We start from the raw sequence: 288,358 nt of genomic DNA on the forward strand, positions 1-288,358 counted from the left end.
CAGCAAGCCTGCAGCTTCTAAATGTTTAGAAACATTTAAGAAAAATGTCATTTAAGAAATATTAAGAAAGAGTTAAATTTCACAGGTCAGTGCAGGAAGATTGGTGGGAAAGATATTGAGACATCTTTTACATGATCATATTACTGACCTAGGTTTCTTTGTGGTTCCCGTTGGTGGTAACATTTGCATTGAGTCAGCTGCCAGATCTGCAAAACGCATTTTCTTCTGTTGCTTTTTAAGCTTAAAAGCATAAGACTAGGAGCAATATCTAAAATCATTTGGTCCAAACTTTAATATTTTAGCATGGAACTCTTTGCAAAAAAAAACAAGCAAGAAAACAAAAACGTACCTTGATAAATCTTTATACACTTAGGGTTATTTGGTTGTAGGCAAGAGAAATTAATGAGCTAACTAAAGCATAAGGAAATTCACTTGAAAGATACTAATGCTTGCACCTGATTGAAGGGAGGATGTAAGCATGAGGCTTTGAATACACAGGTAATTCTCTCTGTGATGAAGAGAAAGAACATTGTCTCACACACTTACTAACTTTGAATGAGATGCTTTTTAGGGTTGTGCCCTTTCTGCACAACAGTGACACCATTTACCATGAATAATTTGTATCATCCTGGCACCATCTCCTCAATCTTCATGGCTGATATTTTTGAGTTTAAATATGGCTAATGATATAACATTCATGCCAGATAGTCAATAGGAACTATCTGGATTCAGATATTTGACCATCAGGCAAATGCTCGATTCCTTAGATTGGGGCTCAAACATCAAGCCATATTTTGAAAAATAATTTAATACTGCACAACCAAAGTGGGAATGAATGAACTTTCACCTTTTCTTTTGCCATTGTAGTTGCTGGTGTGAGGGTCAAACTCTAAGGGGAGAGAGTCTGATTAAGCTGAGGTCACGTGTTTGGCTGTACCTAGGTGGTGAGAGCTTCTCATAGAAACCAATAGCCTGTGTGGCTGGTAGTCAGGACATCTTGAGGCTTTATACAATATGAAGGGTGTAATTCTTCACATGGAAATTTGGGAGCTGTTAGAAGAGAGGAATGGGTGCTGAGAAACAAAAATTCATCAAAACAAAAAACACACACACGCAAACATGCACCCCACACACCAAATAAAACAGATGAACAAAGCTGAGGACAGAAAAGAAAAGGAGCCTGGAGACACACCCCTTACCCATTATAAAAGTGTCTGGGACATTCCACGACAAAGAATGGAAACCACTAACGTGACTCGCTTCTGAAGATTTGGTATCATGAGATCTAATTTGTTATTCCCCACATTTTCAGGGCATGCATTCCACACTATCTTTCCACCAATATTTCCTTCAAAAATTCTTAATGATCATGGTTATAATTTAAATATCAACTCAATATTGACTGTTATCAAAATGTGATTGTGGAAATCACTAGTGTAGTCTCAAATCCATATGACTTTCTACCTCTGGTCTCATGATATGATTGTACTTCTTCAACTTCTTTGAAGTTAGGTGTGACCAGGTGTTGTCCAAAGAAATGTGAGTGGAAGGGTTGTGCATCACTTCCAGGCAGAAGAGCCAGTGCATAGTTTGTGATGCTTTCTTTCTGAAGCTGCTGTGATCAGGTAAGCACATGGTGAGATAAAGCCTGCATCAGCCAGGTTCCCTGACTATGGTGGGAAGACTCCCCTGCCAATCCCTGCAGAAGGTATTGGGTTAAGCCACTGAGATTTAGGGATTGTTTATTACTGCAGTTTAGCAGATCCTTACTGATATATCTATTTTCTTTTACTCTGACCTCAGAGAAGAAGAATATCTTGTTTGTTCTTCCAAAAAAATACTTAGAATTATGGGTACGCTGTACCCATACAGAGATCATGGACTTTACTGGGCAGAAACTGAGGCTCAGTAAACTAGTAAAATTAGTATACTAATCCTTAATATTTGTCTTCTCCAACCTCCTTCTGATACAGTTTGGCTGTGGGTCCCCACCCAAATCTCATCTTGAATTGTAGCTCCCACAATTCCCACGTGTGGTGGGAGGGACCTAGTAGGAGGTAACTTAATCATGGAGGCGGGTCTTTCCCGTGCTGTTCTCCTGATAGTGAATAAGTCTCACGAGGTGTGATGGTTGTATAAAGGGCAGTTCCCCTGCACGCACTGTCTTTCCTGCCACCATGTAAGACATGATTTTGCCCCTCCTCACCTTCTACCACGATTGGGAGGCCTCCCCAGCCACATAGAACTATGAGTCATTAAGCCTCTTTCCTTTATAAATTACCCAGTCTCGGGTATGTCTTTATTAGCAGCATGAGAAGAGACTAATACACCTTCTAAGGCAGGAATTCACTTGGCTATATCCCTACTTTGAAACTACACAGACATGGGTTTGAATTCAGGCTGTGCCACTTACAAGTAATGAGATACCAAGCAGGTGATGTAACCCCTCTAGACCTCAGGTCCCTGATTTGTAAAATAGGAGCAGTATTTTTTTCTGCCTTGCCAGATTATTGTGAGGATTTGAGATATAAAGCACGGATCATGGAAACTGGCATATAGCAAGCTAGTATGATGGTTGTTAACCTTCTTTCTCTTCTTGGACACTTCCAGAGGCAGCATAGACTCATCACTTGGTAACAAACCAGTTTCATCACACAGAACATCTCTAATTGCTAGCAAACTCTTTCTTATTCAGCATAAATCTGCCTTAGCTTCTCTCTATTAGACATTTGGTGTGCTTCTTTTACCTTCTTGAACAGCATGGACCAGTCTTAGTCTTTCCTCCACATGACAACATCATATATCTGAACACAGCTATCCTGTTCCTTCTAGAGGTCTTCTCTCCTCTCAGAAAAACATTCTCAGTTTCAGTTTTCATAAAATTGAATTTCTAGACAACTCATCTAACCTGGGGACTGTGTTTTAAAATCTCTCTGTAGTATCTAGTAATTAGTAGGTGCTAAATAAATATGCATTCCTCTACTCCTGCGTTCAGATTTCTGAGGCCTTTAATATGACACCTAGGGCTGAACACACCTTTGATCTAACAAGCACAGAGCACAGAAGGAGCCACCTTCTCCCACATTGCCTGCTCCCTACTCTGATCTGATCTGGATACTGTACTTGTAAATGCAGCCTGAGATGGCAAATCTTTTATTTAAAGCCAAGTCATGCCACAACCAGCTCATGGTCAACTAAAATTCTTAGATTTTTAAAAACTAATCATTGTCAAGTCAGCGCTCTTCCATGCTGTTATTGCCAAGTCAATTGTTAACCTAATTAAAGAGTCTTTATCCCATTATATGTAATATTATTGTTTTGGGCACTAGGAAAGTCTACCAAACTTTCAGTGTCCTTTTTCTGTCACCTAACATATTAGCTATTTCTCCCAGTTTGAAGTGTCCCCTGAATCTAATCAGTATGCTGCCCTCATCATTAATAATTGTTTTGACTAGGGCAAAGATAGAAATCACTTTCAGCGTGGTAGAATTCATAAAGTGACATCCCCTTGGGGCATGTTACTTTCACTAGTATAGTGAGCATCCATAATGTTATCTGCCAGTGGCCTTTCTTGGAGAACCATCTCTTCTCTTTCATGCGGCCACAAGAGTAGGCTTCTGGGGTGTGTTTGTACAATGCTACATCCGCCCCAAACCTTTGCTCCTGGCTGCTGTGCCAAACTTCTATTTACCTCAGTGAGGAAGGCACCAGGTTCAAGAGGCCAAAGAAGAGACCTAGAACCAGCAAACAAGACATAGGGTTTCATTAGAGGCTTACATATAGAGGAGAGAGTCCAATGGCAGTGGTTGAGCTGGACAGGACATCTGCCTTACCTTTAGCCCAGGGGTTCCGGACAAGATATCCATATGGCCCAGTGGCAACCACTTGAAAACAACATGCAGTTTACATAGCATTTTCACTTAACACCCTCCCCTAAATGACCTCCACCTGGCAACCTTGATTTAACCCAAAACTCAGGGCCTCAATCTCCATAAAGCTTGCGTTCCAGGGGATGGGTCTGGGGCTCTGATGTTTCTTATAGACAAAGAACAATCTCCATGTTGCCCAGTCTCAAGTTCCCTAGCTTGGAGCACACCTTCAGATGCGTCTGCCATCCAGGGTCATTCTAAGGATGTGCTTAAGCCACTGCCCTCAGGTATGTTTACCCTATACTGGCTAAGATTGATTGGTCCAGGGCTAACTTGACACAGGACCAATAAAAATTCCTTCTACTGGAACCAAAAATTGGGACAATGGAGTCCAGTCCAATCTCCCAGGTGGAAGAGAGTGAAATATTCAGAGCTGTATCATGACTGTGCTTTCCTCCACAGGGCCTGGTGGGCAGAGAAGAAAACAGTGAAGCAGGTGCAGAGGGACAGAAAGGAGCAGAATGTGGGTGGCCTTCTACTGCGGCTGACCTGCAGCCCCTAGATCCTCTGTGGCAACCTAATTCTTTTTTTTTTTTTTTTTTTTTTTTACAGAGTCTTACTCTGTTGTCCAGGTCAGAGTGCAGTGGCATGATCTTGGCTCACTGTAACCTCCACCTCCTGGGTTCAAGCGATTCTTGTGCCTCAGCCTCCCGAGTAACTGGGATTACAGGTGTGCACCACCACACCCAGCTAATTTTTGTATTTTTCGTACAGACGGGGTTTTCCTGTGTTGGCCAGGATGGTCTTGAACTCCCAACTTTAAGTGATCCACCTGTCTCAGCCTTCCAAAGTGCTGGGATTATAGGTATGAGCCACTGTGCCCAGCCTGCACCCTTATTCTTGAAATACATCATCTTTTTGCATTCAGTCACTTCAGAGGACTGTCTGTTACTGGGAAACCACTGAGTCCTAATTAATTGAAGCACCTTCTGAATCTTATAACCCATTACTCATCAAACCCACCTTGAACCAAGGCTCTGTCTTCTATTCCATTTATTTGTTAGCTTTTGTTTTGGTTTTTCTTTCTCTATCCCAAGTAGCCTCTGTTTAAAGCCAGGTTCTCTAGAACCAGAGCCTGAGGTAGAGATTCAGGTGATCTGATTTATGGAGGGGGTGCTCTTCAGGAAATGGCTGTACGGGAGTGAGAGGACCAAAAGGAAGGGAAAGGGTTGAGCCAGGAGGTGGTTTCAGGTTAGACTTGGCTTGAGGCCCAGGAGGATCAGAAGACAAATGCACCACAGATCAGCCCCAGCTCGAGGACAGGGGGCTGGATTTTTGTGCCTTGTCTGTCAGCAACTGACTGGGGGACAGGGAGGGAGGTGGGCAAGGCAGTGCGGTCAGTTACTAGCAACTCCCCAGCAGCCCTCTAGCGGCTGGGGAAGGGCCCCGCAGCCTGATGAAAGGGATGAGGGTGGGGTGCCCGCCCTGCCTACCACAGCTTTCTTCATCCTACCTATTCCATCATCTTCCTTCTTCCAGCAGGCCACTTCAGGGACAGGTCCTCTCAGACTGCTTAGGACAAAAAGCACCTCATGAATCCCAGTGGTCCTTTTTTACCCTTTGTTGTTATATGTATTTTTTATTATTCTGTAAAATATGTTGAAATTAGTATCAAGAGTAGAAGCCGTTATATGAAGCCCATTAGGGCAGGGGTGGGTGGTGGTGCCCGTCATGGTTCTGCATATTGCAGTGGGTACCTGGGATTTTATTGCCCATGTCCATTCCCCCCACTTTCATGATGACAGCACCCCAGATTTCCTTCGGGAAAAAGCCCCACTTCCAGTAGGAGTGATCTGACTTTGCTCCAGGGGTGAGTTCTGATTGACGCAAGCTGATCTGCAAAGTCCATCTACCCCTTCCCAGGCCTCGCAATTACCTTTGAGATGAGAATACAATCTAATTTGAACCAATAAAATGCAGGGAAACTTTGAAGTTCCAAGGGGAAAATGCTTCCTAGCTCTTGGTAAAGACTAAGGAAAGATGTTTCTCATCTTCTGATCGGCGTGGGGAAAGGATGTGATGTTTGGAGACATACAACTATTTCTGGAACCTCAGCCTGGGACCAACCTGAAGAAAAGATCTGACACCCAAAGTGGATGAAAGTCTCTCAAATCCATGGCGCCCCTAAGAATATAGTGAATCTCTGCCTCAAACCATACCTGAAGCCAAATACCTTGAAGCCGTCAGTATGTGAACCAACAAATTCCATTATTTGCTTAAGCTAGTTTCAAATGGGTTTTTGTTTTTTGAAACATAAACTATCCTAAGTGATAGACTGCAGCGAGTGGGAGGAGGAATAGATTACAGTCGGGGAATGTCACCACCCACTTGTTTTTGGCAAACTTTCATGTGTAAACTCTCCTCTTAAGTCTCATAATTTGTTCAGATTTAAAAGCCGGAACAGACGATTCAGCATCCCCGATAACCCTTCATAAAGCATCCTGGCCTGAATGCTGAGTGCCTAGCCTTCCACTGCAGGCATCTGATTTTAGGATCTGGTTTCTGGTATACTAAGCCATTGAAATAACATCAGCTTCATTTGGAAGACCTCCAATTGTTAGCAGAGCTTTGCAGAAACATCTCCTGAAATGAGAAGAAAATGACCTCTCCCGTGGGGGTCTCTTTGAAAGTTTATTAATAAAACATTTGATTGAAACTGTGCATTAATGTCCTTCTGCAACCACTTTGGAAATCGTAAAAGTGCTCCAGATAGCTTAGGATTTACATGTATCATTTCATACTGTGCCCTATGCTGTCCTAGAACTGATTCCAGGCCTGGGCTAGGTACAAGAGTCCACGGAGGGCTGCACAGGGGACACGGCGAGTCACGATCTGGTCCATTTTTCTTCCTCTCCGCAGCCCTTCTAGAGCTCTCTCTTATGAGGGCTGCGGAATTTGCCTCATGCCTGGAGGTTGTGGTGCCCCTAGATGATTTTTAAATATAATAGTCCCAGTTATTATCATAGTTAGATATCTCTTTGTTTCTTTTCTCCGTTTACGGTGCCTAATGCCATCTTTGACCAGATGGAGAATGCAATTAAAATAAATATAATGTAATATAAAAATAAAACAGAACATATTGCTTTTGCAGGGCAATCTGGGCCCAAGATTTTCTGCAGTGGAAATTACTGGCTAAATAAACCTATCTCCTCATTGACACAAAGCTGCGAAGAGAGATTGGTTACAACAACAAGAGAAAGAAATGTGATTATTTCCTAAATTGAAGCAAAAGAAGTTTTGTCCAAATGGAAAATTATTGAAGCAGAAAGTTGAGGTTTTTTAAAAATTTCTTTTTACATAAACACCATCAGCAAATTCAATAACATCACAGTGCAGGTGCTACAGGGGATGACAAGATGAGCGGGGAGAGTCATCTTCCAGAAGAAGATTCTAGTTTAATTGGGGAGAATACATGTACATGGAGGGAAAAACAGAAATACACAGTGGGTGAACTTAAGTAAAGAGATTGTTGTAGCTCTGTTCTGGCCGAGGCCCTGCTTCCTTGTATGGCTGCATAAGGAACTCATCCTTCCCAATAAGACATTTCTAATACAGAGTGGCTGAATAATAACCTTGACCACTAAATCAACATAGACCCTGTCTCATTAAAGAGATCTTTGATACAAGTAACAGACTCCAATGCGTGAAAGTGAGAATTTGTTGGAAGGATCCATGTGTATCACACAGAACTCAACAACCCTTCATCTCTAGGAAAGAAGAAATCAGAGCCTGGAGAATCAATAGGGACCAAGGGAGCTATTGCAAATCTTTCTGTGGCACTAGGGCTCCTTGCTTCTACTTCCCTCCATGTGCCTACTTTATTTTTCTCTCTTTTCACACCTTTTGCACATGGTGAGACATCTCTGTCCAGCCCTAGCATCACACTGCTTCCTGGCATCAAGACCCCCAAGTAACTGATGACCATACTAGGTCCAGACTCCTAACAGAGAATCTAATTGGCCCAGGTTGGGGCAGGTGTCCATCTCTGCTCCAATCAGCTATGACCAGTAAAGTAACTGTTGGTCAGTACAGAAATAGCTACAAGAGTCCACCCATTTGGGTAGGTGAACAGTTCCCAGGAAAGGGGCTGGGAAGACATACCAAAAGGTCTTCTACTACAAATTTGGTTCCAATTCATTATATCCATTCTTGGCGATGTATTAAATTCTTTCACTTATGATCATTTCTGTGGTTGCAAGCCATAAGAGATATCCTTATTCTTAAGTAGAATTTATGTTTGATCTCTAAGTCCCAAGTCTAAAACTTAAGATCATGGCTGACATAAACTCTGTACCCTTAGAATAAAGTCCTATCTATAATCTTTATTCTTTTCAACTGTTCCCTTTAGAACCATACACATACTAACTTAGCATATCAAAATTAGTGTAGGCAAAGTTTTACCCAAAGGATTTCTAATTCTAGATAAACAGAGAGGTTGGGAAAGATTAAAGAGCTATATTCTATCTATTGTATGCCAATTGGAATATCTGAAAAATCAAAAAAGGAAGCAAACAAACAATTATTCCAGAGAGAAGTCTGATCAGAAGGCATACTACAGTCATGGTTAGGTATTTCTGTTGATATCTTGATTATGCTTAACCAATTATAGATCTTTTATTTTTGTTACGCTTCAATATTTTGATTATCAATGTAGAGAACAACTCATAACATTTCTTGAACATTTGCTACATGCAAATCATTTTATTTAATGTAAGGATAACCACTTAATTCTTATATTAGTCCCATGAGGCAGATATTTATGTTATTATTTTGCAGATGAGAACATTAAAGCCAGGGAAATTTTAGTGGCTGGTCATAGTCACACAGCTAGTGAGCCTGTATTTGTCCATGGGTACAATAACCCAGTTCTGTCCACCACTCAAAATTTGCCTCCCCACACTGATGTCTCCCTTAAATGTGTATATATATAATATGTATGATGTATGATTGCATATCCACGGAAAGAATCACAAAATGCTTAGAAGTTCTAGGTCTCACCTCTGAAATCAGTAACTCTACAACCTTAGGAAAATCAGTTCACCTTTGCAAACCCATTTTCTTCACTTCACTACACATAAAAGAGCTTCCAGTGGCAGGTGTCATGTCAAAGTACTGAAATGAAATGTTATACAGACCAGACAGTGGGTCCTCCTCAGGATCCCCACAATGTTAATTTCTCTGCTTCCTATCACTAATCATCGGATTAGTACGAGAGGTAACCAATAAAATAAAATAGCATCCTGTTTCTCTTGACTTCCAATTCCTAAAGACAGCTTGGAGAGGTCTATGAAAGTTTGGGTGGTAATAGAAGGGAAAAAGTTAGCTCTATTTTTAATAACTTGGTATTTTGGCTCGTGATTGAATCATCACTGTTCTCCCACTGCTGGTTCCTCCTTTTTGTATGCATTGCTCCTCCCTTATTCTTCAGCCAGAAGATGGAGTGGGGTCATCTTCTGAGCAGACCTTAAGTTCTTCCCAGCCAAATCACCCTAGTGCTATGCACAGAGCACTATATTGGAGAGTTAAAAGACCTGGGCTGGACTGGAAGTCTCAACTCTGCCATCACCAACTTGGTAGCTGGTGAATCAGATCCTATCTTTGGCCTTCAATCTACCTATCTGTAAAATGAGAGAGCTAGAGAAAAATATCTTCCTAGGCCCCTTCCAGCTTTAATGTTTTATCACCTTGTGTGAGAAGGAACAACATTCATCGAAGTTTACCTGGTCTCTGCAGCCAATCCTTTCCAGGGCTTTTTGGCCCTGAGAACACTAATGGGGTTTTCTTTCAAGCCCTAGTTCTTCCTGCTTTCTGAGCCTAACAGATGTAAGGTCAATATACAGAGAAGAGCACAGCGGATGATATTCACTTCACATGTCATTTGCACATTTCACTGTGACATTTTGTGGTTCATTCTGCATGTTTTGCTGATGTCTACTCTAAAAAGGCATGTACTTTAAGAAGTTCCTTTTCATAAAGAATACTTGAGTGAGCAGGGCCTCCAGGCTGCACAACTCCAGGTATGAAAGATACCTCTGGATTGTGCAACCTGAGGGCCTATTATAGTGGTGGGGGGACTGGGGAGGAGGGAGTGGTGCAGTCTGTAGCAGACTTTGGCACTGCTGCTCAGGACTGTTAGAGTGTCAGAGGGCACAAACTGGTTAGTACTTGGTTCAGGTATTTTTAATTCAGATATTTGAAATTCCAGCTTCACTATTTATTTGCCATTTGATCTCAGGCAAGGTATTTAACCTCTCTGCACTTCCCTTTCTGATCTGTAAAAAGAGAATAACGTTCATTCCTACTTCACAGGATTGTTGTTGAAGATTAAAAAAAAACCTCTCATATAAAATGCTTAGCAGAGTGCCTAGTAATAAAACATGTTAATTAATATCATTATCCCTTCAAACACACATGCAAACATACAGAATAAATTTTTTAAAAGCAAAGTTTTGATTATAAGACACCAAGACCAATTTCCCTATTGCATAAGCAATAAGCAAAACACATATGGTTTATCATTTCTTTGAGTTTTCAAGTAAAACTATGGGTATACAATTCAGAGCTGGGCCAAACTGAATTTCCAGGAAAGTAATACCCAAGAAAGTTTTAAAGAAGAGCAAGATTTGTTGGCTGAAAAGTATAAACACATCTCAACCTCAGAATCAGAATGGGAGCAGACAGCATGGCTGGCCTCTGACCACTTACTAATGAACTGCCACCTGCATGAAGACCAGGGTACACTGGTCAAATTTAACTCCATGCCATAGCTCTACTCCATGTTCCTTTATTTCATTTCCTTACTGAGATAGTACATCCCCAGAAGGAGCTTAGGAAAACTGAGTGCTTTCGTGCAATAAAGTTATCATGGGGAACGTGGCAGTGATGGAGTATATCATTTTGGACATTGTGAGCATTCTTCCAGCTATGGTTTGAATGTTTGTCTCCTCTAAGACTCATGTTGAAATTTGATCCCCAGTGTTGGAGGTGGGGCCTAATGGGAGGTGTCTGAATCATGTTTGAATTTCCTCATGAATATTTGTTCCTTTGAGAGCTGGTTGTTTAAAAAGAGTCTGATACCTCTCTGTCTCTCTCTGTCTCTCTCTCTCTCTGTCTTGCTTCCTCTCCCACAATGTGATTTCTGCACACATAGGCTCCCCTCACCTTCTGCCATGAGTGGAAGTAGCCTGAAGTCCTCACCAGATACAGATGCCAGTACTATGCTTCTTCTACAGTCTGCAGAACTGTGAGCCAAATAAACCTCTTTCTTTTTTTTTTTTTTTTTTTTGAGACGGAGTCTCGCTCTGTCACCCAGGCTGGAGTGCAGTGGCATGATATCGGCTCACTGCAAGCTCTGCCTCCTGGGTTCACACTATTCTCCTGCCTCAGCCTCCCGAGTAGCTGGGACTACAGGCACCGGCCACCACGCCCAGCAAATTTTTTTTTTGCATTTTTAGTAGAAACGGGGTTTCACTGTGTTAGCCAGGATGGTCTCAATCTCCTGACCTTGTGGTCCACCCGCCTCAGCCTCCCAAAGTGCTGGGATTACAGGCGTGAGCCACCGCGCCTGGCCTAAACCTCTTTCTTTACAAATTACCCAGCCTCAAGTTTTCCTTTATGGCAACACAAAATGGACTAAGACACCATCTATGTGTAAAATTTTCTGCCCACATGCTGAGGTCACACATACAAATAGCTACAGGGTTCAGACAGGCAACATGATTGAGTAAAATGAACTGGCATGGGACTGTGGGCAGACCAGAAAATACATACCCTGTCTAAGGAAGGAAACTGCTATACTGCTTCAGACTACTATTTCCATGCTCATTGAGCACCATCTTATCTTTCCATTTTACAAAAAAAGTAAAAACTCTGAATTTTTATGTGAAACTTCTCAAATTTTTAATTGATGGCAACTTGTTCAAAAAATTTAAAATACCATTGGAGTCTGTCTTATCCCCACAGTCTTAGCCACATTGGAACACCCAGCAATAATCAGAGCTCAGAATCTTCAGATGATTGGGGGGGATGAGGGTGGCAGTGAGACAGACTTCAGGTCCTAATGCATTGTTTTTATCAAACCCATTGTGGTTCATCATAATATCTTAAAGGTACAAATGATTTTCATACTTCTGCTCCCAATCATTAGGGAATAACTAGTAATGAATCATCCTTCCCACCATAAACAAGTATAAATATGGTCAAAATATATGAGGCATCTGTTTTCCAGCACTGAACAACAGGTAGTGAAAGATTATGATTCCTGAGAGAAGGGAAACAAACAAGGTTTCCATAGCTTTCTGCTGGGGAAGCACTTTCCTTCCACAACGTAGAAAACTGGGGCCCAAGTGGAGCAACAATCTTGCTAAGTTGAAAAGGCAGAAAATAAGATTCCAGGCTGCAGAAGTAACTGGAATTTGCAGGGCAGAGTACCAGAAAAGAGACACCTCCAAAAGCAGATGTCTCAGAAGTCTGTGTGAGAATTCACTATTGGCCTGTGGCTGAAGAATGCACTGAGATTTTTTCAGGACAAGACCAACAAGGTCTAGTAGAGAACAGCTGCTGTGGGGCTGAGAGCTGAATGGAGAAATAGGAAGTTGTGCAGTACTGAGAAACACTGGAGTCCTAGCACATCCAGAATGAAGAGAATGAAGAGAAAGTAATGAAAGTTATGCCAAAAAAAAAAGAATGTAATGAAAGTAATGCCATTGAAAGTAATGGCAAAAACCACAATTACTTTTGCACCAACCTAATAGAAAAAGAACCACAGCTCAAGATTAAGGTCAAAATCACTATAGAATTGCCCTAAAAATAATTAAACCTAAAAACTTCTATAGTTATTTAACTGCTTCCCAGAACAAAACTAAACATTCTTTAAAAGAAGATGAAACAATTCAGATTCCTACAACATATCATCCACAAGGTCCATTATACAACACAAAATTAATAGACATTTGAAGAGGCAGAAAAATGTGACCCATAATAAAGAATGAAAGCAATAATATGCCTAGCCAAGACAGAAAAGAACATGAAAAAAAGCTATTGTAAATGAGTCCAAAGGCTTAAAGGAAAAGATTGTCACTGTAATTGAACAGATAGGAAATCTCAACCCAGGAATGGAAACTATAAAAAAAAGAATACATTTCTGCAACTGAAAAGTACTATATCTAAAATGAAAAATTCACTGGATAGACTTAACAGCACGTTGGAGACTACAGAAGAAAGAGTGAATGAACACGAAGCTAGATCAAGAGAAATTATCGAATCTGAAAAGCAGAGGAGAAAGAAGAACACAGATTTATTAATTAGTAGGGCAATATGATATGGTCTAACATACAATAACATATGTGTAAGTGGAGATCCAAAAAAGAAGAGAGAGAATTGGGCAGAAAAATAAATGAAGATATACATGAATAATTTTTGGCAAAAGTTTACTCAATTTGGAGAAAAATATCAATATATACATCTAAGAAACTTGACAAACTCAAGAATAATAGTAAATTTTATGTGTAAACTTAACAGGGCTAAGGGATGCTCAGATAGCTGGTAAAACATTGTTTCTGGGTGTGTCTGTGAGAATGTTTTGGAAGAGATTAGCATTTGAATCAATAAACTGAGTAAAGAAGATCATTGTTACCATTGAGGATAGACATCATCCAATTGAGGGCCTTAATAGAACAAAAAAGGTGGAAGAAGGGAGGATTTGTTTTCTTTTTCAGCTGAAACGTTCATTTGCTCCTGCCCTTGGACATCACCACTCCTGGATATCACATCTCTGGGCTTGAACTGGGAATTACATCACCTGGCCCTCTGGTTCTTAGGTCTCAGATTTGGACTGAATTACACCACCAGCCTTTCTGGTTCTCTAGCTTGCAGATGGCAGATCATAAGACTTCTGAGCCTCTATAGTTATGTGAGCCAATTTTCATAATAAATATATCTATACATCTATGTCTATCTATCTATATCTATCTATCTCTATCTCTACATCTATATCTGCCTCTTGTTGGTTCTGTTTCTCTGTAGAACTCTGACTAATACATCAAGCAAAACTTTTTTTAAAAAATCACATAGATAGATCACAGCAAACTACTGAAACCAAATATATAAAAAAAAAATTTAAAGGAACCAGAGGAAAAAAGAAGACATCTTACAAGAGAATAATAAAATGGAAAAAAATGGCTGATTTATCCTTGGAAACAATTGAGGTAAAAAGACAATGTAATGACACTTTAAAGTGCTAAAAAACAGTAAGAACAACTCTCCACCAGAAGTGTATATGCAGTGAAAATGTTCTTTAAAAATTAGGGTGAAATAAAACATTTTCAGGTAGATGAAAGTTGAGAGAACTCCAGCATGTGGGCACTACAAGAAATGCTAAAGGTAGCTTTTCAATTTGAATAAAATAATATCAGTTAGAAATTTGGATCTTTAGGAAGAAAGGAAGAGAATCTAAAATGGTAAATATAGGATTAAATGTAAAATATGTATTTTTTCTCTATTTGTTTTGCTGAATAACAATTCACTTTTTAAAAGAAAAATAATAAAATCGTATTTTTTATTACTTAGATACATTATCTATACACACACATATGACAACAATATATGGCAATAAAAGATAGTAATTAAATAAAATTTTAATATTGTAACATTCATACATTTTATGTGAACTGGTAGAAAATCAACTCTAAGTGCACTATGATGAATTAAAAATGCATGTTTTAATGCCCAGAAAAGTAGTTTTCAAAGTGTGGCTCACAGACCAAATGTCAGCATCACCTGAGAACTTGTTCAAAATGAAAATTATTGGCCTCTACTTGGACTTACCAAATTAGGAGCTCTGGTTAAAGGTCTCATCAATTTTTGTTTTAATAAGCTTCTCAGATGGTTAGGGAAACACTAGACCTTAGAGTCACAAAAAAGCAAACAGAAAAATGTATAAAAGACATCTTTCTAAGGCAACAGAGAGTAATAAAGATGTTTATAGGAGTAAATACTTCTCAGCTCATTTTATGATGCCAACACATCCCTGACACAAAAACCTGTCAAAGAACATTAATTACAAGTACAGAGAATTGTAGACTAGTATCTCTAATGAATATAGTTACAAACCTTCTTAATAAAATGTGAGCAAATTAAATTCTGTGGAACCTAAAATGAATAATACATCATGGCCAAGTAAGGTTTAGTGCAGGTATAAAAGGCAGGTTTAATATTTTTAAGAATCAATCAACATAATTCACCACATTAACAGGAAAATACAGAATAACTATATGCTCATCTTAATAGAGGCAGTAAAATATTTGACAGAATTGAACACTCATTCATGATAAAAGCTTTCAGTAAACTAAAAATACAAGTGAAATTTTTTCAACCTGATAAATGGCATCTACAAAAGGGCCAAAGCTACTATCATACTCAGAGGTGAATCGCTGGACCTTTTCTCTAATATTGGAAGCAATGCAAATTCTCACCACTTCTATTCAAATTGAACTAGAAGTCTTAAGGCAAGAAAAAGAAATAAAGGGCATAGTGACTAGAAAGAAAGAAAAGCAAAACTACGTATATTCACATATTCACATGACAATGTATAATATTCTAGGTACATTTCCATATACTAGCAACAAAAAGTAAAAATTTTTAAATAAATATTTTAAATCACATTTAAAAATGTAATAATAAATCTAATTAAAGATCTGCAAGACTTCTACCTATAAGAAAATTAATAAAACTTTTGAAAATGAAGAAATACACCATGTTCATGGATTGGAAAAATCTCTATTGTTAAGATGTCAATTCTCCCGAAAGAAATTTAAAGATTCTACACAACATCAATTAAAATCTCAACTGACTTTTCTTTTTTTAATTATTTGAAAAATGTTTTAAAATAGCCAAAATAATTTTGGAAGAGTTGGAATAAGTGTATTGTTTTCCAAACTCACTATGAAGGTATAATAATCAACAGTATGGAATTGGTATCAGGATAGACAAATAGGTCACTAGAGCAGAGCAGAATTTAGAAATAGACACATATAAAATCAACTGATTTTCAACAAAGGCACCAAGGCAATTCAATAGGGAAAGAAAATCTTTTCAACAAATGGTGCCGGCTATATATAGGGAAGAAAAATAAACTGTGACCCTTACCTCTTATCCTCCACAAAATTAAGTTAAAATGGCCTTTAGACCTAAACAAAAGGGCTTAAATTACACAGTTTTCTAGAAGAAAATAGAAGAGAAACACTGAATCCAGGTGTTGGCAAAAATTTAGACAAGACTCAAAAGCACTGATCATAAAAGAAAATAATTGGCAATATGGTAGCCATCAAATTCAGATTTTTCTCCTCAAAAAACACAATTAAGTAAGTGAAAAGGCAAGTCTGGGAAAATATAATCATATTAATTGTATCTGAAAAATTATCGCCCATAATTTATAAACAACAACAACAACAACAAAATTTCTATAAATCCACAAGTCAAAGATAACCAAATTTAAAAATAGGTGAAAAACATGAACAGATAATTCACAAAAGCAGATATATAAATAGCCAATACACATGTGGAAAAGTGCTCAAAATCATTAGTCATTAGGGAAAGGCATAAGGAAATTTCCAGTATAATGGAAATGTTCTATATCTTGATTGGAGTATTATTTACCTTGGTGTATATTTTCAGAAAACTCACTGAAATTTATAGTTAAGATTTATATCTGTGTGTATATTTTACCTCAATTTAAAGGAGTATACACAGCTTGTATTTTTTTCTAGCTGATTTGTTGCTATTATACTATTTGTACTTGAGAGTAGATTTCATTCTAAATTGCTCATTTTTGTTTTGTCATTCATTCATTCATCCCTTTTAAGTTTTAGAGAAAACCAACCTGTCATCAATTTGAATATGAATAGGGAAGCATGGGAGGGTGAAATGCGGTGGCCAGTTCAGTTTAGTTTATTATAGCACGAATACAGTGGCGAAATGACCAGGATATCAACCAAGGAGTTGACATTGGTAATGGAGAAGAGGAAAAGTGCTAGAAAGTTTGATAGTATATACAATAGGACTGATTAGCCATGGTGAGCAGAGTAGGGCAGTACAGTAGAGGGAGAAAAGTAGAAGTACTTCTAGGTTCCTGTCTTGAGTGACTAAAGACGAATGTCAGTGCCCATTAAATAAGAAAAAAAATACAACAGGCAATAAGTTAGAACAGGAAAGGCGAACGGGTAATGGGCTGATAAAAGACGATGATTTCAGTTGTGTACAGATTGAGTTTAAGTGCCTAAGGGAAACCAAAAAGGAGAGGTCAAATAGGCAGCTGGTCATATTATCCAGATCCACTAAATCCTTATTAGGTTGTTACAAAAGTAATTGCAGTTTTTGCCATTAAAAGTAATACTTTTTGCTTTGCAGTAGAAACTTGGGTTGGTCCGTGCATATCGTTTTTCAGTCACATGTATAAAAATGAATTTAATCCTTCTGACTCCTTTCACCAAAATATTCCAAGGCCAATGACAAATTTTTGACTTGGTTTGCATTTTGAAAATAATCATCTCCAAAGTTCAGATCAGGCTCTATTATGAGCTATCATGGTAGGAGTAAAAAGCATCTGAGTTTTGGAATCAGGCTGACCTTGATTCCAATCCTTGTTCTGCCATTTAGAGGCCAATTGATCTTGGATAAGTTAATTTATGCATCCTGGCCTCAATTTCTTCTTCAGCAAAAGGGGATTAGGAATCCCATCTTGCAGTAGTGTTCTGAGATACTGTGTGGGAAATAACCTAGCATACAATAAATGCTTAATACATATCCATGTATTTGTAGCCTTCCTTTCAGAGGATGAAGGGTTGATGTTTTACAAGCAAAACAGTATTAGGTAAAATTGTAAAGTATGAAAAAATGCTAGACCATTTTCTTCCCCATGCCTCTTCAAAGTCCAAGACTTTCTTTCCTCTTTTCATCATCAAAAATCAGCTCTCAGGAGAGGATGTGACATCAGTCCTTTGTCTCTCATTGTTAAGTTTACATCATCCCCTCCTTCATGTGCCTGGGGGGACTTCACATTCCAGGCCTTCTATGCAACAATAGAAAGAATGGCTTTGTTTCTGGTTAAAGGCTCAGTGTGCTGGTTAGAAGGAGGCTGTGCCTGGCAGGGTCCCTTCCTGGAACTCCTGAAATCCTCCCTATGAAAGTAGCTAATACCCTCTCTTCTGTGCCCCCAAGTTAGTAGCTTAAAGCAAAAGAAAACACTATTTCACCATACCTAGTATATACTTGTCCCCAATTAGCCATCTGAAGCTTCTCTGTCTACCCTCCCCATCATCTACCCACCTCCCTGGCTGTGTGGTTTTATTTTGGATTTCAATTATTTTGTTATTAGTAGTAGTAATTCTCCATAAGAGACAAATAGGGGGAAGGGGAGTATTTGTCTATTATTTATTGCTGTTTAGGCTAAATGTCTGCAGGTTAATTAAATAGAAAAGTGTCCCCCTGGGAATGTAGTAGGTCCCTAGTGGTCCAATAAGGTAATAAAACCATGGTGAAACTGAAAGCATTATTGCATGCCGCTTTATTCTCATCAGCAAAGGCTTCCAAATACAAATGTAGTCAATTATTGGGTGATTCAGAACAGGAATTTTTGGAATTTAATTATGAAAGTGGTCTGTGTGGGCACTGCAGTCACTGATGGGCAAATGACTGGGAGCTGTCCAAGGGCCAGTGACCTGATGTCTTGACTAAGCACATTCACCCAGAAAGGGATGACTGAACAAAGAATTCTGCTCTGGCTTTATCAAAGAAAGTGTCTACCACTACAACAACCTCTCTTCAGTGTGTGTGTGTGTGTGTGTGTGTGTGTGTGTGTATGTGTGTGTGTGTACCACCTCATTTTCTTTGTTCCTTCAGCCTCCCACCATTAATTTGCTAAGTCCTCCTAAGGATCTTAAATTCCTCCAAACAATAGGACAGATATCTTCAGCATCTGAGCAACAATGAAATCAATAAAGACTTTGGAGGGGAGCAAGAAGAATGATGTGTGGTAATGGCAATTATTCACTGAAAGCAATCTAACCCATTTTTAATTTAATTTGGAGTGCCATTATTTCAGGATTCCAAATGCTAAGGTCATTTTAATCATGCAGATCTCATGTCTTATTGAGTTGTGGCAGAGAATTACTCTTTTTTGTGACCCTGAGTTAGCAAGGACATGCTGGGCAAACAGCCAAGGTGCAATACGCTCAATAATAATAATAATCTATACCTAAATTTGGAGTGATGGTTATTAGCCATTGGCTATTCTGACAGGAGGAGTGTCACCTTTTCAGACCCTCTAGCTGTTTGACTTAGCACTTTCTTTAGTGAATGAAAACCATCATCAAATCAACTATCTTTCTTTCATGGGAGGAAAGAAGGCATAACACACATACTATAGAGAAAAGTTATAAAGTAACAAAATTTTTATATCTATAAAAGAGAAGTAGATATAGGGGGAGGGGTTTGGGGGGGAAAAGGAAAATAATCTGACCTTGGAAAGAAGGGGAAAAAAACCTCTTTCCCGGGGGGTTTTCTTAGAGTGTAGGAAGAACCAGAGATTTATTTTGAACCCATTTCCTCTTCACAAAAAGAAAAAGAACTTGAAGATCTACTTCCTGTAAAAGAGCAAACAGATATTAAGTCCCAGGTCATTTTAGTCTGTAAGCAAGGTTTGCATTCTCTTTTCTAATAGCTGTTGTTTGTTGAATTCAAATTGTATACAGGAAAGTTTGCAAGTCCTTTGCCTACATTAACATTATTTCATTTTCACTGCAAAACCTGCAATATATTTTTTCCTCATTTTATAGATGAGAAAAGTGAAGCTTTAAGAGGAAATATGTAATTTGTCCACAACTAGCAAGAGACAGAGCTGGAATTTTTCATTTAGAATTCCAAGCCTCCCACTTTTTATTCTGCGTCACCAGGATTTTTTCAGCTTGCAGAGGTATTTGGTTGTTGCTGCTGTTTGTTTTAATGAAGAATTCAAATATGGCCTTCCAAAATATTTTTTTCTTGAGTTAAATAGGTTTCAAAGCTCTCAAAAAAGTACTGAAATATCTGATCATGTATTATCTCCTTTTCAGAGTGTTCTAAATAAGTTTGATTTTAAAGGCACAATTAGTTAAAATAGGCCTAAAAAGTTGGCATGCACTTGATTTGGAAGCTAAGATTGGCACCCATGGTCTTAGCAATTAGCTATCATGAGAAAGTAGATGCTGAACCAGAGGACGCTTGATGTGTCCTATCCTGGGCCAGCTTGTGCTAGAAGATTCTATGAATGGGTTGAAACCAGTTTGCTCTGTGATGTTGAAAGCCACTTACCTTCCCTGTGCCTCACTAGATAGTGATATTAGTAGAAATTTTGATCACTGTCCCATTCTGCAAAAAGCTGCCAGGACTAATAAAATAATACTAGCAAAATACTATTTGGTATAAAGATATAAGTGAATTATTGTGTTTTTTTTTCTTAAACACAACTCCAAAACATTAATCCCTCTAATTCACCTTCTAGGGAATAAAGTCACAAGCTAGTCAATAATTCAAATTCCCCAGTAAAATGAGAAAGTATTATTGACCCTGAAGAGCACAAAGGTTAATTTATTTGCAAAAATCACCTCCTGCCACCTGCTGTGGGTGGAACAAAAATATGTCAAGACTCATGAGAAAGCAATCACCTCCTTCTCCCTACACCTCAACGTTTCTGTTTGTTTTGTGTGTGTGTTGGTAGGGGACCTAGGTCTCAGGAAGACGTGTTGGAGAGATGCTTGAGTATGCTTGCTACATATCTAAAAATTTGTATGTTCTAACTTTGTCCATGAAGCCATAGGGATCAAGAGGAATATTGGCAAATGTGGATGACAGCCAAGCACATTTTACCAGCCAGGCAGATTTTTTGCAAGCCCCTTTATTTATTTATTTTTTAATGATTCGCAAGCCGGTAAATTGAATTACTCAGTGTTGATTATAAAATAGGTTAGTAGGGAAGCCCAGAAGGTCAACTTGTTCACCATTACAACTACTATCTTTTCTCTTTACCTGATACTGTTCTTCAGAGAAATCACTCCTATTTTTTTTTTTTTTTTTTTTTTTTTTTTTTTTTTTTTTGAGACAGAGTCTCACTCTGTCAGCCAGGCTGGAGTGCAGTGGCATGATCTTGGCTCACTGCAACCTCCGCCTCCTGGGCTCAAGTGATTCTCCTGCCTCAGCCTCCTGAGTAGCTGGGATTACAAGCATGTGCCACGACACCCGGCTAATTTTTGTATTTTTAGTAGAGACAGGGTTTCACCATGTTGGCCAGGCTGGTCTCAAACTCCTGACCTCAGGTAATCTGCCCACCTTGGCATCCCAAAGTGCTGGGATTACAGGCGTGAGCCACCACACCTGGCCATCACTCCTATTTTTAATCTAATCTACAAAAACTATGCATTTCTTCAAATTAGTCCCAATAATTCAAATAAGAGAACACTAATTTTAAGTCATGACTTGTTGACATTTGACTTTTAAACTTAGTCATGAGCTCATTAAGAGGCTTTTTGATTTAAAATACCCTTGCTTTGGCCAGGTGCAGTGGCTCACGCCTGTAATCCCAGCATTTTGGGAGGCCAAGGCTAGTGGATCACTTGAGATCAGGAGTTTGAGACCAGCCTGACCAATATGATGAAAGCTCGTCTCTACTAAAAATACAAAAATTAGCTGGGTGTCATGGCAGGCACCTGTAATCCCAACTACTCAGGAGGTTGAGGCAAAAGAATTCCTTGAACCTGGGAGGCAGAGGTTGCAGTGAGCTGACATAGCACCACTGCCCTCCAGCCTAGGCAACAGAATGAGACTGTCTCAAAAATAAATAAAAATAAAACAAGTAAAATAAAATACTTCCACTTTAAAATGCATTTGGGAATGATGTATAGTGGATAATTGTTCTTTTATTATTATTATACAGAATCCATCCTCCCTTCTTTCAGTAACAGAAACCCAATTCCCTTTAGGGAACATGTATCTTCTACAAGGTGTGTAGTCTGAGTAGGATTATAAATGAAGGCTCCTCCCCATCCCCTTGATAAGTGGTAGAAGTGTAACACCCAACAGGCTCTCCTTGAGCCCGGCCTAGGAAGAGCCAATTTATCAAGACAGGGGAATTTCAGTAGAGAAATGCAACTCGTACAGAGCAGTTGTATGGGAGACCAGAGTTTTATTATTGCTCAAATGAATCTCCCCCAAAACTCGGGGATCAGGGTTTTAAGGATAATTTGGTGCACAAGGGGTTGGAAAATGGGGAGTACTGATTAATTGGGTCAGAGATGAAATTATAGGGAGTGGAAGCTGTCTTTTGCACTGAGTCATTTCCTGGGTAGGGGTCACAAGACTAGATGAGCTAGTTTATTGTTCTGCATGGTACCAGCTGAACCATGAGTACAGGATCTGCAAAATATCTCAAGCACTGATCTTAGATTTTACAATAGTGATGTTATCCCCAGGAGCAATCTGGGGAGGTTCAGAATTTTGCAGCCTCCAGCTGCATGACTCCTAAACCATATTTTCTAATCTTGTAGCTAACTTGTTAGTCCTGTAAAGGCAGTCTAGTCCCCAGGCAGGAAGGGGGTTTGTTTTGGGAAAGGGCTGTTATTGTCTTTGTTTCAAAGTTAAACTATAAACTAGTTTCCTCCCAAAGTTAGTTCAGCCTATGCCCAGGAATGAACAAGGACAACTTGGAGGTTAGAAGCAAGGTGGAGTCAGTTATGTCAGATGTCTTTCACTGTCATAATTTTCTCAGTTATAACTTTTGCAAAGACAGTTTTATAAACCTCACTATGTCAAAGGAGCCTCCGTCCTATATATCTTGAGAGTGGCACTTGCCCATCTTAGCATCAGAGCCTGGTGAGATAGTTAGGTAAATCTTGAAACTGGTAATTATTTTTTTTTTTTTTTTGAGACAAAGTTTTGCTCTTGTTGCCCAGGCTGGAGTGCAATGGCGCGATTTCGGCTCACCACAAACTCCGCCTTCTGAGTTCAACCGATTCTCCTGCCTCAGCCTCCCAGATAGCTGGGATTACAGGCATGCGCCACCATGCCGAGCTAATTTTTTGTATTTTTAGTAGAGACGGGGTTTCTCCCTGTTGGTCATTCTGGTCTCGAACTCCCCATCTCAGGTGATTCACCAGCCTCGGCCTCCCAAAGTGCTGGGATTACAGGCTTAAGCCATCGCACCTGGCCAAAACTGGGAATTCTAAAACAATTTGCTTCCTTTATTTTCCTCAGTCAGTCCTATTCCTCAGTTTTCCCTTTAATTCTGTGAGTCCTCCTAAATCATACTTCTCTCCATCCTTTATAAATTCTCATTTCATGTAAGTTAACCATAATCCATTCCTTTTGCTTGCAAACAAGTATGCTGCTACACTGTCTTTCTGAAAATAGTACAATTAGCTGGAAGCAATGATGTGAAAATCAAAGCCTAACTGGACCAGGGATGTGGATGACTTGTCTTAAACAGCTCAGGCTTTGATCTTATTTCTCCTTTGTATTGTTTTAAAAGCATCTGTGGGAGGAAAGAGAAATATTATAATGAAATCTCTCAATTAACTACCAAGTCTCTTGAAGAAGAAGTCAAAACTTAAGCTTCTCTAGTATTTGCCTTTTTGAATTCTGTACCCTGAATGGAAAGTCTTGGTATCCAAGCCAATTCTGATATAAAAAATAAACAATATAAATCAGTTAACTGAAAAATAAGATTAGGTCAGATTTCCATCTGACTTTTTTTTTTTTTTTTTTTTGGAGACTGAGTCTCACTCGCTCTGTCACGCCCAGGCAGGAGTGCAGTGGTGCAATCTTGGCTCATGCAACCTCCGCCTCCTGGGTTCAAGCACTTCTCCTGTAGTCCCTGAGTAGCTGGGACTACAGGCACCCACCACCACGCCCAGCTAATTTTTGTATTTTTAGTAGAGACAGGGTTTCACCATGTTGGCCAGGCTAGTCTTGAACTCCTGACCTCAGGTGATCCACCCACCTCGGCCTCCCAAAATGCTGGGATCACAGGTGTGAGCCACTGAGCCCAGCCTCCATCTGACATTTTTTATCAGCATCCCTTCAAAAGGCAACATTGAGAAATCGTGAATTAAATAAATTTTGAATTCTGTTTCAGATCATGCCAATTCCTTAGCTTTGCAGATTCCAAAATCTGCTTTCAAATTAGGTATTTCATTAGCTTTAATGTATCTTCTAACCTGATGCAGACTCTGAGTTGCATTTTGTAATTTGGGTTCATTCATAATTTACTCTTCAGAAAATTATTACATGAGTATAACAGCTGGAGATGATCGTCCTGCCTCTTCTGTTCTGAGCATTGAATAACAGCAAGTTAGCACAAGTTTCTTTGGCTGCTCACATAATGAGCTACTTAAGTAACATCATGGTTGAAACCACATGAAGGGAAAGACAAGAAAGAGAACTAATATTTATTGAACACATACTCTTCGCCAAGCATTATGTAGGAATTTATTATTACCATTTTTAAGAGAAGAAAACTGAGGTTTGAAGATGCTAAATAATCTTTTTTGTTTAATATACACTTATTGGAGATTTACCATGTGTCAGGAACTGTGCTAGGCCTTGGAGATACAAAGGTGACTGTTGTAGTAGTAAATGGCAGATCCGTGAATCAAACCTAGGTCCATCTGTCCCTGAAGCCTAGGCCATAACTGACATATCTCCCATGGCACATCCCCTAGGTCACAATCTCCTCTCCTGATACAAAAGTGAGACCAAGAGCCAGAATAAAGCCTGTTTCTCCAATATTTTGACATCAAGACAATAGATTCTTGAAATTTTTATAATTAGAACCACTTCTAAGTACAGTGAAGAAATGTCATAATTCTCAATCTTTGATTTTAGTTTTCCCAAGGTTCCTTTAAACTTGAGAACAAGTATTATTACTCTCAATTTACACATGGGGAAGAAAAAAGCTTAATGAGATTGAATTACTTAATAAGGGTCCTGGAATTAAAATAAGAAATGGTGATCTGGGCTTGACAGTCTGGGCAAGATAGTGAGTTAACACAGATTATCGGCTGTCTCCACTCTACTACAACTTAACCTTGGAGATGCTACAGGAGACGTCACAAGGTGGAAGGAACACAGAGCCTTAATAATTTACCATTAACTGCAAGTAGCCCTTGGGGAGACCAAAAGTAGTAAGAAGAACAGCCTTGGAAGGAAGAAGGTCAGAAACCAAAGAAAAGGGAATAACTCAAGGATGGCTTTCTTTCATCCACATTATCTTGGGGGCATATTTCTGTCCAGCTACTGCTGCCTCAAGGCAGGCCGGTGCCAGTCTGAGGTGGCCTTACCTAAGGGCAATAATGGAGCTCAGTAGATTATTGGGACTGGGAAACAAAACATCCAAAGTTAGATACATGTTATAGTTCAAAATATCAGGAACCCAATGGGTAGATTAAATAGCAAGTGAATGAACATAGCTAAAGTAAAAATTAGTAAGCTAACATTATATACAAGGGGTCCCCTAACAGGAACTAGAAAGGGTAAGAGTTGGAAGAAAAAAGGTAAAAATTAAGTAATATAGAAGATAGAAATAGAAGTAACAGACTCCATCAATTATGAGTCACAAAAGGAGAGAAATCAGTTCCAGATGAAGAGAAGAAAGTATTTTTAAATGTAATGGTGATGAATTTCCCATAATTGAATAAAAATTATATATCCTTTGTACCGTTTGTTCTGTGCTACTGCTATATGTGTTCCACGAAAAACAGTCAACTAAGAAAGAAAAAGACATGTGATTCAGGAAACAGGGATTCCATCATGGGAGAGAGGCCAAAGAAATTCTTTAGGTAATGGGGGGAAGAGATCCTAGAATGATTGTCATGTGGCAGACCTAGGGAGAAACCAGTCCATGTTAGAGGAAAAGGTCAAAGGCTGTGAGAGAAATGCTTTCAAGACAATAAATTCTTAGAATATTTGATATTTAAATGATTGTGAAGAGACATGCTGGTGACAGAAATTTCAGGGATGAATTGGTATTTGGTGTCTACAAAACTAAGCAAGTAGAAAAGCAAAAACAATTATGAATGTCAACAAAAACAAAAAATTATGCAAGAAAGAAAATATATGCTGATAATATATTAAATGCTTGCTTTTGAATAATTTCTATTATATATACATTGAGCTCAAAAACAGAAAAATGGAAAGCCGATTGCATGCATTTCTTAGGGCTGCTCTAACAAAGTACCACACACCAGGTGGCTTAAGAAGAGAAATTTATTGTCTCACAGTTCTGGAGGCTAGAAGTCCAAAAACAAGGTGTTGGCAGGATTGGTTCTTTCTGAAGACTGTGAGGAAGGATGTGTTCCAGGTCTCTCTCTCTGCTTGTAGATGACCATCTTTATGTTCACATGGTGTTCTCTCTGTCTTCAAGTCTAAATTTCCACTTTTTATAAGAACACCAGTCATACTGGATTAGGGTCCTCACTTTATCTCAATTATCTCTGTAAATATCCTACCTCCAAATAAGGTAACATTCTGAGGTACTGAGGGTTAAGAAGGTAACATGAATTTTGGAGAGACATAATTCAACCCATAACACTGCCCAATTCATTTCATGAGGCCAGTATATCCTTAATATCAAAATTGAATAATAATTTAATTGAGAAGAGATGTCATCAAGATGGCTGGCTAGAAGCACTCAGCACTCACCTCCTCCAGGAAGAACAATTAGAACAACAAACAGGCAATCACATGTTCAATAGAGTGTCTGGGGGAGAACACTGGAATTCAGCAAAAAAGTGATGAAGACCGTCTGAAGCACAGAGACTCAGGATGGCAGCATAGAGAGGAAAGCAAAGCACCAGCTCAGATTGACTCAGAGCCAAGAGAGGATCACACTGTGAGGGGAAATGTAAGTGGAAGATCCCTGCCATCCACATTTCCACCACAGTTACCTGTGTCAGGCCTCTGAGCCCAAGCTAAGCCATCATATCCCCTGTGACCTGCACGTACACATCCAGATGGCCGGTTCCTGCCTTAACTGATGACATTCCACCACAAAAGAAGTGAAAATGGCCTGTTCCTGCCTTAACTGATGACATTGTTTTGTGAAATTCCTTCTCCTGGCTCATCCTGGCTCAAAAGCTCCCCTACTGAGCACCCTGTGACCCCCACTCTGCCCGCCAGAGAACAACCCCCTTTGATTGTAATTTTCCTTTATCTACCCAAATCTTATAAAACAGCCCCACCCCTATCTCCCTTTGCTGACTCTCTTTTCGGACTCAGCCCGCCTGCACTCAGGTGAAATAAACAGCCATGTTGCTCGCACAAAGCCTGTTTAGTGGTCTCTTCACACAGATGCACATGAAATTTGGTGCCGTGACTCAGATCGGGGGACCTCCCTTGGGAGATCAATTCCCTGTCCTCCTGCTCTTTGCTCCATGAAAAAGATCCATCTACGACCTCAGGTCCCCAGACCCACCAGCCCAAGGAACATCTCACGAATTTCAAATCCGGTAAGCGGCCTCTTCTTTCTCTCTTCTCCAACCTCTCTCACTATCCCTCAACCACTTTCTCCTTTCCACTCTTCAATCTCTCCCTTCTCTTAATTTCAATTCCTTTCATTTTCTGGTAGAGACAAAGGAGACACATTTTATCCATGGACCCAAAACTCCGGCGCCAGTCACAGACTGGGAAGGCAGCCTTCCCTTGGTGTTTAATCATTGCAGGGATGCCTCTCTGATTATTCACCCACGTTTCAGAGGTGTCAGACCACGCAGGGACACCTGCCTTGGTCCTTCACCCTTAGTGGCAAGTCCCGCTTTACTGGGGGAGGGGCAAGTACCCCAACCCCTTCTCTCCATGTCTCTACCCCTTCTCTGCTTTTCTGGGGGAGAGGCAAGAACCCCTCAACCCCTTCTCCTTCACCCTTAGCGGCAAGTCCCACTTTTCTGGAGGAGGGGCAAGTACCCCAACCTCTTATCTCTGTGCCCCATCCCTTATTTCCGTGCTCTGACCTCTTATATCTCTGCTCCCCAATCCCTTATTTCCGTGCCCCAGCCTCTTATATCTCTGCACCCTGATCCCTTATTTCCACGCCCCAACCTCGTATCTCTGTGCCCCAACCCCTTTCCCACTTTTCTGGAGGGTAAGAACCCCCGAAATGCTTCCCTCCGTGTCTCTACTCTCCCTTTTCTTTAAACTTGCCTCCTTCACTATAGGCAACCTTCCACCCTCCATTCCTCCTCCTTCTCCCTTAGCCTGTGTTCTTAAGAACATAAAACTTCTTCAACTCTCGCCTGACCTAAAACCTAAATGCCTTATTTTCTTCTACAATGCTGCTTGACCCCAATACAAACTCGACAGTGGTTCTAAATGGCCAGAAAACGGCACTTTCAATTTCTCCATCCTACAAGACCTAAATAATTTTTGTCGAAAAATAGGCAAGTGGTCTGAGATGCCTGATGTCCAGGCATTCTTTTACACATCAGTCCCCCCCAGTCTCTGTTCCCAATGCAACTAGTCCCAAATCTTCCTTCTTTCCCTCCCGCCTGTCCCCTCAGTCCCAACCCCAAGTGTCACTGAGTCTTTCTAATCTTCCTTTTCTACAGACCCATCTGACCTCTCCCCTCCTCACCGGGCTGAGCTAGGTCCCAGTTCTTTCTCAGCCTCCGCTCCTCCACCCTATAATCCTTTTATCACCTCCCGTCCTCACACCTGGTCCAGTTTATAGTTTCATTCCACGAGTAGCCCTCCCCCACCTGCTCAGCAATTTCCTCTTAAAAAGGTGGCTGAAGCTAAAGGCATAGTCAAGGTTAATGCTTCTTTTTCTTTATCAGACCTCTCCCAAATCAGTGAGCATTTAGGCTCTTTCATCAAATATGAAAAACCCAGCCCAGTTCGTGGCTCGTTCAGCAGCAACCCTGAGATGCTTTACAGCCCTAGACCCTAAAAGTTCAAAAGGCCATCTTATTCCCAATATACGTTTTATTACCCAATCTGCTCCCGACATTAAATAAAACTCCAAAAATTAAATTCCGGCCCTCAAACCCCACAACAGGACTTAATTAACCTCACCTTCAAGGTGTACAATAATAGAGTAGAGGCAGCCAAGTAGCAACATATTTCTGAGTTGCAATTCTTTGCCTCCACTGTGAGACAAACTCCAGCCACATCTCCAGCACACAATAACTCCAAATGCCTGAACCACAGCTGCCAGGGGTTCCTCCAGAACCTCCTCCACCAGGAGCTTGCTACAAGTGCTGGACATCTGGCCACTGGCTGAGGAATGCCCACAGCCCAGGATTCCTCCTAAGCCATGTCCCACTGGACACGTGTGGGACCCCACTGGAAATCAGACTGTTCAACTCACCTGGCAGCCACTCCCAGAGCCCCTGGAACTCTCGCCGAAGGCTCTCTGACTGACTCCTTCCCAGATCTTCTCCGCTTAGCAGCTGAAGACTGACACTGCCCAATCACCTCGGAAGCCTATAGGACCATCACAGACACTCTAAGTAACTCTCACAGTGGAGGGTAAGTCCGTCCCCTTCTTAATCAATACAGAGGCTACTCACTCCACATTACTTTATTTTCAAGGGCCTGTTTCCCTTGCTTCCATAACTGTTGTGCATATTGATGGCCAGGCTTCTAAACCTCTTAAAACTCCCCAACTCTGGTGTCAACTTAGACAATGCTCTTTTAAGCACTCCTTTTTAGTTATCCCCACCTGCCTACTTCCCTTATTAGGCCGAGACACTTTAACTAAATTATCTGCTTCCCTGACTATTCCTGGGCTACAGCCACACCTCATGGCCACCTTTTCCCCCAGTTCAAAGCCTCCTTCACATCCTCCCCTTGCATCTCCCCATCTTAACCCACAAGTATAAGACACCTCTACTCCCTCCTTAGTGATCGATCATGCACCCCTTACCATCCCATTAAAACCTAATCACTCTTACCCCGCTCAATGCCAATATCCCATCCCACAGCACGCTTTGAAAGGATTAAAGCCTGTTATCACTCACCTGTTACAGCATGGCCTTTTAAAGCCTATAAACTCTCCTTACCATTCCCCCATTTTACCTGTCCTAAACCAGACAAGACTTACAGGTTAATTCAGGATCTGTGCCTTATCAACCAAATTATTTTGCCTATCCACCCTGTAGTGCCCAACCTGTACACTCTTTTGTCCTCAATACCTTCCTCCACAACTCACTATTCCGTTCTTGATCTTAAAGATGCTTTTTTCACTATTCCCCTGCACCCCTCGTCCCAGCCTCTCTTTGCTTTCACCTGGACTGACCCTGACACCCATCAGTCCCAGCAGCTTACCTGGGCTGTGCTGCCGCAAAGTTTCAGGGACAGCCCTCGTTACTTCAGCCAAGCTCTGTCTCATGATTTACTTTCTTTCCACCCCTCCGCTTCTCACCTTATTCAATATACTGATGACCTTCTTCTTTGTAGCCCCTCCTTTGAATCTTCTCAACAAGACACCCTTCTGCTCCTTCAGCATTTATTCTCCAAAGGATATCAGGTATCCCCCTCCAAAGCTCAAATTTCTTCTCCCTCCTTTACCTACCTTGGCATAATTCTTCATAAAAACACATGTGCTCTCCCTTCTGATCGTGTCCGACTAATCTCTCAAACCCCAACCCCTTCTACAAAACAACAACTCCTTTCCTTCCTAGGCATGGTTCCTAGCCTTTGGATACCTGGTTTTGCCATCCTAACAAGACCATTACATAAACTCACAAAAGGAAACCTAGCTGACCCCACAGATCCTAAATCTTTTCCCCACTCCTCTTTCTGTTCTTTGAAGACAGCTTTAGAGACTGCCCCCACTCTAGCTCTCCCTGACTCATCCCAACCCTTTTCATTACACACAGCTGAAGTGCAGGGCTGTGCAGTCAGAATTCTTACACAAGGACCAAGATTGCGTCCTGTAGCCTTTTTGTCCAAACAACTTGACCTTACTGTTTTAAGCTGGCCATTATGTCTCCGTGCAGTGGCTGCTGCCGCCCTAATACTTTTAGAGGCCCTTAAAATCACAAACTATGCTCAACTCACTCTCTACAGCTGTCAAAATTTCCAAAATCTATTTTCTTCCTCACACCTGACGCATATACTTTCTGCTTCCCGGCTCCTTCAGCTGTGCTCACTCTTTGTTGAGTCTCCCACAATTACCACTGTTCCTGGCCCAGACTTCAATCCGGCCTCCCACATTATTCCAGATACCACACCTGACCCTCATGACTGTATCTGTCTGATCCACCTGACGTTCACCCCGTTTCCCCACATTTCCTTCTTCCCTGTTTCTCACCCTGCTCACACTTGGTTTATTGATGGCAGTTCCACCAGGCCTAATCGCCACACACCAGCAAAGACAGGCTATGCTATCGTACAAGCCACTAGCCTGCCTCTTAAAACCTCTCATTTCCTTTCCATCGTAGAAGTCTATCCTCAAGGAAATAACTTCTCAGTGTTCCATCTGCTATTCTACTACTTCTCAAGGATTATTCAGGCCCCCTCCCTTCCCTACACATCAAGCTTGAGGATTTGCCCCCATCCAGGACTGGCAAATTAGCTTTACTCAACATGCCCCAAGTCAGATAACTAAAATACCTCTTAGTCTAGGTAGACACTTTCACTAGATAAGTAGAGGCCTTTCCTACAGGGTCTGAGAAGGCCACTGCCATCACTTCTTCCCTTCTGTCAGCCATAAATCCTCAGTTTAGCCTTCTCACCTCTATACAGTCTGATAATGGACCAGCCTTTATTAGTCAAATCAGCCAAGCATTTTTTCAGGCTCTTAGTATTCAGTGACAGACAAATGGTCTATTAAAAACACACCTCACCAAGCTCAGCCACCAACTTAAAAAGGACTGGACAATACTTTTACCACTTTCGCTTCTCAGAATTCAGGCCTGTCCTCGGAATGCTACAAGGTACAGCCCATTTAAGCTCCTGTATAGACGCTCCTTTTTATTAGGCCCCACTCTTATTCCAGACACCAGACCAACTTAGACTGTGCCCCAAAAAACTTGTCATCCCTACTATCTTCTGTCAAGTCATACTCCTATTCACCATTCTCTACTACTCATACATGCCCTGCTCTTGTTTACACTGCCAGTTTACACTGTTTCTCCAAGTCATCACAGCTGATATCTCCTGGTGCTATCCCCAAACTGCCACTCTTAACTCTTAAAGTAAATAAATAATCTTTACTGGCAAGGCTATGCTGAACCTCCTTAGGCACGCTCTAATTAGATGTCCTAGGTCCTCCCAATTCTTAGTCCTTTAATACCTATTTTTCTCCTTCTCTTATTCCATTTAGTTTTTCAATTCATACAAAACTGTATCCAGGCCATCACCAATAATTCTAAATGACAAATGTTTCTTCTACCAACCCCACAATATCACCCCTTACCACTAAATCTTCCTTCAGCTTAATCTCTCCCACTCTAGGTTCCCACGCCACCCCTAATCCCGCTCAAAGCAGCCCTGAGAAACATCACCCATTATCTCTCCATACCACCCCCAAAAATTTTCACTGTCCCAACACTTTACCACTATTTCGTTTTATTTTTCTTATTAATATAAGAAGACAGGAATGTCAGGCCTCTGAGCCCAAGCTGAACCATCATATCCCCTGTGACCTGCACATACACATCCAGATGGCCAGTTCCTGCCTTAACTGATGACATTCCACCACAAAAGAAGTGAAAATGGCCTGTTCCTGCCTTAACTGATGACATTGTTTTGTGAAATTCCTTCTCCTGGCTCATCCTGGCTCAAAAGCTCCCCTACTGAGCACCCTGTGACCTCCACTCTGCCCGCCAGAGAACAACCCCCTTTGACTGTAATTTTCCTTTATCTACCCAAATCCTATAAAACGGCCCCACCCCTATCTCCCTTCGCTGACTCTCTTTTCGGACTCAGCCTGCCTGCACCCAGATGAAATAAACAGCCATGTTGCTCACACACCTGTTTGGTGGTCTCTTCACACAGACGCGCATGAAAACCTGCAATCCAAGCTAAAGGAGAGACCCACAGCCCTTGCAGTCCTTGAGACTTGTATGGAAAGCTGTCTTGGGTTCCCACAATTGCATTATTCCAAAGAGGGATTTTATAATAGGTTCTCCTCAAAATGGCAGCACATTATCATTTTAAGAGTGAAGCCAACATAAGAGTGCATCATGTCCTAGAGTCCAATAGGTCCTGTATCTCCACATCCTGGGACCCCACCAACATCCCACTACATTCATCCAAAGGGCTGCCATGTCACAATGCTAGCTCGATCCAGCAGTGCAGCCATGACTCTGGCACTTCCCACATTGCATACTACATACAATACTACAGTGAGGATGCTGCCTCTAGGACAGAGGAAGCCAATGCATGTGCTCCCCAGAGCTCAAGTGCTGCCTACCTGGGGCCCGACACCACCATTGCCTGTGACCCTGCACCCCAGTGGTGGAGCTAGTGCTCCCTCCAGGGACCCAAGGACTAGCAAGAAAAGGGCCTGTTGCCACTGCTGGCAGTCCTGCCTCCTCCAAAGCAGACCTGTCATGGGTCTTCATGTGCCCCCTAGGGACTTGGGGACTGGCCTGTCTGGGACCTACTGCTGCTGCTAACAATCTTATCCCCTTCAGCAGCAGAACCACTGAGCATCCACATGTGTCCTCCAGAGGCCTGAGGAGTGGCCCTCTCCAGTAGCAGAGCTGCTGTGCACCTGAGTGTGGCCCCCTGGGGCCAAAGGACCAACCCATTTGGCATCCCCTTCTCCAGCAAAGCCATGCCACAGCCTCTACCACAGCCTAGGCCACTGAGGTACTCACAGACATGCTGACATTGATTAAAACCAAAGAAATCCTGTGGAGACTACACTACTGTGCCATCCACAACCAAAGGCAAAGTACACTATCCAACCAAAACTACAGGATACAATACACCCACAGGAAAAAGTCTTTTTCTATGAAAGCTACTCCATAAAATTGGAAGAAATGGCTGTTCCACAAGATGTGCAGATATTAATGTAGAGATATAAGAAATACAAAAAAGCAAGGAAACATGACACCTTCAAAGTAAAACAATAATTCTCCAGTAACAGTCCCCAAAGACAAGAAAATCTCCAAAATGTCTGAAAAAAAAATTTACAATAAAAATATTTTTAAAACTCAGTGAAATGTGAGAGAACACAGAAAGGAAATTCAATGAAATCAGAAAAACAATTCATCATCTGAATTACAAATTCAACAAAAAGATAGGAGATAGATATCATAAAATAGAACCAAATAGAAATCTTGGAACTGAAGAATTTAATGAGTGAAATAAAAAATAAAATGAAAAGCTTTAATAATAGACTAGATCAAGCAGAAGAATGAATTTCTGAACTTGAAAACAGGTCTTTTGAAATACCTGGTCAGACCAAAAAAAAAAAGAAAAAAGGAATAAAAAAGAATAAAGTAAGAAAGTCTACAGGACACGTTGAACATCACTGAGTTTCAAAAGGAGAGAAAGATGGGAAATAGCATAGAAAACCTGTTTAATGAACTAATAGCTGAAAACTTTCCAAGTCTTGGGATATGGACATCCAGATACAAAAAGCTCAAAGATCCCCAAATAAATTCAACTCAAAAATGTCCTCTCAGAGGCACATTATAATCAAACTGTCAAAGGTCAAAGATAAAGAGACATTTCTACAAACAGCAAGAGAAAAAGCATCAAGTCACATAGAAGGGAAACTTCATCATACTAACAGCTGATTTCCCTGATAGTCCAGAAGAGAATGAGTTTTATATATTCAAAGTGCTGTAAGAAAAATATGGCTAGTCAAGAATTCTATGCCCAGCAAACCTATCCTTCAGAGATGAAGGACAAATAAAGTCTTTCCAAGACAAGCAAAAAGTGAAGGAATTAATCACCACTAGACTGGCCCTACAAGTAATGCTTGAGGAAGTTCTACATCTGGACATGAAAGGATGATATCGACCATCATGAAAACATGTGAAAGTATAAATCCCACAGGTAGAAGAGATATACAAATGGGAAATAGAGAGGAATCAAATGTTATTACTAAAGAAAACTACCAAACTGAAAAGATAAACAAGAGAGGAAGAAAGGGACAAAGGCTAGAAAACAATAAATTGACAAGAATTAAGTTCCCCCTTATCAATAACAACTTGCATGTAAATGATTTAAATTCCCAAATCAAAAGATACAGACTGGCTGACTGGATTTTTTTTAAAAAAAGACCCAACTATTTGCTGCCTAAAAGAGATTTACCTCACCTGTAAAGAACACACACAAACTGAAAGCGAAGGGATGGAAAAGATAGTACACACAAATGGAAACTAAAAGTGAGCAAAAGTAGCCATACTTTTATCAGATAAAATAGACTTGAAATTATAAAACCCCCAAAGAGACCAAGAAAATCATTACATAATGATAAAGGAATTAACTCAGGAAGAGGATATAACAATTATAAATATATATGCACCCAACACCAGCACACACAGATATATAAAACAAATATTATTAGAGCTAAAGGCAGAGACAGACCTTAAAAAAAATAGGTTGGAATTTCAACTCTCAGCATTTCACTGTCAGCATTGGACAGATCGTCTACACAGAAAATCAACAAAGAAACTTTGGACTTAAACAGCACTATAGTCCAAGTGGACCTGACAGGCTTTTACAGAATATTTTATACAATAGTTTCAGAATTCACATTCTTCTCACTGGTACATGAAACACTAAGATAGACTATATGTTAGGCCATAAAATCAGTCTCAACAAATTTTTAGAAATTGAAATCATATCAAGCATCTTTTCAGGTCACAATGGAATGAAACCAGAAGTGAATAACAGAAGGAACTTTGGAAACTGTACCACCAAATGTAAATTAAACAACCTACTCCTGAACAGCCAATGAAGAAATTAAAGGTCAGTGAAGAAATTAAAGATACTACAAAATTTATTGAAACAAGTGAAAATAGAAATACAACATACCAAAACCTATTAAATACAGCAAAAGCAGTACTGAGAGGGAAGTTTATAAAAATAAATGTTTACATCAAAAAAGTAAGACAATTTCAAATTAACAACCTAATGATGCACCTCAAGGAATTAAAAAAGCAAGAGCAAATAGAACCCAAAATCAGTATGAGGAAAGAAATAGTAGAGATTAGAAAAGAACTAAATGAAATAGAGAATGAAAAAGTAATACAAAAGATCAACAAAATGACAATTTTTTAAGATAAAATCAACAAACCATTAGCTAGACTAAGACATAAAAAAGAAATCCCAGATAGATAAAATCAGAAGCAAAAAAGGAGACATTAAAACTGATACCACAGAAATACAAAGGATCATTAAAGACTTTTATAAACAACTATACACCAACAAATTAGGAAACCTAGAGGAAATTGATCAATTACTAGACATATAAAACCTATCAAGATTGAACTTGGAAGAAATAGAAAACCTGAACAGAGGAACAATGGATAACAAGATTGAGTCAGTAATAAAGAGCCTCTCAACACACATACAAAAAAGGCAGGACCAGCTGGCTTCACTGTTGAATTCTACCAAACTTACCAAAACAACAACAATGACAAAAACAAACAACAAAAACACTAACATAAATTCGTCTCAAATTATTCCAAAAAATCAAAGAGAAGCAAATTCTTTGAAACTCATCTTACACTACCCTGATACCAAACAAGACAAGGACACAACAACAATAAAAAAAGTACAGACCAATATCCCAGATGAACACAGATGCAAAAATTCTTAACATAGTACTACCAAACCAAATCCTACAGTACATCAAAAATATACAACATGATCAAGTGTTGTTTCTCCCAGGAATGCATGAATTGTTCAACATATGTACATCATCAATAAACATGATATATCAAATTAATATTAATAGAATGAAGGACAAAAGCCATATGATTACCTCAACAGATGCAGAAAAAGCATTTGATAAAATTCAATATCTCTTCCTGATAAAAACTCTCAATAAATTAGTTATAAAAGTAGTGTGCCTCAACACAATAAAAGCAATATATGACAAATCCACAGCTAACACCATACTGAATGGAGAAAAGCCGAAAGCTTTGACTTTAGGAATTGGAACAAGGGCTGGGTATGGTGGCTTATGCCTGTAATCCTAGCACTTTGGGAGGTCGTGGTGAGAGGATCACTTGAGCTCAGGAGTTTGAGACCAGCCTGAGCAACACAGTGAGACGTTGTCTCTACAAAAAAATTTTAAAAATTATCAGGGCATGGTGTCATATACCTGTAGTCCCAGCTGCTCAGGTGGATGAGGCAGGAGGATTGCTCAAGCCCAGGAGGTCAAGGCTGCAGTGAACCATGCTCATGACACTGCACTCCAGCCCAGGTGACAGAGCAAGACCCTGTCTCAAAAAAAAAAAAAAAAAAAATACAAAAAAAAGCAAAAAAAAAAAAAACGTACAATAAGACAAGGGTGCCCACTTTCACCACTCTTATTCAACATGGTACCAGAAGCCCTTGCCTGAGCAATCAGGCAAGAGAAAATAATAACCAGTTTGGAAAAGAGGGAGTCAAATTATCCTTTTCTGCAGATAAAATGATATAGTGAAACCTAAAGGCTCTGCCAAAAACCCCTTAGAACTGATATATGAATTCAATAAAATTTCAGGATACAGAATCAACATACAAAAATCACTATCATTTCTAAGCACCAATAACAAGCTAGCTAAGAAAAAAAATCAAGAAAATGATTCCATTTACAATAGCTACAAAAAAACCCATATAGGAATACATTTAACCAAGCAGGTGAAAGATTTCTACAATGAAAACTACAAAACACTGATGAAAGAAATGGAAAGGGACACACAAAAAAATGGAAAGAAAAATAACCTAATGTTCATGATTGAAAGATTTAATATTGGGCCGGGCATGGTGGCTCATGCCTGTAATCCCAGCACTTTGGAAAGCCAAGGCAGGTGGTACACCTGAGGTTAGGAGTTCAAGACCAGACTGACCAACATGGAGAAACCCCATGTCTACTAAAAATGCAAAATTAGCCAGGCGCATGCCTGTAATCCCAGCTACTCGGGAGGCTGAGGAAGGAGAATCACTTGAACCCAGGAGGCAGAGGTTGCGGTGACCCGAGATCATGCCATTGCACTCCAGCCTGGGCAATAAGAGTGAAACTCCATCTCAAAAAAAAAAAAAAAAAGAATTAATATTGTTAAAATGACCATATTACCAAAAGCAATCTACAGATTAAATGCAATCCTTATCAAAATACCAATGGCATTCTTTACCAAAATGGAAAAAACAATCCCAAAATGTGTGCAAAAGATCTCAAGTAGATAATTCTAAACAAAAAGAACAAACTTGGAGGTATCATACCACCTGACTTCAAAATATATTACAAACCTACTGTAATTAAAACAAGATGGTACTGGTATAAAAATAGACACATGGACCAATGGAACAGAATAGAACACAAAGAAATAAATTCATTTATTTATAGACAACTGATTTTCAACAAAGGTTCCAGGAATATATCTTGGGAAAATGTAAGCCTCTTCAATAAATGGTGCTGGAAAAACTGGATATCCATATGGAGAAGAATTAAACTAGGCTCATGTATCTCACCATATACAAAAATCAACTCAAACTAGACTTAAAAGATTTAAGTGTAAGATCCCAAACTAGAAAACTACTAGGAAAAAAAACAGGGGAAATGCTTCAGGACATTGGTCTGGGAAAATATTTTATACCCCAAAAGCACAGGCAGCAAAAGCAAAAATAGGGGAATCTCTCAAATATCTAAAATAGTATTATACCAAACTAAAAAACTTTGCACAATAAACGAAACAACCAACGTAGTAAAGGGACAATCTGTAGAATGGAAGAAAATATTTGCAAACTATACATACAGGTGATTAATATCTAGAATATATAAGGAACTCAAACAACTCAACAGGAAAAAAAAAAAATGACAACAACAACAACAAAACAATGAATAATCTAACTTTAAAGTGGACAAAGGATCTGAATAGGCATTTCTTTAAAAAAGACATACAGGCCTGGAGTGGTGGCTCACGCCTGTAATACCAGCACTTTGAGAGGCCAAGGCGGGTGGATCATGAGGTCAAGAGATGGAGACCATCCTGGTCAACATGGTGAAATCCTGCCTCTACTAAAAATACAGAAATTAGCTGGGTGTGGTGGCATGCACCTGTAGTCCCAGCTACTTGGGAGGCTGAGGCAAGAGCATCACTTGAACCCAGGAGGTGGAGGTTGCAGTGAGCCGAGATCACACTGCTGCACTCCAGCCTGGCAACAGAGTGAGACTCTGTCTCAAAAAATAAAAAGACATACAAATGGCCAAGTATATGAAAAAATACTCAACATTACTAATCATTAGAGAAATGCAAATTAAAACCACAATGAGATATCACCTCATCCCAGTTGGAATGGCTATTATCAAAAAGACAAAAATAAAATAAAATAAAAAACAAATGCTGGCAAGGACACAGAGAAAAATGATCTCTTATGTACTATTGGTGGGAATGTAAATTATTACAATCATTATGGAAAACAGTATGGAGATTCCTTAAAAAACTAAAAATAGAACTATCATATGATCCAGCAATCCCACTACTATTTGTTCAAAGGAAAGAAAATAAGTATGTTGAAAAGGTATCTACATTCTCATGTTTATTGCAGCACTAGTCACAATAGCCAAGATGTGGAATCAACCTAAATGTCCACTAACTGATGAATGGATAAAGAAAATGTGGTATATATACACAATGGAATACTACTGAACCATAAAAATGAAATCCCATCATTTATGACAACATGGATGAGCCTGAAGGACATAATTTTCAGTGAAGTAAGTCAGACAAAGAAAGAAAAATATTGTGTGTTCTCCCTTATGTGTTGAATCCAAAAAAGTTGGGCTCATAGAAGTGGAAAGTGAAATAGTGGTTATTAGGGGATAGGCAGTGTAAAGGGGAGAGGGAGATAGGAAGAGGTTGTTTAATGAATACAAAATTGCAGCTAGATAAGAGGAAAGTGTTCTAGTGTTCTAAAGCACTACAGGGTGACTAGTTAACAATAATTTATGGTATATTTTCAAATAGCTAGAAGAGAGGATTTTGAATGTTCCCAACACAGAAAATGGTAAATATTTAAAGTGATAAATATGCTATTGACCCTGATTGTATCATTACACATTGTATAAGTGTATTGAAATATCTCTCTCTACCCCATTAATATGTACAGTTATTATGTGTTTATTTAAAATAAAAATGGATTTAATAGAATAAGTACTGATTTATTACAATATAATGAAGACATTTATAGGTCAGTTTCATGAATGAACATAGATGTAATAATTACCTGATCATCCCAGATGCAAAACATTGTTTGATAAAGTTCAGTACTTACATTTATAATTTAGAAAATTTTAGAAACTTGAAAAAATATCTAAATGTGACTGGTGAAGCAATTAAGTTAAAATTACAAAATGTAAGGTAGTATTTTTGTGACAGGGCAGGAAATGACTTCTTAAACAAAACTTGAAAAGCATAAATCATCAGGCCAAAAAAAGAACTAATTTACACTGAAATTAAGAATTTTACTTCAATAAAGGGCATCACACATTAATAGATATCTACCAAGATGAAGGCATCTAAACCTTAAATTTGTGGCATCTAAACCAACAAGGGATTTTTTTAAATATACAAAGATCTAAAAATGGATAAGGAAAATATAACTCCAATAGATAAAATGGGCAAGGCAATTTTACAAAAGAGGAAATGTAGAAAGTTAACAAGCATGTATCAGGATATTTAAACTCATTGGTAATCAGTGAAATACAAATTAAAACAATTAGATTGACCAAAAAAATAGACAGTTGGATAATACCAAGTATCAAAGAGGATGTGGGGATACAGGGACACTGGGACTTTCAGGCACTGCTGAAGCAAAGGCAGGCTATAGGGCAGTTTTTCACTATTGAGTATTATTAACTAGGCATATGTCCTGTAAGGTAGCAATTCCACTCTGGATATGTATCCTGGAAATCATCCTTGGGGTCTGTAAAGTGACATGTATGACAATGTTCATTGCAACATGGGTTAAGGGAGCAGGGATTTATAGGTAACTTGGGTATTTATCACTGTGGGAGTGGATAGGAAAAATGTGATGGAGACACAATATGGAGTATTATTTAGCAGTTGGAAGCAAAGAATTACAAAACATTACATTGTACCCCATTAATATACATAATTATTATGTCAATTAGAAATGAATCAATACACATATGCTTGGTGAAAAAAGTTGGAAACGATATATAATATTATTTACAAAAATTAAAAAGTTATGCACACACAAAGATACATATATTTCAAGACGATTTTGAATTAAAAAGATACACATAAAGCACATTAACCTATGGTAGTGTTATGAGGATAAAATGAGATATGCAAGTAGAAGAAAAAAGGCAGAAGGAATGAAGGATGAAAGATGCATTCGTTAGCTATTGTTACAGCAATACTGCATAACAGTTCATAGAATTTCACTGGTTCACAAAATAAACATTTATTTCACACCATCTGAAGGTCAGTTTGGAGTTGACTTATCCAGGCTAGGAACTTGGTTACAGGCTAAAGGTTGGGTCCAGGTATGTTCCATATGTTTCTCACCATTCTTAGATTAGTCTCTAAAAGTTATGCTTTTCTTGTGATGAAGAGCAGGTGCTCAAGTGGGCAAGCCTAACCATGCTAATGCAATGGGACTAATATCCTGTTAACCAAAGCAAGTTATTCAGCCAAGCCCAAAGTCCATTGTCAGGAAAAATGTTCCACCCACCAGGAGGAATATTCCTCCTGGCTATGGCAAGGATATAGATATATAATAATAATACAGGTAGGCTAAATATTTGGAATCAGTAATTCCATCTACCATAATGGTGCCAAAGTAGATAGATAGGTATGTAGGTAGGTAGGTAGATAGATTTATGTTATTATATGTGTGCATATAAATATATTCATACATTCATAAAATAAGAAATAAAGAGGAGACTTGCATGGACAAATAACAATAAGGCATAAACTGAGGAATATGATAAATAAATTCCGTACACTGAAGGCCCAAAAAACCAAACCAAAACACTAAACCACACTAGGAACAGAAGGGAATGGTAAGTGAGTAGGAAGTTCAGGCTGAGTATCAGAGGTGGCATTGCAAATGATTTCAATTAGTTATTGTCATACTCATTATAGGAAGGAAGAGCACAAAGAAAATGTATTACTCTCTTATTTGGAACTTGTAAGTGTGTTGGGTTTGTTGTTGTTGTTGTTTGATAAAGATAAGTGATCCCGTACTGTTAAATAGAGCTATAATATGCTTCCGTTGTAAGCAATGCTGCAATATGGTCAAGAATATATAAAGTTTTGGAGTTCTAATATAAAGTGAGATGAGGCCCACTTTGGCTCTATTCTGAGCTGCTTAATGTACCAAAGTCAGCTCTTTGCTGTTTGTTGTACATTTAGCATACCAGAAGGAAAATCACACATGGATTTTACATAGAGGCCATTAATGGAAATCAGCTAATAGAAAAAAAAATGGTGAAATGACCACACTTAAACTTAAAACTTCCATTTATCCATAGAAAAATCAGCAAATTATTGGAACGAGATCTTTGCAAAGCAACGTGGAATTGACATCTAGAACATACAAGAAACTTTGCAAACAAGCAAGAAAAGGACAGGAAACAAAATTTTTTTTAAAAATGGGCAAAGCACATCAACAGGCAATTGACAGATAGGAAAATTGAAATAGCTATTGTGTATATGAATGATATACATCTTCATTAGTAATCAGACATACAAATTTTGGGGCTTTTTTTAACAAAATGAGATATGATTTTGCACTCATTAGATTGGCAAAAATTAGAAAGTGCTGGCAAGAATATCAGGAAGTTTTGTCCTTACTGGTGGTGAATTATAAATTGGTAGAAACATTCTGTATCACAACCTGAGAAGTACTTAGTGAAATAAAGTATGGGTATAATAGAACTCAAAACTTCCCTTCCTAGGTACACACTCTAGAGACTCTCTTGCTCAGATCCACAAGGAAACATGCTCATATAAGATTATTGCAGCATTATTTATGGTACCATAAAGTTGGGAGCAATCTGAGTATCCACTAGAGAATCTGGGTAACCCATAGATATCCCCTAAGGAAATGAATAAGTAAAGTGCATTACATGCAGGAGTCAGAAATGGTGTATGCATGTATTGGAAAAATCTGCAGGATTCGGAAGCAATGAACTAGATTTATATAGAGGAAGTATATAGAGATCTCAAAAATACTATGTTAGATAAAAATGAGAAAGAAAATGAGATTCATAGCACATTACCATCTACAGAACTTTAAAAAATATATAAATGACACTATACATATTTGTAGGTAAACACCAATATACCAAATAAACATGGAAGGTGGTTTAGAAGGATCTGTAAAACACACTTGAGAAGGTGCTGATGAAAGTGTTGCAGTGGATGATTGGAGATGGACACAAAAGGGGTAACAAACCAAAATAAAATAGGGCTTTGCAAGGATGATAGTGTTCAATGAATTGTCTCAACTCCATATACCAATGCTAATAGACAAACAGCAATTGAGTCTCTCAAACAATTCTCTCTATTTCTTTAAAAAGCGCTGTGATCAGAAACTATGTTTTCAAGTTTCTGATGAAGTCCAGCATCAGAAAACACATGAAAATTGAAGAAAACAAGGCAATTTGTAGATTCTTTTGGTCAATCATTCATTTACACATAGCGGTGGGACGGTGCTCATCTAGAGAGATTTTCTATTGGTTTTGATACAAGTTTGCTGCAGATGAGTGAGTGAATAATGGCATTTGTTTAAGTTAAATTGTTTTCTCTTTGTTCACATGCAGTGACCATCATTTAAGGACTAAACACTTATCAAATAACTACACATTTCTGACCAAATAGCTGATTGCCAGGAAATGAACAGTCTGAAAGCATTCCTACAGGAGTCAGCCAGCTCCAAATCTCTCTCTCTCTCTTTTTTTTTTTTTTTTAACAAATAGAGACATCAAGAAGGACTTGAACCATAAGCAAGCAGAAAGTCAGACTGAGTGTCAAAGGTGCCACCTCAGATAATTTTAATGAGCCGTCTTCCTACTCATTACAGGAAACATTAATATAATGGGAATGCATTTCTCTCTTATTTGGAACCTGTAAATATGCAACTTATTAATAAAGATAAGTGTAAACCATGCTGCAAAATAGTGCTGTGATGTGATTCTCTTCCTAGCAGAGCTCCAACATCGGCAAGAGTGTCTAATGCTCTGGAGTTCTAATATAAAGTAAGACACGGCCAAGCACAGTGACTCCCACCTATAGTCCCAGCACTTTGGGAGGCTGAGGAGAGCAGATGGCTTGAAGCCAGGAATTCAAGACCAGCCTGGGCAACATAGCAAGCAAGGCCTTGTTTCTACAAAAAAAATAATTTTTAAAAAATTAGTTAGGCATGGTGGCCTGTACCTGGAGTTCCAGCTACTCAGGAGGCAGAGGTGGGAGGATCACCTGAGCCCAGGAATTTGAGGCTGCAGTGAGTCTCCAGCCTGGGTGACAGAGTCAGACTCTGCCTCAACAAAATAAAAATAAAATTTAAAAAATAAAGTGAGATGTGAGCCTTTTGCATCTAGCTCTACTCTATGCTGGGTTGCTTAATGTACTAGTGCCAGCTCTGTGCCACTAGACATATATTTAGCATATTGGAAGGAAAACCAAAAACAAGGATTTTTACATAGGAGCTAATCTGATAATTATATGGGTATCCAAAAGTCAGACAGTAAGGGATAGTAAAAACAATATAATTAAACAACTTGAATGAGGCAGGGAGACTAGGGGAATCTATCTCTGAGACTGGATGCTGCATACATTTTATCAAAGAGGAAATTCTAAAGAAAAATTTCATGCAAACGCACATTCACTCCCAGACGATTGATGGGAACTAATGATCCCAAACATCCCCCTTGACCTAGTGTTCCATTTTCAGGGAGAACTCCAATTGTGATTCTAACAGAAAACAGAACAGTTAGAAGAAGAAGATCATGGAGGATTTAACTTTTGGCAACATTCCAGGTCAATTCTTCCAATTCCTGAGGCTTGGGAATGGAGATCAGCCATAAGAAATTTGCGATCCCTAAGAATGATAATCTACAAATTCCAATTATTTTCGGTAAAATGTTTTGCTGTCAATGTAGCATTTCCTTTTGCCAGAGACTTCCAGGACATTTTTGAAGTCACTCAAATGTTGCCTCCAAAGACAGGGGCATCATTACCTCCAGGTCCCAGATGGTGAGGTTGAGGGGTTAAATAAATAGCCCCAGGCCACACACTTCATTTCCAGGAATCAGATGCCAATATGGGATGACCTCTCCAAGTTTCTGATTCTTTGTACAGCAAATAAACCTTTCTAGAGTAAGACATATCATATGACATCTGCAGTTTATACAATATGAGAAACTCTCCTGAGCAGTGTACAGCTCTTGGGATGTAACATCTACCCTTAGAAGTACCCGGCACATATTCATCTATGACTCCTCTTCATAACATGGGGTATTCATTATGTTTCTGCAGTAGCAAGTAGGAGAGGCTTGTTAAAAGCACTGGCAATGAATGAGCACTGGACCTTCCAAGTCATTAGCAAGATTGAGACGTGCAGTAAGCAAACACAGTGGCTCTTAAAAAGTACCTTGTGTCATTTAAAGAGCCAAAGAAACTACTTACTATCCTGAGAAGGCAGTATCATGTGGACAGGAAGAATACAGACCTTTGAATTAGACTTGGTTTGATTCTTGTACTCCACCACTTACTATCTGAGTGAACTTGAGCCTCCTTTTCCTTGTCTGTAAAAGTGAGGAGGGGGTACTAATTGAATAAGGCTTTTGTATATTATGGGTTGAATTTTGCCCCCTGGCACTAAAGTCCTAACCCCAGTACCTCAGAATGTGACCTTAGTTGTAAATAAGATCTTTGCAAATACAGTCACATGAAGATGAGGTCATTGGGATGGGCCCTGATCCAATATGACTGGAGTCCTTATAAAAAGAGGAAATTTGGACACAGACACACACAGGAGGAAGATGGTGTGAAGAGACAGAGAGAATACCAGGCGAAGACAGAAGATTGAAATAATGACTCTATAAGCCAAAGAAGTCCAGGACTGCTGGCAAACCACAAGAATGTAGGAAGGGGAATGGGAGGACCCTTCCTCTGGAGTTTCCAGAGATTGCACGGCCCTGCCATCATCTTCATTCCAGACTTCCAGTTTCCAGAATTGTACAATTGTACAACAATCAATTACCACACCGTTTGTGGTACTTTGTTACAGACAGTAGCCTTAGAAACGAATATATTGTAAATATTAAAAGCAATTCCTTGTGTAAAGCATGTTGTAGAACCTCAATCAATCCAAGTTCTCTTTTCAAAGAAAAAGATTTGTACATTGGTATGCAGACAAATACGCCTCACTTTCTGCCTTGAGCTCCACTATAATCTGACCACATGGCAGCTGAATCTTTGAGCCTGCTTAAATTCTACAGAGTAGTGCCAGAAATTCTCTGGTTTCCTGAGGGATCTCTGGGTTAGGACTGAGCCAAAATTCCTAGATCTGAATTAGAACAGAAGAAACTCCTGAATGGAACACAAACTGCCATTTATTGAGAAGAGCTGAGATGCTTTCCTCCAAGGGACACTGTGACACAGTGTCAGGCCTAGCCTAGATTTTCCCTGCATACCTCTTTCCCGGTAGCTGGGGCCTCTCAGCACTCACCTGCAGGCTTGGTCCCCGGCCAAGTTTCTGGGACTCTATAACCCTCTAAGGAGTATCTGCTTTGAGAGGCCATTGGACACAGCGGCTGAGAGTGGACGCTGGAGTTCAACTGCCTGTGTTTGATCCCAACTCTGCTATTTGCTGTGTGTCTTTGGGCAAGTTTCTCTCTAAGCCTCAGTTTCCTTCTCTGAAAAATGGGCATATTGATAATCATACCCAGCTCATAAGCTTGTGGTGAGGATTCGTTGACTTAACCTACTAAAGCTTAGGGATTGCTGTCAAGTTCCTAGGGTGCCTATTATTGTTTCTGCTGTTGCCATTAAGATCAGGTCCCTGCCTGCCCTCCAGTCCTGACAGCTGGCTTTCTAACCGAAAGCCTGAAGCCTTGTCTTAATGGCTTGCTAGAGAACCAGGGCCTGAATCAGACTCTCTCTGCACCCTTCCACCATAGTCAAGGGAGGGAGTGTGGTGTCTATGACCCTTCTGTCTCCCTAAGACATCCCTGATGCTATTCACCTGCCAGGATGTCTGAACGCTTTGAACTGTCTACCCCTGTGCTCACTCCCTCATGGTGTCATCTTACGACGCTCTGTATTAACTCCTCCAATGGCAGGAAGTGATTGGGCTGTCACCTGCTGCCTGCCAGCTGGAATGGACTTGCTTCACATCTCAGCAGCTGGACGGTGCCTAAAACACCTGCCCAGACAAGCAGGCTGCAATGCCTCCAATGTACTCTAGCTTCCTGCAGTTAAAGGAGCCATGTCTAACCATGAGACTGGATGTTTCCACACCCCACCAAAACGGAGTTTGCCTGTTTTGACCACAAAGCTGCCAAAACATTACAAATAGCGGGGACTAGATGGACACTTGACAATCTCTAGTTAATAATGGCAAACCCATCACTCAATGGTATTGTATTTAATTTACTAAACCATAAGATTAAAAAGAATGGGAAATTCAACATTTGGAAGACTTTATAGTATAAAATTTCATTTTGCAACATTCATTCTCTCTAACTGCCTTAATGAGTGGTATTAATATTTAGAAAAAACATCAATAGCAAAATATAAAGTCAAAAAAGTTTAGGTCCCTCCTTTCCCTATGATGACTTTAACTATAAGGTATTACTTAAGTTCTACAAAATAAACAGCTGGAAGGGCAACTCAGCTACAGGAACGCCTAGGGAGCAAGGCTTGTTATAAACGAAAGTTTGTCAAGTACTAATTATGTTCCTAACTATGCTAAATGCTTCATACACATAGTATAACTGAATCCTCATAATAAACTTGTAAATTAGTTACTAGTCTTTTTTTCTTACAGATAAAGAAACTGAGGCACAAAAGAGGTTAAATAACTTGACTGAGATTCAAAATCTACTGTAGGTGAGATTTTAACCTAGACCAAAGTCCAGACCCTTCACACTAAGACATAAAACTCTTCTACACTCTTTCTTCCTTTTTCAGTTGATTTTGTCTCCTACAGCATGACAGTGTCCAACTAAGCATGCTCCTTCTAAACACATTCAGTGACATTTGCTTGTGAGAGACACAGCCAGCAAACACCACCCTTATTGTCTCCAGCAAAATGCAAAGTCACCGTGGCCCGCAGCGAGTTGCTTTTCAATTTCATTAACTAACCTTGGTAGAGGCTGGGATGGGGCAAACACTAGAACTGGTTCTCCCAGCCAGCAGCCAGCTTGGACAGGGGCAGAATGTGATTGGGACTTGCCTTAGCGTTAGAGGTGATGGTTCACCTCTAGACGAGATAGGCTCTGAAAAGTGATCCTCGAGGATTTCAAATATGTTGATGAAAATGGGAGTGGTGGAGGAAATGGTGAAAATTTTTAAGAATGTGCAGGCAGGAAATTAGTGGCAAAAGCTACCCTCTACCCGCCCCCCCACCCGCCCCCAAATCAGAGAAAATGACTTTAGGAAGTTGTGCCTTAACCCCATTCCTGTTTCCTCCCCGTAAATCTACCCTCTAAGTAATCCTTAAGGAATTGGAGTGGTTGCTTTCTCCCTGGCAATAACGGGAATTCCAACTACAGGACAATTAGAATACACCCAGAACTGCCAGTAAAACATTTCAATGACTTGCCTTTATTGGTTTTATAAAACAAGTGAAAGAAATCAGAGACAGTCCAAGATCCTCGCCAAGACGTGAAGTCTCCTTATGAAGTAGACTGCAGGGAACCGTGTGGGCTCCGGATCTCTAGTGCTTCCTCCAATGTGCTGCTTTTAACTAACGCCATCTGCGCGGGGCCCTGTGGTCTCAGGAACACCAGCTCGTGACACAGACTTGAGATTTAGTCGCCACTTCCTTGAATATTTGTTCTGTGTTTTTGAGAGGATCCACTTGGTTTTTCTGAGCCTCGGTTTCCCCATTTGACACTTTGAGGTGATACTGTGTTTCTACCTGTTTCAGGCATAGGTACAACTTGAGGTCTTAGAGGGCAGCCAAACACTTAGAAATGCGATGGATTTTTCCCCTCCCCACTTTACACTTCTAGGTTGCTGTTTGAAGCGTCAGCATAAATTATCTCTGCTCTTATTGACTCCCTATTGCAAATGGGGGTGTGTGTGAGCGTGTGCACGTGTATTTGTGAATGCGCGTGCCCAGCATGTCTGTCTCCTTTTCATTCTTTCTTTGTTCTTTCCCAAGGCTTCTGTGAAAGTAGCAAATAGAATGGAATGTCCTTGTCCAGCCTGCTCCCCCTCCTTAGGAGGAGGGATGGACCACTTCCTACCGCCCCCTTCCTTCATACCCCTTCCCCCATCCTCATCAGTGCAGTTGATGAAATGAAAGCCGAGGAAGAGTGATTCGATTATTGCCTGACCTTTGCCGGTGCTGGAAAGAGTGTGGATCCACGTGCTTTCCTCCAATCCCCCTTTGGGGCTTTTCTGGACGTGTCCCCATAGGAGCCCTCCTTCGGCTGGGTTAAATCAGCCTCAGTGGGCTGAATGTGGCTCAAAACCTAAACGGACCCTCCCCCCAGCCCCCACCCCCACCCTGCTTTATCCCGCGTGGCGTTCATTACAAACAACAATTACTGACAGTAATTAGCTGTCCCGAATAACAAGGACGTTGTATTTTGCTCAGCTTTAGTGCAAAGGCGCATGAGCAAATCTTATTGTGTTCCAGCACAATAAAGTACATCTGAAAATCCCCTTTGAGAATTCTGGAAAACATGACCCATGCTAGTACTTCTTGATAACATGTAGGAACAATTCCTCTCTTCATTTGGTTGGATTTTCCTTTTGAGTAGAGCACAAACAGGTGGAGAGAAAACTGATGTTTAAGAAAACTGTCACTTTGTCCATAATTTTTTGACAATCCTGGTGCTTGATTGGGAATATTTTACCAGACATCCTCTGTTAGATTTCTTGGATTATACACCTTCAGGTGGTGTTGAAATTGTCAATATTGAAACAAAAGCAACAATTAAATACCAAGCAAGAGAAGAGAAACGGTGAGAAGTTAATACTCTATTTAAACCACTGGAGGGGTTGGAAAGCCGACTTACCAAAATAGCAGTAACAAAAAAAATCTGAAAAACAAATTCACCACCAAACAGTTTCTACTGCTCCATTTATTTCAACTAGTGTGGTATTAATAGAACGCCTAACAGCAGGGAGTAGGAAAATAAATGTATTCTCACTCACAAGGGAATGACTAAATGACTCACAAATGCAAAAATAAATAAATGGCTCCCTATGAAAATCTGAAACTATATTACCCCAACTGAAGCAACTAAGCTTTTTAACTGTAACCTAACATGTTAAATTCAATCAGTTTTATTTGAGGCCATAGATAGATCGAGCGATCAATCTCCATTATCCTGGGCTTTTTTTCATCTTCATAGTGCTATTTTTCTTCCTATGAGACATTTCAGTTCATTTCCTTGAGCCTTCTTCAGTTTAATGGCTGATTTTTAGACAAAAAAAAATCCCCTTCCTCTAGAGGGAATGGAGAAAAATAGAGCAATGAAAAAAAAATTAAAGAAGGGCATGTCTTATTTCTATGTAGTAGAGAGAAGGAGGGCACAATGTGAGAAAAAGATAACAGGTAGATAAATAATGTGTATTATAGCTGGTTTCAAATGTTATGTTAAATGTTAACAGGTGCTGCCTCCTGACACTATAAAAAGATCAACTTTTTGTCTCCTTTATAATTTGTGAACAGGTAGGCCCTGAGGACCAGAATGAGGTCATGCCAATTAACTCAATCACTCTGATTCCTGCAATCAGAGTGATAATGACATCCTTAGCAACCATCCTATCACTATGGCACCAGCCCACTGCTGTAAAAACCCTCTTCATCTACATTGGTTGTAGGTTGGGTGCCAAAGCTGTGATCCTAAAATACACAGGCTGAGAATTTACGTTAAACCTTCCCCACCACCCCATCTCATCCAGGGGCATGACATCTTTCCTCTCTCAAAAGAGGTGCAGTGAGAAAATAAAATTTTCATTGGCTCCAAAAGTTAAGGTTTCGGGCTTTCCCCAAACCTATATAAATCATTAGTTGGCTCTTTGGAATCACCTTCTATTAAGAGAAGTTAATGAGCCTTATCTTTCAACTTTATCCAGCCTGATTACACTGTACATACCTAGTTTCACATAAAAACTGTCGTTACTGGACTGCTTTTATCAATAGACATTAATAGTTAACTTCACAGGATAGGAACTGATACTCCGAAGGCAGCAAAACAAAAACCATCAACGACATCTAGGACTTTCTTCCCCAGAGTACTTTAAATAATGTTAGTTCCCTAGAGATAGATCAAATATATATAACAAACAAAAGGAGAGCAATCAAGAACATATAGTCCAATCTAAAAAGTATCTTTGGTGGGCACATTTGCATCAATAAGCTTCTCCAGCTTATAGCATTTCAGACTGAGCCAACTTTCATTATGCTGAGCCTCTCCTATCTGCCCCTCATTATACTGGATACTTTGGGAAATCCATAAAAGTCTAAGAAACTTGAGTCTATCCTTATCTTCAAGGAAGCAAAAATCTATTTGGTGAGAGAGCCATCTGAGTAATAACAGCAACACAGATCTAATAGGAAGATAAGTCTTTATGGTGTAGGGTCTTCATGGCCATCAACTTCCTTAAAAGACTCTGACAGTATATCTTAAGAAATAATAAAATAAAAGAGAGAAGAGAAGGAAGAAGGTGGGGAGGAAGAAAAGAAGGAAGGAGGGAGCAAACAGTCTAAGAAGCAACCAGAGACCAAAGATCAACAAAACACACCAGCAGTGTCAAGATAAGGCAGTTGATAGATACCTCAGGGCCTTTGCAGTTGATCCCCTGGAGGGAATCCTCTTTACCCAAATCTTCAAATGACTTATTCATTTCCACACAATATATCACTTACTATGTACTTTTTCATTGTTTACATCCTTCCCTCTCCACCCCTTCCAACCAGGAACTCTGTCCTAAAATAGTGCTAGCACAAGGTAGGTTCTCAACAAATTTGCTGAATCAATGAACGAATGAATGAATGACTAGGAATAGTTAGTTGTGTGGGATGGAAACTGCATATTGGAGGAGAGAGTCTGGTAAGCACAGTGAACAGCACAGCTGAAGTTAGGGCTATGTTCTCAGACAGATTCTCTAAGCACCAATGACAGTGTCGGCAAGCCTAGGACTTCAGAAATGATTTGCAGAGGCCATGTTATCTGTAATGTCAGCAGTTACCATATATTTCTCATTGACGGATATCAATTCTCCCTTTTCCTAATTGATTCCAGTAACATAGATACCCTGAGTGCTGTATACAGCTTACTGATTGCTGGGCAAACATTATTGAAGTGTCAATATTTGCTCTTTTTCCTAGAGCATCATTGTCGAAAAGACTGCAATTCATTTGGGGACGTGTCTCTTATATTTAATGCACAGAGAGTGCCGATACAAACTAAATCTTCATTGTATTATTCTTTACCCTTGCTTTGGTCACAGGGATGGCTTCACTCACCAGCCATCGTGGCTGTCCTTAGGCAGCTCCGGATATCTCCCCCACTGGATGCTGCTACTGGCGACCGCTACACAGTGTTATTGTCACCTCTTCTGATGAGCCCTGAAAAAGAGAATCTAGAGAGGCGTGGGCTCCTGCTATCAAGATTCTTAATCCTTCTCTCCTGGACTACCTTAGATATGGCCGCTGGCTTTCCTGTCTGACCACGGGTTCCTCAGCATCTCGGGTTAATCTGAACCAAGTTTTGACCAAAAGATCCATTGTCATGTGGCTACATTATTTCAACGATAAACACATATAACAGACTTTGGAACATTCTCTTCCATTGTGGCAAAACAAGCTCACAGTTCCTTTTTAGGTTTGTTTGTTTTTGCCTTAGAGAGAAGGGACTTTGCCTTGGAGGAATCGGTGACCTGAGGCGAGGTCCCCATTACTCATATGGAGGTGATTTTTCCTACACTCATTTCCAGTTGCAAATAGAGCCATGTTCCAGTGCTTTCTGTCTTCTGGGAAAATTCCTGTAGCTAGCTTCCCTTGGAGCATGCGCCCTGCTGCCTCATTAAATTAGTGTGTGCTATTCTAGCCCCGAGCAGACCTGTTTTCAGAGTTACTTTCCTCCCACTCCCACTGGGCGAGAATTCCAGACTTAGAATCAGAATAGACCAAATCACTGTTATATACATAGGGGTTTCGAAGACATTTTGTGACCAGGGTCTTTGTTTCTGATGACCCCAGAAACAGAAGTGTTTTAATTTCTTGATATCTAAGTTGAAGATATTGATAAACTGCTTCACTCCTTCCAGCCATGTTAATGGCAATTGAGGAGCTTCTGAAAACGAGGAAAATCTGTGATGATCCTGAAAATATAATCTGATATGACGTGCTAGGCAGTGATATTTCTGATTAGTCATCACTAGGCCACCTAGACTTTCAGTTTATTTCTAATTGTGTTTCAGATAATGGTATTCCCAGTTAGGCAGATGATCATTGTAATTTCTGGTAATGAAATGGCTAGGGAGCCCATTCTGTACTGGGAAGAGAGCCAGAGCCCAGCACTTTATAAGAAACAAGTGTTATGGTCTAGGACAGAGAAATGAAGCCAAGGTGCTGTTGAACATTTACAGTATGTATCAGATTGATTCTATCTCTCTCATACTTAGGATTGACTTATTTTCAAAAGGACATTCCTCAGCTTGAAAGAAACTCTGCAGAAAGCAAAGACATCACATTTTTTCTCACCCCTTTGTACCATTTAACATGCCAAGAATCACTGTTGGCCTTCCATGATGGCTAAGCCATTTTCTCTCACCATGGATAATAGTGGTTTTGTCCATAACTTACACAACTGGCATCAATAAATAATAATGGAGCTTTTTGGTGAGTTATTAAAATGATTGTGGATAAGAACTCTCTAGATGAAAAACGAGAATAGAAGGGAAGAAGAAGGAGGAGGAGGAGGAGAAAGGAGCAGCAGCAGAAGAAGAAGAAGGAGGAGAAGAAGAAGAAGAGGTATAAGAAAAGAAGAAGAAGAAGAAGAAGAAGAAGAGGCAGCTTCCCAAAAGGTATAGGATTGTCAGCACTTCTTTTCATGCTTCTTATAATTTTACACTCAAGTACCTTTATAACAAAATAATCACCTGGCTTTGAACTTCTGGATCTTTACACCTTCCAGCTAAATGCTGAAACCCTGAATCTAAATGGTTCCTCTTGAATGTATCAAGTAGTTCTTTATTCAATCTCATAGGCATGAAGAGTTCATTCTTCTTCAAGGTTGAAATCCATCTCTGTTGAGTCTGTACACATTGATGGCTCTGCAATTTGTTCCCTAGGCTTCTTTGTCAACAGGCTTCTGGCTAGGTTCAGTCAATGGGAGGCACCAAAGGGCAGGAGGAAGGGAGAACCCAGCGTAAGTTCTCTCTTTCTTCTTCAGGTCACAGTTCACAGTAGTGATTTTATCTTCTCTATGGTTTAAGCTGCCCTCCTGCAGCCTCTTTCTCTGAGGTTCCAGCTCCTACCAACTAGTCCCTGGTGTCTGGCTTCTGTAACATCACATTTTCCCTGTGATTCTTCAGTCCTAAGGGTGGCAGCAGCTTCCTGCTATTGTTAATCTATGAGTTGCTTCACCATTTCCTGTTTGGTTTCTCATCTCTTCTGTCGCCTGCATAATTAGGTCGTGTATTTAATTCCCTCTGTTTAAAATACTTAGAGGAGTTACTGTTTTCCTCATTTGATTCTATCACAGCCCATTCTGTTTGTTTTTGGGAATCTTCTTTGGACACCGTTACAGATGCAGATTAAGCCATCGTTCAGATTTCAGGTCATCTCACTAATAATTAAAATTAATAATAAGGGCAAAACAATAACAGTAGCACTTCTCCCTACTCAGCCATAGCTTTTGATGTCCTTACATACAGCCCATGTTATGCTAAGCATGTTACTCACATTAGCTTACCTAATGCTCTCAAAACATTCGAAGTAAGTATTATTGTTATCATGCTCATTTTACAGATAAGGAGACTGAGGCTGAGAGAGTTTAAGTAACTTGACCATGGTAAGACAGATAAGAAGTGTCAAAACATTGTTTAGGAAATATGTTCATTTCATGCCCCTAGTTTTTAACCCACTGGTCATACTGGCTCTGAACATTTTGATAACAACCAACTTCATATTGTAAGGCACAGTAACTCCTGAGTGTGATCACCGAGGAGTCCAAGCAACGTGCCTTTCAATAGCGTTGTCCACTCTCTACCTTAACCTTCAGGGGTTACTTCCTCTGCTTAGAGGCATTAAAGTGGATATTTTCCATGTCTTAAGGATACAAGGGAAAAAAGAAATGTCCAGAGTTGAGGACAACTTTTTTTTTTTTTTTTTTTTTGAGACGGAGTCTGGCTCTGTCGCCCAGGCTGGAGTGCAGTGGCGCGATCTCGCCTCACTGCAAGCTCCGCCTCCCGGGTTCACGCCATTCTCCTGCCTCAGCCTCCCGAGTACCGAGTAGCTGGGACTACAGGCCCCCGCCACCGCGCCCGGCTAATTTTTTGTATTTTTAGTAGAGACGGGGTTTCACGGTGTTAGCCAGGATGGTCTCGATTCCCTGACCTCGTGATCTGCCCACCTCAGCCTCCCAAAGTGCTGGGATTACACCGCACCTGGCCGAGGACAACTATTAATGTGTGACAGGGTGCTCGTGAGGGATGAGAAAACCGCCTTGTACCCAGGGAGGACGGGCTGGGCGCCTGCAGATACCTGCAGGCCTCTCATTCTCTGAGCTCCCTGCAGGCCTGGGATGCTGAGAATTGCAGCCTCTGGAGCAGGTGTGCTCAGGCTCTGATCTTTTCTTACCCAAGGGCTAAGAAATAAGCTGCAGAGAAAAATTAATAAGAGTGAAGGAAGGAACAGTCTTAAGAGGAGGAGGGGAGCCTTCTGCAAACAAAGGGAGATTGTCTAGATACATGCTCCATCCTTTCTGCTGGTTTTTCCCCTCCTTTCTCGCTCCATTTTTTCCCTAAGCTTTGTTTTCAGACTGATATGCCTACAGATTCTTTTCTTAGCCTTTCTCCTTCCATGTCTAAATATGGGGTTGGGGGGCGGGGGTCAGAACCAAATTAGCTAAACATTTTACCTTTGGGACTGAGTGATAAAAATAACAGCCCAGTTTCAGCTCTCTGAATCATTTCAATAGTATTGGAAGCATGCAGAGGAGCTCCACAGGAGGTGGAGCTGGGAAGAGAGGGGTTAAGACTCTCACCCTGTATTAGAACTTGATTTATGGCATGGATCAAGTTCATGTTCCTCTCAGGATCTGGTTTTGAGCAAAAGAAATGACAGTCTTCCAAGTACAAAGTCCAAAATGGTCACGCAGTGTATTAACATGCCACCGTGGCCTCCAGGAGATAGACATAAGCAAGAACCTGCAAGCCCACAGCTTGCTTTGAAGCGTGCAAAACATAGTTGGTCCTTCAGCCCAAGGGTGTCTTCAGAAATAAGAACGGTCAACTTTCTATGATCCAGGGGCAGCTTCCCCAGTTTGTGGTTGATGAAAATCTTTTGATTTTCCCGTTTTCTTTTTCTAGCTGTTTGCCTTCAATATGCCTCCCAAAGAGGTGGCAATGGGAAGGAATTAAGAATACTAGCAGATTAGTCAATTATTGCTTGCGTCTAAACAACACTGATACTGTATGTTTAGCTCCCTTTTTATTTTATTTTGAGTGCACAAAAAGCTATTTTCGAATTTCAAAAAAGCAGGAGATTTAGTGAACCTTCCAATTAAATCCACGTTTAGATCTCTGTGTCTAATATGTTTTCAATTTGACTATGTGAAGGGAAAAAAAGAAAGATATTCTCGTTTACCTTCTTGCACAAACTGGTGAATAGTCCGTGTGTGTTAGCCCTTGAGAAGACACATGCACACAACATCTTTTTACACCCCAAACCAGCAAATGATGCAATGATTTAACACTGCAATCATAAGAGCTATTAAAAATGCAGTTTTTATGAAAAAGGGGTATTTTCATGTTACTACAATGGTGGTGTGACACACAAAAAGCAAAACAAATGCAAAGGTAAGTCCTGCAAAAGATAAGTACCTGCTAGTTTAATTATTATTAAAAAGAAAATGAGAAATAGCAGATTGAGAAAATGGAAGACATGTAAGGATGGTCTGAAAGACAAAGGAAAGGGGAATAAACGATGTCTTAACATTGAAATGTTCACCTCAGCAGCAATTATCACTGGCAAATTCTGCCCTGACAAGGGGAGACACGGGTTGATATAAAAGGGCTTTTTCATTTTTACTTCCTAGAGTTTGTGAATAACTGGCTTCCCAGGTGACAATTACTCTGCTTCCTCCAAACACAATTCCCTACCCCCTTTGACCTCTTGCAGCACAAACACTTCAGAAATAAAAACCCCACTGGGCCCTCTGGTGCTCTTCTTTCTCTGAATTGCAAGTCTGGCCTTGATGGTCTGGATTTTGGAGGATGGAAATAGGAAGAGAAAGGCTGCATTTAAGAGAAAATCTCCTTTTCACAATTGGGCGGCTCTCCAATATCACCTGGAATTAAAATATATTTTCCTGCCACCCTGCTCTGTGAGACTGTCAGTCAAAGACCCAGACAAAGGATCACACGTTTTCTAAATCCACTTCCACCTGCTGGAGTACGTGATTGTCAACATTTGAATGTTCCAGAGGAAAGAAGGAGCTACTGATCTTCAGGAAGGTGCTAGTGCGCTTGACTTTAGGATATCCATGGAGGCAATGTAGGGTATCATCATCTTCTTTCACTTAAAAGTCTCTCCCCAAGGGTGCCAGAAATCTCACTACGATTTGTCTGTAGCATTGGGGTGAAGCAATGGGCCATATTTGTACTTTGTAACATCCTAAGAAGATATGTTCTCAGAAAGATGGGGCTAAACATTTCTCTTTTCCTAAAGAACTCTTTTTCCCTTTTTCCTCTTTTGAGATTCCTATATCATGGGGGTAGTTGTCATAATCAGTGACAAACGCTCTAGCATGAATTAGTTTGTTCAAATTACATTTCTACAAGCACACTTTTATAAAATAACAAACAAAAGTCAGTTTTTGAAGATGCTAGAAATCTATTGGGGGAACGCTGGGCATAACTGCAAAGGTTACAAAAATTATAGGACAGTGCATTCATGACAAATGAATTATATAAATATAAAATTCTGCAGCAGTTTAGAGTAGGGGGAATCATGGAAAGCCTCTAGGAGGAGGCAGGACTTGAACTAGGAAAGATAAAATGTAAGTGGAAAAATGTAGTAATCATCCAACGTTTTGCTACAGTCACCACTGGGACACTTTTCTTTGAGGGGATGATATCATCTGAGCTAATAGTTTTGAAAAGTTGATCTGGAAGGCACCAGACCTGTTCTGACTCATGCTACCAGGCTGTCTTCCCTGCGTTCTCACAGGTTCCCCAGCCCTCAGCCCTGCCGTTTATTCTACAAAGAGCACTAGAGGGGTCTAAAACTCTAATTGGATCCTAATGTGACTCCTCATTGGTTTCAGGAGAAAATTTAAACCTACACACCTAGTTTACAAGCAAGGTCTAGCTTCAACTCTCCCTCTCCCCAACACTGAATTTCAGCCATGTTCTCTCTCCTCCTGGCTTTGAATGGTGATTCCTCCCTCCCTCCCACCACCAACCTAGTTAGCTTGCGTGCATCTTTCCATCTTCATGCTACAGATCATTTCTTCCAGAAACCTAATCTGAACCCCCAGACTAGATCCCTTTCCTTTTTTTTTTCTTTTGAGACAGAGTCTCTCTCTGTTCCCAGGCTGGAGTGCAGTAGCGCAATCTTGGCTCACTGCAACCTCCACCTCCCGGGTTCAAGTGATTTTCCCCTGTCAGCCTCCCAGGTAGCTGGGATTACAGGTACCTGCCACCATGCGTGGCTAATTTTTCTATTTTTAGTAGATACAGGGTTTCACCATGTTGGCCAGGCTGGTCTTGAACTCCTGACCTCAGGTGATCCACCCACCTCGGCCTCCCCAGATGCTGGGATTACAGACGTGAGCCACTGTGCCTGGCCCCTAGATCCCTTTCTACTATGTGTCAGCACTGTTCAACCCAGTGAATCTGCTGCTGACAAGTGAGTCACAGTCTCTGCTCTTGGTGGAGTTCCCATTCTGGTGGGACAAGACACAGAATCATCAAATAAACATAAATATATATGATAATTTCAGATGATGTTAAGGACTGTAATAAAAATAAAACAGAATGGCAGGCCAGGGAACAATGAACAGTGAAGGAGATGTGTCCTGCTTACATGAAAAAATAAGGAGTTTGGGGCCTTCCCACATGTTCCTCTTGTACCCTGCACTTCCCCATTAGCGGTAATAACAACTTCATGTGATAGCAGCCTTTTTTTTTTTTTTTTTTGAGACAGAGTCTCGCTCTGTCACCCAGGCTGGAGTGCAGTGGCGTCATCTCATAGGTTCAAGTGATTCTCCTGCCTCAGCCTCCCGAGTAGCTGAGACTATAGGTGAGTGCCTGTATGCCCAGCTAATTTTTTTGTAGCAGCCATTTTTTTTAACCAATTTTCTGTGCAAGATTAAAAATGCAGGGTCAAGGTCTATCCATTTCTTCATTTGCCTCTAGTTGTTAACATGGTGCCCATTGTTAACATTGGTGGAATGAATGAGAGATTAGACGGGAGAAAGAGTTGGAATTTAAAGGCCATTATAGTTGTCCAGTTAGAGCCCATGAGGGCCTGGGCTAAGATGGCATGACACATAGGATAGAAAACAGAGGCTGGATGTGATGAGTGGTATTGTAGAGGAAATAACAACAGGAGCTGGTGACAAACTGGAAAAGGGAAGGAGATCAGGAGGAGTACAGGACACCACCTTTAAGTCTTTGAACACAGGTTACAGGGAGAATGAGAGACAGCTAACTACTCACTAAAACCCGTCTTCTCCGGGACACACAGTCAGATATTACCCAGCCTCCTTGGTAATTACACCATGTGACCAAGTTCTAGCCAATGAAATGTGAACAAAATGATGTGTGCCACTCCCAGGCCTGGCCTGTGTAAATCTCCACACAGGATTCTCAGTGCCCGTTCTCCTCTTGCCATCTGGATGTCAATGCTTGGGACTTCCTCAGAAGCCATGCACTGAAGATGACAGAAGCTCCCCTCACCCTGATCCCTGAATCAGTGAGAGCAGAGCCCACCTTCCCCTCATCCCTGCCCCCTGGAACTACCTTGAGCTATTTCTAGACCAAGAGATGTCTATAGATCAAGAAATGAATGGAAATAGGAAATTTAGGAGAAAAAGATGGTTTGGGTTTTGGCAAACCCAAATCACCCTAAAACAAAATCGAGAACACTGATCAATTTAGTTTTAGGAAGTAGAATGTGAAGTTTCAAAAATATTCAGTTGAAGATGTCTCAAAGGAAGGTGGAAAAGCTAGTTCAGAGTTTAGAACCAGGCTGGGGACATGACGAATAGAGATGAGGTCATTTGTTTAAAATGGGAGTAAGTGAGGTTAACAAGATGGAGGGGATAGAGGGAACACATGGGCAGAATCTCTAAAAATCACTATATTCAAAGATCAGGAAGAGCAGATGCTGCAAGGGAAGAGGAGTGGTCTGAGGAAACCAAAATGGTGGACACTGAGGAACCAGAAACTGAGTGTCCCAAATCCTGGGGCAAGGCCCAGGAGGAAGGGGGCTTGGGTATGGTCAGGGAATGTGACACTTCTGGGACCAGAAGTGGCATCAGGGCCAGTGGTGGCATCAGAGCACAGTGGAAATAGAAACCAAATTGTACACTGGTGACTTGACCAGTATGTGGAAGCTGTCATATTGCAGTAGATCATTAAAAGCTACGTCTTGATTACCTAGGGGAAGTCGCAGAGTAAAGAAAAGGCTGTTCTCACCTTGAGTCTGGAGGGTCTTGAGGGTCTTCATTCTACTGAATGAAGCTGCAAGATGGAGAAGGAATAAGGAATGTGAAAGTCTCTGGTAGAGAATTTGGGAAGTAATAGTATGAAGGGCCTGAGTTAGGGATACATCGCTGTCAACAGAGGGACCCTTTCGTAGAGGGGTTCTCCTTCATTGAAGGAGAACATAACTGCTTTGACTCCAATAAGGGTAGAGAAAGTGGGAAGAGGTTAAGGTGCCTGGCCTAGGAGCAGATGGCAAAAACCTGGCCCATGAGGACCAGATTCTCCCTGCAGGCTGCATACTTGCAAGATCTCCCCTCACCCTTTTGTTCTCAGTTTATTTTGAAGCACCTGTTCACTTTTGTCTAGAGTCTTACCTCTCCAGTTCTATGTACTTCTGGTCACCAAATCTTAAGACTATGTTCGGTGTCATTGACTTGGGGCCTGAATGGTGCTTCAGTACCCTAAAAAGAGATGATATATAATTATGGGAAAGTCAATACACTGTCTGAAAGAGTAGAAAAGAAAAACCTGTTTTACACTTTTAACATAATTACTACAGAGCCTGTTCTGGAAAACACACTGCATCTCTTGAATTGTAAACTCTCAGGGACGTGGACCCCTGGGATAGAAAGAAAATCTATTTTCTTCCCCTAACATAGAGCCTTAAACACAGTAAGACCTCAGCAAATGTTAGCAGCTCTTATCAATATTATTATTAACAATTCTCCCCTGGGGATTATGTAGTCAGCCCAGAAACGTTATTGCAAACATTAGAGCAAAGGGGTCTTTGATCATTTACACTGAAGTCCAGAACTTCCATGGCAGGGATACCTGGGAGGGGGATGAGAAGAGGAGGCAGGATGACCATGGGGCTTCGGCTTTCCATTAATGAAGAGGGTCAAATTTATACTTTAATTATTTCACCAAATGAGATGGTATCTTCAGTCTCAGAGATACCCTGACAGGACTGAAAGAAGCCATTCATCACACAAACTTAAACTTGTGTTCCACTTTCGGATCACACTGCCTATGGTTTCCTAAGCATTAATATTGTTCATAAATCTTTTAATTATCTTGTGAGATTAAATTGTATTGCAATCTTATATTCAGTGTTATTAGGTTAAATGTAAACACAGGTTATGGGATTCAAAATGTGCTTACCTATTTAAATGATTTTTAAGCCCCATTTTGACTTTTCTTCATTTTTCAATTACATGAAAGTCCTAATACATCAGAAATGAGGTTGCCTACCCTCTCTTGACAGATGAGAGTTCTGGCTAGAGATTAGCTAGTTTAGTGATTCTTAACCAAAGGAACATGTCTGATTCATCGGTGGAATTTCTGGAAAAACAATGCCCTGCCCACCCAAGATTCTGATTCAAGAGATCTGGAGTGTAGCTAGGACCTGCATCTATTCTGAAACATCCTTGGATTTTCTGGTCCACAGTTCTGATTAAGATCCACTGACATGGTCCAGTTGTCTGTCCAGCCTCCCCACCTGGGGCTCCACCCACAGGTTCACAGCCTGCATGTCATTTACAAACATATGCCCTGACTTGAAGGGCCTGGGGCAGGTGCATTTGCACTCTCTTAATATCAGCAAGTGAATCATTTATTTCTTGCCATCCTTATTAAATCAGAGCCCTGAAGCAGGACCACGATGTGGTGCCTCCTAAAAACCATGTGCATCTGGCTTCGGAAAAAATTAAAAAAAAAAAAAAAGCCAACGTTCTCTCACCCACCCCCTTTCTCCCCGTGCTCCCTCTCCCCCTCTTGAAATTTGGTGTGGGAGGCACATGTCCCAAAACTTAAATTGCTGATTAACCGGGAAGATTGCTTTATGGATGGGACTTTAGTTCCTATGCCACTGGGCATAGAAATGGGATCGATGAATTAGCACTTTCTTAGCATACCAGCCCCTCAGTTGTGCACTCTCTGTATCCTAGGACTGTGGGTCTTGCCCTAGGGGCACTCTTCCCAAAGAGGATCTGGAGTCAAATGGTCCTGCTGCTCCCCTCCAGGACACAGAGGACACTGGTACAGCTGTGCCTCTGGTGCTCCAGGAAAAGACTGAGCATTTGTTGACGTGCCGCAGACTCCTGAGGGACGGTACAGGACACAGATGCTGCTTATAAAGGGATTGACCATGTGTCATCTTTGTGCTTCCCAGAGGGTCACGGCACATTAGCACTGGGCTTGGTGCCTCTCAGAGGGTAGGGTATTGTAACTCCAGATTTCATTCAAATTCTGGGCTTAATGTCTGCGCATTTGACACTAAATAATATCCTGTCTTATGAAATTGATGATCTTGTCTTCCATTGTTCTATAACTTTATATATGAGTGTATCTCATCTCCCCCATTGGACTGTAGGTTCCCAGGACAGAATTGTTAAGCTGCCCATCTTTGTGTTTCTACAACCTAGTACACAGTGTGGGTTCAGGGATTTCAGATAAAATAAACAAGATTTCAGGAAAGTAGCCTAAAACCTAACTTCTAGTTCCTGGTGCTATTAATATTAAGTCACATCCAAACATTCATGATCTTTGTTTAGGCTTTGTTGCTAACTGTCAGAAAGATAATGAGTAATAATGTAGATCATCACATACACCCCTGTTGTTAAAGGTAGCTCTGTACAAGTAAACAGATCTGGGCTTTGTCGATTATTAGGGAATCATCTACGGACATCATCATGTCAAATTCCTGAAGTCTCTTGAATATGAGAAATGCCAAGACAAAAGACAAGAATAATATTGAGTGACAAATGAAGTGTATAGCTTTGGACTTTTCTTATTTGAGGTCCAGTTTAGGCGTAAGTTGATATTAATAGTATGACAATTGCTGAGAGCCTGAGGAACTATGCACTCTGATACAAAACTGGTCGGAATGCAAACCAGTATCATCTGGTGTAAACAAGATTTACACACTTATTTAATTCATCAACTCTTTTACATTTTTTAGCAAAGGAAAGTTATAATTCATTGTAATTTTTTTCAACTTTTATTTTAAGTTCAGAGTTACATGTGCCAGTTTGTCATATAGGTGAACTCATGTCATGGGGCTGTCCTTTGCAGGAACATGGATGGAGCTGGAGTCTGTTATCCTTAGCAAACTAACTAAGGAACAGAAAAGCAAATACCAGAGGCTCTCACTTATAAGTGGGAGCTAAATGATGAGAACACATGGACACATACCGGGGAACAACACACACTGGGACCTATTAGAGGGTGGAGGGTGGGAAGAGGGAGAGGATCAGGAAAAATAACTCATGGGTACTAGGCTTAATTCCTGGGTGATGAAATAATCAGTACAATTCTTTTAATTAATTAATTAATTTTAAATTGACAAAATTTGTATGTATCTATCTTGTACAACATGTTGTTTTGAAATGTGTATACATTGTAGAATGGCTACATTGAGCGAATTAACATGCAATCCATCAATTCTACTTCTAGGAATTCAGACTGAAGAAGTTAACCTAACAAGTGTGCAAAGATATACATTAAGGAAATTCATGAAAATATTGGAAACAACACTAATGTGCAATACTGGGGAATTGTTAAGTAATTTACGATATGGCCATACAATGCAATATTATGCAGCTGTCAAAAAGGTGAAGGTATGTTTTTAATACTGTCTTTCATCGTTTATAAGATGCTTTTTTATTCTTTTAGCATCTCTGAAGTAAGGATGTGTCTTATAGTCAAAGGAATCTGCCGCTTATAATCAGAAGCAATTTTTTTCCTTCTTAATGGGCACATAATCTTACAATCACATGTATTTTTGATTCAATGAAGTATGGCATATTGATGTGAAATATGGCCACTGCACATGAAGTTAAAAAAGAATCCTATACAACAGTCCATAGATAATATCACATTTATGTTAGTATATATGTTGATTTCTGGAAACAGATGCATCAAATTCTTGATTGTGATTGTCTCTGGGTAGGGTTATCAGAGCTCTAACTTTTTCTGTATTTTTTTTCTAAACAATTTACAACACTCATGTATTATCAGGAAAAATAAAGGTATTTTTAAATAAGTGAGTTGCTTTGTCTTTTTCTTTCCACCCACTGTGAGGCTGTTACTCGAAGTAAGAAAAATTCCAGGACTGACTGCCCATAAAAGAGTCAGGAAAGCAAAGGGTTGCCTTTCTCACCTCCGACCATCGTCAGCAATGTGGTCACAGCCGCAAGTCTATGGTTCTTGGCTTCCAATTCCCAAACTCAGACATCTTTTTGTGAAGTACACTTTCATAGCTGAGCTCCTGGATGACCTATTTCAAGTTTAGCTCAGCAGGATTTATGCCACGCTGTCTTAAGATGAGGGCAAGGAGACATGTTAGGGAACCCTGCTTGGTGAGAGAACAGAGAGGAAAGAGACAAAGTAATTGAGGACAGAAGCTACCTATTCTGATAATGGAAGAATAAGGGATGGAGAATAATGACAAGGCACTCTGAAGCTAAGTTTGATATTTATCTTCTTCTAATCCAACAACCTCATATGTTTGGAAAGGTGTGGCTGTCAGGATAATAGTACCTCCACCAGGACTGCAGTGTTGAACATTAAATGCTCAAAAGGAGAATTCAGAATGTGAGAGTGATCATTTAAAAGTACTAGGGCTTTTTTTTAAAAAAGAAAAAAAAAGCATTTAATTATATTACATTATTTAAACAACCATAATTAGATGATAACCATAGTCATTTAAATGTATTTAATGTGTGATTTTTAAATTCCTAAGCATTGTGCTAAGTATAATGTTATTATCAATTAAATTAGCATTCTTACCACTTTTGCTCTCAATAACTTTTCAGCCTTCCACTGCTATTATCTGAAATTTTATAGTAGCATCTTATCTGTAAAGGATCAGTGTGGTTATCCCGTCTGTTCCATTAATAATTTTTTAATTAAATGAGATGACAGCTGTCTCTCCTCCATGTCCTCACTACCTTGTCACTATCGTTCTTTCCAAAGCAATTTTTTTTCTGGTCTTCCTCATTTTTGCTCCTTTTTTCCCCCACAGATAAGCTTAGCTCCTGGTGTCTTTCACAAATGAATCTGGAATTTCTTCTCTTATCCTCATGCCGCCTACCCCAATCTGTTTTCTCTCTGTCTTCTTGATTTCAGTACCGTATTCATTTCTTCCTTTCAGAAGATTTTCTTACTTTTCTCCATCTCTCGTCTTTAGTCCTTTCAATTGTCTTGGGGCTCCTTTCTTCTGAGTTCCCACTTTTTCCCCAAACAATTCAATCATGTTTCTTTCCATTTCTGTCTATTTTAAAAAATTAGCTTGCACCTTAGGTTCTAAATACTCAGTTTAGGAACACAATTCTTACATAAAGAGACAAAATTAGTGCCAGCTTCATCATGGAAGCCCCAGTGACCTCACAACTGACAGCATCATATAAACAATCCCCATGGCAGCCATTCGTTTATTTATTCAATTCTAAATATTTTTTCTCTAGTGATCTTTCTTGATGAGAAATGAAGGATATTCATTTTGCAACAAGTAATCTACTTGATACCCAAATATAACTCCCAGGAGAATGTGTTTCTTAAATAGTTCATCTTCCAGGATTACCTTTTACTTAAGACTGTGTTGCCATTGTTTTGAAGTCTTCCCTCTTGTTGATAAATAAATAAGATATCAAATTTAAAAAAAAGTCTAGTGTTATATTAAACTTGAGAGTTTAAAAAAAAAAGCGACTCAGGATTCAACCCTTATTCTATCCAAATTGGCTTATCTATTTCTAAACTGTACATGTAGAAGCATAGATAGAACTAGAAAAGATTTTACTGGGTTCTTGTTTTATGGATAAGGACCCAAGAAACTAGAGCATTTGGACTTGTACTCTTCAATACAATAGCCATTAGCCATACCTGGGAATTTATGTTTAAATTAATTAAAATTTAAAAATAAAAAGTAATATTTATTAGTCACACTAGCCATATTTCAAGTTCTCAGTATCTACAATGGCTAGTGGCTGCCCTATTGGACAGTGCAGACATACAATGTTTCCATTTTAGCAGAATGGTCTTTTGGACAGTGCTGGTTTGGGCCATATAAGGCTGAGATTCAAGAATCTGGGGCTCCCTAGCTGGGCATGGTGGTGGGTGCCTGTAGTCCCAGCTACTCAGGAGGCTGAAGCAGGAGAATCTCTTGAGCCCAGGAGGTAGAGGTAGCAGTAAGCCGAGATTGCACCACTGCACTCCAGCTTGGGTGACACAGAGACCCCGTCTCAAAAAAAAAAAAAAAAAAAGAATCTGGGACTCCTGTAAGCTAAAGACCCCAGTGCCCCATAAAGAAATGTATCTTATAATGTTTCCTTACAGTATAGGAATCTGAGAGGTCACATACACAGGGAAAGTGAATTACATATAATTTCATACAGTTGACCGCTCATGAAAAGTTGCTTTTCAGCTTACAAAGCATTTTAACATCTATCATCCTATTTGAAGCCCACAAGAGCCCTGCATAATAGGAAGAACAAGTGTTCAGCATTCTTCATTTCACAGACGAGGAAATAGTGGCTCAGGGAAATTAGGACTTGTCCAAAGCCATGTTTCTTTTAAATTAAGACATGAACCCAAATCTTCTGCTCTAAATCCCTTGATCTTTTTATCATGTCAAAATGCACTGAGAGAATGGGTGTTACCAAAAAAAAAAAAAAAAGACCACGTATATTAAGAACATTCTAGAAGCCAGGTGCTTTGCCAGGTATTTTATATGTGTTATCTTATGTAATCCAGCCTGAGCTTTAGTCTTAAATGTCCAACTGCCTACTTCACTTCCCGCTTTGAAAATCTAATAAGTTCTCAAACTTACAGAGTCTAAGGTAGCATCGCAGATAGCCTAGACAAGAGATGGTAGCTCAGATGGAAGTGATTTTAGTAGAGGTGGAGAAAAATTAAGATGCTTAGGGTATATTTTAGAGAGCAGTTTCGCCAAGTTTGCTGATGGTGGGGAGAGGGAACTGAGGAACCAAGAGGGACTCAAGTTTTTCACATAATCACTTTGATGGATGCTGATGCTCTTTACTGAGACAGAGTGTTTGCTTAAAAATGTAAATCAGATAAGGCCGCTCCTCTGTTTAAATCCCTCAGTGGCTCCTTATTGCTCTTAGAGCAATCCCTCATCTTGCCCTACAAGGCACTCCATGATTTGGCCACTCTCCAGCCTCTCTTCCACCAAGTACCCATTTGTTCTGTGTGCTCAGTCCCCGGCAGCCTCCTCTCTGTCCTCCAGCTCTGCACTCCTGTCTCCTCCCTGGGCTTTGCTTTTGCTTCCTCTGCCCAGAAAACTCTACCCTTGATGCTCATTCTCCTCTCCTCAGATCTCAGTTCAGATGTCACCTCCTTAGGGAAGCCTTTTCTGATCGTTCTGTCTCAAGTGCTCCCATGTTCACTGTCAAGTCTGCATTACCCCGTTTATTTCCTTTGCAGCACTGCATCACAATTTTAATTAACTTGTTCACAGATTTTTTTTCCTTATTTATTGTCTAGGAACCCTGTCACCTCTGCTTTCTGAAATATATGCCCTTTAACTTTGAACAGTGCATATTAGCTTAGTAGATGCCCAATAAATATTTACCTAATGAATATTTATTCAACAAATAAACAACACTGAGACTAAGTACCATTATTATTTCCATATTACAGCTAAGGAGACAGAGGCTTAGATAATAATTTGCCAATTGCTTCACATTTAGAAGGTGGTACAGTCAAAAATCGATCCCAAGCATATCTGACTCTTGCTTTTAATCAAAGATCTATATTGTGACCTTATTTTTTAAAAAAATTCCTTGTGTTTGTTCATCAAACATTTATTGAGCACTTACAATGTACCAGGAACAGCAGACCACACTGGAGAAATTCTAGCTCTTCAAAAATGTGATACATTCCCTGTCTTCATGTGGCTTACAAAGCAAGCAGGCAATCCTTTTGTAAGGTGAAAAAATTATCACCCATTCATTTTACACATTATGTGACTCACTTAAACCTGCACGTACTTGTTATAACAAAAGAATCATAGGAATAAGCTAGTTCTTGAAACGGCATTTTTGTCCCCCTTCCCTCCCATTCCAGATGACAAGAATCCCTTCTTTTAGATAATTTTCTCTAATGGATGTTTTAGAAGATTTTTTAAATAGCTGACCAAAGTAAAATATATACAACTTATTTTGGGACCATCCAAGTGGTTTTTCGTAACAGACTGAATTATTAGTGACACAGATGTGATCCCTTAAATTGGCATTAAAGGAAAACCTGGAGGAGGGAGTTGAAAGAAATGAGTTGTATATTAAAAACCTGGGTTCAGACAGGCACAGTGGCTCATGCCTGTAATCCCAAAACTTTGGCAGGCCGAGGCAGGCGCATCACGAGGTGAGGAGTTCAAGACCAGCCTGGCCAATATGGTGAAACCCCATTTCTACTAAAAATACAAAAATTAGCTGGGCATGGTGGAGCATGCCTGTAGTCCCAGCTACTCGGGAGGTTGAGGCAGAAGAATTGCTTGAACTTAGGAGACAGAGGCTGCAGTGAGCCGAGATCGCGCCACTGCACTCCAGCCTGGGCAACAGAGCAAGAACTCCATCTCAAAAAAAAAAAAAAAAAAAAAACCCTGGGTTCTAGTTCCAGTTCTAAACCTAAACTAATGACAGCCAAGTCACAACCTTTTAAAAATTTCTTTTCTTATCAATAAAATGAAAAAAAAAAAAGAGTGCGTACTACCTACATCATAGGGAATCGGAAATTCCACATCATAAGACAAAATTGTGTGAAACTAATGAATTCATAAAAATGCTCTGAAAAGCCAATGGTTCCATGAAACATGTTTCTGTTATTTTAGGACCTCATTTGCTCCTTAAAGGATGGGGAAAGTGGATGGGTCACAAGTACAAAGGGATAGAGAGTTCTGTTTTCTTTCCCAGCCTTATTCTTTCACTTATTCATGCTGGGATTCCATGCCTTTGAGCTTCCAGACACACAGTTCCTTCTGCCCGCTATGCCCTTTCCTCACTGATGATTTTCTTGTTCTATTTCAAGACTCAGGTTGAACCTCACTTTCCCTATACAGCCTCCCTGACTCCTCCCTCTAAGCAGAGTAATTGTTCCTTTTTCTGTGTTTTTTGAATAATGTGATACACTTCTCGAATCCAGCTTATGTTAACATTATAGTGTCATCTGTTTATAGATCACTAGATTGGGAGCTTCAGGAGGGTAGGGACTGTCCAGTGTTCATGGGATTGTCTTCCCCACATCCACCTTCCAGTAACAGCTCCTGTTCACCTACACCCATGTGGTTATCATAGGGTCCACCATCCTAGTCCAGTGTGACCCCACACCTTGCCCCTGCTGATGGGTTGGAGGTAGGCACCTGACAGAAGCAGAGAATGCCACTCCACAGGGCAGAGTCATCTGGTGAGCTCCTGGTCCAGGGCTAATCGGTGGCTTTCCTCGGGAATTCTGGAATTGGAACTGAGAAAAGGAATTTAGTCTCTCTGGTTTTGAAGCAAGAAATTTCAGAGCAATTGGTAGCCCTGTTTTCTGACAATAAGGGCAAAATCAATGGAAGTCTTTAGAAATAGAAGAATGAAATAAATGGACTGAGGGGAACAGAGCTCAGATGGAGGGTCCTGAGCTCTTGAACCCCCTGTTCTAGAAGTCATGTTTCACTGCTAGGGTTTGCACAAAGACACCCTAGTATCCCTATAATAAATTATACCCTAGAGTCCTTATAATGAACTCCCCATTGTGCATAGACCACTTCGAGTTTTTGTCACCACCAAAAATAAGTAAACATAAATGTTCAGTTCTAACTAATAGAAATTGCCTTGTGCATCTTTGGAATCCCTAGTGTTTGGCACAATCTTTAGCTCATTGTCTACTCACTAGTTAAATTAGTAAATTAATTAATCCTAATCCCAATTTCTGTGTCATACAGTTTTTACAATACTAAACAGAAATGCCTGACCTTATAAATGACCAAATACAAAAATGTAGTTGTGTTTTTAGCTTTAAAAATGGTCTTAAAAAATATATTTCAAGTTACCCTCTGAAAAAACCTTCAGGATATTTATAACTCAATTATAAATATAAGCATCTATTAAGTGAACCAAATATTTGGACATCCCATGACAGTAGGGTAAAAAGTGCTTAATGAAATGCTGGTAGCACACAGTGGGTGAGAAAGAGAATGGACAGGAGAGTGATGTTTTGACCTTAGCCTTATAGCTTAGGACTGCTGGGACTGAACCTCCCTGGGCTTCAGTTTCCTCACTCAAAAAACAAAGAACAGATAAGATAGGGAGTTGGGCTTAGAGAAAATCTACCCTCCTGACCTCACAGATTTATTATGACTCTTAAATGAGGTAAGATGTTAAAGATCTTGGAGACCTGTAACATAACAACCAAAATGGGTATAGCTTTCACTATTAATAGTTCACCATTATTGTACTAACTTTGCTAGTAATTACTTTGATAAATTGTTTTCTCTTTATTTTATGCCTGTTAGAGCTGTTATTAAAAATCTAAATAACCAAGTCGAATCAACCCAATCAGCTTTACTATTATAGTACTAGAAGTACTACCACCCGTGATTGGTTTGTGACAACGAATATAAAGGTCCCCTTAGAGAGAGATGGGGGACGGGTGGAAGAATGGCTCAGAATATTCTTCTGAAACACTCTTCGGTACCGATTTCCCTTTTCTCTCAGCTTCTCTCTAAACTTTTCTTCACCACGCACTGAGTGCTATTTCCCAAGACAGAAGTCTTTTATTATAATAATAGTATGTTAGACTTTCCTGACATTTTATTTTGAAGGAAATCCAAGTCATTGAAAAAGCAAGTGTTGTCTCCTTTAAACGGCTGAAGAAACTGGCCCAGGGAGGCGATGCCCCCGGAAAGTCACACGGCTGGTGAGTGACAGAACCGAGGGGAAAGAGCTGAATCTTCTGCTCAGACCATCTAGAATACATGAACAATGCCATTGTTCTCTCTATACCAAAATAACTGAGGCAGGGAGGCCTAAATGCTCTTTGTTGCCGTAGGGAAGGAAAGGGCACAGAAATGAGCGGGTGCTTAATCACTGCGCCGCTGGCCCAATTTCCTCACCCTTCTTCCTCCCAGTGCTCTCCAAGAATTGCAGGAAATCAGACCTCTAATATGGAAAAAATAACACTTAGCAAAGAAAATGGCAAACATTCCCACCGGGGTTCTGTTTTCTGAGAATGCATTGATTAGCTTTTCAAGGATGAAGTCTCCAGACAAAGAGCAGGATGGAACCTGGGAAACACGTGCCCCAGGCTCGCTGAGGATCCCCCGTTAAGGGGCATCTTGGCTCTGTGTGGAGTGGGGGACACGGCACTTGGGGGGCTGCAGAAGAGGAGGGGAAAGAGAGAGGCTAAGTGCCACAAATGGAGATCCCCACCATTGTCTTTCTTGTCCTGAACCCCAAAGCTGAGGCCACAGTCCAAGCTTCGGGCTGAGCGTGAGCAGTGTGCGCATTTCTCCAAGAACCATGATTACCTTCAGATCCAGAAACCCCCACCCCCAGAATGATGAGAATTTCTGTTAGTAAAGATAATGACAGCCAGCACTTATCAAGCATGTTACATGTGCCAGGCCTGACTCCCCTCATTCTCCATGCATTAAATCGTGTAATTCTTAAAATCATCTCCAGGAGCTAATACAGCTTGGACGGAAAACATGGCGGATAATTCATAGTTAGTGTCTGGTTGTGCTTCACCATGTTTTTACATTTATCTTGCAATATAGGGCTTCTGATGTTTTTGGAAGTTATTCTAAACCAGAAGAGGAAGTCCTGTTGGAAAGATCTGACACAGAAGGATATGGCAAAGAGGCCCAGCGTCTCTCTCCAGCCATGTCCATGTTTCTCTGCAGCAGTTAGGGTGTTAGGGTTTCCAAGGGCTTCCCCAGGAGACTGAAGTCTGCAGTCACTTAGGGCAAGAAAAAAAGAAGCCACATGTCATCAGTTTTGTAGGAGAAAACAGCATTAAATGTAAAAGGAAGGCTTACCCTGGAGATAGTACAATGTAGATGATAAAGATTTTCCTTCATGTGCTCAATTGTGCATTCTGTGGAAGATTGTATCTGTTGTCATTTGTGTACTCAGAGCCTAGCACAGAGATTGCCAGCATGTAAAACAGTCGTAATAAATATTTGTTGAATGAATGAAAAGAACAATGGAAAAGATAAACAGTTCTCTGGGACCATTCAAATTATTTTGCTGTTCCGTAATTTTTACGTCAAATATTTCTTGAGATTATATTATCTCAGAATTTATGAATAGAACTTTAAAATTCATTTAATCCATTCTTTTTATCTTTTAGGAAAGAAAGAATGGGGCCCAGAAAGGCTAAGCAATGTGCCTCAGGTCACAAAGCTCACCAGAGGCACAGCTAGAGCTAGGACAATGCTTCCTGACTCCTCATCCACCATCATTTCTGCCTGTACACCATGTTGCCTCACACCTGGCAATAAGAAAACTCATCTTTGTCCTCACTCTAATGGAATAATGTGGGTTTTTTTCTTCATTATGCAGCTTTCCTCTTGATTTTCCTCTTGGTTCTCCTCTTGATTCTCTCTTGATTCACTGTCTTGAAAAGTGCTCTGAATTTTTTTACCCCTTAAGACTTTTGCAAGAAGATGCAGCAGAAGTATGGATGAGGAACAATTGGTAGTTCTGGAAAAGTGAGTGGGTCAATGCAAGAGTTGGCATACACTGTAAATTATGAACACACAAAATAGAACTATTTGCAAGGCTGTGTTGAATATTCTGAGAGAATTGACCCCAAAATAAATAGGAAGGCTCTTGCATTGCACTGAGGAAGCACACCTGAGCTGCCCATCTTTTCCTTCTTGCCTATGGTTCAGCCTTGGTTCTGGAAGGATAAACCCATGTGCCTTGGCCTTGTCCCAGAGCAACAGCCAATTCAGCCACCTGGGAGCCTGGCCAATTAAATTCTTTCTCATGGGAAATTGGAATTGGGACCCAGAGACCGTGTCAGTGGGGAGCCAGGTAACAGGTTCTGTAGAGCCTGGGACTAAGGAAGTTTAGAGGCAGCTATGATAGAAGTGACATTAGGCCATATGCAATGGGTGAGGAGGCAAGGAAGTTCATTTGTGGAAGGAAGAGAATATATATAAAGAAAAGGAGAAATGAATTGAGAGAGAGGGAGAGGCCTGATAACTCTCAAATTCCCACAGTGATGATTTTTCCAACAGGGTTTCATATAATCCCTCTACATCTTTTCTATTAATCTTTTTACCTTGATACAATTGTAGTACATTTTTGTTCTTTGCAAGGAGATGTTGACGTCTGAGTTGGAGCAGCCAATAGAGCAGAGGATACATTTTGCTTTTAAAGTGAACTGCTGCTGGAAAAGGAATGCAATTTTGAGAATGAGGATAGAAGAGAATAGAGCTGGCAGAAACAGGAAAGGGGACCCAAGAAGACAGAGGCATGGAGAATGCCACAGCAGCGAGCCTGGGGAGGCTGAGGGGTGTGGGTGAATTGGCTGTCTTCCAGACACCCCGTTGACTTGGTGCCCAACCATTCACATTTTCTGTCCCCAAGAGCCAATCAGCTGCTCATCAGCACAGCACAGGGAAAGCATCAAAGGGATTTAATAATGGTTGGCAAATGTCAAATTACATTGAATCTAAACCAAATTCCAGACATTTAGGGCTGTGCAGTCATTAACAATCAATTAGTGCACTTGCTTTTCCGTCAAAGCATTTTTAATACCCTCTCCTTTCCATGACAAGGAGACACATGCTTCGCCTCCTTCTCCCCTCAGCAGCAGAGCAATGGATCCCTCCTCTAGCTTAGTCAGGGAAGGAACAATTTAGTTGCTGTTCTCATTGTGGTTTCCTCTTCTTGTTTGCACTTTCAAGAGTGGAAGAAAATGTTAAGTGGCATTTATACAGCCCATCCTGCAAATGTGGGCTAAGGAAGGAGAAATTGGTCATTTTTCTTTTTCTTAGGAATCATGAAATAATAAATGTAAAGATGATGTAGAGAATCATCCAAAACCTTTTCTCTAGTCGGAATCATGAGACCATGGACTCTGGTACTCAGAGGAATGATGCATACCAACTATACAGGGAGGATGTTACGTGAACTCATTTCACCTCTAATAGCCCATGTTCTGATGCAGCAGGATTACATTCCAGCAACAGAGCCAGTAAACATTTACCACAAAACAAGACATCGTTCTATTGATTGCTTCGTATCTGCTCCATCCTTCCCTTTCCAAATTAGCTCAGATTTATGGCAATTCCCTTCCTGTTCCATGAGCCAATCACATTATCTCTGGGGTGCTGCAGGTCAGAGGAAGGAGATAAGCAGGGATCTGTCTCTGAGCATTCTCAGGAAGAGATTTCACAGGCGTTTTGAGAATTCCTCTTTTGCTCATATTTTTCCCTGCTAGGTCTTCCACAGGCCTATTCTTAGAATAACTTTCTCAGAATACACAAAAGCCCATTTTTGCAAACTGTGACATGTATTCCTTCCTCCAATTTTGTTGATTAAAAAAATCTGGACATACAACTGGGCTTAGCTCAAAATGCTTTGTTGACAGACAACAGACTCATATGGGGTCTTCAAGCTCTCTCTCTCTCTCTCTCTCGGGGTCCTCAAGCTCTTAGTCCCAGGGAGCTGCTGCTTAAAAGCTGAGCCTCAGTGGCAAAAAATGGCAGTGAGGAAGAAGGCAAAGTTTTAAAAAACGAAGAGGACTTGCAACGTAGAGGGTGCCAATGGCTTCTGAGAAGCCAAGGGTAAGACACAGACTGTAGTCTTACATCTTTAAAGCAGGCAAGTTCTTCAGTCTTGGTAACAGGTATTTCTCTTCTTTTTCTTTTCTTTCCCTTTTCTCTTTTTTTTTTTTTTTTTTTGAGACAGGGACTCGCTCTGTCTCCCAGGCTAGAGTACAGTGGTGCGATCTTGGCTCACTGCAACTTCTGCCTCCCAGGTTCAAGCGATTCTCCTGCCTCAGCCTCCTGAGTAGCTGGGATTACAGGCGTGTGCTACCACACCCAGTTAATTTGTGTATTTTTCATAGAGATGGGGTTTTGCCATGTTGGCCAGGCTGGTCTCAAACTCCTGGTCTCAAGTGATCCGCCCGCCTTGGCCTCCCAAATTACTGGGATTACAGATATGAGCCACTGCGCCTGGCCAGTAACAGATATTTCTATGCGCGGTTTGGGGCCTGGGCCAGAGATTATCTCAGCAAAGGGCATGAGATGCCAAGTCCATATAAGAGGACTGAATCAAATCCAACCAAATACAAACTACTATCCCCAAAGAGTTACCACCATAGATGTCTTTTCTGGGAAAAGACCCAGGGATAGTCGATTTCAGTACACTTTCAAGAGTGGGTTCCTGGAACTTTACCTGAACAGCTGCCTTCTTGGAAGTCACCCCATAGTGACTGGTGGTAGGGCAGTTTTCTTTGTGACAGATCCCAAACATATGCAGTCCAATGAACAGACACACCATACTTTAAGCAAATCGTAAGTACAGATGTTTAAAAATCCATATTTTTCAGAGAAGTAGAGAAGGCTTATTTTCTTTGTAATGTTGCTTTGCTTTGCTTCACAGAATGATCCCTCTCCCAAAGTGTTTCTGAGACTGAGGTGGTCTGGGATGACCCTGAGAGAGCCTGTTAAAATGCAGATGTCCAAGCCCCACCCTGCAGAGGGTATGATTCAGGTTTGGGGTGAAACTCAGAAAATTGAATTTTTTTAAAAACACCCTTGATGATTCTGATGCAGGTGGTCTTGGCCCACACCTTAAGAAACATTGCATATAGTGGGTTTCTGCATGCATTTAAATAGAAGTCCATTTCTGTTTGGAAAATAATTATGTTGTGTAAATCGAAGCCCACCTTTATTGTAATGGAAAGGACTGGAACTAAGGGAGAAGGTTTATATTTGGTATTTTACAATCCTAACTCTAAGATTCATAAGATAGCTATTTTATTATTATAATTTTTTATTGCTCATGTGTCTTATTGAGAAACATTCAAATTTGTAAGTATGTGATTGACACACCTTATACCACATGCATTCCTGTGCTGACCTACTGTCTGGCATATCACAGTGTTTAACAAATAGACATGTGTTGGAATCCTCCATGTTAGCCTGCAGTTTCCTGTTTCTAATTCTCCCTAGGGGGATCAGCAAAACAACCCAAATCATTCTCTTGGTAGCACCATTCTAAATTAGGCTGAAAAATGAACACCCTCAAACTGGGAGATAATGACTTTATAAAGGTACAGAGGAAGAGGGGAGGAGGAAGAAGGATGACCTAGGGGAGATGGGGCCATGTCATTGGGGTGACACTGGAGAAGGAAGCCCAATATGGGCTTGGGAGATGGTTTTTCACTGTGATTTTTTTTTTTTGCAGATATCAGAAGGTAGAGAGGAGAGAGAAAGGCAAAACAGGAAAAGAGAATAAATGGGAAGAAAAATGAAAACAAAGAAACCAAGATTGGGAACAGAAAGGTGTCACCAGCTCTCAGCATCAAAGACAAGATTTACATTTTGGCCACTCATTAATATTGTCATCACGTACTATATGTGCATTGGAGTATAGTTAGATATTTCTAAGGAAAGAGAGAAAATAATTTTTTACAAGTTTGAGACAGCATCAGTTCACTTAAGGTTTCCAGTGGTAAATCTTTCGGTCTTTGTTTCCATGAGTTCACCAAAGCATGTAAATAAGATCAGAGTTTTAAAATTTCTAATAGTCTGGGTGCTTTGACTAGCAATCGTATAATCCTAGTTCATGTACTTCTCAGACCAGTCTGCAAACTTAACCCCAAGAACAGAATGTTGTCGAGCTGCAAAAAGTGTGTCATCATTTCATCATTGCTTAGGTTCTGATGTCAGAGTTCACAAATGATGATCCTTTAAATATACCCCCCAGTGACTCAAACACATCCTCGTTTTTATAAAGGACTGTTGACTTTCTGCTCACAGCAAAATAAGGATGCTGAAAGTTGTTGATTTAAAGAACAGAAGCAAGGCCAGCAAGTAGGGATGTGTAATTGCCATTATTATCTAACGAGAAGCTGCCCACTTGCTGGTAGCTCTTTGCTATGATAAGCCCTGCAGACCCAGGTTCCTGTAGACTCTCATTTTGGTCATGTAGGAGACTGTGCCTGTCAGAAAATATTGCTTCAGTTCCTTTATGAAATGGCATGACTATCCTGGAGTTCTGCAGTGATGGGCAAAAAACTGCCTGCCTGATTACTTACACTTCCCACCTCCTGAATCCCCAAATTGGGCACTTGCTTCTATTTTTTTTCTATCCATTATCTCCCTACCTCTCATCTTCCTTGCACTTAAAAACTTTTCATATGAATGGATGGAATAAACGCATTAACTTCAAGGTCCATATGATAGATAGGGCATAAAGAATGATGTGTTCCTGATTAGTTGTAATTTAAAAATAAGGAAACTCTTAGGCTAAAACAATAAATATTTAATAGTAGAATATCAAGTGTTTGGGAGCTGATTGGAAAAATATTTTGGGGGCTGAGTTGTGTGTTCATGTGCATGTATAGGCAGTGGCCTGGGCATCTCAGAACTGTGCCACAAAGGTGAGCACATTTTGAAGCTGTGCCTCACAGCATGCATTAGTTTCTGGGCATTGACTGTTGATTGGGAAACCTGGGGAAAGGCTAAGACTTCCTTGGAACAGTCAAGATCTAATGCTCAGGGCTCCATCCCCAGAACAATGGCAGGACGTGGCCACGAGCGCACCCACCGAAAGTGCCTGTACCTGAGGCAATGGGTGTTCCAAGCAGGGGAAAACGAGGCAGAGTATATGCATTCACTCCACTCACAGGCCACACTATCTTTTTCCTCTTAGGGGATCTCTGCATCCTTAAGTAACTTCCCAGTCATCAAATCAGTCTTTATTAAATTTTCACATGCACTTAGTTTTCGATTCAATTTGAAATGTGCTCCGAGGAGCATCATATGGACTAAATAATTAGCTAAAGAGAAACCGTACAGCATAGATTTTAGAGAATGGCACAGAACAGTGCGTCTTAAATACCACCAGTAGTAACTGAGGGCTTTTATGTAACACAAAGATGTGTACTTTAATTTTGAGTTATTTATTTTCATTTTTATTTAAAGGAAAAATAGCTTATCAGACCAGTAGTTTTGGGTATATTTTTGCCGAGAACAAAGCTAAAACAGGTATTTGGGTTTTAAAAAGTGTGTCAATTTAAAAAACTATTAAAGAAGTAATGAATAGTGCAAGGATAATAAAAGAATCTTGAAGACTGTGCTCAAGTAACTGAAGTTTAAGAAACACTGCCAAGTCCAGGAGAGCATCACTGCATATCAATAGCCCTGGATTTACTCCTGTTCTGCAAAGGACGTACTATACGACCCTGGACAAGTTGGAACCTCTCTGAACCTCAGTTGATTCAAGTAGAATGGTGACATTGAAGGAGATTGCCAAGATTGCCTCCCATGGTAGCATGTGGTGATGCTATTGATATTACGGGTTACCTTCTGTGTCTAGTGAGGTGGAAATGGGGAAATGATGTCAATCGTGATACTATGTCTGGAGACATCATGTACATAAGCATCGAGCTGACTCCTCACCCTGAAGCAGTGAGGTATAGAGAAAAGTCTGCCACTTACCGTGTTCCCTGGGCCTTGATCAAGTCACTTACTCTCTTTGAACCCCAGTTTCTCTACTTGTTTTTTGAATTATGTTTTTAATTGACAAATAAAAATCATATATATTTATTGTAAACAACCTGTTTTAAAATGTGTATACATTGTAGAAGGGCTCAGTCAAGCCATAATTAACATATGCATTACCTCATATACTTACCATTTTTGTGGTGAGAACAATTTAAAATTTATTCTCTTCGTGATTTTTGCACAAATACATTTCTAGTAATTATAGTTACCATGTTGTACAATAGATCCCTGTATTCCTCCTGTAGAACTGAAATTTTATATCCTTTGACCAACATCTCCCCAACCCCTCCTCACTTCAAAGCCCCTGGTAACCATGATTCTACTCTCTGCTTCTATGAGTTCAACTTTTTTAGATTCTGCATATAAGTGAAATAATGCAATATTTGTCTTTCTGTGCCCCCAGTTTTACCATTTGTGAGAGCAAATGGTCACGGTGATGAATAATACCTATTCAGTGTACGCAGTCTTATTGGACAACTCAAATGCAGTGTATGTAAAATGAAAAATTTCATAAACATAAGTAAATGTTTATAAAACAAACATAAATTTTGTTCTTCCACCCTCCTGTAACTTTGTCATCACTTCCTCACTTTTAAATATAGTGTTGTTGTATGTATAGCTATATCATGATCAGGCAAAAAAGTTAATAGGTTAAGTTGAAGCCAGTCACTATTGATAGTTTTTAAAATCTCAGATAAAATATTTAATGTTGGAGAAGGAATTAGGAATTGGCTCATGGATAAAACAGAAAACCATCACCTGCCAGTGACCTCAAAATCTTATTTTAGTTAAAAGTTTTAACCATCTCCTCTTCTAAACCTGTAAGTGGAAAACGAGCTACAAATAATACATTATTTATCAATTCCACTGAACTCTGCTTTTTATGAGACTTCTTTCCATTACCCCAGCATTCCCAGCTCCATATACAACCGCAGATTATAGCTGGTACGCACCTTCTTCCCCCTATGACATGCAGGTTACACTTTCAGACTACTGCCTGTTGGATTCAAATTATAGTTGTTTCTGCACTTAAGAATTCTTGTTACCAAGCTTGCCTATTTGATCGTCTAGTTGACTAGGAGATAAATATTTCTAGAAGATGACACACAAAGGACTTGCAACTTCTAAATAGGGAGAACACAGAAGAGAAAGTAGAATCACCCAATATAAAGTATAGAGCCATTTCGTGCCAGGGCAAGCAACCCCGCAGTCTGGAGTCATCCCTGAATTTATATTATATTGTAAAAATGGATGCTCAAAAAGGTTGTAAAGTGGGCAATATATATATTTAGACCAGTCTTAAGCAAAAATTTCATTTCTAAATATGTAAGCTTAAGTCTTTTAGCATATTCACTTATGTAAACCATCTCATTTCCTTATGGCAGATAGATTAGACTTACCACCCTCTTGTCTGAACATTTCAGTACAGTGCAATTTGTGCTTCACCTAAAATGTTCAATTTGATATCTTTTTGTAAGTCAGGGAAGTGGAATAATAAGCCTTCTTGTAGGTAATATTGCCAAGCTATCTTATCCTTCCTCACTCAGAGAAATTTCCAGGTAAATGATTTTGGTTATCAGAATTAAATTACTCATCTAGTCCCAGAGCTGCTGAAGACACAGGGAGTACGAGGCAGGTCTTCAGACTCCAGGGGCTGTGTTTTCCCCACTACATCGTGTGGTTTCTTGTCAGTCAGCTTTGGGCTGCCGTGTTGCCCAGCTCACTTGCCTGTTCGGGAGATGCGGCAGCTGATGCTTAACACTTCAAAACCATTTTCCCGGCCCCTGCAGCACCTACTGTTCTCTTCACCTTGAGTTTTATGAGAGCAAGAACTTGATCACTCAGCTTCCCTTCCAAACCCGCTGTCACACTCCTGACACCTGTTTCCTGTTCAGGGACATGAGAAATGTCTGTATCCATGCAGCAAATTCAGTCACACTAGCCACGGTTTCTAAAGTAAACATTTATTGGAAAGTTTCTTGTCAGATTCATTTGATTAGGGATAGAGGTTATTCACCACCGTATCCACTTCTGTAAGTCCAAAGAATGCAAAGAAAGCTGGACTAGTGCTGTGTCCCATATGACAAATGTGTTTTACTGTTGTTTCCTGTGAATGACACCACTTCTCTTGGGGAATCGCTGAGCTCGGGATGCTGAGGCGACACCACCAGCTGGGTTCTCTACCTTCCTCCTTACTGGTGATGCTCTTTCCTGGAAGTCGTGTGTGGCAGAGATTTTAGTACTTTTCTTTTCAGTTCTGAGAATTTTCCCTGGGGCTTTCATCTCCCTCTCTTCTCTGGGTCTGAAGCTGCTTGTATTTCCTTCTAGTATTTTGTACGCTCTACAGCCAGCTGGATTTCCTGGCTTCCAGTTACCCATTTCCTCCCCACTCCAACCATCTCCTGTCATTTTACTGCCCCCTACCCCTCACCTAAATTATTCCCTCTGATCTTTCCCCTTCCTCCTTCCTTCACAAACTGCTTCAAAGATCCTTTCCCAATAGGTTCCTATTAAACCCCATCCCAGAACAAACTGCCTCCTTCTCTCACCAAATAAACTGCTTTCAATAACCCTCTCCCAACCCCCTAAACAAATAACATCTTGTAATCTCTATCATTCTAAAATATTGCTTTTCATAATCTCCAACAATTGGCTCCCTTTTTCCCCTTGAAGAAATAAACTCAGTGACCCTTCTTATTTGGGCATTGAGCTGCCTCAATGAAACTATAAAATACACACATACGCACACACACACACAACTTCCCAAACGAAGATAACCTAATACAACCTTTTGCTTTCCCTTTCTCCAAGAAAGAAAACTTTCACGAAGTATGTAAGTACCCACTTGTGTCTTTCGAAGATTTTTTTCCCCAGTGAAACAAGCTAAGGAGAAATACAGTAAAGCATTCCAAGGCCAAACACATTCTACTGTTTATTACACATATTACATTCTTAAATAAAAATGCGTCACATAACATTTTTTGCATAGATATCTTACAATATACCAATTTAAAAAAGAATTATGAAACAGACCAGTAACAAAAATAAATTTTTTCTTCATTAATAATTTTGTAACATTAACATACCACCATCATATAATACAAATAATAGTTTTAAATCTTAAGACTTTTGTACAGCAAAAAAACTTGACAAAGTAATATATTTATATATATATATAAAAAGCTTAAAAAAAATAAAATGTCAAAAAAAGGCATAACCGAGGGCTATAAGACTGGGTACTTCTGTGATATATTATAAATACCAGAGAAGGCCTGAGAGAATGTGACGGGGGGAGGCGGGGAAGGAGACGGGGCTGGGAGTAGGTCTCTCCAAACACACTTGTTAGACACATCTGGCAAAAAGAAAATGTATAGTGCAAAAATAAATTTATTCAAGCAACTGTTAAGAGGATAATAGAGATTTGAAAGAAAAGTTTCAGTGGTTGGGAAGTTGCGTGGGAGTAGGAAGTGGGAGAAGGAGCTTGACGCGGGGGCGGGTGGGGGCTTGTGGAAAGGAAGGGGAGGCTTCAAAAACATTAGACATTTATTTTTGCCTCTGTGTTAGCAAGGAGATCTTGGCCATTAACAGGTGTATTTTTCCTCCCTGGAATGAAGCAGAAGTGAAAGATAAGGAAATTAAACTAAGTCTGGGTTTAGATAGGAAATGCATGCTGGGAAGAAAAAACAAAAAGGTTGAGAACCAGCCAATAAGCCCCAAAGCCTTCAGGACCTAGGTTTGCAGAAATCATTCTGCTTCCAGTCCAAAGGCCTAGGTTTAAAATGTCCCCTCTGCCCACCCCCAACCCCTCCCCGCTGTGTGGAACTCCCAGTGTGGTTTCGATATACTGGCAATTATAAGCATCCATCCCCCCCAAAAGATATTAGGCACTGGTGGCTACTCCTCCGAAACGTCAGTAGCCTGTTTTCCTTCCGTGAAGGTACGACAGGTACATATGCGCGTGTCTAGGTGCGAGCATATATACCACCCTCATTATGCTGACGTGGGGTCCATCTTATGGCAGTACACAGAAGCTGGACTCACAGCAAGTTACGATTCCAAAGCTCACAGTTGAAAAAAAATTGTATAAACAGTCCCCAACAAAGAACATTATCAACCTTCCCTCGTGACCACGGAGAGGGAGCCCTGTTTGAAAAGAATATCTTGTTTGGGATATTTGTGAAGTGATGGCCCAGGATTTCTCTCTCTGTTTTTGACACCTGTTTCCCGAGGACTTTTATGTTAAATGCAAAACACCTGAAGAATACAGTACTATATTGGAAGGATGCACATAAGAAAGTTAACTGCAGCTTTATTTTTCCCTTTTCTGGGATCTATTAGGAACCAACAGAGGAGATTTAAGAGTGTTAAAAGCAAGAAAAAACCCTGAAGCCTCAGGCAGTTCGTCATGGGAGGTCACGTTATTTACAAGAAGTTTCTGCTTCCTTTCACACATTTCTGTTGTTCCAACTCAAGTATTCCCAAAGATCCTCACTGAGGAAAGTAGGCCATCAAAGAGTCATTGATGTATACTCAGGATAGGCCCTCTAGTTTTCAAACTGAGATATCACCATGTTCACCGAAATTTAATCCAGACACCCAGAATTTGAGTCCTCCCCTCCTGCCCCCCAACTCTTGCGCTTGGCAGGCGGCCACTTCCCGAAAATGCAAAGGAAAGCTTCCAGGAGTAAATTTCAATCAGGTTCTATTTACTGAATCTTCATTTTGGCAATGTTCTGGGTGCAAAATTGTAGCCAGAAATGCTGGCCCTCTTAAGATTTCAAAAAAATTCTAATAAACTAAAAAATGAACCTGATTTTTGTAGTTAAATGTGTTGCATCTTTATCTTACTTTGCCTACCTTCTTCCTGCTCCTAAAAGCAACTCATGCAAAAGAGAAGACAAAAGCACTTCCCACTTTTTATTTAACCTTTTATGAAGTGACTTCCATAAAGGAAATCATTTTGAACCATCAAAACTAGTCACTGGGTTTTGTTCTTGCAACTTGAGTTTCTTTCTTTTGGCTTTGCCATAAAATGCAGGAATAAAGGCAAGAGGCAATGTTCCGAATGCACTGGAAGAGCCATCCAAAAGCCCCATTTCTTTCCCCTTTGATGCAAATAGACATGGATAATCTGGAAAGCTTATCCCAAACAAAAGTCCTTATAAAATCTTCTCTGAAGCCAGAGAAGATTTTTTAAAACTAGGATTCGGTTCTGCTAATCAGGCATGAGGTTGGCTGTCCTTTTACCCTGTTATCATCAGGCAATCAAAGATGTACAAAGGGCACAAGAGGTGCAGGTGGAGAGGAGATGACGTCGAGAGAAGAGGATATTTGAAGGGCTTTGCAAGGGAAAGCACACAGAGAGGACGAAATGGTCAGCATGAAGTTCATTTTGGGGTCTCCAATATTTTTACAAAAATGCAGCTTTGTCATGGAATCTGAACATCTCTTTTTCTGGACATAATACTCATTACCACCAGGCATTGAGCTGAGCCATTAACCATGGGTGGGGCAGGAGGCCAGTAGCTAGGAGCAGCATTATAATTTCAGGTTTCCACGTCTATGACTTACAGTCATGTGGCAGGAGAAAGAAGTATAATTTGAAATTCCAAAAAAAAAATATTGTCAGTGGCTTAGAAACTCTTTTTCTACATGTCCAACTCTGAACCCTGGATAAAAGCGTGCTTGTTAGGACACCACCAGAAACACCAGGCCGGGTTTTTCCTTTCAAATTTGGGATCCCCTGGAGTGTTAGGAGATAACAATTGAAATGAGAAAGGGGTTTGATGTGTTTCAAATGTCCATTAATGCACTGTTTTTAAATAACCAGTCCTTCTTGGGAGCAAAATGTCTTCAGGTTACTTCTTGGAAAACCTGCTCGCTCTAGAGGCTCTTAGTAACCATCTCTGCCACTGCAGAGGTGATGGACATTTTATTACACATCCACTTCCAAAATGATCAGGACTGGTCATCATTCATGGGTATCAACTGGGCTAAAGAAGAACAGTTTCAAAGCCATCCACTTAGCACCCACCAAATTCTTAGGCCAATTCTCACAGTCAACAAATGACTCTGAAGCAAGCAAGCACCACCATTGAGTTTCAATGCACCCTGCTCCAAGAAAGGTCAGGAGCAGATTACAAAGGACCTCACTGATACAAAAGAGAGAGAAATTACTGAACATTTCAGACAGTGGTGAGGACCAAAGGGCCTTTGTTCTGCCACATTCAAATGAGACCACAGATGACAATAGGGAGCAAACAAGCAATGATAACTCTTTTGCATTTTTTAAACTTTCTTTTTAATAGAGCCTTGCATTGGTCAGTTCGAAAATTAAATTAAGTATTATAAACCCTTAATAATAGCATTTCGAGAGGCAAGAGCAGCTCCAGCTTGGGAGAGAACATTTGCAAATCGTGGTGGCCATGGCTTAATGCCATCACTGGCGTGTGCGTGCATTCATGCTGGAGGCTGCTACATAAAGGAAAAGAAAGGAACCAACAGAATTCAGGGTGTCTGAAAGTTTCATCTAGTGCACTGACTGGAGGCGCTACAGTTTAATACAGCTGAGGTTCAAGGTCCCTCACACATCCTTCATCCAGGAAGGATGCACCACACATTCAAATATAATCCCATGGTACGCCCTGATGGACTGGCCACAAAAATGCACTCAAATGCAGAAGAGAACTACGAGATTGTCAGCAAGCAGTGCTCCAGAAATTGTTTTTAAGTCATGTCTAGTTTTAAATCTTTGGAATAAAACTGATTTTTTTTTTAATACCCTCCAACTAACATACATACAGTTGCCTCCGGCAAATGGACAGATTTTGTGTGTGTGTGCGTGTGTGTGTTAACGGGTGTTCTTTTATTTTTTTTTCGTTTTGTATTATTTTGTGTTTTTTTTGTTTTTTTTTGTTTGTTTGTTTTTTGTTTTTTGTTTTTGGTCTAAATAGAAAAAAGGAAAAGGAGAAAGTAAATTCTTAGGGCCAGACCTCGAAATGCCCCAAGTGTCCAATTGGCAGCTACAGCATTTGTGAGGAGGTTCCTTTGCCCTCAGACGAGTAGTTTCAACATTTCAGTGAAAACAAAGGTTGCAGAAAGCTGAAAACCCAGATCTTGAAGGTTGCTGTCATATATGTGTTTGTGTTTCTTATATTATTGTTTCCTTTTGACTTCAGTTTTGCATCCCAAATATGTATGGGGTGGCATTTTAACAGTCAATGAGTCAAACAGTCAAAGGAGGACAGGAGGGGAGCCAGCTGGTAGGAGGGAGCAGCAACCGTGTGTGGACCAAGCGCCATTTTTGTTTTATAGACGTGTCTTGAAGGGATGGTCCCAGAATATACAAAATATACAATCTGTCCTAATAACCACCCCGCTTGCTTGCATAGGCCATTTGATGGTCCTAAAGGCAGTCTTTGGAGTTGAGGCCAGTGCCAGCTAGCTAGGAATGCGGGTAGACAGAGACCACTATTGGATGTGTGTGTGTAGTATGACAAGTAAGGACTGTAGACTCCTTTGGAGTCAGCTTGCAGAGTAAATGTGAGGCCTCTGTTAATCCTGGGGGCTCTAGGTCACAAGTCACGGTGGGCCTAGCCAAAAAAAAAGAAAGAAAGAAACGTGTCTCTCCTTTTAGACAGCCCATGAGAGAAACACCTCAACCTTTTCCTTAAATGTCAACCCTTCACTCCCACAATGGCGTTTTAAATTGTGTATTGTAACAAGTAGGGGAATAGGAGCTCAGTGGGCATGACAGAGAAGATAGGATGATCTTTTGTGAAGCCACTAGACTTGGGAGGCATCCTCAGTTTTCCCCACTCCTGGAAAGAGTGATATTTTTGGCTTTTTGTCAGGTCATAAACCAGAGTTAAATTAAATACGCAGCTGCCCTCTGAGACTAGCGACATCTATGCTGTAACTGGTTATGGGGTAGCAATGACACACAGCACAACGGTTGATCACTATGAGCTGAGGTCATCATGCCTCAAGGAGGATGAGAGAACTGTGATGTCCCATCTGATTGGCTGCTTCGAGAGCTGGACATCCAGGTGCCGAGAGAGTCCTGGAGAGGTTTAGTCCATGGAGAAAAGATAAAACATTTAAGCTTCCAAATAAGCTTTTCAAGTTTTCGTTAGCAAAAACGGAGAGATTAAAAAGAAAAAATCTAGCACTGGCAATAAGGTGAGGCTCAAGGGATATACTGTGATTTATCATCAAGGACTTTATTCTCTTGGCCACTTTGCAGTCATGCTAGAAGTTTCCAGAATCCCTAGTGCATATGGTGTGCAAAAGTCAAAAAGTAAGAAAAGAAAACTCCTCCCTTGAGAGTGAAGTCTACAGAAATGCAGGCCAGAAAGGTGTAAGGTGTTATTCCAGTCTGCCGCCGCTAAGGCCGTTGGGATCGACGCGAAAGATCTCAATAGTACTAAGAACCAAAACCAGTCAACAGTTCTGTGAGGAAGTCTGACGCACGGAATAGTAGGACTTTTCACACACAAAGGACAGATAAACCAAGAGTTAATTTTGGCTACCAAACTGCAATTTGGTTTTCTAGGTCATTTTCCCCCAACTATTTAAAAAGAAACATTAGTGCTACACATATGCAACTTTAAGATGCTGGATTCTCCTATCAAGTTGCACTCAGAAGCAAGTTAAATAAGCCCCTCGGACTGCCGTCCACCTGCACAGACGTCACATCCATTTTCTTTGATTTCCATTGGCAACAGCGGGAAATAATTCCAATAGTGCTGAAGTAAGCAGCCAGTCTGCCTTGCTGAGTTCACCTGGTTTCCTTCTTCATCTTCTTCCATCTGGCTAGGGCAAGGCATAAAGAATAGACGTATATATTTTAAATATAGTTGAGTGCATGACAGTGTGTATGTGTGTGGGTCTGTGAGTGTGTGTATATGTGTGTGTGTGTACAGAGGTTTATAAGTGAGAACTTTCTTCTGCGAGGCAATGGGTCCCCGCCTGAAGTCCAGCCCCCTGCCTCATGGCGTTTCCTTTAGACACTAGCCGATGCCATGGCAACTCTGGCCTTTCGGTTTTTTAGATATGTCTCTTCATGTGGAGGGCAAGATGGTCAGACCTGGAAAAACACCTAGGAGATATAAACAACAAGGATATTAGAGAACTCCCAGCAAACAGCTTGACTTGTATCACTCCTTAGGAAATGATTTCCCTTACTTTAAACAGAGACAGTGCACATGCATTGAGAAACAGGGCCATGTGTTGGGAAGGTAAGTTTAAGGGGCAAAATGCTTGGGTTTAAATCCCATCTCTTCCAATAGCTGTGTGACTCTGAGCACATTAACCTCTCTGTACTTTAATTCCTCCTCAGTAGAGTGGGGATAATTATAGCATTTACCTCATAGGTGGGTTGTGAGGATTAAATGAGATGATCTATGCAAGGTACTTAGAATACCGACTGGCACATTGTAGGATCTCAGTGCATGTTAACTGTTATGATCATAATTGTGATTATTAAAGAAGAATGGGAAAGTGCTTTTGAAATCTGTGTCATGCCTGCATACTGTAAATATAATAAAGAATAATTAATCTATATCATCAAAGGGTGGAACTTTGAAATTTCAACACCCAGATTTCAATCCTAAACTTTACAATGAAAGCCTAGAAATACTGCTTGTGATACTACTTACAGGCTTATCAGACACTCTATATTCAAGTCAAAAAAAAAAAAAAAAAGGATGAAGAAGGGTGCTCACAGTTATTGCGTATGTTACGATATGTAGGCACTATGTTAAGGGCTTTCCCAATATCACGCCATCCTCACCAACCCTCCATGGTAAGTATTCTCACCCTTTGTGTGTGTGTGTTGGGGGCAGAAAGGAGGAGGGTGAAGGAAACTGAGGCTAAGGTGTTTCTTGGAACCTAAGGCCCATAACTGGAGTGCCTTCTTCATGTCAGAGTGGATCCAGTGGTCATCTTCTTTCCTCTTTCCTCTAACACCAGCTATTTGATATTCTCTTGGGTAGCAACCCTTCTGCATTCTCATTTGTGTGAGGCTGAAGTTGTGGCCATAGTACTCTGCTAAGCAACAGCCATGTGACCTGTAAAGGCCAATGAGAACCAGCCCTGGGACATCTGCTGAAATTATTGGAAGAGAGAAGCTCTCTTTCCACTGGGATCCTGGAGTGACTGGTGTCTATACTGCCATTGTGGGAAAGAGTTGGCTTGAGAATGAAGTCAACAGAAAAAGGGGTTCTGGAGGATAGAAAGAGTCCTGATGATAATATCAGAGAAGCTGGATCCAACAAAGCCTAAAGACAAATCTAATTCTGTTCTTCTTAGTTACCTGAGCACATAAATACCCTGGGAGGCTAACTGCAGTCTATAACATGCAGAAACCTGACTGTATGGGTGTTTCCAAATCCCTGCAGGCTTCAATCTCAGGTTCTGAATGAAATCCCAGTGAAGTCAGCCTACATGACAGCAGTCATTCTGAGCTCTGAGTGTATGCTTTCCCCCTGGATCACCTGCCTGAAACTAGCTGCTTTCTAACCTATGAGAAAGTTCCCAGGCTCCCTGAAGCCTGAGACACCCCTACAGTCCAAAACTCCTGTCAGAATGTTAGCAAGCTACACTGTTCAGGTTAGCAGGGTTTCCTGTTCAGGGCAGGATTTCCCTGTTTGTTCATTCTTAAAACAAACAAAAAATATCCACCCTTTCCCTTGACCGCAACATTCTCCACACCCCCTGTTTGTGTCCATTCCTTAAATAGGTACATGTGTAGGATAGAACTCCAAGGGAATGAAGTGAAATGGGACAAGGGTAAAACGAAAACCACATAAAAATGTGAAAAGTACAACAGAAAACAATCTAATCCAATAACATGCTGCATAATAACAATTCCAATTATACCCACTTACTTCCAGCCCTGACTTTGTATGAGGAAGATATTTAGATAATCCCTTAGAGATGCCCCTAAAGGGTGTTTGCTTTGCTATAAAACAGTGTCACTAAGTTTTCTTTAAAAACTAGTACTCCATGTCACTCGTACAAAGAAAAATCAATATAGCCTGCAGGGAATTTAGCATCTAACTGGCATAACTCATGTCCTGAGGGTACAACTCAGTATTGTCCACTGCCTGTTCTCTTTCCCTCTCTCCCTCCCTTCCTCTCCCTGCCTTCTTTCTTCCTTCTCTTTCTCTCTTTCCCTCCTTCTTTTATCCCAACAACCTGGAGAAAGAAGATCCAAGTTGGGACATTCTGTTTGTAGGTGTTTCTTTTTTAAATGTAACATCCTTATAAGATCTCTATAAAGAAGGTACCATTCTTATTCCCACTACCAGATGAAATATTCATCAGAAAGAGGATTTGAACACAGGCAGTCTGACGCCAGAGCCCACACTCTTAGTCACATCTGCTTAACCACACTGAGAAGAAGAGAGAACTGGGCTGTCAATTTAAGGAGCTTCTGGTAGGCAGAATAATGCTCCCTCCAAAATGTCTACATTTCATGCCCAGACACTAGGACTATGTTTGGTTACATGATAAAGAATTAAAGTTGTGGATGGAATTAACTTATGAATCAGCTGACATTAAACAGGGAGATTATTCTGGATTGTCTGGTTGGGCTCAATGCCATCACAACGGTTCTTAAAAGTGGGAGAAGGAATTGATAGAGAGAACCAGAGAGATGTCAGCACGAGAAGGACTCAACAGCTTTAATGATGCAGGAATGGCATCATGAGCCAAGGAATGTGGGCAGCTTCTAGAAGTTGGAAAAGGAAAGGAAATGGATATTCCCCTAGAGCCTCCAGAACAAAAATGCAGCTCTGCAAAAACCTTGAGTTTAGCCCAGTGAGACCTATGTTGGACTTCTAACCTAGAAGTTTCTAACCTACAGAACTGTAAGACCATAAACTTGAAAAGTAAATGAACATGATACTAACTTTGTGGCAAGTGGTCAAGGCAGCAACTAGAAAATTAATCCTGAGGTTAAGCTGGTCAGGCCTGAGGAGGATGCACCTGTGAGAAGCAACAACACAGACACCCAGAAGCCTGCCTGTCCAAGAGGAATGCAGGGATTTGAGATGGTAAGGAGTGAAGAGAGGGCCTGGCAGTGGGAAACCCCTTTCCTTACTTTCTATATCCTGGGAACTCTCCGGAAATTAGTATTCTTGATACAGAACTTTATTTGAAAGAACCATTCAGTAATGTATGTGTTCGGCTTTATTTCTGCCTTTACCAATTACTGGGTATTTAGCAATATATGTATAAGCATCTCCCTTTATCCTTCAAATTCAGGGGAAAAAAAGTGGAAAAAAGTAAACCAAACCTTTAACATGGTAGGAAATGTAACTGCACCCCTACTGAATCAAATGAGCATCATTATTTGTTCAAATTCCAAAAAAATGTATGATGCTTAGGATTAGACCAGGTCCCTTACTATTGAGGCTTTTATTTAAATTCAATACTCCAGCAAGGTACTTAGTCATGATTAACTTATACTTACTAATTTATACCTACTGAATTCCACATAGGAATAGTAAAAGGTAATAGATAAACTTGGCATCTAGAAGTGCAGAATCAAATAATTTTAAGGGTAATATACCCCTAGAGGGTATTTATAACTTTACAGCAGCCAGGTGACCTTAAATAAGAAGGTCCTTAATTATTGAAATTTGTACATAATGGAGAACTAGTCAACCCCACAGTCATTTCTCTTGTTTATGAAAAAGGCACACTAGGCCAGGTGTGGTGGCTCGCGCCTGTAATCCCAGCACTTTGGGAGGCCGAGGTGGGTGGATCACTTGAGGTCAGGAGTTCAAGACCAGCCTGACCAACATGGCAAAACTCTGTCTTTACTAAAAATACAAAAGTAGCCAGGCGTGGTGGCAGGTACCTGTAATCCCAGCTTCTTGGGAGGCTGAGGCAGGAGAATCTTCTGAACCCCAGAGGCAGAGGTTGCAGTGAGCCGAGATCGCACCACTGCACTCCAGCCTGGGCAACAAAGCCAGACTGTCTCAAATGAAAAAAAAAAAGGTACACTAACGTCACATAGGGATTAAGTCAATAGCAATCTCCTAGGTGACCAAGAGGCTAAGATACGGGCTGGTATTTCTTACCACTTATAAGTGGGCTGACATAAAGATCAAAATGCACCCTCTAAACTGCCCAAGAACTGGAATGTACGACGCTAGTAGCTGTCTCCCTGGATTATAACTGCACTGAGTCAGTCGGTAGAATGAGGGCCTGCATGTTACCACTGATGGAAACTGAGCCCTATCTACCACCATCAGCAGCCTCCAACTCTGTGGGCTGAAAAACCACTTATCCCTCTAGTCACTGGTCACTCAGGGGGGCTGCACTGTCCAGTCAGATGGTGAAGAAATGGCACTACTACTGTGCTTTTTTCCTAACCCAAACATGAAGCCAGAAGTCACAAAACCCAGTGTCTGCAAGGCCAGGCAGATAAAGTATGTGCTGTGGGTCAAGTGTAAGAAACACAGCACTCTTGGGCTATCTGTTTCCACTTCCGATAAGGCATGGATACAAAGAAGTATAGCTCTTCTTGTAAGAAGAAACAACAGAAAGCGGGACAATACTTAGCAACCAATGGCTTGCCTTTGAGTTGTGGAGCCATAGGGAGTGGTGGGAACAGTGGAAACATAGTCATCACATGGCTATGGCAAATGGGTAATGATTGCTCTTCAGCTACATCCAATTACAGCCACATGGGAATGTGAGCCCACTGTGGCCAGATCTGATTTTTCCAGACAAAGCCAGAAATACAAACTTTTTTGTGTGACATTTAACGATTTTAAATGTTGGCCAAAAAAAAAAAAAAAAAAACAAACCAAAAACGTCATGAATTTTTTAAAACTACCCTATAGGCAAAATAAAAGCATACGTTAGACTTGGTACATGCTTAAGGAAAGGAAGTCTAAACCCTATTTAACTTCTAAATAGGGCAGTATAATTGTTCAAATTTTAAGAGACAAGAGGTGGTGCACTCATATACACTGCGGTACCAATAGGATGCCATGTCCTGCCAAGGCCTACAGATGCCCTCTGTTTCTGAAGGCAAACATCTTCTAAGGAATGCCAACTCCCGGTCACTCCAGGCTTTCCTTTCATCTGCTTTGGGACCACTCCAATTCCCCATGTCGCCTCCCAGACCTGGCTATTCTTAGCACAGTCACTGCAATTGAAACGCCAAGGTGCTGCCTGTCATGAGACACTAATGGGAATACAAACTCTCATTTCTGATGTTGTCAAAAATGCACTATTGGCCTGTGTCGCAGGACGCTGATCCACTCAATCTCCCACAAATACCATGTTGCAGAATCTGTACCATCTGCTCAGCAAATTTCTAGCTCCAGAAACTGTAGTGTATTTTAAAGAAGAAAACAAAGCAAAAGACTAACCAAATCACCCATCTCTGACATCTCTTTCAGTGAAATAACCAATCGGTTTGGAATATTTCTCCACGTAAATCATACAAAAGACCAGATTAAATCCAAATATATCAACTGCTGGAAGGTTGTAAATCAATAAGTCAGTTGATTTGAAGAGTGGAATACTAACTTTGGCAATTTCCCCATAAGAACTCTTTGTCCACATACAATAATTACGGCTACCCATAATGCTCACAATCTCCAAGTAACGGCCTCCACACCCTTCAGAGCTGGGCAACTTGTGTGTACACGCTACCATCACACTCTGACCACTCGCAAAGAATTCATCTTGGTCCCAGTTGATGTAACAGAACACTCTCCTTCAAAAGACTACGGACAGAGAGTCACCATCTGCAGGGCTTCTTTATTAGCAGAGTGAGAGAGGCACAAAGCAGAGAAACTTGAGATGGAAATAGAAGGAAGATGGGGAATAAGGAGAAACTCTCCTGGAGCATACTCTGTAGAAGACAGCTGCTGATTCATGTAAATACAGGAGGACTTCTAGGTAATGGATGGAAATTTAACAATAACTTGTCTTCTTGGGTAGCAGAACAGAGTTCCAAGGGAATGGGAGACAATGAAGTACACTTCCTCAGCCCTGGGGTGGGAGGTTATCTCTGGGCTCCAGGACGCATGGGGTCTTTATTTAGTACTTAGAGAATGAAGATAAGAGGAAAATAGCTTCCCAGGAAGATGGAAAAAAAAAGGAAGAAAAACATAACTGCTCCTTTATAAGCATCCTAAGGGAGCACTAAGCCAACGTGACCAGTCTGGACACCCCTTCCCTATTCACTAAACACTACTACAGAGGAAGCCCTGGTGAGGGGGAGGTGTGGGACACAGGGACTGGGGGAGGCAGGATGCAAAAGCAATCCCATTTCCTCCCAAGAAAAGCCAGGCCCCTGCTGCCATCCTGCAAGCTGGGGAACCCTGAGGCTTTCAGGGGCTTTTATCGTATTAGAAGCATTTTTCTCATCATAACCGAGACCTTTAGTATTGCATTAAAAAGATGGTTAATTTTCTTAAGCTTCCTTTTAAACACAGAAATAGGATTAGAAGGATAACACGCTCAGATGCAAGCCCATTATTTGATTATGTCTAAACCTAATCCTGCCTTCACCTTGGCCTGCAGAGTCTCCATTTTGGGGTTTATTGGTTGATAATGCCAGGGCTGTCAGATACTATTACTTCGGTAGTATCTGTTGCTACGTGCTCTTTCTTCTACTATCAAATGCAGAAGGCTTAAAATTGAATTACAGGAGGAGTTCTCAAAACCTCGTCATTTTTGGCACCCTTGTACCTATTTTCAAGGAAGAAAGAATGATCTGGGCCCCCAAAGAATGGGAACTCTGTTCAGTACAATTCATTTCCAATAATGGTTCAGAGAAAAGCCTTATAGTGATAGGAACCCTAACCTTCCTTCCATTAAGCAAGCTTTCTACTCTTTCTTATTACTATAGATGAGGGAAAGTGGTACTGACATTGATACAAAGATCAGAAGTCCCTACAGGTGACCATTCTCTGTCTCACTACTTTTCATATTATACTGAAGTTATCTGTCACATCTTGTTGATACCCAGTGACTAACACCATTTCTGGCTTAAAGCTAGTGTTCAGTAAATGCTTGTGTAACTGAACCAAGAATTCACACCACCTCTTGATTTCACGCAAGAGGGCACCCCCTCTTCTCACTGGTCCTCTCCATGGAGAAGTAAAAGGCATTCCCAGGTCCAAGTGTCTGTGAGTCAGACCTGTGATAAGTCCAAGCACACGGGTGCTGCTCACCCTCCAACCCACTTCCCCATCTCTCCTCCCTAGCCCATCAACTTCTACTTCTCTTTACCTGTCGCAGTGGTTGCATTTGAAGGGCTTTGCACCTGTGTGTTTCCTGTAGTGCCTCGTGAGCTCATCGCTTCGTGCAAAACGCCACTCACATCCCTCCCATGAGCACTTATAAGGCTTCTCACCTGCAAGAAGAGATGGAAGGACCGTGGTCAGCATCAGGAACAAAAGGGATTACACCCAACCAGCCTGTGCTGCCTGCTGGTCAGGCTTGGGAAAGGGCTGTTTAACTCATTCCTGAAAGACTAGATTTCCTAACATAGTATACCAGTGTCTTTTGGGTTTTTTTTCCAAGTCTCCTGGTATTTTGTTTTTTGTTTTCTTTTTTGTTAACCTTCAAAAGTGGTTTCACCAGATCCTCAAATCTGGAGCTGTCATTTTAGTTCCCAGAGTCAGAGCATTTCCTTTGACTGGTGAAGGATCAATTAATTTTCTATTCCCCGGAGCACTTTCACCCCCACAGTCCAGGCAGCAAGGAAATGTGCTATTTTCATCTGAACCACAAATGCTTCTAATTCTATTTTTCTCCAGAACCTACAGTCATTTGCCATTTCAGGCTTTTTAGTCTTCTCCCTCCCCTTCCCTCCTACCACAAGCTACAGCCAGGTAGCTGACTGACAAAGCAAACAGCTTAGGTCTCCCAGAGCCACCGTTCCTTCCAGTAAATGTGATGGATGGACAATGAGGAGAAACGTCTACAATTGGAGAGTAAAACAAAAATCACTTGACAATCCCTGGCATTTATGGAAAATACTATCACAAAAGTCTGAGTTAGGAAGCTCATAGCTTAACAACTGCAGAGTGTTCTTATTAGAGAATAATATACATTATTGTAAAATATTTTTAAAATCAATTTGGAGAGCAAGGTTTTAGCCACAGGGAAGCTGCTTATAAGCATGAAATTCAAACACTTGTGCTCAAGTGACCTTTTCACACAGTAAATACAGATGGAAGAATATGTAAGAGAAAGTACATGACTTTGCCTTAGACCTTTTTTTTAACTCATCACGTCTGTCACCAAACATGACAAATATTTACCCTTCCAACTGTGTGGTGGACTGGTTCTAATTAAAAAGAAAAATAATCTTTGGAAACCTGTGAAATCATGAAGCTGAGTTACTGAGCCCTGTCACAGAGAGGCAGGTTAGTATGTGGTTAAGAGCTTTGAAGCCAAACTTCTTGGGCTCAGCTTCTAGTTCTGTCCTTAATTGTCTGACCTTGGGCAGGTTAACAAACCTCTGTGAGTCTCTGTTTTCTTAGAGATAATAATAATAGGTACCTCAAAGGGTTTAGAGAAGATAAATCAATACACATGCATATTATATATTAATTAGAACAATGCCTGGCATATGTAAGAGTCACATAACTAATAAACATTAAAAACCGCCAAACTCAAAATTTCAGTATACCTAGGTGCCAAAATACTATGGCGTCCCATTATTTCCCCGGTTTTAAAAGCTAAATCTTTACTAGGCAGCCCTGAAGGAGACATTACCAGGTACTATACTTGACCTACTTTCTTCTTTCCACCTTTCCCTTTCCCTTTAAACCTGACTACAAAGCATTCACAATTCTTTATTTGTATCACCTAGAATCAAACCAAACATGCTTGAAAATTTTATTTCATTAAATTGGTGCCCTAGTGAGCCACTGCTCTGTAAGACCCAAAGAGAAGGAGAACGAGAAACACGGGCATTTCTTTTAAAGGGAACCAAGAGGACATGAAGGAGGGCTGGAGGCACAGGAGGAAACCCATTCAGTTTTGGAAACCAGGAAAAAAAGAGGATGAATCACTGAGCAGTGTTAAAAGTTCACCTTCTGGCTCCTTTAAGCCAAAAGTTTAGAAAAGATGTGCTGGCTGAAGAAAAGGTAGCTGAGTGGAGGTGACACATAAACTTTGGAGTCAGCATACTTGGGACCTTGCTGCTTTCATTCCAGACTCTAGAACTCGGTGTATCTGTCTGTTAAACGAGGGTGAGCTTATTAATAAATCCATGTTTATAGTGAGGTTTCAATCAGTTGTGCGTAAGAAACGTTTGTTCAGCCTTGCATGCAGTCAGTATTCAGTTCCTGTCTCAACTCCCTTTCCTCTGCCTGTGTTCACAGAGGTTACTAGGAAGACAGGCCGTGAAATCGCTGTCAATAAAAGCCTTCAGAGCTCATGGCTCCTGAAAGCCAAGTCTACAGACATTCTGGGTACCTGAAATATTAGAAACAGAGAGTCTTTTACGTTTTAAGTATTTTCTCAACATATTGATGGAGAATGAATCCAAAACAGGGAGTGTTCTTTAGGACTGCTCTGAATGAGTAGGACACAGAAGGGGAAGTAAGAGACCCCAGCACCCTGCAGGAGAGACGTGTTAGCATCATGTATTTAATGCTGCTGATCACCCACTAGGCTCTGTTATCTCAAGGGGAAATCTGGCACAAACAAAAAAAGGAGAATGAGGCACCTAAGACTTTGGAAATTCAAAATGCCCTCCACCCATGAAGGCCTTCAAATGTAGTTAAAACTGGAGGTTCCTGGAACCTTGGGGACCAAACACACTTCAAATGCAATGAGGCACCTAGGAAATTCCATGAAATTCTACAGCAACAAGCAGAGACATCTAGTCTCCAGAATCAATCCCAAAATCGAACTGACTTGTCTATCACAGGCAACCACATTCTGAAGGACACAGGAAGGGCAGATAAAATGAAGAAGACTGAAGTGGACGTCTTTGGATATTTTTTCCCATTTCAAACTGTTTGCTTTTCCCCTTGCTGAATTCCTTTAACTAGTTTCATTTTGACAAATAATATCAAGGATATAGTTCTTTTCCAGAAAATGATAAGACTCTTAGTTACTTCCCAGTACAAACCAACTCTCCAACCCAGGAGCTATTTCAGTGTCCTCGTGGCTGTGTCCACTATTGAGAAACTGCAGATAGCTTGACTTAGCTCTGAATCTTATCACCTGACATTGTTTCCTGCTTGCGGCAAACACTACTCAGAATAATACTGAGGACAGGCTCCTTTGTGCCCTGATATTTTAGCCATGTTACTATTATAGTGATTTATCAAGTTATTTTTCCACCATCTGGCTAGTTTACTGACAAGTTGCCATTCCTGCAAATACTAATAAAAAAATTAAAATAATCAAGAACGCCCAATGAAGAAGCAGTGCCTGAAGGCAGAACTCAGAAATCAGAGAAGCAGAAAAAATATATATAAAGAATTGGGAATATGACTTTATATTTAGGGCACAGGAATTGTGGCGTTAGACTGGCCTTGTTTCCAGGTTCTATACCCACCTCTATAAACCAATTCCTACTGGAAAGGCAGGTCAGGGAAATTCTTCTGTCAGTATTTTCAGCATGGCCAAGACTGCATCTCCCTAAACACCAACAGTCACAGCTTGATCTTGGGGGGTGGACATACCTGTAGCCATGATACATTTGTTTTCATCCTTAAAAGCCTACGTGAAGATTTCTGCTCATTTCATCAAAGGCTGAATTTCTTCCTTTATAAAAGAAAAAAAGAAAGGCTTTCTTTATGAGAGAGGGGAGAACTGCACATCAGTGGTACCGGAGCAGGTTTCATGCAAAATCAGCTCTTCTCTTTCACTCTCCCTTCTTTCACTTTCCCTTCTCTCCTTCCTCCACTCCAGATACTTCTCCTGGGTATAAAACAGAAACTGTCATGCCCTTGCACAACACTATGCTGTATCGCACTTGGAATGATGCACACTGTTCAGCTCACTGCACCTCTAGAGTGAACAAAAATGCTCAAGAGTGGTCTATGTCAGACAGGTAGATGGAAGAGAGACTTAAAAACCCAAGACTCCAGTCCAGGAAGGGCATGTGAGTGAAGGCAAGGACACCACCCAGAGGGTGAGTGAGGCAGTGAGGCTGTGTCCCCACAGCTCACAATGCTGGAGTCAGAGGACACCCTCAGGACCTCCCAAATGTCAGCGTGAATATCAAGAACCATTTTCTCTGTCTGGCAACAACCCTAGGATACTTGTTTCCCTGGGGGAGTATATGCCACCTCAGAGGTGAGAGTAAGTCTCATCAGGTGAAAACAGATTTATAGCCAGATGAGGGCTCGTAAGGAGAGGTAAGGGTGCTTGAGAAACAGGACTGACATTTAGAGAGGTTAAATCATGTCAAGAACTTGCATTCTCCCACAAAATTCATCTGAAATGAAATGTGGTCTAAACTAGTGTGGCATTTTGTTAGTTTCTTACAGGGTCGCTCTCCCTATATCGTGATCATCAGAATTGACTGATCAAAAAACACTGCCATAAATACTTTTTGAGCATGCATCTATGATATATGTAGGCTTATTCATGAATCATACAGATGTACTAATGTCCTATTAGGATATTATAAAATATATATTCAATAGACCAATTAAAAATGAGAATAAATTAAATATAAATAGAAGTCATACATATTTCTTCTTGCCTTCAAAAAGACTGTGTTGCACAACCCTACTTCTGGCCACTGCCCTGTAGGATAAATAAAAATAGCTTTGGTCTCAGCCCCACCATCTCACTGGTCTTAGGGCTTCCATTCATGGCTCCTACAGTCTATTCTACTTATAACAGTCAAAGCAATCCTTTGAAAATGTAAATCAGAGCATGAGTGACTCTTACAGGGGGCCTTAGTCTATATATTTCCATATAAATGGTCTCTTTGACATCCACTGGATTTTATGCATTTAAAAACATTATTCTGCAAAGGGTTCCACAGGTTTTGCCAGACTGCCAAAGACATTCACCCAAAAAAGGTTAAGATGAAATTAAAGTGTAAATGTTCCAATGGCTTTCTATCATTCTCAGAAAAAAAGTCAAAAGCCAGGCAAGGCTCTACAGTACAGCCTACATGATCTGGCTCCTGGCTACCTCTCCAATATCATCTCCTACGCTCCCCTCCCCGATTCACCACATTGCTGCCCTGCCTGCAGGCTCCCACCTCGAGGCCTTTGCACTGGCTCCTTGCTCTGCCTGGAACACTCTTGCTCTCTCACTTCATTCTGGTCTCTGCCTGAATGTCTCCTCCTCTTAGAGAACTTCCTTCGCTATCCTCTGTAAAACAACAGATTCTGTCACTTTCTCCATAGCACTTAATTATTTGAAATGAAATTGCATATTGTTGCAGTGTATTATAGTGTGTTTCCCTCACAAGAGCATAAGCTTCATGCAGACATCCATTTTGCGCTGACACCAACAGCACAAAAGCAGTGCTTGGCTCAATCCTGTCCAATACATTAAGTGAATTTAACAAAGCATCCTGATTTGCAACAAAAACCTGAGTACACCTAAGCAGCAGAACAGCCTGTGTGATTTCCAATCCCTCACTTTCTAGGTATTAAACTGGTTTAATAGTGGAAATGTTTGCTTGGTTGCTTAAATCTGACATCCTTCTTTTACAAGGACTAAAATGTGGTAAGTTTTCCTTTACCATCAAATATCACTTCTACTATCTTCCACAGCCTAAAAGATGAGGATCCTGAAAACTTCCTATAACCTAATCTCACACATAGGAACCTAGCCTCCTGAGCAATATCCCCTCTGGGAAGCAAAGTGCGTCATTTTATGAAACTGATTTGTAATGTTTATCTCTGAAGATGTATTTGAGACAGCATAAGTGATATGTCAAATGAACTGTGCTGTAAATTTGCCTTTAAGATAGAGAGTGTAGCATAAAATATGAACACGTGGCAGAATTTTGCACTCAAGGTTTAAAATCTGTTGAAAATAAACTCACTGATACAAATGTTCTGCGTTCATTTCCTGATCCGCAAAATTTCAAATTCTTAATCCAAGTTCTAAAGAGATTAGGATTTTGACCTGCCTAGATTTCTGTTAAGACTAATTTTACCTGTTTCCTTTTATTTATTTATTTATTTTTAATGTGGTTCTAGACATTTAGGTATGTCAAGGTCCTAGTCTCTTGAGGACTTGGATTAAGAATTTGGAAACTCTGCAGATCAGGAAATGGAAAAGAAAACCGGGAAAGAGGAATACTTTGCAATGAGTTAATATTGCTGCCTAGTACATCTAGAAGAAATCAGCAAAGACCCATCAATTGCTTTCACATCACACTCAGTGGCACTTGAGAATTTAAGCAAGCTGGAGAATAAAAGCATTGTAGAGAAAGGTCACTGAGCTTTCTCAGCACTGGAAACAGAGTAACCGGTAAACTTCACTCCATAGCTTGTCAATGTCTTCTCAATGTGTAGGTGATGCAACTGAAAAATACCTATGCTAAGTCACTGAATCTGCTTTGGAAAATTGTCTCAGAGCCCCTCTTAGATTCCAGCTGGGTCTCAAATATTTTTTTTCAAGGCTTTTTGCGTATCTGATTGATGGAAAATAAAAATTCTTTTATAGAATTCCCAAAACATTTATAATAGCTACTACATAAATTAAAAGGTACTCATTGATGATCCATGTGGCTTTTTCATTCATCCATTACTTGCTTACCCAAAGGCGAGGTCCAAGTACCTGAGTTTACATAGTGCACCAGTCACTTTACAGAGCATGCAAACATTTGCCCTATTTGTTTTTATTCTTTTTTTTTTTTTTTTTTTGAGACGGAGTCTCGCTCTGTTGCTCAGGCTGGAGTGCAGTGGTGCAATCTCGGCTCACTGCAAGCTCCGCCTCCTGGGTTAACGCCATTCTCCTGCCTCAGCCTCCCGAGTAGCTGGGACTACAGGCGCCCGCCACCATGCCCAGCTAATTTTTTTGTATTTTTAGTAGAGACGGAGTTTCACCATGTTAGCCAGGATGGTCTCGATTTCCTGACCTCGTTATCCACCCACCTCGGCCTCCCAAAGTGCTGGCATTACAGGCGTGAGCCACCGCGCCCGGCCTGTTTTTATTCTTAAAACAGCTAAAAAACAATAACTGGGCCTGGGTTAGGTTTACTCCTCACCACCTTAAAATGTTTGTTCAAAAATCTATAACCCAAAATTTAAACCATATCCTCAACGAGGTACAGCTCCTACTTCAGAATACGGAGAGAGGTGAGAAAAGATTTTGACTGACTACTGCAATTGCTGACAACAATTGTGTTTGTGTCCAATATAGTAACCACTAGCCACACATGGCAATGAGCTCTTGAAATGTTGCTGAGGTAACTAAAAAACTGAACTTTTAATTTAACCTTAATTAAAATTAAGATTAAAAAACAGAAGCAGTGTAAAAATATTTCACACTCTTATTTTGGCAGAACTGCATTTAACTTTCACCATTGAAAATTTATCATGAGATATCCTGGAAACATACAATACACACTGGATCTCAAAGAATTAGTATTAAAAAAGAATGTAAAATATTTCTCACTAATAACTTTAAATATTGATTTTATGTTGAAATGATTATATTTTAGATATATTAATTTAGGTAAAACATATTAAAATTAATTTTACCTTTTATTTAACTTTTTAAAAAATGAGATTACTAGAAAATTTAAAATTACATATGTGGCTTGCATATATTTCTATTTTGGACAGCACTGGTTTAAAATATATTTTCTATGTAGAAACCCCATCGACTCAAGCTTAAAGGCTCATCCTTCCCGTATTTTTCTCCATGTCCAGCCCATAGCCTAGAATCCCAGTGTTTCCATTTCTACATTCCAACCCATGGTAGAAGCACTCTCCCAGGCTCAAAATCTTAGAGTTATTTTTAACTGTGAGAAAGCTAGGGGAGGAAGGACTCAGTAAACAAGTCCAAGTACTCCACCTTTGTGGAATCTCTCCTCCCCACCCCTGGCTTTTATTCTCATTACTATCAACCTTGCTGTGTACAAGACCCTGAATGCCTCACCAAATGCAACAGCAGCCCTTCTCTGTTTCGAGGGATCTCCTCCCTGTTGCTGCATCAGGATCACCTGAGGCACTTATTAAAAATGCAGATTCCGAGTTCCCATCTCAGACCTTGTGTATCAGAATCTGTTTTTAGCATCTCTGTGCATGGGTTCATGAATCTGAAGAAATGACATTTAAGCCGAGATACGAAGGAGGAGTTAATCAGGTGCAGCGGGAAGAAAGCTCTGCAGGTTTAAAAAGCAGCACATACCAAGGCCCTGGGAGCAGAAGCAGCTTGGTGCTTTTAAGAAACAGTCATTAAACAAAAAGGCTCAAAGAAGCCTTTTTCTCTGATCCCCACCCCACCCCCAAACTTAACAGAACGTTTGGAGCCTCTCTCACTGGCCAGGATGTAAACTTTGTGAGGGCAGGGGCCGCATTTGACTTGTTCTCCACTTTATCCACAGTGGCTAGCACAAACTTTATACTTAGTAGATGCTCAGATAACACTCTTATTTACATATAGGACCCATAAAAGTGCCATTAAGAAACACAAAATAATATTTCTCTTTAAATTGTTCTCATCCCCTATATCCATCTCTCTTTTCATAAGCAGTCCTCTAGCACAGTGGTTCTCAAACTTATTAGAATTCCCTAAAGGCTTGTTTAAAACACAGGTTAGTGAACCCCACCCTGAGAGGTTCTGATTCAGTAGGTCTGATTCACAAGGGGAGGGCCCAAGAATTTGCATTTCTAACAAATTCCCAGATGATGCTGATGCTGCTGGTCCAGAGACCACACCTCAAGAACCACTGCTGTAGTGGGGAAATAAAATGAACTCAGCATCAAAAAATAGATCATTCTAGTTCTGGCTCTGCCACATAATAGCAATGTGGCCTTGTAAAGGTATTTAATAACTTCTTTGGGGACTTATGGCTCTTAACTGTGTGAGGAAGGAATTAAAAAAAAAAACTGTCCCACTTCCCTGTAGTCATGAAGATTTCATGGAACCTAGTATCTGAAAGTGACCGGTCAGTTACACAGTCCCAAATGAATAAAAAGTGTTAACAGTGTTTGTTATTAAAGTTGCTATTCATAGTGGTGATATCAACAGGGAGTTTACAGACACACAGGAAGCCAGAGAGAGATGTGGAAAAAGAGACCTTTGTCACCTGTATGTCCAGGGCAAAGGCACAGGGCTTCTCTATAAGACTCAAACTGGAGCCCAGCCTGCCTCGTGGAGCACAGCCATGGAAATACACAGGACTAAAGAAATCCTTTGGGGTCACGTGCCGTTTTTAACAACTGTTAACTTTTCCTAAAATGTTTCTTTTGAGACAAAGTGTTAGATTCTTGGTGAATTTGTTTGAAATGTTGGAGGAAGACTGTGTTGGTCATGAAAATTAGTTACTAACCAAGATGCTGAAATAAATTTAGCTGTTGAAAATTAAAGAATTTTTGCAATGTGTAATTTGTTATTCCAATACATGTGTTTTCAAATACTGTACCATGTTTCTCATAACCCAAGGAATGCCATAAAATTATTTTTTATTTAATTAAAAATGTATGCAGTATTCTAGTAGTTTCTAGTGGGCTGAGTGAGGTTTAGCCAACAAACACCACTGCTCCCCACCACCCCGACACAAGGCAAAACAAAAACTCATAACTGTTTAGATATTACTATAATTTTCAAAAGACTGTAAACTCACTTAAGAATTTAGACCTCAACAACACTTATACCTGAAGCTGTATGTTCTCAAGTTTTGAAACAGGTAAGCATGATCATTTGGGAAACTACATTTATTATTTTTTTTAAGCAACAAGTTTAATTTGCTTGCCTTTTTTTTCCATTTTACTTTGTTTTTATTCTTTTTGTTTTTCAAGGTTAACTTCAAAAATTATTTTTGTTAGCTTTTTTGGAGTTAAATCCAAATAAAACTTAATGTCATCTTGGAAATTTAAATATATTTTGGTGATTACCAGTTACAATAAAGTTAAAAGCTAGGTATATACTAAATTTGAAGAAAAATGTTATTAAAACATTAATCTTTCCCTTTCAAGATGACAACTACACCAGGTGAATCTGTTTGAAACTCATTTGTAGAACATTTTTTTTTCCATTTAGCAGCAATGTTATCACTCCGTAGGTCAAGTTCTCACAATTCAATTTGATGTATTAAATAGAAATTTGATTATTAAAAAACGTTAATTTTAAACTCACCTTTGATCAACCTTTGCTTTTTGTTTTCAAATGTAAAGATCACCATACGGCAGAGGACATATACAGGAACAGACTCTTACTACAATGACCAAGCTATTATTATTATTATTATTTTCCTTAGAGACAGAGTCTCACTCTGTTGCCCAGACTGGAGTGCAGGGGTGCAATCACAACTCACTGCAACTTTGAACTCCTGAGTTCAGCCTCCCAAAGTAGCCTCCCAAAGTAGCTGGGACTACAGGCTCTGGTGCCACCACACCTGGCTAATTTTTTTTTTTTTTGTAGAGATGATGCCTCCCAATGCTGCACAGGCCGGTCTTGAACTCCTGGCCTGATGTGATCCTCCCACCTCAGCCTCCCAAAGCACTAGGGTTACAGTTATGAGCCACTGTGTCTATTCCCAAACTATTAATTTTTGAATCACCTTAAAAGATTTTCAGAATGAAGAGAAAAAAATTCACTTTTACTCCAAACAACATGTTCCAAGCATGGGTAATATCAAGGCATCACTCTGAAAGTGATACCACTAAATCAGAAGTACACCCTGTAGAAGTAAACCAACATAGAAAAGGAAACTTCCCCTAAAAATGCAGTCAATTCCAGAGGTTGGCAAAAGGTGTACAACTCCTAGCGAATATAGCCAAGGAATTCATTTTTCTTGCAAGGAGGGTGGGTAGGAAGAAAAAGATAATCGGAGAGCACACAGCTTTGAGGGAGGGTAGGTCTGCATGACACCCTACTGGGGAGGCTTTTGGAAAGCCTGAAGGAAGGTGAGAGGACTGTGTGTCTGTGAACTACAGAAAATGCAGGGACATGGAGGGCCAGGACAGGTGGGGAGGGGAGACTAAACTAGGCCTTATCAGATCAGGGACCCATGGCGGTCACCCATTGGTACGTATCACATTAGTTGACAATGTCTAATTTACTTCCCTGGATACACTAAATTTTGCTTTTTTGCTAACCAAAAATTTAGAAAATATACACCTAAATCATTTATTATTTGGATAAAAGTTAACTTTCTGCTACATATGTGAGACATATGTGTGTGTGTATATATATACACACACATATATACACATATATACACACACATATACACACACACATATATACACACACACATATACACATATATACACATATATACACACATATATATACACATATACACACATATACACACATATACACATATAGATACACACGTATACACATATATATACACACACATATACACATATATACATACACATATACACATATATACACACATACACATATATACACACATATATACACATATACACACATATATACACATATACACACATATACACACATATACACACATACACACATATATACACATATATACATATACACATATATACACACATACACACATATACACACATATACACATATACATATATACATATATATATATATGAAAAGAGATAGATCAATGGTATTAAAAAAAAAACCATAAAAGAGGACAATCCAAAAACCACCTAAGATCTGCTTCTGGAAGCTATAAAGTAAGTGGCCTCAGCATCCTAAATTTGTTTTAATTAAGTTAATGATAACAAAAATTGATATTCCTTGATGATATAAATACAGATGGTAGAGAAGTAGCTTAAGCATATCACTAGTTCATATGGTGATTTTCTCTAAACTTAAAAAAATAAAGGCAATTTTATCAATCTTCAAGAAGTCCAAATGAGATCAGATGTGGTGGCTCACACCTGTAATCCCAGCACTTTGGGAGGCCACAGCAGGCAGATCACCTGAGCCCAGGAGTTTGAGACCAGCCCAGGCAATGTGGTAGGTCCCTGTCTCTACAAAAAATTAAAAAATTAGCTGGGCATGGTGGTGCACACCTGTAGTCCCAGCTACTTGAGAGACTGAGGTGAGAGGATCACTTGAGCAGGGGAGGCCGAGGCTGCAGTAAGCAATAAGCTGTGGTTGCACCACTGCACTCTAGCCTGGGTGACAGAGCGAGACCCATGTCTCAAAAAAAGAAGAGCCCAAATTAGATAATTTATATCCAGATCATGGAGAGAAGGGCCCTCCCTGGGCCAGCTACCATTCATGTTGAATAGATATTAATCCAGTTTTCTATAGCTTTTTAGAGGCAAATATCAGTGAAGATTTAAAACATCAATATGTGTACATAATTCTCTTCCAAGATGATTAAACATTTTTTTAGAGACTAACTTTCCCCATTAGCTAAAGCAACCCAAATATGTACCTTACTCAAATATAAAGTCTAAGAGTAACCCCAAAAGAAAATTTTCATTTGTTTGTTGTTTTGACACATAATAATCTAGGATAGATGCTCTTCACATACCACTGCCTATGTACTCAGGAAAAGATGTACACAAAACCATGTCACTTATTTTTCTACCTTATCACCCATCACTTCTTACATAACCCTCTAGTCTCCAACATCCCTAGACAGCCCCCGCTCCCCAACTCCCGCCCAAGCCTTTCTCACTTGCTGGGATGTCCCCTGCTCAGAATGTGCCTATTCTCCACATGTCACCCCATCCGCAAGGATTTCTCCTCCTCAGAAAACTATACCCTTATCTAAGTTTTCACTCTTTGGCCAGTTATTTACTATTTCCTGTAGATATTTATCTTTTTATGCCTTGATCCCTTGCCCTGCTTCTCCCCACACACATTAAATGAAAAGTGCTTTTAAAACAAGGACACCTTATACCCCCAGTGGAATAAACGCTGATTAAGTATCTAGTGTATGTCCAGGCACTGGGCTAGATGCTTTCTCACTGGCCTCTTTGTAATCACGCACAAAGTCTAGCACAGGCTCAGACACACTGTAACATGCACTCAATACAACGTTTGCTAACTGAGACATCAGACCATCAAAATCCAACAGCACGAAAAGCTTTGTTACCACCTTACCTTCCAGATTCATAAACCCTAACATGCATTATCTCCGAAACACTTCATCTCTGTCCACGGGTAAACAGGAAAAGTCAAATACTTAGACTTCTGGTCTAACTCACTGGCAATGAAAGAAATAGTCTCTTCAGTGTGACAAGTTAGATTCAACCAGCATTAATTGTTGGTTCAAATATATGCCAACCAATGACACTGCTAGAGATTAAAGCTAAATGGGAAGGCTCTTCACGTTAGAGCAGCTCCCAGTTAGGAAAGCACCATGCATACATACAAAGAACATGAGACTCAGTATGTTTGATACACATGTGTAATGTGGACATGTGAAACAGAAAATCCCTAAGACTTGGTAAGACTATTAGAGCAGGTGTCCCAGAGACGATCAGCCCCCCTGAAATTTGAAGGACACCAAGGACAAGGGCAATAAGTATTTCCTGGAGAAGGAACAGCATGCACAAAGGCCCAGAGACAAGAGACAGTGGTTTATCATCCTGAGGTCAAGGGTAAGTATGTGAGGAGGACCCTCAAGAATGGACTGAAGAGGTGGTAATGCCAAATCCTGAGGAACCTTGATGACAAACTATCCCCTCAAGAGACTGACTCCCTTGAGGCCAGACCCCACATCTGTGCATAGTTGTGTCCTCAGGGCCTGGCACAATGTGTGGTCCTAGTACTTCCAAAGCATATCCTGTGGGAAGTGGCTCTAGATGGACTCTGATAGAGTTGGGCACTCCTTTCTCTGACTCGCCTAACTTCCTGTAGAAGAGACTATCATATTGTTTGAGTAAATTGTTTACATTCTATGTAGCTCCACAAAACCAAACGGTCCCTTTAAGGGCAGAGGCCAGGCTTATTCACCTTATTATTCCCAAGACTTAGAATGCTGGACACATGTCAAAGACCCTCAATTAACCTGGCTGAATGAACATACCCATATACTACTGGTCCATCTCCAAACCTTCCTTTTAAGCAGTTACCTAGATCTTCCTACATCTTCTTTCTGCTGCTCCCTAACAGGAATCATTAGGAAGAAAACACAATGACTGAAACCACCCGTGAAATCTACATTCACATTCACACACACACACACACACACACACACCCTGCCCTCCCCCCCAATCTGCAAACAACTCAGCACAAACATATTGACACCCACATATGTAGAAACACCCCCACACAATCTGTCATCCTATATACCTCTAACCTCAAACAGCCTTAATTTTTGTCTGTACTAAACTCACAGCTACAAAATACTTTCTCTTCATTCTTCTACTGAAGAATGAAGGCATTCTGGGAGGAAAATGTCAATGTAATGTGACTTTATATTTCGGAAGGGGGAAAAAGAGGTGCAAGAAATATTAAGATGCAGTTAATTTGACTCCATATGCTTTTGTGCTTAAGTTATTAATTTCCCAGTCACTTCATATTACTCCAGTAATGTAATATTCTCATGAAATGCAAAATGTAAATTATGTTTCCATTCAGAACTTAAGCCATTCCACAGAAACCTAGTTTTCATGCAATTATTTTGATCTTGCAATGTACCACAAACTACGATGTACTAGGATGTTACCCTTATCATTTCATACATTTAGAATTTCAGAACTCAAGAGTTTTCTGTTAAAATGTCTGCATTAAAGGCTTTTTGAAAAGGATTATTAAGACTAAAAGCATAGCAGCAACTGCCAGTTGTCCTCTATATTCATTCTCCCCTTATCCCTAGGTAAAAGTATCCCTAGGTTTTTGTTGAGCTTATGGCCACCCAGAATAAAAACTGTATTTCCAAACTCCTTTGCAATTGCTTGTTGACATATGACCAAGTTCTGGCTGATGAGACGTAAGTGGAAGTGACAAGTGCAATGTCAAGCTGTACTTTTATTTATTTATTTTTGAGACAGAGTCTCGCTCTGTCACCCAGGTTGGAGTGCAGTGGCGCAATCTCAGCTCACTGCAACCTCCCCTCCCTGGTTCAAGTGATTCTCTTGCCTCAGCCTCCTGAGTAGCTGGGATTACAGGTGCCTGCCACCACACCCAGCTAATTTTTATATTTTTAGTAGAGACAGGGTTTCATTATGTTGACCAGGCTGGTCTCAAACTCCTGACCTCAGGTGAGCCACCTGTCTCGGCCTCCCAAACTGCTGGGATTACAAGTGTGAGCCATCATGGCCAATCAAGCTGTACTTTTAAAAGTAGGGACATCCCCTCCCCTTTTCACTTTCGAAATATCTGCATGAAAACTAGATTCCTGGAAAGCAGGCCTGGTGGCAGCCATCTTGAATTGCAGGCACCTGAGCAATACCTCAGGAATGGAAACCCTAGGGATGGGTGACCAACAGAACAAAAGGAGTTTGGGCTTCTGACAGTTCTCAGTGCAGACTTTATATTAAAGAGAAAAAGAAATCTTACATCTTTAAGCTCCTGTTAGCTTGGGTCTTTGTCACAAAAGCTTCATTTAGGATCTAATTAATTCAAAGCACAACATACACGAACAAAGGAAATCTCACTTCTTTTCTCCAGAAAGGTTGTCAGAGTTCTGGAGATGTTGCCCCATGTGTACAAGTACAGTTTACTGGAAAACAGACACACACACACAACTCACCATCAGGAGACCTGTGCTCTAGTCCTAGCTGTTACCACTTACGATGTGCCCTCAGGAAAGTTACCTACTCTTTAAGTCTCACTTTCCTCCTCCGCAAAATAGAGCTAATCCCTTCTTTGGCACAGCCCTCACAGGATTATTGTGAAATGTGAAGAGAGATGATTTCTGTGCAGATGCTTCATATGCTGCAAAGCACCACACAGGCAGGGTAATTATTAAAATATTTTATCCCAAAATCCTTCTTTATGCAACGTGGGTCATATTAACACTCAGTGCCTGAATATACCTTTCTGGTGAATAAAGAGCCTGCAATCACCTGACTCTAGCTAAGATGGTTAGAGCTCAGTTTGAGATGTTAGGAGCAGACCACCTCCAGAGGCTGGTGTTTCCTTCAACCATCAAAGATAAGACCTCAAGCCCCAACTCCTCAACTTAAATGTGGCATTGAGTAGAAAGCCAAAGGGTTTTAACCAAACAGTACAAACCCAATACCACATGGAGAGAAACTGCCCAAAGCCCATATACTACTAAAATATGGTGCATATCTTACTACATCTCGTATCTCATCTGCTAAGATACATTTGGCTTTTTCTATTAGATATATGAATATATGAGTGGCAGAATCAATCTCTGATGAAATGTCTATATTTTCCTTCCTCGTGTAGATATACATATAGTAGAAAACTAAGTGTAGGGGAAAGGTACAAAATGTTATACGTGAACAAACTAGATAATACATGCATCTCTGTAGAGAAAACACCTCAAATAATCAACATCAGCCAAGACTTGTGGTCCAATTCCACCCACCTTCAATGGGTGATAGGGTTTTTTAAATCCAAGTAAAATTAGCTGTTGGCTAGTATTTACTGGGCCCTCACTATATGCTGGGCACTACAGAACCTAAGGGCTTTATGTGTATTCTGTCCTCTAATTCTCTCAATAGCCCTAATGCTATTATCCCTCCCCATTTTCTAGACGAGGAAACAGAGGGTTGGAGAAATACAGCTGTTCCCCAAGTTCACCCAACTTATATGTGGTACAGTCAAGATTGAAACTCAGGCCATCTTACCTTCAGAATTCACATGCTTAACCACTACCTCACTCTGCCTTTTATATAAGCAGCAACAATTAAAGTGGAATCAATGCTCATATTCCCTTTGGAAATATTTTCTGATAAAACAAATGTTTCAACTGGAAAGAATGTCAGAACTATTTAGATGCACCTATATAACAGCTGTTCTAACTTTTTAAAAATGAATAAGCAAAGGAATCGAATCTACTGAGACAGGAAGCCAGGAGTGCGAACTACAACTCATCTGCCCTCCCCTAGAACCCATGGTCTCATTTTCAGCTCACAGAATGGTACTACTGACTACTAGACCTTAGTGTGGGTAGAAAAATTTTTTTTCAGAGAATACCTCATATTAACTTTACCAGCATTTTCATTTCATTCCGTCACCTTCTCAAAAAAATCTGTGTCACTTAAGTTCTACATAAACCAAAAATGGAAACCCCCAAGGCCAACAGCAAAGCAAGGATTTCATTCTTAACCCGCACCTCAGTGTGAGATGAGCTGAAGCTTCATTTCTACCTGCTGCCCCTTTCTGAGGGGTAGGTACTGACTGGGCTGGAGTGAAGGAGAAACACCAGGTAATAACATCACTGTTCCTGGCATGTTCTTTACGTATCAGGCAGCCCAGTGGTACTTTACCTGTGCTATTTCACAGAAGGCTTGCAAGGTAGGTGGTGACGTTTCCATCTTAGGGAGGGGAACATGGAAGCCCAGGGATAGACACCCAGCTAATAAGTGGCTGAGCTGACTTTTAAGTCTGGGTCTGACTCCAAAGCCTGTTCTCCTGCAGCATCATGCTGGGGTTTTCTAGAAGCCAAGAAAGGGACACAGAAGCAAAAGACCCCACCCTTCTTCCATCACAGTCCATCCTATTTGCTGTGCCAGAAAGCCCTAAAGAAGGGTAGAACGTGGATGGCTCCATGTTGGGCTGTTTCCTCCAGTTCATTAGCAGGGGTGAGGTCCTCTCATCCCTCTGCTACATTCTCTCCCACACCTCACCAAGAAGCTGATCAAAGAAGAGTATCAGTTTGTGTGCTCTGCAGGTACTGAGAGAACAGGCAGTGGCCAGACTGTGAAAGGACTTAAACAGACCTGCATGATTCAGTCTCCTAGACCCTAGCACAGGTGGCTACTGAGTACCCAAAATGTGAGCACTCTGAACTGAATGTGCTCTAAGTGTAAAATATGCACCAGATTTTGAAGGCTTTCCAATAGAAGAAAGAGATAAAGAAATGTAAAATAGCTCATTAATAATTGTTTATCAATTATTTACATGTTGAAATGAGAATGTTTTGGATATATTGAGCTAAATAAAATACAGTATTAGAACTAATTAGTATGATTAATTACTTTTTAAATGTGCATGCTAGAAAATATAAAATTATATATGTGGCTCACATTACATTTCTATTGGAAAGTGGTCTTAAGAGATCATGTTCAAGAATTTGTACTTTAAGAACAATGGCAGCCATTGTGAGCTTTTAAACGGAGGCATAACATGATCAGAATTGAACTTTAAAACATTACTCTGGCTACAAAATGGAAAATGGGCTGCCAAAGGCAATGAGCCAATATGGGGAGAGTTCTATAACTTCTAGGAGGTTCTACAACCGCCCAGGAGAAAGAAGATAGTGCCTGAAACACAAATGACTCTGCTTATTGCAGTAGAGATGGAGAAAAGCAAACAAATGTAAAACATATTTAGAAAGCAGTGCCCATGAGATGAAAAAAAAATTGATTGAAAGGACATCTATCAGGAATGCCTCCCAGGGTTTTGCTATGAGCTGATTGGATGGGCCATTCACCATTCATCGTCTGGTATTTATGCATCTATGAAAAAAAATGGTCAATCAAGTATCCTAGGGTCACAACAACCTTTCTCCATGAAGTTCCCCTGCAAGAGGCATGAATCATACATGCTCTGGGGACTTTGGAACTCGTGCATGCTGTTCCAAAGTGCTTTCCTTCTGAAGAGCTCCCAGAAGAAGTGCCTCAAGATTTTGCCAAGTCAAGAAACACTTTGGAAAGCTGTCGGAAATGATGGTAATGGATGCTAAGACCGGGAAATAGGCTGAAAGCACAGAGAGTGGGATGGACTGGGGTGGAAGAAGGGTGGGGTCTGCTCCACTGTCCCTTTCTTGGCCTTTTCTCTAGGAAATGCCAGCATAATGCTGCAGGGGACAGGCTTTGGAGTCAGACCCAGACTCAAAAGCCAGCTTGGTCACTTATAAGCTGGGCGTGTCTACTCTTGGGATCTTCTAGGCTTCCACGTTCTCGTGCCTAAGATGGGAAAATCACCACCTACCTTGTAAGGATTTCATGAAATGGCTGTTATCATTCAGGCTTTCTCTTCCACTCCAGCCACGTCAATACCTGCCCCCTAGGAAAGGATATCAGGTGTAAACAAAACTTCAGGGCATCTCACCTCTCACAGGTGAAAGCATGACAAATCTCAAGAAAGGCTAGGCGGGTTGTTTTGGTGTTAACTGCACAGAGAACCAAACAGCACCCCACAGCTGCTGTGGCATCAGAGGCCTGCTCCTTCCAGGGCAAGCATTATCATGAATAATTAAAGCCAAGCTCTACTTATCAAAATAAATGAACAAAGGGCCTCTGACACAGCAGTTCCCCCACCCCAATCTTTTTTGTTTTAGGAGCCACTTTTTCTCAGCTACTGCTCCTACCAATCTGATCATCTTCAGCGGCATCCCTATCAATTTGGGTAAATTAGCAAGCTTCTCCTCCATATGGAGCTGCGGCTGTAAATCAGAAAAATGAGTGTGTGTAAAATTATATAGCATAGGCCCAGTGTAATAATAAACACATTTATATTTTATAACTGCTGTTTTCTCCACCTTCAAGCCGCATCATTGCCTGGGCCCCAGAGGTTCCTAAGCACTCCCCACCGGCTCCTGTGTGCAGCCGTCTTGCTTTGTGTGCAATTTCCTTCCCCATCGTCACAGACCGCTATCTGCCAAATGCCAGCCGGCTCTTCTTTGTGCTGCAGTGGGCAAGGAACCATACCAGCTCACAGTTCTCTCTGCAGCAGAACACAGACACAAATGAGCAGGTGACCTCTCAAACTGTGTCAAAACGGGCCCTTGACCCAGAGACCTCAAAACTTCAGTGGGTTCGCTGTCTAAATCACCCACCTAAAAAGACCTATGTTTGCACAATGTGATTGTGTTTACACAAAGATTTAACGCCTCAATAGAGCAAAAGCTGTTCAGTTAATTTTAATTATTGCTTTACTCTTCTCGCAACAGATTTTTTAAAAAATGCTTAACGGTGAGCTTGTGGTAATTGATCCCACAAGCTTTGTACCTATGGTCCTTGTAGTTCATACGATGACAGGAGTGGGAAGGATGTATGAAAAGTTTTCCCTAGCTGCAAAGGATTCTTTCTGGCTTTGCTCATTAACTATTCTTTTTGGATAAGATGCACACCAGGAAAACCACAAAAACAAAAACAAAAACAAAAACTTTAACATCTAACCATGAGAGAGGGGAGAAAGATACACAGGTGGGTTTGAAAGCATTGTAAATGCTTACGAGCCAATTATCAGCAAGGAAAAGGCTATTATCAAATTGGGTTGGGGGCCCCGCCAATTCTAACGATTTATTAAGGTTATTTCCATGGCAGGTAGAATGAAATAAAAAGGGGAAGTTTGAAAATACAAAGATGTACAGGAACACAGGATCACACACAAAAATATCTACAGACAAACAATCCTCAAAAGAGTGGAGCCCTCAGGGGTAATGTGTGTTATTCCTTCAGCCTTCCAGGAATTTGTCTTTTGGTGTTAATACCTTTTCTTTCCTCAGATCTCTGGATATAAGTGCCCATCACTCTGAGGTTCCTGTAGATCCTTTTGGCAGAATGCTAGAAAGCAGCTATTCTTCTTCACTGTGTGCTTTTCTGAATTCAGAGGAGAGACTGCTGCACATATCAAGCAAAATCATAACCTGAGTTTGGGATCTTTGCCCATGAATAGATTTACAATTCCTGTATTTACCAAGGGTTTTTATTCTTAAGACTTCTAACCCATTATAAATATCCTCAACTGGGCAAAAACAAAGATAAAATAAAACTATCCTGAATTCCACACTTATCATACAAACAAAAATAAAGGCACAGAAATCATTTCTTCAACCTTACCTAGCAAAGCTCTGGTGTAACTGAGAGGAGCATACAACTCACATACTAAGATCTACCCATCCATAGATTCCTTTGAATTCTTTAAGGCATCTCCATTTGGGTTTTCCAGCTTAGTAATAAAGAGGATTGCTAAGATGCATTCTTTCAAGGGGTTCAGAGAAAAGTTTCTATTTGCTATTTCTCATCAAGAATTATCTAAAATATGCAAATGCAGTAGTACTGAGATATCACTTCAAGAATCAATACCTTGCATTTGTTTGCATCTTCAAAACCAGCTTTATTTCTTAAAATAGGGGAAAACCAACTAAGATCAAGGATTCTTAAGTTCAACCAAAATAGACAGAATGTAGGAATATACAAGATAATCACTAGTTCTCTTAGCTATTCTGAATTAGTAGTTATACCGAACAAGTAAAACAACAACAAATAGTAAGCCATTTATTTTTCTGAACCACAAACAAAACTGAATTCATTTATATTGTTTCAACTTAGGCCCCCAAAAGAAATAACTGATCTCTAAAGGAAAAACAGAGTAGGGCAGGCTCTGTGATGGTTCAGCAGTGAAATCTTTGAAAAATGATTCTTTGAGCCTCAGTTCCCTTATTTGTACAATGGGTATAATGAGAAGACTTACCCCATGGGTAAGTGAAGGTTAAATGGAAGGATGTATGTGAAACACTTGGCAACTGTAAAGATCAATACGAGTGATATTATTATTGCTTACCTGGGTAATGCACTAACATAGAAGCAGCCATTCCCAGGCTTGGTACCCAATTGCCTTCTTACTCCCAAAGCTGATCTGAGTAGGAATGCCTCAGCTTACCCTTTCTTTAGCACATCTGCTCTGGGAAGCTGACTAAGTAACCCACTGCATCTTCAGGTCATCAAGATAAGATTACTAATTCCCTACTGGGTCTAAAACTAAGGTCCGATAACAACTGTGATCCAAAACATGGCACTTAGCATGACCCCACAAGGCCAGCTCACTAATGGCAATCTCTTCAAGTGGCAAGGGATAAGCTAATACATGTAAAAGCCACAGGTGTCACGTACTCCCTACAGCCACATTCACATGTATGAGAGGAATAAAGTCAGCAGTATTATCTCCAAACAGCAAGGACAATGCCATACAATTATAATAGCATATTGTCCATTGTATCTGGGGATGACACGTCTGACAATGTTATTTTCTATGCATGTGAATGTAGCTGAAAGGGCCAATGCATAATTCACAGCTCCTGACAAAATGCAGACATAAAGTATGTGTCCATTAGATAAGGCAATTTAAATCCTTTTACCTGAAATAGCACCTTTCTCCCTAAGAACTCAAAAAGCTTCCAGTATGCTCTTCATGGTGCTGGTGCGAACCAGAACAGTGAATAGTAGGAAATGTACTGAAGTAGCAAATACCAGCACAATATACAGTTTTCCCAATAAAAGTTTTATTTTCCCACGGAAAACACGTCACTCTTATTTCTTCACTAACAGTTAATCTTCTTTTTGGTAACAAGGAAGCAACTGTTACATCTCAGCAAGGCCACTGTACCCAGGGGGAGAATGACAATACCATATTACGGTGTGGCTCTTCAGCGCGTGGTCAGCTAGGCCCATTTCCTGGCAAAGCACCTCCCTCCCACGTACCAGCCTGGCAGCTGATGTGATCAAACCTCTGCCTCGGCAAAATCTCAAATTATTACAGGTCAGGAGCCTTCTGCAAAAGGGGAGGGCATGAGGCTCAGGAAGAGTCACAATCACGAATCTTCAATCTAGAAGTTTAAGCATTTAGTGGAGGTAGGGAGATTTCTTTCTTACCATAAGGGGAAAAGCAGCACATCATCTAAATCCTAACAGAAATAATAAATAATGCAATATTTCCATTTAGTCAATATTGTTAAAGATCATAAAAGGGAAGAAGGCAACACCTGGTGGGTAGGTCATCTTAAAAGGATTAGGAAATGTTTTGCAAGTGGTTCAGAGCAACCTACAGAGAAGAAGACAGCTAAGGTTGCATTAGGCCAGGGTTTCTCAACTTTGGCACTGTTGACCCTTGGGCCCACATGATCCTTTACTGCGGAAGTTGTCCCGGGCATTGTAGGATACTCTGCAGTATCCCTCCCTCTACTTCCCAGATGCCAGTAGCATACCCCCAACCCCAGATATGACCATGAAAAATGTCTCCAGACATTGCTAAATGTTCCCTGAGGGACAAAATCTCCCTTGGTTGAGAACCACCACATTAGGCAACTAATGATCTCACATTTTGGGAGAGTGGCTGGACCAAAAGATTTGCTGTCACACATAATGGCCTTTTCAGACATTGATAGGATGTCCCAATACCCTCCTTGAACCACTGTGTGACTCTCCCATTCCTGCTATGCCCTTCTTAGCCTCAGAAGTTCTTAAAAGTTCAGGGAAGGCCCATCTGTGTGGAATGCTCTCCCAGTGTGCACAGGCCACATAAGGTTTTGAGCACAGGGTGTCCAGCTACAGGCTGAGAGGGGCTGAATCTGGCTCTGCTCCTCAAGCACAGGGAAGCTGCCCCATGCAAAGGGTACCTTTTTCTAATTCACACAAAAACATATTATGGCTTAGCAGCAGCCCTGCTGGGGGATTAGCAGCCATCAGATTCGTCCTTTCCAATTTTGTCAACCGGTTTGCTTGATGTCAAAGGTAGCAGTTTTGTATGGCCATGAGAATTAGCAAAGCAGGTTTTCAGGACTGAGGAGAACCAGGGGTTGAAGGAGCTCCATGGAATACCTCCTTTCTTCACTCCCCAAAGCATGCTTGCTTGTATGCCTGAACTCTATTGCTTTAAACATGGAGACATCAAAAGAAAAAAGATCTGCTCTCCCAGAAGAGTACAATGAGAGGAAGCTCGGAAGTATGCACTGATGTTCATTCATCACTAGGTTAGTAACCATGACCACCTTCAGCCTTCAAAGACCCCTGCCCTGGGTTTCCAGGGTCTTGCCAGAGCCACAGTGAGGCTGTATAACCACATCCAATCAACCGGTGAAGAGGGCTGGGTAAGACAAACTCCCCAGACTTTTCTGAACTTTTCAATCTGTATCCTGCTTAAGTCAAATAGGGACAATCCATAATATACTTGCAAAGTTGTTATTCTGACAGTCTGCGGTCAACAAAGATGAAATACTCAAACAAAACCACCCCCCTCTCAAAGTCAGAATATAAAACTTGTCAAGTGACAAAGGGATATTCTGACTTCTGATGGTTCTTCATAAGTAAATGGCTAATTCATTTAATGGGCAAATGCTTTTGAGTGATTAACAACTGGTCCTTTTAATCAAGATAGCAGAAATAATATTATACCCTCTCTGTAAGTTTTTCTTTGGTAACAAGATTTTCTTTTGCAATTTGAGCACGACTAACGGCTAGCTGGTTTCCTTTAGATAGGTGTTAACACTGAAATCTTCTCGCGATCACCTAGCCTGGCTGGAGGCCTTCTGCCTATGTTAAGGGTACTTTAAGTAGAAATGATTCCATAAAGCCTGAATTTATCTTATGGTGGAAGGGCTTGTACCTCAGCCTAGGCCTCCTCCTGCTTCAATTGTGATAGGGTATGGTGGATCTCATTAGTATGGGAAACCAGTAACAGCCATTAGTGTCAAATAAGAGTTGCCTTTGCTAACTATTTCTCTGCACAGTCACACAACATGCTCTGAGTTTTCTCAATAAAACAGCTCCTTCCCAGGGGAATAAAGCTGCCTCTTCAAGAGGCCCCAATTTACATACACTTTCTCAACAATTTAAAGTGAAATCTCCTTGGAGCATCACTTCACTTCTAAAGAATCTTCCTTGTCACACTTCCAGTGAGAATTTCAATAATGATGAAATGTAAACTTCTACTTCAACAAGAGAGGACAACAATATATAAAGTAATTACCTTTTTACTTGTTTTTTAAATCACAAAATTGATTTTAGATTTTGCATCACATTTGTTCATTTGCCATCAGGAAAGCAGCTATGGTGCAAAATGTGTTATTGCCACGTAAATGCAATGTCCCAATGAAAAGCACCAGGGCATGTGCTGTGCATATCAAAGGAATAAAACCCATAATAGGAGAGTCAAGGGTCTACAAGCCTCCCTTTACTCCTCCATAATAAAACAATCAGGAAAATCCCATAATGCGTTTAGTCCATTCTATTTCCTACTTTATACTCTGATATCAAGAAGAATGGCTACAGAATAATTTGGTCCATTTAAGAAATAAGGTGGCACTATCCTTAAGATGTTAAAGATGCTGTCTTGTTATAAAGTATTTTTAATATCTGCACAAATTCTATTACTACTCATATCAAAATATAGGTATGTAATATTTTGCCAATTTTTTTTTTTCTGAAGAAGACCAAAGCTGTCATTTAAGTTATGTCTTCAAATGTCTTGTTTCCTTTAAACTATATTTATAAAGTATGCCGAGAAAGAAAGACTTCAAGACTTTAATGTGTTTCCATAGCTAAAGGATTTAGTTGAGAAGGCAGGATGAGGGGCCGCAGGTGCCAGACATTGTGTAGAATTTGCACTTATGCTCCATTAATTGCCAGCATATCTTCCTCTCCCTTTTCCTCCTCTCCCCCCTGACTAAATCCCTCTGGAAAACAGCAGAGCAGCAGGCCCAGACTGGTACCCAGCAGCAACACCAGGAGCAGAAGTAGCCAATTACCCTCCAGAATACAAAGTGGGGTGGGGGTGGGGGGGGGAAAAATGATGCAGTTACCTAGCAACCAGAAAGAGCAGAAACAGCTGTGTAGCAGGCCCAGGCTGGTACCCAGAAGAAACAGGATAGCCAATTAGCACACTGTATTTAATGCTGATGTGGTTTCCTAGTAACAAGATGTACAAGTCTGTCTGTTGCATTTTCCCCCTCCCCTTCTCACATTTTCCTCAATCATGCACAGTATTACTATTTGCCCTAATTACTGTTTCTCCACTGCTTCCAGCGACCATTATTTTATCCCCAGAGAAATTGGAAGAACTCAGGAAAAATCTTCTGTAATGACAGTATTTAGTTTCAAATTCAGTTTAGTTGTAAGCCTTGATACACTAAATAACAACAAAGAATGAAAAAAACAAAAAGCTAGCAAATTGCCCTCTGCCCAAATTTTTAAGTAGCCTATGATACCTTTTCTAAACGCTAATATTTACATGCAAGTGCAACAAAAAAATTTAATACATACCGTCATTTTGCCACACATTACATTTTCAAATACGGTGAATCCTCTGTGTACTTGAATTTATTCATATTGATTTTCTCACATTCTCTCCTGAACACTAGGAACATAAAATGTCTTATTACCTATATCAAGGAAGGGGGATGTATCTTTTGTTGCTCTTTTTAAAATACCAATACTAGTTTAAACAGGCTCATGACCAATTGAGAATTCAATATGAGGGATCATTATTTCCTTTCTGCAACAGAAGTTCAGTACAGGTGAAGGATGTTGCATATCCCATAGTAAGGGGATTCCAAACACCATGTTATAAGTTCATAACCAAGCAACAAATTCCATGAGATGACATTAAACTACATAAACACACGAAATGAAGACAGAAACCTTTTAAACAGGACTACTGCACAGTTATTCTAAAATATTTCCTACCATATCTTGGTGCTCTTCTACACTCGAATATGTACCAGAGTCAAGCTTTTTCTTGGTTCTATTCACTAGGACACAGATAGAATCCTGCATTTTTTAGGGCATCTGCTAGACTCCTAGAATCACTCTCATTTAACATTGGCTTCAATATTAGAACAAACTATAGTCCTTATTACAAAACATCCCTGCTAGGAAAATAGCAAGGTCTCCAGAGAAAGGTATTCGATACCCTAAGACACCTAACTAGGCAATACTCTACCATGGAGGTCAAGTTCTTTCTCAACTAAGGATGGCTTCTGGTTTCCTGCCTGCAACAAAATGATTGATAGCTTTTACCATTTTTAGCTCACCTAGTGAAACAGATAAAACTATGATGGCCCAACAAAGTTGGGATTAAAACATCTTTTTATATTATTTGCCTGAAAACAATATGTACCACTTTACTGAATTCCATACACGTTATAGTAATGGAAACGGGATACATTTTAAAAGCAGAAACAACAAAATAAGCCTAAGTATATGTTTTATAATACCAGATGAGTAGTTTAGAATATAAAAGGAGTTTTAATCTGTAAATGTATTTTATTTTGCAAACAAAATAAAAGGGGTCTTACATGAATGCAGATAACTTTTGAAGGGAAGAAAAAAAAGACGTCAGTTGCAAAAAAAAAAAAAAAAGGGGGTATGCTAAGTAAGCTTGGTTTAGGACAAAGCTGGACTGAGGCTCCATAAGGAACCAGCAATGGGGCATTCTGATCTTTCCTCCCCTACAAGATTATGGGGTCCAATCCCGTGTCAGTCCCCAGCTCACCTAGCTCCATAAACGTACATGTTGAAGGAGAAGGTAGGGTGAACAGAAATATGGAACAAAGCATGCTAAGCTTATTCTCATTGCAGACATCCTTAAATAATTGAAGTGCTTTCACCTCCATTATATCACCACCCATTGGTGACTGAACATGGGGACATAGCAGGAATGAGAAGTAACTCCATCAGTGGTTGGCTGAATAACCAACACATTAAAAAGTCACCAACTTTTAATTATTTTAAGTGATCTTGCCTCGACCAACATTTAGCTTAATAACGTCATGTCAATACATTAACACATTGTTGAAAGGAAGCCACTTTTAGAAAATGTAGAAAATCCAGTAGCAGAGGAGGGGTAGATGGGACGGTGCTGGAATGAAGTGGGGGAATGCCATCCCAGTTCCCAACACTCCCCCATCATGTCTCCCTACCTGTTTACAGACTACTGAAATTCTATTAAGTTTCCCCTAATTGAAGGTTAAAAAACTAATAATAGAAGATTAAAGTGTTATACACCGGTGGATGGATGTATAATCCACCGACCACAACAGTCTACAGTGTACCAACCACAACAATCTACAGTGTATTGCTACCAGATCCTTTCTGCTGTGAAGGATAGAGGAAAGCTGCAGGGCAGAAAGTAACAGAGTACAGGAAGGGATCAGATATTAGGTACTTAGGTGGGGAATGCAGAAGAAAAAAACCCCATATTTTAGAAAACAAGTTTGGCCAGGGCTATCCAGTTTGCCTCCATCAGGGTGAAGACAAATAGAAACTGCCTGCCTGGAAAGGGTTAGGCGTTCTCCATTCAGTACCGGAGTTGTGCAGCAGAGCTTAGTGTCACCTGACACATTCTGCCCCTGGTGGACCAGATTCCCAAACAGCTGCATTTACTCATCAGAACTAATTTCCTTATAATGAAAGTTTGTTTCCTGATGATCCGTTATCAAGGTTTCAACTGTAATTTCTACTATATTCACGCTGAATATTTTTCAAAGAAAGACAGGTCATCTTACAATTATTTTTCATCTGTCCTTATATTTTAACTTTTTTAAAAAGAGGATCATTCAAAACAAACTTGTTTAAAAAAATTAACACATAAGTTTCTTAAACTCCATTTTTTTCTAATTCAAACACAATTACTACATTATTATTTCAACTTCAGGAAACATAGAAAATTCCTGCCTACCATCAATTCTTATAACGTCATCTTAGCCTTCACTCTTTACAAAGCTCCACATAGCTTTCCTTGAACCTTCCTATATTATATGTACAGGATAACCATGATCATGATGGTAATTAACACTCATATTATAATAGAAACAGCCTCTGTACATTATCGATTTATTAAAAGGAACAGTTTTTCTGAAAGTTTACACTTGGCCTTCTCAATGTCATTTTTTCATTTACACAGACTTCTCATGACCCTCTTCTTTTCTTCTCTATCAAACAGAACTCGCCCACCCTTGAAACCTTAGAATTTATAAAATTCTATTACTTTCACTGCCTTTTCTGAAATGAGATTCCAATTTTCTCTTCTCCTTCCTCCCAGTTCCCCCACATCCCCCATCCAAGCTATATTCTCTTCTGAGATCAAGTTCCAAATATAATGATTTTATGAAACCATATTTCAGGCTTTTGTGTCAAAAAGCGAGGTCCTCGGCAATAATAGAGGGACTAGTGTATGTACAGTGGGTGTTCAAAAATATTGTTTATGATGAAATACTCATTAATTTCATGTTTTTCTTTCTCCTCCATTCTTATTTTAGCATACTTATTTGCTTTGTGACTATCAATTATCCATTAAAAGGACATCTGGAATAGGCATCCCACAAAGCCTATATTTATTATCATAGTATAATGATAAAATAAATGTGCTTGCTGTGTATATGCTAAGTTTAAGCCATGCTTCCCAATATATGTTTACATTAATTTATCTTCATAAATGTTAGGAGTTATCACATTGCTAAATTATCATGTGGTAAAGTTTTAAGATTTTACTGAATCAGAAAATTCTCCCAGCGATTGTTTTTCACCATCTCATTTCATACCCTTTCTTTTCAAAGTTCTCTTAAGCTCTTAAATATGCTAAATCCAAATTATCAAACCCTCCTATTCAGCTCTCTCCACCTTGTGAACTGAACATTTAACCCTTATTCTTGTTTCCATCCCATAATCAGGGTTTAATGAGTTTCTGCCTCAACACATGGATAAACTTCATTAGCAGCCATGTGTCTCGGCATATTAAAGGCCCTTTAATGTCTTAAAATTGCCCCATTTCAGTTGCTATTGTATAAATTCAAAGAATTCTTATCTATGGCACTAGGAGGTTGAAAGTGGTCGATGAACCCCCTACAGTTCCACACTGAGGTATTTAATTTTATCCTGCTGATATGCCTGACCTTGAATTAGGGCTTCTATTTATATAAATTACTATATTATCACATTGACATCATTTAAAAAGATGAACAGCATCAATAAACACTCTGTCCAGAAGGAGAGAAGCGACTTGTTACCTCCAAAATCTTCCATGCTGCCTCTGACTGCTGATGCAAGCCCCTGCTTTCATTTACTGCCCCATCACCACACTTCAGCACTCCTTCCCAAATGGACCACCCTGTTCTCCTTTGCTGGTCACTCCATGGTACAGTGCCTGACATCTATGGGCACTTAATATGTGTTCGCAGAAAGACTGAAGAACACATACAGTAAATAAGAAGCAAAACAATCTACTGAGTAGGATGTAAGCCCATAGGTCAGGAGACATGGGTCTAATTTAATTTCTAACAATAGGGAGTTGTATAGCCTGAACCAAGTTACTTTTCTTTTTTTTTTTGGTCCTCAGTTTCTCCCATGTTGTGATAATACTGACCTTTCTTATTTGATAGGGACAGAATATTAACATTTGTCATTTTAATGCGTGAACTGAGACTGGCATGTCTCTCTTTAACACTAACATTAAAAAAAATGAAAATAGTAACAACCATAAAATAGTAGCTTAATCAGTAACAATAACAGTCCTGGAAATGGAAGACCATTTCTTTGTAATTTCCTTCTCAGTCACCTGATGAGGCAGTATGTTTAAGGATCCTCCTAATTCTCACCTATTTAGAGAGGATATTTAGTTTTCATTGTCCATTTGCATTTAAACTATACGTCTTTAATTTCCTCTTAATAATGGGTTACTTTTAAAAAATTCATTTGACTTGTTTCCCCTTCATTAGTAAGCTCGAAAGTTAAGAGAGCTCCAACTGGAGCAATACTGTTTGGTGCAAATCCTTGCCCAACCATCTATGATGAGCTGTGTGACGCTGGGCAAATTACTTCTCTGGGTCTCATTTTCCTCATCTATAAAATAAGATGGTACCTATGTCATTGGGTTAGTATAAGGATTAAAAGGGTTAATTTCTGTAAAACATTTAGAACAATGTCTGGGACATAGCAAGTGCTTTATATGTATTTGTTGAATAAGTAAAATAAACTGTATTTCAAATTTTAAAGGCCTTTCATTACAGGTGGGACATAACACTTCTGTTTGCCTTTTGAATGCTACACTGGTCTTTTTGTTTGTAGTATTTTTAGCCACCTTTTCATTTGAAAATAAACTATTTCCCTAAATTCTGATTAAACTTAGAGATTGTGCCACTTTCTGATTCAATAAGATGGGCCCCAAAGCAAATGTAAAATGCTAAGCAAATTGCACACTTGTATTACTTTTCCACCTGAAAAGCATCCTGTTATACTGTTCGGTACAAAATCTAGAGAATGCTTATCACCACCCATGGTTTAGGTGACAGCAACTTCAGTCTATAGAGAGAGTCCTCCAAGCAGCACATTCAGAGAACATGGCTTCTTCACATCTCCCTTCACTGCGACCAAGAATCAAAGATCTAATGACTGGCCGTTGTCCTGACTTTACCAATATGACTCACTCATAATAACATAAATGTGGTCGTGCCTTTATATGGATTTTCAAATTTGAAAAGTCTGTTCACTTAGCACAAAGCAGCATTTCAATGAAAGGTTTTTTATCTCTTCTCAGAAGTAATTAAGAAGAAATGTAGAAAATACTTCCTTCTTTTTTTACGTAGAAACTATTAAGATTTTTTAAAAATTGATTTTTGCTGAGAATGAGCATAGTTGTTTTTTTTTTTAACATTGGAAGTGAAGGTTACCTTTCATCAAAATATAAGGATTATTTAGCTGACTCAAGAAGATGAATACAACTATGATCATAATGGTAGAATGTGTGAGAAAGAAAAATATATGAAGACCAGAAAACAGAGTAGGAGAGACAGGTCTGCAATGACTTGGCTGCTAAGAACATTTTTACGCTCATGCCAACACTAGGTGCTCTTCCCAGTGAATAAACCATATGTCCATTTTTCTAAGTTTTTATTGTTTTGAGATGGTGTCTCGCTCTGTCACCCAGGCTGGAGTGCAGTGATGCAATCTCGGCTCACTGCAACCTCCGCCTCCCGGGGTCAAGCGATTCTCCTGCCTCAGCCTCCTGAGTAGCTGGGACTACAGGCACGCGCCACACGCCAAGCTAATTTTTGTATTTTCAGTACAGACGGGTGTTGGTCAGGCTGGTCTTGAACTCCTGACATCAGGTGATCCACCCGCCTCAGCCTCCCAAAGTGCTAGGATTACAGGCGTGAGCTACCGCGCTTGGCCCTTATATCCATTTTTATATGCTTCCTTTCACTAAATCCTGCTACTTCATAATATTCCCTTTGTCCCATTCCTCGCCTCATCATCCTGCACCTCCAGCTCAGTACCCCCATCTCTAACTTTACTTCCTTGGGCAACCTGCGTTTGTGCCCTAGCTACCAATGTGAACATCTGCTACCTTAAAAAATAGTAAATAAAAAAATCACCTCATTGCCTAATATCCTCCAGGGCAAAAATTTTGAAGGATTCAGCATCCTCAAAAAACAGCCACAAAAGGAAAAAAAATGCGTATCTTTTTCAGCTCAGTAAATTCTGTCTATATAAAGATTAAATGAATAACACCTTAAAAATTCTTCAATGCAAGCAAATCCATGTTACCAACATGTATTGTCTTCCTTTATGCATATGAGAGGAAGACACACACATTTCATTTTACTTCATTTCTTCACTGTATCTCCTTTGCAATGTATTACCATATAGAAGAGATATACCATATATCTGCAACTCTAGAGAACAAAATGCAAATACTTCTTTCTCTGGGATGGTATTCTTATCTCCCTCTTTTTCCTGTCCCAAAACACCTCCCCAATTGGAAGATAAGAAATATTTTGACTGAATTAAAGTGAGTCCTGGGTTAAAATAGCTTGCCTGAATCCAACCAGAGCCCATTTTAAAAAAATCTTCATTTCCACATTTGGTCAGCAGCTCTCCCAACTCCAGCCCTTGTATCAGCAGCCTCTTTCCCAACCTGAATTCCCATCTCCATACACCTTTGCCCTCGAGCTTTTACCAGTCCATTTCCTTTATATGTTTGCACTTAATTTGATTCCATCCTTCATGCTGTTTTCATTATTCTTAGTTCATCTACGCCACATAAATTATCACCTTTGTTTTCAGTTCCCCATGTGCTCCAATTCACACCAATTCCAAATAAATACTTCTGATTCTCATCCATTTAATCCAAATTAATTCACATTCTCCCCACCCTCCACCCGTCTCTACCTCCCCTTTTATCTGTTTCTCTTTCTTGTAGCACGTACTTTCCGTGCATGTCTCTGAGGAAGGTTTTACAGGCAAAATGCTTCTGTGGATGCAAGGTAACTGCTTTCTATGTTGTGAGAGGAAAGCCATGATCTTTCTGCCTTATTGCCAACTTCTATGGGCCAGTGCTTGCATGTCTGGTTTATCTTCCACAACTTGTGTCCACAGGTGTCATCACCCCACATCCATTGATCAACCACCGGGAGCGAGAGGGAAAAAGCTTCTCGCCGTTTTGCGGTATTTAACTTTGGCTAACTGGCTTGTTTCTGGTTTACAAAGCTGTTTTTTCACTCAGTCATCACTAATATCAACAATAACAGTAATAGCTACAATCAACCCCACTACTATCTGTAATGAGTTCTTACTATCTATCAGGTATTTTGTTTTTTTTTTTAAGAAGTATTTTACAAGTATCTGCTCATTTAATATTCAAAACAATCTAGGAGGTAGACACAATTGTCCCTACTTTAGAAATGAGGAAACTGAGGTCATAAATCTAGGAAGCGACAGTGCGAGGACATAAACCCAAGTCCACCTGATCACAAGGCTCAGCTCTTAACTGCTCTGCAATACCGCTTTTCTAACAATGCCTGGTGCCTCCCTGAGTGAATTCCCAATAGGAGTCTTTCCACTTTAGTCCAACATGAAGCAAGTAGTTGCAGGTGCCAGGTAACATAATGAGCTCCACCTTGGTAATCACTCTGAGTAGACAATGCTCAAAAAAACCAAGCACCAAATAATGTATCAACCCTAACAGTCACCCTTCTGACATCTGTTGGAAAGAGAGGATAAGAAAGAAGAAAAAAATGCTCTGGACTCCCTAAAAAGAATCTCTGCTTTCCCAGAGCTGTCCAGCCTCCATGCTAAGCAGGATGTGCCCTTAGTGCCAATAATTCAGAAAGTGTCCATAATCATGAACTCCACAGCCCAAAGACAACACAACATTCTTGCCCTTTTCTGCCTTCTCTGGTTTCCTGGAGGGGCCAGGAGATGAGTCATGCACTCCAGCCTGGGAGCACTGCAATGTCTTTCCAATGTCTCGCCATTACTTTACTCATTGACTTTAGAAAGAAAGAAATATCAATAAAAACTACCTTCAGAACAATACCAAGGAAGCAAGAACTGACAATAGCATGAAGCATTAGCCTTGGTGTGTGTATGTGGAGTGGTGAACTGGAACCCAAATTCTGATGGGAAACCATGAGTGGGTCTCTATGCCTGAGCCACGGGATATAAACATTATGTTAGGAGACTGTCCCATGAACTAAGCAAGAGCCACACAGGAAATTAAGTTCAGAATTAGAGCAGTACAGGCCCAAGTCCTGGTGTGCAAGGAAGTAATGTCAGTCTTCATCCTCCCATGGGAATAACTCTAAGGTTCATAACATTGATTTCCTCTGTCATATATTATATATTCGAACTTCAGGAAAGTTCTTCTCTACTACACAAAAACAGTTCATGGACCTCCAGAACACTAGAATTGAAAGGGGCCTTAAGAGCCAGATTGTTCAACAGATGTGGAAAATGAGGCCTGGTGAGGTAAAGGAACAGGCTCAAGGTCACAGAGCTGGATAGTGGCAGAGTTAGAACTAAAGCCCAGGTTGTTGTGATTTTCCAGCCAACAATCTCTCCCCTGCACACTTCTTTGGCGGCACAGCCCAGAAGGCCCCCCAGAGCACCAAACACTTTTCCTAGCTCATATGCTATCACTGATTTCTCTCCAAGAACGCTTTTATACTTCCACTTACACCTTTGGGGATTTTCCCTATTCAGCTCGCAGTGTACAAACAGTATGCAAAAACCATACAGGTCCACTGTTGGAGACTCACTTAAAAATCACCAATCACAGTAATTGCTACTAGCATCCTAGTAGCCCAGGAAGAGACACCACCCCTAAGCTCCAATCTCAAAGCAGAGAACAAAGACCAGTTCCAAGGAAAATAAGAGTTTCACGCTTTTCTGTGTAAACCCCACTTTTCCAAATTATCCCATTGCTCAAAAGATCAGTATGACTGGAACTTAGGGATGCTGTCTCTTCCTGGGCTACTAGGATGCCCTGAGTAAAATACACAATCCCCATCCCTCCCCCACCCGCTCTTGCCACACACATAGCAATGTAATCACTTTAGCAACTTCTCAGTAACAAGCTCATTAAAAAGCAATTCTGCCATCTCTCCATAAAGCACGCGCCAGAGAACAATGCAAAAGAGGAGATGCCAATTAATTATAGAATGATCACATCTAATGAACTCTGAAACCCTCCTGCTGTTGGTGACTTTGATGAAAAATCAGGATGCTGGGAAAAGAGTGAATAGGGACACCCTAGCTACCCTGTTTAACTGTGAATGCTTTCAAATGCATCCTCAGCTCCCAGTGTTGATCACAACTGTGGAGCTACACTCACAAAACAATGCAAAGTGTCAGGAAAGTGACAAGTGTCTGTGTCACAAACAGCTATGAGTCACTGCCAGGGCCCCCTTCAGCCATCCTCAGTATTGTATGATTCTATGCTGTGGTTGGCACTGTAGGGACAAACCCATGTCCTGTGCTTGGGACATCTTGAGATCTTAAGGTAACAAGGGAGTCATTCTTTGTCCCTACCTGGGGCCTCCCGCCTGTCTATCACCTCCTCATCAGCAGGGGTGCCACTCCTCAGAACAAAGAGGAGCCCTCCCACATGACGAGGCTACAGGAGGGGAAAGGAGAAGAAACCACGTGCGGCCAACTTGTACCACTACCTGTGTGAGTCCTCTGGTGGGCCTTTAAGTGGGAGCTTTTTGTATAAACTTTCCGGCACCCGTTAAACTGACAGCGGTGAACCCTCTTCTTGTTTTCGGGACATGCTTCAGCCCCTAGCCCTCCTTGGTCACTGTCGCTCTGTCCACTCTTAACGGCCCCCGCAGCCGTCACGGCTGCTGCAGCTGTTGCGACCCCTCCCACCTTTACGGAGCTGAGAGCAGCCTTCTTGGCCACCAGTTTCAACGTCACCGTGCCGTCCACGGCAGAGAGAGTTTGTGAGGTTTTGACCAGATGGCGGCTGAGCTCAGGGGACGATGGGGGAGTTAATGAGGTCACTGCGTTGAGCTGGGCCTGGTTGACGGCTGTGTAGCTGTCTAGAGAAGAGCTGGCCGGCTGGAGGCTGAGGCAGGTCTCAGATAGCAACTTGTCCCGAGAGAGCAAGATGTCCACTGCTGAGCTCTTCTCACAGATGGCCGCTTCCACGGGGAGCAGCAGGGGGTCTAAGCGACGGAAGCTTTCCTCAATGCACGGGGGAGGGGAAGCGTGGAGGAAACAGTCCAAGTCCTCACCAAAGGTCTCTGAGATCCTCCTGGGCTCCGTCTGTAGGTAGCGTTCCAATTCAAGGCATGTCTGCAAGAGGAAGAAGGAGGGAGGGAAACAGCCATCAGAGGCACAGAACACCATGAGGCCACACGTTGACAGGCAGAGGGGGAAGGTGTGGAGACAATGGTTTCATGGCTTGTATCAGAAATGCTTTAGTAGAAGGTCTGACCTTGTTATTTATTCTCTGAATACCTCTGAAAGGTTCGTAAGGGTCACATCAGATGATTTCAATTACTCTAGCTGAAGGAGAACAAGAGCCCCAGAAGGACTATCTCATACCTTCGAGATTCCAGAGAACATCAAATGATGATCTCTTGCCCCTCAATCCAATTCAGCAGGTAAGATGCTCCAATTTCCCCTCTAGAAATTATCATGCAAGCAAGAAGCAAATAGAAACAGATAAGGTTTTCATACTAAGACAAGACTTCCCAGAGTCCAACTTCATTATTCACAACAGACTTGAGCACATCACACAAGTAAGTCAGTTTTCCCACTTGCTCTGAAGAACAAGCCATGTTCACTCAAACTAAGAGGTGACCTCAGTAACAATCAAACAACAGCAAGCCCTGCCTTGGGGATGGATTCCATAACCAGCAGGAAAGAATACTGTTCTAAAGAATGTCTACCATAAAACTTTTGAGGTACAAGACAAAACCCTTGTTGTTTATAGCAAGTCATTTAAAATACAATGCTATATACTTTGTGGCAAGGGGCATAAATCCCATTTCAATGGTTTAGCATCTCTGACTACATGATAAAAATAAATTCAAACATAGCTATTTAGACCACTTAAAGATAGGACCCAATATATTTCAACATAAAATTTTCACCTGATAAAGAAACAGGGGAGAAGAACAAAAAAGTTTAGTTTCAACAAATCTTCATCCATGGCACTCTTAAGTTTTTGTAAGATGGGGGAGTGCTTTCATGGCAAAAGTCGATATTTAAGAAGTTTGTTCTAAAGCCCCCCTCACTCAAAAATCCTACAATTCCAGAATCTTGTATAAAACTATGTTGCTAACTTGCACTATCAGCTCAATTTGCTCTATCTTCTGGATTCAACAAAGACCCACTGATGGCAAATTTAAAATGTGACTAGCTCCAAATTTACTGCCCCCGTAAAGCTCCTATGTTTTCAACTGATGTTCTGATTCTAGGCGTTTATTCTATTAAGAATATATTTTAATGATATACCTAGTAGTGTTGTTATCTGTCAAGGATTTTATTTTGGTGACATTTCAAAAGACTGGTTTTTAATCACACTTCTGGTAAACCTCTGCATTACTGAATAAGAAAATCAGATTTTTAACTATGAATCAGCTTTGGGTCTCACTGTTGATTTTCAATGGTAAGAACTAATGAATGGTTCCAGTCTTCATTCAATACTTATGTCACAAGTGTTCATTCAACTACTGTGCTCACAGCAAGGTACAAGGCTTTGTATGTGGTAGAGGGAGAAGATATAGCAGTAGGTCCACATGATGCAGGTATAGAATAAACAACCACAAGCTAAAAATTACATAAATTCACATAGAAATGTGATACCAAAAAATAGTATAAAATGTGTTGATTAGTTCTTAGGGGCTGAGTGGACACCTAACTCTATACTCTATTAATGTAGTATTAATCAAGGAAGGCTTAGTGAAAAAGTAAGTTTTGATTCTGTTTTACTTATTGATTAAACAATAGCTCTGACTCAGTAGCTTCCTACCACTCTACGTTAGAAACCAGTATGATGACCTTCTCAGGTCTAGAAATATGAATTATCCTCACTCGCTTCTTTTCTGAACTCCACTTCTCAAAAATTTCCCCTTCCTTATTCCATCTCATTGCTAGAAATTATCACTTACATCTCTCCAATATTGAAGCCCTCAGTCTTGGCTCCATTCAATTCACTTCTGAATTATAAGATTCTACTCCTGAAACCTCCCTTAAATTTCTTCTTCCCTTTCTGAATCATCACCTACCAAGCACAGTGCCTGGCACCTAACAGGTACATAATGTCTGTCAAAGACAAAGCCCACTTTATACTATTACTTTGATCATTCTACCTCTTCCACTCTTCAAAAGCCATCTTTGAAACCCTACCCTGTACCATGCTGAGGGGGCAATTTTAGAAATGACCACTAATACATATCTCTGGCAATACAATTGCAATGCTGCTTGAGCTTTACCCAAAGAGCAGTACCAGATCTTTGAGATACAGATATGTTTTAGGTAAAAATCAGTATGCCTGGGCAACACAAGACCTGTCTCCACAAAAACTAAAAGAAAATTAGCCGGGCGCAGTGGCTTGTGCCTATTATCCCAGCTACTCAGATGGCTGAGGCGGGAGAATCACTTAAGCCCAGGAGTTCAAGGTTGCAGTGAGCTATGGTCGTACCACTGCACTCCAGCCCTCTGGGCAAGACAGCGAGACCCTGTTTCTACCAAAAAAAAAATCAGCTGACTTATGGGGTATCAGATGTCCTTGAGGTAGTTCCCTGCCTCCTCTACAATGACTTTCACATACTCAATCATCACTGCCTGTGAAAAGAGTTTTTGTATGCCATTTCTTTACATACTATCCAGCTCAAAGACTGAAAAGTCACTAAGATATTGTGATTATTAGAAGGCTCAGATCTCTTCATATTCAGAGTTCTGCAGGGCTGAGATATTCTAAATACATTTACACACTCTTCTGGGGGGATTAAGTAACTTATCCAGTATGCCCTGGTGTGAATTGCAGGAGCACATGAGTCATATTTATGATCTAAAGATGAGAGACATCTGATCACTAAAATGTGGAAAAATCTGGACCACTTCAGAGTGGCTATAACTTGCAATCCTAATACAGGGCATTCTTATTCCTCCTGAAAATTGAAGAAGCATAAGTACCCATCGGGATGTGCTGGACAGTCCTGTCAAATCATTAGGAAATGATTGCTGTCTTAGGAAATATACTTCTTATATCTGCTGGAGATGAAGTTAAGGTAGAAGAGAAGATTTTGTCAATTGGAAACCCCAGTGAGGGGGTTAAAGACTTTTCTCATCAGGAGTATGGAGATTAAAATGTTAAGGATGAGGAGGATTCTAATATTAGATTATTTCCAAGCCAACGAGAACATTTACTTCCAACATTGTTTGTAAATGATTATGAGAACTCTCATGAGAAATGTCCATGACAGGCCGGGTGCAGTGGCTCACGCCTGTAATCCTAACACTTTGGGAGGTCGAGGCAGATGGATCAATTGAGGTCAGGAGTTTGAAACCACTCTGGCCAATATGATGAAACCCCATCTCTACTAAAAATACAAAAAATTAGCCAGGTGTGGTGGTGGGCACCTGTAATCCCAGCTACTCGGGAGGCTGAGGCAGAAGAATCACTTGAACCCGGGAGGTGGAGGTTGCAGTGAGCCAAGATTGCACCACTGCACTCCAGCCTGGGTGACAGAGCAAGATTCTGTGTCAAAAAAAAAAAATGCCAATGATGTTTGATGGGAATTGAGGTATTAGTATTTCCTCATGGATTTTAATATACACACACATACATATATAGAGAAATAAATGTGTATATGCATGTGTGAGTACACATACATATATTTCCTAACTCCATCCACTGAAAGAAGCTACAGGCAAAGATAACCCCAGGAGCAATGAGCACACTTAGCCCAAGAATCTTGGTTTCTAAATATCATTATCCAATAAAGGAAACCAGGACTCCCTAGAGAAATAGTTGTTGGAAGGGCTGGAACAATGAAAATAAAAGTTGAGCCTAGAATATCATTGTGGTACCAAAAGATAAGGAAGTGCTCATAAAGTGATGAAGTCATGTCAGAAAGACTCAGAAGCCAACTTAAAGGAGCTCTCAATGGCCAAATGAATAATAATAGGTTATAATTCATAAAATAAATATCCTTGAATCCATACTGATATAAATAAATGACTGAATAAATTAAAAGATGGAAGGAAAGGGTCAGCTCCTCATTACAGTAAAATTATGATTCAAAAACACAGAAGGAACGATGGAAATAGAAAATCACCATTAGGCAAACAGTAAAGTAATAATGATTACAAGTAAGAATTACCAATGGATGCTAAAACTAGTAGAAAGATGTATGATGAGAAACAAGGTATCTGCCTAGTTTCAAAGTATCCACCGAACAAAATATTTGTTAATTACAAAGACAAAATATAATAACTCTACAGTGGAGAAACCTGGAAGAAACCACCTTAGCCATATGATCAAAGTTAGCAGCACAAGGAACAAGTAATATTGATCACATGTACCCCTGATACGATAAGCTGACAAGGATACAATATTATTCTATGATATTCCTGTCAAAATGGATAACCTCAATCTAATCATGAGAAAATAGACAAATTTAAATTGAGGACTATTCTAACAAAGGAAACAGCCAGTTATTTTTTAAGTGTTGGGTCACAAAGAACAAAGAAAGACTGAGAAGTTGTCACAGACTGGAGGAGAATGAGGAGATATGGCAACTAAATGCAATGGATCCTGGCCTGGATCCTGAACCAGTAAAAGAACTGGTGGAAAAAAATAATGTAATTCAAAGGAAGTGTTTAGATTAGTTAATGGTATTGTATCAATGATAATTTCCTGGTTCTTATAATTGAACTATGGTTGCCTAACATTAGGGGAAGCTGGACAAACAATATTTGGTAACTCTATGTACAGTTTTTGCAACATTTCTGTAAGTCTAAACTAACTTCAAAAAACAGAGAGAGAGAGACGAAGACTATCAGCAGGCTAAAAGTGTCCCTAAACTGTAAATCTGGATATAGAGTTCAAATGGTTTTCCACCAGAACCAGAGATTTACTCTGTTCAAATGATACTCTTGCCAGCAAACTCCAAATCTGAGTCAGCGGATGTCAGTTTAATGACATAAATTATGCCTGTCTGGCACTCACCTTGGAGGTACAAGGCTTCCCTCAGCCTGATCTAACCATACAACTTAAGGCTTGAGCCACTGGATCAACCCCCAACCCCTAAAAAATTCATTACAGTCAGCAATGGGAAGAAAATGTTCCCGAGTGCAAAGCGATTTTCCTCTATATTGATGAGTCACAGATGAGCTTTGTGAAGATTCTCTTGATATCTCAACTTTGAAATGCATGGCTTCTCCTAGCTTCCTAATAAATATCACCTGAAATTCGTATTGAAATGCTCATCTTGAAACCTTTTTTAATACTCTCTTCATGCTTTTCATAGCATTCTCACTTGTTGCAACACGCTTATTAAAAGTAATAATCCAAGACCTAGTTAAAAAATAATAGACTTTAAACCTATTACTGCCTACTATATCTATGATAATTTTCCTACAAGGAGGACCTGACTTTTCCTCTCCATTTGTTTATTTATCCAATCATTTGTTTGTATCAGTATGAATTCATTTTTATTTTATTCTATGGATTATAATCCACTATTATCATTATTCATTTTTGTTGCTCAGAGGCAGAAGTTTCCAGAGACAGAAGTTGAAAGAAAACAGGATAATTCAAGTTTTGTGGCACATATTAAGTTTATCAAAAGCTCTCTGCTGCTGGCAAGAGGTAGTTACTTTCACAGCCTCGAGAACAATATAAGACATTTGGTCATATATGGGCATCGTGCGAAGGTTACCAAATGGCTTCTGTTTAACCTGTCTTTATCTCATCATCAATTACGTGGAACTTGCCAGTTAGGATTGCACACATCTCCTGTCACATTGACTATTTCCCCTACAACCCTTACCTAAAGGGTTTCCTTCACCTATTTTTCTTGTCCTTACTTTCCCATGCCCATATGCTCGAAACAATCTTCCTTTCACCTTCCCTCCCACTCATCATTCTTTCATTGAAAGTTCAACATAAAGTCTATCCCCTTCAGGGAGCCCAATCTAGAAAAAAATGGAGTCAAGAAAATACGCTGACTGTCAAGTGTTGAAAGACACTCCTCTTCAACCCCGGACAATTAAACAGTATTTCCAAAATGAATCTTAGAGTCCACAGATTGGTGGGATGTCTGGTTTATTAAGATCATGATTTTAAAAGCAATGATATTTCTTATACCATATGTTCCTAAACAGTAAAGTTAAGTGATTAGAGCTAAACCTGTACCTCTGTTTTCTCATATGGCAGATATGTCTAAGTGTTTGAAGTGATGGAGAGTTGTAAGAGCTAGAACTTTCTGAAAAAATGAGCTAGAATCGTCTCACAACTCCCATCCATTGCAACCACTATAACTATAACCATGTTTAGTTGGGGCAGACTGTAGTCCAACCTCTTCAATACCATCACTTTTCAAACAAATTATCTGGAACATAAAAGGTTCTAGTTTTTATTTCTGTGTCTTTTAATTTGAACATAAGACAAAACCATTGGTGCAATATTTTTGTTAATACCCAATAACTATACCACTTTGGGTAATTATTGGGAGTCTCTGGATCCATGTATACTCAAGTTAGTAAGTAAAACAAATGTAAAGAAATAAAGAAATTGCAATTTTCTAATGACTTTTTCTGGTACAGAGTCAATGAAATAAAAGGCCACCAACTACACTCAATGTTTCTAATCAATTTTCAGTCATTTGTGGTCCTTTAGCCAGCTGCCCTTAATCTCAATCATTCCACCTATCTCGCCTAAAAGGGCCAAGAGTTAAAAGTACAAAGAGATTAAACAAATTGGGGACAGAATGTAGACATAAAAGCATGGGAAAGTGCAGCTTTCCACCGTGTGGAAACTTGCAAAGTCATGCTTCCTCTGAGATCAGATCTGGATCTGAAGGATGATGATGATGGTGGTGAGGAGGATGATGCTTCTGGTGAGGAAGGGACAGACTTTGGTTCCCAGAAAGAATGTTCACCTAAGTAATTGCACAAGCAGGTAAACTGCACTTGGCTGCCCATGGGAGCCCCTTTCTGACATTTATTGTGTGGTTTTTGTCACATGCTATTAACCATGGTGTCACAGTCCCCAAAGAGTTTGAAGTAAAGAAAGAGAGAAACAAACCCCTTGCCTTTCTCCTGGGAGGGTCTCAAAGTTCAATTAGCTTTTTTGTGCTTTGAAATCTTCAAACATCCCAGAATGGAAATTCAGAGTGACACAAAACAAGCTACTGTTAGGAGGGAAATGTGGGCTTCTTTCTTCAAGCCACCCTCTAAAATACTCATTCTTTTCTAACTTACTAGACATGTTTACATATCACTTTTTAGCAAAAAAGGCAGATTCTCTGACTCCAGAAACCAACTTGAAAATCTGGATTGCAAGGACTCATATTGATGGGAACTTTGTGACTCTCTCTTCAAAGAATGATATGATGTAATGATTCTGACACATTCCTAGGCTTTCAAAATTAAGTCAGAATTGAAAGACAGGAAAAGATGTGGGAAGCATGGCCAGGGAGATCTGGTACATTTTTGACAGGAGTTGGAGGAGGAGGAAAAAGATGTACTATGCTTAATAAACTCAGGAAGTCCATGAGAGAATCTCAGATGCCAAGCATCTGAACCTTGTTGCCTGCCTTCCTGGGTTTCAACATTGTAAACAGGCTTGAGGAAGAAGATGGTAACACTGAATCTACCTCGTGGCAGAAAGGATGCATGAACCAGTGCAAGAATCCACCTTGGGAGACCTAGACAGGGATTCCTAACAAGATATTAAGCATATGTTCACTTTTTCTTGACTTTCATGACCAGGAAATATTAGGAGAGAATGAATTTTGTCTAGAAAATGTGGATAATCAAGTAGACAGTATAAGTGAAAATCTTACTGCATTTTTTTTAGCTATTAGGTTAAAAGAAAACCCACATCAATAGCACACCCCAGAGGTACAATAGCATTACACATTACTGTCAGGATTGCTGAACTCCATGAAATAACCAGGGGACTACAACAAATGTTAAGACTGCATTGCTTTTGACTGTTTCTCACATCTACTGGTTGCTAGAGCTGAAACCAAGTTATATATTTCCCTCTGGTAATTTGTAAATTTTGAGAGACAATGCTGTGAAAACTAATTTAAATCTAAACAAACATGAAAGTTGAAAAATTTCTATCAAAACCTCTTCCATGTTTCCCTTCTCCTATTTTCAACAAACAAAGAAAATATTTGTTTGTATATGTTTCCTTGGGGAGGTGGGTGGTGAGGACGTTGGAGGGGAAGAAAGGAGACAAGATTAAAGGCCTGGGGAGAGGGTGATGTCTTTGAAATTACTTTCCCCAGGCACGTGATGCAAAGCAGCCTCAAATACCCCTTTCATCTTCCAAGGATTCCTTAGTTGCAGTGCATAAAAGAAATTCCCAGAACAACTCAACTCTAAATTAACCATCAAAGTGAGCTTTAAAGTCACATAACCTGGGCAGAGCTGGTAGCTGTGGACCAGGCCTCACACCCCTTGAATGAAGGCACTGGGTTCCCCTACACTTCCAACAACTTGGAAATGCATTTTCCTCATTCATTATGTCTGTGATCCTCAAAATTCAATGCGACTATTAGCGATATGATGGCCCATGCACAGAGAGGCTTCTCTAACTTGGTTTAGAGTTTTTTTTCCAGATGTTACTCTGCAGGACATACTGACTGGGAGTCTATTGGCCTGGCCTCTACCCACAGTTGCAGAGAGCCCTTAAGAAGAATTGCTCACTATTATCTGGCCACTGGACTATAACTAAACTACAGCTTCTGAACAGTCAAAAGACAACACCGCTCATGCAGAGCTGGGGCCTAGAAGACGGTCCTGTATGCTATCCCCTCATCTCCTATGCCCTCATCTCCCAACCAGGCCCCTATTCAGGTTGGCACACACTGGTGGAAATCCCATTTGTTACATACAGATTGAAAGCAAGTTGCATTAGATGGCCCTGCTTTGGTCATTACACTTCCACGGACAAAATGAAATTCACACCTTAAAGAGTCAATAAAAAATAATCCTACCCATACTACTGGGAAGTGCAAAGGGCTAGATCTGCACTGAAAGTGAGATTTAAGAATGAGAAAATGCAGGAGAGACGCTCCAATGGGAAAAACCCATCACGTCCCATGACAATGGCAACCAGTCGGTCCCTGCTCTGAAAGGAGAGGACTCTAACCAGTTCGTCAAGAGCCCAAGGATGTGGGAGGAGGCCTCTTTTCAGAGGAGTGATGGCTTCCCAAGAACAACAATGGCCCTGTCGCTTTTTCAGCTTCCCATTAATTTTCCATAAAGAGCAGTTTTCTTGACGAGCGCTTGTGTCAGGCAGGGCCTGATGCTTCAGAAACCTGTAATTATTCTTGGCTCCCCACCCCCTACAGCCTCTGCACCTGTGTCAGTTCAAGGCACCAGCTGGCCATGTCTTGCCTCCTGCCTCTTAAGAGGGGGAGGGGGGAGCCATCATTGAAAACCCAAACTCACATTACTCGCCTCTTCTTCCAAAATGCAACAACAAAACAAAAATGTTAAACTCACCAATCTCATTCCTCCCCCCAATGGATCTTGCCAAAGGAAACAAATAAACATTAATTGGCTAGAGAGCCCTCATTCAAACCAAAATTACTGAAAAACACAGTAACAGGGAAAGGTCTGACAAGGGATTATTAATCCTGTTTTACAGCCCGCTCTTATGCACCCCCACCCGCTCCTGTTAACTTTGCACACACACTCACACACCCTCCTCAAACTCCCTGGGCCCCTTTACACTCAGTGGCCAAGATGGGAACATGCCGAACCAGTTACATCATCTCCCCTTCCTCTCCCAAATCACTTGCACAGGCTGACTCAGGCTACTGGGATTTTTTTTTTTTTTTTTTTTTTAAAGCAAACTCATTTCATTGGCTCCTTCCTGGAACACAGTCATCTCCTTCTCAGTTGGGTTAATTAATATACCCTTCCCCTACCCCCATAAAAAACACACAGACACATATACGATTACTTCTTGTACTCCAAAGCACAGCTGCACACGTGTACAACGTTCTCTGTCTCCCTCGCAGCTTGAATTTCCCAAGAATAACAGGTTCAAAGCCCACTGGGCCCTCAGTGGCAGATGCAATTTAGTGGCTGGTAATCATAGAGGATGCTTTCAAAACAGAGGGCTTTGAGGAACTTCCACTGTGGAATGTTAAAGACAAGGTGGGGGCGCTAGCAGGAATGTTTCTTCTACTCAGAATGCATAAAATGGCAGCCAAAAACATAATGAAGTCAAGCCCTAAGCTGTTTTTCCTGATATGGATTGTTGTACTGTTACTTGAGATACTTGGACTTGATTTCCCACAATGTTTAAGGTGGCTGTGTGGGTGTGCCAAGTGCCACTCACTCCGGTTAAAGAAACAGACCGGCCATTCGCATACTGAGAGGCAGAAGAACAGGGACCCAAGCATTGGCCCTGGAGCCAGACTGCCTGGGTCCAATATCAGGTTACACTACTTACTAGCGTAATCCCCCTGGGAGAAGTTAACCCCTCTGTGCCTCAGTTTCCTCACCTGTAAAATGGGGTAATAGTAGTACCTACAACGCAGGAACATTGTGAGAGTTCAATTAATTGACACATGCCAAGTACTTGGAAGGGCCTGGCATGCACACACTGTATGTTGTAGCTATTCAATAACTAGTGTTATTTTTCATTACACTTCCAAACAGACATAAAGAAACCTATCGAGGGCACGAAGATGGAAAATAAAAAATACCAAATAAGTTTCCAGGGGAAGTAAACCTGTTGGATATAAAAGTTTAAGTAAGCAGGGGACTCTGAGTTGGGAAGATCAACCCTGACTAGCTGGGTGACTTTAACTTCAATGGGCTCAGTTTTCTCATCTACCAGCTGAACTTCCAGGGGCCCACTAATCCGGAATTCTATGATGAAGCGAAACAGTAATAGGAGAGCAAAGACTGAACAGTGAGAAAAGCTCATTCAGAACAAGTTCAGAGGAACTGATAGATAGCTCTGCCGTCATTGAGCGGTTAAAAAAAAAAAAAGTTTGGAGAACCTGGAAGAAAGTGGTCTTTGAACCCTCCTCTGACAGGGACCTCATGGCCTTTATTAAAAGCCCTAAGACACTCAATAATCCATGTTTACAGGATGCTATGAAGGTTTAATTTCCTGCTTCACCATGGATACAAGCCTCACAGCATCTAAAATGTAAACTTCACGAGAATGTGACTCCTCAGATACCAGACCTGTGCCTGACTTGCAGCCTGCCTCAAGCATTTGTCAAATAAATGAATGAATGAATGAGTAATTGAATCAACTCTCAAACAAAGTGAAAGTCAACAGTGATCACAATCCTGGGTAAGAAGAGATTCAAGAGTATCACGAAAGCCAGAAATTCTTCCTTCTTCACCAAAGGAACATCAGAAGCAGTGTGCATGTGTTTATTACCAACATTTCTGGTAGAACACATCAGTATTTTCAGATTTAACTATAGGTGCTATTTACTTGTCTCTAACGTTTTTCATTTGGGAAAAAAAAAATTTAAATGCTTACTGTCTGGGACAGATTCGGATTTCTAAACAGAGAGGCCAATTTAGCTTCACAGGGTAGCCCTGAGAGTATGCACCTGTGTTGGAAGTAAAAGCTGTCTCCTTGCCCTGGAGAAGGCCCTCTCCTTCTGCCACTTCCTCTTTTCTCCTCTGGCCTCCAGAAACCACCAGGAAGAGAAGCAATTAAGATGAGTGAACAAAACGCTATTTTCAACTGTCATTTTTTATTGGTGAAAAGAACTCCGGCCCGGGAATCAGGTTCAGTGCCTGCCTTTCCCACACCACCCCTGCCCTTCCCAGCAAACTACTGAATCTGAGTAGGGAATTCACTTCCTTCCCTGAAAAAATGGATGAACCACACTCTCAAAGACTCCTTCTGGCTCAAACTTCTTGCTGATAATCCTTCAGTGGCCTGTTGTCACTCTCAGTTCCTTACCACAGCAAACCAGACCCTACATGATCTCACCTTACTCTTCCCTACTCCTCTGCTTCTCCCCTTCCGACACGACACTTCTTGCACAAATGCCCCCAGTTCATCCCTCTCTCAGAGCCCTAGTAACTCTGTCCGCATCCCAGAACGCAGACTCCCCAGGTCACTGCACACCTGTTTCCTTTTCATCGATTATGTCTTAGCTTCATTGTCACCTACTCAGAGAATCCTTCTTTGACCTGCCTAGAGAAACTAGCCCAAACAGCCCATTCATTCTTCATCATACTACCTCATTTTATTTGCTTTTTAGTACTTACCAAGTCCTGGAAAGATCTAAATTATTTGCTTGCATGTTTATCATTTATCTTTCCCTACTAGCATGGAAGTTTCAGGAGAACAGGGATTTAGTGTATGTACCAGTGAATCCCCAGCACCCAGCACAGTACCTGGAAAAGACATCCAAAACATACTAGTTGAATCAATCAGTGAACCAATGAAGCCACTAATCAATCCTGGAATTCCAGGGAACACGTGAGCTGGTGTCTCCAGCCAGAAAATCTATCCTAAAATGCTCACCTTATTAGGTCAAAAGGCTCCCTCATCATTTCTCCTCAGTTCGAGTTTTTACACTGAGAAGGCACTTGCTGATTCGTACTCATCAGACAGAAGCCAAACGGAGCCTCTTTTCAGGGTGGAGAGGTCAGTTGTGGGTGCTTGTGGCTGCCCATTTCAAATAGACACAAAGAGGGCTTTTCTCCTCGGCAGTCCATATTGCATCATGCATTCACTAACATGAACAAAACCCATCCCTCCCCTCTCCTCACCTGCATGATGACTGCTTATTAACTGGTATCCTCGGGGAACAGATCAAAGAGAGAGGCTCAGCCCACTTTATTCCCATTTCTGTCACCTAACAGGATCTCCCTGAGAAAGGCAACTCCAGCCACCGGTCTCCGAAGCACTTGAGGGTCACAGGAATTCGTTCCCTGACATTAGCAGCCCCACTTCTATCAGTCCTTACATGAAAGGTCCTTAAATGAAGAGGTCCATTCAAACCTAGCAGTTGGCGAGGACTCTTGTTTTCTGTAAGCCCCACATGCCACTTACACAGGTTGAGGTCCTTCAAAATTCCTATGTGGGCCCATCCTGGTATCTTTGCCATAAATTCCTAAACACAGAAGCTTTTCCTTCCCTTCCGCTCCCTTTAAGAATGTTACATGAAAAGGTATCTCTACTGAGAAGTGCTATTTATTTCAGGATTATTATTTCACAGATACAGAACCCTCGGACACTGAACCTGGAAGTGAGCCAAAATCCAATTAAGAGGGTATGGAGTTTGAACTAGGCAAGACTGGAGGATGGAAATATGGAATATAAGCAGTACAGGGTTCCTATGAGTGTGAGTGTGTGTGTGCATGCACGTGTGCATAGTGTGCCACTGTCAATGAAGTGTAGATTCTCTTTAATGTATTTTGGATGCCTTTCTCTCTAAATCTTTCGTTGTCCCCAGAGTCACAAAGCTATTCTTTCTCTTATTCATTATGTCAGGCAATAGGAATCTTTCCCATCCTGGCTGGGGAAAGATGAGGGAGAGGGGAAGAGTTGATGTTCCATCATGTAAAGAAAAGTAAAATTGTGCTTAGCCCAATTCTGAACCCCATTGCAATGCTGCAGATTTCAAATTAACAATTCAACCCAACATGACAGGGAAAAAATCAAGGGCTGAGACCCTGAAGTTTGGATTCCAGTAGCTCTCGCACCTCACTTAACCTTAGGTGGCTTGACTGATACCAAATGACATGCACTTTCAGGCACACCAGACTCTCATTGAAGAAGAGACACTAATTTGAATCATCACTGCCATCCCCTCTCCCCTTTGTTCCTGTCTGAACCAATTTCCATATAGTTTCAAAGAAATCATCAGCCCATGCAAAGGGGAAATCCCAGTGGAGCAAGAACTACATTAGCAGCATAAGGGGGAAAATCTAATTTCCAATCCAGTTGCTTTGTTGTTTCAACCTCCAAGGAAGGTTGCTACATATGCACAACACAAATTAAGTTTTAAAACACCATCATGATTTAAAATTAATAAAAACTCTCACGGGAAAAAGGTGGTCCTTGGTACAAATCTTCTCATACAATGAAGGTCAGCTCCACCAGAGCTTGTGGGTGGTCTGGGTCTTTGAGGTCTCAATCATCTCAGCCAAAAAAATATTTAAGAACAGCATATATTCATTGAAACCATTGCATCTGCTACTTACAGTTAACGGTGAGTTCATTCTTAGTCTAAGGCAGTATCCACATTAAGAATTCTTAAACTACCTTGTTGACAGATCCCATGGAAATGTATTTTAATGGTCCAAATTAAGAATTCTTTTTTGGCATGACAAGATATGCCAATACAATTTCCTAGTGCCCTACTTACTAGAATAAAACTCATGGCAAGACACCAGTGTGACTACATCATTAATTAACCTGAACCACATACCGGAACATTGCTGCTAATAAAACTCCTCTATAAAGAAAACATGTTTTCTCTGCTGAGAATCCTGGAATGTAGGCCCCAGCAGAGCTGCTGCCTTAATTAAGGAGATATGTTGATGTTTGTGTCTGTGTCTGCGATTGCCACGAAATTTGGTCATTTATTTGGCTTCATCTTCAATAACTTGAGTTCTTCCTTGCGTGTGCTTTTTTGGAAAAGAAAATGAAAATGGCGCCTACACTATCAGGATTTGCTAACAACTATGTGAATGAAAGGATCATTTTTGCTAAGGTAGGGGATGCTTTATCCTCACTATTTTAAAAGCACACCCTGAGCTTTCAGACCACGATGTACTGAATCAGAGACCTGTAGAAACTGTCCATTTTCTCTAGAAAACAGGCTGACAGAAACAGGAACAAAGTTGTAACAGCTCTAACTCCCAGGTGAAACTGGGATTTTTCCAATCCATTCCATATGAAATGACATACATTTCTTTTTTCTTTTACAGAGAATTCTTTTGTGAAAAGCATCTGAAAATGCTTATCAATATTTATCTGGTAATCCTGTAACCTTGGAGTACCCCTGTGAGACTGTAATAGGCAGCAAAGATTAAAATCCCCATCCTATTTATGGGGAACCTAACTTGATAAAGAAAACTGAGTTTTTCACTGTTCTGTAACCATACTACCAAAAAGACCAGAAACAGAACAAAAAGTTTCTTGGCCACTAACAATTAGGTTTTTTTTCTGGTCCAACCCTGAACTTTCCACCAAGGATCTTAAAACATTCTAAAAATCCAATAAACCATTATCTCTTGGTACCTTGTAAAAATAAGGATTCCTGATGAAGATTTTGGATCTTCTCAAGTTGGAAACCACCAGATCCCAAACTTCATTTCATAAGCTTTTCAACTACATTTCTCTAAGTAATCTCTCCTAGTGAGACTGGGGCAAGTAGTCTTGGTTTTGACAACACCCTTAATTATGCAATTTCCGAGTTCTCTCTGGTCATTGCATGTCTTGGTTGAATTGTTAAAAGCAAATGGGATTTCAGACATTTCAACCTGTCAACATCAAGTGTAGTCATTGAGAGGAAAACAGAATTAGAATCATTTTTTAAGATCTTTTTTTTCTTTTTTGAGACAAGAGTCTTGCTCAGTCACCAGGCTGGAGTGCAGTGGCACGATCTCAGCTCACTGCAACCTCTGCCTCCCAGGTTCAAGCGATTCTCCTGCCTCAGCCTTCCGAACAACTGGGACTACAGGTGCCCGCCATCACACCCAGTTAATTTTTGTATTTTTAGTAGAGATGGGGTTTCACCATGTTGGCCAGGATGGTCTCAATCTCTTGACCTCATGATCCGCCCACCTCGGCCTCCCAAAGTGCTGGGATTACAGGCGTGAGACACTGTGCCCGGACTGTTTTTTTAAGATTTGAATTGAGAAAACTTATAAACACAATTTATTGAAGACCATATTTTGGTTATTTAATACCAAATACACAGAAACTCAAATTTATGTAATTTTTAAAGGGAGGATTTGAACCTGCTATCCAACATTTTAAAAACCATTTTCTAATTTCAATAAATATGAAAATACAAATTAGACTAAATAAGTCGACATTTTTCTCCCAGTCTTTAGAGACTAATGCATTTTCCAACACCAGTATTATCTATCACCCATCCCTTTTGTTCAAAACAGAAAATGCAGTGAGGAAAAAAAAGCATGTAAGAAATAGAAGCAACAAGAGGAGGAAAAATAGGAGCAACGGAAAACAGATGAACAGTAAGCATCTCATTCTTGTATAAAAATCTTGGATGCCAGTAGCTGCTCCCATCAGTAACACACCTCTAACCAAGAGGATCATCAAACTCTGGGAAGCAGATCACCTCAAGGGCACAATTTACGCTTGGCCCTGCTCCCTACATGGAGCCTAAACATTAAAGTAGTTGTGTCTATAATCACCTGTTAGTAACAGACTAAAAAGAAGGGTGGGCCAGTGGGTGAGGAAGACTACTGTGATTCAGAAATGTATGGTGGTGGAAGACCATCTCTGTTAAAAGCAGGCAATTAAGTATCTCATTGTAAGGGGTACCTGACCAGTCTTGGACACCAAATCCTTCAACTTTGAGACTTTTTATAAGTATGTAAAATAAAAGACAATGTGGAGTCATGGAGAGAACACAAACAAAAGTCAGGATGACTTCTACCAGCTCCTTCTACATAATTAGTTCTATGTGTTTCCTCAAGTCATCTCAACTTCAGTCTCTGGGTTCTTTATCAAGAAACCAAAAGTATTAGTATATATATAGAGATATATAAAATGGACTATATATATATATATATATATATATATATATATATATATATCCTTCCCAATGGTATGAAAATCCTCTGTGAATATATTTCTCATGACCAAATCTTATTTGTTTAGGGAACCAGGGTACGAGGAAAATGGAATTCCCTAGTCTGATCCCTCTGCTTATAGCAGTGCCATGCTCCAGGTATCTCAATTTCAGACTCTGGACTGCAGTTTCTGCTCAGTCTCCTAGACAAGGTCCCATGATACAAGACCACATACTTGTCCTTAGGGTGCTGCAGTAGGTAGATGCTATTTCTGAGGATGCTTTCCTCTAAAAGGTAACACATCTTCCCATAAATCTAGGTTAGGAATCAAACTCAAACACATTCAGGGACCAGGAGCATAACATACATTAGTGAAACAGTCAAGGAATATGACAATAGTGAGGGGTGGGGACTGTGGTAAACTGGATAGCACATGCCATCTAAAAGGGGAAGATGGTACACAGCACCAGCTCATCGATATCATGTAGAAAACAGAGGTCCAGAGTTGGCAAGTGTTTTTAAAGGAAGCCCAAATCTTTTGGGTTTTATGTGGAATGTCCCCAATTGTTTCAACGTTGGCAACTAATATTAAAAAGTTAGAGTGCGTGAGACAAGCAAAGGGCCCACAGCTGCCAGTTTGAGCCTTCTGTTCCAAATGAAAGCAGAGGCAAAAGAAAAAAACAGAGGCATATTTGGGCAGTTCTTTCTTCCCTGTGGATCCAAATTATGGTATAACTGTCTCTTAGGGTAGTTACCAGCTGGAGAACCTTGAGCCTCATGTCCCACAGAATTTCCCTAAAAAATTCCTTATTTGAGGAGAGACCCAGCTGAAGGAAATAATGATGAGCTGCACTTTCATTCGGCCCTGCTCAGCTCCTCCTGCCCCGCAGTACTCGGCTGGAATCCCTGCTCTCAATAAGAATCTTGTCACAAGAATGAGAGATCTGTAGAGAAGGCACCACGAAATGTGAAGCAGGAAGAGGCAAGAGCTCTGACAAATCCAATGAGCCTTGAGGTCTGGCACCAAGCTTTAAACTTCTTTTGGGCATAATCAATAGCTGCTCAATAAATACTTCTTCAATTAATTTTTTTAAAGTCTTGATTAGGAGCTACTATTATTTTTCATTGCATGCTCTTCATTGAGGTGACTGGGAGATTGGTAGATTTTGCCCAATAAGATAATGCCTGGGGAGAAAAAGCTCTGCTAAGATAAACAGGTGACACCTGTTTGAACTCTGATGGCCTTTCAGACAGGGTCTATTATCTTGTACTTCTTTCAAATTAATTCAACAATTATTTACTGAGCTTCCACTTTATATAGGACATTGTGCTGGAGACTTCAAGGGATTCTAGAGCTCAATATCTGCCTACAAGGTGCTCATGGTATCATAGGAAGAGAGGGATAGAAATACATGCAATTCCAGATAACACAGCACATGCGACTAAGAACTAGGCTGAATAAAGTGGTATGGCAACACACAGAAGGAACCCACTCACTCTCCCTGCAGAGGTCAGTGAAGGCCTTGTGAAGAAGTCACATTTGAAACAGACCTTGGCAAATGAGTGAACTTGTGCCAAGTGGAGAAAGGGAGCAATGACATTCTAAAAAGTGCACACAGTGTGAGCAAGGGTGTAGAGAGGTGAAAGCCCCACTGTGTGTCTGGAAAAGGATGAGCAGTCTAGGGTTCTGATGAATGTGGTACACATTACGGAGCAGCAAGAAATGCACCCCCTTGGGCCTAAAAAATGTCTTCTATTTTTGGCTGACAATTACATTGGTGGTTTGCTCTGGGTTAAGCTTTGCCAACGCACTTCTAAAAGGCAGTAACTGTTTCTCCAGATCTTCAGTGATAACTCAGGGAAAGATTAAAGAGCTCAAAAGATATTAGTGAAACCCAGTAGCCATATTAATGTTGCCCAGTGATATTCCTGAACCTAAATGTCAAAGAAATCATTCAATGCATTTTCTTTTTCAGATTGTTACTCCCAAGTTAAAAAACAACACAACAACAAAAACTTAACAAATCAAAATGAGGACAAAATCCAAAAAGATGGAAATAAATACTACCAAAAAAAAAATCTTAGCTAAAATACAATGCCACTGGATTAAGCACAGAATTAAACTCATCTCTGATTTGCCTCGTAGCTGAAGCAAAAAGATCAACAATGAGTTAGGAAATTCTCATCATCAAATAAAAGAAACGTCAGTTCCTCAGAGATCAGTTGATCTTCACACGTAAAGTTTAAAGTAAAAGGAGAAGGAGGAGGACAAGAAAACGAGGAAGAGGAACAAAAGGAAGACATAAAAAAAAACCCTCCATTTACCAAAAAAAAAAAAAAAGTTAAAATGTTTTTAATTAAAACCCTCAAATATTTTGTCGGTTGAGGGAACTGAAGGTTCGGGGCCTGGGTATGTTTTCCTGCTTTTGTAGCCTCTCTCTGTTGATGTTTTTCTGGCTTTCTAAGCAAAGAGGAAACCTCACCCATTCCTGTAGACATGCATTTATGACCACATTCTCCTGGCCAGTAACCCTCAGTGGCTCGTGGAGGCTCTCTCAAGGGTGGCATGTCAGGCAAATGGATTTGGCTACGGAGCTACTGCTTCTGTGGCTACTACTCAGATTCAACGCAAGCGCCTTCAGCGAGGGCTCCAGGGCAAGGCTCACTCATTAAGGACAAAATGTGCAGGCACATTTGACCTTTGGAAATCCAGCCCTGGTCTGAAGCTTCCAGATTCAAAACAAAAGCTTCAGGGCCGGAAAGAGAGTTAGAGGAGGCACACTTCCAGCTTGGGGCCCATCCCCCACACATACCCCCTGTGACTGAGAGGCTCACAAAACCAATAGAGCAGCATTATTAACTCTGCAATATCATAAGAGAGGGAGGCCAGGGGAGGGGCAGGCTGGCTTCAGGGGAAAGGATGCTTCATTAGAGTCTTAACTCAAGGGAGGCAACTGCTGTGTAAGCGCAACAGATGAACGCAATGTAGAGAGGCTCCCGTAAAAACCCTGGCCCTGGGTCTAGGAGTTGTCACAGTGGGGGAAAAAAAAAAAAAAAGCATAGCTAGACTGAGCAAAGGCTGGGTGGCAGAGAGCTGTCATTTGGCATAGACTTCCAAAATGCCAGCAAGTGAAAAGTCATGTCAAGGGACTAACCTAAGGCAGAAGTTTTAAATGTGTCATACAAATGGGATGCTCCTTCATCTGCAGTCACAGATTTTAAAGCATCCACTGTCAATCATTTTTCACTCTGTTTTCTTGGGTTACCGACAAGTACCCAAATGAACACTTGTAAATTTTTTCACCAGAACGAAATAATAGCTCTACTTCATGAAAATGACACCACCAACCCTATCCTTGTGTTCCTTCTGATTTGCCTAGGACTCCTACCCAGCTGGGTCACTGTTTCCCTCTCATAGGTCATATGACCCAAGCCAACAGCCTCTATCACCAACAGCCTCTATCACCAACTCCCATGACACCCAGTGAACACAGGTCGGCTCAGTCTTCCCCTTTCTTTGAAGATCTGCGCGGGTCTTTTGGTCATCCTGCCACCATCCCCAAGCAGCTTCCATATCTGTCATTTCAGGGCAGCAAATCTGCTGGCATTAAAAGTAAACCAACTAAGTTTTCAAACACATCTTAATCCCCAAATCCTTCCTCCAGTCATGCAGATCAAGTAAATGTCTTATCTTTATGAAGTCGTGGTTAGCTTCAGCTTCTCCAATTCTGGCGTTTCATTCTAGATAGAAGGTTAAGTACCCCCTGTTGCACATCAGACTTGCATCAATTCAATCCATTTGCTGTTAAAGAAGCATCACACTTCCCAGAAAGGTTTTTTTCCCCTTTAGCCACATACCAAGCCAGAATCAGACAAATGCAGCCTGAAGTATTTATTGTTATTATTCACATCTGTCAACAGGGACAGTGACAACTTACCAGTCAGTTCTGGAGCAGAACTTAAAGAATGGAACTCTCATAATATCTGTATTGTAAAAACAAATTGCCACCACTGATGACCATAACTACTTGCCGCTTACATGTATACTGACTTTGTTAGGAAATACTGTGCAGTAACGTACCATTAAGGCCTTACTGGAAGACTCAGTCAAAATCTCTTATTTGACATGATTTAATATGTAACATGGAAAGACCCAATAACTTTTCCTATTTTTTACTTCAGTCATTTTTTTCCAATGGAAGAAATACTACAAATAAACTAAGAAAGAAGTTGAGAGTTTCTTTTAGTGAACCTTTAAACAATAATACATTTATTCAACACTAGCAATATACCTACTATATAAAGTATGACAACTTTTTGCTTAGCAAGATGAAAATTACAGGTAGATACATGGATGGGAAGTTATCAAACCCAAAAAGAGACTAATCATAAACGAAATACAGGTGTCTGAAAGTTGTAAGTGTTCTCAATGTCTGTTCCATTTTAGATTCCTTTTGAGTGGTAACTGTAAACTTTCAGGAAAAAGTTTTGAGAAGAACATTTTTGGGAAGATGAGTAGAAATATTCCTTGATTATGTCAGATGTGACTGTGAATGTCACTAAGGAGTATTCTTTCCTGGCACCCTAATCTTTCCCTTATTTCCCAATCACAATCTAAACTTCTGTGCCTATTTATCTTTCAGGTCCACCTCCAGACTTTAAGCTCCACAAGAGCATGGGCAATGTCAGGTTCACCACTGCATCCTCAGCACCTAGCACAGTGCGTGGCACACGGAAGGACCCCAGGAAAGGAAGAAAGAGATAAGGAATGAGGAAAGGAAGGAGAAGGGTGGAGAAATTAAGTGAATGAACTAAAGAAAGAGAACCAAAAAAATCACCAAAGAGAAATAAATTACAGCAATGAAATTAAGCATTCTCTACTTCCTTCTCAAGAGTTGCAATGGTTTATAACATTCTGATATAAAGTGACCAACAGGCAAGTGGACAGGTGAATACATAAAGGACAAAGCCCTCTATGCAGCCAGGGTGTTTTTGAAATTCTCCTGTTCTCATCTCTTCATATATATCACCTTTCCTTCCATTGAAGCTACCATCTATATTCCTCACATTCTCTCCATTTTCTCTTGCAGGTTACTTTGGGGGAATTCAAGACACACTAGAATTAAGCATATCTTAGATAACTCCCCTCCCGTGACGACTCCCAGTCACTTTCTGGCCTGTGCTCTTCAAGTACCAAGTCCTGGAACAATATGGCCTTGCGCCCTTCCCCTGAGTCAGACCAATGTAAAGCTGTCACTGCTGCTTCCTGTCTTGCTTTCTGCACCAGACCCCTTTCTCTTGCTTTATGGGACCCTCCCCTTTACCTCCTCTGGAATATTCCCTTCTCTCAGTCTCCTTTCTCCTTAGGGGACCCTTTCTGTTGTCCTGTGTTTCCCTTGGGGGTCTCCACTCCCACAAGTAAGTATCTTCCAGGATATCCTGGAAGTAAGGCTTCTGGACTTCCTTTCTTCCTTTTACTTATTCCTGCTCAAGAGAGAAAGTGGTAGCATTGGAAGAAAAAACAAAAAGAAGAAAAAAAAAAAACAGAAAAACAGAAGAAAGAGAAAACAGTGCATGGCCCGTTTGTCTCTCATCCGGCCTCTTTCCTGGAGGGCTTTACTCTGCCCTCTTCCATGGGGGAAGCAGCTTGCGGCCAGAACATGAATGCCCCACTGATGCCCATATAGGACAGGTAGGGCACGGAGATTCCTGGCAACCTGCTATTCTATGCAACATAAACTTCCCCATGGTATAAGTCAGCCCATGGGCTAGAAGGGGTTGGGCACAGGGAAGTATAGGGAAGCTAAATTGAGACTGCACTTGCCAATTGGGTATAAATCCAGTTTCATTAATAATAAAGCTGATATTTGACCTCTGTCTGGTTCCTATACCTATCTTCTCAAATAGGTTAAGAGAGGGGTGAAGTGTGGCAAATTTGTTGCTCCCATTAAAAGAACAGCAATTGTACTATAATTATAGACAGTGGTTAGTGGTCCAAATTATTGGTCCTCTTAAGATGCCTGCTGTTTTTTCAGTTAACAAATAAAATTTCAAAAAACAGAAACACAGGATAATATAAGTGGTCCACCATTCCATCACCCAAATTGCTCTTAAAAAAATTAAAAGCAGTGATCATATATGAAGGTCAAAAACATTGAAACAGAACAGAAAAGGTATAAAAAGTAAAAATCTGCCTTTCTTTGCCCCCAGCACTCTCCCCTCCTTCTCCCTCAATTTGTCAAGTGCTTATATATCCTTTTATTTGAAGTGTTATGCATATCAGCATACATAATGGACACTTTTATTCCTTCTTTTTTTCCTCATTTACAGAAGATAATTGGCTTTTCATTTTAACAGCTGAAAGGCCCCAGGTGCAGAGTGGCTGGGGCGGAGGAGTCTGAAGGCTTCTATCCCCCACTCCACCCTCTGCCATGGATCCCCTGGCCCCATAAAGGTTTCACGCCTCTTTTCTAGGTGTTCTTACGACCACACCCACCCAATTCCCTCTGAGAAAGTGCCTCAAAATAAGATATGTCTTAGGACAGCTACATGAGATGGCGCCATTGGGAGAAGCTGGCGAAGCTCCTGTATAACACGATATGCTGGATACTAATGGTGGCTTCGATGGGTTCTGCTGGCCAAAGTCGTAACATCAGCCAGTTCTTGAAATGTTTTAGGATGTGTTTGATTTTCTTTAAAAGACAAAACCATGTTTTCCAATAAAGCTAACTGTAGTGAACCTGGAATGTTACCACTTGATCTGAAGCATTTTTTTTAATAGTTAAGCTTCTATCCGCTTTTTAAAAATCAAACCTAAACCTTAGAAGTACATAAATATTTAATTTCACAGAGAAAGGTATGGCTCTCCAGATGGGGAGTCTGTCCAATTCATGATCTCAAGCATTTTATGGCAACACTTCCCTGCAAATCATACTGGTGGCAAAAATCCAGCTGCATACTCAAGTGTTTTGTCACATTCCTGATCCCAGAATTTAATTTCTCATGTGAAAGTCTGAGCCAAAGGTATGTCCCAACAAATCCCTACAGAGGTTGGTTGACAGGCTGACATTCCTGTCCCTCTTCACCTTCACTTACTCATGGAAGTCTGGGGCCAGGGCAAATGGAAGCTGTGAGCTTCAGGGACCCACTCGACTTGACCTAGGGTCTACCCAGTCAGGCACAGCAAGAGAGGCTCCTCCCAAGCCACCGTGCAGTACTGCTTCCCATGGTCATTCTACATGCAAGCTTTTGCTTTGAATGGATGTATAAAGACAAAGCTACTCAACCCAAAAAGATAGTAACGAGCAAAAATCCTGGTAGCCTAGTGATCAGATCCAGCCCACAATGGTTTTTTGACATATATAATATTTTCATTTTGCCCATTTTTTTTTAAATCAGGGGACTCCAAATAAAAATTCAGATTTCTAGCTTCTCTTGAAAAACCGAAAGATCTGGCAACAGGTTCTGCAACTCTCTTAAGCAGTATTTGGCTGGAGCTGAATGGCAACTGCCCCTTCAGATAGGGTCTATACTTTCTATGTCACCACAGTTCCCACCACTCTCTAGTGCTAAGCTTATACTGTGCCTGCCTCACTCACTGACATTACCAGGCTGACTCCCAGGGGCCATCTTTATGACTCCTGCTCCCTGACTTTTCCTTTGCCAACGTCTGCTTTGGGGGCAGGGATCTCCTATCACCCCTCCACCCTCACCTGATTCCCCATTCCCTAAATTCTTGGTGCCCTTAATATATGATATACCCAGTCATTACCCGTGTCGTCTACTGTCCTTACTTTTGTTCAAGACAACGAAAACAAAGGAATGTCTCCTTACACCCAACTCTGTGTTCTACCTAAAGGATGCAGTTTCCATCAGCTCTTAGGGACTGATAAATCTGTCTTTTCCCCAGTCCCACCCAGTCATGTTGATTTCATAGTCAATAATAAGAAACTGGTGTGTTTTCTTTTTGGAGATAATCTTCAATAATTTTCTGAGGAGAAAAAATTAAAAATCTGTTAAAAGCAACACCCCCACTCAGAGCTGTCACTCTCTCTCCAGGAGGCTCTGACTTTGTCTTCTAGACTAGCCATACATTTTTCTAGCACTTATCGCTGCTGAGGTTCAGCAGGGGTGCCAGACTAACATAGAGAAAGGGGCCTCCTGGGCCCATATCCCAGGCTTGCCCGTATCTGCTCTACTGGCAGCACTGTTAGTAGTCCAAGAAATCTCTGATGATCCATCCCGGCTGACTCCTGTGCTCACACTCTGCTCAGCGGTGGCGCTGTCCACTGTTGATAAGGCACTCCTGCCACAGTTACTGGCAACAGGAAGACATCGGGAGAGCCTCTCACAGACAGAGCTGCAGATACGCCTTCATTTCAACCAGTACTCTAGGTAAGGCAGTATGATAGTGCAGCTTTGTACCTGACACCTGGGCTCCCCAATCCTTGTCAGTATGGCACCTGTCTTAAGCAGGATGTACATCTCAACATATTCATTTGAAGAGTTCACAGGGGCTTGGCCAACACAGTCAATGTGGTCCTCGGGTCTGAGTTCAACCTTCCTTCCAAGCTGCAGTAACCTTCTACCAACTTTATCCTGGGCTAGGACAAGAGTCTACATCTCCAAGAGCAACATACTGCTCTGTCATTCTGACCCCAGTGTGCCATAAACTAGGAGGTTTCCATGGAACTAGACATATAGGTAAGTCCAGGACTTCCTATCCAGGTAAGTCCCAATCTTCTTATTATCTAACAACATGTGACAGTGTATTGTTAATGAGTCACTGTAGCCACACAGACGTCTACTTTCAGAAGCAAATAGTCCCCAGAATTCTCAGTTTTACCCAAAACCCAGACTTCCTTCATCCCTGAATACTGCCACCACCCTCCCCCACAACCACACACACATACACACATATACAAATGCACATGATTGTTTCATGAGTGTGGTAAAATATAATTGTTAAGAATGTATTTTAAAAAATAAAGAGAAGCATATTATATCTATCCAATAGTTATACAATACTGTATTCCACAGACTATGTTTACTTTGCAAAATTTAGCTTAAAGCAAACACACATGAATACACACAAAATAAATTACAAAGTTTTACGTCCCCATTTAGACAACCAGAAGTAAATTTTTCAAAGTACCACATTTAAGGCACAAGTAACAGCCCCATTGGAACAAATAAAAAGTCACTAAGTTCCTGCTCAGAAAACTGAATAGAAATCATAAAGAGGAAGAAAGCCAACAAGAAGTAATAGTTTAAGGCTTGAAACAAAAGCCTCCCCCACTGCAGAATCGAAAACAATTATACCATACAGCATGTAACAGTTTACAAAGCACTCTCACAACCATATAGCATTTGATTAGAGCAATCCTACTATTATAAGCCCTGCACTTCATATGGGAAATATAATTTAATAATTTGCTTTGTTTTATACTGATAAAGTCAGGACTAAATTCCAGGTTTTCTGATGCCAAATCCCTTGAATTTTCCACGACACCAGTATTTTTCAAACTTCAATTTCATTTCACCTTCACAGATTTTTACCAAATCAGCATTCCATCTGTACAATCATTCCCCTATTATTTTCATTTTTAATTGCCTCACTAAGGCATTATATATTAAGGCTGCATGTGTTTTAAATTCTTTTCCTGCAAATGTTCATTAATAGAAGATAATCATAAAATTAAAAACAACAAAATCAAAACAGTATTACAAACTTTCAACTGTATGTTTGCCTGTCAAAAGCTCTGAGTGTAAGACCTGTTCTTTTTTTTTTTTTTTTTAAAAAAAAAAAAAAAAAGGAAGAAAGGAAGAAAGGAAGGGACGGAGGGAGGGTGAAAAGGAAGGGTGAGGAGAGTTTACCAAGCCTTAGAGAGACGTTAAAGACACGGCACCTCAAAGCTGACTGTCTCCTTGAGTTAAAAGGACTGAAAGAAAACAGCAATGGGAATAAAACTGCCTCCCGAGGTAATTCTGTGTTATCAACACTGTGCTTATGAAGCCCTGTGGAACTCAGCCCCACCCTTCGAGAAGCAGTTCCCTCAGCCATGCTGCACCATGCCTTGTGTTAACATGTGAATATGTTTAAAATATTGCAAGGAGGCTCACAATTCTTGAGGGCCCAATACTGGCTTGGACTTAAATAATGATCTCTGAAGCTCAGGCCAGTTATCTGCAAATTGAGGAGGGCAGGGGGGAGGGACTGGAAAGAGATGTCTAATACTCCTCAAGTTCTGATATTTGTGAAGTCCTAGTCTCTATAAATATGGGGCATAAAAAAGAGCTCCTGGGTGCAAAAGCTGGAGGAAAAAGGCAGGCGCATCTTGGGTAGGAGGACAACTGGTTTGCATTCTGGTTCTCTTTTGCAGGGAAAACTGTGCAAGGACATTCTATGACCACATAATGTCTGCCTTTCCCTTTCTTTTTCTCTCTCTTCCTTTTTAGAAATATTTTTTCAGAAATATTTTAATAGTAGCTAATTCACACAGTTAAATAGTCATTGGTTTTGAAAAATTTTACACACAAAAAAAAATAGTAATAACCTTGGGCCTTTATTTGGCACTCAAAATTTTTTAAAAAGGAAAAAAAAGTAATCGGAGATTGGAAAAATGGAGGAACACCCAGCAGCAAGTAATTTTTTTAAATGGCTTTTTTTAATCAGGAAAAGAATGACCCTAAAAATCACCATCTGGTCAACCTAAATGATATCCTTAGTAATATAAGGAAGCCAATATAAAAGAATACACTTTTTTAAAACACCGCTAATGTAGAATAGCATCCTAAAAGCATTAGAAAAGGAAAGCCAAGTGCCTTGCTGGCAGTATTTGAGTGCCAAGGGTAGGAAGAAAACACATTACTTGATTCTCAGGAAAGTACTTTATTATAATACCCTGGACTTTTTCACACAAAAAGCATCACTTCCTCAGTGAAACAAGTCATATAAAATCCACTTCCACAAAAAAATAAGCAGTTACAGTGGTTAATGGAATTCTCTACAACATGCTTCTATGTCAGCCTAAGAAAACTAAGAACTGGTTACATGTTTTTCTTACACACACACACACACACACACATGCGTGCACACACACACACGGAGTTTCTACAACTGACCAGCTGGGTCTCTAGGAGTGGCAAAAGAAACTGTGACAATAGCAGGCTTTTTTGTTAATGAGGGCTGTCTGATGGGAAAAAAAAAAATTGTTTGGTATTGTCTCATTTTACTCCCACTTAGACCAAGAGGCTGCATGCTCAGGAAAATCAGAGTCAGTTTCCAAATTGGAAAATGTTACAAATACCAATAAGGAATGAACATGCTCTAGAGCAACTGCTAAGCCCAGGCAGGGGGAGGGGTGAACCAGATGGTCTTTTCCATCCCAGATTTCGATGATCTACAACAGAACCTGAATGACTAGAAAAAAGTGAGATGCGATTTGGAAATTGCTTTATAAAATAGAATTCCAAACAAAGACACTCAACAAGGCAGAGAAATCTAAAAGGAAATGAAAATGGTTCTGGGTGAGAGCAGAAAGCAAGCCAGTTTGAGACTATGATTGATAAATAAAGCTTGTCCCCAAATCAGAACATTTTGGAGCGGAAGGTGCCTTAAAGAGATGCTAGTCACAAGCCCAAATGCATGCTCACTGGGCCAGAGATCAGAAATTAAGCGAGGTGGACATGGTGGGGACAGGGTTAATTGAAGAGTGCACGATCTGTCTAAAAGCATTCAAATTAAAAGGAATTGAAATATGCATGCTGGCCAAATAAAACACATCTTCAAGCCAGTTCAGTCTAGGAGCTTACTGTTTGTATGTCTGATTATCACACTGTTCCTAAATCTACCTACACTGTTCACATGAGGAAACTGAGGACTAGAGAAGTCACATCATTTGATGATAACCACAGAGCAGCGAGTGTATACAGCAAAGCCAAAGTGCTAGGATTATGTTACACACTGAGATGATGTTAAACAACAGCAAAAATAAAAATGACATTAAGCCAAAGTCCTCCGCACACCTTTGGTTCAGGTATACTCAGTTCACATGGTTTATTCTTTTAAGAACAAATTAAATTATCATCTAGTTAAACACAAAGCTAGTGAGAACTGGGGGAAGAAATAGAGAGAGGTCGTACTAAAAAAGAAAAAACAACAACAATGAACGGTTCAGAGTCAGACATTTTATTTCTCAAAAACAATAGTTAAATTTATAGTTAAATTTACTGCCCTGAGTAAGACATGGCAAATAGAGCCGATTTTATAGACAGGTAAAGTGAGGCACTTACAATGATTGTGTCATGATTTATTTTGTAATATATTTTTTAAAGTTAGGTGTTCAAGTTTCCTTCTAGATGCTTCTCAAAGAGCAAAGTGAGAAAAATAACTTCCATTCCTAGTACTGGCTATTAAGAATCTTTTTTTTTTTTTAAGTGTAATTCCGGGGAAAAAAAAAAACCTCAGTGAGATATATCAAGTAGTGGAAAATCTTTGCAGGAAAATCATGAAGTAGAGAGAAAGATGAGAACATCCTCCCTTGGGGCAGCTGGAAAGAGACTAGACAAAGAACTGAAAAGTTCCTTTGGGGAGCCCATCTCCTGCTAGCCAATGGGACTTTCCTTTCCTGGTTTCTCTGTAGCTAAGAAAACACAAATATATAATCTACAGAAGGAGAGAATGCAGCCTTCACACAGGGCTGGCATCTCTGAAATAAATCTCTCCATAGGTGCTAGGCTAAACCTTAAATATGAAGATATAATCTTTTGAGTTTTATAGCAGCATATGCATGATTCTTCCCCTCCCCCATAAAACTCCCAACAGGAACAACCACATCAAATTATTGCTTTTCAGAGGCCAATTCAAAATCACCCTACTTTATCACAGAAAGAATATTCCTTATGTATGTGAGGGCTTCCATTATGTCTTATTTGAAGGGGGAAAATGAAATAAAAATCTGATCTGAGATATTTATAGATCTCATAAAACCTGATTCACTCTCATAAGCTGCAGTAAGCTCAGTCATCAGGCAAGGCAGAAATGGCAGGTGTAGTAACCAGCACTGTATTATGTTATATATGCCTAATTCTGGCTCTTAAAAAAAATAACTGCATGCTAGAAAAACATAAGATACGTAAGTCATAAGTCAGACTGGACAGAAAGAAAGGGGAAGAGATTGGACATTTGCATGAACAAGCCAAGCAAATTCCAAGGATGTCAAACTAGTCCCAGTTTCCGGGGACAACGGGTATTGCTAGTCCTCCCCCAGTTCCAAGCACAAATTACTTAATGAAAGTTTCTCTTGTGGATGGATAAAGGTATACCATATCCAATGCCCAGCATTCTGCTTTCCCCTCCCTTCCATCATTTATTGTCTCTTGGGCATTCCAGGCTCAATGGGATCTTCAAGACACGAAAGACACCACTGAGAGAAAGAGCACTGTGCCTCTGTGTATTATTATTGAGAGGAAAATGGGGCAGGAAAGAGCGTTTGTTGAGTGGATGTTATGTGCCAGACACTAGGTCAGAGAGCTGATTCTTATCAGGAATTAAGAACTCCACAAATGACGAACGAGACTCAGAGATGTTAAGTGACTTTCTCAAGGTTCCACCTCTGCTTGATTTTAAAGCCTTCATGTAATTTGTCTACTATGAAACACCGTGACCTTAAAAAGTGCCTCGCACAGTCCAGTCCTTTTACAGATAAGAAAACCAAAGCCCAGAAAGAAGAGAGACCAATGAACTACCGGAATCCATACTGGGCCACTGATTGCCAGGTCACGACCTTTGGCTTCTGCCCTAATGTCTCCTACCTAAACGGCAGTCAGTATAGACGTAACAATTAAGAGTGCTGGGCCCTGCTGAGGCTTGGATCCCAGCTCAAATACTTCCAAGTTGTATGATTTTAAGCAAGCCATTCAATACCTCAAATCTCAGCTTTTCCATCTGTAAAATGGGGATAAATAGAATATGCATTTCATAGAGCTGTTGTGAGCATTCATTGAAATGATGGATACAGGTGCTCAAATGAGATCATCTTTAGGAAGTGTCTGATACATATGAGACAGTACTACGATGGTAATTTTTATGACAGGAAGATTAGCCACTTGCAAAGAGGGAAGAGAAAATTTATTCCACCAATGGTTTTTTGCAACTCATTTGCTTTGCAGCCACAGTAAGACAACTTGCTTAAGCTTCCTGTGCCCCAATTTTCTCACCCCTGAATGGGAAATTCTGTAATATCTGTCTGCTCCCTAGTTACAGAAAGAATGTGCCAATGACAAAAGACCAGGAGCAAAACACCCTGAGCCCTTCAGAACAAAAGCTCAACACAGATGTTTGTTAGATTCTCATATGCAAACATGAAAAGCCCCATCACAGAGGAAACCATCTCTTGATCCGTATTAAAGAAAAGCAAGAACCTTGAGAAGGGGAGGAGAATGTACAAATTAGAGCTGAACAATCTTGGAAGAAATGAAGTCGACTCAGGTCTGACCTTGAGCAGCATCTTATCACTCTCAGGGGAATCAGTTCTGCATAGGGCCTCACAGAAGACATCCTTCAACACCACAGTCAGAAGCTGCACTTCACTAACATGGTCTGTAAGTGCCCATATGAACAAAGGCTAAAAGCTCAAAAGGCAGGGGGTGTTGGGGTGGAAAGAATCTATTTCCACTCCTTTGTATGCTGAGCAAATTTGCCGCCTCTCCAAAAATAAGCACCAATGTTATGACCACTCCATTGAATTCCTGCTAACTCGGCTCTGGAAGGTGAATGTGAGAACAGGGTCAAGAGCAGGTGGGCACTCCCTTGCAGAGCAATTGCTCCACGGCTAATTGCCGTTTTCACAGCTGGGCTGAGCTTTCCAAAAGGCATCCTTCAACCCTGAGCTCCTCTCCTGATGTTCTCTCTTGCCAACCATACCCCCATCAAAGACAGTTTACAGATGAAAGGATGTAGCTACAGGACATACAATTTTGCAAACATCACAGTTTGAAAAAGAGGCGTTTCTAAGGCTTCTTTGTGAAGATCACCACACGCCCACAGTCATTACCACAGGAGCTAAGCCTTCTATGGGTGTGAAGGCAGCCTCCTTGCCTGAATGTCCTCAGCAGCAATTCTTCCACAGTTTATTTTTGCTCCTCTTACTAGAAAGATGGATCCTTTGAAATTCTTTATAAACAGAGTCTACTTCCAAACACTGTGGTTGGTCAGTAAGAAAATGGAGAGCTGCTACCTAATGCCTCTCCAGCATCATCCAACAGATGTACATGCATGCATCCAGCCCTTTCAAACCATGGAGCAGGCTGAGGTGAGTGGAAAATCATGGCCAACGGCCTACTGAGAATGAACTATTTGAAATCCAGCAAGGCTGGAGTTTAAAGCCCAACACCACAAAGTTTCCAAATATGGAATTTGACCAGGTTAAGCAAACTCCTGATGGGTCACAGGAAATGTGAGCCAAACAGACTGCCTTAGACACTTTAGGGTGAGGGAAAGCAAAGCAAGAAGGATGAAACAACACTTGGGCAGCTGCTATTAACAAAAGTGCCAGATGAAGCACATCCACCAGCATGATCCTGTTTTACTATAAACCTCTGGTCGTGTGGATTCCAAATTACACAAGTCATTAAATATTTCAATATAAGAAGTAGGTAACCCCAACTCTGATATACCATTAAACCCTCTATACACCAATGGCTCAATGCCTTGGCTGCATACTGGAATTGCCTGAAAGCTTTACAAACACTGATGCCTGGGTCCTTCCCAAAGAGATACTGATTTTATTGGTCTGGGGTGCAGCCATGACTGAGAACCACTGAGAAAGGCATAGTCAAATCTTAAGTCATAGTCATAACATGCTCCTCAAATAACTATCAAATGCCCACAGTGTGTAAAGCTTTCTAAGAAGCAGGTGATACATTAAAAGTTGACTACCAAAACTATACCCAAGGCACCAACTCCTTAAAGCATAAACTTAAATTTAACTTAACTTAAAGCATAAATGACACAACAGAAAAGAAAAAAAAAAAAGAAAAGCTTTATTATAACTCAAAACTGCAAAGCATCACGAGGAAGTAAAAAGTTCTGCACAAGAGTATGGAAATCATAGCAGTTACAGTTGGCTGGTAGCAAGGGAGGGAGTTTGGCACCCATTTGAAAGTTAAGGGATGGGTGGAACTTGGACAAAGAAAATCAGGAAGGGGAGAGGGAGGAAGAGGAAAAAGGCTAAAGGAAACAACAAAAATAAAGACAGAAGCAGGAAAAGCATAGTCACTTAATTTGGATGGCATTTACTACACGTGAAAAGGAGGGAAACTTGCAAATATTATGTAGACCCAGTCTCGGAACACCCTGACTCTTGGAAGTTTGGCCTCATGCTATGTATAAGAGGGAGCCATGAAGAGTTTGAAAGCAGGCCACCTGGGGTGATGGTGGCAGAAAGGCAAGTCCAGGGAGGTGACAGGGATTGTGGCAAGGCAATGGCCAAGGGTGCCATCCATGACAGGCTGATGCTAAAGCACCTCAGAAGCCAATTCAATGGGATTTTTCAACTAATTTTAGACTTCCGCTAATTAGATCTTTTCATCTAATTTTTTATTAGATTCAAGAAAAAGAAAGGAGTTACAATGACTAGAATGTCAAACCTAGATCATGAGACGAATAATCACATTATTAAAAGAAATAGGGAAGCCAGGAAAAAGGAAGCAGTCCATGGAAGAAGTTGATGAGTTAGGGGTTTAGGACATATTCAGCTGAAGTGACGGTAGAATAACCCCAAAGCCCATCTTGCTTGTTGCTTATTTCTGGTTAGAAAAAAAATGAGGGCCTGAAACCCAGGGAGATATCTGGAGGTGGAGATGTAGAGTATAGCTGTGAGGAGATGAAGAAGCCCTGAACTGGGAAGGAGATTTTAACCTCTAAGATGTTAGAGGTGAAAGAGACCTGCGAGACACATTCCGGGAGAGAACTTTCACCATCGTAACTACCAATTCAAGGAGGTAGGGAAGGGCAAAAAGTAACTGGGTAAAAACTGGGGCAAAAAAGTCAAGTGAGCCTTCCATTTTCCTCTCCTCATTAGGGACAATGGTAAAAATTAGGCCTACTTCATCCATCAGACCTCAAAAGACTTTTTGAAAAACCTCTCAGAGGTTGAGTTTCTTCACTACTGCTTATTACAACCCTCTCAAGAATTTAAAAACATTTCAAAAGATTTTCATAAACTGGTACATGGGTTGCTGGTAAAGTTTCGGGCACTCTCTTTGTTGGTGAGGTGTCAGAAACAAAGCAATTTCACGTTTGTTGCTTTCTACTTCCATCTAGCTCTATATTCCATCCAACGCCCTACCATATATGCCCCACTGCATACCCTTCATACTCCCGCTCCATTTGTTATTATTTAAATGACAATAATTTTTATAAGACTCGAGTTATAATTGGGGGCTATTTTTTCGGTACAGTGTATATTTTCCAATTTACCACACATTAAAAGTGGAAAAAGAATCAAATTACACAAGTAAGCATTCTCCAAAATATTCGATAACTTGGTCTAGAACCTAGCCAATCCCAAAATTCCATGTACCAGTATTCTTAAAAGTAAAAAGGCAATTTTCTTGCCTCCTTTGAAGGCAAAAAAGAAAGAGAAAAGAATCAGAAGTGAGTCAAGGTATATTCAGGTAACAGAAAGCAAGTAAACTGGTCTGGGCATCTGAGAGTCCTGGGCCCTGAAACCATCAGTGTTAATAAGCTGTGCGACCTTGGAGAGTGCAATGCCTCATCCGGCTGTAACAATCACTTAGTTCAACCCAGTATTTTAGAGTTGAGGAAACCAAGACCCTTTCAAGATTTGAAATTCTGAGATTCTATGTTCATCGCTTTGATATAAGGCTGAGAACCTGACTTTCAAAATGACCCTCAGCAAATGTCAATACACCCACATTCAAAAATAGATATCGCATATGGCTCTACGTTAATTATTTTAATTACCTCTAATCATTTCCGAATGGCACAGACATGGGCACTGTTTCCTGGCCATTATGGACATGTGTATTCACATTGTATACTCATCTGCCCTAAAAGTATCCAGCCCACAACATGCCATTAGCTGAAAGCTTTTTCACAACAGAACTTAGTAAATCTCAAGCATGTTTTATAAACAAGGTTGGAACAATGTGGGTAATACAGATAGGCACAGGTCAGTGTTCCAACACAGAACTGAATGTTTCTTTCTTCCCTTCTTTCTGGCACTCATGCTCTATTCTGTTTAACTTAATTTTGAACATGCTTTCTCTGCCTTACTAGAGTCAAGCTCCTAGAGGGCAGAATCTATATCCAATTCAATTTTGCATTGCCCAAATACAGTATTATGCACATAAAAAGGGCTTAAAGAATGAAGTATTTACTGTGGAATATTTTCTATACTTGAATATAAACAACAAAAATCCCACAAGCTGTGACTAGGTCCATCTACCAGCTCAATGAGGAATGGTATCCCCCTGAACAATCAGAAGTCACTCCCACCTCATTTGGGCTGATACTAGACTCAGATCTCAAGGCTATTGCAAATGCTCAGCTGTAACATTTATATATCAAGCATGTGGTACTGCTTGAATGGAGGGGGGATGGACATGATTCATTTAAACAGGACCAAGTTCTTAGGGTCACACCAAATACCCCGAGAAGGAAAACTAAAGGGATGTAGGGTGGTAGAAATAATTCTGCCAATTAGTAGGAACTAATCTGGGCAAGGTGGGGCAGAGCAAAATCACGAACAATCTTAGGTAAAAGCATGTCCCAGTAATGGCAACATTTTGTTTATTTGGGGAATTTTAGATAGAATAAGGATATGTATATTCTACAATGAGTATACAATATAACAGAGAGGAGTGTTTTTTAACTTGTCAATGTTACATGTAACATGAATAATTAGACACTATAATCTGTTTCACCAACTTTAACACCATTAGTAGTTGAGTTTTCTAATCACTGTACTTGGTAAGATTTGGCATTTTGGGGTTAAAACATTCCACCCCCTACCCAATCGTTTATGCTAAGCAAGCAGTCAGTTGATTTGGGAGAACAAAGGGACTTCTGGACGGAGGAAATCTCTGCCCCTCACCCTCTGGCACCATTCAAGTTAAGTTGGGGAGCTGTCCTAAACTTTCAGCAAATCGCAATTCTAACACATATGCTAACTGATATATCGAGTGAACTGGAATCACAGAGCCATTTTCTGCATTTGCTAGTCGTGGGGTCCAGCAAAGATAATTAACAGCCCATTGCACAATACTATAAAATGAAAAGATAAAGGGCATCCACCGACCCCGTCTGGAATCAGACCAGCTATCCTATCAACTTGAGCCAGATGGGACTGGCCAGAGGAAATTGTATTCTTCTTTCCTCAATAGGCACAGAGAGCAATTAAAGAAGACTGTAATGTCTTCTTGTACTCAAAAAGTTAAAACACAAGAATTCTCTGAAGAGAGTAGAATGTGAAGATTCATAAAAGAACGGCTATTAAAGGCCCCATTAGGACCCTCTCTGAACTATCTCCATTTAAGTAGAGAGGCAAATCAGCCCCCACTGGCATTTATGTTTAGAATGGGCTGGCAGAAAGAAGCAGCCCACATTTGGATGCTTAAGGTCTCTGACATACCCATACATAAATCATTTCAGGGCAAGGCTGTCATCTTGCATCTTCTGCTCTGCCTTTTAAATGGATAGGACTCCAACATTCTATTCTCCTCAGGGTAAGGAGTGGGGGTGGGAAGTTCATGGAGAACAAAGAATAGTGACTTTCTTTTCCCCCTACTAAGGACTGATGTAGTAAAAAATAACTGCATTATAATGTTTGCCCACTTTAAAATACCAAACTGCAAACAGGTAGACTGAATGATAATGTTTGAAGCCCCTAAATCTACACAAAGATGTGTCTATTAAAGGAACATGGAAATGAATCTATTAAAGAAAGGCTAAGTGTGTGATTGATTGCAGTCACATGTGCTTTCATTTGTAGAGTTACATCTATTTAGTGATTGCATCTTCATAAAGATAAATTCTGGGTAATGGGCAGTTATATTTTTATTTCATCTACCAAGCTGCTGTTTCAAATAAAGAAACAGATTTACAGTAACTGAAGAACACACAAATCACATAAAAAAAAACCAGTTATTTTATCCTTTCAGTGTGGCTAGCAAGGATCCTTTGTGTCTACAAATTTCCCTGGGTGGTGCTGTTGCCAAGAAATTCTAATTCATGACAAGGTTTTCTGCGAACTGGGGACCGAGGCAAACCTGCGGATGGACAGACCCTACAGTTTGCTTTGTTTTCCTGGCTGATATAGCACCTGGCGGCCCAGGCCTGCAGAAGGAAGTGCAAAGGCAAGATCTTCACATAAAAGGAGAAGCAATGTGGCTCACAGACCAAATCCCATCCCTGGTACCATGAGGCTGTTCTTGGAATGCAACCATTTCTGCAGGTTTTCCTCTAGAGATGCCTTATACCAAAGGCCCTCATAAAAAGTGTTTCAGGGTGCCTGAAACCAAGATGAAATTGCAGTGTTATGGGGACACTTTAGTCCTTACAGTAGCCAAGTATGCCATTAGTTTAAAACAATAGGGGAATGGGGGAGGAGAGAAGAATGTTCTATGATTTATTTATTTGTTTCCAGTAGCAGTGGAAAATTTTCTCGGAGCAAAGAGAGGCCTGAAACTGACCCCATCTGCTAATTATGAATCAGCATTAACAACAAACATAATTCCATAAGACTTTTCAAGCAAACATGCGATGCTCCTCAATGACACGATGCAAAGCTAAGTCCAAATAAGACTTAGATCATCACTGCTTGACCTGCACTCATGAAATAGCAGACTAGAGATAAAACATATAAAAGTTCTAAAAGTCTTTGTATATTCTAGAAGAAAATAAAAGTATTGTATCAAATTCTTTTTATTTTCCAAGTCAGCAGTGTGTCTAAAAAAAAAAAAAAAAAAAAAAGATCATGATTTCTATTGGCAAAAAAAGTCATGAATGAGTTTCCCTTTACCCATAATCAAGTGGTACCCCATAAGAAACTCTGGTTTCTGTCCTACCCTTGACCTTTTCCTACTTTTGCTCAGACAGCTCTTGGAAATTTTCCTACAAGTTTCAAAGCGCTTAAGGCTGGCAGTCTTAAGAATTGCGCGTCAGCTGAATTCTATAAAATAATAGACCACATAAGCACAGTGTAATTTACAGTTATATGACAGGCAGAAAGATGATGTTACTTGGGCCGAGTGCTTAAGTATGCAGTCAGAGCCCAGGAATGGAGAGCTGTTAATGCGTGATGTCCATTTGGATTTTAGAATTATACCAGCAACGATTATTTTCAGACTTGGAGCTATGTGGCTAAGGCATCATTGCCAGAAAATCCAATGTCAAAACGAGGATCTCCGTGACAGGAGGTAGCCCTGTCACAGTCAGTGACTTTGTCACAGGCTCACTGACTATTAGGCAGGACAATTATCCCATATCCTAAGTTTAAAATAAAATCCCCAAATCGTTTATCTTCAATTTTCAAATGTAAAAATGTTCTTGAGTTTATCATCGAAGCCACTCTTTCTCTAGAAACCAAGTCAGATTATCAGAATCACCACATTTTGCTCATCTCCACGAGCCCAGGTACATTGTTCACTTTAAGAAGAACATCTAATAATTACTCCTCATTTGACCTCTAAAATCTGATTACCCCAGAGCATAAAGAAACTTCTTCCTGTCTGGGGTTCTTTGCAGAAACCTTGTTGAGCTGTTTTGAGCAAAAGAGTCTCAAAATTTCATTATCTGATAGTTGATTTGGAACTAACGGTTGCATATCACCATCACCACCCCTTATACTCAGAAGCAGCAAGACGGTTTTGGGAGGGGGAAGAAGGAAGGGATAGAGGTTAAAGGTTTTGTCATCAGTGTAAACCTATGGTCCTAGTCGCCTTTATATAGAGCAGTTGTGATTACGGAGTCCAGAGCATAAAGCTCACCGGAGTGATATATTGTTTATCAGTGCTTCCCCACAAGCTATGCATCAGCGTTGGCTATAAGCACGCCGCTGAATAAGTTGGCTAAGGGTTTTAAGGTGAGAGTGGCTGGCAGTTGGAGAGGGTTAAGGCAAGAAATGAGGGGGTTCCGAGGGGTGAAAAATCCTTTGCCTGTAGAAACTAAACTAGAGCTTCCCTGAATGGGGAGGAGGCAGAGGAGCAGGGGGAGGAGGGGAGAAGGAAAAGCAGAGATGGCTTCTTAGGAAACAATAGATATAATACATCCTCTAATTGTCAAACCAATGATGTTTCTTTGCAGATCTAGAGTTTGTCCTGGATGGTCTAGCCAGATCTAGAAAAGCAGGTTTCCTGTGAAGAGACCTTCCTCCAAATCTGGCTTTACTACTCTGAAAACTTGAACCAAAACAAAGTTGCATGATTCATCAGTAGGGAACGTTCTAACAAATAAAGCCAACTTTCTTCCTTCTAACACTGCTTAACAGTCACAAACAAGGGCTGCCTTGGGCAGGCTGACTAAATCAACAGATTCCCTTCTCTAACCTGTCTAGACAGTTGTTAATATGCAACCGATTCCATACCAGTGGGCTGACAGTGTGAAATGAAGGCTATTTCAGAAAATGAAATTCAGGCAACATTTTGGTTTAATTAGCATTGGAAATAAAAGGAAAAAAAAGATCCAGTGAGACCCTTCATGAGATACACTCTCGTTAAGGATAAGGAAAAGCATGCATTGAAGAAAGACTTTATACTAAAAATATGTGAACTGTGTATGTGTTTACAGAGAGACAGAGTCAAGCATCTGCTAGCGTCCTTGGACAAGAATGCATGTGTGGACACACAGACACCAGAGGCCAATACCTGGAGGAAAACTCACAGCCTCTGACCAGAAGTGAACTAGCAACAATGGTACAGTTAAAGGATCCGCTTTGCCACTCAGCTTCTTATACCAAAAGCCAAACCTCTTTTGCTAAAGCAGAGACTGTTACATACACCTCAGCCTCAAGCTGGCAAATCCTGCTTTGGATCCCGGCAGAGGAAATTCAGCCGTTCATCAGCCTTAACAAGCTGCTGTCACTAAGCGAAGAAGTTACACGAGCAGCCACACACCAAGCCTCTCACAGCTCTCCCCCCAAGGGCAAGCGGGTTTCTCCAGGACGGACTGTACAAGTTCACACTTCCTATGTGCAAATCCGGACTGTCTTCTTGGACTTTCCACGGTGCACACTGTAGAATTTTTAAATACCCGTGTCTCCCCGCCCCCACCCACCATCTTTCCTGCAGAATGTCCCCTCAGCAGCTCCTAATCGCTGCTGGAAAAAAACACTGTTTCCGCAGCAGAGCCAGCACTTTCCACTGACCAGCACTTTCTTTATTCCACTTCACAAAGCCCAGCGAACTTGTCACCAGCCCCGCTTCATCCTCCCTGGGACGGCTAGCCAACTTGGCATCGGTGCCCTTCAGCATCCTAGGAGTTTCTTAACTAGTCCTCTAAGACAAAGTCAGAGGCATGGAAGCACACATCAGCTTTTGTCCGAGGTTGTGCTGCCTAACTAGAGAAGGACCCTAAACAAAAAAGAGAAACAAGGACACGCATAGAGGGTGTTCTCTTTCTGGAGGCATCACACTGGGAAAACCTACAATTCATTGTCAGCCTCAGCTACATCTTCCCGTCCTCCTTGAGTATCTTTTGTCACTGGGCTCTTCTCTCTTTTGCCTACCTTCTAATCTCAAAATGAAGCTCCTATTCTTTATTGACACTCGCTAATTACTGAAAAACACTCCGCTTTGCTCCTGCCCACCCTCCCCCGCCCCCCATCCGATGGTCATAAGCACCAGTTGAAATAGATGAACCTGATTTCAGGTATCAAGTGGGTAGAGCTCATGCATGCGAGAACGTGGTCCCTGTCAGCAATCGCTCCTAACACCCCAAATCACCTTCCTACCCGGCTCCTCCGAACCCCAGAAGTTCGGCAGGTCTCTGACAGGGGACAGCAAACCCGACAACGTGTACGCAGGGATGTGTGTTGGCGACTGAAACGCAGGCAGCTCGGACCGGCTGCTCAGCTCGGCACACTACGAGGTTAGGGGTGGGTGGAGAGGTAAGCGCAGATGACTGTTTCAGAAAACATTTTCAACAACAGACAGCCAAAAAGGAAGAAAAAAAAAATCAAACAAACAAACAAAAATTTCAACCCAGAGCCCACACCAACGCAGCCCCTGCGTCTCCGCCGCCACCACACGATTTACACAAGTAATTTAAATCATTCACCTGCTGCCAGGTCTCCTCCAGGGATGGTAAAGCTGAGAAGTAGCCGGTGTCGTGGACAAGTTGTAGCTCCTGGAATATACTATAACTAGCCAACACGTCCATGCTGCTGCTGCCGGGCAAAACGGGAGGCGAAACCCTCCCCCGAACACAGTTGGGGCTGTTTGTTTGTCAGTCTGTCTGGCTCACCCCCCAAGAAGGCAGACATCCAGTGGCCCTTTTGTTTTGTTTTGTTTCAGTCAACTAAAAAGGAAAAAAAAAAATCAATGCAGGAGAGGGAGAGAGGAGGTGAGAGAGGAGCGAGTGAGTGGGGTGGATGGAGAGAGGCATCCAGCGTGTACAGTGCAGACGACTGCCAGGAAAAGGGGACTTCTCCACGGGAGTAACAATTCCCTTCCAGGGCTCTAATCACTCCAGCTCGTGGATCAGGAAGGGGGATGCAAACTCACTGACACGAAGCTGCCATCTATTTCTGCAGCGCTGTTCGCTCCTAATGCAATCTTTGCTCTTTATTTTGGGAGGTTGCATTTTTTTCTCTCGCGATCGCTTCTCTTCCCCCCACCTTCCCTTCCCTCCCCACCCCCCACCCCATCCTTGCTAGTTTGTAGTCTTCCCCCTCCCTTTTCTCCTCCTCCTGCTCTTCCCCCTCCCGAAACTCCCTCCCTCCGCTCGGTTCTCCGCGCAGCCGTGGGATCTCTGAGGAGGGCGTCCATTAGGCCGCGTGTGACCATGTAAGGTAAACAGGGGGCTCATGAAGTCACTGAGGACCAATGGGGAGCCCGGAGCAGGGCCTGGGGCGGGGCTTGGCCCTGGCGGCGGGCGCGGATTGGCGCGCTGCGGATCTCCCTGCTGCCTTACAAGGCGGTGCGAGGCGAGCTATTTTTAGAGGGCTATATAAGGGGGCTGAGGCGGCCGCCCGGCGGCCGCGGAGCGGGAGCGCAAGGGACGGGCAGGGTCGTGGCGACACTCGCGCCAGCTCCCGGGACGCCGGGTCGGCTGGGCGCGGGCTGGTCGCCGGTCTCCGACCCTCCACTGCCGGAGCCCGCGCCCCTCAGAGGGAAGGGGTCGCGCGTCGCCGCGGCGGCCCTGAGGCTGGCGGTCGGGAAGTGAAAGTCTGGAGTGAGGGGTCAGGACGCCTCCTGGAGGGGCCGCGGCGCAGGGGGCCGCGGGGAAGCCGCCGAGGGCGCGGAGCGGGAAGGAAGGACACTGGCCACCCCGCCTCCGCCTGGGCACGGGGCAGGGACCCGCGCGAGGCGGTGCCGGGGAGGTCCTCACGTACTCAAAAACAAGCAGAAAAGGCATCCAGGGCCCCTTCCCGAACTCCCCACAGGCTGCCAGGGTGCAGAGAAGAAGCGCCTGAGGAGGAAGTGCCACACAATGGGAGAGAACAAAGGCGAGCGGAGCGAGACCGCGGCCTGCGCCCGCCCCCCGCTTGCGCACAGTCCCCGCCCCGCCCCGCGGGCCCGGCGGCGGCCGCCGCCGCCGCCGCCGCCGCCGCCCTCCCGCTCCTGCTTCTGACCCCGAGCGAGAGACCTGGTCGGGAGTCCGGCGGCTAGAGTTGATTGTAAGGGGCCTGTTGCTCGACTGTGCGTTAAAGAGGCTAGAGGGAGCCTAGGTAGACGTGGGGCGCAAGCTGGAACCGGCAGCTTGCGAGGGGGCCTTTACGTGATGAGGCTCACCATGGGGTCTCCAGCGAGGTGTCTTCAGAGCTGCGATGGTTAGAGGAGGAACTCGATTTCTCGTTTTCTGGAGTTGGGATGTAGACATAGAGAGATCTGTTACATCTGAGATGAAAACCCTGCACAATACACGTTAGGGTTGGCCAATTGTTTGCTTGACCTTAAATGGTTAGTGTGGTTTAAGCTTCCCCAAAATGCGCTGTGAGCTGAGCTTCCACTTTTGGAATGATTGCAGAATTCGGTGCTTAAGAGATGAGAAACTTCGTTCTACCAGTAATGGAAGAAACGCTTCACCTTAATCACCCTCCTTGTGTTTCCCCTCCCTTTGACTATGTAGGACTCGATAACACAACATTTGAAAGATTCTACTCTATGAAACAAGCACAGATTGAAATTCAGTATTTGCCAAGGAATATTAAACATGAATTACTGGGATTGAGGAAAGCCTGATTTATTTACTTGTTAGTGTCTGGAATTCTGTTGGCCAGATTCATAGCATTCATTGTATGAGTATAATTGGAACATTTACTCTAATGTAGATCCAGATGCATCTGCAATTAGATGTGCAGGGACGCTGCCAGCTAACTAGCTGCATGACTTTGAGCGAATTACTGGGTCAGAACTTGTATCTACCCATCTCAGAAACAGAAATAGTGGGATCCGCGTTGTCTAGTTGTTATGAAGAGTCAAAATATCTTTGGTAACTCACCTAGCATAGTATCTGACACTATTAGGTGAATACTAAAGATTAGCTTATCATTGTCTCCCCCATTGAGCTATGTAAACTAATAGGACCCTTAGGAGAATATACTATTAATAGAATCTTGGAGATAGAGGAAAGGTAGAAACCCCTTGCTAGTTTGTTACAAGGTCTCCCCTTCTCCATGCTCACCCCTGACCCCCATGCTATTTCAACTGGGGGGATGGGCAGGAACCATTGAGAAACACTAGGGCAAAAAACATGTTCACGAATAATAGGGGAAGGAAAGGAACTTGTGTATAGAAAACTAGAGGCAAAAGGTGAGGCAAGACCAACCATATAATTTGGTACTTGAGACTCAAGTGAACTTATTTTGTGTGTGTTACATTATAACCATTTTTGAATAAAATAGGACATATCGGTTAACGTGAGTTTGAAGATTTTACAAATCATAGTTCCCATTTATTAAGCACTTCAAATGTGCCGTATGTGCATAAACATTTTATATGCAATGTCTCGTTTAATCTTAAGGACAGCCCCAAGGTATGTACTTTTATAATCCCCAACTTTATGGATGAAGATACCCAGGCTTGGAAATACTAAGTTGGTCAAGGTCTCACAACCTGGAAGTGGTCAAGCAGGGGTTCAAATCTAAGAGCATCTGACGCCCCACACTGTTCTGTACTGAGCTTTGTATGATGAAAAATGGGGTTCCTCAGCTTTAAGTCAGTGTGTGTTTACAAAAATTGCTTGGGTGGGGCCGGAGGAGGGGGCTTCCATTGAGACTTTTCCTACGTAACTATCAGCCGTCTGACGTGCAAAAGGACTCAACCAAAATTTTACAAAGCAAATACTGCAAACCTGATTATGATCTTTGCTCCAAGCTTTGTAGAATATTTTAGATTCATTTTAAGAGATTTATGCAGCAAGGCATTCTGAAAGGCACATTTTCAATATTAGTTATATTTAGCTACTTTTTATAGCCTAGAGACCCAAGATTCACATTGCAAAACACATGCAAGGTATCCAAATGTACAAAGTAATCAACAAATTAAGATCACAAGAGAACTTTGGCAGTTCAGCAAACCAAAATAAACTGCACTGTTGTAACTACCACTTACTGATTACCTTCTTTGTACCTAGCATTTTACACATACCTCTGATCTCCACAATCCTGTGAGGGAACTATTAGTGCTCCATTTTTATAGATGAAGATACTAAAGTTTAGAGAGTGCATGTAATTTGCTCATTACCATGTGTCTAGTAAGTGGGTAAAAGCAGATTAGAATACAGGTCTGCCTCTAAATTGACTCCAAAATCTGTCTTCTCCACAAGTATTGCCTTGGGAGGTATTCATTTTACTTCTAATAATGTCACTCTTTGGAAGTGATCCTATAGGAAACACCCTAGAGTAAATAATAAATTATCCCCCCACCCGGGAGAGCTTAGAAATAAATGAGGATATTTTAAGAATAAAATAGTAAAAATTTAATATGTGAATACACACATTAAAGGCATCAGGCTGTTTCCACCAGTAAAGTTTTGCTTCATTAGTATAGGAAGTCTTTATTATCCCAGTGTGATTAGTACTCCTCAAAGTAAATCTACTTAAAACTGGGACCAAATTTCAGACCAATCAGTGAAGAAAGGTTTGCTTAAGACTTTATTTGAAAATAAAACTCAATGTTATTAAAATACATTTATTCTGTCCTATATGGGCATACCTCATTTTATTGTGCATAGCTTTATTATGCCTTGCAGATACTGCTTTTTTATATAAATTGAAGGTTTGTGGCAACCCTGCTTGGAACAAGTCTTATCAGCACAATTTTCCCAACAACATGTACCCACTTTGTGTCTCTATGTAACATTTTGGTAATCCTCACAATAGTTCAAACTTTTTTTGTTATTATATCTGATATGGTGATCTGTGGTCAGTTATTTCGGTTTTACCATTGTAATTGTTTTAAGGCACCATGAACTGTGCCCAAATAAGACATAGAACTTAGTAACTAGTGTGTGTGTGCATGCTAATTACTCCACCAACTGGCTCTTCCCCTCCTCTCCTCAGGCCTCCCTATTCCTTAAGACACAACAATAATGAAATTAGGCCAATTAATATCCCCACTATGGCCTCTAAGTGTGCAAGTGAAAGGAAGAGTGACATATCTCTTTAAATCAAAATCTAGACATAAGCTTAGTGAAGAAGGTATATCAAAAACTGAGATAGACCAAAAGCTAGGCCTTTACACCAAACAGTTGGTCACTCTGTGAATGGAAAGAAAAAGTTATTGAAGGAAATTAAAAATGCTACTCCAATAAACACACAGATGATAAGACAGCAAAACAGCTTTATTGCTGATATGGAGAAGGTTTTAGTGGTGTGGATGGAAGATCAAACCAGCAACAACATTCTTTTAAGCTAAAACCTAATCCAGAGCAAAACTCTGACTCTTCAATGTTATGAAGGATGAGAGAGATGAGGAAGTTGCAGAAGAAAAGTTGGAAGATAGCAGAAGTCGATTTATGAGGTTTAAGGGAAAAAGTCATCTCCATAACATTAAAGTACAAGGGAAGGAGCAAGTACTAATGTAGAAGATGCAGCAAATTATCCAAAAGACTGAGCTAAAATCATTGATAAGGGTAGATGATGCAGCCTTCCATTGAAAGAAGATGTTCTCTAGGACTTTCATAGCTAGAGGAAGAAAGCAATGTCTGGCTTCAAAATTTCAAAGGACAGGTTGATTCTCTTGTTAGGATCTAATGCACCTGGTTCCTTTAAGTTGAAGACAATGCTCATTTACCATTTTGAAAGTTGTAGGGCCTTTAAGAATTATACTAAATCTACTCTACCTATAAATAGAAGAACAAAGCCTGGATGACAGCATATCTATTTATATGATGGTTTACTGAATATTTTAAGCTCACTGTTGAGACCTACTCTTTAGGAAAAAAGATTCCTTTCAAAATGTTACTGCTCATTGACAATGCACCTGGCCATCCAAGAGTTCTAATGGAGATATATAAGGAGTTGTACATGTTGTTGTCATGCCTGCTAACACAACATCCATTATGCAGCCTGTGGATCAAGGAATAATTTCAGCTTTTAAATCTTATTATTAAGGAAATACATTTCATAAGACTATAATTGCCATAGATAGTGATTTTCTGATGGATCTGGGCAAAGTAAATTAACAACGTTATGAAAAGAATTCACCATACTAGATGCTATTAAGAACATTTGTGATTCATTTGTGGAAGAGGTCAGAATATCAACATTAACAGGAGTTTAGAAGAAGTTGATCCCAACCCTTCTGGGTGACTTTGAGGGGTTCAAGACTTCAGTGGAGAAAGTAACTGCAGATATAGTAAGAACAGCAGAAGAACTAGAAGTAGAGCCCAAAGAGGTGACAAAAATGCTGCAATCTCATGATAAAACTTACATGAATGAGGAGTTGCTTCTTATGGATTAGCAACGAGAGTTCTTTTCTGAGATGGAATCTGCTTCTGGTGAAGATGCTATGAACATTGTTGAAATGACAAACTATTTAGAATATTATTATACATAAAATGAGTTGATAAGGTAATCACAGGGTTTGAGAGGATTGACTCTTAATTTTGAAAGAAGGTGTACTTTTGGTAACATGCTATCAAACAGCATTGCATGCTACAGAGAAACCTGTCATGAAAGGAAGCATCAATGTGACAAAATTTATTGTTGTCTTTTTCTAAGAAATTGCCACAGCCCCTCCAGCCTTCAGCAACCCACTCTGATCAGTCAGCAGCCATTGACATTGAGGAAAGACCTTCTACCAGAAAAAAGATTATGACTTGCTGAAGGCTCAGATGATAGTTACCAATTTTTAGTAGCAAAATATTTTAAAATTAAGGTATGTACATTGTTTTTTCTTAGACACAATGCTATTGCACACTTACTAGAGTATAGGGTAAATATAACTCATATGCACTGGGAAACAAAAAACTTGCATGACCCACTTTATTTGCTTTATTGCAGTGGGCTGTAACCAAACTCAGCAATATTTTCAAAGTATGCCTGTATTTAACAATATGTACCTTGTTAGTATAACTATGTGCTAATTGTAAAATGAATAAATCAAGAAAGTTATTGTTGGTTTAATTTTTCTACAAAATGTAAAGCACCGGTTGGGGCCCAGAACACAATACCCCAATATGTATGGCACCTTGACATGCTGAGTATTTTGAGCCAAAGGAGATTGGGAGAGCCACTAAAGCAGGAATTTCTCTCTGACCTTCCCCTACTCCTGTTTTCTTTCCTGAAACAGATCATAGAAACTGAAATTTCTCTCCCTCAAAGCAAGCCATAAAACCTAAGAAGGTCACTCTCTGACCTCCTCCCTTTTGCCCTGAAGACCTTCATGTGACAGGTGTTCTGCCCCTCCCTAGAGGCCAAAGAGAATCTGAACAAACAGGCCTTGTTAAGTTTCCAGTTTATTAACTTTAGGCCATACCTCCTTTTTATTCAATCCTACTTCAACGCAACTGTTCATCCTTCATCACACCTAAGCATTAAAATACAGTTTTCCCTGGGTCTTTGTGTCTTTATTTTTGAAGCCTCCCATGTCATGTAAAACTTTGATTAAATAGATTTGTGATATTTTTCTCTTGTTAAACTGTCTTTTGTTATAGGAGTGTCAGCCATAAACCTTGTGATAAGGGAGGAAAAGTTATTACTTTTTCTCCCCATCACAGCTTACAATATGCCTTATTTCATATTTGACTTTTACAAGATAATCAAAAAGAGGGTCATTTTGTAAAAATGTTAGAGAGCTTCGTCAGTTTCCCCAAGGGTCTCTATTGGTTTTTTGTATTCAAAGTATTCTCTTCTGAAGCAGCAATATAGTCACCCTCCCTGTTGATTTTTACCTTCACTTGTTAGTTTAACTCTACAAATCTCTATTTGCCAGTGGCCTTATCAACCTTACTTTCATTGACATCATAAAATCTAACACTTTTGGCACGATTTGCAATTTTACTTTGCAGTATAATCGAATATATTGCATTGTATTGTAAATGTTTGCTACTATGAGAGCAGGAGAGAAGATTGTTAAGAAGGGATGTTTGAGTGGGGGACTAATTTATAAGTGGTCCTATCATTAATAAATATTTTTGTGTACTGACTTTTTCTTCCCTTCACAATCTTACTACCGTGGAGGAAAGTGTGAACTTGGGTTGTGTCGTAGAAAACGTGAGTGTCAGAGAGGCGGAGGTTGGTAAACAAGACTGCCTGAGAAACATGGTTTGAATTTGGAAGAACATGAGAACATGTATGTGGCCACTTGTGAGAGCTGTTTCATAACTGAGAAAAATGAAATGGTAGTCTCATCAGGCCTCTAGTGTCCTGGATAAAAATATTTCTTGAAAATACGTCTCTCTGTCTTCATTCTGTGCTCACTTTCTGCCCATAATTTGACTTCCCATTTGTTCTGCCTACAGGAGAAAAGGTACTGGTTACAACCACAGGAGCCTGGTCACTGTGGCAGTACTATTGCTATTGTCAATGTCAAACATCCAAAGACATTTTAGTTAATATGTGTGTTTTTTGTGAGTTTAATTAGCATGGGTCTGACTTCCTAGGTTTGTTTAATTTTAAGACACTAACATATTGAGATTTCTAGACATGATAGGCTTTAAAAAATGGTCTCAGTGAATTAACCAAGAACTCTTATTATCTTCTTCAGAAGACATCCCAATCTTGCCACTAGCTTTTAGAATTCTGTGGGTATATTATAGTTTAACAAAACATTTATTTTTAAATAAAATGCCAAAGCCAACCCTGAGTGTTACATCTTACATTGCAGTGGGTCATACAAAATGGATAAAAGAGGGGCCTGGTAGATTGTGAGTTATGGGCGTGTGACCCAGGAGACAATTTGCTGCTTCCTTCTAACTCAAGTGATCTATTGCTTAACAAAAATTCACCTACCATCATGATAAAGGTAAGGAATTCACAAGTCCAGCAAAAGTTCACTGTCAAGAATGCTCTGTCCAACCTTAGAATGTTGGACTTTGAATGTCATTATGACCTGTGTTACATGATTCCTGTGGAGATAAATATCAGTAGTCACTTTTCTAGCTTGAGCTATCAGCACCTAAAGTATCAGTATCCTCTGTGAAGAACAAAATCATCATTTGAATTCAATCAGTCATTCAACATATATTATGTAAACCATTCAGTCATTTAATATATATTATGCAAAGGACTTAGGTTGAAAATAAAATGGTAAACACAGACATATTACCAGTATCAATTTCTGAGAGAGTAGTACTGTCTCTCAGAAGTTAGACAAGGCATTTGAAGTGTCTAGTCCAACCTTCATCAGATCTACTGCTTCCTTTTGCAACATTGCTTTCAGGAGATGCCCAGTTCCTTCAATGGTAGGGAGATCCCAGCAAGCACTAGGATAAGCTGCTATGATTGAACCTGATTGGATGATTTTCCCCATCTAAGAATAGCATCACAAGCTATTCAGGGGTCTCTAGACAAAGATTTTGGAAAAGAAGCCAGTAGGAAATGAGAAAAAATTTTAAAAATAGTAAAAAGAATTAATTTTGCTGTGCAATGACACAAATGCCCAGATAGCTGTGAAGCCAGTGAGAAATCAAGTTGCTAATGTTTTAGAGATTCTTAGCTTTTGTGGCATGTGAGGCACAATTTGTAAGATAGTGTTGTGTTTCATCCTGAGCATTTTTTGTTGTGACATGTTGAATACAACACAGTGTAATTATTAATATGTTAAATATCACTGTCAATGTTTTATCAGAATATTATCGTTTTTCTTTTAAAAGTGCCATTTCCAAAGGGCTTGGCATGCAGTTAATGGGATTTAACAGCAGAATGCATCTTGGATTTTGTAATCGAAATCAATGGGAGAATAAGATTGATTTGATGGAAAGTCTCTGTACTGCAAACTTTGCTGACAATGACCATTCCTTTAAGTGAGAGATACCTATTCCACAAGTGCTCAATGATGAGTTTTTATGTATATGATAGATCTAGATAGTTTGAAAAATTAATAATGCCAGAAGCAGGTTTTGTTTTGTTTTTTTTTTTTTCTGACTAGTTTCTCATTTGAATCTGACTAAATTTTCTTTACCAGAAGGATGCTTACTTGAGTGCTTTGAAAACTCAGCTGAGCCATAGTTTTTAATGCTGTCCCTGGTCTCCTCAGGAGTAAGTTATCACATGCTTTAAAATCCTCCATTTCAGCCGGCCGCGGTGGCTCACGCCTGTAGTCCCAGCACTTTGGGAGGCCGAGGCAGGCAGATCACGAGATCAGGAGATCGAGACCATCCTGGCTGACGTGGTGAAACCCCGTCTCTACTAAAAATGCAAAAAAATTAGCCGGGCGTGGTGGCGGGCGCCTGTAGTCCCAGCTACTCCGGAGGCTGAGGCAGGGGAATGGCATGAACCCGGGAGGCGGAGCTTGCAGTGAGCCGAGATCGCACCAGTGTACTCCAGCCTGGGCGACAGAGTGAGACTCCATCTCAAAAAAAAAAAAATTCCTCCATTTGTGCCATCTAAATGAGAGAAATAATGCTTCATTGCCCCCCTCAGAATGCTTCACAATTCTCCTCTCTTCTCCTTCCGCTTTGCAATGCTTAAAGATTGTTTGAAGCAAATGTGGTCATGCTTTATACTGTGTCATTTCATTTTGGCTTCTCCCAAACTGGGCATCGTGGAAGGTATGCCCTTAGCTGCTCTGCCTCCCTTTGGTCATTATTTGGAAAGCCAGTGCAATCTCATTTGATGAAGACCAAAAGGTAGCATAACTCAGAGAGGCTTACTCCTCTTACCCAATTTGTCCAAATGGGAAATTCCACCCAGCTCTCCTTGTGCCACATATAAGCCCCAATCCTTTCCTTTTCTGTGATATCAATTTTCAACCTTTGAGGAATATTCATGTTAAAGCAATCCTCTTTTGTTTTGTCCTTTCTACATGTTCAAAACTATTATTTTAAAAAACAATTTATTAAAGAACATACAAAATATCTTTAATAAAATTTTAAAATAATATTGCTTTCTATAGTATTCTTTGGACACCATATTGTTTGTGCTAGATTCTGTCAGCTTGGCCTAAACAGGAGCAGATGATATTAGCTCAAATGATATCAAAAGTGCTTGAAAGAATATAGAAGTTCTAAGGCACGTAGAAAAATTTTCATAATTACTATTACCAAAATCTACCCAAAGTATATGAGATGTTCTCAAAGAACCCACTTTACAGAGGGATTTAGAGTAATATATTTTTCAGAATTTAAGGCACTTCTCAATCTATTAAGAAACAGTTACTGTTGCATTTATCACATTTTAAGGGAAACTATAATCTTGAATATTGTAACATTTCAAAAGGTGATACAATAACAGGCCTTTTTGTGAACTAGTAACAGCATTAGCCAAAGGAAAGCTAAAGAGTAAGGACTGGTTAAATATAACTTTCTTCCACACTGCCCTGGGGTAACTGTTGTCCTAAGTGACCTTTAAAGATAATTTAGAATGGAAACAGATCTACTTTAGTAGTTTTACTAAGTATTTGACAACGTAGAATTTCCCCTTTTTGATTTGTCTTTACCATAGCAACCTTCTGATCTGTGATTTCCTCTTTTGAATGAACTGACTTATATGAGATTTCCCTTTGTAAACACATAGTATCTATTTTTATTTATTTACATACTTGTTTCTTATTTCTTCTATTCCAGAGAGGAAGTGTGAACAAATACAATAAAATACAGGAACTACAATACAAAAAAAATAGTATTAAATAAAAGACAGAAGTCAAATACCAGAGGATAAGGGAGAAAGAAATATAATAGATACACATTGTTATTCTAGCTCCTTGTAACTTTGCTTAGTGTGAATCAATGCCTCTAGAGCACAGAATCTCACCTATTTATGGTTATTTACTGGAAAAAATTTTCAACGTTGCTATATGTTTAAAAAGTTTATGGTAAATTGTTAAAAAAATTAACTTTGAAGTCATAGAGAAAAGAGAAGGAGGAGGCAGCAGATAAAGGGGAGAAGGAGGAAAGGGAAGAGAAGTGTGAAAGTAAGACCAGTTTTGAGTGAAGGTGTGTGTGTGTGTGTGTGTGTGTGTGTGTGTGTCCACACAAATGAACCTTCTTTTCTCATTTTGATGTTCCTTCTGCAGGTATTTGAATGAAGCTAGTTTAGAATAATTTATTGAATGCTCACTAAGCGCTGAGTGCTGTACTAAATGCTCTTACATGATTCTCTCATTTAATCCTCCAAACAACATCAGGAAATAGATATTATTGGCATCATCCTTATTTTATTAAGCGGTTAAGTAAATTGCTCAAAATTACAGAGCACAGAAGGAGTACGGCCTGGATTTGAACCCAATGAGCCTGGATTTCAAATTTTAGAGTCCTAACTTTTAAGCTGAAACTAACGATAAGGGCAAAAATAATAAGGTCCTCAGAACATGTCTGTGTTTTTTACTCCTTTTTTGCATCCCCTAAAACCTGGCACAATGCTTGACACAGAATACTTAATACACACTTATTACATGATCATATATCATAGAAAGAAACAGTAGTACTCATTTGGTTACATTTTTCTCTATGTTCTCCATCCTTCCTGCATGATTTCTATCCATTTGTCCATCCATCCATCAATAAATACAATGCAAGGATCCATGATGACTTATGAAGAATGGAACGGGTTCAAAGATTAGGGAGATATCAGCAAGAACCATATATATTTAGAACATGTAGATTGCAACCAAAATTCAAATAAAATTTTTTAATGTTTTTTGCTTCTTAATGTACACTTAGCTTTAAACATTTGCTATGTCAGTGTTTTCTAAAACTTGCAGTTATTCTGTAACACATCTCCAGTCTCTACATGTATCTGAATTTTACCCACCCTTCCACAGATTTAACTAATTTCTCCTAATGTTTGCAGGACAAAACTAAGGAAATGTCTAGACCCTCTGGGTAAAGGAAGCCCCTAGAGACTGGCATGTGAATCACAAACTCAAATTCTTATGAACCAGACAGGTAACCTCAATGAGTAAGGTGGGCCAGGTAAGGACGTTGGATAATTGGAGAAGGCACATTCCATTTAAAGGAGATGGCTACTGCTCAACTCCAGCCATCTGTGACAATACAGATCCACCATGTGCTGCTAGATCATCTTATCTTTCAAAGAAAGCCAAAAAAAAAAAAAAAAAAAAAAAAAAAGAATTTTTTTTTTTTTGTGAAATCGCCTGATTTTTAAATTTTGATAAGGAATCCAGATATACAAGAAAAAAAATATTTCACAAAGAACAAAAACTACACAACAGCAGACCAAATTTGGCCAATGGGCCACCAACATGTGACTTCTGTGTGAGTACCTACCCCTTCCTCAAAGCAGTAGGGGTGACTACTTGTTGGTCTGCTTGGCAACATGCTTCACCAGGAATTATCCCGCCAGCTATGGCTTAAGCATTCAGGTGAGCAGGGGCCCCCACGCAACCCACCTGAAGGAGGCCATTCCATTTCCAGGTGTCTCATAGTCATCTCTTTCTAAGACTGAGCTGTAGTCCAGCAGACCTCTAATTTATTCATATTGGGGATGTTCTGTTTTCTGTAGCATCCCCAAAATACATCTTTTCTTTTTCATATACCAGCCCTTAAAGAACGTGAAGGCAATTATCACTTTTCAGTGGCTGCTGTGAGGAATACTAGAAGGAAATCTATCATTTCAAGTGTGGTCCAACCAGTGCAGAGGCAGAGTTGGGTTCTATTTTCCTTTGTTTCCAATACTGTATTTCTATCAAGGCAACCTAAATCTAATTTTGTTTTGTAAGTGCATCTCATGGTTAACTTATATGAAATTTATAATAAACTAAAAACCTATCAGTCATTTTTTAACATGCGCTACTATAAAAATAGGCCTCCCTCATTCTTGCTGTTTTACCCCAAGACAGGACCTTTATGTGTACTTATTAAACTTCATCTGTTTATATTTGGCTCATTTCCTTTCTGTCAAAATCTTTTTTACATTCTTGATTTTATGGTCTAAAACATTTGCTCTTTTTCTCGATTCCATATCACCTATAAATTGGATAGGCCTGATAAGAACAGCTAACATGTATAAAGTTTGCTATGTGCCAGGCACTGTCAGAATGCTTTACATATATTATTTCATGCTCACAACTGTCTCAATTAGCTACTAATCATATACCTATTAAAAACATATAAGAAAACTGTGGCACAGAGACGTTAAGTAACTGGTCCTGGACCACACAACATCTAAGTGATAGGAACAGGTGAGGTGACTCCAAAGCCCGCAAGCTTAGTTGGTATCCTTTGCTTTACCCCATCAGATCTCAGAGGGCAATGTAGAAAGACAACACTAGAATGATAAACCCTTTTAAAAACTGCCCTCCTGTAATCCCGGCACTTTGGGAAGCCAAGGCAGGAGGATCACCAGGTCAGGAGTTCGAGACCAGCCTGGCCAATATAGTGAAACCCCGTCTCTACTAAAAATACAAAAATTAGCTGGGCGTGGTGGCAGGCACCTATAGTCCCAGCTACTCGTGAGGCTGAGGCAGGAGAATCACTTGAACCTGGGAGGCGGAGGTTGCAGTGAGCTGAGACTATGCCACTGCACTCCAGCCTAGGCAACAAAGTGAGACTCTATCTCAAAAAAAAATAAATAAATAATAAAAATTGGCTGGGCACGGTGGCTCACACCTATAATCCCAGCACTTTGAGAGGCCAAGGCAGGCAGATCACAAGGTCAAGAGACCGAGACTGTCGTGGCTAACATGATGAAATCCCATCTCTACTAAAAATTCAAAAATTAGCTGGGTATGGTAATGCGTGCCTGTAATCTCAGCTACTCGGGAGGCGGAGGCAGGAGGATCGCTTGAACCCAGGAGGTGGAGGTTGCCGTGAGCCGAGATCGCGCCACTGCACTCCAGCCTGGTGACAGAGTGAGACTCCGTCTGAAAAAAAAAAAAACAAAACAAAGCTCTATTCAAATGCTAAGAGCATAGATTATTATTCCCATTTATCAGATAAAAAAGCTGAGGCTTGGAGGTTAAAGCAACTTGTGTGAAACCACGTAGGAAGTTGTGGCAAAGTGAGTGCTAGCCCCACACCCCTTGCACTCTTTCCACTGCCTAACTTTATCTCCAACGTGCTGTTACTTCAAATCTGATTAGTGTTGGAGGGAGAGCTACCCATCCTATGGCCACTCATTAAGTGCAAGCATTTTCTCTCTGGTGGAAAATGCTCTTGATTATTTATGCCCTTCTCCCCCTGTTTTTCTTTGCTACCAGAATCCTAATGCTCTGATTGAAATATGTTCAGTTAAATATATACTTGCCCGGCCTCCCTTGTAGTTAGGGATGCCAGGGGTACAGTTCTGGCTAATAACATATGAAAACAAGTCTTCCAGTATGCATTAGTTTTCTAGGGCTGCCATTGCAAAGTACCAAAACCTGGGTGGCTTCCGGAAAGGCAATGTATTGTCCCATAGTTCTGGAGGCTAGAAGTCTGAAATCAAGTTGTTTGTAAGATTGGTGCTTTCTGAGGGCTCTGAGGGAAGGATCTATTCCAGGCCTCTCTCCCTGGCTTGTAGATGCATGCTTCCCGTTCACATGGCTCTCTCCTAGTATGCATGTCTCTGTGTCCACATTTCCCTTTTTTATATCGGGTTAGGGTCCACCCTAATGACCCCCTTTTAATTTGATTACCTCTGTAAAGACCTATCTCCAAGTAAGTTCAGATTCGCAAAGAACAAAAACTATGCTGATTCGGAGGTACTGGAGGTTGGGAAAAACATATCTGGTTTTGGAGAGGACAAAACTCAACCCATAATGAGGGGGGCTGGTATGGGTTGCTGGGGAAGCTTTTGCTTTCTTTGTAAAAGGGGACAACCATGGTGTGCCTTCCTTCCACTGCCCCTCCTTCTCTCTGCCTTATATACTGCCTCAGTAGTTGGAGCTACCCAGCCATGTCATTATTATGAGAGAATGACCCAGAGAACTAAGGAACTGAACCTATACCAGAAACTGCCCGAGTCTGGATATCTTGTTACATAAGAAAAATAAACCCCTATGCTAAAAGTCATGTAGTTGGGTTTTCTGTTACTCATAGCCAAACACATTCCTAACATATTACCATTCTCAAAAATCTAGCTTTGTATGATTTTATCAAATAATACCAATTAATCCAAAGTAATTATCAGGCTATGTTTACAAATGATTTAGATGGAGAATTGGGTTGAGCAAATCAAGCAATGAAATGTTTTGAAAACAATGTCTAAGAAAAATATGTTCACTGTGAAATACTATACAGCCATAAAAAGAATGCAATTATGTCTTTTGCAACAACATAGATGCTGCTGGAGGCCATTATCCTAAGCAAGTTAATGCAGGAACAGAAAACCAAATACCACATGTTGTCACTTATAAGGGGGAGCCAAACATTGGCTACTCATAGACTAAAGATGGCAACAATAGTCACTAGGGACTACTAGAATGGAGAGGAGGGAAGCAGAACAAGGGTTAAAAAAAACCACCAATTGGCAACTATGCTCAGTACCTGGGTGATGGGATCAATCATACCCCAAATCTCAGCATCATGCAATATACCCATGCAACAAACCCACACATGTACCTCCTAAATCTAAAATTTTTAAGTTGAAATTATTTTTTAAAAAGTATGTATGTTGAAAGCTGTGCACCAACAGCTTCAAGCTTCCTATTGTTGCTTGTTTTTGAAGGTGACTCGTGTCTTCCAGGCCCCAATGTTGTTCTTGAAAAGCCAATAAAAAAGATCCTGTTTGCTAATCTTAGCGTTTATATATACTAAGGCTAGTGTGAGAGAGAATGAGGTCATGACTTGTTACCCTCAACGGTGGACATTTTAGCAAGTCCCTCTGTGTACTTTGATGATTGAACATGAAATCATCTCTGCAGTTAAATTTTATTGCTTTAAATGCACCTCTGTTTCCCTTCCTATGCTGGGTCCTGCCTGTAATGATCTTTCTGGAGTTTGTTTGGAAAGTCAAAGAAGTCTGACAACGGTGGCTGTTTTGTCTCCAGATATTGTGAGTGTGAAAGAAACCACTGGGGACAGGGCAAGATATCCTGCCAATGAGCCAGGTAGGATGTCCTTTGAACAGGACAGGGCCTAGGGTAGGGCAGGGAGTCGCACTCTCAGTGTTGTGCAAGCTCAGGCTTAGTGCCTGCAGGCCCTGAAGCTGGGTGCCTCTTAAGTGTTCACCCTGGACACTTCTCTTGCCTCTCCCTAGTCCTAGCCCTGCCTCTGAGTAAGAATAATCTCTAATGGACACCATTATCCTCTTGCACTCATTTTAGTTGTTGTATGTCTGCTTCTAGGTTCTAACCTGGAAGTTTTCATTAGTTTTAGTTGAACAGCTATTTTTTAAAGCCATAATCCTGATAACACATTGAGAGAGGAAGAGATTTTCATTCTTTCATACCCAGGCATTTAATATTTTACAATGGTAACTCTAAACAACTGAGTACCTAGGTTTGAGGCACTGTACTCATATTGCATAGGTGTGTTGCATATATAATGTGCAAAACTCACTAAGAAATTCTGCAACCTAGGCATTCATAACCCAACCAAGAGAGATGAAATGCCAGGCGCAGGCCCCACAGAGGAGAGGGCCACTCTGTAACATAAGACTGTCTTGCTCCAGGTCGACTTGCTGCCTGTTTGACTCCCCTCCCTTCAGGCCTCAAAATCTCTGCTTTCTAAACTTTTCTGGTATTAACTCCCTTGATCACCACAAATACTATCTCTGTATCTCTTGGTCAAATTTTTCTTACTTGACTAAAATATTTTGTTATTGCTTTGCTTCTGTGGTTTCTTTCTCTTTTCCACTCAAAAAAAAAAAAAATCATTGAGTTGAGAGTAGATCAGTATGTCAAGTTTTCTCAAAACATTCTTTAAAGCCATTTTCTGACTTAAATGTCTAGAAGGCAGAGCTAAATGGGGCCACCAGGTAAGAAAGCAGGACAGCTCCACACACTTAGGGGGTATGAGGAGGGAGAAAATGGAAAGAAAAAAAATCTTATTAGGTTTTGTAGGTCAGGGAAATCCTTTCTAGCCTGGATTTTAAAACTTCTGAATTTTAATTGAAAGTATTTCTCCAGGGTATTTACTTTAACATGACTGTGCACTCTCAAAAAAATATTCCCTATCCATATAAGAAAAATATTACAAATTCCAGGAAGGCAAAATTGCATTAGAAGGAAGAATTTGATGATGTGCCCTTTCTACTTCGGACGGTAACCATGAAATTGCTGGCAGCCACAAAAGCTTCCAGACTTCTATTGAGCATCTCTGCTGGGAAAAACATAATGCTTCAGGGTATGATACATGACTCCATACTCCCACCTAGGAATCACCATTAATTCTTAAAAGAAGTGAGCAATATTCCCCTCAAGATTTATGACCATCCACTAAAGAAAATGTCCCCAAATTTGACAGTAGAAGATTGGTTTAATCTGGGGGCTATTGTTAGAAAGGTATGAAAGTTAATGAACAAAACTTGATGTCTCCCTGATTTCTCCAGTTTTGACCTCAAATGCAAAATAATGCTTGCTCCCTGTATAACACACACACACACACACACACTCCAAAAGATAGAAATTCTCAGTTGCTCACTTATAACAAGCGCAGAATCAAATGCTAAGTGTTAACCACTCACCTTTTAAAAATTCATGTCTACAGTGTACATCTTGGCCCAAGATAGAAATTACTTTATTCTCTTCTTTCTGCATGTTGACTTTTTATCATAACTATAACATCATTCTTAGTAATAATGAGGATTATAAGAATACACTGGTTTAAATAGTGTTATCTGTCTCTCTGACTCAGTATATATTTTTATATTGTATCTCCTTATCTTCATTGCATTCCTATAAAGCAGGTTGCTTATCATTTCTGATTTATAGATGTAAAAACCAGGGCATTGCAAAGCAAGATGATATGAGGTCAAATAGTCATGAAAAAATTGGTCCTTTTACCCACTCTCTATATTAGAATTAATTCACTCCCCTTGAAATTCAGGAAATGGGCCGGGGTGCGGTGGCTCACGCCTGTAATCCCAGCACTTTGGGAGGCCAAGGGAGGCAGATCACCTGAGGTCAGGAGTTCAAGAGCAGCCTGGCCAACATGACGAAACCCCATGTCTACTAAAAATACAAAAATTCGCTGGGCATGGTGGTGGGCGCCTGTAATCCCAGCTACTCAGGAGGCTGAGGCAAGAGAATTGCTTGAACCTGGGAGACAAAGGCTGCAGTGAGCCTAGATCGCGCCACTACACTCTAGCCTGGGGACAGAGCAAGACTCTGTCTCAAAAAAAAAAAAAAAAGAAAAAGAAAAAGAAAAAAGAAACAAACAACAACAACAACAAAAACAAGACAGAAAATGGAGTGTAATAATACATAAAAAAGAATTTTCAGTTGAAAAAGTGATTTAGCCTTAGCACATGTTTCCAAATTAGGGGTCTTTCTTTCAAATTGCCTTTAAACATAGGACAGAAAACAGGATAATCTGGGTGCTTTCAAAGCTGACCCACCTGAGCCAGGGCATTTTAGGACAACCTTGTAGGAAATCTGAGTCGAATTCTTGTGATGCTATGACTAAGTATCATGCTTTGGCTGCTTTCCCCCACCTCTTACTCAGATTCCCCCCGCCCCCTTCTTAAGGAGAATCCCTTTAACCCCTCCTAGGAAATATCCCTTCCCATAGCACTTCAGAGTCTTTGCAGCAACTGTGCTGCAATGTCCCCACTTGACACTGTGCTCCTTGCTGTGGTGTTAGGGCTAAGTTTCCCTTTCATGGGACTCCAAGCTAAAAGTTGGTCTCAGCACTAATGAAAGATGCACAGTATGTCCATTGCTCAGTCAGCCGTTCTGATCCACTGCTGAGGTTGGAGGTGTTCCTTGTCTCCAGGTTGCTGCTTGATTCGTGGGAACCACCCCTAATCCCCCTCCCACTTTCCACTCAGGTTCTGTTCTACAAGTCTCAGGGATCTCTGCACCACAGGAGACTCAGAGACAACGGGATATGGGTATGGTCATAACTTTCCACTGTCAGCATGTAGAACATAGGATGATTCAGCTCCGCCATGAAATAAGAAGATAGAGGGAGGGAAACCATCCACTGTCTGCAACCTGAGAGACGGTTCACCTCCCGCCTCAGCGGCGGTAGGGTAGAAGTGGCACTAACCGATCTAATACTCACGTAGTCAGGGTTCTAATTCTAGCTCGGGCACTTTCTTTGCCTCAATTTTAGACCTAACAACTTTTTTTTCCTGGTAATGACTGTCCATCAGCCACATGTTCCTAGATTTTAGTATAATATTTTTACTGGGCAGTTATTGGATTTTGGTCATCTAGCATCTGTAACTGCTTGCTTTGGTAACTGTACTCTGACTTTCCTCTGAGAACTCCATCTGCTCTAGTCACAGCCCATGAGCTTCAGGATGGAGTTGATGTCTTCTCAGCTCCAGGTATGAAGCATGTGAACCGACCCTGACTCATCAGCAGTTCCTATTTCCTTGGGTTATGTGGTTGATTCAGAGATGGGTAGCCAATCAGAGTGAATTTCAGAACTTTCCTAGACGCTGCCTGAAGAGGCTTGCTCTAGCTCCATCAGAATGTTGGGTGTTGTCATGCTTGGAGCCTAAAGCCACTGAACCATATCACATACAGCCTGAGAATGAGCCAGCCTACGAGAAGCAATGAAGCAGAGCCAAGAAATGGATCCTGGTGACTTTGTTGAGGGCTGAATCACAGCTGAAACTGTACCTGTTCTTGTACCTTTAGAAAAAAACACTTTTGCTGGGTGTGGTGGCTCACACCTGTAATCCCAGCACTTTGGGAGGCTGAGGCAGGTGGATCACCTGAGGTCAGGAGTTTGAGACCAGCCTGGCCAACATGGTGAAACTCCATCTCTACTAAAAATACAAAAAATTAGTCGGACGCAGTGGCAGGCGCCTGTAATCCCAGCTACTCGGGACGCTGAGGCAGGAGAATCACTTGAACCCAGGGGGCGGAGGTTGCAGTGAGCCGAGATCGTGCCATTGCACTCCAGCCTGGGCAACAACAACAAAACTCTGTCTCAAAAAAAAAAAAAAAAAAAAAAAGCCAGTTTAAGTTGTGTCCTCTGTCACAATGTCCATAAAAAAACTACTAACTGACACACTATGTTACTTTTACTCACTGCTTATATTTTCATAAAAACTGGCTTAGCCAATACACAGTTTTATTGTGAACAGCAAATAAGATAATGCATACGAAGGAAATTTCAAGAAATTTGAAAGCATGAAAGATTAGTGTCATTCCACCATAAAGGTAACCTCCTCTTACTGTTTTTTTCTCTTCAGTTATGATATTTAAAATCTGATTCCTGTGAAGAAGTTGTGCAAACCGACTTATGAAAGAAGACTTAGTCCATTAAAGATTATTTGGCTGGATTTTTCTTTCCTTCCTTTTGGAATCGACCTCAGTAAAACATAAGCCCAACTGAATGCGCCTCTCATCCTAAATTCCTGCTAGTCCCTAACTGCCCCACCTCCTATCACCAAGTTCTATCAAATACTTTTTAAATGTCCAGTTAATCCATTCATTTATTACCACTACCTTAAATAAGGTTCTCATTTTTTCCTGAACTTGGATTGTAGTGTAGGCCACTGAGGGAGGAAATGCAGGAGGCACTTCAGCTTTAGTTGGAATATTGGTTATATAATTGCTGCATAACAAATTACCCCTAAACTTAGTGGCCCAAAATAACAATAAACATATATTATTTCACAGTTTATGTGGGGTAGAGTTTGAGAGTGGCTTAGTTAGATGGTTCTGGTTCAGGGTCTTTTATGAGGTTATAGTCAGTATATTGGCTGAGGTTGCTGTCATCTGAAGGCTTGACTGGGGCTGAAGATCTGCTTTCAGTTTAGCTTGTTCACGTGCGTGGCAAGTTGGGGCTGGTTGTTGGCAGAAGGCATCTTTCATGCCACATAGTCCTCTGCATAGGGCTGTTGAGGGTCATCATGACATAGCTGCAGGCTTCCCCTAGAGCAAATGCTGCAAGAAAGAGCAAGAAAGAAGCCACGATGTCTTTATGAACAAGCCTCAGAAGACATGCTTCATCATTTCCACAATGTTCTTTTGGTTACACTGATCAGCCCCATCTAATATGGGAAGAGGTACACAAGGGCATAAATACCAAGAGACAGGGATGTCATCTTGGCTACCACAGTTAGGAAGTGGCTACCAAGACAAGTGTCATCTTGGCTAGCACAGTTAGGAAGAATGAAAATGTCAGTCTGGGATGTTCAGTTTTGGATATAAACTAGTTCAACAGTGTCAAGGTAGAGATGGACAGTAAAGAGCTGGATTGATGGGCTGTAGTTCAGAAGAAAGATAGGCATTGGTGAAACCATGCCCCAGAGAGTTAAAGAAACCAACTAACTAACAGAAATTTTTGAGTTTGAGGGATGGCAGATAAGAAAAGAAACAACTTGTTGAAACGCTGAAACTTCTTCCATTTATGAAATTTTAAAAACTGACTGAAATTCGGTTGAAACCAATATGGCCAACTGTACTGTGCACAGAACAAGCTTGCTGATGTTGCAGCCCAAATTTCCATTGCATGTTTCATACTAACTCCCCCCAAATTTGCACATGCAACCCATGAGGTAGCATAAAGAGATAACTGCACATGCCCCAGGACTTTCCAAACCTCCCCCTTCCTTCCAAAAATCACTCATGAATCCTAGAATCCACCCCTAGACCTTTTCTACTAAACATACTGCCTTAAACCAGCACAAGACAGATTTGAGGCTGGACTCCTATCTCCTTATTGGTTGACCTGTGGTAAAAGCTTTTCTTTTCTCACAAATCTGGTACCATAATTTTGGCTTCTAGTTTATCATGCAGCGAGCTCCTTGTGCTTGGTAACATGAGGATCCATCAGCACAAGGATAGCAGCTGAAGCCATGGGAGTGACTAAGATCACCTGGGAAGAGTGAGAACATGAAGGACTGAATTATCAATATCTAAGGATGGACAGGGAAAGAAAAGCCTGCCCAGAAGACTGAGAACTATGTAGGGGTGGAGGGACAGCCAATATACAGCAATATCATGGAAGGAAGGAAAATCTCCAAGTTCCCACTGAACTCCAGAATTCTATGATCCCAGTTGACATCTATAATGATAGTGGGTTTTGCTAAGGGACTGATACAATTAAAATAAAATGGGGGAAAAAAACAAAGGTCCTTAAAAGTTGATATCTACTGGATTAAATGTCTCATTGTCTTTGAAACACAAATGGAGAATTATTTCATTTTTGGTGGAAGTGATAGATTTTGTTTTTTGTTTTTTTTCTTTTGCAAGTTGAATGTTTTGTTTCTCCACACATTCTGTCCATATATTTCCTCCAAATCTTTTCTGGTCATTAAAAGAATACTGATTATTATCTGAAATATCAGACTTGGTTATCAACCTGTCATACTCTCCTCCTGTCTGTTGAGGCAGTAATCATTCAATTATGTCCTCTGAGATTTTGAAGGTTCCAGAGTCTCTAGACCACCATGGGGTTTAGGGCACCAGGGAATAGCATAGTTTATAAGAATTCTTCCAGGCTTAGAGTTTTGGGTTGGTTGATTGGTGCTTTGGTGAGCTCTAGTTGTGAAAATAAAGCTTTAGGAAACACACATTTAATAGAAATATGAATGAGTCACAAATACATTAGATTTTTTGTTTTGTTTGTTTTTTGCCTTTGAAAGCCTTTGCGTTGGGTCTGTGTGGCTTAGAGATTTGTTTTGTTTTGTTTAGGACTATTTTAGTCAGTCTATGAGCTATTTATCCTGCACCTGACCAAATATATTTGCTCTGACCCATTTCATAGACAGCTGTTTTCTATTTACTTTCCAGGAAGAAAAGTGCTTGGTCAGCCAAGAAAAATACTGCAAATGTTAGCAAGGGAATCTGTGTGACAGCTTAGCAAACCAATTGTATTTTGACCCTCTTCTGTATATGCTGAAGGGTTCAAGTTCAAGTCCCTTCAGGTGGGATTGAATCAGGAGGAAAATAAACTAAATTTATGTTAATGTATAAATCAAATTTTTTCCATGTAAATGAGACCTACAAATGGGATTAAAACTTGCACTCCTGAATATCTTATAATGGTAATTGACAGTACTAATATCACCAATTTTCTTCCCTCTCCTTCCTTCATTACTGAAAAGGCACAGGAAATACTTCATTCATTTCTGGAATATAGCCACCTCTGTCATGGAAAGCAACAAATGTTATTTAACAGCTACACAATAAAGCATTTCACAATAGTGTATAAAGATAGTCGAGGCCAAAGGAAGCTACTGTCCAATGTGAATTTATCTGACACTTAGCTGAAATGCTGTTAGGATGGCTGTGCATTCATCACCTTGGGGAACGCCCTATTTATGGCTTGAATTGTACTCATGTCCCCCCACAACAAAATTTGTATGTCGAAGTCCTAACCCCCTAATGCCTCAGAATGTAACTATATTTGGGGATAGAGTTTTAAAAGAGGTAACTAAGTTAAAATGAGGTTATTAGGGTGGGCCCTAATTCAATGTGACTGGTGTCCTAATAAGAGATTAGGACACACACACAGACGGAAGATCAGGCGAAGAAACAGGGAGAAGGTGACCACCTACAAGAAAGAGAGAAGGCTCAGAAAAAACCAACCCCACCAACACCTGGGACTCAGACTAATACAATTCTGTTGTTTAAGCCACCCAGTCTGTGGTACTTTCTTATGCCAGCCCCAGCAGAGTAATGCAGCTGCAATGTAAGGCAGAAAGAGCTCTGCTGCCTGGATTTATGACATGATTGGATCTCTAAATCTCAGGAACCCAAGGTACATCGGGCAATGTGACTCCCTCCACTTCTGCCCTTGTCAGCCGATCAGCCCTCTACCCCTGAGTCTCATCTAAATCCGTTCTTGGATTTAGCTATTTTTTAATCCAGGTGCAACATGTTGCAATCTAAATTAGCCCCAACAATAAGTAGCTAGAGAGCTTCATTCCTGTCAGTGCATGCACACACATGCAAGCACACTTTCTGTGTTAATAACTAATATTCTAATAAGTGTTCTAATGGCCACAAGAGGCAAATTCTCAGCAAGCCAAGGTACTCTTGTAAATGAGCTACATGGGAGAAATTCAGAGCCCATTTATGTTATGTCCCTTCAGCCATATATTAAGACACGAGGATTTAAAATGAATCTGTCAGGTGTGTAGTGAAAAGCCCCCTCCTAGACTTTTTGTTTTTGGCTTCTTAATTTAATTTAGAATATATATTTGGGAGTATGCCCACAAACATGAATTAAACAAAGGAGATGGAGACCATTAACATAGGAAGTAAAATAAGTGCTAAAAAATCATTTTTAAAGTCTGAATTACATTATCCTAATTAATGCATAATGTTTATGGAATTTTTGCTCTTTAGGGCAACACTGTTTTCTCTGGATCTCCTAACTTCCCTGGAAGGGAGGCAACAGAAAGAGAGGGGACAGGAGCTTCAGTTTACAAACGGAAAGACAAAGGCACAGAGAAAAATCCTGTCAGGCTCTGCATCACCATTTAATGCAGGGGTTCTCAGTCTTGCCTGGGCACTCTTCCCTCTAAGAACATTTTAAGCACACACCCTCAAAGTGCATCTTTACTCATTTCTTTGTAAATGGTATACTTGTACTACTGCATAATGCAGCATGGACATTATAAAGCATACACCAAAAATAGTGACTTTGTAAGGATGAGTTTAAAATTCATTTTCCTCTCGTGGATTATCTTGTGTTATCATTCTGCTTTGGAAATCGCTGAATTATTAAATAGGGTGTGGGAATGGAGGCAGATCCTTGGGCTTCCTCAAACACATGTATTTGATCATCCTGCCTCTCCAGTTTTAAAAAGCAAGTAATCTTGTGTGTGCAAAGGAGCATGTGCCATGCACTGCTTATACTCAGGGCCACAATATCATCTCTTTAGAAACTCCCTGTGGATCATACATGAAGCAGAAACATATGGTCTTTTTTTCTTTTCTGTTGACTAGGCAGTCCCTATGGCCATGGTATCATTGTTTCAAATACTCAAGTTTACCTGGAATTATACTCTAAGGTATGGTCATATGTTGCAATTAAACATCACAATAGAAGAAAATAATAGGGTGATGAGAATTAGTTGAGCACATTAAAGATTTTAGTCTCTTTGTCATTGTAAGTGAAGACAGATATGTAGGATAAATTAAGGCAAGCGTCTTCTCCCGGCAACAGATACGTGGAAGCAAGCACTTATTTTAAGCCAGGCAATTTCTTTTGTTTTATTTCAACTTATTTTTCTTTGTATTAAGTTTGAGTTAAATTAAAATCCACTCTTATTGTTTAAAGCAGTGTGACATTACCTAGTATAATAAAAACATTTCTAGTTATCTAATCTCTCTTAAAGCAGCTTTTTCTGGGCAGTCAATGATTACGACTGGGTTGTGGGGATACAGTGTGGTTTTTGTTTGCTTGCTTTGTTTTTACTTCCTGCCTTTACTCTTCTGTATTCAAAGTATCTTAGCCATGTAAATATATATATACAGAGAGAGAGAGAGTCGAGAGTACAAAAACTATAAAGTAATTTTCCTTTTAAAAAAAAGTCAGATATTTACATCTAAGGGAATGAATAAATAAATCTGAAAAGTTGTTTGCCTCCAATGTTGAAAGACTTTGTAGATCAGAGCAAAACAAAAGATATAGTTCTCTGGGGGTTAACTGCATATGTTGTCCCTATGGAAATGAAAATGTGGCCAGCTTTGATGTCCCTCCCACACTCCCGCCAAGTAGAGACAGGTTACACATCCCCACCTCTCCTGCACTGTCTATTTCATGATCAAAGGTACCCCCATCTGCAAGATAACTGGTTAGACTTTCAAGACGCTACCTCAGCCCTAAAACCAATGTTTATATTTAGCTGAATAAATTATAAAAGTCCCAAGTCACAGGAACTTGAGATTTTAAAGCTGGATGATATTTCAGAAATCTAGTGATTCAGTCCCTGAACTTTCCAGCTGAAGATATCACAGCCCAGAGAAATGAAGTGTCTTACTCAAATTCACCAACATGTTAGGGACAGAGACTGGACTTGACCTTGTGCTTTTTTTTTTTAACTTTTATTTTAAGTTCAGGGGTACATGTGCAGGATTTGCAGGTTTGTTACATAGGTAAGCATGTGTCATGGGGGTTGTTGTACAGATTATTTCATCACCCAGGTATTAAGCCTAGTATTCATTAGTTATTTTTCCTGATTGTCTTCCTCCTCCCACCCTCCACCCTCCAACAAGCCTCAGTGTTTGTTGTTCCCCTCTGTGTGTCTATGTCTTCTCTTCATTTAGCTTCCACTTATAAGTGAGAAGATGTGGTATTTGGGTTTCTGTTCCTGCATTAATTTCTAAGGATAATGGGCTCCAGCTCCATTTATGTTCCTACAAAGGACATGATTTCATTTTTTATGGCTGCATAGTATTCTATGGTATATATATTTCACATTTTCTTTATCCAGTCTATCATTGATGGGTATTTGGATTGACTCCATGTCTTTGCTATTGTGAACAGTGCTGCAGTGAACATACGCATGCATGCGTCTAAGTGGCAAAGGACATGAACAGACACTTCTCAAAAGAAGACATATATGCAGCCAACACACATATGCAAAAAAGCTCATCACTGATCATTAGAGAAATGAAAATCAAAACCACAACGAGATATCATCTCACACCAGTCAGAATGGCTATTATTAAAAAGTTAAAAAATAACAGATGCTGGTGAGGTTGTAGAGAAAAAGGAACGCTTATACATTGTTGGTGGGAGTGTAAATTAGTTCAAATATTGTAGAAGACAGTGTTGTGATTCCTCAAAGACCTAAAGACAGAAATATCATTGTACCCAGCAATCCCATTACTGGGTATATACCCAAAGGAATATAAGCCTTGTCATTCTTACTTGAAGCTCAACAACAGCCACTATGTTGATCCTGGGCTTGGCACATTTCTGGTTCTCATTTCATTTGTCCTGGCTTATGACTTCTTTTTATGGCTTTATTATTGTTTTAGTATTCTTAAGTGGTCTCACACTATTTGGATAAGAGATGGAGGACTATATATTTATATTGTAAAGGTCAGGAGAGCTCTCCTAACTCCCAATCTAGTGCTCTTTCCAAAGAGGGAAAGGAGGACTGTGGACTTATTATTGTTCCTTCACTGTCACTGACAATATCTGCTGTGTCTGTGGAGCCACGAAGGCTCAAAGTAGCAAGCAGCATATCATGCACACTCACAGACTTCCTTCCTAAGTGGAAATTCCTAAAAAGTGATTTAAAAATATGTTTGCAGGTAATAGAGAAAATTTATGTATCTATTCAATAACTTTTCTCATAATCATGAATATTCCATCTTTTCCAAAGGTGAAAATAGAAATCCTTGTTAGAAATCATTACAATGGAGAGCATTAAAATGTAAAATAAGTGTTTATTTGGGAGAATTTAAATTTGTGCAAAGTAGTTTTGTACTGACTTAAAGAACCAAGAGATAAAAGCTAAGAAAAGAAACATTTGTAAAGAATAGTTTGAGACAGCAACAGCAATAGATGTAGCAGTAGATAACGCTTAGAAGGTGAGAGATATTCTTTTCTGGGAAATACAGTTGATCTTCTATTACACTTCCTTTTCCAAAGAAATACACTATGATGTCAGAAAGACAATGATGTGGAAAATCATAAGGTCTTTGACTGACTACAGAATCAACAATTAAAATCTATTGTTTTAAAAAAGTATCTACATAACATTTGAATGATAGAGGAAATAGGGAAAAAATGCATTGAATTTTTCTGACTTTGAAAACACAGCTAATTAGCAGTAATGCTGAAAGGAACAGTAAGTTGAGCTTCCAGGTCCAGTAGGAAATTAAATTAACAATGACTTTTAAAATTCAGTTATAATTCAATAACTTACCTCATGCTAGAAAATTGCTCATGATTCTTGTCAATAACCTTTTAACAAAATCAAATCGTAAGGAGAAAATCACCTATTACATTACTATTTCATTCATTTATATTTGTATAATCTATCCATTTCCACTCTTTGTTTGACAAATTCATAACTAAGGTTGTGGATTTTATATCTTCTATAGAACATCATCATCCTCATAGAGAATGGTGGCCATTCTTTGAACAATCTGCCTTTAGCTTACTGGTGTTCAATCAAGGCTGTCAATCATTGTTGGAACAAGACAGGGTGAGTCTGATGCAGTGAACACACATACATCAAATTCAACTTAAGGAATATATACTCTATGAGGGTTTATATTCTGTTCTTAAACATCATACAAACCCCTCCACAGTCAAACACGGAAGCAGAGCTCTTAATTATTCACTCTCCTGGGGATGGGTTGAGGGGGTTACATACTATGGAAATTAGATGTGAAGAAATGCCAAATTCCAAAGCAAAACTTTTTAGACATAAGATTACATCAGGGAGTATCCTAGTACCAGCTTTATTTTCTAGATTAATACAGAGAGGTATCCATCATCTTGTTTGAGGAATAAAAGCCAAATATGTAAATGTGTACTGATTTTATCTCAATAACAAGATTGATAGTAAAAATAATAATTAGGTAGCTGTGACATAAAAAATTAAAGGTTTTATATCCTGTTTATGTTAATAATAATAGAACCTCAAGGTATAGCAATAAATAATTAACTTATTTTAAAGCAATTATATAGGAGGCAGCTAATAAAATTACACTGATGTTATATACACTTGTTCTTCCACGAGAACCACAGCAATCACATAAAATTAAATTTAAAAGAATGCACTAAAATACTCACTACCCAAAGGTGATCAACAGATCTTCCTTAAGCATCTAACTGTGATAATTAGGAAGGTAATGTTTGATTTGCCCATAAAACTCATTATTTCTTTTTCTATTCCTGGGATTCATTTATCTCACTTACCTGTGACCTGTTTAGTATGGATCTGGGTCACTTTTAAATTAAAGATTATGCATTTTGGGGTAATAAGAAGGCCACAAAAGGATAGTGGATATAAATAAAATGCAGGCATTCCCTAAATTGCAAACAACCAACTTAAAATACATATACATGTGAGCCCAGCCCTGGAGAATGAAAAGTATAACCAGTCTTGCCAATCCTGATACCTCCAGGACCATGCAAGTAACATAAATGAATAGAGTGACCATGTGAATGTGAGGCAAACCACCACTACCAGGTCACTGAATTACTGCCACATAGGAATAAGGAGCAGCACATGATAACATTTCTGAATGTTTAAATGTTTGGACACACCAACTCAAAATTTTAAAAAATACTTCAGAGGCCTTATAAAAGACATGGCAAGCCATCATGGGCCTGCTTCAGTGTAAACCCCCTGAATATTAAAGAGGGATAATTTGTAAATCCAGTCTCCTGGGATTTTTTTTTTTTTTTTTTTTTTGAGACAGAGTCTCGCGCTTATTGCCCATGCTGGAGTGCAGTAGTGCAATTTTGGCTCACTGCAACCTCCGCCTCCGACTCCCTCTCCCAGGGTCAAGCCATTGTCCTGCCTCAGCCTCCTGAGTAACTGGGATTATAGGTGCACGCCACCACACCCAGCTAATTTTTGTATTTTTAGTAGAGACAGGGTTTCGCCATGTTGGCCAGGCTAATCTCGAACTCCTGACCTTAGGTGATCCACCCGCCTAGGCCTCCCAAAGTGCTGGGATTACAGGCGTGAGCCACCGTGCCCAGCCTTCTAAACATGTTTCTAGAATGTGAAATAGCTCATCTATGATTGGTAAACAAGAGAAAGATGTTTATAGAACATAAATGACACACTGGTTTGCACAGTTTTTTTTGCCAGCACATTAGTGTTTTGTGTCTTGTAGTAATGGCTGCTGGATGCAAAGTACATTAGCCCAGCTCGATGCAGCAAACCACAGGGGAATACAGTATTGTCCTATTCATTCTGTTCTGTCTTAGAAGTGATTATTTACAGTTTCCCCCCAATCTTTGTGCATTTTGGCCTTGTCTCAATAATCTGCAGACATAATCTGTTATTTTTTAAACATCCCTTTAATCAAGCTACCTTCATTTTAAGTTTTATATGTACTACAGTATATATTTAGTAAGAAATTAATATGACTTTGATTTCTAAACTACTAGAATTTAATTAAAATATTGTTTTTATTGATGCTGTATTTGCAGTGTTGCCTCAGTGTTAATTAGTCTGTCTCAATCTTATTTTTCCCAAAAGCACTGTTATTTTTGGCATAGGCTTTTGCAGAACACAATGTTTTGGGTTTTTTTTTCCCCCCAGGAATACATTTATCACACTATAGCTAAAATGTTGCCACTTATTGAGATATGTATGTAGGGTTTCAAATTAGATCTGTTTACTAATTTGTTAGTATCCTTAAGCCAGCCTTTCAATATGTGGGATTCAATTTTGGCTAAGCCCTTTCCTTATATTATTTCATTTAAATTTCTCAACAACCTTATTCAATTAGCAGCTATGTATTGATTAGAAGCTGGGTGCAAGGCAGCCTGCTAGACTCTGGGAATACAGTGGTGGACCAGACAGATCTGGCCCTTACGCTCATAGAGCTAAGCTCCTTTATCAGGTAGATACTCTAATAATCCCTATTATAAATTATCACTTGCTCTGGACTTCAGGGTTGCCTATGTCAATGGAGCATTCTAGTTCTTTGAGGCTGAGAAAGTGAAAGGAAGCCTCTTGTCACTGGATTCCCTGCCACTGCTTTCAGGAGGTAGCAGGCAGGTTCTCCCACACCACATACCTGCCAATCCACCCCTACCCCACCACCACCAAAGGAAGCCGGAAGCTCCCAGGGGCTCTTCATTGCTGACCTATTCTTGCCCCACTCTCAGCTCTAAGCCATGTGACCCTGGCCCTCTGACTTCAGAACTTGTGGAGATTTAGTCTTTCCAGGGCTTGAACGTCAGCTTTCCCTGCAACTTTCTAGCTGAAATTGTTTCTCTGCTCAGGTTCTCAGCTTTGAGTCTTGCCTGAGATAGCTATCTTCTATTCCTTCTCAGCTCTGCAGAACCAATATCCAATCATTTGGCCAACCTGGCTTCCCACAACGAGGGTTTGGATATTGGGCTCCATTCTTGCCATGTCTGGGACTTTTGCACAAACATTCTTCAATTATCTATAATCTCTCCTTGCCACTCTGTGGAAACCACTGTCCCATGGAAACAACTGGTCTATATGTCCAGCTAGTTCTTTCAATCATATTCAATTTATGATCTAAAAAACTACAACTGTACTTAAAAGTCTCAATGGTGGCCCAGCATGGTGGCTCACACCTGTAATCCCAGCACTTTGGGAGGCTGAGGCGGGTGAATCACAAGGTCAAGAGATCGAGACCATCCTGGCCAACATGGTGAAACCCCATCTCTAATAAAAATACAAAAAGTAGCCCGGTGTGGTGGTGCATGCCTGTAGTGACAAAGCAAGCCTCCATCTCAAAAAAAAAAAAGTCTCAATGGCTTCCCATCACCTTTAAATTAAATCTGGACTCCTCTCAGAGGCCAAAGTCCTGTGTGACCTGGTATTTGCCTCTTCTCAAATCTTAGTTCTTGCCACCATCTCTCTTTACTTTCATGTTTATGCCACACTAGCCTTCTAGGCTCTTGAGCATGGCAAGTTATTTTCTATCTTAGGACTTTTTCACACTTGGTTACTTCTGTCTGGTGCTCTTCCACTCCGCCCGAATGATTCTTTCCCATATTTTAAAGTCAGTATAAATGTCACCTCCTCACGGAAGCCTTCTGTGATCATTGCGTTACTTCCTATCCCTGCTTGCTGTAATTTACCTCTACAGCACGTATTTCCTAAAGAGGGTCCATATTTCACCACCATACACCCTGTGTTGGCTCAGGAAAAGTCCACAATACATAAAATTTGAATGAATAAGCTACTTACAGCATTATTAGGAATAATACAACAATAATATTAACTTAATGGGACTAATGCTATAGTATAAGCAAATAGACATTTGAAGTCTTGACAAGGAGCTTAAGCACCATTTTAAATTTTGTTCCTAAGGAAACAGTTCCAAATCTAAAACGTCAACTTAAAATATTTTAGAAAATATTCGTGATTAATTGGTGGTTGCCTGTAACTACTTTCAGGTTCAATAACAATACTGTATTCTGGTTGCTGTCAGGGGTGGAGTGGGCACAGGAACAGGTAAAAGAAATAGAAAAATGGCCCCTGTTACTAAGACCTTGCAATATAATTGAAGAACAAAACCCAGATGTAAAACACTTTATGTATGATTAGATGAACGAGTTCTATACTGACAAAAGAATAAACTGTAAGGGTGACATTAAAAATGTGAAGAAAGAAAGAATGATGCACTAAGGAACATATCCTAGAAAAGATCAATTTGAAGCTATGCTTTGCAGGATGTGGCTTGGATGAGTCCCTGGAGCTCTTCGTTGAGTGGGCCTTTTGAGCATTGGGGTATCTCGTGGAAAACCACAGAAGCAGAATGAATGGCTTTTTCTTAGGAGATAGCAGAGAGTACAAAGGAAGGAGAAATGCTGGTGATAAAAGAGATTGAAAGAGGGGTTCGGTTGCAGTGAGAGGGACTTTGTGAGGCACCTGGTCTTAGAGTGAAAAATGTTTACCTGAATGACCTATTTGAAACAATAGGTAATTCTTGATCAGAGGAGTAACATGACAGTCTCTGTGCTTGCACACAGTCGAATTATCTGCTGGTTTTAGAATGGATTGGACCAAAGAGAGATGAAAATTAGAACAATCGTCTGAGAGGCTGCTGCTATCTCTAGCTGGCTAGCTATCCATCCATCCATCTATCATCTATTAATCAATTTATCTGACAAAGAGAACTCAAACAAGCAGGGAACTATGGGAACTAAAAGGAGCTATAAATTCAAGGGACATCTTAAGGGATTTTAGGAAGGAATTAGACAGAAATTTGTGTGTCTAGATTATTACACCATCTTCAGAATGGAGACTCAGTCTAGTAAACGTCCCAGCATTATCTGCCATTTTGAAGACATTCAGAGAGGAGTCACAGGGACAACAGAATTGCCACAATGAACAAGACCCTTGGGCTCTTCCACTCATGTGCCATTGGCCACAGTAACCCTGGATGCCCTGACAGTACCTGCTTCTCCTCCAGGAGTTCAGACACAGTATCAGAGGACCACCAAGCATCTATCTGTACACAGAAAGTCTCAGGCTATAGAGCTGTAGAATGCAGGCTATGTCAGAATGCAGTTCAGAAAGGCATGTAAAATAAAGGACTCACATACCAGTGACAAAACTCCATCTGCAAATCACATAAATGTCTTTGCATCAGCTCTGTCTATGTTGAGCAGCACCCTTTCAGGAAGAAAATGGAGACCTGATTCTATGAGCTTGTGGGAAGATTGGTCCTCACTGAAATCACTACCAATTCCTTTCACTTTCAGCATCTCATCCAAAATTCAATTAATCTAGAAAACTTTCTATGGTTACCACTAAACTTGTTATTTTTCCAGTAGCCCAAAGTATATAACCCACTTAAAGGGAAAGAATGTTCACAAAATTTAGAATCTTTAATATCAACAAATTAGACTATACAAGGAATCACTATTTACTCTATAAATAGCTAATTTTTTCAGTGCTTCACAAGATTCAGCCCTCACTCATCTTTTCAAGAACACAGCTATTGCACTAAGTGGCACACCTGTGTATTAATTTGGTACTTCCTGTTATTTTATAATTATATTCTTTAATCATTTTATGAGTGTTTTCTGTCTAACTATATTATAAACTTGGAGGTACAAACCTAATGTATTAAGTTTTTGGTATCATCCTGTAGGTCCCACTGCTGTTTCTTTATACACAGTGGACATTCAATAAATGCCCTTCCCATCAGACTGAGTTGTTAAGTTAGAAGAGAAGTCAATGTTTTATAGTTAGGTCTAAATCTTTTGTGACTGGAGAAGAAAGGAAATGGGCAGGTATTTTAGCCTTAAAATGGCATGGCAAATTTTTTTTTTCTCTGTAACAATTCGAGTAGATGATATTGGATTTACCATGTAGCACGGATCATGGAAGTGCAATACAAAACTCAGATGACAGTATGAAATGTATTTTGTGTGTATTCACAAAATTCCACAGAATCAATCACCATCCCTTTGACCGAGTTAATATGAACTCCAGTGGCAGTAACCCACGGACCTCTAATAGAATTCACCAATGGGAAATAGTAACAGTTCCCGTGGAGGCATTACCTTCACTGCCAACTGTGATCTATGGATGACAGCCTCCCAGAAAACACATTGACACAATAGGCTGTAATGGCTCAGATGGGGCCTTTATGTGATATCGGGCCAGTGATCTGCAGACAATGTCTCGCCAGGAGGTTTCTCAATTGCCTTCACCAAGGCTTTCCCTCCTGCTTTCTGGCCTGTCCAGGTACTTTCCTGAGCTCAGGGATGTTTGCCTGTGCTCTCAGGCTATAGAAGCTTGCCTCACAGCATCTCCATTATACAAATGAGCCACTAAAAAGCCAATGATAAAATGAAGAATACCTACAGATAAAATATTTTATTCAATCTGCAATGATGTTGGTGCAGATGCATTTGTTTATGAAGTGTAATCCAGCTCCCACAGCCAGATTTGGACTTTATTCCTTATCAAGCCCTGTTGACCAGTTTGAAAGCTCCTTTGTCCACAATAAAGAGGCTCTGCCACCCATGAACCAGTCAATCAGTCAATAAGTATTTGGTGAATATACTCATAATTGTACAATGGATTGTTGTATTTGTCAGAGAATAATTGGCTTCTGCCCTTAAGGAGTTTCTAATAGAGTTAAAAAAAGGTGAAACTGACCCACATGAACTCCCATGTAATTATGGGCTAAATTGCTAGGTTGGTGTACTCTGCGTTCTGTGTTACTTGATGATTGTGCATTTAAAGATGTCTAATAACACCTATTCTTCACATATCATTGTTTTAATTCAGTGACACAATGGGTATATGACTTGGCAATGGGCAATAACTCAGTACAAGGAGAGGAAAGAGTGCATTCATCAGCAGATGCTGAAAAGGCTTGAATCTTACATTCTAGAATAAGTCAAGGGCATCTAGAAAGAAAAATTGGGAAGTAGGAGAGAGATAGGTGATTATTAACATTTGCAAATACTTATGCCCCAGACACTTGACAAGTGACCTCATTTTATCTTAACAACAGCCACAAGAGATAGAGATTAGCATCATTTTATACTTGAAGAAATAGAAGCTCAGAGAGATTTACTTGTCTTGCCTAGGTAATACAACCAGGAAATGACCCAGCCAGGCTTCAAACCCAGATCTGTCTGCTCCAAAGCCCATTCTCTTTCTACTGCAACATCCTAACTCCCTATCACACCTTCCATCTTCCTGAACAAAGCACATAGATAATGACTATCTCTTCTGTCCTGCCATGTGAATTGTCTTCATAATGGCCCCTTTAGGGTTGGGTAGGAAAAGAGAGATAGGAAAAGAGAGAAATCAAGCAAAACACAACAAAAGTGAAGAACAGATTTAAGAGCCTGCCTTCTGCCAATTCACAATGCCAAAGCCAGAGTTGATATTCTGCCAGGGTGCCCCAGTCCAGCATACCAGCCAGCATCCATCCAGACTGGTCAGTGCAAAAGCCATGTAAGATGTGACATATTTTTAAAATATCATCTCCCATAACGTCCTTACTGGATCTCTGAAATTTGGGGATACTGACTATTGGTTTTGAGAAGAATAATGTCAAATGCAGCTCTAAGGTCAAAGGAAGGCCTATGAATTACATTTATTGCTGAGAGAAAATTTACACTGGGAAAAAAGCAGTTCTTTCAGTTATACATTTTACTTTTTTTTTTTCTTCAAATCTTAAGAGTGTGGGAAAGCAAGCACAAGGTATTGTTTAAAGTTTTAAATACATATAATTGTTTGCTTTGGTCTAAAATTATGATATAGAAGAGATAGATTTTATTTATTGTATAGATACTCAAAAGACATAATAATGATTATTCTAATTACCTAATCCATCTTCAATATGTAACTCCTCAGAGATAAGCACTTTCAACAATTTAGCATGTATCTAGCTGTTTTCTATCCATAGAGGAACATAAAATATATTTGAAATACATGTTTATTTTACAAAATTAAGTCACATAACCTACTCTGCAGCTTACTTCTTATACATAATGCATCAAGGGCATCTTTCCTCGTCAATACATATAGATCCATTTTGTTCTCTTCAATAACTACATGGTATTTTGTGTATGGATATACCATAACTTCAAGTCTTATTGATATATACTTGGAGTGTTTTCAATATTTTGATATCTTAAATATGCTACCATAACATCTTTGTGCATTTTTGCACACTTGCATAAATACATTGGTAAGAAAAAGGTATCTTTTTAAATCATTGGTCTCCTTTTAGCAAATTGATGTCAGGTATTCATCTGTGTCTGTTTTTTAGAAATTAATGCATATATTTATAATTACTCTATATAATTTACTCATGTATCATCGCACCAATATAATATGTTGGTATTAGAATTATATATTTCATGCATTCTTGATTAGATGCACTCCCCACATATAACATTGTATTGATAGTTTCATAGCAATTCACTTTCAGTCACAGTTGATAAGCCCCAGTTGCAGTGCAAATCAGGCACCATCCCAACAGGTTTTAAAGCACACTCAGAACCTCAGAATAGTAACTCAGTAAGGACCGGGATAATCAGAGAAGATTTCTTGAAAGAGCTCAAACTTCAGCTATGCCTTGAAAGGCATTAAGGCATAAGGAAGATTTGGATAGGCTAAAAGACAGGGACCCGATAATATGAACCCAAGAAGTCAGGACCACGGACAGAGCAGAGGTAGACTGGATGGAAAAGTGCACTTTGAGAGGAGTCCTGAGGGAAAGAGTAGGAGACACAAAGTGAAGCTTTATAATGAAGGTTTTGAAAAACAGGTGAGAAGGTCTAGATCTGATATAGAACCAGATAAGGGCTAGTGAGCAATTTGAGAGAGTATTTAACAAAGCTGGAAACTATGCAAAGTAGGGCAACCTCACAAATAAAAATAGAAAATTAAGTGAGACATTCCATAGAAAAGATTAACATGATCCACAATAACAGCTACTACCTACTTAGAGTTTACTCTGTGACAGGTCCCGTGATAAGTGCTTGGATAACACCATCTCAGTTAATCCTCCTCATGACCACTCTTTGAGTCTGTATGATTATTAATCTCATGAGTGAGATATGCTTAGGCTCAGAGAGGTTAAATGGCTTGCCCAACTTCACACAGCTTACCAGTGACAGAGTTTGGATCCCAACCCATGTCCAAAGCCAGGAACCAGAGCTGAAATGCAGTTTTATATCACAAACATTATGGAGATTTCATTTCACATGAACTCACAGCTTCAAAAAGGAAATGTTCCTTCCTTTTCCACTGTTTCCCTCCTTCCATGGAAAAGTATAAAAAGACAGTTTTATAAAAAAAATTATTGAGTTCAAATCACCCCTGTGATAGTTCCACCCAAGCTTATAAAGTCTTTGAGAAGTAAATGAGTTAAACCCTAATATTGTTTGTCAACTCACTGAGTTACTTCACACGATGTCACCTAACCTCTAGGAATCTCACTCTCTTCACTCACAGTGAGGTAGAGGAGAGGATATTACAGATGCCTCCTAGCTCCTAAATTACATGATGCTCTTAGTCTTTGCATTTTGACGCCAAATGATGCTGATTAAAGGAGGACTTAGCTAACAAAATCTAAATCTTACTTGGTCCCAAGAACTAGATTATAATCTCTTGCAATTTTCATATGCATTCATTAATTTAATCATTTATAAATACTTCTTGAGTACCTACTATATACCTACTTTTTTGGAAGATGTCCTACATTCCTTTGTGTGATTTAAGTTTTAAGCCATTTAATCTCTACACCAACCATATTAAATATTTTCTCATAAGAATGATACACAGATTAAGTCATCTGCCCTAGATTACACAGCTCTATAGCAGAATCAGGATTTAAACCCAGAGAGGCCCCAGAGCCCCAACTCAATCTTAATGCTTTGCTCAATAATCATTGCACCCTGTCTCCCAGGAAGTATCCCACTGCCTGATAGTAGAGTTAGTACTTGGCTGAGGCTGAAGAAATGAAGGCCTTTAAGAGAGGCTGTAGAACTCTATAGCTTGTGCTTTGAAATTATAAGACGAAGTTTGAATTCCAGTTTTAGTGCATGCTGAGTGATCTTACTTTTTCTGAACATTTTCTCATCTATAACATGGGGATAAAAATAGTGCCAAAAATTAGGTGGGCATGGTGGCAGTCGCCTGTAATCCCTGGAATACTTGGAAGGCTGAGGCAGGTGAATTGCTTGAACCCGGGAGGCGGAGGTTGCAGTGAGCCAAGATGATGCCATTGCACTCCAGCCTGGGCAACAGACCGAGACTCTGCCTCAAGAAAAAAAAAAAATAGTGCCTATTCCCTAGGGTTGCCATGAAGCATAAAGACAATGTCTAGTGCCACAAAAGGAGTCAGAAAAAGCACCTGAATTCCTTTAAGAAAATGTTCTAGAACTTTGGATATTGGGAGGCATTTATAAATACAGAATCCATCTTTACTGCAGCTACCTGATTAACTACTCTGAAGAAGCCACTAGAGTCTAAGATTTGCTAATTCAGAACTGCAGACATTTAAACATTAGAGTGCATTTTCATGGAAAACTAAATTCTTAGGGTTACCCATGTTTCCTATAAATAATCACTAGGAACAAGAGTGGACAATCACTGTGCAAAACCATGGAGCATTCTAGGAATACTTATACTGAAAGGAGGGTACATTTCCTCTCTGATGGGGGTATGCTTAATATTAAAGATGCCTTGTGTTTTGTTTGCCATTGGTTGTATAATGATATTCAACACCTCAGGATCATTGTGTTAGCACCAGAATAGCTCCACAAGGGAGATTAGCAGGACTGTTTGTATTCAATTGATTCCTTGATACATTTCCTAAATGAGGCCATTATTTGCATTTTCCATTTTCCAGACAGCTAATCCAAATGTAGAGCTTCTAGTAATTGCCATAAGATACATAATGAGTTTGTGGTTTTGAAAAGTAAAAAAAAAAAAAAAGAGTAATCACAATACCCATTCCCACTTCTCTAAGTATTAAACTCCTTTCTCTTCTGAATAACTGTGCCTACATAAATAATAAATATCTGAGTTCATGGACCTGTAGTTTTAGAGTATGACAAAAATGCAACTAACCATACATGAAAAAGGTTATAGATGAGATGTACTGAAAACTCATCATACTAGAATTATACAGTACAAGGCAGAACCTAAATCACAGACATGTCTAACACCTATAACTTAGTTTTTTAATAATACAGGATTCAGAGTCAGCAGATTAGGGTTCAAGTCTATATTTCTTCACTTACTAACTGGAGAAATAACTTTAGCAAATTTCTTCTCCAACACTCCGTGTTTTAATCTGTAAAATAGGGAATAAAAATACTACTTACCTCACTGGGCAATTATAAGAATCAAATTATATAATGCATGTAAGCTGCTTAACATGTAGTCTGGAAGATAATAAGAACTCAATAAATGTGTTCTTACTGCAATTTCAAGGCACCTTGTACACATTGTTTCTGATCTTTTAAATAACCCTTCAAAATAAATGGCATTAACTCCATTGTACTGATAGGGCAGTGCAGGCTCAGACAAGCTATGTGACTTGTACCAAATTAAATAACTGCTAAGTGGCAGAGCCTGGTCTTTCTGACCCAGAGCTCAGGCATTTTGATCTGCTCCATTCTGCCCTTCAAAGTCACCTTTGTCCCCATACAAACCACCATCCTGACTGAAATGTTAAAGCTACTCCATCCTAAGTCAGTTTCCCTGGCTGGCCCAGTACTCAAATCCAAGCACAATATTCCAGCAAGGCTCACCAACTAGACAAAGAAATGCCAACAAGAACATGTTTACAATATGCCTTTCACCACAGAAACTGCACACTTTGACAGGCATATGTTAGCATGAAACAAGGTAGATTGCTTTCCAAAGTGCTAGCTCTTGCATCTCATAACCAAAGGAGAAGAGCAGCATCTTTTTTTTATTGGCCCATAAACTTTCAGTTGTGTGAGTTTGGCACAAAATAACAGTTGTTAACACAGCAGGCCACCTCTTGGCATTCCAGTGATGGCTATATTAGTGCCACCACAGGGCCCAGGCCTGCCATAAGCCTTTCATGAATCCAAGTGCCACTAATTTTCCCCTTATAGAAACCACAAGATGGTATTCAGTCTGTGCCTTACAATTGATATCGTTGCCATACAGCGAAAAGATCATTAATTTTAAATGCCTACTGTGATTTGGTTTTGTAACTGCACCATGGGCCCAATGCCATGACTGGGATAGTGGTGCAAAGTAAGCATAATAGTATTGTTACAGTGAAATCTGATTGCAATGAATCCCAAGGACTGAGGAGAAATACAATTAAGGATTGTCATTAAATACTAATTCCCCCTTTTCAGCCCTGCACTCACCCCAGCCTCTTGTACATTATATAAATTTTATCTTACAAGACTTAGAATAGGGCATCTTACAGCCTTTCATAGATGCTGGTAATGAAGGGGAGAGATAGTGGGGATAAGATAGAGGAGAAAGAAAGGATAAAGAGCTGAAGGCCAGTGTTGATTGTAGCTTCATTAATAATTCATAATCTCCTCTCCAAAACAGAGTTTTCTCCTAAATTTCTTTCTCAACTGATGTTGCCATAATTCTCCTTTGACGTCCAGCCTCGAAGTTAAAAAACCAGATCTTTGACTTGTCCTTGCTTTTTTGCTCACACTCAGTCACTAGGTCTGTGACAATATCTCTCACATCCAACCTCCATTTCCATTTCCACTGCTTTCATCCTAACAGAGTTCTTTAAATCTAAAAATGGAATTACTGCAATCATCAATTTATCAGAAAGTATATAAGGAGAATTATTTTTATAGAGATAGGGTCTTGCCATGTTGGCCAGGCTCGTCTCAAACTCCTGGCCTCAAGAAATCCTCCTGCCTTGGCCTCCCAAAGTGCTGAAATTACAGGCATAAGTCACCATGCCCAGCCCAGAAAGTAGACAAAAATTCAACTCTAGCTGCAAACAAATCTAGGTTTAAGTTCTGGACCAGATATGTGCTAGCTATGTGACCTTGGACAAATTACTTAATACTTCCAAGCCTCATCTGAAAAACAGAGATAACAATAAGTAACTACCTCTAGGATGTTATAATAATCAAGATAATGCACGTCAAGTGCCATAATTTTTAAACTGTTTTTCATAATAAATTTCTTTCCTCTTTACTTCACTCTATACCTCTTTCAAGTTTCTCTTACTAAAGTAAAGCAACTATAAGAGTATCTTCTGTCCCCAAACATACACTAGGTCTCCAGTGTATAAGACAAATACCAAAATCCCTGGCCTCTTATTCAAGGCCTTTTACTATCAGACCCTAAGTTACCATCCCAACCTACCTCCCCCAACACTGCTCCTTGATAGGAATCCTCCCCGCGCTACCAACGAAAGGCTTATGGCAGGATATAAGGATTTGTCCTCTCCTTATATACTTTCCAATAAACTGATGATTGCAATAATTCAGTTTTTAGATTTAAAGAACTGTGTTAGAGTGATAGCAGTGAAATTTACCATTTCATCACTGTCACAGTTCATATTATTTTCCACTTCATCTCCATCATCTAGACATACACACATTGTAAGGCCTATGTCAAACCTAGTACCCTTTAGAAATGTCTTCTTGACACTTCAACCTGAACTACACCCTGTTCTCCACCAAACCCTGTAGTTTATACCTATTTCCTATGTCGTTTATGTTACAAATCACATACTGCCAAACTTAAACTCATTTCATGTATATGTTTTAATGTTTTATTTTTGTAATTGAGGATGTTCTTTGGTTCCAAGCCAAGGAACCACCTTATGAGTGAAATTGCCTCAGAAGAAAGCCTTTTCATTCTTCAGTAACTACTTTCTTTTGGATGCAGTCCAAAATGTACACATCTTAAATGACACCTAGACTGATAACTTTTAGAAGATGGTGACTTTTAAATAATGAGAGCTTGGACCCAGAAAGGAATGAGAAAACAGCGCCCCCGATGCTGGCTTGGTAGTAGCTGAAGTGAAGCCAATGGTATCTTAGATAGAGGCTTTTATTTAGTGCAGAGGAGGGTTCTTCCCCCAGATGCCTGAGGCAGGTACCTGGAAAGAGGGAAAGGGTTCTTTGGGCTACAGTTATATGTCAATGGATGGAGATAGAATCCTCATCTCATGGGGCAGAGACCAAGGAGCCATAGACCACCCACCTGTGGAGGGATTCAGAGGAGGGAACCCATCCCAGATAACATCCATAGGTCTCCCACAGCATTCCTGTTTCTGACCATGGAATTCATACCACAAAGCCTGCTGTTTGAATAGAGCTGTTTTATATACAAACAATCATAATAAATAAGAAATAAATAAGGTGCCAGTGTGTGAATGGATTCTACTTCACAAGGAGATAAATTGTCCTCACCCTCAGTGTCCTTCCATCCTTACCAAGCCAGCCAACTGTTTCTCCCAGCCAAATTGAACCACAAAGTGTTGGTCCTGATTCATTTGACAAGTATAAAGTCAAGTTTCTCATTCCCAGAAGCCATTAATGGTTGAGCCCAGAGTACCAGAGGGTGAACAAAATCAAAACCATGGGTGTATAGGCAGGTCAGTACCGGAAACTGGGAGAAAATGTCAGGTGGCTCTCAGAAACTGTGTCACGATACGGGGTGGTCACGGGGAGAAACAGATGCCAAATATCAAGAACTAAGTACCATAACCAGAAGAAAGGAGCAAGCTAATGACAGGCAAAGGTTTTGGGATTATCACCATCTTCATTACCATCTTCACGATCATCATCATTATCAATGGTTTAAAGCCCCTTCTCTGGACCCCTCTGCCCTAGATATGTTTTAGAATTCAGAATTTTGGGACTTTAAGTACACCAATTAAATTTGTCTTAATGCATTAATATCTCTGCAGCAAATTATGCTAAGTGGAGTTAGACCCATTAAATAGCTTCTCATTGGTTCAAGTCAGGCTTTGCCACTGAATGAGTTTTGACACCAACTTACAAACAAATGAAACAATTTTGTTATTTCAAATTTGGGGCATTTTAGAATTACAAATGAGGGACTATGGACTAAGAAAAGACTTATGAAGTGCCAGGCACTGTGTGAGGGCCTCCACATACCTATTTGATTAAACCTTGGACAACAGGCATCATCTCTACTATGAAATGAGGAAACTAAGACCCCTGGAGGTTAACAGCTTTCTCACAGTCATCTGATAACTTGATTATAACCTGCAAACCACAACTATAGGAAGGTGTAGGATTTGGCCATACAAAGAATCAATGAAACCAAAAGTTTGTACTTTGAAAGGATAAACAAGATTGATAGACCACTAGCTAGATTACAAAAAAAAAAAAAGACAGACAATCCAAATAAGCACAATCACAAATGACAAAGGTGACATTACAACCAATCCCACAGAAATACAAAAGATCCACAAAGACAATTATGAACACCTCTGTGCACACAAGCTAGAACAGCTAGAGAAAATGGATAAATTCCTAGAAACATAGTCTCCTAAGATTGAATCAGGAAGAAATCAAAACCCTGAGCAGACCAATATCGAGTTCCAAAATTGAACCAATAATTAAAAAACCGATCAACCAAAAAAAAAAAAAAGCCCCAGACCAGATGGCTCCACAGCCAAATTCTACCAGTGATACAAAGAAAAGCTGGTACCAATTCTACTGTAACTATTCCAAAAAATCAAGGAGGAAGGACTCTTCCCTAACTCATTCTATGAAGCCAGCATCACCCTGATACCAAAACTTGGCAAAGACACAATGAAAAAAGAAAACTACAAGCCAATATCTCAGATGAACATATGCAAAAATCCTCAACAAAATACTAGCAAACTGAATCCAGCAGTGCATCAAAAAGTCAATTCACCTTGATCAGGTAGGCTTCATTCCTAGGATACAAGCTTGGTTCAACAGGCACAAATCAACAAATGTGATTCACCACATAAACATAATTCAAAACAAAAATCACATGATCATCTCAATAAATGTGGAAAAAGCTTTTTATAAAATCCAATATCCTTTCATGATAAAAACCTTCAAGAAAGTAGGCATTGAAGTAACATACCTCAAAATAATAACAGCCACTAAGAAAATTCCAGAGCCAACATCATACTGAACAGGCCAAAACTGGAAGGATTTCCCTTGAGAAATGGAACAAGACAAGGATGCCCACTCTCACCACTCCTATTCTACATAGTACTGGAAGTTCTTGCCAGAACAATCAGGCAAGAGAAAGAAATAAAAGCCATCAAAATAGGTAAAGAAGAACTACCTCTCTTTATTGACAATATGATTCTATACCTAGAAGACCCTAAAGACTCCACCAAAAAGCTCCTGGAACTAATCAATGACTTCAGTAAAGTTTCAATACCCAGGAACATATATAACTAAAGAGGTGAAAGATCTCTACTAGTAGAACTGCAAAATACTGCTGGAAGAAATTATAGGTGACATCATACAACAAATGGAATAACATTCCATGCTCATGGATTAGAAGAATCAATATCTTTAAAATGGCCATACTTCCCAAAGCAATCTACAGATTCAATGCTATTCCTATCAAGCTACCAGCATCGTTTTTCACAGAATTATAAAAAAACTATTCTAAAATTCATATGGAAACAAAAAAAGAGTCCAAATAGCCAAAACAATCCTAAGCAAAAAGAACAAAGCCAGAGACACCACATTACCTGACTTCAAACTACACTATAAGGCTACAGTAACCAAAACAGTATCGTATTGGTACAAAAACAGACACATAGACCAATGGCAGAGAATAGAGAACCCAGAAATAAAGCTGCACACCTATAGCCATCTGATCTTTGACAAAGTCAACAAAAATAAACAATGAGTAAAAGATCACCTATTCAATAAATGGTGCTGGGATATCTGGCTAGCCATATGCAGAAGAATGAAGTTTTTGTACCCCTACCTTTCACCATATACAAAAATGAACTGAAAATGAGCTAAAGATTTAAATCTAAGACCTTAAACTACATGAATCCTAGAAGAAAACCTAGGAGACACCACTCTGGACATTGGCCTTGGGAAATAATATATGACAAAGTCCTTAAAAGTAATTGCAATGAAAATAAAAATTGACAAGTGGGACCTAATTAAACTAAAGAGCTTCTGCACAGCAAAAGAAACTATTAACAGAGTAAACAGACAACTTACAGAATGGGAGGAAATATATGCAAACTATGCATTGACAAAGTCAAGAACCCCATTTAAAAAATGGGCAAAAGACTTGAGCAGATATTTCTCAAAAGAAGACATACAAGTGGCCAAGAAACATGAAAAAATGCTCAACATTGCTGATCATCAGAGAAATGTAACAGATCATCCTTAAAATACAAAGAAGAAATTAAGTCAACCATAATGCCTCAAGGCAATATTTTCAAAGGCTCATGTAACCATTTTAAATGATGCAGAGAAGTTTAAAACACTCATTGGAGACATTTTCTTTTCTTTTCATTTGGGATAAACTGATTAGCAATTTAGAACCCTTGATGTGATAGGTAACACAGTGACTCTATGTCATTTCAAATTCAACTTTTGTCAGTAGCATTTCCCTTCATAAGCACATTTATTTTTGCCCATTTTGCAAAGAAATTAAAATGAAAATGTATGAAGAGTCCCAGAAGGTAGTCTCTTTTGAAAAGCTGTTTACTTGCCTTGGGCATGGTTTGGGAGGGTAAAGGTCAAGGATGGGTCACAAGAGAGCCCCACGGGCTGTCCATTCAGACACGCTCAATACTCTTTCATCTCTCTCTGTTTTTGTTGACACCAGCTGTGCCTACCTTAATCCTCCCTGTGAGTTTACATCTTTTTTCTTAATAATCTATAAGCAAACCATAGAAAAGGGGCATGTGCTGACTAGAAAGTAATGGTTGGGGAGCAGGTGATGGAAAGAAAAGGCAAAGGAAAAAGAAGTGTAATGAGGAACAAATTCCTTTTATAAAATGTCAGAAAACCAACAGTGGATTTGACAAGATTTGATTTGACTCAGAGTATCAGCGGAAGCTATAATTCTTAAACATTATCCAACACCTGAAACAAAGGAATAATAATATGCTACATTTCTTACAAGAATCTCAAAATGCTTTCCACAAATAATCTTTTTTGAAAAGTATAATAGGCGACAAGTACATTTCATGATTTTGAAGATTTTGAGAATCAGAAATGTTCAATAAAACTAGCATTATAGATGATATGTAATGCTTGTATTTTGCATGTATGTTTCTAATAAATAACACTACCTAAGTGAGATGCTATCCCTTAGTCACCCCCTTTCCTAAAACATAAGGATGGGGGTGAAGTGAGGTCTTAATGGATTTCTGAATTTCTCAGTGTGTGAAGAAAGGGAAGCAGGTGGTAGAAGGAAAATCAGTGCACCTTAGTCAAATTTATTGGCCAAAAAGAATATGAAAATGCATTGGTTAGATAAGAGGGCAAGACTTTAGAAAGAAAAACAAGAACAAAAACAATGAAAGTCCTGAAAATACACTGTGATGGCTACTATCTGAAAAATCCAATTAAGAACATGTTAATTGCTTGATGTTTATATTGCTACACTCATTGTTTGACAATGCCCAATTGTGACCCCACCTGTGGAAGGCCACAGGTTGGAATGTGTGTTGACACTTATAGAAAAAGTGGTGCTGATGCTGTGATCTATGAGGAAAAATAGGAGGCAACAAAGGAATCAAAGGCAGATAATACCTTATGCAACATCTAGGGAATTTTTAGCATATTTATTACTTTGTTTCTCTTGAAAAGGAAAAAAAAAATCTAATATGAACCATAAATGTGGGGGTGGAGTGTGAAAAGGAATCAAGGAAGGAAGGGTCATCTCTTCAGAGAGATGGGAGCCCAGGCTGGATGTGATGGGTAAGGCTGAGATGCTGAGTGCCCTGCAGTAACCCGTGGCAACAGCCATTCCCAGAACAGCTGTCAAGCAGTGACTTAAATGGATGACCCAAGTGTTGGGTTTGTTTTTATTTGGTTGTTTGTTTTTTAACCCTGATGTATGGCTTTGAACACCTAGGGACTCTCTTTTGGAAGAAACAAGCTGGCAAATATTTTAAGTTCAGAATGCATCTTTTCTTAAATACCCAAGAGAAACAACTTCACTGCCATGAACACCAAAGAACTGGTAAATATATTACCCTTAAAAGCCCAATTCCAACATTTAGTGCATGCCTTGTACAAATACTGTCATTCGAATTAATGCTTTCTGCTGGTTTTAAGAAAATAGTGCCACAGATGGAATTTCTTTCCTCCTATCCTATCAGAGTCAGAATACCCGGATCCAAACCCTAACTCTTCCACCATTCATTAGTGTGTAATGTAAGGCAACACTCCACACTTAGTTTATACTTCTACAAAATGAGGGTAACAATAGGACTTACCTCCTCACAATGCTTTGAGAACTAAATCAGTCAGCTCAGGTAAAGCATTTAGCACAGTGCATGGCTCATCATTAATGTACAGAAAAAAGTTAGCTAGCCATTATTACTGTATTTTAGTAAATATAAAATGCTATCGATTGTATGATACATCATTATTTTATGTATCACTAAGAAAAATTTATGCCAATCAACTATAACACAATGCTTTCTTACTGGCAGTTTCTTATTTTATGCTTTGGTGAAAGTTCTTTTAAACTTACTACATATATATTTTTTAATCATATATTATTCTTGTGTATACATTAAAAAAGAAATATCAGTTAAATAATTTATTCCTAAAACTTGTTAGAATTAGAGCCTGATTCTACTGATTTTTTTTTTTTTTTTTTGAGGTATCAAAGCTCTGTACCAAAACCACCAGGGAAAACTGCTGATCACAGAAAAACTGGGTTTATTAAACTTGCTGAGCAAAAGAAAGCACCACCTTAAGAGTTTCAGTATTCTCAAAAGGCGAGTCAGGGAAAGGTACTACTCATGTTCCATGAGGTGTTGGGGTCGTCACAAGGTGATCTGGGGCAGAAATTATTAAGTCGGTGCAAAAGTAATCGGGGTTTTTGCAATTATTGCAAAAACCCCGATTACTTTTGCACCAACTTAGTAGTAAGTGAGAGCTGGGCAGAGATAGGTTGAAATTTGTAATGAGAAGTCAGTGGTCTTATCTTGGAACATATTAGTCTGAACCAGCTGGTATCAAAACCCCTTATATTTAGTTTGCTATGCATGTCATGGTTTGTACAGTTTATCTGACTCATTGCCATCAACATCCACATTTTTCCATCCAACATCATGCTCTGTGCCATTAAGAGCATTGGTGACGCCCTGCTTCCATTGCCTACAGTTTTCCTTTGCAGTAGCTGGCTCCCATTCTGAAAGTTTCAACGTCCATGTGTGGTACAACATGACTGCTGCTTGGCTGATGGTGATTTTGATATGCCTCATGATTTCAGAATTGACAGAATGTGGAAAAAATTGTGCAATTTAGAATCAATAAAATAGAGTAATAATTTGATAACAATAAAGTCTAATTCTCATCTCGGAGAGTAGAACCAATCAAATGTTTAAACTCCCATTAGAGAAGTAGTTAATTCTGGGAGATAAGTAAAAAAATGTATCATAAAACTACAGTGCAAGAATATTTACCCCCTTGTAGACAGATCCTGACGACCCCTCTTCAAACCTAAAGGGGAGTTTTTATTGTTTGTTTTGTTCTGATCCTTGTAATTGTAGCATTAATTTTATTTCCTCAACTTAACAATTAACTGCTTTTTCAATTCTTTTTCTACTGGGAAAGTATCTTATTCCCAAAGAAATAATCTAAACCATGTAAAGAGACAAAGCCTGAAGTGTTTTGCCTGTAGAATTGCTGTATCACGGGATGAAATTAGAAAGGATAAAGATACTCAAAGGTACATTTTTAATTGGATTTTTTAAATGGATGGATTTGAACTTGGCTCCATTGTAACTTGCCCAATAAGCATAATGGTAGCTCCTAAGAAGTCAAGTCCACAAGCAATCAGGACTGCGACTTTTGGACTCACTGATTTCCAAGAAATGGTGTGTGTGCCTATTCACATACCGTGTGGGGATGCGGAGGGAGAGAACCAAAAATCTATTTATATTGTTAATATTATGCTTTCCTCTGAAAGATTACCCAAAATGTCAGGCTTACAGATAATGGCCACATTGCCTTATGACTAGAATGGGTCAAGGAAGAAATTTCATGTATTACCAGGCAAATGAAGAGTTTTAGAAGCCCCATACAGTGAACAGATGTTAGGGCTCCATTCCCTCTTGTGCCTGATAGTAATTCAAATTAAAATAATACTAAGCCAGAAAATGAGCTTTTATTTTTCCAACAACATTCTGATTTCTCCATGACTATTTTGACACTTTTTTTTGAGATATGAAAAATCTTGTTTCTTCTTTTTGAACAAAAGAAATGTCAGCCACCCGGCATCGCTAATGTCCTGAACATATGCTTTGTCTGCCTGCTGGGTAATCCACACTGGGTGGCATCTTGGTTTGCTTCTGGATCAGGAAATGCTCTCAGCTTTAGGCTGTGCAGAATGGAGACATTAGAATAAAATCATGAACGTTTTTTGTGTTCGTTTGTGAGCAAAATCCCTCCCGTACCCCTTCCCTAACCCAGCGTCAAATGGGTTGTTTCTCAAAGTACAATTCAGATTTTCTTTACTGCAGATTATTCACTCTGTTGGGTTTCTTTATCTGAAATTATCCTGGGGAACCTTTGTGTTTGAAGCTCAAAATGATATGAAAAGTCAAGTTAAAAAAAAAAAAGGCAAACCTGAAAGCCGAAGGCGTGTGTTGGAAGCAGGAAAATCATTCCTTGAACTCCCCAGGAGTTGATCAAAGAGACAGCCATAAATTGCAACAAAGGCAGAGATCTACTCTGCTCTGAAAGCCAGCCAGAAACACTGGAAATGTTTCATTATTTATTTCATTAATTCTGTGATAGCAATCTCTACTGACAAGATTTGCAAATCTAATCATTTATTAATGAAACGTGTCTAGTAGATTGTGCCAAAGATCTTCCTGAGGTCCCAGCCTCTGAATGGCGGCAGCCCTTTGCAAACTACCAGCTTGCTCTCTTGCCACAATGTCACACGGAGGTTTCCAGGATCCTCACTAGAGGTATGTCTCTCCCTCTGAGCTCACAGGATATTCAAAGATGGCTCCCAGGCACAGCCTGCTCTAAGGACCAGCATGATGGCCACTTTCCAGGATGAGTATAGCAAACATGGTTTCTATTCATAGAGAACATTTTCTGAGAATCACAACATGGTATGTATGGTTTTAAGTCATGGTACAGACAGGAATGGATCTTTTAAGCTGTATTTGCATTGTTCTTACTCACCTTGATGCAGATAAGGTTAACCTCAGTCTTGACTGAGACATTGATTTTTTTCTGGAAATTTCTCCGTGGTTTCAGATATTTCCAAAATCTCAGCCTGTTTCCTTGGCGACTGTCTAAGGCTTTATTCCCTATAAACCAATGTGGCATGATTCATCAGTAAACAGTGAAGCAGCAGCCACCCAACTTACAGGCTTCCTAAAGATTTCCTGGAAAGCGATCCCTGCCCTGAGCTATTTCGCAGGCTCTGTTGTTGATATTTCACAGAGCACAGCTAAAAAAATAATAAAAGTCCCATAACCATGTGCATGGGGAACAACAGCGTTTATGGAGATAATGAAATGCAGAAATGAAAACCCCTCAGCAAAGCCCCTTTAGATGTGCCTAAGCTCTGTTCATTAATCTGTGATAATTAGACTTATTTGCAAAGGTTAACAGCAGTGGCACATGGTAATTAAGCACTCCTTCTCTACCAGAGGGATCGAAAATGCTTCTCATGTGACACGTTTCCAGTCTTCAGGACATTTTATGTCTACTTTATAGCTCAGGTTTCCTATAGGAGAAAGAAGTTTCTATACAGCCATGGCCACATACCACTTTCTACAGTGAGAGGTAAAATCATATTTTACTTGTAGATTCTGAACTGAGAGTAACCTAGGGTGAGAATCATCACCTCCCTCACTGACTGCTATGTGACCTTGGGCAAGTTATTGAATTCTTTTTGCCTCAGTTTCCTCATCTGTAAAATGGGGATGATAATGCCTTCTTCAGAGTGTTGTGATAATTTAACAACGACAATGATAATAGCTAACATTCACTGAGCAATTAATATGCCATGTACTGTTCTAAATCCCTCATATATACCCATTAAGTCTCATTTTAAAGTTGAGGAAATTCACACACAAGAGATTGAATACCTTGCCCAAGACCAAGCTTTGGAAGCAAATAATTTAATTCACTTTAAGACATTCAAGTCCCTTGAGAGCAAACTTCCAGAAAGTGAGCACGGATTTACTGCTTTGAAGACGACATCCCCCACTTGCCCCTAGAATACAAATAATATTTACACATTGAAACAACCTTATCCTTGACAGTAGTCATCATCTGGGCTTGGGCTAGGTATAGTGGCATATCTATGAAGGAATCTATTAATGAAGAATTACTGCAATACAGAAAGGAGATGTTCCACTTTTCTTCAGTTTTAATAATTGAATTAAATGCGGTAATACATGCAGAGCTCATAGCACAATGCTCGGTGCACATTGAATGCTCAATAAATAGTAGCTATTATTATTATGATAGACATGAAAGTGCAGAAAAGCTACACAAAGGATGCAGCTTGTCTCTAGACATACTCTAGATGCACATGTCTCTAGACATACTCAAGATTGCACTCATCCGGATTTTGATCCATTTCAGTCAAAAACAGCTAGGTAGTTTATTGTATTAAGAAGAAGGGAGGAAAAAGGGAAAGAAGGGAGGGAGGCAAGAGGAAGTGAGGAAAGAATAGGAAACATATTCTAAAAAGTAACCATACTTGCCAGTTCTTAAATCTTGGAAAGCAAGATTTAAAAGGTCGTAGGTCCTAATAAGAAGTAGGTAGTTTTGCTTGTATTTTAAGATGTTACCATACCAAGTCAGGAAATAATAATGGGATACAATTGGCTTGCTCCAAGACAGTGCTCATTTTTAACTCATATTCCAGGAGAACCTCACCTTTGTTAGTCTTGCTCTCTGTTCACATTGTGGTTGAAGCCACGCTCATGTTTCTCACAGGCGGTCTAGAGTCAGGATCTCAGCAGAGAAATGAAAGCCCAAAGCCTGAGCTTGGCTGATTTTCCATACACAGTTGGTACGTTCATTAGCAGTTCCTGACTCCTCTCTGCTTGGGTGTGCAAATGGGCAGCATGGCACTTGGTTTTGCAAATCCTCTTTTTACTTTTTCTTGGGGGGTGGCAGGTGTGGGGGTGGTGCTTTTGAAAGACAAGCATTGACACTTTCCACAAAAAAAGAAAAATCCCTTGCAGCACCAAGGAAAGAATTAAAGGAGCTCTAAGCAATGATCTGGGAAGTTCCACCAGTGCTCATTCACATGGGGAATCATTCCCACGCCTTCCTGCAGCTGGGAGGAACACAAGGAGATCTCTAGTTTATTCTTGCATTTCCCGTATCTCACCTTTGTCAGTTCTGACCTGAATTTCCTCTGCAGGATCAACCTTTCCTTCAGCTTGTGGCATGCAGACACTGTTTTACGAGAGAGCATCCCTGAAACCAACACAGCCCTGTTTGCTTCAGCTTTCTTTTTGGAAGGGTGGGGAGGTTTCTAATTGGGCTAACTGGCAACAAATGGCATATTTTGGTGGAGTTTTCCATTCATATATTAAAAGAAGACACAAGATTTAACGAAGTAATTGTTCAGGAGGAGGCACTCTGATGCCACCATTCTGTGGTATTGAATGAACTCAACGTAGTGGAGCTTTAAAAAAAGAATGTGTAAATATCTTTAGGTTGTCCAGTTTGCAGTACATGCAGTATTCTTTCCATTTTCCCTTCATTAATTGAACCAGACAGAATATGAGTCTGGTCTTTACCTGCCCTGTCTAATCCTTCTTCTCATTTAATAACCCTTTTACTTAAGACTTCCTTTTCCCTTAGCTTAAGACAGTGGATCTAATGACGCAAAATAAGAGATCTTTGCACACTGAGCCTCTTTGCACACTGAGATAAAGTTCAAAGTGTAATTATTGAAGTAGCTGTGTATCTTGGATTTGAATTCAGAGAAACTGAGCTTGAATGACGAAGATGGAAAGAGATAGAAAAAGATTCCTCTTGTTAAAGTAAATTAATTAGTTGGATTTATATGAGGAGACAGAAGGGAAGAAGTCAGGCTGTGTCCCATATTAATAACTCACTTGGGAGAAGCCAGATTGGATTGAAAGCAAAAGACAAAGAGGGAGGGGGCTATTGTGCTAACTTATAAAAGAAGTAGCCTCGGTTTTCCTGTCTTTGCACTCTATAACCCATACATACACAAACACACATCCTCATTCCTGACATGAAAATGATGTCATCTTTCTTTTTGACTCACCAACCAGACTACATTAATCCCCTGCCGCGTGAGGGCCAGCAGGAGGCTGCTTAAGGGACTTCAGGCCTGTGAATAAATGATGACCCAGTGGTTAGGGGCGGCAGCCTAGATACATTCAGGATGCATTAAAGCAATTAGCTGGAAGAGGAGTGAGAGCACAATTTCCAATCCCCAAGAAGGACCAGACCATGCTTGGAACAGGGTGAGGAACTCTACAGCCTATAGCTGGTAAGAGCCACTTAGCAAAATGGCTGCACATGAAAGGAGCTTACAGTCTCAGCCCCTTGGCCTTGTTTGATACTAGTGCCATTAAGGGGGCATTTCAGGATCATGGGAGCCATGAAACTGATTACTTTTGCAAATCACTGCATTAGAACCAGCCTTGTGAGAGAGGTTTCCAAATCATGGTTTGTAGACTGGTATCCCACTGGTCGAATCTGGCTCATGGCTGCTTTTTGCCTGGCCAGACCATCTACGTTGGGCCAATATTTTAAAAAATTAAGAGATTTCACAAAAATATGCATTTCTAGATTATCTCAAAAACCCAGCCCTGCGTGACACCAATCTGCTGAAGCTAAGTTCTAGTTTTTCTCTTGAACTGGCTGTATGCTCTCCACTTAGCCGCCATCCCTACCGCTTCCCATTACCTTACTCCCATCCCACTTCACTCATTTACTTCAGTCATTGACATCTACCTATCTACCTGGGCCTCTGTAGGTATTTGAATTTGTGACCTCTCCTTTTTTTTTTTTGAGACAGAGTCTTGCTCTGTCCCCAGGCTGGAGTGCAGTGGCGCTATCTAGGCTCACTGCAAGCTCCGCCTCCCAGGTTCAAGCGATTCTCCTGCCTCAGCCTCCCAAGTAGCTGGGACTACAGGCACACACCACCATGCCTGGCTAATTTTTGTATTTTTAGTAGAGACAGGGTTTCACCATGTTGGCCAGGATGGTCTCGATCTCCTGACCTCGTGATCCACCCATCTTGGCCTCCCAAAGTGCTGAGATTAAATGCATGAGCCACCGCACCCGGCTGTGACCTGTACTTTAAATGGCTTCTGAGTTTGATTCAACCAGAAACATAAGGTTACATTCTAGAACTGCCAAGCACATTTTATGCATGGATACATCTCAGTTCCTGCATCTGAAAGGTTTACCACTAGCCTTGCATGGCAACCTGCTGTAAACATGGCCATAACTCTTTGTGAGGCTTCCACCCTCACAGATGCAGAGATGCAGCACTAGAATATACACACTCCACTATTTCAACCTGGTCAGGGATGACGGCCATGGAATAGTTATTAGAACAAAGGAGTAGTCTGAACATGAATTTCAATCCAACAGATTTGGGCAGTGTTGATGCCCACCAGAATAAGAACAGCCAAGAATGTCACAAGCTAAATAAAATGCCAGCCAAAGCAGCCTGAGATCCAGAAACTGCTTGGCATATTTTGTGATACTCACTTCACAGTGGGAAGAGAGGCGAGAAATAGCCTCTAATATACAAGAACAACCCAGCCAAGGTCCACAGTTCTGATTTCTCTTAATATATACTAGAATCTTTCTATGATGTTTCCTGCCTCTTTAAATCAATAGAGCTTTGTCTCTTTTTCTCTTGTTCAGATGATTTCCAATTGGAAATGTCATTTAAAGACAAAGAAAGAGCTCTGATGACTTAAGGAAACCAAATCACGCCTCTTCTATGAAACTCCCCCCTCCTTCCTGCCCTCCTCCAAACCCTTAGATGCTTTTCTCACTTCTTGCTTTTCATCTTTCCTCTCCTCCTGCCCAATCACTTAGCCTAAATGGGATGGAAGTGCTAAGTGGCTCTCCCTCCCTCCTCTCAGCTGTGCCACATTTTGGGTGCTCCTAAAAGGCATCTCCCAGGCTGCTGTTGGCACCAGAGTCCTATGTTCGCAACCCTTTGCTTAAAACTAAAAGACAAAGCATGTGTTTAAAAGATGGCTGAGACACATGTGTGACTACTCTGCCCCCAAAGAGACTATAGCAGACCGCAGTAAAAAGTACCTGGTACAGGGTCAGAAAATGAATAATTCAAACTTTCCTCACATGCTGAATTAACCTTGACTTATTTCATGCCTCCCCGCCCCCATCACACTGATTTTGCTTCTCTCTGGGCTGGAGTGGGCTGGAGTCATTCAGGTGTGCATTTTAATCCCTCCTGGAAACTTCTGCTCTATTTGAATCACAGAAAGCGAGAGTGATTGAGTAAGTGTGAGCTCACTGCCCTGCAGGAAGGGGTGTCATGTGGAAGCCCACAGTGCCCAGTGCTTGGGGCTTTAGCCACACCCGTGTAAAATAACCAGAGATGTCCTTTCACTAATATTGCCGGCCAGAGGCTAAGGGGACTCGGGATTTAGGAAATGTCCCTCTTTTCCTTTTCACAACACTCATTTTTCTTTAAAAAGTCTTTTTCCCAATTTCCTTATATTACCCCCAATAATAAAAACTGCCTCCTTCATTGCACCAAGAAAATAAAAACTCTTTTCTGACCCAGCTCTTGGAAGGCAGGCAGAGTAGGCACTCTTATCTGTTTTAAAGTCATCTCATATTCCACAATACAATTACAGAATGTGGTGGTATCTTTCTCCCTTTATGTTAGGCACAAAGCCATCCAGGGGAGCAAGGTCTATGAAACAGGAAAGCCCAATTTGCACCCACATTGTTTTTGCAGGGTCTTCCCCCGACCCGCTTGGCAGGGGGAGTAGAAGCCGGTCAGAAGACACATGTACAAGACCAGCTGAAAGGGGGATATGAACATGCCTGGGTACATAGTGTGGTTTTCTTGGTTAGGCTATGAAATAAATACTGTGTGTCTTAAAGGCAATGTCTTTAAAAGAAGACGATGCACTCTGAGGTGAAAGGAAATCTGGGTTTTGCTTTAAGAAGCTTGTGCTCATTGGTACGGCAAGGCTCATTTCTGTAAGAATGCTCTCAGCACTGTCCCATAGAACTTTCTGGAATGATGGAAATGGTCTGTCTCTGTGTTGTCCAGTATGAGAGCCACTACTCACATGTGGCCATTGAATGATTAACTTTTAGCTACATAACTGAGAATCTGCATTTTTATTGAATTTTAATTAATTTTTATTTAAATAGCCACATGTGTAAGACAAGGTGACCAGACAGATCCTATTCTCTGCTCCCTTTGTTTGTTTGCTTGTTTATTTAGAGCCAGCCCTGAGTATATCTATTCCCAAATACTCCCACCAGAAATTCTTTCAGCATTATCAACAAGGAGGAAGGAAGGGAGCAGCTTCCTGGATTGGATTCAGCTTCCTGTAGGTGCCAGGCCTGGGAAAAGTGCTTCCACATATCAGACTCATTTATCTGTGGTTGAATCCTTACAAGTCTGCTCTATATGACACTCTGTCCTCATTTTATAGCTGAGGAATCTGGAGGTGACAAATTTTGGTAAGTGAACTAAGCAGAAATGGAGTTTGAGTCTTTGCATCCAATTAGATAACCTTTCCATTACAAAGAGGTGGTGTTATTCCCAATGCTATCCCCATTTCACAAAGAGGGAAAACAAGTCACTAATTACAGAATAAAGACCAGGGGGAAGTGGTAGGCACAGAAGTTTGTGGTCTTTGTGGCTATGCATATCTTTCAGATTCAAGTGTATGTTGAAAGTACTCAATGAAGGAGTGTCTAATAAACTTTCATTTCTTGGTATCCAAGGTGTGGCAGGCAGGCCTGAAATGACCAATTCAAAGTCTCTCTTGTTGCTACTGAAGCATGTTTGAGACCTGCGAGGAGGAGGAGGAGGCTTCTATCAGAGCAAAGAATTTGGAGCTGCTTCCAATCTGAAACTTCCTTAGCGTTGTAAAAAGCACCCTTCATTCGAAATCGCTCAGTGCCTGGACTCAGAAAGTGGGAGAGTTACCAAGGCTCGGGTATGTCTGGCACCCCTAGCCACGGTACTAACCAGGAGGGTGATGAGGAGAAAGCTTTTCTCTGCTAGTAGCCATTCACGCAAGAAGTTTCCTAGAAGGTGATGTTGATTGTAATTAGAGCCTCCTCTCTGGGCGGGCGAGGGGGCGGGGCGGGGGGGCGGGGGTGGTTGTCTCAAATCCCAGTCCCGCAAATGCAGCTGGTGGCTGGGAAGCTGCCGGCTGGCATTCTCTCCAGAGAGAGTCTCAGCTGCTCTTGCTGTCTAGAATGATCACTTGGTGTAGTTTCCCAGGGTATGGGGTGGAGGGAGGGTGAAGATGGCAGCTCGGCCATGACGCGGAAGGGGGCAGTGACCGTCATGCAGGCGGCTTTTCACAGCGTGTGTCTGCCCCTGCCTGGGCAGCAGACTTCAGTTCCTCCCTGGTCCCTTGCTGGCTGTTCACTTCCTACACCAATGGGCTCTGAGGTGACAAGTTCAATTCCCAGCTCTGTCAAACCTGCATTTTCTTCCTGACCTACTTTCCCCACTCTGCAGTGTTGGAACAATGCCTCGCTCTGTTCCCTGTTTAGACCCATCTTTTGCCTGCGCTGGTGCAGAAGCCCAGGCCTTTGCCAGGCTTTTTGCCTTGAATCCCTGACAAGTGTTGATGGGAAAAGAAAAAAAGAGAAGGGGGAAAAAAAATCTTTGCTATAAAACAGTCCAGCTCTCCCACAGATGCCCAGACTCCGGAGGGAGTGAAAGCTTCTCCGCAGCAAGGAAAGAAATCAAAAGGTTGTGCTTCTCCTCTCATCACCTCTCCCCTCTCCCCAGTCCCCCAGGCACAGTGAGAAGAAACTGAGGCAATGCCAAGAACACCCTGACCTCATGAGCTTCAAAGAAGCTGCTGCTGCCATTCCCAGTTCTGAGGCACCTCCAAGACCACTCTCATCCAAACTCTCAAAACACTCCCCTTGGGTGAGCTGTCCCTTAAAAGGAACAGGGCTGGGCCTTCACAAAGGCTCCTGTGAGACTTCTACCCCCTATGGGTCTGGTAGCACCAAGGGATTTCTCATGCTATGACCACAGACATCATCAAGAGGGTAGAGAGACCAAATGGCCAGTGAATTGGCACACATGAAGATTCTTCGTGATCTGTAAAGAAAGTGTAAAATCTGCAACAAACTGTGGAATAATCTGACATAGGAAGAGGTGGATGGTACAGAAGAACAATAAAATAATAGCCAGCCTTTATTGACTGGTTGCTTTATGCCACTACTGCTGTGTGTGCTCTTACATGTATAAAATGTGTATTTGTCATAAGACCCTTTGAAACAGGCCCTACTGTCACTCCTATTTTATAGATGATGAAGCCCAGGACAGCACAAGGCTAATGAGTTGCCCTGCACCCATGGAGTCTCTCCAGAGCCTGCACCTGTTACCCTCAGCTCGCCCTCCCCTCTGCTCCATCTTACACTCCAAGAACAGCTTGGTGGGCTGTGTCCTCCACAGCATGCCAGCAGCCCCCTCCTCCCACTCCAGCAAACCCCAGCCAAGACCACTCTGGCCCTGTTCCTCCAAGTGAACCCGAAACAACAGCCTCCTCCAGAACATCCTCCCTACTTGAGTTACTTCATTAGTTTCCTAAGATAATGTGGGCAAACATTTCTCAAATAACCCCTGTGGACAGCTGCCCATGCTGGGCACAGATAGGGCCTTCCCTGAGCTCACCCCCTCCTAGACGCTCCCAGTCTGGGGTGCGCACACAGTCAGTCTGTGCAGAGAGGTGTTAAGAGGAAATCTGCTGGGGGACAGCAGGGGATGATTTTCCTCTTGGATAAAAGGAAAGAGCACTACAAGGAACACGTTTTTTGCATCCTCTTTTCTGTTTGCCCCACTGCCACATGAGGACACAGAGTTTAGAGTTGAAGCATCTTTCTCAAAATTATGAGGGAAATCACCTCTGAGATATTAAGGATAAAAATGTGAAAAGTCCCAGGAACTTGATGTCATTGAGCTGCTCCACCAACCCTGGAACTGCCGACTTCCAGACTTATTGTTAGATTTTTAAAAATTAATTTATGTGATTAGTCTACCACCAGTTAGGATTCTGTTACTTGCAGCTCAAAGCACCTAACTGATAGAGTTACCTAAAAGCAGACCCCCAGAAAGGGTGTGAAATGACTTCCTCTTCTCAGTGTTGGCCCTGCCTACCCCACTGCTACTCACCTGACTTACTTATCTCCTGCTCCTTTCCCCAGATGCTCCAGGAAAGGCCAACCTGGACGTCATCCTGCCTCATTTCCTGGCCCCTGCAATCACTACTCCTTCTACTGGAAAATTCCTCCCCAGTCTTCCCAAGGCTGCTTTCTTCTCTCCACTGACTTCATCTTGTCAGAGAGAAGTCCCCTGAGCACCCAACTTTGAGTAGCCACCCAGCAACTCTGTCCCAGTCACAATTTCCTTCATAGAAGTTATCACTCTATATAAATATCTTAATTGTTTGTTTAATGTCTCTGCACTTGACAGTTTGTTTGTCTCACCCAGAACATTACTTGGCTCGTAGCAAAATTCTAGACATTGGTGGGCACCAGAATCCCCTGCAGTGTTTTTTTTTTAAGGAGTTTCAGAGAGTCCTTCTCCTCCTCTTTTTCCACCCGCTACTTCTTTTCTTCCTTCTCTCCTCCTCTTCCTTTCTCTTCTGTCTTTCCTCCTTCATCTGCTCCTCCTTCAAATCTGACTGATGCCCTTTGTGCCTCCATTGATGGTATAGATGACCTATGTCCCACATTAATCTTTCCAAATCGTTAGAATCACGGTAAAAGTCCAAAAGCTGAAATCTCAGTTTGATCATCTCCAGTAAGGCTTGATTTTTAGGTTTCATTCTAAATGGGGATTCTGTGATGGAATGACAATGTGAGGCTGTTTCTAAGCTTCTTGTGTTCGTTTCACTGTATCGCTATGGTGGTTTTTAGTCTTTCAGACATTTTAATCTATGCTTAATTGTGCTCATTCCCAGAGGCTCCTTAAAAGCAAATGACACAATTTCTAAAAAATCAAATAAATAATACACATGAGGCCTGCTAGGACTTGATAGGAGCCTATCTGAGCAGTTGAAGGAATGGCGGCCATCAGAGGGCCTGAGAACAAGGGTTTTAGAGAATCATCGCCTTCCCTTTCAGCATTCACAGCCACTCAAGACAAATCTCTGAAGCCTGGGGAGATAGAGTCTTTGCCAACCCTGTGCCCTAGCCTCTCCTCTCAAATTGGCATTGAATCTGCTAAACTGGATTGGTTTTTGTGATCACTTTACCAAGAAGGATAACTGTAATTCATCTTTCTTCCAAAGGGGGCAACATGGAGTCCATTCCGGAGCACTGGGGAAAGGGACCCAGAGGCTGTCCTGCCACTTTGCACTAACAACAAGGAACAGTGTAAGGTTGGGGCACCAATGTCCCTTTCTAGGGCATCTGGAGCTCTTTTGGCTTGCGAATGGACATCTGCTGATTTTGCCTGTCTGGAACCTGGTCACTCTCTGCCACACTTTGGATCTTCCCTTGTGGCGAGCAGTCAAAGGGACCATCAGTTAAGGCTCCACACTCTTATCTAGCCAAGAGGTTGGAATGAAGCCCAAGCTGGGTCAGTCAGATTCACATAGGAATTTTAACCTTGAACAGGAAAAGGAAAGAAATTGAAGATGACGTGAAACACTGGTACTTCCCTAAAGAGAGTGTCTATTACTTCCTGCTACTTAAATTCTCTAGTTCCAGTACTTTCTGATACTTGATTTTCAGCATTGGCTTTTGCTAAATGACTACTACATATCCTTCAATTAACTCCTCTTTTCCCTTGTGAGTTGCCAGAGTAAAATCTGTAACTTACAGCAAAATGACTAAATTATAGACTTTTTAAGCAATGCAGTCCAGAGTTTGACACCTGCTCCCACCACTGAGGCCTCAGGATATGTTTATGTTATATGTCCTTGACTAACTCAGGTATTAACAGAAATAATGCCCAAATAATTATCTCTCATCCCCACCCCCCAAAAAAATCTGGGTCACTTCTCCCTCTGATCTGCCATGTAATTCTCAAGGAGACAATACAAACAGCGGTTCAGAGGCTAAGGGGAAAAAGTGTTAAAAAAAAAAAAAACTTATCTGTCTTAAAAGTCATGAATGAAATAAAGGAAATTGTGCTCATAGCACCTGACTCACATGATTACTGTGGGTGAGCCATCAATATGTAGATAGAAAGAAAATAATTGGCATAAGCTCCTTGAAATTTCTGCCTACAGCCTCCCCAAGGAGGCCTTGGGGAGAATTCAGATAGCATTTGAACAGCCAGGGTTCAGTAATGAGAACTGACATTCTAGTGTGTAGTACAAAAGGCACTTCCCTCCCAGAACCATGAAAAGTACTCTAATCAGCCAAAATGTTACTACTGTAAAAAAAAAAAAAAAGAAAAAAGAAAAAGAAAAAAAAGAAGGGGGAGGGGATAAAACAGCCCCCTCATTTATTGTTTCTCCACCACTGCTATGCCCAACTCCTACTGAATGGACGAGCCCCTTTGGCATCATCTTATGCCTACCTCATTAATGTCACTTGCTCACTGCTATGCCAGAAAACCCAGCTGATTCACAGGAAACCCTGAGCTGAAGGTTGCCTGGGTTTCAAGTTGCTTATGCACACGATTCACACTCCATGTGTTAGAAGCCCCCTCCATTCTGCAAATCACTCAGTGAGCCTGAAAAGTGGGAAACTGGCTTTGTACTGTCTCTGGCTCCTCCCTGAACAGTCAAACCCCAGGATGCCCACAAAATATTTGATTCCTTGTAAACTCAAAACAACCATCACAAAGAAGGAGAAAAGGTCAAATCCTCAAGTGAGGCACCCAGAGTGAACAGCCTGAGATATTGGAAAAGGTAAGCTGAGAAAATACTCAGACTCCTCTAGCAGAAGCTAAAGATAAAACAAGGCTTGCTTCATGCCCAAGGCAGACATTGAGCAGATTCCATTCTGAGAAGTTAATTGGAGGGTGAGGTCTCCTTCTCCATACGCACCCCCTCTGTCATCCTCTCTGGTATCCAGTCTTGCCTCCTGGCATGCTATGTTTTTCTTTGTCCCCTTCCTTCTAGCTGAAGCAAATATCTGTTACTAATAATTGTGGTTACCCACATCACTCACAGACAATATTTTCAAGGCAATAATCATAGAATACCTTAGTGAGGCATTAGATTCTGAGGACTTTGGATATATATGCAGATTGCTTTATACAAACAGCCAAACACATCCTTTAACATGTGCAGAATCTAAGAACTGAAATATGATTGAAGTCACACCCCCCTTTCCTGAGGGAATCCTGCATTGACTTACTGGTCTGTGTGGGTTATAAAGACCTAGTCCCCTTGCCCTGATTGAGGACATCTCTGAAAATCCATTCCAGCTCCAGAGTGCCCCTTTAAGACATGGGAAAAAAACAAAACAAAACAAACAAACAAAAAATGCCATGCTGCATCACAGTCCAACATCTCCCTATGCTCAGTCCTGCTTTACTTACTCCCTCAACAATGTTGACCCTGAGAACACTTCCCAATGAACTCATTGCATTAAATTAAAAAAAAAAAAAAAAGAAAGAAAAGCTAGAAAAGACTGAAGAGGTCTTAAAACCCAACCCCCTACCCAGTCCGCCCAGTAGGACTCGCTTCTGTGCTGTCCTAGAGATAATCACATGGCCTTCCCTTTAACCTTCCAAGTGTTTGGGGTTCCCAGATTCTTACACAGAAGTGAAGAGGAGAAAATGCTCTTTGGGGTAGGCAAATCTCTGACATCAGAGACGTTTGACACCATGGAATTCTGTAAGGTGATGAAGTAGGGTCCAGAAAGAGAGGACAGCTGCTTGGCCAAAGGGTGCTACATGAAATTATTAAAATGTGATGCTTGGTCAGGTGAGGTGGCTCACGCCTGTAATCCCAGCACTTTGAGAGGCTGAGGTGGGCAGATCACTTGAGGCCAGGAGTTCAAGACCAGTCTGGCTAACATGGTGAAACCTCATCTCTACTAAATATACAACAAATTAACTGGGTACACTGTGGTGGTGCATGCCTGTAATCCCAGCTACTCAGGAGGCTGAGGCAGGAGAATCACTTGAACCTGGGAGGCAGAGGTTGCAGTGAGCCAAGATTGTGCCACTGCACTCCAGCCTGGGTGACAGAGAGAGACTCTGTCTCAAAAAAAAAAAAAAAAGTGTTGCTCCAGTATATGTGAGTATCAAAATGCTGACAGAGAGAAAACATCAAATAGTACTCTGGTATTGCAGGCTGAATGTTTGTGTCCCTCCAAAATTCACAAGTTAAAAACTAATCTTCCGTGAAGTAGGGTTAAGAGGTGGGGACTTTTAGGAGATAATTAGGTCACAAGGGCTCCACCTTTATGAGCGGTATTAAGTAACTTTGTAAAAGAAGCCTGAGGGAGCTTGTTTGCCCCTTTTGCCATGTGAAGACACAGCAAGAAGGTGCCATCTATGAAGCAGAGAATGAGACCTTACCAGACACCAAATCTGTTGGTGCTTTGATCTTGGGCCTCCCAGCCTCCAGAAGCAAGAAAATTCTGTGATCAAGAAATTTCTGTTTATAAATGACACAGTCTAAGGTATTTTTATAGCAGCCCAAACAGACTAAGACACCTAGTGTCCTTTCCCTTATAAAACCAAGCTAATGAAGGAATACAGTGGGCCATCCTGCCAAGAGTGGTATATAAATAACACAGGGAATTTATGATAAAAGGCCAAGGAAATGGGCAAGAAAGAAGGAGCTCAGAAAACAAGGACACTGCAGAGAGAACCATTAAACAAGCATCATGCTCGTGGCTTATCTCCTTTGCACACTGAGCTCCCAGAGGCTTCCAACAGAGCTCAGCACAGTGAAGACCAACACAGAGAGAGTTTAGCTTGTCACGTGTCTAGCACGGCAGAGAAAAGTTGAACAAGAGGCTCTAAAACATGGAGTCAGCCGATTTCTAATAGTGAATCTGGATATTAATTTTTGCAATTTTTGCAGTTACTGTCTACAGAGATGGTTATCAATGTTTTTGATATGGCCTAAACTAAAGATGGAGAAAAAGTGAGCTGATGATGAGTTGGTGTGGATCTTCTTTTGGTAGGAGAAGAAGTTTTATCTGAGATCAGACTCCAGATTGTAAAAGAAAACTCCCCACAAAGGGACAAGCAATTTGTATGAGTGTGTGTCAGGTCCAGAACAAGACATTAGGGGTGGTAATACCTGTGGACCTTTGTAAAATATATTCCAAACACTTTGCTGGCTAAACAATTACGTTTGTGGCTAAATTTCACTGCTGGTCTGCCAGTTTGCAACTCCTGCTCTAAAAGGTGACTGTCTTCCCAGATAATCTGAAGCTATCATCTGCTGCTCACACTCAGAGGGTGAACTGATGGCCTTACAGTTAGGCTTCTGTTTTATTCCTCGTCAAAGAATAGCCTCCCCCCACCACCCCTACCCCCTCCGCCAACTCCTCTCTGGTGTTTGCAGCCACCATCCCTATCACCATTTCTAGATTAGAAAAGAAGGCCAGTGGAACTGCCAAAATGGAGAGGAAGAAGGAGACCAAATTGGGAAAGAATGTTGGATAACATTAGCAGAAAACTAAAGGCAGGGTGAACACTGTTCCTCCAAGGTTGCTCAGATGTAATATCCCAGCTATTTATATAGACTCCGACTTCAGCATCTGAAGACAACTTCCTCATTCTTAAGAAAAGGAAAGCATGGACATCTATTCAATACCTGGACCATGTCAACCAAATACCAGCTACCTTACCCCGAGGGTCCCAGAAGAAAGCAGGGTGGGGATGTGACCAAACTCTACATTTTTCCTTTTAGCTCTGAAGATTCTGATTCTTAGGCTACAGTTCAGTTAATTTTCATTATTTAACAAGTCAATATGCCTATGAAAGCAGGAATACAGGAACCAAAGGAATAATCCATACATTAAATGTTTGAAACCAATACTAATACAGACTAAAACTTAAAGAACTTAGGCTTAAACTGTGAACGTGCAGACAAGAAAATTACTTCTGTTTTCAAAGCTCCTAAGCAAAGGCCCAAACTCCCAATGCCACACACTGTTCTATTTTCTGAGGCTGTGATCAAAAGCATGTACCAGCACTAAGTACCTGAGATGAAAAGTGGGAAGAAAGACAATAAATTCAAAACCAAAATCAAATGTAGTCATTTACAATGGGATCACCCAAACTTCACATTGGAAAGGAAATAAAAGAACTTTTTTTAAAGCAGAAACATCTTCTAGAATGATTTCTCTAACTCACTTACTTTACAGATAGAAAGACTAAGGTTAAAAGTGGTGACGTGATGAGACCATATCTCAGTCAGCTCGGTCTGCTAGAACAAATTACTGTAGACTGGGTGGCTTACACAATGTTTGTTTCTCATGATTCTGCAGGTTGGGAGGTTCAAGAGCAAGGATCCATTGGCAGATATGAAGTGCAATGAGGACCCTCTTTCTGGTTTGCAGACAGCTGTCTTCTCTCTGTATCCTCACAAAGTAGAGAACAGAAAAAGGAAAAGCAAGCTCTCTCCTGATCCTTCATATGAGGGCACTAATCCCATTCATGAGGCCCCAGTCTTGTGACCTAATGACCTCCCAAAGGCTCCACCTCCCAATGCCATCACATTGGGGGTTAGGATTTCAACATACCAATTTTGCGGGGAGCACAACACAAAGTCCATAACAGACCAACTTTATGTGCTAATTATTATTTCAGGGCTTGAGGATGTTGAGTCATGTCATAATTTCCATTTCGAATTTCATCTCCAATTGGTTAAATAATTTCACCCCATTCCTGAGATTATTTGTGTCTCGGCTTCTCCCCATTTGAAAACACTCTTTAAACTCCTAAAATTTGACATTCAATTTGACAAACACGTATTAAGCACCTCATCACGTATACCCAGCTCTATTCTAGGTGCTAGAGATCCAATGGAGAGGGGTCTGTGGAGAATAAGATGAGCAAGGAGCTTATGCTCTGAAGGGAAGATGTTTAGAAGCATTAGTTGGCCAAGAATATCAAATGTATTAATCTCATTTTGTTGCAGTTAATTTCTTCATGTAACTTAGATCATCTCATTCCTTTACATGGGTGTTCTTTCATAAAAAGAACTTGGGCTTTCTCAGAAACTAGATCCAAAGACATGACTTGTAATATGTGTCAGTACTATTGTTATCACAAGATTAAAAATAACAATGCTAAGGCAGGTTGCAGACATTGTTTACATCCACCCCATGACCTCTAGCACCAGTCTACATAAGAATACAGCAACATCTGGAATGGATCATGGAGGGGCACTGGAAGAGTACTAGAAGTAGACTAGTAAAAAGGAAAAGAAAAAAAAAAAAACAGAAGAGAAAGAATGGAGAAAAACAACCAGGCGGGAGAAAAAATAACACTAATAAAAAGAAGATGGAGCTAGAGAATGAAATAGAGAGAGGCAGAGAAAGCATACTGGGACTAGGTAGAGGCCAGGGAGGGACAACCTAGGCACATCATTTAGGGAGGTGCTCATTCTTGAAGGGCCTAGATGTCTTGCTTTCCCCACCCTTGTCCCAGCCCTGGTACCAAGGGTCCCTTAGTGACCACATCAGTGCCATTGGTACCCAACACTGGCCAGTAACACATGTAATACCATCTGGGCATAGAGGAAGAAAAACTGCTGGATTAAGTTCTCTCTTTTATGCCACTCCTTCCTAAAGCTGCTCTTTCACTCCAGGCCACACGAAGGTCTCTTCCTCTCCATTCAGGCTTGGTGAGCTGTTGAGCATTTAGGGATTGTTGCTTACTGCATGTAACTTTTGTGTCTCCAACTGGTGTGTGAGCAATTTGAAGACAGGCACCACGTCTAATTGTCCAGAAGGCCAAGGAAAGGGATGGGTACACAGTAGCTTCTCATTAAATGACTGAATGAATAATTAATCGATTGGTTAGTTGTGATGATATTGCTCATCTGCAGAGCTGGAAACAGAGATAATGAACTTCAGTTCATTATTTGACCTTGGGCCATCCACTCATGCCTGCATCCCCTGAAATACAAGAGATCCCCTATCGTGTTCCCCTAAGCACCCACATCATCACACACAACAGGTATTATGAGAAGAGCTGAGGGTGATACTACATTTGTATTAGAAGCCCTAGTGAACAACAGCAGAAAAAGCAGAATATAAAGCAATCCTCCCACTAAAAAATATTTAGTTTACTACTATCTTTACTTGAATAAGAGAATACCCAGATTGCCATACACTTTCATTTATAGGGGGAAAAAATCTACTGTATATGCAGCTGGAATTCAAAAGAACCAAATTTCTATAGGAAATTCCCCATTTCCAATCCAGTTAGACTACTGTTAGTTGAGATTTTAATCCCAACATTATGAAGGAATTAAAGTCTTTGGGTCTTTTTACATTTTGTAAATAATCCTTTAAACACAAGGAGGAACTTTAACCACTGTATAACACCTGTCTGGGGTATGTAATCTGCCCTGGTCCTTCAAGCCAGCCTGGTCCATCTGCCTGGCAGACACAATCTGACCTGTACAGGTGAGTAGTGAACAATTGCAGGTGGTTAGGACAGCCACCCTCAAACACCATTTAGTTGATCTAAATACACTCGGAATCTGACCTTATCTTGGCACCACTTCTAAACTACTAGATCTGCAACGCTCTTTTGGTCAACTTCTTTAGACTCCTGTTTGGGCAAGGCCTACCTGGTGTTGGTCCTCAGTGTGCTCCTTCTTTGGGCTCCCATGGGCAGCACAGCTCTTGCCCCATGGGACATGCCACGTGGCTGGTATTCTGACTCAGCCAACCCCGGTGGCCCTGTGAACACAGTGACAGACACTGCGAAGCCATTCACAAACCAGAATGAAGCACTCGCTAAAGTCTCAGTTGGACAGAAACAAGGTCTGCACATGGCTGGCAGGTGAAGCGAGGCAGAACCCCCATCCCTGCTGTTATTTACTTCAATGTTTGTACCTGGGGTCTGAGGGGCCCTCAAGGAAATACATGTTTTCTGTCTACTGATGGGGTTCAAATATGCACCCAGACAAGATGCCTCTGACAGACCAGGAAGGAAGGGAGAAGGGGAGGCAACTCAAGGCAGTTTGCAGGGAGGAAAGGTAGGCACCTGAAAAAGACCAGACCGTGAGGAAAAGACCCTGGAGTGTGGACCAGACTCAGTAACTGACCCTGAAAAGCTGAGGGAAGTTGGGGTTCTGACTCAAGCTGGTGGCAGATATTCGAGCACTCCCCACTCAGACATCTGACGTGGGTGCACCAGTGAGAGAAAGGATAGAGCGTGTGAGATGAAAGGGCTGGTCTTATTAAGCCCTACAATACTCTGGGGTCCAAGCAACCCTGCTGTGGGACCCCTGCTAAGTGAACACAATGCCGAGGAAGAACAGCTCTCCTCTTTTTGCCAAAGCCTGCCAAGGTATCAAGGCTTGAGAAAGAGTGGTGGGTGCCACGACAGAGATCAGGTTCAGCCATCAAGGCCAGCAACAGTGCAGCAGCTCAGCCCAGAAGAGTGGGCTGACATGCAGGCCTATGTTAGATGCCTCTTGGGAACTCTTAGGCATATCTTTTCGTGAAAGGGTGTGGGGGATGGAGGGGAAAGTTGGCAAACTTTTACAGAATTGGGGGGGTGTGAGTACCAAATACAATGGGACCTTGCTCACCTGCTGGTAAAGCTTGAGGATGATTTAGTTACACCAGAGTTCTGAATATTCTAGTCCCTTTTAAAGGATGTCATGAGATGTCTGATCTACCAGGACCAGCCCTGCTATTCTGCTCTGTCCTAGTAATCAGAGGTCCCTAACCTCTGAACCATCAAGAACTTGAGCTTCCATGATTACAGAGAAGGGCTCTTTCTCCCATGTAGAGAACTAGGAAGTAGTTGGTGACCACTATGTCCACATGGGCTCCCTCACCCCATCATCAAGGTCCCCTGTGCTATCCATAGACTCCCCTCACCCTGGCAAAGGTGATGCAAAGCCTTTACTCTACACACCCATCCAACCTGAGCCTTATCATCTAACATACTCACATGGGGTCTTATTGTACTCTATGCACCCCCAGTCCAAGAGGATGACAAGCAAACCTTACTGTAAATATCTTTTCATGTTTCTAACCCTCCCACACATGCCTCTGGTTTCCTCCCTGGCCCTCCAAGCTTACAGTCTGTTTCCTTCTGTGGTGAAGTTGGGCAAGTTCCGATGCTTGGGGTGGAGAGCCATGAATCATGAGTGAGAGGCTCTGGGAACACCAAGTCCACACTACTCTACTTACAAGTCCTAAACTGCCTAGTGGGATCCAACGCTGACCCCAGTGGAGTTCTTTACCCATGACTGGTGTCCTCAGGAATGTGTCTGTGGGAAGAAAAGTCTCAAATGCTGGGGAATGGAGCCATCGATAATTTCTTTCCTATGTTAGACTGCAAGAGAGCCCCTAAGGCTGGAGCACTCCCCAAGTTAGCAGGCAGAGACAGAGACCTGAGTCCTACTGCTGAGTCATTTAAATCTGCTTTAGATCCGGTTTTCTCAGGGCATGGAAAGGACAGGGCTCCCAGTGGAGATATCATGTAGCTAGGGCCTAGAAGTATTTTTTCAGTACAAGAAATTTAGAAAGAATTTGCATATTTGATGCTGGGGAGGTAGGTTGTGGAGTGAAATGGTCGGGGAAAGGAAACACTGAGTTCAAGTGCTTCTAAAGGACACTTAACTGATCTAAATATTTGTCAAGCTGAATCACTACATCCACTCTCACCTGCCTGAAATCAATATGCTCAAGTCAAACGCATTTGCCTGCATCTGAATGTGGAGAATGAACTTCTTAAAGCTGAAATGGCAGCTGGAAGGGGAGAGAGAAGAGCTGGACAGGGAGCCAGGACACCGGAGTTCTTTTCCACTGTGGTGGGACCTGGAAGAAGCTGTTGAATGTCTGTAGGGTTAGCTTTTAAATGCTGTGAGTCTTTGGAAAGCTGTGCGAATAACTGCTAAACACCCAGGACAGCTTATGCATTTTTTGAAAAAGGTAAGTACTTATCCGTTGGAACAAAAGCTCCTCTTTTTGTTTTAGCCTTGAATTCTCAGGCAGTGAATGCACTACCGTGCGCAGAAGGCAAGGACATGGCTGAGCATGTTGTTTTCTTCACTTTATATGGAGCTTCCTTAACAGGTCTGTGCCAAGGTCTTTTCATTCGAATCACTTGAGCTCTATTCAAAGAGGAGACAGATAAAAAATTAACTGAGTATAGTGGTGCACACCTGTAGTCCCAGCTACTCGGGAGGCTGAGGTGGAAGGATCACTTGAGCCCGGGAGAGACTGAGTTTGCAGTGAGCTGTGATAGTGCCACTGCACTCCAGCCTGGACAATAGAGTGAGACCCCATTTCTAAGAGAGAGAGGGAGGTTGGGAGGAGGGAGAGAGGAAGGGAGAGAACTTTGGAACTTTGATTTATCCTTGTTTTCTACCAGATACTTGCAAAATGGGAGCCATCTGGTGCTAAAAGAAGGCCTGGTGTTTGCTGCCTTCTCTGGGGGATGTTCAACAGGGGTATTAGCACCTGTGTTAGGCCCCACCGTGCACACACACATACATATGTTCAGTCATGTGCTGGCTCTTTGTGAGTGAGTATCAGGAAGGACTGGGGATTCTGTGGCTTTCATTGGCCACAGATGAGTCCACACAGTTCTCCAGCAGTGGTGCATGCAGGGACCAGGTCCCCCGATTCCCCAGTCACCACAGCTGTGCAACCAAGAACACACTGTATCTCGTGGCCAGCCCTTTTCCTGTGGAGGAAAAGGTACTTCTGGGCCTGTACATGCCCTTTATGCCTTGGTCTGGGAAGGAGAATGTGGCAATGAAAAGTCACCACTTTTATTGCCATCCTTAATATGGTTGATTAATTGCAAAAATACCCTCAGCCCTTTGCCCCTTCCTGAGGCCACACCTTTGCAATGTGACTTTGCATTTGTACCCATAAATAAGTAGAGTCTATTTCCCCATCCCTTACATCTAAGCCTGCCTTGGAACTCACTTTGACCAACAGAATACGGTATAAGGGATGATGTGCCAGTTCTGAGCCTCAGCCTCAACAGGTTTTGGGCACTTCTGCCCTCTCTCTCTCAGACCCCATGATTACCCTGCAAACAAGCTCACACTACTGGATGACAGAGACATATGGCCCAGTCATCCTGTCACCATCACTGTTTGTCAAACATCTGCCTGACATATGAGTGAAGTCTTCCTAGACCAAGCAGCCCTCAGCCATCCTGCCAGCTGACCACAGATGCACGAGCAAGCCAAGCCAAAATCACCCAAACCTGGCCCAAGTCAATAGGCTAGTGAGCAATAATAAATGCCTGTTGTTTTCAGTTACTGAGTTTTGGGGTGACTTGCTACACAGCAATACCTGACTGATACACTTACTCATGACAGGTTGGTGTAATACTAGCCGTTGGGCATTCAGATACTTTATTTCACAGATTGACTAGACTCCTGCCATATACATAACCAGGATTGTTCCAGGCTCTGTGGATACAATATCTCTGCCCCTCCTAGAGTTTACATTCTAAAGGATGAAGACAAACCACAAATAAATAAATAAGCATGCAAATAATAACAATGTCAGCATTAGTAAGCAACATATAGACCATTTAAAAGATTGTATGATAAAGAATAACCATGCATTACTGGTCTGGTGGCCAGGGAAGCCACACTGAAGAAACATTTAGACAGATCTGAATGTCAGTGTAGACTGGGCCATGTAAAAATCGGAGAAGAGCACTCCAAGCAGAGGGAATTGCAAATGCCAAGGCCTCAAGGTTGGACTATGGTGTCTGAAAAAACAGAAAGAAGACTGTGCCTAAAGCAGAGTGAGAAAGGGGATGCGGGGAGGGAATGGAGAGAACAGGCAGGGCGTTTAAGCCAACGTAAAGAATTTGGACTTTATGCTAAATGCACTGAGCAAGCTATTATCACTTTTAAAATAGGAGAGTAACATATCTGATTAATGTTTAAATGGATTTCTCTGGCTGATGGGCACAGAGTGGTTATTAAGGGGAAGACGTGGAGGAACTGAATCAGTTAGGAAGCTCCTCTGATAATGCAGACTCAGCTAGGTTTATAGCAATGGAGATTAAGAGATCAAATATGTTTTGGAAGAAGAAGTGACAGGACTTGGGATGAATTGGATGTGGGAGTCAAAGGAGAGAGAGGAATCAGGGTAACCCCTAGATCTTGGTCCAGTAACTGAATGAACTGAAATGCAAGAAACTCATAGAGGAGCAGGTTTAGGGACTGGACATTCAAGTCTGTGGTGCCTGTTAGGACAAGGAGCAGGCCTGGTGTTTTGGGAAGGGGTCAGCACTGGAGGAACAGGTTGGATGTCACTGGCATAAATCTTAGACTGGATGAGGTCACTGGAGGACAGCAATTAGGAGTGACAAGAGCCCAGGACAAAGACCTGGACATTCCAACATTTATGGGTTGGGCAGTTGAGAATGAACCAGCAAAGGAGATGAAGAAGAAACTGCCAGTAAAGTGAGAGACAGATGTGGAGGTCTCCAAGACCAAGAGAGGAGAATGGGCAAGAAGGAGGCCGTGGTCCATTGTGTTAAATGCTCCTGGCAGATATGGGGGACAAGGATTTTGCTGCAATCATTGAATCTGGCAAACATTCAAACGCATTTTGCCTTCCTTAGGGCAATAATGAATCACAGAACCTAAAGTGGATTGTAAAGTTATTATCTGGACTCTGTCTTACAGGCCTCTACTCTAGATAGCTGGGATTAGTTAATACCAACCCCTGCCCCTACTTAATCCTTGTTCCCATTGGTTCAGTTATTCCCCAAACTCCATGACTCTCTCTGCAGGCCCAGAAATATAATGACCCATCAGGTTCATCAATATCTAAATTCTCTGGAAACCATAAGCTCCCTGAGGGCAAAGATGGTGTCTGTCTGGTTCATGCTGTATCCCATCACCTAGGATATTACCTAGCCACAAATACATTCTTAACAAACATTGGGTACATGGAGCAATGTTGAATCCCATTTGCCTTCCTACCATCAGTGCTGGTGCCCGTGTCCAGGCTGCCACTACCTTATCCCCTGTGGACAGATGTGAGGCATTTTTTTTTAACATTCCCCAAACTCCAGTTTCTCTGGGTTGGGGTCCTATCTTGCTCTTCGGGGTCTTTATAGGACAGTATGCTACGGCTAGGGCCAGATCCCTGGACTGCAGCTGACTTCTCAGCTGTAGATATCTCACTTGTGGGCTGGCGAGCTGCTCTTTGGTACCTGTGCCATCCCTACAGTTGGGACAAGCTTAACCTTCACTACATCCAATGGTCTCATCTCCCTCGATCTCACCTTTAAGATTTTTGTAAGTGTTTATTGTTGTGGAATCTCCTAATTGCTTTGTATTCAATTCACACATCTGCAGGGTCTGTATGGCTGGGTGACAGGAGGGGTTTGTGTCAACTTGACCCAAAATATCGTCTCTGTAAAAGTCAAGTTTATAATACCTGGCAGTGGCATCAGGGAAGATGCATGTGACTTTTTGACCCCTAAAAAGGCATTTCAGTTAGTCTACAATGCTCACCAGGATGTTTGTGCATGAATCAGTATCAAAAGTTTCACTTTCAGGATTTCATCTGAACCCTCTCTCAAAAGAGGGCATTTGGTAACCATTCCACAGGAATCTAAAACCACTCACTTGCTCATCTGAGTACAATTCTGTTTTCTGGGACATGGTTAGGTGTTACAAGGCAGAGCCCTGAAAATTTAACCTCATTTAACCTGAGCAAATACCATCCTTTAATCATAATAATGGTTTTTTTTTTTCAATTAAAGGCTTTGGTAATTATACTGAGCTTAACTTGGTAACAATTCTGCTTGGCCTGTGGAAGGAAATTATCACAGAAGCAAAATCAGATTTTGGTTGAAGTCAAGACACATATTAAATCTGATGCTTCACAGCTGAACACAAGCCTCTCCACCTCCAATGGACTCCTCCTGACTGTTTGCGGACAGACACTTAATAAACGCTTTTGATGAAGGTCTCTCTGTCTTAAAAGGAAATTAGATTGTTCTGACAGTATCTCCTCATCACTAAACTGCTGGTTGTTATCCAGCAGCCTGTGATCCTCTAGGTGTTTGCAAATTGACTGCTTAATGTTTTGCATTTCTCTATGTCCACCTTTTTGAGGGTGAGCGGCCACCTGTATAATTTCTGATATAGGTGATGTGTTTGTCTTTTGGTGGTGGTCTTGGGCATTTCATTGACAAACACACATACACACACACACACACATTTTTGTTTCAGAACAGTTTCCTAAGCTCCTCATTCATTCACTTTGTACATATTGATACCAAACCTATGGAAGGACATTAGCTAATCCCTGGGGACACACTGATTAGACAGCAGATTCTTGTCCTTTTGGGGCTTAAAATCTAGTGATTGTAATTTCAGATAGTAGCTAGGACTATGGATAGAATAAATCGGCACCACAATGGAGACTAGTTGGGGAGAACTCTCCAAATAGAAACATTTTGAGCTGTGACCTGAAGAATAAAGGAGGGAGAAGTAGAGGAGGAAGGAAGTGACAAAAGTAAAGGCCCTGGGGTGAGAAAGAGATTAATTTGCTCCAGGATCTAATGGAAGGCAAAGGGGAGTGGACATTGGGAAGAGGCTGAAACACGGGTGAAAGGTGGCCATATTCTCAGATGCCTTGTAGGTAGGGTGAACATACATCCCAATTTGCCAAGAATAGTCCTGGTTTAGACCTTTGTCCTTGTACAATTATAGATAGGGCCTCCTCTCACTCTCAAAAGTGTCCTGGTTTGCACGATAAGTTATCAGGTAACCCTGCTTTAAAAGCATGTCAAAGAGCTGGGTTTTTATCCCATGTGAGATGGGAAATCATTGAAGGGTATGAGGCAGGGGTATGGCAGGACTAGATTTATGTTTTCAGATTGTTTCATCATCAGTCTGAAGGGAGCCAGGGGTGGAAGTGGAGAGAGCTATAGGAAGGCTATTGTAGTGGCTCAGGGAAGAGCTGAAGGTCAACTGAGCATCACATTTAAAAATAGATTACACTAAGCAACATTCTACCATCTTCTTTCTTTCAGGCTCCTGGTGCTGGTTCCAGCAGAATAGACACAGAGATGCATGGCCTAACTCCCACCCCCTCTTCAGGACTGAGCCACGCAGCCCCCCATCTGCCAGAAGTGTTAGCTGTTGACGGCTCACAGCTGAGTCGCTCCCCAGGCATTGCTGAAAAAAGCCACCTTGCTCTAGGATGTGCCCCCACCCTGGGGGCAGCACACATTCCAAGTGATTAGTCCATAGTGTGGTACAAAGGTTGTACCCATCTTGCCTGAATTCAGGATCTCTTGGAAAACCATCCCAGCTCTGCAGCTCCTGGTGGGGTGCTGAGGCCTCTGCTGCAGCTGCATCGCAGTTTACTTTCCCCTCCGCCTAGTCCTGCTGCCGTCACTCCCCAACAGGTATTGTTCCCCAGAGAACTCCCTGCCCCCAGTCACCTGTAAGCAAATCTCCACTGCAGTCTGTGGCCTGGGAAACCTGCTCTAGGATCCCAAAGTGAACACAGCTTCCCATTGAAATGTGTCTTTCGGTGTTAATCTGTCCTGCCATCTTTACATCTAATCAAGAGGTAGAGCTTCCCCTGGTGTTTCTGCTGGGTACATAAAGGATCTTTTCCATTGTCTTTTATGTCCTTTGTAAATTGAATGACCTCATTTGTTTTGACCTGGATAATTTTCTCCATTAATGCTTGTGTTGGTTTGTGACACTGGGTCTCTGTAAGCAGACACCCTTACCACTTTTTATTGCATCCCAAGTAATTATTTCAGATACTGTAAAACAACAGCTCTCCTTTAAACACCTTGATTTTCTATTACCTAAATTTAGTTTCTTCTTTTGGTATTTGAATTATTTCCTTAGGGAATGTAAAGATCCCATAAATTCCTTTTTTATTTCTTTTATTCATGAGATTATTCCTAGTACTTCTAGATAGTAATTTGAAATTTATTGAAATAAATTACAATAGGACCCCATTCTTTATAGTTCATTATCACCAAGAATGCAATATATCATGGATTAAATCATGCTCTCCCCAAATGTAACTACAACCAACAAAAGACTGATGCAGGGCCATTAGAGGATAATAGGAAAGAGTTGGCAATCTTTTCAAAGTAACGTGTTGAGTCTTGCTCCTTCACAGGCATAAGGGGAATGAATGTGCATGTAGGTGAGCGAGTAAGAACCAGGAAAGGGTGGGGGCGTTTCCACACACTTTAAGCACCAGGGCTTGCCCATGCATCTGGTGGGAAGTCTTTTGCCTGGTTTCCAGCCATCTAGCCACATGAAGTCGCCAGTCCCCACCTCTGCTAATAGTAAAGACAACATGGGAAGAGAGAAGGGATGTCTACATAGACTTATACTTTAATTCTCTCCATTCACTCATTCAACAAATATTTTTCAGTTCCTCCATAGTCCCATGCCCAGGTGGCACCATGCGAGGTACAGAGCATCTCTGTACACACTCTGACTCCTGACTTGAAATGTGCCTCTTGGTGCTGAATCCCATAACAGGGTAATAAAAATATTCCAGTTTTTTTCCTTTTGATAACTTTTTTCATTAAAATTCAAATTTTCTTCTATTTCAGATCACCTGCTCTGAACATGCCGTCTACTATGGAAATCTTCAATCTTTAATTAATTTCTCCTGTTACAGGAAGATTAAGTCTAAAAGGGTATCTTCCCTAGTTGATCCAGAACTAAATAACATTGTTTTCAGTACTTCCAGTAACTTGCTTACACTCTTACTTCTAAAGAATTGAATGTATTATCTTATGTGCTTGTCACCCCCAGCTTGTGTCATAGGAGAAAGTATACGGAGATCAGGTACAACTTCAGTTCAACAACTTATGAGCTATTGGATCAGTCTCCTTATTAATCTCTCAGAGCCTCAATTTCCTTGTTTAAAATGGGGGCAATACCTACCTTAAGGAATTTCTTGAGGATCAAAAGAAACCCTAGTAACAAAGCCTTGAACCATGTCTGACTTATAGTATATATTCTAACTGCAAGTTCTTTTCATGTTTTGTCCATGAATTCTTCATTCATTCATCCAACAACCAAGCATTCACTGATGCTCCAATTGTGCAAGACACCGTTTTAGGCCTTGAGGATACAAACTGCACAAGCAGGACAATGTACCCAGTGTTACGCAGGGTCTGGTCTAGTGGGAGGAGAAGACAGTGACCATGGCCCGTGATGAGTGACAGAATGATAAGTAATCAGGAAGATATGATAGGAAATACAGGGAGAATGGGAGAGTCTGCTTTATGTTGCATAATCAGAGGGCAGCTCTGGACAGGCAAAATTTGAGCTGAGACCTGAGTGACAAGGAGTGAAGCCAATGGAACATCTGAAAGAATAGTTTTCTAAAAAGAGAGCCCAGCTAGTGTGAGCCCTAAAGTAGGTAGAAAATGGGCTTGGAGGGTTTTATATGAGGAGTAGCAGGAAGTAGGCAGAGGCCTGGTCATTGTAGGTCATGTTGGCTAGAGTAAAGAGCTTGTGTTTGATTCTCAGGGCAATGAAGAGCCTTTGGAGAATTTAAAGCAAAGTGGGGAGGGGGAACAAGAGCTGATTTACATTATTTTGAACAGCACCAGGAGGGATAGTACTGGATAACAAGAGTGGTAAAAGGAGACCATTTAGGAGGTTATAGCAATTGTCCAGGGTGGCCTGGCCTGCCACGGTAGCCACAGAGACGGTGAGAGGTGAGGAGGTGCCAGGTACCGTCATGGGGGACATAATGACATTCGATCAATGCTGAACTACATATATGATAGTGGTACCATGAGATGATAATGCAGCTGAAAAATTCCCATCACCTAGTGACCTCGTAGCTGCTGGAACATTGCAGGGCAATGCATACACGCATGTATGTGGTGATACTGGTGTACACAAACCTACTATGCTGCCAGTCCTATAAAAGTATAGCACATAGGATTATGTACAGTACATGACACTTGATAATGATAACAAATGACTATGTTACTGGTTTATGCATTTACCATACTATACTTTTATCGTTATTTTAGAGAGTACTCCCTCTACTTATTTAATAAATATAGTTAACTGTAAAACAGTCTCAGGCAGGTCATTCAGGAGGTATTCTAAAGAAGGCATTGCTATCACAGGAGATGACAACTCCATGCATGTTATTGCCCCTGAAGACCTTTCAGTGGGATACGGTGTGGAGGTGGAAGACAGTGATATTGATGATCCTGACCCTGTGTAGACCTATGCTAATGTGTGCTTGTGTTGTAGTTTTTCACAAAAAAAGTTTAAAAATAAAAATACAAAAGAATAAAGAAGGTTATAGAATAAGCATATAAAGAAAGAAAATACTTTTGCACAGCTGTATAAGTGTTTGTGTTTTAAATTAAGTGTTATTACAAAGGAGCAATAGAGTTTTTACAAATTAAAAAGTTAATAAATGTTAAAAGTCACTGTAAGCAAGCTAAAGTTAATTTATTTTTGAAGAAAGAAATTTTAAAAATAAATTTAGTATAGCCTAAGGGTACAGTACTTATAAAGTCTACAGTAGTCTACAGTAATGTTCTAGGCCCTCACCTTCGCTCACCACTCACTCACTCACTGACTCACCCAGAGCAACTTCCAGTCCTGCAAGCTTCATTCATGGTATCTTTTATCTTTTAAAGGTATACCATTTTTTATCTTTTATACCGTATTTTTACCGTACCTTTTCTGTGTTTAAATACTCAAATACTTACTGTTGTGTTACATTTGCCTACAGCATTCATTCAGTACAGTGACATGCCATACAGGTTGTAGCCAAGGAGCCATAGGCTGTATACCATATAGCCTAGGTGTGTAGTAGGCTACACCATCTAGGTTTGTGTTAGTACACTCTATGACGTACATACAACTAAATCACCTAACAGTGCATTTCTCAGAACATGTCTCCAGCATTAAGCAATGCATGACTGTATATATATCTTAGAGTAAGAGCCAGCAAGATTTAAAGCTGGATTGCACATAGGAGGGAGCTGAGGAAAGCAAGGGATCAAGAAGGATTCGTAGGATTTGACTTGAGCCATGGAATGATGGAGGTGCCATTACACACTGAGATAGTGAACACTGCGAAGGTGCACATTAGAGGTCCAGCAGAGAATCCTAACAGAGACCAGTACAGAATAAAAACCAAGAAAGTGTGAAAATACAAAAGCCTAGAGAATGGTAAGCAATGAGGGTATGATTCACAATTTTTATAGCCACTGGACTTACTTCGCAAATATTCCATTATCAGCAAACAGCTTTAAGCCCCGTCACCAAACTGGCAACCCCAAAAGTCATTTTGGTACTCAATTCTCAAATATGTCAGTGTTATTGGGTTAAACTGTATCCTCCTCTCCCCTCAGTTAAGATATGCTGAAGTTCTAACTCCCAGTACCTTAGAATGCACCCTTTTTGGAGATAGGGTCATTACAGAGGTGATCAAATGAAGATGAGGCTATCAGGGTGTGTCCTAATCTCCTATGATAGATGTCCTTAAGGAAAGAGGAAATTTGGACAGAGACACATACACAGGGAGAACATGGTGTGAAAATGAAGGCAGAGATCAGAGTGGTGGAGCAGTATCCAAGGAAGTCAAAGATTGCCTGCAAACTACTAGAAGCCAGGAGAGAAGCACAGGACTGTCTCATCCTCACAGCCCTCAGAAGGAACCAATCCTTCTGTCACCTTGATCTCAGACTTCTAGCCTCCAGAACTGTGAGATGATACATTCCAGTTGTTTAAGCTGCCCAGTCTGTGGAACTTTTGCTAGACAGCCCTGGCCAACTCCTACAGTCAGTGTGTCAGGAAGGCAACCACAGGTCTTCCAAAAGACAAAATTGCTTTCTGGGACAATGTTAACCACTGTGGGCCATCTCCATGGGCTTTATTCTTGGTATTTCAACATGGAACTTTGTTGCCAATGCTTGTAAACACTTGCAACAAAATTACACGGGGTGAGTACTGCTGGGGAGTGGTGGGTGATGCAGAAATCCCACATTTGCCAAGAAATGGAGAGAAGACCTCAAGCCTCAGGGAATAAATGAAACAGAACACATCTGAGGGAAGCAAAACCTCAATTCCACACGTTCAATACAGAAGCAGTGAGAAGAACCTTCCATAAAGGAAAACATTGCCTATGCAGCATTCAGCCCCAGGAAGTAGCCCTGGGGAAAGGCAAGGTGAAGCTGCCCCACCCTGTTTGCCCAAATTAGTGATAACTTGTTTTGACAATGTACACATTTGGAAAGTCTCTTCTTTTACTCTACTCATTTCTGTTCCCACAAGGCACATGCTTGGTTTCTCTTTTTATCCTAACTTTATAAAATTCAAAAGAAAATATGACTTTTTTTTACTTTCAAAAATTTAGGAAGTATTCTTGAAGTATTCTGGTTAAGCTGGTTTTGATCATAAGGAACAGATACCCACAAATGTACTCAGTTTAAACTGGGGTTGGGGGTGGGGGCTATTATCAGGATTTATATGAGGTAGTAAGAGAGAGATTCTATTGAAACCAAGAACTTCAGTAGTAAAAATAGACCACGCTTATGTAGTGTGCCAGGTGTTTTTTTGTTTGTTGTGTGTATGTGTGTATGTGTGTGTGTGTGTGTGTGTGTGTGAGAGAGAGAGAGAGAGACAGGGTTTCACTCTACTGCCCAGGCTGGAGTACAGTGACATGATCATGACTCACTGCAGCCTCCACCTCCTGGGCTCGAGCAATCCTCCTGACTCAGCTTCCCTTTAATTAGCTATGCTCAGCTAATTTAAAAAAAATTTTTGTAGAGATGGAGTCTCACCATGTTGCCCAGGTTGGTCTTGAACTCCTGGGCTCAAGTGACCCGCCTCGGCCTCCCAAACTGCTGGGATTATAGTTGTGAGCCATGGTGCAGCAAGCTGAGCCAGATGTTTTTGTAAGGGCTTTATGTGTATTAACTTGTTTGTTCCTCACCATATCCCTAAGAGGCAGATACTGTACTGATCCCCATTCTACAGATGAGGAAACTAAGGTACAGAGAGGTTAAGTGCCTTTGCCCAAGGTTACACAGCTAGTAAGTGATGAGCTGGGATTTGAATCAATGGCTGGTGTCAAGGAACGCTCCTTAAAGTACGAGTCAGCTACCCCAGGGGAATCTGAATGGAACTGAAGTAGATTAGGGATTCTCCCTGTTGCCCTCCATCTTCCCACCATTCTCCCTCTTCCTCTCTCCCTCCTTCCACATGTCTACCTTTCCTCCACCTCCCTCTCTCCCTCTCAGCATTTCCATTTCCCCTTTTGTGTGTGTCGGCTCTGTTCTGTTTTGGTCACTGACTTACTTTTTCTCTCTTTATGCTCTGTGTAGCTTCTACTTACTCCTAGCTTCTCAGCCTGGATATGGCCCACTGTGACTGTTCCAACCTCCCATTGCTCATTAGCTCATTGAGATTTCTTAGTACAGAATCCCAGTCGACAAAATCCTACTGGATCAGCCCATGAGGTGCCCCCCACTCCAGTCCAATCGGGTATGGCTACATGTTGAGTCACAGGAACTAAAAATGAACAACCCCCGACCATGCAGGGCCAGGCCCAAGACAGCTGCAGCGAGTGATGCCTGGTAAGCATAGGATCATCTTTGTTTTTGCAGAAAAACTATCTACTGATTAATTCTGTCACATATAAGCCTGCCAATCAAATCCCTACCCCTCTGTGGCCTGTGCCCCCACACATGACGTCCCTGGTGTAACGATACTCACACACGCTGTGTGCCTCTGTGAGATGGTAATAGCGGATAGTGAGTGAATAAATGAGAATCTTGTCTGCTCCTCCAAGAGAAGACAAATGGGCCTGTGTTGCAAGGTATATCTGATGAAAGGGGAACCCAGGCATCAGGAGGAGGCAAGGGACAGGGGACCACGCCATTGCATGGTGACACTCAGCAGACATCTGCGTCTCAAATAAACCAGAGTCCTCAATCTGTGTTGAGGGTAAAAGCTGGAAACTAGGAGAGAGAGATGCTGCCTGGGTAAAGAGACAGAAGGAACTCAGCCTAGGTCCAAGGGGGAGCTCATTCCACCTAGAAAGAGAATCCTGATCTCTCTGGAAAAAAGGGAGAGATGTTGAGCTACGAGGAGGCAAGGCTCACAGAGCCAGATGAAAACATCCTGCTTAGAGCATGTGGAATGTCTCTGTTAGACTTCTGTAGTCACTGAACAATAAACTAGGCTCCTGCAGTATATATCTGCACTTGGTCACCTGAATATATAAAGGTGTTTAAAAAGCAAGTCTGCAAGCCATTTCTCTCTTTTTTTTAACTGACTCTCTTCCAAAAAAGTAACTAAATGACACATTACTATGTTTCCACATAATCTCTTAACAGATTTGAGCAGATTTGTCATAGTCCTAGACAGGTGTTAGTATCTTTGTTTATCCCAGCCTTCCGCACCTTGCAAGATCATTCAGCCTTCCTTCTAGAAATTGTATTCCCTTCTTTGGTACACTGGATTGACTGAAAACAGGTTTTGCATATACTTCAAGAGAATAAAAATATTTTTTGCATTAAAAATAGAATCACCACAGGCACAGAGGCAGTTAGACATTTAAACAAAGGGTATATCAAATCTTCTATTCTTCCAGCTAATCTATTTTCAGTACTGCCAGAAACACCTAACAAACTATAGTCTCACAAAATCAGAAACTGTGGCACTAGTATCATGTGGCGATGATTAACCTTGTCAACTTATTTTTTAAATAATCCTCATCGTTTATACCATTGTAGTAAAGGGTTCCCCTCTCCCATGCAGCAAGTCCAGAATGAAAGTGGGTTGTTCCCATGGCAACAGAATACAAGGCAGAGAACTCCAGAGAAGGGGGGCGGGTGCATCTCTACACTCAAGGCCATAGCTGCAAGAAAGCCCCAGGCTCCTGGATGGTGGCAGCAAAGAGAAGCAACCTGCCATGACATCACACTGCCAGATGGCCTGCTGTTGACATAGGGTTCCCCCCAACTAATTATTTGCATAAATCTGGATCATTCATTCAAAGAAAAATAAAGAATTCACTCAAGTATACATTGACATACTTATTAGACAGTTTTTCTCTTTGAACAACTTAGTATTAGAAACATTCCCCAAACACCAAGCACATAGTTGCCTTACACATGGAAGCTGTTTAAGAAGCATGTATTTCACGATATATTGGACTCCTTCCTGAACCAGATATTGCTCAAGATCCAGAGGAGAGTTATCTCTCTCCAGAGAGTTCACTGTTTAGTGGGTGGACAAGCATGTATACACATCCATAGAACCTTACATATCAGCTTAATGATAGACTTGCCCAGGGTACCACAGGGGTGAGAATTCAGGAGAGGAGACCACCACCCTGGACAAATACACAGGAGGGGAGAAAGGAGACAACGTATGTGTCACATGACCCCGAGGATGAATGAGGAGCTATTGATGCTCCATTGTTTGCTCTGTCTGCTTGCTTTGAGATTGTGGGCGGAGGAAACAGCACAAGCAAAGATCCAAAGGCAAAAAGTAGCGCAGTCTACGTAGGGGAAGCATATGCAGTTTGCCGGTGTTGAATACAAATCTGTAAGGCAGGGACTGGAGGGAGCTGAAGCTAGAGACACAGGGAGCTAAGATGTTAACAGGACATGTAAGTCCCTCCGTCTGGAGAGCTTGGACTATATTTTCTGGGCAATGGCGGCACCAATGTGATAAAGCCTGCTTTCTGGATAGACTCAACAGCAGTGGGGAGAGTTGCTTAACGGATAAGACTGGAGTCCAGAGGACCAGTCCCAAGACTGCTTCAAACATCCAGGCAAGAGATAATAAGAGCCTGACTTAGATGGAGGACTAGGGATGGAAGGGTGAGGAGACATTCTAGAAATATTTAGTGAGTAAAGTCACATAGCTTCTCAGCATGACTCACCTTCCCAAATTCCTAAGACTCAAATCTCCATCCACGTCTCCATACCAATTTCAACACGAAAGAAAACCTGGAGGGAGGAAGGATAAGATTTGCAGCAGCTAAAGCTCCTTCAATAGTACATAGCTTATACAGTACATTCGTTGAGCCACTTAACATGATCAGAGTCACTTTAAACCCTATTGGCTGAGTTGATGAACAGGCAAAATATTTCTTTCTTGAATATAGTCCAGTATATTGTTTTCCATAATTAGTGGTCACTGGGGTCAGAAAAAGAATGGAGATTTTTAGAGAGATTCTGAACAATATATCAATGCCAACTGAGAGTGGCAGGCACAACAAAACTGATAATGCTTCATATTGAGATAGGATCATTCCTCTGTGGCTTTCCTAGTTTCACAGTGAATATTAATTTTTAGAGCATTCCTATGAAGTAGAAAAGTGGCAAAGCAAGTTGGCTCCATTTCAGTGTGTGGGGTGGGGGTGGTAAGATACTAGTGCAGAGAGATGAACTGACTCATCAGAGGCAAGGCTAGTTGGAGGAAATCCAGAGGGCAGTTTGGGCTTCTTGGTTTCTTCTCCTGGTTTTATCATCTAAACCCATCGTAATGAGGTGACTGTCTTTAACTCAGCCTGTCCAGATCTCATCTAAAAAGAGGAAGCAAAGACCTGGGTAATTTTCCAGATAATTTCTTTAAAAGGAAAAAAAGCAACCTCTCTTTCCTCCAAATTGTTTATAATTGATGCAATACAGGAAGTCTCACTGCTTGTTAATGAGTTCCCAAACTCAAATTTTGCTATTTAATTTCTTTTTGAAATCTGCGTTTGCCCGAAATATCTCAGTAATTCAAGTGGAAAGGGAAGTTTTGCCTAAATTATGAAAATGACCTCAATTTCCTTCTTTGCATAGCTAAGGGAGAAGTGGGCAGAACATGGTATCTGAGCTGTAGGAATCAAACCCTTCCCCATGGCCTGGGGTACATGGATCCCCTCTTGGTGTTGGGGAAACCCCACACTCAAGTTCAACATTGTGATCCTGTTTTCCATCGTCAATCTGTAAGTCTTCATCCTTTACTCATTTGTATCTCCCAGGACTGCAACAGACACCACCTGCTTGGTTTCATTTATGCATTAGTAAAAACGTAGGACTTATACTAATGATTGGAAGAAATGACTCATTTCAAGTTCTTGCTACAGGGTCAGTCTTGGACACAGTTTATTTTATATGTATATAAAATGGGTAAATTTAGCTAGCAGTGATGAAGCAAGGAAATGACTGCCCTGCCTGCTTTTTTGCCAAAGCACACATCCCAGTTCTTTGTCTGACTCTAGTCCCTGTCATCTGCCAGGCTGCTTTTGTCTTTCCCTCATTCGGCCACTCTTCCCTTACTCCTTTCTTCTTGTATCTCTCGGGATAGAGCCACATGCCTCTGGACGGCTTCCATTCAGTGAGAACCTTGGATAACAAGGTGGTCCACAGGCAGCAGTTCAGCTGAAAAGCAGGAGCGCTATCCTGAAGCTATTTTGGAGGCAGACTATGAGTCGATAGCAGGACACCAACAGTTTACCTCTTCACTGGGGCTCACAGACAAAAGCCTCAGATCTCGATGATGAACAGCGGCAGCTCCTTTGGGCAGGCATGTGGGCTATCCTGCTGCTCCCGGCAGTCAGAAGAGCCAAGAACAAAAGATGTCCACCAGGCCGCCCTGGTACCCAGCCGGAGCACACTGGGTGTCTTGCACACTCACATCCACACACTGCCCAACTCCCTGCGGCAGACACCCCAGCATGGAGATTGCTCTCTTCTGGATTCACACATCTCCCAAAAGGAAGAGCCCCTTTCTGAGATAAAATCACTGCATTTTTACACCCTGAACAATTAGACAAGATTTCCCAAAATGTAAGAGCAGTTAGTAGTTAGTAGACTCCATCCAAGGCGGTGAAGGCAGGAGGAGAGAAAAGGAGGGAGGAGGGAGAGGGTGGGGGAAGGAGAGCAGCAGCTTTGGAGTCTTTTGTTTCTCTCCCATCTGGCTGAAAGCCAGAGGCGAAGATCGAAGAGACCTATCCTTTGTCCACTGATCTGACAGTCATCCCATGTTACCACTCGGCAAAATCAAAGTGAAATGCGTTCACACATTCACGTCCGTCGCTCAAAAGGTTGCTAAGAAATCTGTCTTCCTGTGCCTAATGGCAGCAGGATTTCTATGCAACAGTCCTGTTTTCAAGGTCATAATAAAATGAAGAGAGCTCCACTTTTTCCACTATAGTCCATCATTCTTAGCATGCTCCTGTCCTCCCAAGGACCCAAGCATGTGCTCTGTGACTTTAAGGGAAGAGAGAGTTCTTCCCAGCCTCTCTCTATCAAGTCCGGTTAGGCTGTAGCATGTAAAGTTCCAGGCCATAAATAATTCAAAAGGCATGAAGAAGATTTTCTTCATTCTCCATCTATCTCTGCACACAACATCCCTCCCTCCCTTTCTGGCTTATAACAAATGCTAATTTAATCAACTGGCAGTAGATTGTACTGGTTGCTGACTCATGCCAGACACAGCCCCTATGGACTAACAGAGCTATGCCATCTCATTTGGAAATGAACAATGAAGAAGTGTGGTCCTGAGCTGAACACCTTCCTGCATTTGTCCTTTGTTTCCTCATCTTTCTACCCTCCTCCCCTAAAAAAAGGTTATTTACAAATGTATCCCCTGACATATACGCAAGCAATTTACATGGCAGCCACACTGCCTGCCAGGGGCTGAGCTACATGCAAGCTATGTGGCCTCTCAACTGCCTCTAAGGACACATGGGACTTCCCTAGTGGTCCTGAAAGCCGTTCTCTAGAAAGACCCTGTGCATGTGGCAGGGGGAAGGGGAGAGCAGGCAGTGCCGAGGGTGGGAAGGGCGGGAGGCAGAGCCTTGTTATCCAAGCTGTGAAAGCGCGTGTGTCAGTGAGAAAGCATGTGTGTTCTGAAACCAACAGCACCGGATGGAAGCTGATTAAAAAGTGTAGGGGAGCAGCTCCCCCAGAAGAAGTCTTTTTCACCTTACCAAGCTGGGCGGGAGTGGGGACTCTCAGACCCCTGGGAACAGCTGAGAAAGGAGAGTGGGAGAAAGAACTTTCCCAAAGACAAGAGAGTGGGTGCAGCAGGTAGAAGGGCAGTGGGTGGAGAGGATAGAACATAAAGAAACGCCTCCAAAAGAAAGGACCAAGAGATACGGAGATATTTCTGGGAAGCCTAGGGAGCCCCATGGCCTATTTCCTTTTCCTTCTGCTCTTTCACTGTAGCTATAAATATTTATCTTATGAAGAAGCATCCTCCCTCCCCACCCTGGGGGGATTTATTTAAAGCCCACACCATCACGATCATGCAAATATTTGCTGAGTGCTATTGTATAGGGTCCTCTGTGAGGACACAGAAGATCGTTTACCTTCTCACCTTCCAATGCCTTGTAAAACACTTACGGTGTGCCAAGCACCATGCTGCCCCTTATTTTGTTAGCTTTCTCCTTTTAGCCACCCCCTCAGGTACACAGAGCTGGTAGCATGAGGCCCATTCTACAGAGAACTGGAGCTCCGGGAAAGGGCTAGCGGATGGCACAGTCATGGCTGACACTATTTCCACCAGACACCCTGCTCCCTGGGGGTTTGCACACAGGAGGTCTAGCTGCTTAGACAGTAGGTTATCACCTGTTAAGCAAACAGAGCAGCAAAACATCAGAATTTCTGGAAGAGTCTGACCCATCTCGTCACCAGACCCTGCCCACAGTGCTGACTATCCCTGCTATTCTTCTGGTCTTGAATTGTCAATGAACGCTTTTATGTGTAATTGTACACCTCCCCAGCCCACCACCACCACATCGGATTGCAACTCCTCCTGGCCAGGAGCTGAGTCTGGGGAGCTTTTGTGTTCCCTGACAAGGCTAAGAGGGAAGGCTTGCAGAGAACAAATTCAATTTTTTGGTTGATTGCAAGCACACTTTCAGTCTCTTAAAACAAGAAACCCTACCCCAGCCACCTTTATTTCCAAATCCTCATGTTGAGGCTGGTGTCTGCCGTGGTCGTTCTCCCAGGATGGTAGCTGTGTCTGCATTCCTTTGGGTTGTTTTTTGGGCATGTGTGCATATGTGTGTGCACACATGTGTGTGTCTCAGACTGCATTGTTACGTGCCCTTCTTCGAGGGTTTTTCTCTACGAGGCTCCCTGCTGACAAACAGGACATGCACAATGGCAAAAGTGCTTTTTCTCTTAGACCAATGAGAATTCATAATCCACTTCCTACAGAAGCCCAGAAAGGGAACCAAACAAGCAGCCCTCTTCTCCCCCAGCATCCTGAGTCATGTCACAAATATTCTACACTCTTTTCTTCTAATTTATGGTCCTACAACTGCAAGGTCATTGGGAAGCTAGGAAAGAATTGGCCCTGCCCGGGGGAGGCTTTTGCACCCAGCACACAGCATTCTAACTGCCCCTGCTTCACTGCCAAGAAGGGAAGGCGTGGTTCACTTTGTCCTTATTTGACCAGAGGCTAGGCATGGAATGCTGCCTCAGTGCCTGGGCTGTAAACTCCTGAGGTGGTCATAAATAGGCACTCGGCCTGGTATGGCTTCTTGGCTAAACATTTGCACAGTAACTCAAATGAGGCAGCAGACATGAGTCAGGAGGGAGAAATCAGCTCAAGAAGGGGTGGGGGCTGGAGCTTAGGCTTCTCAAGCCTTTGAGATGATGCTTTAGCCAGAGATACTCAGCTGAGCCTCCAGGGACAGACTGCGGGCCCTCCCCCATGCACTGCACCACCTGCCAGAGACACTTGCAAAGCAGCTTGTAAGACCAGCTAAGTAAAGAGCTACTTGTCCATACTCCATGCATGAGGCCAACAAGGACCTTGTGTGTTTCTACAAGGGGCAATAAAAAGACATTAATTATTTTATCCAGATTGAACATTCACGGTTTCATCCAAGATTATATACAAGCTGAGAACTTAAAGCTCAGGAATGATATTGACCCTGCAAGGTTAAGTCTGGTGGAAATATGAAAAGATAATAGTTATTTCATTCCAGTGATCATTGTTAAGTGCTCAGTGATCAGTGGATCACCAGATTTATCCTTGCTTCCCAGAGACAGGGTGCCAGTGGCTGGTGGCCAGAAGTTTTTAAGCCCACACAGCATGTTTCCTATTCTCTGCTGGGGACAATGAAAGGGAGAGCCTCTCCCAGCTGCTACATGCCACCCTCTAAAGATCAGAAATAAAGTATGCGCTGAAGAAATGAATGGATTATTTCTTTTATTCATTCACAATAAAACACAGTGCTGCCCCGATATTGTGTTTCTCCATAGTAAGTCTGCCTCCCTCTGCTCCTGTTTAACAATTATGGTTTGCTAGGATTGCAAAGACCACAGATTGGGTGGCTTAAACAATAGAAATTTATTATCTCACAGTTCTGGAAGCTAGAAGCCCAAGATGAAGATGTCAGCAGGGGTGGTTTCTTCTAAGGGCATCTCTCTTTGGCTTGCAGATGATCACCTTCCTGTGACATCTTCACAGGTCTTCCATCTTCACAGGTCTTCCCTCTGTGTCTGTCTACATCCTAACTTCTTCTTACAAGGACACCAGACATCATGGACATCATGGATTAGGGCCCACCCATATGAGCTCGTTTCATTTTCCCTCTTTAAAGACCCTATTTCTAAATGCAACCACATCTTGAGGTGCAGGGAGTTAGGACTTTAACACATAACACAATTCATTCCATAACAACAATTATAATTTTTTGGTGTCACAGGGCCAAATAACTTAGTCCCCTCCTCTCTGTGTCTGCATAAACATTTTGGCAAACACAAATACTGCCCCTGACACAGAAAGACACAGGATCTGCCCTTACCATGTCTGCCCACACCCTCTCTCCAAAAAAGGCTCTATCAAATAATTCCATGGTGTTTCAGGTTGTAACAACAGAAAAAAAGGTCTTTTTCTTTAAGTATGAATTTTCTAGTGCGTCTTTCTACTGCTGAAGGAAAGGGGCAGTGACAATGCCTTGCCCTTTGTTCATTTATTCCTACCACCTGATTCGCTTGTTTTGGCATGAAGGCAGCTTCTGTCTGGCTGTCTCATTATCAACATCACATCTGAGCAGTTTATTTTGGTAATAGAATGAGGTTTCATTTATTTTGAACATAAACTGAGATTCAGCATTTGACCAGCCCAAGTTGTAGGAAAAACTCCAAGTGGCAGGATTATACCTGGTTCTCTTCATCCTGCGTCTTTCCTCCACCAGGTAACCCCAGATCCCATGAGGTGGCAGTGTCACCATTGCCCCAGCCCAGAGTCATTTCAAGGAGGAGCAGGTCGCTTCCTGATTCCCAAAGCATCTGCCTGTACCATTGAAAACTTATTCCTGCTCAGGTAAGTCCTAACTATCCATCCAGCCCTACATAGCCCTTTTCAAGAACAGGAATGCTGAGCTCATGGGATGAAGTTTGGTCCCATAACTACAGAATAGTTAAATGGGTAAGTATCAAGAAAGAACACACCTGTGATATTTTTGATGCTTTAAAAACTCTCATTTAAAATTTCCTGGCCCTAAACCCATGTTGAGTGTGTGTGTTTTGTTTTTTGAAATACTCCTCTGAGCCCAACATGCTGGAGACATGACAAATTTGGTGTTTTGAACCATATGCCCATTTGAATTTTAGGGATGCACATTGGTTAGGTTTTTAGAGCACCTTCTGGTAAATTGAGTCAGAGGTAGATATCAATGCTGGTATATACTCAAGCAGACAAGGAAAATTAATTGCAAGAAAGGGGAGGGAAAATATCTTCCATTTATCTTCTTCCTATTTCAAAATTCAAACCTACATTTCCAGAGATTTAAGGATATGACAATAAGAAAGTTTTAATTGGCCAAGATTTGAAGCCAAGAGGCTAACCTCAAGGAATTAATATTATTTGTTTATCTACTACGTACGGGGTATAGAGCTGTACACTGAGTCATAGTTAGACATGTAAATCTCTGTCCTCCAGGATCACATCCTCAGAGTAAAGAGACCAAAGATGCTTGCAGCTGTAACAATGGAAAGCAGGAAAACCTGATCAGTTCCAACTGGGCAGGATGGACATTCCGTGCCATTGGGGTTCAGAGTGGGAATGATCACTGCAGTGAACGGGTCTCAGAGGAGGTGACATTTGAATTTGGATTGGGGCTTGGAGTGGGAGAATTATATTATGCCAAAACTGTTGTCAGAGGTGAGTTCCCTAGCACAGGGCACAGGATGTGCTGGGGCAGGTGGGGAGCAAGCTTGGGAGGCAAGCTTATAGACCCTTGCCACGGCCCAGGCACAAGGCAATTCACACGGGAGCTGAGGTATGGCGAGGAGAGGCAGAGACGGGTGGGTAGAGGAAGAGACAGCATCTGTGCAGAAGAATAAGCAGAGCTTGGAGTCTACCAACTGTGAGGAACGGAGGACAGGGACCAGGGTCCTGACCACTGACCAGCTTTCAAAGGAAGACGGCTGTCCACGGGGAAGGTCTGGCTCCTAGACCTTCTTCCTAGCTGGGCAGCTGTCTCAGCTCCCTCTCCTTCTCACATGCTCTTAAAATAGCAGAACTGTCCAGCACACTGGGCTTTCCGGTGGGAGACCCAGGCCATCCCAAGAATGTAGCCCTGCCCTCCGAACAGATAGGAAGAATGTTCAGGGCACAGGTATGAATTATCCAGGGGCAGTTTTCAAACAAAAAGTCCCAGAGCTCCCTCTGGCTTCAACCCCAAAACAAGATCTCCATTCCAATTGTACTCAAGTGGACATAGTCCAGCTATGACTGGGATCATTCGGACTTCAGATCACATACCTTTGTCCCCTTTTGGATATTGTCGTGATTTTTTTTGTCAGCCCCTGTTAAGCATCTATTGTGTTCATTTCCCTTTTCCAATATCCCTTATTTCTATTTGAATTTCTCATATGATCCTGGGGCTCACGTGGTCTAGGTGAGGTTAACCAGGCATTCCATCCACCTGTCCTTGTTGACATATTTAAGCTTCTGGTTCAAATGTCACCTGAAGCCAGATACCTCTAAACTTTTCATTTATATGAAATAACTTCCCTTTATTGTTTGAGCTAGCTTGAGCTCGGTACCCTCTGCTTGCACGTAAAAAGTCCCTGACGTAGCCCAGCGTGGTGGCTCATGCTTGTAATTTAAGCACTTTGGGAGGCTGAGGTGGGCAGATCACCTGAGGTCAGAAATTCAAGAACAGCCTGGCCAACATGGTGAAACCCCATTTCTACTAAAAATACAAAATTAGCTGAGCATGGTGGTGCACGCCTGTAATCCCAGCTACTTGGGAGGCTGAGGCAGGAGAATCACTTGAACCCTGGAGGCAGAGGTTGCATTGAGCCAAGACAGTGCCATTGCACTCCAGCCTGGGCAAAAAGAGTGAAACTCCATCTCAAAAAGTCCCTGACGCAGGCTCCTTGTTTAATTATGTTATTGTAGAAAGGGCTCTGGGAAGGAAGACAGAACATGGTCACTCCAGGCCCTACTCTGGTATGAACTGGCCCTGTGTCCTTTGTCAAAGCTCTGTATCTCTCTGGGCTTCAGTTTCTTTATCTTAATGTGATCAGTTGTTTAAGCCAATTGTTAGTGATCCTTCTAGTATTGGCATTCTGACTTACAATGCCCCTGTATATTGAGACTCTAGTGAGCTTGGCCATGCACCTCATGATCTGACTCTTTCTGACTCCACACCGTGGCCTATGAATACCAGGTAGACTGCCACCGTCAAAGACACTGAGGAATTAAATGTGGTACCAGATTTGAACACATGTAGACATGAATGGACAGTAGCATTCATATAGGTTGGATAGTTAGAATGTTTTCTTTTCTTTTTTTAGGGCAGAGAAGACATTGGCAAGCATGAGAAAGGCATGGGCTGGGGTCAGTATGTCTAAAATGTCACTTTTAGACATATTGATCTGGGCTGAATGAAAGATAACCAAAAAAGAAGGATCCAACTCACTGTGGAGATTTCACACTTAAAGGGAGGTTCTCAAAGTTGAATTAGCATCATAACAGCCAGGTAATTTTGAGATGGGTAAGGATAAACATAGAGCCAGAAATGGAGAGAAAACCCTACCTGGAGATGTTCAGATGGAGGCAGTGACATAGCTGTGAGAGCTGAAACTGGGGACCAAATTATATCCCTGGGGATGTGGGGAGGAAGAAGATTGGAGCCTTAGGGACTTGAATGTCAGAGACAACCATGTTTTGTAAGGCAGAGAAAAGGAAAAGGAAAGGCCATTAGAAGGTAAAGGAGGAAGTCAGGCACGGTGGCTCATGCCTGTAATCCCAGCTTTTAGGGAGGCAGAGGCTGGAGGATAGATTGAGCCCAGGAGTTCAAGATCTGCCTGGACAATATAGTGAGACCCCCATTCTCTATGAAAAGGAAAAAAAAAAAAGACAGAAGGTAAAGGAGGAAAGAGAAGGGAATTAAGTTTTGCAGTTACTGCTCACACATGGAAACCCATGAGTGTGAGTGTTAGGAAAGCCAGGGAGGAAAAGAACAGTGTAGACAGAAGAGGCATCCTTGGGCTGATGTCATAGAGCAATTTTCCCACTGTCCAAAGAATGGGCAGAAGAGAGGTAAGGAAGCCAAGCTCAGGTCAGGGCAGCAGCACCCAGACTGTGGCACTCCCAGGATGGATGGGTCCTTCCTGGATGGATCTTTCATATTATAGACTGTAGCAGTTACTCTTGATGCCCTGCACGGTGCCACTTCCCTAAAGTCAGATCCACACTGCCAACACCTATCCCAAGCTTGCTGCTAAAGTTCTCTGTTTTGCCCCCTCAGGGCTTCTCTGAAGCTCTGGGAGCTTCACACAGGGAAAACGCAGACAGCCAGAGAAATTAAGTCATTTTCCTCCTGTCTCCAACCACTGAGAGTCAATGGATCGATACTCCACCCCCACTCTGTATGCCTACGGCAGAGAGCTCCATGCACCTGTGTGTTAGTTTTTCCTCCTCCCCTGCCTCAGTTTCCCATGCCCTCACTTTTGCTTCCTAGGGTCACCTCCCAAATAAACCACCTGCATTCAGTTCTTGACTGAGGCTGTGTTTTCAGGAGAACCTAGACCAAGACAGAGATGAGCTAGCCTCAGTGGTGGCAAACCAAGAAATGCTGGCAGAAGAATGAGTGCACATTCCCTTTAAAGCCCCAGAACACTCAGTAAATGGAAAAGATCTCTGCAATGACCAAAGACTGAGCTGTATCCAGTGGGGCAGATGGAGATGCTACTCTGGATAGGATCCAAAGGCCCTCAGTTGTAAATTTCCCTTGGCAGGGTGAACATGCAGTGCTAGTTCCAAGGACTCCGTGTTGAAAACACAAACAGGCATAAGCTCCATCCACATGATTGCAGAATCACACTTCTCCTTTAGAGGGTTACCTTCCCCAGTTCAGAGGCTGCAGTCTGGGAGCCTGGGGTAATATGAAACCCGAAAAGTTATTTTGTTTTACTGTTCAACACATCCCCACAGTGTTTTAAAAGCCAAAGTACGCCGGGCGCGGTGGCTCACGCCTGTAATCCCAGCACTTTGGAAGGCCGAGGCTGGAGGATCACGAGGTCGGGAGATCGAGACCATCCTGGCTAACACAGTGAAACCCCATCTCTACTAAAAATACAAAAAATTAGCCGGGCATGGTGGCGGGCACCTGTAGTCCCAGCTACTCGGGAGGCTGAGGCAGGAGAATGGCATGAACCCAGGAGGCGGAGCTTGCAGTGAGCCAAGATTGCGCCACTGCACTCCAGCCTGGGCGACAGAGCAAGACTCCGTCTCAAAAAAAAAAAAAGCCAAAGTAACTTAGTAGGTATGATGTTTAAGCCAAAGTAACTTAGTGGGTATGATGTTTAACTGTAGTAGAAGGAGCCTAGCACGAAGCTTATACTAAGCCTCTCCAACTATTCATGCTGTTGGCTGGCATCTGTAGCCATCTGAGTCAGCAACTCTGACTCCAGCATATTTAGGAGAAAGGACTTTCATTTCAGTCTACCGTTCCATTGGTTCCTGCAGCCGTGTCCTCCACATTGCCTAGCTCCTAATTTCCTATCTCTGTTCCACCTTGAATTCTTCTGATGGTTTTGCCGCTGATCATGTCCTTGGACCTGCAACAACCATTTAATACACTGTTGTTTCTACTCTTTGGGGAAGAGTGGTCCTGGGAGGGTTGACCCAACTCTCCTCATTTTTCCATTCCAGCTTGGATTCTGACCCCTTGCATAGTTTCCTACTCCCTAGGGATGTTTCTAGGTAACTGACTCTACCCAAGCCTCGAGAAGATCATGAGGGAATTTCCAAAGCCAGAAAAGGAAAACAAAAGTCAAGGCCTGACATCTCTGTTCCCCAAGAACATCAGCACTACCATATCATGGAGAGCCCATGGCTGGCCCCTCTCTTGTCTGTGGCCCGCCATGTTGCTCAGGCTCTATTCCTCCTCAAAGCCTTTTCTCTTCTACCATCTCTCTCTCCTCAAAGTGCTAGTTTTCAGACTCCAGTGTTGGCAGACACTGGAGAGGTCCTTCTGTTCCCTTTTGAAAACTAATTATCAGCTATCTTTTCGCATAGGATCCTCCTATGCTGGGCTGCGTTTTACCTTTTCCCTAAGTATTTAAGAAATTAGTTGCTTTACTACTTTAATCAAGCAATTTTAGCTCTTCATTCAGCCAACTTACTCCTTGTAGAGGAGACCTGGATCCTACCTTTACATACCCACTGACTTATCTACAGCTTCTTCTTAAAGATATCATTTCACTTTACCCCTAACCTGGACCTGATGCATTGCCGCTATTTCAATTAGTCATCACGATGACGAACACATCCTTTACCATCTGTAAAAGTTGTCAAGGCTTAAGATTCAAGGGGAATAAAGTAAACCCTGTGGCCCAACAAGGATGTTTTGCGTTCTCCCCTCAGTGCTCTCTCAAAGCTGGGGATTTGGTATCTGCCTTAAAGGCAGAACGGTTTGAGGCCAGACATCTGCACATACATTTCCTTCCTGTTTTTGTTCCTTTAATCCAGCGCAATGATTTTCAAATTTCACTGTGAATGAAAATTAGAACACAGGGATATATGTTTTAAGGGTGATGTAAGGGCTTTTCAAGGGTAATTCTGAGTTTATATGATGTTCACGTTAGGTGTTGATTATAGAACCTAAAAATACCACTCCTAAGATGTGACTCTTCTGTTTGGAAAACTTCCTTCAGTGTGAATTCTGCCAACAAACTAGAATTTCTAAAATGGCCACGAAATTTCAAATAGCACTTTTTTCTCTTTGGAAAGAGAACTCAGCCCTCAGGCCTAGAGGGGATGCTGAAAGCCACCCCGACCCCCAAGTCACCACTTAGCAGCTTCTCCGCAGTGCAGTGCAGGGAGAGCAATAGAGAACAGGAGCTCGGCATTCTTACTGGTCAGCCGGTGACCTGGGGCTGCAAAACCCAATACCCATCCATTTCAGCTTCGCATTTCAAAGTGAAGATCCCAGCTTTTTTTCAAGCCCTATTTTATCTGTCGCTGCTTATACCTCTACTCAGGTTCATGGTAAATGGTCTGCTTCTGTCAATGACTTTTTCATCTATGTCAGAGAAAGGCCCATTAGACAAATCCAATGGGACAAGTTCAGAGAGTTTGTCAGTTCCTGTCACTTTCAGGTCTGGCTGTGCAGTGGAGCACAGACTCAAAACAGACTTGTCAAGATAGGCAGCTTCTTCTGGAAGAAGTTTATCTCAATGGAGAGAAACACATGATGGGTAAAAACAGCAAAACACCAGCACATCAGCCTGGTGAGCTGAAAAGAGCTGTCGGTGAATAAATTAAATCAGACTCTCACTCCCCAAAGTGGGAGTAGGGAGACAATGGTATATATCCAAGAGCATTTGGGGGTGCTCAGTGAGAGCCTGATATCAACGAGGAAGCTAAATTTCTTGTCAATAGTTATTTTTGCTATTTTCAGCTTATCAATAATCAATAATTATTGATAAGAGAAGTGAAAGATAATACTTTATAACTTATTTCACTGAGACAGTAAAGAACTTCTACATTTTCCCATTGCCAAACTGAGCAAGCTCCCAACGTACCCGCAGCCTCACATAGTTACCCTCCCCTCTTACTACAGAAAGTAAACCCTCCCCACTGCAGTCCAAGGCAAGCCCTTCTCTCATCCAGTGGAACCTCTTCCTCCACTGCCTTGTCAAGCACTCATTCCTGGAGTTGTCCTCTGCCTGCTGTGTTATCAATTTTCCTCCACTTAGCCATTCCCTTCAGCTTACAAGCATGTTGTAACAAAAAAATAAAAAAATAAAAAAAACAGCCGGGTACAGTGGCTCCTGCCTGTAATCCCAGCACTTTGAGAGGCCAAAGCCGAAGGATCACTTGAGGCCAGGAATTTCAAACCAGCCTGGGCAACATAGCAAGACCCTGTCTCTATAAAATTTTTTAAAAAATACAAAAATTAGCCAGGCATGGTGGTGTGTACCTATAGTCTCAAGTACTCAGGAGGCTGAGGTGGGAGGATTGCTTGAGGCTGGGAGGTCCAGGCTGTGTGAGCTGTGATGGCACCACTGCACTCCATCCTGGGCAACAGAGAGAGACAGTGTCTCTGAAAAAATATAAATAAATAAAAAATTTACAAACCAAAAAGCGCCGGGTACGGTGGCTCACGCCTGTAATCCCAGCACTTTGGGAGGCTGAGGCGGGCGGGTCACAAGGTCAGGAGATCGAGAACATCTTGGCCAATATGGTGAAACCCCATCTCTACTAAAAATACAAAAATTAGCTGGGCGTGGTGGTGAGCACTTGTACTCCCAGGTACTCTGGAGGCTGAAACCGAGAGATGGAGGTTGAGGTGAGCCGAGATCATGCCACTGCACTCCAGCCTGGGCGACAAGAGCGAAACTCTGTCTCAAAAACAAAAAACAAAAACAACAACAAAAAGAAAAGGTTTTTAACTCCATATCCCCTTTCAGTTGCCACTAATTTTCCTGCTCCCCTTTTTAACAGAGTCTTCAACTTTCTCAACTTCCTCCTCCTCCCATTTCCTTGAACAATCTTCAGGGAACAAAAAGTTATTATTAAGGTCACCAATGATCTCCACATAACAAAATTCAATACTCAGTTTCACAACAGTTGCCCTAATTGGTTGCTCCACATAATATAGTATCTTTGCTTGTGATAATTTGTTTACTATCGCCCCTGCCCCCACTATCATATAAGCAATTCTCAAGGAAAAATGGCAAGTTTGCTCTGTTTACCATGTATCCCCAACTCCCAGAAAACCGTGTGCCTAGCATATGTTAGGTGCTCAATAAATACTTGTTGAATGAGTGATTCAATCAATTGATTAATCATCATTAGGGGTTATAAAAAGGATGTGGCTCAGCTGGTACCTGTGTATCAGTAAGTAGTAAGAACCAATGTTTCTTTGAGACAAATCTGTGTTATTTAACCTAATATTTTGCAATGGTCTAAAAAGTGATGCTGTCCATTCTCAGAAATGGAGGAGTAAGGCAAGAGAAAGGAAGCTGATATTTTGAATGTCCACTACCTGGCAAGTACTGGACCAGCCACTTGCATATACATTTTCTCAATTACTCCTCACAATACCCGGATGAGATGGGCGCTAGCATCTCCATTTTGCTGATGAAGGAACTGAGGTAAAAAGAGAGATTAAATAGCTTGTCCAGGTTATCCCTAAGGTGATTTCAGGATGAACGAGGAAGCCATGCTGTTTTCTAGTTACTTTGGGCTAGATATTAAGTGCTGTGAATTCATAAAATTTCAGAAGAACTGGGCTGATAAAGATTAGTGTAAGTCAGAATTTCCAAAGTAAAATACATATTTAATTTGGTATATTTATGGTGCTGTTTTTATTGTCAAAGAACGTCAAAAGTCACTAAAGTAAATAAAACAATGAAGTTCAATGTGACTTCATTGTTTCTTTTCTTTTTTAAGCATACTCACCATCACGCGAGGCTTGTAACCTTTACCCAGAGGACACATGCTGTAGTATAGCTATCTGGCTAAAGGTGCCCGATAAAATACAGGATGTCCAGTTGAATTTGAATTTCAGATGAAACACAAATAATGTTTTAGCATAAGTATGTCCCACATGTTGCATGCGGACATACTTATTCTAAGAAAAATTTGTTTATCTGAAATTCAAATTTTAGCTGTGCTTCTGCATTTTTATTTGCTAAATCTGGCAACCTACACCTGGCCAAATGCCCCACCACCCTCCACATACTTATCCTATCACTCTGCCAGACAGATTTTGTCAAGGAGGTCAAGACAGAAAAGAAGGGAGAGACGACAACTTTGAAAATACCTTGAAAAGAGAAAAGCCTAATAACACGCTGTCTTGCTTTTTATGAGGGATGGCCGGTTTACCTCCAGACTCCTTTGAGCCCCATCCCACCTCTCAGGCCTTCTCTTTTTTACTCAGAAATTGAATAACCATGAACAAATTCCTTACGTTCTCTAGCCTCAGTTTCTCCATCTGCAAAACAGCAACAGTCTTAGGTGTCAGAAAAAACAAGTGATGTGAGAAGACTGACTTCCATAGATAGTGTTTGGTCAAGACCTCTCTGCAGCTTCTAAACAGAAACCTAAATGATTAGAAGAAAGCAGCCGCGTGAGGGGAAAGAGAGAGAGAGAGAGAGAGAGAGCAAGAGCAATCCTGCGCTTGTATCTGTGCAACTGTAGATAAGATCAAGAAGACAGAGCCGGACAATATGTACAAAATGTTTAATAGGGACAGCAGATTCTATACTGACCTGCTTTTCAACAAAAATAAAAGAAACCAGATTTTGAGTAAAGTAAAAACTTGACAACTGGGGCAAAAGTAGGACTAATCTATAAATCACTCTTCCTGAAGTGGGTTTAAGTGGTGACTTGAAATGCATGCTAAGTGAGGAAGAAAATATAAAGATTGGGCATAAACACAGCATGGAGTTATGATCAAATTAAAGTTGCAATGAAATTAACCCCATTAATACTTGCTACTGTGTATAATGGGCATCTTAAAATAGGGCAGTGTTATGGAATGAATAGTGCCTACCTACCAGTATTCATATGTTGAAGCTCTATGTGGCTGTATTTGGAGATAAGCCATTTAGAAGGTAATTAAGGTTAAATGAGGTTGTAAAGGTGGAGTCTAATCCAACAGGATTAGTGGCCTTGTAAGAGGATGAAGAAATCTCTCTCTCTCTCTCTCTCTCTCTCTCTCTCTCCTCCTCTCTTTTTCTCAGCCCACACACTGAGGAAAGGCCATATGAGCACACAGGAAGAAGACCGCCATCTACAAGTCAGGAAGACAACCATCATCAAGAACTTACCATGCTGGCACCCTGAACTTGGGCTTCCGACATCCAGAACTGTGGGAAAATAAATTTCTGTTGCTTAAGCCACCCAGTCTACGATATTTTCTTACAGCAGCCCAAGCTGACTAAGACAGGCAGTCAAGAATTAAAATCTGCTTGGAGGAGCACCAACATACCCATTTTAAAAACCTTATTATGTGAAATGGCTACAGTTATTTAAACTCAAGAAGAACATGGAACAAGAAAGAGAAATAAAGTCAGTGAGATGAATGGACTAAAATAACCTAGCAATTAATGGAATAAATAGTCAGGAATGAAGCCCCTTTTCCAGTGTTAGGGTCAGCCTGGGATTTATCAAGGCTCTAAACCAAAGGAATTGATCATGAGAGGTTAGCAGAGACATATGGGTAGCACTGCGAGAGTATTCAGCACTAGTTGGAGATTTGGATTCTAACCTAAAAATTCTGAGACTTTTGATCTATTAATGTATCCATTTTCATTGTTCTTTTGCTTTGACTATAAAGAAACAAAATAAGGCATAATCAAGTGAAACCTCTTGTCCAAGGTTCATTCATTCAAGACATATTAAGGTATGGGAGAATTTGAAGACATAGAAATTCCTGCTCACAGGGACATAGAATTTGGTAGGAATGATGTTCAGAAAATCCAAGCAGTGAAAACCTGGGTTTGAAAAGACATTGGGTAAATAACTGTTGTAAGATTGAATGAATGGGTGGATGTGTTGATGGATGGACAGATGGATGAGTGAATGAATGAATAAGACAGTGGTTGTTACAGAGGTTCACAGAAGGCTTGGGTCCTGAAGTGGCAGCCTCTGGCTGGGTTGAACCTATTTGACCATAGGTACTGACCATTCTCTGACAAACTGATAGCACCCTGTGCCTGATGGCTCCACTACGAGCACCAGATAAATATAGACAATAGTGTATCTGCCTTTGCTTTCCTAACAGCACAGCCTCAGCTCCAGAAATCAGGACCCTGACTGTCCCATTGACTCTTGGTGAACATTCTGAGCTCCATTCTATTCCCCTTGTCGTTACTAGGGTCCTGTTTAATTTACCACTTTATTCACTTATTTATTCAAGAAACATTTATTAAGTGCTTACTACATGCCAGGCACTGTTCTATACTCCGAGGATACATTAGAAAGCAAATGTGCTTCAGCTTCTGCTGAGTAGAGACAGAAAATAAGCCAAAGAAGTAAATACCTCAGTAGTAAGCGCTATGGATAAAAGGCAGGAGAGAGGGATAGAGTAGGGCAAAGCTGAGAGTGCAAGGTTTAAAGGTGTGGTTGGGGAAGATTCCACAGGAAGGAGACCTTTGAGCAGAGATCTGAAGGAATTGGCAGAGAGGCCCATGCAGCTACCTGGAGGGAAGGTGCTCCAGCCAGAGGGAGGAGCAAGGCTCTGAGGTGGGAGTGTGCCTGGGATGAAGGAGAAAGCAGTCGGTGGACCATCACATAAGGACCAAGGGAGTGACGGAGGAGGAGGACATGATGAAGAGGGAAGAGGGGAAGGACAGACCCATGTAGGACCCCGGAGGCCCTAGGAAGGATCTGAGCTTTTACCTTCAGCCATTAAGTCTTGATAGGATTGTTCTGGCTGCTGGATTGAGATACTGAGGAGTGGGGGAGGCCCAAGCAGAAGCAAGGAAGCCAGGTAGGTAATAATCCAAGTAATAGAGGATGGTGGCTTGGCCCAGGTGTTTGTGGCAGAGGTGGTGAGGATATCAGGTTTGAAATACATTTGGGCAGTAGAGCCAATAGGATTTGCAGATGGTTTGGGTGTAGGGTTCACATGAGGAGACTCCTGTCAAGCACCCCTGGTATCTACTGACATTGCTGCATGGCATCTTCTGCTAAGGAATCTCCATGAACTGATCGGCCCAGTTTGAACTGGGATTCTTCCAGCACCACCAGTCTCTCCCCTATCCTCCCCCATAAAACTGTGGCTTGGATTGATGGTAACTCTGTTCCAAAGCCCTCCACTGACTCATCACCCCTTTCCCAAAGCCCAGCCCAAGCTCTAACCTATAATTCTCCATTTTTACCTCTTTCTATCTGCACTTTGGTTCCTATAGCATAGAAACTGTAGATTTTGAAGGAAGAAAATGGCCTACATGATAGGAGCAGGTCTGAGTAAGGAAAGCAATTCCAAGCCAGGGGAACTGTTAAGGGAAGGCATTAGCCCATGTGTGGTAGCACTGAGATGATCAGAACACCAGGGTCAAACAGTGAAAATTAGCACCTTTCTAGTTTTCAACCCAGTCCCTGTTCCCAGATTTCAAGATATTTTAGGTCAGAACAAGATTTATACAGTTGCCATCTGAGAGCAAGAATAAATAGAAAATCTAAAGGCAGTGGCTCTTGCAAACTCATAGTCTTAGCTATGATTGTTTAAGCAACAAAGAAAGAAGTAAGGGAGAGAGAAGAAGGAACAAAAAAAGAGAGAGAAAGACTGATTGATTCTTTCCCATTAACTGTTTTATGAAAACCAGCAATAGGTTACTACCACATTCTATCTACACTATCTGTTTACCTAACTTAAAAAAAATCCAATCCATCAACCCCTATATATTACTTTATGATTTAAAGAAGGACTTTTACTTTAATTTTTTACTTTAGACCCAGGGGTACATGTGCAGATTTGTTACATGGGTATATTGCATGATGCTGAGGTTTGGGCTTCTAATGGTCCCACTGCCCAAGTAGCAAACATAGTACCCAATGGGTAGTTTTTCAGTCCTTTCCCTCCTCCCTCCCTCCTTCCTTTTGGAATCTCCCATCTTTGTGTCCCTCTGTTTTTCCCATCTTTGTGTCCCTCTGTATCCAATGTTTATCTCCCACTTATAAGTGAGAACATGCAGTATTTGGCTTTCTGCTTCTGCTTTAATTTGCCTAGGACAATGGCCTCCGGCAGCACCCATGTTGCTGCAAAAACATGATTCCATTGTTTTTCATGGCTGCATAGTATTCCATGGTATATGTACCACATTTTCTTTATCCAATCCACCATTGATTAGGTACCTGGGTTGATTTCATGTCTTTACTATTGTGAATGGTGTAAAGCAGAACTTTTTCACAGTAGCAATTAAGAAGAAATCCTCTCAGGAAATGAGACTGAGCATGTTAAGTCTAACCAAACAATTTTTTAGTATTAAAAAACACACTGCATAAGTGCTTTCCAACACAACTGATGCAATAGATCCTGACTTCCTGCTTTTCAGAGTCATGATCAGGATTTCCAGACACTCAGAAATGTCGGGGGCTGTGTGTGCACATGTTGTTGTTTTAAAGGATTTAATACTATAATGCTCACATGTGGAAATTTTCCACTGACTTTAGTTTTACTAGTATGAGCCACCAAATCCACAAAAATTGCACTAGGGCAATTTGGAGGCATACTTCCAACCTCCTGGTGGAGTAAATTATAAGATGTGATGAAGTAGTTATTTTCTATGGCTTGTTGTGTTTTTATTCCTCCCACAGACAAACCATCTCAAATTAAATAGATTCCACACGGTCCTAAGGAGGCTTCTCATGCTGTATTTTGTATATTCAGCCATAGTGTCGCAACAGATGTTAAAGGGCCAGCCGCAGGGTATTTTAGTGATAGGATGTGAATGGGAAGTGGAGAACTTGAGGGCCTTACCCTGAAGAGATTTTGATAGAGGGAAGTGAGTGGTGGGGGAGCACCAATTTCAGCCCCTTAAGAAGGGGCTCTGCATCTCTGGGGTCTTCCAGTTGCCTAAAGTAGTAGGTTCTCCAAAATGCTGGATCCCTTGAACCTATCCACTCCCCTCCCCCCTTAATTATGAAAATAATATTTTCAAACAGCTACTCTGATGATGGACTATTCCACCAGATATAACTCTTCACCTGTGTCCCTGATGAGGATCTCTTAGCTGTTTGTTTGTTTTTTTCTCCCAGCAGAAACTGAAGGGGCCAGATTCACTGTCAACTAGAGTAGTTGGCACTGCCCCTATTATTTTGAATTTGTACAACTGGGGACTTGGAACTCAGAACCTTTGAGACTGCATCTGAACAGCATCTCCATGCATGGCCAATGTAGCCATTGGCAACAGCAGCCACAGTGTGTAGGGCCCACGAAAGTCACACTGTGATCTTGTCTCCACCTGCCTCCCTTCACTGGCCTTCATTCATGAGCAAAAGATAGTATCCCTGATGCCCAAGTCTCCCTTCCTTCTACTGTGTATAATTTGGAAGCTATAGGAGTAGAGTGGTCCAGTGTAGCTCCTTCAAAGACAGGGAGCCACCCTCTGTACAGCTCTGTTCCTGACCCTCACTTTACACGGGCTGATCAGAAACACATAGTGCCGGTCGGCTTTGGGGGTGCAAGCCCATGCACAATCTTTTGCTAGGAACTGCCCCTGCCTAGGGTAACTGCCAGAGGGCCAGTTCTAGATGTCCACGTTTGGGCCAAAATGAGAATACAGATAACTTATTCAAACCTAAAGTCTAGTTAACGTGACAACAGAATTTAATAGGCTCCATATTCTTTTAACATACCTCTGGCTTGAAATTATAACTGAAGCCAGGAGTTACAAGCTTCAGTGAGCAGATTAATGAGAAACTTTGAACTCTCAGGAGACAGTCAACACTGGTTGTTTGAGTAGACAAATCTTTCTGTTAGAAATTTCCCTAATAGATAGTTAAGAAAATTATTACTGAATATTTACATACCAGTTAACAACATTTAAGTTGAATTAATCCCTTGTTTATATCTTAAAGTTGAGCTTCTAAGCCTGCTTCTTATGGCAAAGAGATTTCTTATGACATTAAAAGTGTATTTTAATCGTTCTAAGAACTTTTGTCTTATAACCTTGAAACTATAAGTGTTCTTTATGGAAAATGAAATATTTTAAAGTGCATTACAGGAATTTGTTACTGAACCTTGTGAGTTTTAGTAGAAAACAGCCTGTGTTGACTTGTTCTATGTTTGTTACAGAACGTTGATATAAACAACCAATCTTGTGATAGTTAACTCAGTATTAGTTCACTGCTCTAGATCTAATCTACAAAACCACCATAAAAGGGCTGTGCACTGTCTCTTAAAATTAAGAACATAGCTAAAGGCATTCCTGCTCATAAAGATTTATTTTACAAGTATAATTAAAGTGATGATAACAATGAATCTTTTAAACACAATGAGAACTTATTTGCCACATTAGTAGCAAGATTCTAGGGATTCCACTGTTTTCAGTTCAGAAAATGATGTCCTCTACATTTAGTTTTTAAACAAACAAGCAAGTTGAAAAATCAAAAGAAAATCATGCAAAGGGTAATTTTCATTACAAACTAATTAAGATGAGAGTATAGGCATGTAGGACCATACACGAAAATATCTAGCACAGAAGGTGGCATATACTAGGCGCTCAATAAATGCATGCTGAATCTGATTTGCAACAATTAAAGTTCCTTTGTACTAAAGTTAGTCCATGGCATGAGACAGAGGTAACAGACAAGAGTCAAGACATAATAGTATCCTCTGGGAATTTATCTAACCCCACCTGATGCTTAAAATTCCCTCCCTCCTGCCTCCCTGAACCCTTCTCTTTTTGAATTGTGGATTACCAGTTCACAGGCATTCCCTACATTCCCCCTTCCCAAATCGGCATACCTGCAATATAGACCCCAGAGCTGCGTCCAGCTTCCTTTTCAAGGAATGACTTGATGTGGGAGTGCAGGTAGTGGACCTCCTCCAGCCTTCAGCTATTTCAGGCCCTGCCCTGGCTGCAGAGACATTCTCCACCTGAGGTCACACTCTTGCCTTCAGCTATTTCAGGCTGCGTCCTGGCTGCAGACAGACATTCTCCACCTGAGGTCACACTCTTCCCGGGATAGCCCACAACCCTTGACTGAGGGAGATGCCCACAGGGAAACCAGGTGGATGGGCAATATTCACTCTAGCACTCCCGATCAGCTTGGCCAAGGCCTTTTCAGGCTCGTATCACAGGTCAGCTTTCTCCCTTCCCCAATCCTGGTTTTGTTTTCTTCCCTTCTCAGGTGTTGATCTGATGAGCATCTTGCTTTGGAAACTTGGGCTCAGCATCTGCTCTGAAGAGACAATCTGAGACAGCTGTTTCACATTTCAGTCTCTTTATGGGATTACCACCAAATGACCAATCTGACCAATATATCCAGGTGAAGAAAGAGGAATGGCTGGAAGCTCATTAGACTAAATCAGGGGTTCTCCAGAGTTTAGCCTTTAGAAGTAGAACTATTTCTTCAAATAAGGCTGTACAGCAGAATAAAGTGGCACAGCTCTATTGAAGCATCTGAGGTAGGCCACGGAGGCTTAAAGAGATGAAAATCAATGGACCGAATAGATCAGTGGTTCTCATCCCACACCAGGCATCAGAATCCACTGGGGGCATTTGAAAAACACAAATGTCTGAGTCTCACCCCACTGATTTGGTTTCAACATTATAAAAGTCCTTCAGGTGAATCTTATAGACATCTTGTGCTGAGAGCCACTAAAATCATGAGCTCTAAGGCCCTTCCACCTTTCACGGTTCTCTGGTTCCATAATAACACAAGATTACCCTTACTCCAGTACAATGCAAACATTTAAAAAGAGGGCCTCTACCATCCAAGGTTAGGGAATCAACTCTGGCCTTTACACTAATGGAGGGCTTTATTTTTTTATTATACACGTAGCACCACTAGCTACACTCTCTTCCAGAAATCAAACAAATGAAATTCCAGATGTGCTAAAGTCCCTTTGATTTCCCTCCACCCCAATATTAAAGGACTCCTCCTAATGTTCCTGGATCCCTTCTCTCCTCTGCTGCTAAATTCAGCCCCCAGACTCCCCAAAACTTAATTATAGAGCCCATATAACTTCGAGGAATCCCACAATGGCTTTCCCTGTGATTCCCAGGAGATTTCAGTAGGACAATTCATTGTTCTGACTTCTGTGGCTTCATCTCCTATATCTTATCGATAGAGGAAACAGCAGAGATTTAGGCAGTTCTCAAATATACATGTTGGCCCTCATATTTATTGTCTAGTCTCAAATTACCTGAAAAATAAAATGATTAACTTTACTTTTTTTTTTTTTTTTTTGAAGCAGAGTCTCGCTCTGTTGCCGAGGCTGGAGTGCAGTGGCATGATCTCCATTCACTGCAACCTCCACTTCCCAGGTTCAAGCACTTCTCCTGCCTCAGCCTCCTGAGGCAGACATGTGCCATCACACCCAGCTAAATTTTGTATTTTTAGTAGAGATGGGGTTTCGCCATGTTGGCCAGGCTGGCCTCATGTGATCCGCCCACCTCAGTCTCCCAAAGTGCCGGGATTACAGGTGTGAGCCACTGTGCCCAGCCAACTTTTCTCTACTTATTTATAAAATTTTTTGGAATATGGTTGGTTCTCTTAATAGATGCCCTTTTGAATACTTGCTTTTGAGTGATATTTTTTCTTAAAGTTGACAGCTAGTGTTAAAGCAGTTTGCACAGGGTTTAGGATTATTCATGGTCAACTGGTACTCAAAGACCTTTCAACTCTTGGTCAACAGCTCTATTTAAGTGTTAGAAAAACAGGAGCACCTAATTGCCCCTTTTGCTGAGACCCTCTGAGTAAACTTTAATCCACCTAATGATCTGATCTCCAATTCGATTGCCAAACTGATGCCAACAGAATTGTGATAATAGAGTCAAGTTAAATGTCTTCAATTTTAGAAAGCCAACACATGGTAACACCTGATATCCTTTCCAGAGATACATATGCATTTGTATATATGTTTATAAAGATAGGTGGTATTGGGCTGGGTGTGGTTGCTCATACCCGTAATCCCAGCACTTTGGGAGGCCAAGGTGGGCAGATCACTTGAGGTCAGGAGTTCAAGACCAGCCTGGCCAACATGGCAAAACCCCATCTCTACTAAAAATACAAAATTAGCCAGATGTGGTAGTACGTGCCTGTAATCCCAGCTAATCGGGAAACTGAGGCAGGAGAATTGCTTGAACCCAGGAGGTGGAGGTTGCAGTGAGCCGAGATTGTGCCACTGCACTCCAGCCTGGTGACAGAGCAAGACTCCATCTCAAAAAGAGAGAGAGAGAGAGAGAGTGAAAAGGCAAGCCACAAAAAATATTCACAATACATATATATAACAAAAAACACCTATCCACAATAGATTCTTTTAACTGCTGTGTATTATTCCACAGTATGTACGTATCATAGTTTATGTTTATCTCTTAGTGATGATCATTTACTCTGTTTCTGATTGTTCACTGTCTAAAACAGTACAGCAATAAATACACTTGTACATCTTTGAGTATTTTCTTAATGAATTACTCAGAAGTGGAGTGCTGAAGAGCATTTCAAACCACAAAGGCCAATGGAAAGATATTTCCACGCCATGGGTTTTCTCCCATCTTGCAAATCTCATTCTGAAACTAGCTGTCTGATCTCTCTTTGCCTGGGCCCTGCCCATTTTTACTCCTTTTGGAGACTCTAACATAGCTTAACCAGAGTACACAGGCTTGAGAAGACTTAAGAATTCTAATGAGGGGGAATAAAAGGACATAAGAAAATGAGTAGACAAGAGAGCTCTCTAATATTCTTGGCTTCCCAGCTTTCTAAAAGAAATTGTATTTATGGCATAGTTATTGACTGGGGCCATATATCTTACATGCTGATGATAGGCAAATATCCTGGGGTCTTTTGAAAAAAGGAATGTATCAAGTACAAACTCAATTAACTGATTAAATTTTTTGATTACTAGAGAGAAATCAGACATCTCTGCATTTTTCAATCTTAGTTATTGAAAGTACTTTCAAATATACATTAATCAACTTTCCTGCTTTGGTAAGTACAATATCCTGAACCTCACTGACTATTTCTTTACAGGTTTAAAATCTTAAAATCCTCAGGGTCATAATTTGAACATCAATCTCATCATACCTGACATTAATATGGTAAGTGTCCCTGGCACATTTTGCCTTACAGTAGGCTCTAAACTTCTTAGAGGCAAGAACCACATTCAAATTCTGATTCTACCAGGTGTCATGTTTGTGATATTCAGTGAGAGTGTCTAATTCTCAGTTTCCCCATCTATGAACAGGAAGAGACAGCCTACCCCTCAGGTTGTTGGAAGAATACAAAATCCTAACATATAGTGAATAATGCACAGTAGGACTTGGTGAATGTTCTTTCGTTCCTCCTTAATAATTTTTTCTTGAATCAAATTTAAATGAGTGGAGGAAGTGAGAATACATTTGTTCTAATACTAGGGCATAAAGAAAAAAATCATGCCTCACTATATTTTGCTTTGCAAATTGCATTTCTCATCTGAAAGTGGGGTGACAGAGAATTCCAGCACACTGAGATTTCTAATTATTTGGTTCCAATTAGTAATTGGGCATACACTTGACAACATGTATCACATTTCCTTTGCCCCAGCAATCCCACTCAGTCATTTATCCTAAGGAAGGAATTGAGAATGAACAAGAAGGAATAAACAAGGATATTCACTGACCCGTATTTTGTAATATTAAAATATCAGAAACAACATAAATACTCATCAGTAGGTGAATGGTAAAACATATTTCGCATCAACCATACATCAGAATAATATAAAACCATTAGAAATTATAATTAGCTTTTTATTTATAGAGTTATAATGTGTCAATAAAATATTGTTAAGTGAACAAAGCACATTACAAGAGTATATATAAATTCGGTATTCTAGTTTTGTCAAAATGTATGTAGGTGTATGTATGTATTTATAAAAAAAAGTCTTGAAAAATACACACCAACATCCTCATATGTTTATGTCCAAGGGGTAGGATTATGGATGATTTTCTCTTCCTTTTTAATATATTTCTTTTGATCTGAATTCTTTTACAACAAGCATATATTATTTCTATAATCAACAAATAATAAAGCACTTTTATTTTAAGAATTAAAATTTTTTTGTTGCAAAAAATGCCAATCAATGATTCTGTACTACAAAATCCTGAAAAACTCAAGTTTTATGGACCTTTTCTCATTGATTCTCAAACAGAAGGGAGAAGTCTCATTATTGCTGTTTATAGCTCGAAGTCAGGCTTTCTAAACCTTGGCACTACTGGCATTTTTGGCTGGGTAATTCTTCGTTGTGGGGCATTGCCCCATGCACTATAAGATGTTTTGCAGCAGCTCTGACTCTTACTCACTAGAAGCCAGTAACACACACCCTTTCCCCAAGTTGTGACATCCAAAAATGTCTCTAAACATTGTCAAATGTCCCTGGTGGTGGGGGGAGGAGGAGGAAGGAAATTGCCCAGTTGAAAACCACTGTTCTAAGAAAACTGGAGGGCTGGAATTAAAACTCACGTTTACCACTCATTGGGTGATTCGACCTCTCTGTGTTCCAGTTTCTCATCAACAGAATGACTATCTAACCTTACAGATATCTTTTGGTCCTGAAATCTAGAATTTTATGGGTTTGTAGAAAATCAACTGGGTTAAATAGAAAGTCTAGCGTCATGCAGAAAACCAAAAATACAGACAGAAATGTAGCTAGGTTTCCTGATTGCAATTTTGTACCTGTTCATACACTTGTGTGGCAAATATTTATTGTCTACTATATCCCAGGCACCGTGCTAGGCACTGGGAAAGAGTAGTAAACCAAAAAATGAGATCCTTTCTTTCATGGAGCTTACCTTTTGCTGAGAAAAACAAACCAGAATCATGTAGGGTTAATAAGTAAGAGTATTTTAGATGGTAGTAAGTGACATAAAGTAGGTAACATGTAATAGATAACTACTGGAATGGTACTGGGGGAAGTAAGTAACATAGGATAAGGTGGTCCAGGAAGCCCCCAGAGGAGTTGTTACTTGGACTAAGATCTGAGTGATAATGAGGACAGAGCCAAGCAAAGGTCAATGGGAAGAATGTCCCCATGACAGAGGGAATTGACGGGTATAAGCAGTGACATGGAAAAGAGCTTGGAACTGCATTCATGACAATACAATAGCAATATGTACATGGTTAGAGAAGTACCAAAAGAAATTGTGTCAATTTATATCATTAGTAGCATGGGGAAAATGTAAGTGGAAAAATAATGTCTGATTTTTCCATAGGAGAGTGATTATAGTGGAAATTAGATCCAGAAAAAAGCTCTCATATCATGGCCTTCATTCATAATGCAATTGAAAAATTGTGTTTAGGGAAATTCTGGAAACAAATGCCCCCCAAACTCATCAATGCCTTTCTATCATCATTTAGTACTAGGAGGGGGGTGCCAAGAAGATGTCTACTGAATTGCTAAAGCAATAAATTGAGAAGATAATCTTTTTCATGGCTGGTATGCTCAGGGGGAATGGGTCCAGCAGATAAAATGATAACTAGATTTAGTTGACAATTTGCTTTGAGTAAAATGTCGAGCTTGTAAATAATTTAAAAATAGCCTGTCATTCAATTGCGGTGTGTCCTTTAAGAAATTTTAATCGATGCAAAACACATTTCTCAAACACAGCTCCTAACCCCTGTGAAACCAGCTATTGGTTTAAACAAAAAGCTGTGACACAATCAGATCTGTGTGTGCAGTAGCTTACTAAGGAGAGTGAATTGAGCTACAACCCCAGAATTTCATATTATAACAATATTCTGCAACCTAAGAATTAGCTATTGAGATGATATGTGATGTGGAAACACAGAACTTGTTCAGCCCTTATTGCTCAAGGGCACTGAGAAGCTGAGGTTTCCATCCACTCATCAGAAACAATCAACATACACATAAACTTTTGGCTGCAAATGGATTGTCTGTTTGGTATCTTTGCCAAAAGCTCAGCATTATAGAGAAAAAGAAAGTGAAAGGGAGAGAAAGGTGGAGGGAGAGGAAAGATATAGCAACTGTCTGAAATTAGGGTCTAGTGTCACCTTGAGAAGATGAACTCAAGAATAAACAATTCTACTACAGAATTTGGGATGGGGGAATCTCTCCTCACTCCCACAACTATCAGTAATCTAAGCCAAAAATCTCTTTCTACAGTGACATCCATGTCAAAATGGGGAAGAATAGTGACCATTCTAAATGTAACATGAGCAATTTGTCGCCTTTTCCAGGCCCACTGCTTTCCCACTGTGGGTGCTGCAGAGGCAGTGGCTTTTCTTCCTCTTTCTCCTCTTCAACCCTGCCCAAGGCTGCATTGCTGGGGCACACAGCCTGGTGGCCTCCTCTGACTAAGCTGTTCTTTTCCTGAAGAACTTTTTATCAAAGGAAACCAATCATTTTCCAGCCCCTAGTGTCAGGAGATGCAGCAGCAAAATCCCAAGGGCAATAGAAAGCTCTGGTTTTTTAGGTTGAAACTCCTGGAGAAGATGTCTTGGGTTGTTTGTTTGTTTGTTTGTTTGTTTGTTTCTTGCTTGGATCTGGAGAACATTCTCTCTCTCCCTTTTTTTTCAACATTGACATGGATTATAAAGATATCATCCCAAATTGCTAGCATGGCAAACAAACCAACACAATTAGAGAATAAGGACACCTCCTGAGTATTTAACTGAGGTTGGCTAGGTGTTTATTTTTAATGAATTAATTGTCATCGATTATCAAAACATATATGTATTCATTTTATCCATTAAATCTTGGAGGCTAAATAATCTGCAAAGCTGTTAATCCTGGATAGATTTAAAGATAATAGATAATGATGCATTATTCATAAATGTTGTACAGCAGGATATCCATTATACAAGTGTTAATCTCTAGCAATATCACTTTCACATACATCTGTTATTATTTTATTTAAGCCAGATTGTCAGAAATTTTAGGAATGCTAATTTTTAACATTCAGCTTTATAACAAAACATCAATTCCTTTTTTTTCAGTCTAATGCAACCATGGAGACTGCGTGAAGATGTTGCTTCCCTCCCTCCACTTCTGGCCCAATTTACACATAAGCACACTCACAAAGATATGTCTACAGGCTGCATGGCTCTGTTATTGACTACTGAATGGTTTCCAGGCTGTCTTTGTCTCAAGGTCAATCAGAATCAAGTTCCACTTTTTTTTTCCTCTTGTAGGAAGATTTCTTTATTGGTAAGCTTATTTAAATTCCTTTGCAGATATTGAACCAAATCTGCTCAGGCTGCAGCCTCCTGGGACCTTTCACTCTGGGCTAAATATAAATAAATACCCATATAGGACAGCTTTTGATGAAACATTAAAGATCACTCTGGTTATATGGCTTCTAGATTTTCTATTTTCTCTATGAAAAACCCATGGCGGTAGAAAGAACCTTCGCCACGGAAAGGAATAGATTTGTAAATTGCTGCCTATGGACCTCCTGGGACTTAATGGCACAGGGCAAAGAAGCAGCTGATCTTGGCAAAGGAAGC

General features: G+C 40.9%; 2 protein-coding genes and 5 long non-coding RNA genes across 15 annotated transcripts; 3 read left to right on the forward strand and 4 right to left on the reverse strand.

Moving 5' to 3' along the window:
- Positions 1-82,895: 82,895 nt before the first annotated feature.
- Positions 82,896-181,892, reverse strand: KLF7 (KLF transcription factor 7). 8 transcript variants are annotated; one of them, XM_054549705.1, is made up of 6 exons: positions 181,828-181,892; positions 175,163-175,229; positions 173,487-173,726; positions 131,890-132,520; positions 96,243-96,366; positions 82,896-89,076 (listed from the first exon to the last, which is right to left on the reverse strand). In XM_054549705.1, the coding sequence occupies exons 3-6, from the start codon at positions 173,586-173,588 to the stop codon at positions 89,025-89,027; spliced, it is 909 nt and encodes a 302-aa protein (XP_054405680.1). In that variant the 5' UTR covers positions 173,589-173,726; positions 175,163-175,229; positions 181,828-181,892; the 3' UTR covers positions 82,896-89,024. The 8 variants fall into 8 exon arrangements, with proteins under 8 accessions (XP_054405680.1, XP_063569075.1, XP_063569074.1 ...); XM_063713005.1 differs by lacking the exon at positions 181,828-181,892 and adding an exon at positions 179,306-179,376 and having other exon boundaries at positions 131,887-132,520; XM_063713004.1 differs by lacking the exon at positions 181,828-181,892 and having other exon boundaries at positions 131,887-132,520; positions 175,163-175,310.
- On the forward strand, positions 131,638-154,133 carry LOC129058107 (uncharacterized). Of its 2 annotated transcripts, XR_008522967.2 has the most exons (4): positions 131,638-131,893; positions 132,695-132,831; positions 148,541-148,624; positions 153,829-154,133. It is a non-coding gene; the product is annotated as an uncharacterized LOC129058107 (long non-coding RNA). The 2 variants fall into 2 exon arrangements; XR_008522966.2 differs by lacking the exon at positions 148,541-148,624.
- LOC134759616 (uncharacterized) lies at positions 142,236-147,656 on the reverse strand. Its single transcript, XR_010136082.1, has 2 exons — positions 144,936-147,656; positions 142,236-144,805 (listed from the first exon to the last, which is right to left on the reverse strand). It is a non-coding gene; the product is annotated as an uncharacterized LOC134759616 (long non-coding RNA).
- On the forward strand, positions 174,240-175,039 carry LOC134759545 (centrosomal protein CCDC61-like). The gene has a single exon (XM_063712595.1). The coding sequence runs from the start codon at positions 174,254-174,256 to the stop codon at positions 175,037-175,039; it is 786 nt and encodes a 261-aa protein (XP_063568665.1). The 5' UTR covers positions 174,240-174,253.
- A 41,486-nt stretch (positions 181,893-223,378) lies between the features above and the next one.
- Positions 223,379-228,126, reverse strand: LOC129047420 (uncharacterized). The gene is made up of 3 exons (XR_008522969.2): positions 226,284-228,126; positions 224,571-224,698; positions 223,379-223,752 (listed from the first exon to the last, which is right to left on the reverse strand). It is a non-coding gene; the product is annotated as an uncharacterized LOC129047420 (long non-coding RNA).
- A 9,666-nt stretch (positions 228,127-237,792) lies between these two features.
- Positions 237,793-261,035, reverse strand: LOC103890024 (uncharacterized). The gene is made up of 4 exons (XR_008522968.2): positions 260,210-261,035; positions 258,645-258,711; positions 242,330-244,834; positions 237,793-241,581 (listed from the first exon to the last, which is right to left on the reverse strand). It is a non-coding gene; the product is annotated as an uncharacterized LOC103890024 (long non-coding RNA).
- LOC112132283 (uncharacterized) lies at positions 243,993-253,177 on the forward strand. The gene is made up of 3 exons (XR_002914092.3): positions 243,993-244,652; positions 249,754-250,131; positions 251,314-253,177. It is a non-coding gene; the product is annotated as an uncharacterized LOC112132283 (long non-coding RNA).
- Positions 261,036-288,358: the final 27,323 nt, after the last annotated feature.

This window comes from Pongo abelii, chromosome 11 (assembly GCF_028885655.2).
Source record: "Pongo abelii isolate AG06213 chromosome 11, NHGRI_mPonAbe1-v2.0_pri, whole genome shotgun sequence".
Taxonomy (NCBI): domain Eukaryota; kingdom Metazoa; phylum Chordata; class Mammalia; order Primates; family Hominidae; genus Pongo; species Pongo abelii.

Excerpts from the sequence above, each read along its gene's own strand:
- KLF7 (XM_063713005.1), bottom strand. The coding sequence starts at position 173,588 with ATGGACGTGTTGGCTAGTTATAGTATATTCCAGGAGCTACAACTTGTC. Across the intron at positions 96,367-131,886 it reads CCAGAGGACTCACACAGGTA|GTGAGAAGCCTTATAAGTGC; the intron begins GTGGTACAAGTT and ends CTCTTCTTGCAG. Across the intron at positions 89,077-96,242 it reads AAATGCAACCACTGCGACAG|GTGTTTTTCCAGGTCTGACC; the intron begins GTAAAGAGAAGT and ends TATATCTCCTAG.
- LOC134759545 (XM_063712595.1), top strand. The coding sequence starts at position 174,254 with ATGGGGAGCCCGGAGCAGGGCCTGGGGCGGGGCTTGGCCCTGGCGGCG.